At 50.8% G+C, this 277167-nt stretch overlaps 8 protein-coding genes and 2 non-coding genes across 15 annotated transcripts in view; 4 read left to right on the top strand and 6 right to left on the bottom strand.

Annotated features, from left to right (window-relative positions):
• Positions 1-34406, bottom strand: part of FLNC (filamin C) — a 77654-nt gene extending 43248 nt beyond the window's left edge. For both annotated transcript variants that reach the window (XM_088141473.1, XM_088141472.1), the window contains exons 1-8: positions 33515-34406; positions 12723-12971; positions 7387-7484; positions 6998-7148; positions 6153-6271; positions 5476-5553; positions 4772-4934; positions 3663-3863 (exon numbers count right to left, since the gene is read on the bottom strand). In XM_088141473.1, the coding sequence (XP_087997599.1) occupies positions 3663-3863; positions 4772-4934; positions 5476-5553; positions 6153-6271; positions 6998-7148; positions 7387-7484; positions 12723-12971; positions 33515-33875 (1420 nt within the window). In that variant the 5' untranslated portion in view covers positions 33876-34406. The remainder of the gene's footprint in view (positions 1-3662; positions 3864-4771; positions 4935-5475; positions 5554-6152; positions 6272-6997; positions 7149-7386; positions 7485-12722; positions 12972-33514) is intronic.
• Positions 34407-51622: 17216 nt separating this feature from the next.
• On the bottom strand, positions 51623-92382 carry CCDC136 (coiled-coil domain containing 136). The gene is made up of 11 exons (XM_088141471.1): positions 92315-92382; positions 89270-89527; positions 88193-88267; positions 73919-74287; positions 71032-71149; positions 68746-68998; positions 65062-65193; positions 63248-63379; positions 61434-61565; positions 59351-59494; positions 51623-53162 (listed from the first exon to the last, which is right to left on the bottom strand). The coding sequence occupies exons 1-11, from the start codon at positions 92376-92378 to the stop codon at positions 53064-53066; spliced, it is 1776 nt and encodes a 591-aa protein (XP_087997597.1). The 5' UTR covers positions 92379-92382; the 3' UTR covers positions 51623-53063.
• Positions 92383-101314: 8932 nt separating this feature from the next.
• On the bottom strand, positions 101315-101386 carry TRNAP-AGG (transfer RNA proline (anticodon AGG)). Its single transcript has one exon. It is a non-coding gene; the product is annotated as a tRNA-Pro (tRNA).
• A 2421-nt stretch (positions 101387-103807) lies between these two features.
• Positions 103808-103879, bottom strand: TRNAP-AGG (transfer RNA proline (anticodon AGG)). The gene has a single exon. It is a non-coding gene; the product is annotated as a tRNA-Pro (tRNA).
• Positions 103880-105733: 1854 nt separating this feature from the next.
• Positions 105734-112506, top strand: OPN1SW (opsin 1, short wave sensitive). The gene is made up of 5 exons (XM_007441636.2): positions 105734-106085; positions 107250-107418; positions 109030-109195; positions 111308-111547; positions 112351-112506. Exons 1-5 carry the CDS (start codon positions 105740-105742, stop codon positions 112504-112506), a joined length of 1077 nt encoding a protein of 358 aa, XP_007441698.1. The 5' UTR covers positions 105734-105739.
• A 1915-nt stretch (positions 112507-114421) lies between these two features.
• CALU (calumenin) lies at positions 114422-130137 on the bottom strand. 2 transcript variants are annotated; one of them, XM_088141469.1, is made up of 7 exons: positions 130009-130137; positions 125675-125914; positions 122709-122902; positions 119744-119910; positions 117731-117791; positions 117226-117425; positions 114422-116930 (listed from the first exon to the last, which is right to left on the bottom strand). In XM_088141469.1, the coding sequence occupies exons 2-7, from the start codon at positions 125899-125901 to the stop codon at positions 116826-116828; spliced, it is 954 nt and encodes a 317-aa protein (XP_087997595.1). In that variant the 5' UTR covers positions 125902-125914; positions 130009-130137; the 3' UTR covers positions 114422-116825. The 2 variants fall into 2 exon arrangements, with proteins under 2 accessions (XP_087997595.1, XP_087997596.1); XM_088141470.1 differs by lacking the exon at positions 122709-122902 and adding an exon at positions 122452-122645.
• A 21455-nt stretch (positions 130138-151592) lies between these two features.
• Positions 151593-182069, top strand: IRF5 (interferon regulatory factor 5). 4 transcript variants are annotated; one of them, XM_088141467.1, is made up of 9 exons: positions 151593-151621; positions 170968-171169; positions 173203-173392; positions 174742-174788; positions 175408-175441; positions 176764-177093; positions 178457-178846; positions 179984-180102; positions 180555-182069. In XM_088141467.1, exons 2-9 carry the CDS (start codon positions 170996-170998, stop codon positions 180783-180785), a joined length of 1515 nt encoding a protein of 504 aa, XP_087997593.1. In that variant the 5' UTR covers positions 151593-151621; positions 170968-170995; the 3' UTR covers positions 180786-182069. The 4 variants fall into 4 exon arrangements, with proteins under 4 accessions (XP_087997593.1, XP_087997594.1, XP_025033055.1 ...); XM_088141468.1 differs by lacking the exon at positions 151593-151621 and adding an exon at positions 151634-151805; XM_025177287.2 differs by lacking the exon at positions 151593-151621 and adding an exon at positions 168008-168778.
• Positions 182070-184366: 2297 nt separating this feature from the next.
• Positions 184367-218366, bottom strand: TNPO3 (transportin 3). The gene is made up of 23 exons (XM_088141466.1): positions 217879-218366; positions 208513-208713; positions 208124-208197; positions 207164-207320; positions 205321-205464; positions 204555-204730; positions 203370-203508; positions 203084-203230; positions 201890-201997; positions 200853-200944; positions 199510-199649; positions 197751-197942; positions 196273-196364; positions 195772-195848; positions 194401-194461; positions 193588-193728; positions 192461-192577; positions 191823-191917; positions 190567-190723; positions 189486-189653; positions 189136-189248; positions 186203-186293; positions 184367-185451 (listed from the first exon to the last, which is right to left on the bottom strand). Exons 1-22 carry the CDS (start codon positions 218020-218022, stop codon positions 186233-186235), a joined length of 2796 nt encoding a protein of 931 aa, XP_087997592.1. The 5' UTR covers positions 218023-218366; the 3' UTR covers positions 184367-185451; positions 186203-186232.
• A 13156-nt stretch (positions 218367-231522) lies between these two features.
• TSPAN33 (tetraspanin 33) lies at positions 231523-244290 on the top strand. Its single transcript, XM_088141465.1, has 8 exons — positions 231523-231724; positions 233128-233185; positions 234311-234438; positions 236777-236851; positions 237569-237664; positions 239885-240013; positions 240951-241112; positions 242072-244290. Exons 1-8 carry the CDS (start codon positions 231623-231625, stop codon positions 242168-242170), a joined length of 849 nt encoding a protein of 282 aa, XP_087997591.1. The 5' UTR covers positions 231523-231622; the 3' UTR covers positions 242171-244290.
• Positions 244291-248225: 3935 nt separating this feature from the next.
• SMO (smoothened, frizzled class receptor) lies at positions 248226-271893 on the top strand. Its single transcript, XM_088141464.1, has 12 exons — positions 248226-249004; positions 250362-250567; positions 251218-251427; positions 252211-252383; positions 253601-253820; positions 256719-256842; positions 259651-259743; positions 261229-261337; positions 263736-263921; positions 265879-266027; positions 267264-267398; positions 269485-271893. The coding sequence occupies exons 1-12, from the start codon at positions 248707-248709 to the stop codon at positions 270120-270122; spliced, it is 2541 nt and encodes an 846-aa protein (XP_087997590.1). The 5' UTR covers positions 248226-248706; the 3' UTR covers positions 270123-271893.
• Positions 271894-277167: the final 5274 nt, after the last annotated feature.

Here is a 277167-nt window from a genome sequence, read left to right as displayed (position 1 = left end):
TGTGGCTAGAAGCCATCTTGGGGAGCAGAGAACCGAGACCCCTCAGGGCTAAGCCTGAAGGGGAGGCACTGGTGTCCAGCCTCAGTTTGCCCATCTGTGAAATGGGAAAGCTGATCTCCCCAAGGTCTGCATAGAAGCCAGCCCTTTCAACTGATTCCGAGTTTAACCTAGGGCTGCCTCTGAGCACGTGTAGAGGGATTGCCTTCACCTGGGAATAAGCTACTCCATTTTTTTCAAACTTCACATTATGGTGACCCCCTTACAGGATAAATAAATTGGTGAGATACCCCCCTCCCCATTAAAACTAAGGTTTGTACTGGACTTCCAAGGAAGAAATGGCGAACTGAAGATATTTCCAGACAAGGAGAGGACTTGAGATTGCCCACAAGTGCTCCAGACAGCTGCTCCTTGCAAGAAGACCGCAAGACATGGCTCTCTGGTGGATTAAGGGCTCTGGGAGACAAGGGAATAACCATCTTGCTCAGTCTGCGATCAGCGCCTTGAAAGAACACTGGGTTCGCATATTTCCTTTTTTAATCATTTTTGGAAATTGCTTATTAACTGCCTTTCAGCTATTAGGAACCGTCTCCTTCAATCCTCAGTGAAAGAAGTTTTAAATACAAGTTTAAGGAATTAAAAAAAATTCTGGAATAAGCAGCAAAAGCGTGATTAGAACTTTGATTTTAGAAAGTTACAAATGGACTAAGGGTCCAGATAAATTTGAAATAAGAATTTGGAATTAATGATAAGAATCCTTCTCCTGGGAAAATGCTTTTGTTTTGAATTCTTTAAAAAAAAACATGATAAGACAGGACGTTGAAGGTTGGCCACTAGAGGGCATTAGAAGGAACTAAAGATTACAATTAAAGGAGAAGAACGCTTAAATCTGACTTACTAATACAGAATGAAGCAAAATATTTTAACATTGGACATACAGTACTGAAGAATATTTTTGAACAATGGACTCAGAAGTTAATTTTAAGAGTGTCTGCCTCTATAGATAGACTGAGTTTAAAAGATGTTATGAAATAAGTTTTACCAGACAAGATTGAGACTGATCTGAAAGTGGACTTAAAAATGACAGGCAACAAGAATGACATGGAAAAAGATGTTACACTGGACTTATAAAAGAAACCGGCTGTTGTCTTCATAATTAAAAGGGATATACAAATAACAAACCATGAGAATGACCTGGATAATTTCCTATAATGGATTTACAAAGAGGCTTGTTAAAGCTTTGAAGAATCTCGTGAGAAGGGACAAAGAAAAAAAAATGAAAAGAAATCAAGTGTAACATCTTTTTCCATTATTTGAAGGGACTGAAGATCAAGATAGTTAGAAGTAAAATGAAGGAATGTAAAGTTGGTTTATTTGATCAAGGTTAAAATAGATAAGTTGTTATCTCTGGTGACCCTCAATGGAATTGTGCTGACGTCAGGACTGATATGATGAGGTTTTAAGGATTTGTTTATAGATGAGAAATATATAGATATGGGAAGAAGAGATCATTTGTAAGACAAAGTGAGAAGTTACTAAAATTGTTTATACTTGTGATGAAAGGGGAAGTCACTTCTTTATATATGTCCTCTCTTTTCCTTTAATATATTCTCATTTTTTTCTTTCTTTTCTATTTTTTCTATTTTCTGCACCTTCTTTCTTTTCTTTTCTTTTTTTAGGTTTGCATTGGTTTTTTTAAATCATTGTAGTTGTAATTTTTAATAAAATTACTATTAAAAAAACTAAGGTTTTCACTAAGGTAAGCATGGAGCATGAACTACACATTCCACTTATTTTTAATAATTCAGCTTTGATCTGTATGCCACAGGAGTTCTTAAACTTTGCAGGGAGTGAAGCTGGACAGTGCTTAACCTTTGCATACGGCTGGTCAGGCTTCGACCAACGCCCTGCTCCTCCTCTAAACTGCTCGCATCTCCTTGGGGGGCTGCAGCCCACAAGTTGGGAACCTAATCGGTCCCCACGTAGCTAGGATCGGGGGAAGATGGCTCCAGGGTCCATTTCCACAGCTGTAAAACAGGCACCCTAAAAGCGGCATTTCTGGAAGACCCGCCGTCACAGGGTCATTGTGCTGCAAGCCATGAAGAGGGCGGGAAAGAAGGCTGCGCCACGAGCCGTTTCCGGGTGAAAGTTAGAAATCTAGCAAAAGTGTTTGGGGGGGGGGTGTGCAGGAAGCATCAATGCGTCAGAGGTTCCTGTTTTCCCCTGCAGGAAAGCGGGGCTGAGTGCCAGGTCCTGGGTCAATCTCCAGCCCTTGGGAGAGGGACGAATGAGGGGCAGCCACCCCTCCTCTTCAGGAAGGGGCCTGCCAAGCAGAGGCAAAATTGCTACCCCTCTCGGACCACAAAGCCCAAGGCCATGCTCTGGGAATTAAGGGAGCTGGAGTCCAGCGTCCGGGGGCAGCAGCTGGGGAAGGCAGAATGGAATCAGAAGCGGATTATCCACCTGTTCCTGCACAGATTCGCTTTGCAGATGCTCAGAGGACCCCCCCTTCTTTTAACCCTCTGGGCACAAACATCCTCCAGAGGTTGGACTACAGCCCCCGTCATGCCTCAGCCAGCAGAAGGAGGATGGGGTTGTGGGTGCAACATCGCTGGAGTTGCAAGGTAGGAAAACACCATCTTTGAGAAAGTTGGAAAGTACCAAATCTGCTTTCAGGTTCCCACGTTCCTCCAGGCCACGGAGCTCTGAAACACTCTGGCTGGATCTCACGTGTTGTGCTAAGCCATGTGCCGCCTTAATCAAGGCTTGTGGAATCACCCATGGGGGAATGGGTTCAGGTGCTACACTAGGACAAAATGTGGCGTGATTTTAGCTCACCTCAGCAGGATGCAAGAAGCCAGCCCCCGTGGATTCCGAACTAGGGTTTACAGTGGTTTCTTCAACCAGTCCTGGTTTAAAGCAAACCAGGGATAAGCAAGATAGGTAACCTCAAGCAGAGAAAGTGCACTGCCCAGTCCAGCCAAGACAAGTGTCACAGCTGTACTGCAAGGGAGCAGGTCACCCTGTTTCCGTTCAGAATTTGCGTCTGTCCTTGGACTCCCTCCTTCCTTCCTTCCTTCCTTCCTTCCTTCCTTCCTTCCTTCCTTCCTTCCTTCCTTCCTTCCTTCCTTCCTTCCTTCCTTCCTTCCTTCCTTCCAAGTGACCAGGGTTTGTCCAGGACTTAAAAAGACGTGTCTCCCTCCTGCCAAGGAATCTCCCACCTTCTCCAGCATGGAAACAGGAGGGCTTAGCTCGGAAAGAGGGGCATCCATAGGGTAACGGTGCAACTTTCTGGTTGTTATCATCAGCAAACATCTTCACCTTTTCTCCAAGGAACTCAGAGGGTTATTTGGTGGTCTTCCTCAAACAACAACTCTGGGAGGTAGATTTGCCTGAGAGATTGCAACCCACCCAGTTTTGCAGTGTGAGTCGGCCCCATGTCTGAACCAGGACCTGCACCCAGAAGGTCTGGAGACCCCTAACCACTACCTCTCACTCTTCCTTGCTGGATAAGCTTTACCTTGTGTCTCCATCAGACACGGCCCCTGCTGGTTTAGCGACCAGGAGATCATTCGAGACGGCAAACAAGCATGGCGGGGGTCAGTCGGAGGGGAAAGAGACAGAGGGGAGCAGGATGGATCCTCAGAACAGCCTGGGGGTCTTACCTTCTGCAACGTTGACGGTGAAGGGGCTTTTGGGGATCTGAGCTCCCGCGAAGGTGATGTAGATCGTATGGGGACCCTCCAGGACAGGTCGGTAAGTGCATCGGAAAATATTGTCCCCTTTGTCTTCCAGCACCACTTCCACGGTGTCCCGGCGGCCCTGGGGGTCCACGATCACCACCCCCACATCACCTGCACCCGCTCCTGGAAACGGAAGACCCTGTTAGCTGCCCGGCTCCCCGTCGTGCTCCAGCCCAGTTCAGCACAGGAAGCCTGGGGTGCCGCTGAGAACAATAACCCCACAGCAGAGCTACAGGACACACGGATCGGTAGCGTTTCCCCAAACCCTCCCTGCAACAGATTACAAGGGTCACTTAACTCAGTGTTTCTCAACCTCAGCGACTTGAAGATGGGCGGACTTCAGCTCCCAGAATCCCCCAGCCAGCATGCTGGCTGGGGGATTCTGGGAGCTGAAGTCCGCCCATCTTCAAGTCACTGAGGTTGAGAAACACTGACTTAACTCCTTCCTGAGATATCACTTCTTCCCCCAACTGGAGTGTCCGCAGGGAGGGTCAAAAAAGTCAAAATGGCACCCGTTGCACTCCTTGCCCAGCAATAATTCCATCTAACCTCTACTTGGCTTGTGGAATTCACAGCCACTTTCAGACGGATAGAGCCAAGATAATTCTTCTATAACCTGACCTGCTGCCGTGAATTCTTCGCGAAATTCTTTGGACCAAAAAAATGCTTGCAAATTTCTGGCCTCTCTTCCCTTGGTTCTCATTTGACCACGAGGCCACCACTTTGGGCACATTTTCTTAGTCTGTTCCTATATTTCAGCGTAATTAATCCTGGATGGATCGATCAATCGATGGATCAACGGATCGGAATACTGTCTCTATAATTATCTTGCAAATTTAGATGTTATAATATGGATTTGAAATGTCCTGAAATCAAGGTTTGTATTTCCTGTGGTTATTTATTTTCCTAGCATCTAAAAAAGGGGGTCTACCAAAAAGTATTAGGGAAGGGAAAGGAACGTGCCCCTCTTTTTATAACCTCGGGGGACTTTGCTTTTCCCTCCTCCTCCCACCCGATGAAATGCCACGTACCTGCAGTGTAGATGTCAAAGTAGGTGGGCTTGTTGGCCACGTTTCCCACGGGCTCCAGGCCTGGTCCACGGGCCGTCACCTTGCTGGCGTCGCCAAGAGCCATGCCCACGTTGACTTCAAAGGGGCTCTTATCAATATTTTGCCCAGCAAAGAGGACAGTGACCTGGGCGGGGGGTAAACAGCAGGAGGAAAATCAGGAGAAATTGGACAACTCAGCCCGGGGCTGCCCACCCGCAGAGAGGGAGAAACTGGGTTTGAAGCGGGTGCGTCTCCAGCATCAAAGTGATTGAGCAGAATTTGCAAGATCGTGATCGAGGAGAAATACCACATTTATTCTCCTCTCCCTTGAGGTCTAGGAACTTGAAAATGGATGTTCTCAAGTGATGCTCTCACCCTAAACACTTGCCAATTCTGGAGAGACCGATACAAGCTTTGGCCTGCCCAGGAGGCAGAAATGCCACAGGGGAATCTCTCTAATGGCAAAACGGCACCCCTTGATTTGTTTGGCAGAAGGCAGCCCTCATCGGAAGTCCTGAAGATCAATTCTCCAGTGTGTAAATTGCATTTTATTGCTGCCTCTTATTGTACTTTATTACTTTTATCGTGGTCTACATTTTTTAATGCATAGTCCAGTCTTTTTTCCAAAACCCAGAGGTCACCCCATCCTGCTCGCCAGCCCCCGGGCCACGGGGCGGCCCCCTCACCTTGTGCAAGCCGGCCACCTTGGGCACGTAGGAGACGGAATAGGTCCGATTCTTGTCGTTGTTGGCAACCACCTTGGCCTGGGGAGAAAGAAAGGGAGAGCTTCACTGGGCAGCCCAGTGGCTCTCGCCAACAGCTGCCGCCTGTCGCTCAGGACGACCGCAGCGGCTCCTTCAGCAATGCGCCCCAGATGCCTGGGGAGTCACGGCATCGGCTGATTCCTCCATGGCCCCGCGGCCCCAATTGGAGCAGCTGAGGCTTCCAGTGCCAGCCTGGCAGCGAGAAAGGCTGGTGCCCTTCCCTGGTCATTGTGGGGGTGGGGGGCTCCATCCTGTGGCTCAGGGCAGGGAGAGGAGAGGAGAAGGATGGGGGCTCTCTGGCCCGAGGGCCTGGGCGCCTCCTGCCCGCCAGCACTTTCCTCTCTTGGAGCCAGTTGGGGGCGGGGGGGAAGCCGTCTGGCTTCAAACCCCCAGGGTTTATTTCAGACCTGAAGGCAAAAGGAGGAAGGGCCCCCTAGAAAACGGGGCTAGCCAGCAGCAGCTCTGAGACGGCTGGCAGCTGGTCCAGCTCCCTTGCCAGGCAGAAGCTCGAGGGCCATTTGGGGTGGGGGCAGAGGAGGAAAAGGCCAGCGGAATCAGATGTTGGCCCTGGGGCACAGCTGGGCACGGACCAGGCATACCTCTTCTGTGTGTCCCTCGGGGTCTTCGATGTACACCAGCACCTCTCCCAGTCCAGCTTCGACGGTCTCCACAGTGAAGTGGGCTGGCTTCAGCACCGTGTTCCCGTGGGGCTCGATACCTGGGGGGAGATCAGATGTGTTGGCTGGGGGGGCCAAGGGCAGCCTTGCTCTCCAAAAGAGGGGCAGGGGGAGGGAGGAAAAGAAGGGGAAGGAGGAGGAAGAGGACAGGGAAGGGGAAGGGGAAGTGGGGAAGAATGAGGAGCAGGAGAGGAAGAGGATGGGGAAGGATTTCCCCAAGTTTCACATCAGCTGCAGCTTGACGGGAAGGCATCAACCACCCAGTCACTAGAGGCCACTTTTCATAGCAGGGAGACCACCCTGGGAGCTTCCTAACAATCCTGGTTAAAGAAGAGTTCTAAAGTTCCCAAATTTGGGGGGTTTCAAGGTTGTTTCAACAACACAGCGAGACCCAAGACCACAGACACGCCTTCCGGCTCTTCTGACCGTCCCCCTGGCCCTACAACAGTTTGACCCGTGAAACCTTTTGCCCAACCCCTCTGTGGGGAGCTCCTCTTCCTGGATCTCAGTCTGCTGTGAGCTGGAGAAAGATCCAGGTTGCGAAAATCAACCCCCAGGGGGGCAAACAAGTGAACTGAGGAGAAGCAGATTCTCTCGCCCTGATTTCAGAGCTGGTACGATCAAAGGCAGGCCACAGGATCTGGCTCGCTGACTTGCTAAAAGAGCGAGATCAGGCGGGATGGAGGGGGCAGCTGTTTCCTCACCATTTGCCTCCCCCCGCTCCGAGACCCTCCCCCCCTTTCTCTGCCCCCAAGGGGGCTGCTTACCGGGCCCGTACGCCTTGGCCTTCTTGGGATTGACCTGCTTGGAGCGCAGGGGGGCTCCGGGTTTAAGCTTGGCTTTGGGGAACTGGGACAGGTAGGTCATGACCGAATGCTCGTCCACGTTGGGGTCCACGATCTCTTCGGGAGCAATCACCTGCAAAGAGGACATGAATCAATAGGTGGGGAGCTCGGAGAGGATGCCCCGTTTTTCCACATGGTTTTGTGGCTGAGAAGCTGGGCCTGTTGGATTTCCACCTGCCCCTTCTTAAGCTCCCAAGAGCGCTGCCCACAGTTTGGCTCCAGCTGTTCCCCCCTCCCTGCTGGCTTTCCGGGGAGCTCCCCTGCCCTGGTCCCAGGACCCTGTCCCCAGCCCACCCATCTCCAAGGGGTACCTGGGGGACGCCCAGCCAGTCGTCGGCCTGCTGCATGGCTTCCCGGGCATTCTCCACCGGCTGCCTGGGGTCCCATGTCTCCCAGTCTGGGCACAGGCCTGGGGGGAAGAAGAGAGAGAGGGTCAGGGAGGCCGGGGGCAGAGCCATCCGGAAGGCACCCACCCCTCTTCATCGGCCACGAAGGATCGGAGGAGCTGCAGCCCACGAGTGGAAGATGCCAACGATGCCCTTCTGCAAGGGGCGAGCAGCAGGCAGGGCACGGCCAGAGAGAGACCCTGCTTCGGTGGCCCCCTGAGAACAAACAGGGATTGGGGTGGCAGGAATCCAGGTTCAAATCCACCTCCAGCCCTGGAAAATAGTGGACTCTGGGCCAGTCCCTCTCTTTCAGCCCAGCCTACCCTACAGGGCTGTTGCTCAGGAAGGAAGGAAAGAGGGAAGGAAAGAGAGAGAGAGAGAGAGAGAAAGCCAGCCAGCCAGCCAGCAGCTTTGGCTGAGCGGCTGAAGGGAGGCTGCCTCGGGGAATCCCAGAGCAGCGGGAACCAGTGCCAGGAACCAGGGCTGGGGGGAGGCCCTGCAGTTCCCGGGGCAAGCAAAGGGGCCTTTCGACATATAAGGAGCCCTGCTGGAGGTCAGCGGAAAGCAGGCTCGGTCCGGCTGCCAAAACGGGCAACCCCAGCAGCTCTCGGGAAGCTTTTTGCCTCCCCAAGGAAATGGTTGCGACTTGGAGGACAGCCACCTGGCTGGGGGGCGGGTGGGGGGGCGAAAGGGGAAGCACAGAGCGGCAGGCAGCTCCTGCGCCTGTCAGACCTTAATTTGTGCCTGGACTCGGCGGGGGCTGAGTCACCAACTCAGCTCCACAAGTTGGGGTCAGGTTTTCCTCTCTCCAGCCCGGAGATGATGATGCTGCCTCTGGACGCGGGCAGAGGGCCCTTCTCTTGCTCATCGCCCCAGCCCTGAGATAGGGAGGGGCTCCTCTTTGTTCACTGACAAACCGCACGCACATCGGTTCAGGAGAAAGCCCCCATGACGCATGGGTCGCAAGATATTGGACAGAAATCCCCGGGGGGGGGACGGGGGAAGGAGAAGAAGAGGGGGTCTGCTCTCTGAACCCCCCAAAGCACACCTCTGCGCTCAGAGGAGGAGAAGAGCTTGCAACTAACTCCATTTTAGCCAGGGTCTCCCGTCGCCCCCCATCCGGCGAGGCTTCTGAGTATGCCCAAATTTGGCCAGCCTTCCCAGCTGGGTGGGGGGGCGCAGATCCTCCAGGGCTATAAATCTGCTTGCAGAATGTTTAGGTTGCAAAGGCCACTTGGCAGCCAAGCCAGCCCCCGCTGCGGCAAGACGGGACCTGAGCGATCGAGCAACGCCAGAGGAGGACAAAACGGCTCTGCGCGCGGAATCCAGGACGGGAACCCGGTTGGCATCCAAACCTGGCCGCAAAGGAGCCCCACTCTCGGGAGAGTCTTCCTCGACAGGCCCCAAATAAAAATGCCTCCGATCAAAATGCTTTTGAAAAGGCCCTAAGGACAAATCTGGCGTTTGGAGGTCGCGTTTTTGAAGAGGGTGCCGACTTCCAGCAAGGAACGGCTGAAATCCGTTGCTTTGCGCGTGAATAAATGCGAAAAGGGAAAAAGGAGCAAAGAGGCGTTTGCACCACACCCCAAAGGCCTGGGGGCTGCGTGACCCTCCGGTGAATAACTTCTTATCGCCTCGGTCCACTGTCTTTTGTGGCTTAGCGTTTTGTGACCGTCCAGCCCCTTTGGATCCTTGGTGGGCTCGTTCTCTGGGCTGTGCCATCCCGGGAAACGGGTTAGTTCAGTCTCTTCTGCAAATGCCAACTAGGAAAGTGCCCCATTGCAAACTCCAAGTTCGGCTTTTGAAAGCAGCCCTATGTTTGTTTGTGGCTTGTTTATTTAAAACAGGGTTTCTCAACCTCAGCAACTTGAAGACGGGTAGACTTCAAGTCCCAGAATTCCCCAGCCAGCATGGCTGGCTGGGGGATTCTGGAAGTTGAAGTCCACCCGTCTTCGAGTTCCTAGGTTGAGAAACCCTTATTTAAAAGATTTCTGCAGTTGCCCATCTTACACAATATAACCCTAAAAAAATGTTCTGGGTTTGAGATCCATCTTATTTGATTTATTTATTTGATCAAGTTATTGATTGATTGATTCATTCATGTAATTTAATTTAGAGGCCGCCCCACTCGAAATGACGGGGAGGGGCTTACGCTTTAAAAAATAGGATTTTTTAAAAAATAAAAAATAAAGAGAGAGATCCTAAGCATCCCGGAGGCAAACTCTCTATAATGAAAAAACATCTCATGGGGGCTCAACCACCCCTCCGTCCCCCAGCCTGGGAGCAAAGCCAGGCTTTCAACGACTTTCTGAACATGATCAGGGCAGGATTTGCAACCGGACAAGTTGCTTCAAAGTCCTCGGAAGACCGGCTTTGAAACTCTCAGAAATGAGGGCAGGAGGCTCAGCCTTGCCAAAAAGATCTTTGCCAATTTCAAGGGCTGTTTCAAGAAGCAGGGGGTCAGGGAGCCTTAGGAGGAAATGGAGAACTGAAGCAGAAAAGCAACAGAGGGCATCTGTTGGGCGGTCAAAGAAGTCAAAATGGCCACCATGACTGTGTAGTCAAAAACCTTCCCCTTTTGATGTGCGACACAGTTCAAAAATCAGTGTGGCTCACTCTTGGCAACTTTAAGACGGGTGGACTTCAACTCCCAGAATTCCCCAGCCAGCATGGCTGGCTGGGGAATTCTGGGAGTTGAAGTCCACCCGTCTTAAAGTTCTCAAGTTTGAGAACACTGGTTTCAATCATCTGAACAGCGGCTACCACCAGACCCTGAAGTCAGCAAATTCCAGAGCAGGGTACGTAAATCCTCGTTCGAACGTGTCGAGAAAAACATCCTTCTTTTGATCCGGCCCGAAACTCCCTGCACTTTGTTTCAGGGAAGGAGCCCCTGTTCTAACGTCATTAAAGAAACATCCTGTTCTTCCCACATTTTCCACACCAGGCAGGATTTGATAGGCTTCCGTCAAGCTCCCCCCTTATCAGCTTTCTTTTTTTCCAGCGAAGAAAGGCTTGAATCCTTCGTGGAAAGCATTTAAATCAGTTTCTCGGCCAGTGCTCGGTACGCCTTGGAGCGTGAGCAGAAGAATCCCAAGGGGTGGTCAAAAAAGTCAAGATGGCGTCCAGAATGGTGCATTTCAGCCCCGCCGGTTTTCTACGCGCGTCGTGATGCGCATAAAAACCAGGTGGAGCTTCGTCTGCACCACTGCGGAAGCCATCTTGACTTTCTCGACTACACCCTGCAGACCCCCCAGCAAGGTGGGATGCGACACCCCTCCCGAAATGATGACAAGGGCAGGAAGAGAAGCAGCACCAGCAATCCCATGTGCCGGAGCAAAGAAATTCAGCATTTCCTGGAGAATGGGGCTGGGGCAGCCCAAATCAAAAAAATAATTTTGTGGCGCGAGCTCATTCGCTTTCTTAATCGCGCGGATGCACCGTTTGGCGAGGGATCCTGGAAAGCTTTCTCCCACATTGGCAAGCGATGCTTCGACCCCCAATTCGTTCTTACTCGTGGGCGTCTGTGGAACACCCATCATCCTGCAAATTGGGTCCCTTGCGCAATGACATCATGGCACCCGTGACGTCATCGCCCTTTCTCCCTGGCGCTGAGGCTGTCTCGCAGCATTGGGCACTCTGACAAATGCATTACTGCAATTTCTTCTGGCCGCCCTCTTGACTTTTTGGCCACACCTTGTGGGCACCCCAGGCGGGACTAAGAATACGAAACGTTGAGAGGGACGGGATTAGGATCCTGAGCTTGCCATGCTAAAGGAAGGCTGTAAAAGTTCAGGGTGCCTCGGAGATGTGCTAATTCCTGGTGTGCATTTCCACGAGCTAGTTTATCAGTGCTTCTCAACCTCAGCAACTTTAAGAGGGGTGAACTTCAACTCCCAGAATTCCCCAGCTGGCTGGGGAATTCTGGGAGTTGAAGTTCACCCCTCTTAAAGTTGCCGAGGTTGAGAAGCACTGATCGAGACAGTTGTAAACTGCTAAATAAAACTGCTAAATAAAACAAGGAGTCTTTATTGATTTGGCAGTATTCCAGTAAAATAAATCAAGAAAAGGAAGTAAATTTAGTCCTCTGTGCAGCAAGTGCCAAATTGGAAGCCTGGGGAGAAAATCAAATTTCTAGCACAGAAGGAAAAGAAAAGGCAGGTTCTGGCCATTATGACAGCATATATTTCCTTTGTGAGAAAATGCACGGGCAGAATTTAGCACTCGCCATTTCCTTGACCTTCTCCAGAGAGTTAAATAAGCTTTATTGACTTACTTCTGAGTCAACACGGCATAAAGGTTTACGGAGTGGTGATTGAGGCCAGGGTTAAGCCCGGCTTAGTTTCCATCCTGTTTCTGGACATCGAACAAGGCTCTGGAAAGTACCTTAAAGATATTTTTCTGCAGCACGTGAATATTGTTGCCAGAATACAGAAGCAGGCCTGGCCCAGGTGGTTGGGAACAGAGCTGCAAATCCAGGCGCTTTCTCCCTGCAAAGGCTCTCCAGGTTGGCCTTAAGCAATTAATTACCTTGGGCTCAACTCCCTTCTGCTAAGCTGAGGCCAATACCATCAGACGTAATGGCCAACCCTGCAGGGTTGTTGGAACGATAACCGAAAAACGCTTGAACGATGTACCGAGCCTCCACAGGGGAAGCAAGAAGGGAGGAATATCTAAGCCCGCTTTGCTCAACCCGGTGCCTTCTGGATGCGCTGGGACTCAAGGGCATCGTCGTGGGGAGGGTCCAGAAAGTCAAGACTGATCTAGATGGCCACGTGCTTAAAAAGGGGCAGGCTTCCATCATGTGGGCACTGCTGCCCTCTTGACTTTTTGACCCCCCTGCGGATGAACCTGGACTACAGCGCCCAGGATTCCCCACGATGATCTTGACTGGGAATGGATTGTAATTCTTGGAAATCCTTGGAGTTTGTTATGTATTGAAGACTGTTTTTTATATTGCATTTTAATTGATTTTATCTCTTCTGTAAACCGCCCAGAGTTGCTTTTTAATGAGATGGGCCGTGACAAATTTGATATATAAATAAACAAATAAATAAATAAATTCCAATACAATTGTTATTGGATGGATGGATGGACGGATATATCATTTATGGCTATATATTTTGCAAGCAGGTCCAGAGTTGGGGGCATGCAAGCATAACCCATCAATCTGCAGGGTGCCAGGCGAAGTAAGGCTGTTCCATGCCAGCCAGTGCCCCTGCTCCCGCCCCACTCTGACCCTGGGCTCCCCTGGGCACACTCACCTGGGGCACAGTTGTCCACCAGAGCGCCCAGCGCCTTGCCATCCTGCCAGTCACGGTTGAAGTTGGTGATGGGGAGTTGTGGCACCTTGTTCTGGATCCACCCGAGCAGGCGCTGCTTCGGCGTCTGCTTCTTGGCATCCTCTTCATCCTCGTCTTCCCACATGGGCATGGAGATGGAGTAATGGAGGATGAGGGTCCATATCAGGCCCAGGATCAGCTTCAGGTTGCCGTCCACAATGGCTTTGCTGTCTGCAGGGGAAGAAACAGAAGGGGGACCGGTGAGGCGAGGTGCGGGGCCCACCTGAAGGAAGGGCTCCCCAGGAGCCAGCTGCCAGCCCCCCAGGCTGCCCGCCTGCCCGGATGGCCTGCAGTGAAGGGGCTACTGCTTCAAGGGCACATTCGTCATGCCACAAGCCCAATCCTTGTTCGGGGGAGGCAATTCATCGGAGAAGCTGTGTGACCCAGAGAGCAGGATGCAAGCCTTTGAGTCACACAGAAACCTTCCTCTGTCTGCAGACGGAGGAAAGTTTCTGTGTGACTCAAAAGCTTGCACGCCAAGAAGCTTGGCCTTAGGCTAATTGGGAATGTCATTCTTCCTCTCCTTTGAGAGGTGGGGAGAGGCCTGAAGGAAAGGGGACAGGGAAGTCCCCCCAATCTCTATGGGCTGCTGTTTGGCATCCCTCCAGCCAGCCCCAGAGCCTCTCCTCCCCATAACCCTGACTTTGCAAAATGATCACCGCTGAGATGCCCGGAGCCAGCAGGGGGACCCAGAGGTGGGTGTGGGCAGGTGAACGAAGGGGGCGTGGCCAGACCCAACCCCCACCCCATTTTGGTGGGGAGGGAATTCAGCTCCAATTCCACAAATCAAACCCAGTTGGTTTGATGACTCCCCACGTGGTTCATAACCTTCTGCCCGATTCAACCTGAGAGATCCACTTTGGGAGGGAGAAATGCTGAAATTCCCACAATGGAAGAATGGATGGTGAAGAGGGCAGAACCGGCAGAAGTGGCGAAACTGACCTGGTTGGCCAGGGATAAATCGATCGGTACTTTTTTAAAAAGACTGGAAACCTTTTATGGACTTTTTTTTTTCTGAAAGCAGAGAAAAGTGAAGTAATGATTTATGAATTTGATGACTGAAAAAAAAAATTAGGGGCTGGAGGGAATTCTGTAATGCTAAGGAGGGAGGTTGGATAACGACTTTGTTGATTGCTGGTGCAAAGAAGGTCAGAAGTCCCTTACTTTTTCTGATTTTGGTTTTTTCAGTTAATTTTCTCTCTTGCTTGCTCGCTTTTTACACTTCCTCTTTTCTTCCTCTTTTCCTTTTTTTTTTTAAGAGTTGTTTTTTAGGGTTTGAAAAAAATCTCAATAACAATTTTATAAAATCCCCTCTCACCCCTTTGGGTGGTCCGTGTCTTCCTCCGTCTCAGGTCCTTCGCCGGAGGCCTGGGAGTTGGAGGGTCCTGTGCGGCAGAGTTCCCCAGCCTCAGCCACTTTAAGATGGGTGGACTTCAGCTCCCAGAATTCCCCAGCCTGGGGAATTCTGGGAGTTGAAGTCCGCCCATCTTGAAGTGGCTGAGGTTGAGGAACCCTGCTGGGCAGGATCTGAGCTGCTCCTAGCCCTGCACCCTTCTGGGCAGAGAGCACTGATGTTCCTCCTGGGATCCACTGGAGCCATCCCCGAGGGCTCCGACCACCACGGGGACCCCTTTGGCCTTGACTTTCCACTTCCTCTCCAGTTCCTCCTTCAGGCCCTGGTGCTTCTCCCGCTTCTCATCCTCCTTCTTCCTGATGTTGCTGTCACATACACACACACACACCCCACACACACACACAGAGTTTGAGTTTCCCAAGCTTAAAAGGAAAGGGAATAGCCTTAAAAGAGAGCCGTTTCTGGAAGGAATCTGGGGGCTGCCCCCAATCTCACAGGTGGGGCTCCCCCATGGTAGGACACGGCAGTGCCAAAGCTTGGTCTGAAACCCAAAGCAGCCCCTGGGAGGCCAAAGGCCGGAGCTGGCACTGCGCTGGCCTGTTTTCTCAAGAAAGAGGGGGCAAGAGGAAGGAAGGGGGTCATTCTTTCCCCGAAGCGTGCAAGCGTCCACAGTCTCTTGCACACATGCGCTTCACCAGGGGAAAAGCAGGCGATGAGCTGTCCAGTGGAAAGTCAATTGGATTGTGCCCAGGGAGGAAATGGGCTGCAGATGTTTGCAGCAGGCGATGCGCAGCGACACCCACTCCCAGGATCTGCTGCCTCTGGGTCTCCCAGGGTGCCGGGAGGAGAGGGGACAGCCCTGGTGGGGGCAGGGGAGGCTGTCCTGGCCCCAGACCCTTCCCCTCTTTTCAGGGTCCACACCCCGCCAGCCTCTCAGGCTGAGGGTCAAGGCTGGGCAGGGTCCCCCAGGAGCTGAGAGAGGTCTCCCCTCCAGAAATCCTCAGCTGGAGCATCTCTTCCGATCTGCAACCTGGGACTCAGCCCTTGCTGTCCGAGCAAGCCTGGGGAGGGGAGGCAGGTCGCCCAGCAGCACAGCAAAGGCCCTTTGCACATGCCCAGGAACTCGCTTTTTTTATTGCCGCAGGACGGACGCATTGCAGGCTCGCCTGAACCGGATCCAGACCTGATTTCTGAAAAGGAGGTCCACGGGGGAGGTTCAGAAAGAGTCTCTCTTGGCAAAGAGAATGACTCGCTTCCAACATTGGAAAGTGACTTAAAGACTTCATTGATCAGGACCCCACTAGCCCCTTTTTCAACTGGCAGATTTTATTCCAAAGGCAGACCCTTTCGTGAGCTACAGCTCACGACAGGGTCTGCCTTTGGAATAAAATCTGCCAGTCGAAAAAGGGGCTAGCGGGGTCCTTCTAATTTTGAGCTACCATAAACTAACACAGTTCTCTCCCTGCAATGTCTAAAATCGATGATGATGATGATGATGATGATGATGATGATGATGATGATGGTTGGTCACACAGTCAGCCAGATGTTTAGACTGGATTTGGCATTTCTGTCCACCTATCAAGTCTTTCCCAAGGGCCTGGGATAGGCAGATGTTGTTTGATGGGGTTAAAGGGATCCTCACAGGATAGAAGCTGTTTCAAATAAAGCTGCCTTTTGCAGTTGACTGATGGCGATTTTGTCCATGCCAATGGTCTTCCAGGGGTGCCCCAGATGTTTGGGGATTGCACCCAAGGCGCCTATAACTATTGGGACTATCTTTGTTATTATTATTATCCTTTAACCTAGCGGGCCTCAACTGATGTCTGCTGAAAAAAACCTCACTCGGCTCGCCTCCTCCGGCGCTCTCGCAAAGCAGCGCACGCCGCAGCCTCTTGCAACTTCCACATTTTGCTTCCCTGCAAAGCTCAGCTGCTCTCCCACCCACTCCTGCCCGGGACAGCTGCAAGGCCTGCTCCTGATCTGGATGCCGCCGTGACTCAAGGAAAGGGGGCTGGATCGGAGTGTCCGGCTTGGAGACGAGCAGGATGGGGCTGAGGGAACAGGTGTTTGTCTGAGTTTCCTGCCAGCAGACACCCAGGGTTGGCGATGTTTGGTTGCGTGTCCGTGTTGAGTAAAAGTTTCCTCTTTTCCCAACCTCGACGTGGGCTGGAGAAGGCTTTAAGAGCGGCCGAATAGCGTTTAGCCACGGGACAACGGAGAAGATTGCAAAGGCTGGCCCAATCCAGGTGTGCGCCTCCTGGTACATTTTGAGCCAGCTTTGTAACACACAGGGAACCCCCATCCTTTCCTCTGGCAGACACACCCCGCGCAAAAGGGAGCGTCCCCATTTACAGGGGAGCAGTATTGTCCAGCCGGGGAAGAGCAAGTCAGACTCCCTAGTTTCACTCAGTTACATTTCCAGCTACTTATTTCAATGTGTTTCAAGCTTGGAACTTGAAGATGTGTGGGCTTCAGCTCCCAGATTTCCCCAGCCAGCACCTTAAGAAGGGTGGGCTTCAGCTCCCGAAATTCTGGGAGCTGAAGTCCACACATCCTCAAGTTGCCAAGTTTGAAAAACACTGACTTATTTCATTACTTCTGCAGCTGCCCTGGAAACTTCGCACTGCAGGCTCTGGAGATGCACTGGGAGTGGGGGGAGGATTGCAACCCAATCACCCCCTAAGAAAACAGAAGGACTTCCCCGGCAAGGTGCCTCACAGGCTGCCCCTCTCTCTGGGATGTCCGCAGGCTGTGGTCAAAAAAGTCAAGATGGCCACCACAACACCGCAATTGAAGCTTTGCCTGGTTTTTAGGTGCCTGTGATGTCTGCACATGTAACCCACATAAAGAAGCAAGGAGAGCTTTGATCACACCATCGTGGCTGCCATCCTGAACTTTTTTGACCACATCCTATATATATATATATGATGTATATTAGTTTGTATTAGTTCTTACTACTGTGGTTAAAAGAGAGTTAACAACAGTAGTAAGAACTAATACAAACGAAAGTAGAATGAGAAAGAAGAATGAGAAAGGGAGAAAGAAAAAGCTAAAACTGCAAAAAAGAAAAAGTAGGAAAAAAGATATAAAGAAGATATAAAGAAGTGGCTTCCAATCTTCTTTACCGCAGTTATCAATGCATTTATCTTTTATCCCCTCTCTCTATGGTTACAACATGACTCTCTTCTTTCTGTAATCCATCCTGTCTAATTATCAAAACCATAAATCACGAGTTCATTTTTTTCTTTTTTATGCAAAAAGCCCCAAAGGGGTTTCCAGTCACCAATAAAGGTGGATAATGTTTTTTCTTTCATCCAACAAGCCAGTTGAGCCACTTCCCTGCTTTGGCCACGTCCTGAGGACCCCTCGCCCCCTCCTCCCACCGCAGTTTGGGGAGCCAGCCTCATTTGGTCTCTCAGCTGGATGGAGCAAAAGAAAGTCTGGACGAAATAAAGCGTTGGGGTAACATCTCCAGAACCAGGGACATGGGGGGGGGGGGGGAAATGGGGAGAAATATCCAAGGCATGGGATCAGCCTTCTTGACCCCCTCTGCTGAGTGACCCACAGGGCCAGCTTCCACATTAGGCAGAAAGGCATTTGTACCTTCCGCCGTCCGATGGCCTGCATAAAAAGTGGGGATTTACAAACTGGTAGTGCAGGGGAAACACTCTGCACATGCTCAGAGGGTACACTGCACACAGGAACGGCAGGAAGAGGGGCCCGAGAGCCCGGCTCCCTGGAAAAATTTCTCTGGCAGGCTCCGACCTGAAGCCTCAGTGAGCTTGGGCCATCATTTGGAAAATACTTTCTGTTTGCGTAGATGATTCATAGGATTATCTGACAAGTTCCAGGGCTGCGCACAGGCACGAAAGGCTGCGGCGGGGGCCTCGAGGTGGAAAGTCCCCCCCCCAGAAGAGAGGCCTTTTCCCTCCCGGTGGGCTGTGCCTCGCAAGCCTGGCTGGGGATGATGGGAGTTGCAAGGTGGGGAAAAGTGGCTAGACTGGTGGTCTTCCACTGAGGGTGCCCAGAAGCAAAGCCTTGGTCACCCCTAATGTTGTCCCTGGGCTACATTACAGGGTTGTGGTGGGGGGGGGGGAGAAAAGTTTCTGAGCAACCGCAAGGGCCGGCGAGAAAGATCGAAGCCGAAGATTCACAGCTGCAGGCAGGAAGAACCCAGCACAGAGCAATGCAGCTATTCAGAGGACCCGCTCCTCCTCCTCTGCGCGCACACGCACACACACACACACAAGCATGCACGCACGCACGCACACCCCCGGCACGCACCACCCTTCATAGCTGAGCACTGAGGTCAAGCGAGAGAAAGCTGAGCTGCCTCCCGGCTCCCCGGGGAGATAAGCTGAGCAGCGGCAGCAGGCGAGGCGGCCCTCCTGGGCGGGGAAACCCGCCTCCTCCAACCTGGCGCCCGGCAGATTTGCGGGACTACAACTCCCAGCCTTCCCAGATGGCATGCGCTGCACGGACTTTTGGCCACGCCAGCCGAGATGCTCGACGTTGCCCACACGGGCCGATGTGTCCGTTTTGATGCATGACTCCTAGTTACTTTCTCTCGGTGGGGTCTTTTGAGGAGGGGAGGGAGCATTGCCCTGGCCATCAAATCAATCAATTAACTGGTCAATAAATGTGGAAGCTCCTGGGTAGGGAAGATTGCTGGAAATGCCTCCTGCTTTGATCCTGGTGGAATTAATAAATAGTAATGTAAAAGAAAACTGCCAGGGAAAGGGCGAAACAGGGAAATGTTTCCCCAAGTATCTGAACTTGGTCACCCAGGGTTCATGGCAGAAGATGACAAGGCAGAGGAAAGGTGACAGCTCTGCTCTGGAGGGTCTTCAGACAAATGAATTAGATCCGAACTTGAAATATGGAAGGAAAGAGAAGACAAGGATGACCAGGAGCAAGGTGGGTAGACTCAGTTACAAGGGTGATGGGGGCACCGCTGGAAGACCTGAGGGACCAGGTTGGGAACAGATTCTCCTGGACAAAATCTATCTATGTCAGTGGTCCTAAACCTTGCCAACTCTTGAGATGTGTGGACTTCAACTTCCAGAATTCTTGGAGTTGAAGTCCACACATCTTAAAGTCATCAAAGCTGAGAAACACTGATCTATGTGGTCACTAAGAGTTGACATCAACTTGATGGCACATAATCAATCAACATGAAGACCCAGCTCTCTGGGGAAGGGTCTGATACTGGGAAAGGTGGAAGGAAAGAGAAGAGGTTGACCAGCAGCCAGGGGGATGGACTCAGTTACAGGGGTGATGGGGGCACCCTTGGAAGACCTGAAGGACGAGGTTAGGGACAGATCCTCCTGGGGACAGTCTATTCATGTGGCCTCTAAGAATCACCACCAACGTGGTGAACATAATCAATCAATATGAATATCAGCTCTCTGGAGAAGGCTCTAATGGTGGCAAAGGTGGAAGGAAAGAGAAGAAGAGGATGACCAGCAGCCAAGTGGAGGGACTCAGTTACAGCAGTCACGGGGAAGACCTGAAGGACCAGGCTAGGGACAGATCCTTCTGGAGAAAATCTATCTATGTGGTTGCTGACACCAACTTGATGGCACATAATTAAAAAGAAAAAAGAAATAAGGAGGAATTTCCTGATCTGAGAGCTATGAAGCTGTGGAACAGCCTTCCTTCGTCCTGGAGTTGTGGGGCTCCATCACGGGAGGTTTCCAAGCAGAGGTCGGAGGGCCATTTGCTTGGGTTGGGTTGGCTAGGGTTGGACTAGAAGGCCTTTAAGGATCCCTTCCAAACCCTACCTGTGATTCTAATCCAGCTCTTTTCTGCTTGCGCACCAAGTCACACTTCTCAGACCCTTTGGTGACCCAGCTTGGAAAACTGAGCCCAGTTCCCATCTGAGGAGAACAAGCAGAAATAGCCCCAACCCCAGATCAGCCCTGCTCAAGATATTTTGTCTCCTAATATAGAAGAGCTTCTTCTTTTCCTCTCCTTTCAAATTTCTCAAACGGCTTGCCCTCCAGATTACACAACAGCTGTTTGCACAACAGCCTGAACCAGATCAAGCATTTGGACAGCATGTTAATCTTCTCTAGTTTTAACCCTGGTTAATTTTGGGGGGACTTAGCGTGGGGTGGAAACCCAGCCCTTGGGGTCACTTTAAGATGCAGGGTAGGAAATGGGTGACTTCAGTGCCCCCGTCAAGCATATGGTCCAAACCTGGAAACTCCACTCACCCACAATATCCCGGTTGACAAGCGTCCGGCTTTTGGCCTAAAATCCAGAGGATGCAACAACCAGCTGAGACTGAATTAATTTCAAAGCCTGTGTGAACATCTGTTTTTTTTATTACTTAGGCCTGTTCTTTTGTAAGCCTGGTTCTCAAATTGGCTGCCCTAAAACCATCCAACCCTAAACACCATAACATGGAAAATTGAAGCTGAGATGCTGGCTAGAAGAAAGCCATGGGGTGTCCCTGCCAAACTGATACACCGATGCCTATTCCAAACGGCAGGGGGGCTTTTCCGTTCCCTATTGAGTAACAGCACGCAAAATGCTTCCCCTCCCTGCAGGCAGAAAAGTAGTCCCTCAGGGAGAAGCCGAGCTGTCAACTTGCCCTCAACCTTAAATATACTGTACTTTTATCTCAAGCAACTAGGTTTAGGTCATAGGGGTCTTCATGTCACTCGGTTTGCAAGGGCAGGGGAAAACGCCTTGCCACCATGACAGACTCAGAGACAACCCTTCTCTTCCTGGCCTTCCTCACATTCCCCTTCCAAAGAGTCAGAAGAATCCCATGCCAAGGGCCCTTGCCCACCTCCCAGCCACGCCCGCCCCATCACCAAATGGACCAGCACCACCTTTGGTCCCAAACTCAGTCCTGCCTCTGTGGGGGCTGGAAGACCTGGCAACTCTCAGGCTGGGTTCCCACGACACCCCAGACTAGGATTCAGGGTGTTGTGGGAACCCAGCTGGATGGGTAGAATCGCTGGGCTTCTACTTACCATCCAGGATGATGGGTTTACACAAGGCAAAAGATCAAGAATGACCTTCAGCCATTCACGTTGTCTGTCTTAGTCCAGGAATGTTGGTTTCCCCATCTCGGGCTCCTGCCCCCCACCGGGCCTTCTCTTGCCCTCCCGCCCAGCTGTTGCCCGGTCTGAGCATCTGCCTCTCCTGGGCTACTCAGGAGCAGAGCAGAGCATCTCTCAAGGAAAAGCAAACTTTGCAATCCTGGGTGGGATCCCCCGAGGTCTTCTAGTCCACCCAGCCCTAAAGCAGGATACTTCACCTGTCTCCCTTCTGCCCTCTCACACTCTCTCTCTGTCTCTCTCACACACACTCACACACGCACACTCGGCTTCTGCGCACATTATCCAGGTTCTGACTGGAGGGAGGGTTCCTACAGGCACATTTCTTCATGAGGACGGGTCGCGGGGAGCTCTTTGAGACTCGCAAGCTGCTGTGGACCAGTTTCCATGGCTAGGGATGTGGGGGAAATGGAAAAACTGGCAGGAAGAAACTTTTTCTTCTCTTCCCCACCCACACACATCAGCACAAATTCCCCAGCCAGCATGCTTCAACATCCGTGGACTTCAACTCCCAGAATTCCCCAGCCATCATGCTTTAAGAACTGTGGACTTTACACCCCAAATCCTTTTCAGAGAAGCCGCGATTCCGAACATTTTAAATCCAGGGGAAATTACCCAAACAGCCTAACTATGTGGCCTCCTCCCAAAGCTTTTTTATTGCCCCCCACGCCCCCCAGTTTCACATCCCTGTGCAGGACTCATGTTGGTTTGGAAGCTGAGGATGTGCAGGTGAGCTCCCTTGGGCTTCCAGAAAGTTTCTGTGGGTTCTCCTCTGCGTGTATTGCAAAGGCTCGTACAGTTTTCTAGACCCGGGTCACAGGCCGGGTGCAGAATTAGCAGGCACCCCCAAAAGAGCAAATCTAGGGCAGTGTTTCTCAAGCTTGGCAACTTCAAATGTGTGGACTTCAACTCCCAGAATTCCCCAGCCAGCTTTGCTGGCTGGGGAATTCTGGGAGTTGAAGTCCACACATCTGAAGTTGCCAAGCTTGAGAAACACTGATCTAGGAAGCTTCAGCAGGGTGGACAGGCCTGAAGACGCTGCTCACTTTCCATTTTTGTATCCCCGAAACGAACAGGCAAATGATTGTCTCCCTGGACCAGCAGGCGGGACAGTTAATCCCCAGCACGACAATGTCCCTGCTATAATTACCAGGGGTGAAGCATGGCTGGGTCTGCAGTGCCCCCCCCCCGTCTGTTAAAAGGCATTTAAACAAAATACAGGTCCCTGCCATGCCAAAACGACCCCCCCACCTCCGATCCGTTTCCCCCAGGGGTTCAGAAAGCAGGGGAGACGTCCGTGCTGCCTCCTTGCATTAGGCGCGGCGGCGCATGGCCCCGAGGGGCTAACGCCCGCCCTGTCAAATACGCCTCGCCTTGTCGTTCAAGTGTGTTGTTGAACCCCAAGCCAGGTACAAACGTTCAAGTGCTGCTTTCAGTAAGAAAAAAATGACCGTGGCGGCAGAATCAAGCAGGAACTAAATCAGCATTTGAGCCCATGCAAGCTCGGAGGGCAAATCGACCCGCACGGGGAAGGGGAGGCTGAGCAAAACCTGCAGGGTGGGGATCCATTCCTGCATCTCGGTCCATGCACAGGCAAGAGAAAACTGTTCGGAAGATTCCTCTCTTTCCCACGCCGGTCAGATTTGCTTCCAGGGACCCCAGTCGTCCCCCCACCGCCCCCAGCAGAACTCTTAGCGTTTCTCCTGCAACATCTAATCCTTTCGCTCCTGGGTCCCAAAATAGCCACCCTGCCTTCCTTCTAAGGCTATTAGGGGGCTGTTTCCTGTTTGTCCTATGCTTGGAACCCCCACAAGGACATTTTTGTCAGCCAACTGCTGTGATTTCCCCCCCCCCGGCTGGTGCCTGGATTTTAACGGGAGCTCATTTTCTCCCACCTTCCTTCAGCTGATTTTGCCCAGATGCCCTCTCGTTCCGCAGCCCCTGAGATGCAGGAGTTTGGTTGGACTTCTGCTGGACTCTTGGAGGTTCGGCCAGCAAACGGGTAGGGAACCAGCCAAACTGGGCTGAACGCTAATGCCAGCCTTCGCAGCAAAGGCACAGCCCGTTGCCACCGAATTTCAAGCTTATAAGAAGCAGGGCACCATTCTCCATCACGTGGGGCAAAGTTTCTCTATGCTTCCTAATCTTAGTGCAAAATATTAACCCAGTGTTTCTCAACCTTGGCCCCTTTAAGCGGTGTGGACTTCAACTCCCAGAATTCCCCAGCCAGCCTTGCTGGCTGGGGAATTCTGGGAGTTGAAGTCCACACCGCTTAAAGGGGCCAAGGTTGAGAAACACTGCATTAACCAATTAACTGCCACGCTGCTCAGGTTTCAGCCCAAACTTTACCAAAATCATTGCAACTCAGTCTTACAATCCGACTCGCATGCCATTTTGCACCATGTGGGTGGCTATATAAATGTGACACATAAATGTATAAATAAATAAATGAATAAACAGGCACCCCCGTTTTTCTCTTTTTGGCAGGAAGGGGTTTGCGGGAAGGAGATGCTTTTACGCAGGGAGAGCGCAGCTCCGATGCTGGCCGTGCGCAACGTACAGAGAGTGCAGAAAAGATACGGCATTTATCCATCTTACTTCCTACACAGACCCAATCCACGGGCCACGAGGATAAAGAGGGGGACGTGAAAGGTGGAACCCCTTAAAGGGCCACCCTCTGACCACCGCTTCGAAACCTCCCGTTATTTTAATTTGTTTCTGCTTTGCTACCCTAATCCCCCCATTGCCCTTGCAGGCGGACAGCATCAGGCAGCCAGAGAGGAAATGAGGCCAGCAAAACACCGGGAGAAACAAGGTGGAGCCGGTGTTGGAAGTGGAAGCTAAACATACCACAGTGATAAACTTACATAGAATGGGGGGGGGAGGCTGGGAGGGAGGGGGCAGCGTAACTACGCAGGAGAGACGGCTGCCCTGGAGACCTAGGCGAAAGAGCCGCCCTGCTTGTCCTACTGTGTTTCTCTAGAAGTTATTCACCTCTATTGGTTACTCAAGGAACCCTAAATGATCCCCTTTTTAAAAATCAAATCATTTGCAAAAGCGATCCTTAGTCCGAGGCTTACTCAGGGCAGAGGGCTAGGCAGGCAAACACTCGCTTGGTCTGTCTTTTCAGCCTGGCACCACCAGGCACGCTCAGCTTGCAAGAAATGTCCTTGGGGACAGGGAAGATCAGCGCCATGGCAGATCCCTTTCCAAAACTCGAGTCCCAGGCTCACAGAAAATGGAGCACAGGTGGGACGTTGCAAAATTAGTGTAAACTGGTGTTTCTCAACGTCAGCAACTTTAAGATGGGTGGACTTCAACTCCCAGAATTCCCCAGCCAGCACACTTTAAGATCTGTGGACTTCAACACCCAGAATTCCCCAGCCAGCACGCTTTAAGATCTGTGGACTTCAACACCCAGAATTCCCCAGCCAACATGCTTTAAGATCAGTGGACTTCAACACCCAGCAAGGCTGGCTGGGGAATTCTGGGAGTTGAAGTCCACCCATCCTAAAGCTGTTGAGTTGAGAAGCACTGGTGTAAACAGCCACAAGAGAGAGGTCTCAGAACAATAAATTCATGCCTTTATTGTGGGGTGAAGAAGCCATGCGCTCAACGTAGGGTGGCTTCACCAGCACGTTTCCCCTGAAAGCTTGGTCGGCACGCTTACCGTGCTAAGACTCACTTTGCACCCTTCTCACTGTGCAGCAGCAGCTTTCACCCCCCGGGCCCCGAGCACTTTGGCTGCTCAACCTGCACGCCTCCCGAGGCACCTCAGGAGTCATGGCAGACCCAGGGGAGACGTCCGGGAAACGTCGACCCTTGTAGGAGTTTCTGCAAATGCAGCAATTCAGGGAGAGCCCCCTTCGCCATGGAGCGGGGTGGCCCTTTTCCACATCAATGCCCCTGCCCGGAAGTGTGCTAAGCATCTGCCCCCGGCACCTTCCTCGGCAGGCCCTCCGTAACGCTTTCGGCCCGCGCAGTCCGCCTCTGTCCTAGACCCAAATCTCCCCTCCTCCTACATCCCCATCATTACCCCACCTGAAGAGGGGCTGCCTAAAGCAGAAAAAATGTCAAGTCTCCTTCAAGTCACGCCCCACTCCTTCCTGGCCCCACCCAGGTCATTTTCTCGCCCGTAATTCAGAAAGGGTTTGTGGGGTATTTTTTTCAGTTTCCCAGTTTAGCCTCTGGGGCACCTGAAGTCGAGCCAGTTGGCCTTCAAAACATGAAGCCGCGTAGTCTCAGATTTCCAGCGCCTAAGGAACGGTTGCCCCAAGTCCCGCACGGTTTGATCCAGCCCCACTCAGAAAGGGTCAAAGCAGATGGCATTTTCATTCCCCCTCGAAAATCCCGGGTTAAACCGGGGGGGGGGGGCTGATGCTGCAGGAATGCCCCCCTCCTTCCCACTGAACAATCCACACCTGTCCAAGCTATGGTTCCATCAAGACAAGGGTGGGTGGAGCGTCTCAACAGCTGAGGGCAAATTTGGGCCGGGGAGAAATTTCTTGCATTCCAGGCCTCTGGCTCAGGGTACGTCCTCTCTGTTTTGGGTCTGCCTCATAGACGCTGGGGCACTCTGCCCCTCGTGCTAGCTACGTACCTAAAGAATCATTTCAAACCCAGGACAAAGTGGGTTCGTCAGCTGCAAGCAGGGGAGGAGGGTGCAGAGGCTCCCATGGGAACCCCTTGCCTCCCAGGTCCAGCTATGGGTCCCCAGGACCTCCCACAGAACGAACGGGGAGGATTTCCCAAGGGGGCCTGTCAAAGTTAACTTCTTCATCCATAAGAGGTAGCCAACCCTAGAACGATGCAAGGAAGGTTCTGTGACACTCTTTCCCCCTCTGAGCCCCTCCAAACGCGTTGGGGGGCTTCGGATGGCAACATTCCCAGGAGCTCCAGCCAGCAAGGGACTTCTGGTTCAGCGTCCCTGCGGCTGCCCACCCAAAGTATCCGGAGGGCACCAGATTAAGGCAGATGGACCTAGGTCCTCCTTTCTCCAACTTGAGATGGGCTGGGATTGCCATTTGCAAAAGTCCCGATTCCTGGGTGCCACTTCCAGCCCACCTGGAGAGCCCCAGAAGCTGGGGACGCTGCAGAGAGGTTTGGTGTGATGGTGTCATCACCCAGAGGATGTCCTCTGCTCCCCCTTTCCCATCACGCGTGAAAGCCTTTGACTCGTTCCTACAAGGACGTGGACTGCTTGCTTCTGCAGGGCCGCCAGGCAAAAGCTTGTAGCAGAAGCAGAAGCCGGGGGAGAAGCTTCCTGCAGGACGCCAGGCCACCCGTCCAGGGGGCTGGGTGAGGAATACATGACCAAAAATAGACAACCAGCACACAAACGTCTTTGATGGGGAGCGGCGGAATCCGCGGCGTCTCCGGGAGAAGAGCCCGTCTCTCTCGGAGCCTGGAAGGAGGTCGGTCGTCCCACAAGGGTCCAAACCGATCTGGTTTGGGGACAAGCTTCAAGGAAATGGGGCATCAGGGTGATCTTCAGCTTCTCTTTTCCACAGCTCAGATACCAGAGAAGAACCCAGCTCGCTCCAGAAACGTCACGCTATCTGATGTGTGGCCAACCTCTAGCATTCCCAGCCACTGGGTATACTGGCTTTTGACAGCTGAGGAAGCAAACCCAGCCAGGGGTGCCCATGGGGGGGCATGTGCCCCTTGAAAAGGGGCGGGGCTTTGGTCCCACGGCTGGGGCCGCCACCTTGACTTTTTGCCCCCCTCCCAGCAGACATCCCTGAGCCCAGCCCACGAGCAGGGGGCTAACCTGGCCTCAAAATCCCACTGGCTGCAGGTCCCTTCCTGCCCATCCTTCACTGCAAGGCTGTCCCAGAATGAGCTGCAGCAGGGGAGGAGGCTGGCTTTCGATCCCAAATTCAAGGAGCAGCCCCCCCACACACTTAGGGCTGACCGGGAGCACAATCCAGCAGGACCCCCGAGGCCCCTGAGCCCAGACCCCCACTCAGGCAGGAACTGAGATCAAAGGGCTCCCCTCTTGCTCTGTTCGGCACTGAATGCCGCAGGACCTGCCCGACCTTTCCGATCTCCCCAGCAATCTCCGCCCCCCCCACCACCCCGCTGCCCGGCTCAAATTAGCTCCAGATTTTCCGCCTTGGTGACTCCAGCTGCCAGACTGCCAAACAACTGCATGGGGAAATCATCCTTTCCCCGCCCATCACAGTGGCCCTCCTTCTGCGTGAGCTCACCCCTTTTATTGGGGAGATCATTCAGACTTGGGTTCCATTACTGTATTCTCCCACCACCACCACCACCACACATGTCCATTTCACAAGCACCCCCGTTTGTTGGCACTGGACCTTCCCATAGTCCAGTCCAGTGTTTCTCAACCTCAGCAACTTTGAGCTGGATGGACCTCAACTTCCAGAATTCCCCCAGGCGATATGCTGGCTGGGGAATTCTGGGAGTTGAACTCTACAGAACTTAAATCGCTGAGGTTGAGAAACACTGGTGTAAAGCATGGAAAAGTCCCTTTCTCCTTTCCTTGGAAAGTCCCTTTCTCTGTTCTTTGGGTGGGGGGGGTGTTCTACACCAACACTGGCTCGCCCTGCAGCCACAGCTCTCTTGGATATGAGTTTACCAAAGGCTGGGCAGAAGGGAATTGGGCCCTGCAGTCTGCAGGGAGGGGCCCCGAAAAGTCAAGAGGGGGCCACAACCATGTGATCAACCCCCCCCCTTTATTATGCAGGGCTTCAATCACATGGCTGTGGCCGCCCTCTTGACTTTCGGATCCCCTCCCTGCAGACACTCCTGGGGAGCAAGACCCAGCAACTGCTTGCTCTGCAGAAGGGAAGGCGCTGAGGTCCGCAGACGGCCGGGAGAGACCTCAGTGGAGGACCAAGGCGCAGATTTCATCCAGAAACTCCTGGAGGGGAAGGCCAGCAGGTCCTGGGGATCAGCCACGATCCAGACCGAGGCTGCTCTTCCCCCATCATAACAGAGCCTCCAGAAGCTGAAAGAAACTAGCCAGGTGGGGAGAACCCTCCTGGTCACGCAGAACGACTCTGTTCAACTGCTCTGATTCTGCCAACACAGGCTGGCAGCTGCCGCACCCGTTTTGGGCATGAATTTTCCAGCCCTCCCCGGAACGCCACTTGGAGACCCTGCTTGAAACGGGCTCCCACTGTGCACAAAGCCTGTGTCCCCCCTGCAAGCTCCTTGAATTTCAAGCAGCCCCCGACCCAATGTTTTCTTCTGCCCTCAAGTAGGAAGGCAGCTATGCCCTTGTACCCCGCCTGCATCTTCTCTACCCATCCCGTGGCCTACCTTACAGGGATGCTAACGAAGGTGGCAGCAATAATGGCCTTAGACACAGTTTGTTGGATAAACCAGATTCAGCCAGGACACAGAGCAGATAAAATGATAAACCACAGCAGCCAGGTTTATATGGCAGGCTAAGCCAAACCCCCAAACATTATAGCTCAGTGAGATGAATAAATCTGCAAATGCATGCAAAAAATTGCAATCCTTGCAACATTCAAATGCACACACACAGCATAGGATAAAATACACGTGTGAACTAGGTCTGGCTGTTTTTTAAAAATGGAGCCACAGGGTTAGGTTTGCATGTTTTAAAAGTAGGGAAAACAAGGAGGTGGGAGGGTGGAATTAAACAGAAGAGCATCAAGGGAAGAAAACTTAGCATCATGTTTCTGGACTCCTCCAGCTGCCTTTTAAGCTTGGGTCGCCTTCATCAGATCCTGGGACTGTCAGGGTTTCAGAAATAACAAAGTTAGAAACACTGAAGCTGGCAGGTTTTGCTCTGACATGAACCGACAGGAGGTTCTCAAAAGTATCCAGCAAAGTTGAACTTCTACAGCAACCTTGGAAAAGTCCAGAGGTCCTTGAAAAATATTTCTAAAAAGGTTTGCCAGCTCTCAGTTGCATGTAACTTCATTTTGGTACAGTACAAGGTCACTTGCCCCTGGAGAAAACAGGGTGGATGTATTGGAGAACGTCTGTTTCATTACCGGCCTACAGCTTGAACAGGAACAGCTTAGTGCTGGTAGTTTAAGCCAAATCTTTTCCAGGGCAGAAGCATCAGCTCTGGACTGCACAGAGCCCAAATCCCTGTTGCTTTCTCACCAAGCACAGCCAACTAAGCCCCATTCCCACAACCTGCTTGACCTGTTGAATTAACCTATGTTCTGAATACACCCAACACCGCGAACCCCAAACTAGCCAATGGCCGGGTTGGCATGACATGCTGGCATGTAAAAGAAAAACTGAGATTAAAACTCACCAAGCTTAGCGTGTTGTGCAAACGCAGCTGCTGGTGCTTTTATGCACAACCTTAAGCGTCCTTTCACACCGAAGGCGCTTAACGCCTGTAATCTAACAGCAGCAGGCAGCTGTTCATCCTGCTTCCCTGTAACCTTCTCCCCTCTTGCTAACAAAAGGGCAGAAGCGATGGATGAACGATGGATTTTCAATGGGTGAAAATGAATGCACAGAAAAAGTCTCCTATGGAACCTGCACATAAAAAGGGGTGGGTCACCATCTTGACTTTTTTGACACACCCCCATGGAGGCCTCTGCTCTGGAGCAGAACCTGCTGCTGTGAAGTCAATCCCTGAAGGCCGATCAGCCCAGGAAATGGCCATGTCATGCCCTCCTCCAGGGACCCACCCCAAAGGCTGAGGCTGACCGGCCCGAGCAGGTATTTAACTCCAGATCCAGGACGAGACCCAGGGCCCGCTCTGGGCTGAAGCTGGAGCAGCTGCCCAAGGAAACCTCCCAGATCTGGGGGCAGAACGGGCCAGCCGTCTAAGCATGATCAATTAGCCTATTCTTGATAGCGCTGCACCACGGAGGGGGCACCAGGTTTAGAGCAGGCAAAGAAGCACGCCCTTGCCCCAGGAGGAGGAAGACCCAGATCTGTGTGGCCATCGGGCATTTGCCAATCTCACCTTCACAAAAGCCTCCTCCCCCCCCCAGGGAAGCTGCAAGCAGAGGAAAGGAACAGCCCACCCGCCCATTCCCAGTTTTGCTCTTTTGAGGAAACAACTCACCACGTGAGAATGGGCTACTCAGTGCACATCCCCAACATCAAGCCCTCTCTGCAATCCCAGGGGCTTGTTCTTCAAGTTGCTAGCCCTCAGGATTGCAAGAGAGAAAATTTAAACGCGCAGGCGGTGCCGGGGTGGTGGTGGTAAGACGCTCGGGCTGAGCCAAGTGATCAGTGGGTAGGACTGCCCCCCACCCTCCCCCCACACCAGGAGCACAAGGCAAGCTGAGTGAAGAGCCACGGGGCTGCTGTGAAGGCAACCACCCTTATCCCTGGAATGATTTACTTGGGCTGCTGAATTTGGCCACTTTTGACACAGAATAATAGACCCTGTTCATTTGCCTTTTGACTGGTGCACTGCTTCCTTCAGCGTCCAGAGTGTGGTCAAGCAAGTCAAGATGTTAGAGTGATGGTGCGATCAAAGTTCTGCGTGTTTTTTGCACGTAAAATCCGGGTGGAACTTCAATGGCACCATCACGGCTGCGCACCTGATTTTTAGCCACTCCCTGCAGACCCCCGCCTCCTTCTTATATATCTTGGGCTCCACTGCCCTCCCTCTTGAGCCCCCCTGTTCTTGTCTTTGCCTTTGTGGGGAGGGGTCAAACATCAGCACCTTTTTATTCCAGAACTTTGCACAGAAGGAGAGTCCTTGTGGAAAACTCAAAAACCCTTTGGGCTACCTGAAGGAGAGATCCGTGGCTTTCCCAGGAGAACAGGGCTGCAGAGGTTCAACAGGTAAAGCTCAAGAAAAGGGAGCTGGGTAAGAATTCTCCCTCCGCATTTTGAAACGACAGACGCTGGGGAATTTTCACAACTGCTCATTCGTGGGACAGGGGAAAGTATCAAGAAACACCCTGCAGAGAGAGGCATTACGTTCCCATTTGCCTGCTGCCTAGCACGGGCAGGGAAAGGACGGGATCAAGAGTTTCATAGGCAGCAGATCGTTAGGACAAGGTCAGTGCATCTCCCATCTCTGGAGGCCACACTTAAAATCTATGCATTCCACCGAGACACATTTTCTGCAGGGGTCCTGCATTCAGCCCACGGAAAACAGAATCTGTGGCACCCTCTGAATACTTGGGGCGTGAAGTGCTTTCTCTACAGCAGGGTTTCTCAACCTCATCAACTTTAAGACGTGTGGACTTCAACTCCCAGAATTCCCCAGCCAACTCCAAATTCTGGGAGTTGAAGTCCACACATCTTAAAGTTGATGAGGTTGAGAAACCCTGCTCTTCGGACTTCTCCAGTCAACTCCCCGCATCCTCGCTCACCCGCCGTTTGCAGAGGATGAATGAAGGTGGCTTAGCAAGAGTCAGAAAAACCCTTGCCTGACCTTTACCTTTAAGGAAGCACAAGTCTGTTTGAGTGTCCGTGGGTGTGTTCCACACTTAGTTCCTGGTAGCGCTGCAACAGCCCGAGGCTTTGGCCTGGACTCCCTTCCTTCCCACTTTTTGGCCACCCTTGACAAAAATCCATTTGCCCAGACAGAATGAGTAACGATAACCAACCCCCTCGATAACCAAAGTGTTTTGAAGGAACCCTGCATCCACCGATGGCCCACTTCCAAACAGATGGCCCGGGCCTGGGCCCAATCCCTGAACTTTCCAGAAAGAAAATCATCCGCGATCCCAAACCACCTTCATCCCAATCCTACTGTTGCAAAACAACAAGGAAGACGCTTCAGCTGAGCACAGCTGGAAGAAAGAGCAGGAAATAGGAATATTCCTGTCTCTTTGCTCAGTACCGAACTACTCGGGGCCTTTGGGAGAAGCTGCAAGTTTGCTCACTCCACGATAGAAGACTGAGATTCCTTTCCTAAAGGGCAAAGACCACTTTAACTGTTTTTCATGTCTCTCCGACCTGAAGGGCCCACAATTTAGTTCTGCTGTGAAAGAGAAAGTCGTCGCCTTCCTCTTTCCAGCAGCCCTTTAGGGGTCTGGGTGCAAATCCAGAGGAACCCTGGACTGATTTTGGAGCGCTTTTCCCTCTTGCAATTGGGCTGTTTGAAATCTCATCTGGTCCTGGATCAGAGCAAGCCTGGATAACAAATCTACAAAGCGGGTCAGTCTGAGTTAGTCGCATTACAGATGGGGGGCAGCCAGAACCGGGGACGTGCATAGAGTAGGGTCAAAAAATTCAAGATGGCGGCCAGGATGGTACAATCCAAGCTCCGCCCATTTTTATGTGTGACGCACCTTTGATCGCACTGCTGCGGCTCCATCTTGACTTTCTTGACCCTACCCTGTGGACACCCCTGCCGGAACAACAGTATTTTAGCCAAGCTAAGGCTGCAAAGGAGAGTTCCGAGTTCCCCTTCAAAGCCGCACTGCTATGCTCCCAGCCGCTTCTCCAATGAGGCCATCAGCGGCCTACCTCGCAAGGCTGTTGTGAACAAACAAAGCCAGCAGCTATCAACTGTGCTAGCCGCTACTCTATGGAGTAAACCATGCAGCTGCCCTCTGCATAATGCAGCGTGTTTCCAGGTGTCCGCCTGAAGAGACAGGATTTCCCATAAGGCTCACTTCAAGTTGGCCCAAGAACACTGACTTCGGGTCCCCAGCTGACAGCACCAATCAAGGGCAGCAGTTGTCTGAAAACCGGCCGCGGGGTTAATACATTTCAGCCATGACTAAGAAGCATTCTGTGTAACCTGGGAAGCTGGCACACGGTCAGAGGTTGCCCAACAGCAGCTGCCGCGAGGGCTTCGGCTGCCAACGGACAGCTGGAACCCCGAAGAGAATCCGAGCATTTGGTCTAGTGCCCTTTTGGCGGGGGGGGGGAGGGGGCACCTGCACGCCAACCGCTCATTCTGGTTTCGCACAGTAAGCCCATCCTTTGTGCCAAAGACAGTTACAATCACACACGCGAGTGCCCCCCACCCCCGCGGCCCACTCTCGGGACAGGCCACGTTCACACGACCGTTTTAACCTGCTGACTGAGAATTCTGGGTTTAGAGGGTACACAGAACCGCTCCAACTGACGTCCGGGGTCTGGGGTGGGTACCCGCGACGCACACCCAACCGCCCCAACCAACTTAACGCCCCCTGAGCTGGGCACAGCGTGCCTTTCCCTGACTTGTGGCGCCCCGCCCACCCCCGGCCACTGGCACGAGAGCGCGGGGTTCGCGCGGCCAGCCACGCCCTTCCCTCGGTGACTCCCCGCCGTCCTGTGCCCGGCGCCTCCTCGCCCACCCCGGAGCCGGAGCCCGCGTGAGCCCGGCGGCGCTGCCCGGAGCGGGGGCGGCGAGGCCCCGCACTCACCGATGGAGACCAGCTTGATGTGCTCGCGGTCCAGGAACTCCAGCGCCACCGAGACGTTCTCCAGCTTCATCTGCCTGAAGTTCGGCCGCGCGTGGTACTTGCGGTACATCTTCTTCTGGCTGAGCACCTCCAGCAGGCCGATCAGCTTCAGGCCGTCGCTCAGGTCCTTCTGCAGGTCGCCGATGCGCTTGTGGACGCACTTCAGGTGCTCGTTGCACCAGCGGGTGAAGGTGTTCTGCTGGATCTTCTTCCAGGGCGCGTCCTCGGCCAGGTCCTTCTCGGTGGCCGGCATCTCCTCCTGCTCCTCGCCCTGCTGGTAGTAGGTCTGCGGGGGCTGCTCGAAGTAGCTGTTGCTGTTCATGGCGGGCGCGGGCGGCGGCGGGCGGCCGGGCGAACGCGGTCCGGGCGGCGGCGGGGCGCCGAGGGGGCAGCCGCGGGGCTGGGGAGGGGCCGCCTCGGCCGGGCGGTCGCGGCGGAGAGTCGGAGCGGGTCCTGCTGCTGCTGCTGCTGCTGCTGCTGCTGCTGCTGCTGCGCCTCCCGCTCGGCCTCGCTCGCGCTCCCCTTCTCAGGCTCGGCCGGCGCTTTTCGTCCGCGAATCTCCCAGCGGCTTCCCCGAAGCCCGGGGCGGCCGAGACGCGCGCGGCAGCGGCAGCGGCGGCGGCGGCGAAGGGGCTGCGCGAAGGCGCAGGAAAGCCACCACCCGCGGGGGCCGGGCCGGGCCGGGCTGGGCTGGGCTGCGGCGGGGCCTCTTTGTCTCGGGGCTCCTGGGGGGCGGCGGTCCCCTCCGGTCGTTCAGCTGCGCTTTTCCTTCGTGCCCGGCGAGAGCAGCCCGGCGAGCGACTCCAGGCGAGCGGCGGGAGGGAGTGCCCGGACTTCCCTGGGTCATTCAAAAGTGGAAGGTCCGGAGCGAAGGAGGGGTTTTTAAAAGGCTCCCCCACCCCTCGCCCCCCACCTCCTCCCCCCGCCCACGTCAGGAGGAAGGACTGCTAAGAATGCCTGCGCGCCGAGGGACCCATAGACAAGTAAGGGATGAGGGCAACTTTCTTTTAAATGCGCCCCCCCCGCCAGATAATTCAGGAGCCTTGGATTGGGCACTATGGATAGCGGGCGGCAGGGATTGGCTCCGCCAGCAGCAAACCCCCCCGGCCCCCCCGGCTGCCCACCCCCTCCCCTTCCGCAGGCCGGAACGCGAGGGGTATCTCAGCTGCTATTTTTAATTTCCCGATCCACAAAAGGAGGGTTGGAAATTCTTAGATTGTCTTTTCTTGGTGTGAAGATGAAAACGCCGCCGCGAGGGCTCTTCCGCGCGGCTCGGCGCGTCCCGGGCAGTTGCTCCTCAAGGCGGGGTGAGGGTGGGCGGTGCAAAAAAGGGTGGGGGGACCCACTGTGGCTTTCAAAACCGGGGTGCCGTTCGCTGCCAGGGGAGCCGAAGAGGGCATCTCGAACCGGCACTGGAAAAACGGTTGGGGTTGCTCCTTGGCGAGTCATTTCTGAGTTTCAAATCTTGAACCAGATAGTCGGAGAATGATCGGAGAGTTTTCCAAACATGTCAGCACACGGTTGGGGGGAAGCAGCCCTCCAAACTCTGCAAAGGAAGGTGCGGGGGCTGGGTGTCGGAAACCCAAAGCAGAGCAGTTGGCCAGAAGTTCCTATCGATTTCCATTAGTATTATTATTTTTGTTGGTGGCACAGTCAGCCAGATGTTTAGACTGGATTTGGCACTGTTAGCCACCTAGCGAGTCTATTATTATTATTATTATTATTATTATTATTATTATTATTATTATTATTATTATTCCAAGCTTCCAGTTGTCCTGAAACCCAACTGCAGACTCATGGGGGAGACCAAACAGTTTTCTTTTTTCTATTTAAAGCAGCCTTGAACGCTGAGCAGGTCCATCAGCTCAGTTCCACCCCAGGAGGATTTCCTAGGCCATGTCCTTGAGAACTTTTTCACGGGAGATGGCAAGGCTGGCAAGGCTTCGCCTCCTGGAGTGTAAATCTGGTGTCCTGCATAAACTAACTCAGTTATCTTTGCCCACGGGCTTAACATGGATACTGAATTACCCCATTTTCTGAGCTTGTGCACCAGAGGAGAGCCCTGTTTTGCAACGGCTGCAGTCTGCTGAATGGGTGGGGGGAGGAAAGATCAGCCAGGGTGCATCCTTGTGGGGTGCTGCAGGGTTTGGCCCCCTCCCCGCTGCTCTTCGACATCCATGTGGAACTTCTGGGAGAGGCCATCAGTCAGTTTAGGATCAGACATCAGTAAATCATGTTTAAATCCTGCAAGACAGATTCACTCTTTGTCCAGCCTGGTTCTTGGCCAGCTCTGGGGTGGGCTGGGGTGGCCCCTGCCCAATGGAATAGTCGTCCTCCTGAGATCAGTTTGGCAGCTGCCTGGGGCTTTTCCAAAAGCTGGTAGAGATGGAAGGGTTCTGAAGAGGTCTCAGGGAAGCTGGTGCTCTGGGGTCGGTGGGTCTTTCTTCCTAGGAATGTTATGGTTTGCAGTGAGATTACAACTAACCCAACTTTGGACATAATGCAACTAAAGCTTCGGGGTTTGCAGTTGGTCTGGTTAAGCATGTTGTGTGAACGTAGCTAGAATGTCTCCCCATTTTTCAGGCAGGACCCTGAGAGTGTAAGAGAGCAAGTGGGTGGCACCCTTCCTCCCCCTTACCTCGGCAGGATTCAAACTCAAGTCTTCCAGAATGAATCTGGACTCACCAATTCTAAGCCTTTCATATAAAGTTTGTTTTAGGTGACAGCATGTTTGGGCAAAATTCAGAACATTTATTCATCACCCAGGAAGTTCATCAAAGGGGCAATATAGGATCAACAGGTAGAATTCAATCCCATAAGACATGAGGGTGGCCGCTGACTCAGATGAAATTCCATGAAGGACCCACCTACTGAAAGCTGTGTGACACCTCCAAGTCAGGGGCAGCCTGACTCCACCAATAAGTTGTGAGGCACAACAGTGAGAAGGGTCTTCTACTTTTGAGCCCCCCAGAGGCATCAGTTTGGGCTTGTGGGAAACCAAATGCTGGACTAAGATGGGCCTTGGCCTGATCCAAATCATCTTATGATTTGTGGAATTCATGCCCACCAGACATGGTGATGGCCACTAACCTGGATGGCTTTCAGAGGGGACTGGAGAAATCATGGCAGACAGGTCTATCAAGGGCTATCAGTCCTGAAGATTCCACATTACCTCTGGGTCAGAGTCAGCCTGCCTCCAAATATCATTTACAGGGGGACAATGGTGGGAGATGGGAACATCTCTAGACTGCTTTTGAGCATCTCACAGTGATGGCCATGGTGAGAAACAAAATCCTAGACTAAGATGGGTCTTGGCCTGATTCAGAAGGAGTCTTCTTATGTTCTTAGGAAGTCTGGAGAGTGGTATCACTCACAACAGGCAGACCCACACACAGACCCACACGCACACACATGAAATTACTGAGCCTGGATTCCTTCTTCCATTCTTGTAGAAGGCAGATTCCTCATCCCTTCCCCATTTCCTTTCATCTACTCTTTCAGCTCCTCTATCATGTCCACAGGAGCACAAACCACATCAAGAAGGTTCCGGTAAAACAGACAGCCACCCAGCTCTGGAGCTCCCCTTGCAGCCCCCCACACCTGTGGGTCAAGAAGGCTTTCCCCAAATTGTTGCCTTCCCAACATGTTGGAAATGACGGGTTTGTGGTGACCAGTCAGAGCCTTCTCCATCTGACACCTCCCAAATGCACGGGGGTTGCAGCTTCCGCAACTCATTGCACCAGGTTGGGAATAACCTGACTAAGTGATGGTGAACCTCCCAATCTTCTGTCCCTCAAGGATCTGAACTTTCAATACCACTAAGGCGGGGGAAGCTGTTCCTGTCTCCAGCAGCTGGATTTATCACATGTAACTCGGAGATGGAAGGAAAACGGTGAGCTAAGAAGGCAGAGTCTCTGGGCAACATGGTCATTTTCTGAGACTTTTCTCAAAGTCAGTGTTTCTCAACCTTGGCCACCTGAAGAAGTGTGGACTTCAACTCCCAGAATTCCCCAGCCAGCATGGCTGGCTGGGGAATTCTGGGAGTTGAAATCCACACATCTTAGAGTGGCCAAGGTTGAGAAACACTGCTCTAGGTGTTCCTACCAGGTGTCTCTAAGGAACAAGCACTCTTCCAACTGCAAAGCCCTCCCCTTGCTGTTATTTGTGTATTTACTCGAATTCCATTGCCAGACCAGAACAATCCTTTCTCTCCTACTCTTGACCCATTTGCAGCTCACTTCATTTTCACCCCCCTTGAAAGGGACAGCGGCTTTCATCTGCCATATCTTTCCGGTGCCGTGTGTTCATTGCACGCTGTGGCTGTATTAAAACCGTAGTTTTAATACAGCTGTGTCCTCTGCTCGGAGAACGTTGGCTGTGGGGCAGATTTTTATTCATTTAGGTTATTACAAAAAGCGTCCCCGCCCCTATCCAGAGAGGCCGTGGGTGGCTTTGGAGGTAGAATAAATGAGATAAGTCAGAAATCGGCGTTCTTTCCTGGGTCACTCTGACATCACTGCCCTTTGAAAGTGGTGGCGGCTGGGGTTAAAAGTCCTGGAAGCGACTGGAGCCTTCCTCTTCCTCCGTGTCACCTCGCAGGGCTCAAAAAAGGTGCTTTCTCAGGGAGGGGGGTGTCTAAAGCTAAAGAGGGAGGGAGGGAGGGAGGGAGGCAAACGGCCAGAGCAGCCATTCATTTTTTGGGAATGATGTTTTGGCCACCCAGAATAGCTCATGAGCTGAGCGGACGCCGTGATAGAGCCTCTGACGTCCAGCTGTAAGAGGTGATGGGCTGGGGGCTGGGGGAGGCAGCTCCAGCCGGGACGAACCATGGAAACAGCCCCACTGGGCAAAGGCAGAGCAGGGGGGCGGGTTAATAAAGGGATTGTTTTCCCCTCCCGGGAAGCTTAGCAGGAGGCTCCCGGGAAGAGGGAACCTCTCACTCCGAGACCAGCCAGGACCCTCCCGCTTTCAAAATTGCAGGAACCCAGCCGGGGGCGCAGCCCGTACCCTCAAGCCATGGCCACTCATTCAAACGTGCTTCATCTGGCCACCCAATGACATAGTTATCAGGATGTACCCAAAATGTGGTCCCTCTAGCACAAGGTTTCTCAACCTTGGCCACTTTCAGAAGGGTGGACGTCCACTCCCGGAATCCCCCAGACAGCCTGCTTTAAGATGAGTGAATGCTGGCTGGGGCATGCTGGGAGCGGACGTCCACCCATCTGAAAGTGGTTGAGGTTGAGAAACACTACTCTAGCAAGTCAACGCATAAGCTGGGCTCAAGCAACATACTAACACACACACACACACACACACACACACACTTTAACCTCTGTTAAGGAGAACCAAGCTTCACAAATTGTGTGGATGGAAGAGCTGGGTCTCCGGCTGGCCTGCACTTAAAGGGTGGGGCGGATGGGGTGAGAAGACAGCCCTTGACTCTGAGGCTTGCTGGGAAGGGAAGGGAAGGGAAGGGAAGGGACTGCTTTCTGCATATGCTCAGGGGCCCTACCTGCCTGGTTATCTCTGACAGGAGGGATTCCTGGGTGGTTCTGGGTCATTTCCCCTTCCTCTCTATATGAAGCTGGGAAGGCAACCGAGGATTAGAGCTTTAAGCGCAAGCGAAAATTGTTTTGATCTACTTTTGGCTTGCATCTAAAACGCATCAATCCATCCATCCATTATTCCGGGTTGGTACTGCTCTAAACATTTACTGCTTTTGTTTTTTGTAAGTGTCGCATTATGACACTGTGGATATTTTAGGTGTATACGTTTTGTGATTCTCTTTGTGCCCCGTCAAGAGTCGCTTGATCGTGGTGGCTTGGAAATCTAATAAAGAAAAACAAAAAAGTAAAGAAATATTCAGCCTGTGATCTGCTTCTGTTCAAAGAAACTTTTCAGATGGTTTTTGGAACAAGGCAGGGATTCTCTACCTAGTCTGTGTGTGTGTGTGTGTGTGTGTGTGTGTGTGTGTGTAACAGCTAGACCTGTGAGGACCAGAATGGTGTGGGGTGAAGCTGTTGGACTAGCAGTGGGGAGACCCGAGTTCTAGTCCCCCTCAGCCTTGGAAGCTGAGTTGAGCTTAGGTCCTGGTGACTTCATGGACATCGTCATCATCATCATTTATTAAACGCGTGGATGCTGCCCGACTCTCCATGACTCTGGGGGGGCTCAAGCAACCCACAAAGAAATTACAATAAAATCAATAAAACTTAAAAAACTAAAGGTAAACGTTGGCAAGCACGACGCAGCTTATATATTTTTCTTAGAGTTTTTCAATATAGTAAAATTATACAAAACAAACAAAAAGAGAGAGAGAAAGAGAGGAAGGAAATAAGGGAAAAAAACATACAATGGTGCCTTTCATCTTTCTATTGAGCAATTCTCATCTTAATCTTTTCTCCATCCTCTTCCTTGCGAGGGCGATGAAGCTTACAAAGTCTTCCTACCAACAACACAAAAGGGGTTGGCCATGGGCCAACTTCTTCCAGGGTTTTAGTCTTGGTTTTTAGTGGCTTTTATGGTTTTTGTGGTTTTATGGTTCTGAGCCACCCAGATGTGCTCTAAGATACAATCAATCAATCAATATTTTCCCAGTCTAGTCTAGAGTTGGGGTGGTTGTCCCCCATCCAAGTCCCCTGCTCAGCTTCCAGAGGTCAACCACTTCTGCACCAGGGTCCAGTTCTTGGATCTTGGGGTTCTAGTAACAACACAAAGGCGATTCTGAAGCCTGAAGTGAATCGGGAAAAAGCCAGTTCTCCCACTCCTTCACCTCTGGTTCCCTTTTTCCTCTCCGCCTCCTTCTCCCCAAAACATGCCACCCTTTTTTGAAGATTTGAAGGTGATTAGGGTCCCCCCCTTTTTCTTCCCTGCGCTTACTCAAATATTCATTTTATGCTTCCATCCAGGGGTGTCCAGAGGGAAGGACTCAAAGTCAAGAGAATGACCAGAACCCTGCAACTGAAGCCCTGCCTTTTTCTACCTCTGTCAAAAAAGTCAAGATGGCATGTCAAAAACGGGTGGAGCTTCAATCACTTGGCTGTGGCTGCCATTTTGACTTTGTTGACCCCCCTCTAGCAGACACCCATGCTCCCATGCATTTTTAAACAATATGAAGCCCTCCCACACCTGAGACGGAGAGAAAGGGATGAGTAAGATACCATCAGCGGCTTCTTCTTCTTCACAATAACTTTTGAAATATTAGCTGTTTCCTGTTTCAAGGTCAAATTAGTCCTCATATTCACTTTTGATTGCCCAATTTGCATTTAAGAGTTGGTTGGGGCTAACGATGATCAGTGTGGCAGTGGATGGGGGCCGGGGTGCTTAAGCTCTTTCATCTCCTGACAGGAGAGTAGAAAAACCACTTCTTTGAAGCTGCTCTTTACATGGAGAGAGAAAATCCCACAGGAGGAAAGATGCATTGAACAGGATCCTACAGCATCTCAAAGTCTCTCAGAATTTGGCTCGACATGCTACAGTTCCAGCCCAAAGAGGATTAAATAAGCAAATGATTTTGAAATGTTCCAAGGATCAAGAGTCATAGATGATTCTTCTCCTTCTCCTTCTCCTTCTCCTTCTCCTTCTCCTTCTCCTTCTCCTTCTCCTTCTCCTTCTCCTTCTCCTTCTCCTCCTCCTCCTCCTTCTCCTTCTCCGCATTCTCCTTCTCCTTCTCCTCCTCCCCCCTTTCCTCTTCCTCTTTTCTTCTTTTCCTCCTATTATTATCATCATCATCATCATCAGTATCTTGGAAAACTTGACAGTGAAGGACTTTTGGGGTGAACAACATAACACAAGTGCATAAAAGAAATAAGCAGGTATCTGCAGGAGGGTCAAAAAAGTCAAGGTAACATCTTCAACCACGCAATCATGGACACCATCTTGACCTTTTTGACCACATCCTGAGGATACTCCTGCAGGAGGAAAGAAAATGCGATTCAGTCCACCTTCATTCAACCCCCCATTCATTCTTGATCCTCTCTATCATTTTGTTTTATCTCGCCTGCTTCTTAAGTACCCCATTCCCATGGCAATCAACTGGCTTTGATGTTTCTTCTGACACGCCCAGCTCTCACTTCTGAACAACAAAGTGTGCAGAAGCCAGTCCTTATACACGGCCATTTCCTTTTGTTTTGACCAAGGCTCATTTCTTGCGACAAGCTACACACATTCATTACTTGCTCTAGGTTTTGCATTTATCTGTAATTCACAATCAATCATTCCATTTCCTCTGTAAAACACAACCACCTTTGTGTTCAGTTTTTGATATATTAATTTTGAGTCCCATATTGCTCGCTGCACCCTACAATCTATCTAACCATCGCTGCAAATCATTCAGGCTCTCATCCAGCAATACGGCAGAATATAGAATCTATCTATGTACTACTAAAACTCTCGTGTCTGTAACCTTCAGCTGGGTGAAACGGTGCATCACAGGGCAACAACTGTAGGTGCAAAAAGAACGATGAAGTAAAGAGGGTATGATTCAGCTCTCTGCAAAGGGTAACGTTACACCTCCCACATCTAATAGGAGTAGGACGCTGCAAGAAGCAAAGACTTGCTGGTTAGCTCATGATCTCGATTTCCATGTTACTCAGGGCCGGTGGCACCCAGCCCCGCCAGCCTTCCTGCCACTTCAGGGAGTTGGCCGGGGTTCCTCCAATGAATCTTCTCTTGAGGACAGCCGTAGGAAGCCAGCCCCGCATGAGGTTGGCAGCCTTCTCCTCGATTCCTTTCCTAGGAGCCTCCATGATGGAATTTGCCTTTTTCATAGCAGTCGCACACTGGACAAGCATGCCCTTCCAAGTGCCCAGCGTGACACCCTTTGTGAGTCAGTCTCCGTCAGCACAGACCTCATGAGCTTGCTGGTGGAAGGAGGATTTCTGTTGTTTCTATTTCTGTTATTTCTATTCCTGTCATTTCTATTTCTATTATTTCTATTCTTATAAATAAATATATTATTTATTATATTATTGAAAGACCTGAAAGACCAGGTTGGGGATAGACCTTCCAGGAGAAAATCGATCTATGTGATCGCGAGGCGTCAAAAACAACTGGATGGCACATCATCAATCAATCAATCAATCAAAATGCCACGCCAGAGAGAGAGTAGAAGGCAAGCGAACGGAGTCCCCTCCGTCTCTCCCCATTCTTGCCCCCAGACCCCTTCACAAAAAGGAGCAACAGGAACGCCAAACTATTTTGCCCAGGGTTTATTCCAGGGGGGATTTTCCACACCCTTCCCTAACAGCAGCGAGGGAGTGTGCGTGCCCGTACACGACTGTGTGCACGTACAGGGAGCATGGGGGTCCTTCTTGCAGCCTCTCGCTTTGGCGGGCAGGAGAAAGCCGAGGGCAACGTCTAACATTCAGCAAGAGCTTCCCTGGATAGAAATAACCGCTCCGTCCGCCCAGCCTGAACCACTGCCAGGTGGAGTAACAGGTCCCCTTTCTCGAAAGGGCGAAGGACACCGTATCTGTCCTCGTCCCCACCGCTAGTAGAGGGGGTCAGGGGGGAAAGCCTGGGAGCTCCAATCCTCTGTGGTTTCCACTGCCCTACCTTGCCCTCTGGGTTGGTATTTGATTCTGAGAGTTGGTTTTGCTTCCTGTTTAAAACAAGTGGGACCTGAAAGGGGGGTTTGGAACTGAAGACCTTCTCTCACGCGCTGTTCGCTCAGCTTCGAAGCACAGGGACGATATAGGGCAGCGCTCTCAACCTTGGCCACTTGAAGATCTGTGGACAATTGAATATATCCAGGAGCAAGTCAAATCTGCCCAGAGCTGTGAGGACGGGGGGGATCTTCCGTTGACCCCAAAGCCGAGAAGGCTCGGCGCAGAGGAGCCGCACCAGCGGATTCCAGAGGAGTTGCGAACACTCCGATCCTGCCTTGCTGGGCCTCTGGACCATTATCCAGCCTTCTTCTCTATGCCTAGCCCACTGCAGCCAGGTAGACCCCCTTGGAGGGGGGGTACCCAAAGATTTTGCAAAGGAAAAGAGCAAAGGCAAAGGCCAGCAAAGCTGCAAAGTGGAGGGGGGCTTGATCCTGGATCGATTCATCCTGACTCAGCGAGTGGGGGGTGGGGGCTCCAGGTCAGGAGGTGGGTTGGTCCCAGCCTCCTGGGTGTCTGGTGGCAGCTTGGTTCCGCTTCCCAGGCCAGGCAGGGTCAACATCTCTGAGCCATAGGGACGGACTGCACGGTTGGGGGCCAGCCACTTTGCCAGCCAGTGCTGCTCGACTGAGCATCGTGGGAGGAAAGGCCATGGTGGATGGTGGGAGAAGGGATGGTGGGAGAAGGGAGGGTCCCTGGAAGGCCACGCAAGATAGGTTTTCAGGCAGGGTGGCAAACACTTTGGAAGAGTGCCAGCTTAGACTGCTTGGGCACTGTGTCTTCTGAACAGATGCTTGTGTTCACCAGCGTGAACAAAACCTGGCTGTAGTTTCAGGGTGCCAGTAAAAAAAACACAAGAAGCCAAAAACTTATCTACAAGCTTAGAGATACAGAGGCTAATTTCATATAGCACAATTCACTTGGTGATTGATTGATTGATTGATTGATTGATTGATTATGTGCCATCAAGTCACTGTGGATTCTTAGCAACCACAGAGATAGACTTCTCCAGATTGATCTGACCCCAGCTTGGTCCTTCAGGTCTTCCAACAGTGTCCCCATCGCCACTGAGCCCCTCCAGCTGGCTGCTGGTGCTCCTCTTCTTCTCTTTCCTTCCACCTTTCCCAGCATTACAGACTTCTCCAGGGAACTGGGCCTTTGCATCGATTGACTGAATGATCAATTATGTGCCATCAAGTCAATGTCAACTCCTAGCAACCCCATAGGTAGATTTCCTCTGTGGCGATCTGTCCCTAACCTGGTCTTTCAGGCCTTCCAATGGCACGCCCATCGCTGCTCTAACTGACTCCATCTCTCTTGCTGCTGATCGTCCTCTTCTTCTCTTTCCTTCCACCTTTCCCAGGATCATGTTCTTCTCCTGGGAGGCAACTTTTCATACAATGCAGTGGACTTGGATCTGAGGCCCAAGTTCTTCATCCGTTGGCTCCAGCAACAACATTTTACAGGCCAGGAATGCAATTTTGCAGAGTTTTTCATACTCTGTTGGAAATGGGACAAAATCTCCTTTTTGTTAAGAGCACATAGGGTGTTCACTGACCTGGCCGATTTTCAGTTATCCTTTAGAGCAGGGGTTCTTAACTTGAGGTCCACAGACTGTTTGAGGATCCATGAATCGGTTTCAGAGAGCCTGTGAATTTGGGGGGGGGGGGACTTTCTCTTCACTACTCTCTAAAAGAAATTTAGCTTTTCATTCAATAACGCATGTCAGCAACCAAGGTATTTAAGGCCTCTAGACTCCAAGACAGTTTGCTAACTTCTATAAATCTCGCTATCTAAAATTATTATACCCTAAAAAAGATGTTGTTGTGCTATTGATTTAATGGATTAACAAAGAAGCGTATATAATTTGAAATTTAAATAAAAAATAAATATATTATTATATGCTGCCCAGTTGTGCCAATCCTTGCTTCCTTTTTTACGGTGGCATTTTTTTCTTGCTTTATTGTTTACATTTTCTGGTGCACCGCCCGGTGTCATGGGGAGCATAATGGCCTTCTTTTGCAATGTATCTATGTGTTTTATTTTATGCATTTACTTCTACATTTTTCTGAGTTAGGGTCTGCAGGTTTCCCCAGCCTCTCAAAGGCATCCAGGGTACGAAAGGTTGGGACCCTCTGCTTTAGGGCAATTCCCGCCGTCGTCACTCCACCACCCTGCCTGGGTGCCCTCTTTGGAAGCAGAGCTGGGCCCCTCCCCAGGCCACCCCCACCACCCCGGCCTCGGGCCCCGGAGGCACAGGGTCCGGCCTCTGCCGAGCTGCAGAACGTCAGTCTGCAGACGCGGGAGGGCCTGAGGCAGCTCCGCCACGTGCCTGGATGGTTGGAGAGCAGCGGGGACAGGGGACGGGGTCTCTATTAATAACCTGCCGAGTCAGAGGAGGCCTGGACAGCCCAGAAGGGCAGCCGTGCCCTCTCTCCCAAACAGGGCCAGCGTGGCAGTTGCCCTCTTCTCGAATTCCGGCTGGGCTGCCAGTCTGTCCACCGGCTTCTGCAATTCCCCAGGGCACAGCCCCTCTGCCATGGCAACTGATGGGGAAAACCACAGCAGGGAGAGCCTTTGCCAACCAGGCACCCTCCCGGTGCCATCCCTTGCAGCCTCTGCATCCCGCTGCCCCCCACCCTGTGCTGATGGCGTGGCACCGCGACCAACCCTGCCAAGCCCCAGAGAAGTCTACTGTGAATGCTGATGCAGAAAAGCGATTGTCTTTCCACAGCGCCAGCCCTTCCCTTGGGCAGAATTAAGAGAGGCCTCCTTGGGGTAGGCGCTGGGGACCCCTTTGAGCCTCTTCCAGCTGTTAAAACACAGAGCGATGCATCCCGCACGGCCCCTCCAGGACCTGATAAACCAGCTTGCTGCTAAGGTCTTGTGAAGGGCACGATCACTTCACACACACTGCAGCAAGTTTGGCTGCCGGTCCAGCTGGCTTCTGAAAGTGGGAGGGGGGGCACCAACTGGGCTTTCATTGCTAGCATATTATTTCTGCCCCCTCCTGCAAAACTCAGATACTTCCTTGGTTTTTCCAAACAGACAGTAACAGATGCGAGCTTTGGGTATTGCATAAGGAAAGATCGGGGTCAGACGGAGAATAGAACTGGAATGTGGGGAAGGGGGGAGATTTAGAAGCACGTCCCTATTTTCAGTCGGGAAACATGGAAGAAAGTGAATCAGCAAGGACGGCTCGTGCTGTAGTTCAGTGCAACTGCATCAAGTGAAGGAAAGAGGAACTGGGGCAAAATAGCCATGGGGCTTCGTTTCGGTTGCACATAAGAATGTGGTGACAAAGGGCATGTGCTATTGTAGTGATGCTCCCCTTTGGGATGGCTGACAACATTGTGGAACAGCTGTGGCTTGATTCAGAAGCCCTGCGAACTTCTTCCCAAGTCAGCTGCAGGATTAGGGAAAGACGGAGTCTCGCAGAGAAAGATCTAGATCATGGTCTGGAGCACAAACAGATTTTCACTCTCTCGCACACGTGTGTGTCCTCCCTCCCGCCCAGTTCATGCTTTCAGCCCAAACTGAGCGCTGAGTCGACCTCTCCATTTCGTGAGGGTTGCTGACGTGGTGACATTAGCACAAGGTGAGTTATCGGTGCGATGCGTCAGTTGCCCCTGAAATGTTCTGACCCATCCAGACTGCATGTGGGTGACTGGAGACATTCTCCAGCACGCCTCAGATTTTTTTGGTTACTTTCTTCATTGACTTCACCGTCTTTGCAGACTGCCTCCGTCCAAATGGACCCTGGGCGCTGACTAACAACGCACGAAAACAACCAAGGGGCGATAGAGTTTTTGAAAGCAACAAATACTTCTTTTATTTGCTTTTTTAGATCGGGGCAAGGTAGAAACATGTTGTTTCTATCTTGCCTCAGATACACTACATCAGAGGAAAACCTCATTGAAGTCTAGATCATCATCATCATCATCAATCATAATAGTTCATTAAACTTGTATGCTCCCCATTTGCTACGACACTGGATGGCTCACCACCATCAAAGAAAGAAATTACAATAAAAATTAATTAAGCATAAAAAAATAAAGGAAAAAGATGGCAAGCACGATGAAGTGAGGGGTGAGGGGACAGGGTGTTCAATTGATTGATTGATTGATTGATTGATTGATTGATTGATTGATAATTTATATTAACTGCCCCTGCAGCTGCAAAGTCTGCTGGTCTAGCAGGGTGGATACACCAGGATCATCTCAAGAAACCTCCTTGTGATGGGACCCCAGCGTTGGATTAAGGCACTCTGGGTGAAGAAGCACCAGCAAGTGTGCAGCTGGAACACCTCTCCACACCCACCTGGGTGAAGAAGGACGGATGCATCTTTTGTAAATAAATCGCACGTGGGAAAAATCAGCTGTGATGGGCAACCACCATCAACTACGGCGAAAGGCACGTTGGAATATTACGGGTCCGACAAGCCTGCAAAAGGAAAGGAGGGATGGGGCAAACGCACCTCGAGGGGGGAACAGGTTCCAAAATGTGGGGGCCACCAGAGAAAAGGCCTGTCACCTAGCCCATAATCCATGCACCTCTTGAGGTGGGAGATTTTTAACCTCTAGGGCAGTGTTTCTCAACCTTGGAACTTTAAGAGGTGTGGACTTCAACTCCCAGAATTCCCCAGCCAGCCTTGCTGGCTGGGGAATTCTGGGAGTTGAAGTCCACACCTCTTAAAGTTGCCAAGGTTGAGAAACTCTGCTTTAGAGATTCGGACGGAAGAGGCAGATGCACTTCTGGCAAAGTGTTGTGTCTCAGGGAAGACAGGGTCTGTATGCTTTGGTTTCAGAAGGGTGCGGAAGAAAAAAAGGATGCGTTCATGCCTGCAAATAAAACAAGGCACGTGAGCCGGGGATCTCTGCAGAAGGAGGTCAAAAAAGTCAAGACGGCAGGCATGCCCAGGCAATCGAAGCCTCATCCTTTTGGATACGCAGGCTGTGATCACACGGGTCTGCCTGCCATCGAGACGTTTTTGAATCCCCTCCCTGCTAACCCTCCAGATCTCAGCCAGTTTGGTGTATTGTATTGTATTCAGGTACAAGAAGTTAAATTCAGTCGCCAGGTTATCCAGAGTCCTTGGGAATCGGGCAGCATATAAATTTAATAAATTATTATCATCATCATCATCATCATCATCATCATCATCATCATCATCATCACCCATTTGACCAAGTCATGGCGAATGAGTGATTTCTGGAGCAGGAGGGAACGATATACAGGTCAGCTCCCTCAATGTTAAGCTGGGCTCACAATTCATGCTTAATCCTGATTTCGCTTAACCATGGTTTATTCGATTAACCACATTTTTCCGATTTCTCAAAGCACCCTGAGCCAGAAACAAGCACGCAACCCTCTAGGCTAAAACATGGTGGCAGTTTGTGGTTCAGGGTGTCTGCGGCAAAACCGCTCCCAAACCTGTTTTTTTTTCATTAACCTTTTCCACCATGTCAGCAGCCACTTCCCCTTGGGGGGGTTTGATGGAAAAAAGCATTTCCTGACTCAAATTGGCTTCGTTTACTCCCAGTGGACCCCAAGGGAGCCTCTTACCCTGTGTCTCATTAGCTGTGATTTTTTTTTAAGCGCACAACCGGTGACATTTGGAGATCAGATGTGTGCAGCCTTACGACAACACAAAGGATTTGGTCCCCAACTGAAATAAGTGTTCTTGATGGATCCGGATTGACAGACCCGGGCATAGGATTACCTTCAAGAGGAAAAACAAGGAATGGCAGAGTTTAGCGAAGGGGGAACGTTGAACCGGCCATCAAAGGCAAGAGGGACCTAGAATAAGATTTATTTTTCTCATTTTCATTCTGTAGATGACGTTTTGCCCGAAAATCTGCCAGTGCCTTTACTGACGAACACGTTTTAATCAAAGGCATCGGCTTTTGTGAATTGCAGCTTGCTTCATCAGGTGCATAGAGTTGCTAGACCAGTGTTTCTCAACCTTGGCAGCTTGAAGATGGGTGGACTTCAACTCCCAGAATTCCCCAGCCAGCATGGCTGGCTGGGGAATTCTGGGAGTTGAAGTCCAGCCATCTTCAAGCTGCCAAGGTTGAGAAACACTGTGCTAGATTGCAGCTAGAGAAGCGAGCTGCAGTGCGCAAGACCTTTGACTAAAAATTGAGAGTCAGAAACGGTGCCGCCTGATTCCTCCTGGTCCTTTGCTGCCCTAGACGAGCACACTCTTCCCCAGGAATTGCCATTTCCGGCTCCAAAAGGGCCCCCAGGCTGACCCCTGCCTTGGCCCACTGACCCCCAGAAACACAGGGGCCAACTTGGTTCACTACACTTGACGTCGGGGACCAACTTTGCCACTCGCTCTCCAGGGAAGGGGGATTTGCCCTGCCTTGTAAGTGTGCCTAGTTTTCATCCTTGGCTTTTATTTTATTCGTTCGTTCGTTTTTCTGACTTCAGCAAATTCAGGCATCCGAATTGTTGTGCCAGGCGGGAAAAGGGACATTCAGCCCCAGGTTAAGCGTGCCTTGTGTGAAGGCGGCCACCTTCTCCCTTCTTCCGTGGCGGAGAGCCTGGCCAGCATCTGGCCCCTGGCCCACATCTCGGTGCTCAGGGCTCAATATAGCTGATGAGGTGGTGTCCCAGGGCGCCTGGCCTCGAGCACTCCTTGTGTGCAGCCTCCGAGAAGAACACCATGTGCTCAGGGCATGAGCCGAGCCTCAGGCCAGCCAACAGTGTCTTCTCCTCTTCCACCAAGCAGGACGAGCCGGAAGCAGCCAAGGGCAGAGGCCCGCCGTCCCCCCAGATCGGCCTGGGGCGAACCCACCTCCTTCCTCCAGCCACGCAGGGCAGGGCGCAACTTTAATCGATGGCTGACTCACAGGGACCTGCCAGTCTATGAGAACATCGCAGCAGCCCTGCTGGATTGGACCACCGCCCAGCCCAGCCCAGCAGTGCAGTCTCTCTGCGTAGTTGTTAGTTGTTTTAGTGTTAGCCACTATGTAGGTTTTATGGGCTACGTAGTTGTAGCAAAGTACCAAGTAGTGTACCTCTTCTCTAAGAGTTTGTAGCTGGAGATTTTGTTAAGCTTGTGTTGCTAATAAGTCTTGGATGCTACAATTACATGAGAAGATGTGTTTTTCTTTATATTTTGTATGATATTTGCCTTTTATGGAATTTTGCATTTTTATCAATAAACGCCAGTTAGTATATATTTTCTGACTGGATTTCTTTGGGAAACAAGAAATGGACATTGCATTGTGTTTGCTTTCATGGCTAATATTTTCCTGGAGTTTCTGCTGCGCTCTGCACAAATAGGAGTGTTTGTGATTATCACTCTGCCCAACAGTTGGCACTCCCTGGTGCCCAACCTGATGCCAACTGGTGCCTGAAAGATGCAATGGGCGTTGCCAGGCATCCTGCTCTGACCCACAGATAACATGCCGGCTGGGGGATTCTGGGAGCTGAAGTCCACACATCTTAATGTTGCTGAGGCTGAGAAACCCTGCCAGTGGGAAGAAACGGGGAAGGTATGAATGTCTGCTGCACAGAAAAGCCCCATTTCAGGGCTGACCTAGACTCCCTTCTCCGTGTCCAGACACTTAGCACAGAGCAACTCTCCCACTTGGCCTCGATGGCACATTCTGCCGTAACCGCATTTCAGTCTAGTGGCCTACCCAGACGACAAACTAGATTTAAAAATGAGTTGATGTGGTGGCTGAGTTTCTAGAACGCCTTACGTTGTAAACCTGGGTAAACAAAGCACCGTGACTGAGTTCAGACATGCTAAACCAGTGTGTTTCAAACCCGGCAACTTTAAGATGTGTGGACTTCAACTCCCAGAATCTCTATTTATTGTGAACTAGTTATTTATAATATTAAATAAATATTTATTTATTGCTAAACCAATAAATATCTTGTGACTCAACAACAGGGCATTTCAGTAAACCTCAAGATGACGTTTGCTTGCTTTCCAGAAGCGATTCCTCGGCCGCAGCCAGACCTTTGTTCTTAATTGCTGGGGAAATTGGCCAAGAATTGGGAGCCTCCTGTGCTTTTTCTCACACTTCTCTGTGACAATTCCTAAGCACGTATATGCCCGTTTGAGCACTAGAGGGCAAAGCAGGAGCAAAGGGTCTTTATTTAGACCGGAGATTAGACTTGCCGCAACCATGCTGGTCATCCCGAAGGCCTCGAAGACCTGGCTTGCTGGCGGAACCCGCATCATGTTTGTGTTAATTCCTGTTGGTTGTTTTTTTAAACTTCAGCTGCTGTATATTTCATTTATTGCTTTGTTATCATTGTTTTTCGTCTTGCTTTTTAATCATGGTTAAAGCCAGAGGCGTGTATTTGAGACGGGCGGCTGTATAAATCGAATGAATGAAATGAACGAATCAATGGACGAATGAAATTCAGCCTGCTGGGTTCGAACACATTCCCGAACCAGACCGAGTGATGCCCCTAGAAAAGACGACAGCCACACCCTCGATATTTATAAAGCTCTTTTTACCGAGTTACAACAGAGAAGACGGCAAGGAGAACGTTTTGCAGAGTCTCTGGGGTGGTCGGCTTGTGCTGGTCTGCAACGGGCCCCTTCATGGTGGAGACAGAGAGCAGGTCAAGGGAGGAGATCCAGGGGAGGCGGGGAACCAGCCGTGAACGGACGGAGGGGGCTACACATGCAAGAACACGATTGCACACCACATGCGGGGCGAGAACAGCAGACCCTGAACCCAGAATGGCAGACCCGGTGCTGTGGCGTCCCGCCTGCTCCCGTCTACGTGGAAAACCGGGGTGTCTGCGGTGAAGCTGGTGGCCACGACAACGTGATCGAAGCTCTGCAGAGCTCTGGCCACACCATGGTGGCCACCAACTTCACTGTTTTAAGCACACCCTGCAGACACCCCGGGTTGAAAATAAGCAATGGCAGGCTCCAGGGGCCACAGGGGGGTTGTTACATCCAATCGTGCTGGGGTTGAAGGATCAAACATCATTCACACACACAGAGAAACAGACGGCCACGTGGAGCAGCCCCAGGAGCCCAACAATACTGTGTGCAATGCAGCAGCACGGTCGGGCCACGAAAGAGGAGGAAGGAAGCAGGCGCGTGGACAAAATGCACAGATTGTGCCTATCCTGAGATGGGGAGAAATGAGCAGGAGCTCTGAGAAAAATAAGAACGGGGAATGCAAAGGGAGGCATGTTCTGCCTCGGCCCCTCCGGAGCATCAGTGTTAAAAGAGGCTCTAATATTGCTGGACAAACAGCCTCGTCCCACCCAACACCCTGCTCTGACTTCCATGCTCGTGGCACGCGATTCCCCGGGAAATGCACGCGGTATTTAAGCTGTGGGGGTCAGCCACCTTTCAAAGGGCAGAGTGGGGATCAGCAGGGGCTCTGGCAGGCGAGGGGCTGCAAAGGGGAAGGGCTCTCGGCTCCATTTGGCCGGGCTCCCAGACCAGGCTGGGCTCAGCCAATGCCCTGACTCCTCCCTCCCGAGCCCTCTCAGCCGTTCCCGGTGTCCCCCCCAGTTTAGAAAGAGGGCAGTTTCAGACCCCCCAGAAGCAGTGCCAAGACTTGGTGTGGTGATCCAGAGATGTCTTGTCCCACCATCCTGGGGCCAAGAGCTGGAAGCAGATACAACTTGGAAGCCCAATTACTGGACCGTCCTCCTGCTCTTTTCGGGGGGGGGAGCATGGCACAGTGCAAGCCAGGGGGGGATTCAAAGAGGGTAAGGGGGGATGGGCAGCTAAGGGCCTGCCCTGGCTGAGATGAGCTGGCCCTTCCCAGAAATCGCGGGGGCTGGATCCAGAGGCTCCTCTGAGCAGTCGGGTTGGGAGGGGGTGTTGTTGCTCAGTTTTCACCAAGTTGGGATGGGGGACAGGGCATGTGGCAAGCGTGGTCCTCTCCACAAGGAGGCTGGGAGGGTCCTCAGGTCAGCGATCCACTGCTGCTGAATCTCTTCAGCAAGATTAAGCCCCCCGCCAAGACGACAAACAGGGCGAGGGGCTTCATTCCTCCAACGGGGACCTGCAGGAAAGGAGACAGTGGACTGGGGTCAGAGATGCCACCCTGAACCCTGCCTTCCGCCCCCTCTGTGTCTGGCACAGGCCACAAGGGCATCGCGTGTGACATGACATCATTGTGCCAGTGACGCCAATCAGGTGGTGCATGTCCTTGACACAATTCTACCAGCCACCCCGAGGAGGCACGTCTCCCATCCTAAAATGGGAGATCACCCAAGTCAGTCTTCTGCTATGCCGTACCTCCAACAGCAGATGGGGCCTGTCTTAGGTACGTAGGGTCCATTTGGGGTCAGAGAGAGACAATTCTCTCAGTTCCTCCGTTCCTGCTTATTTCAAGTGTTCTTAATTTCAACGGTAACCGTTTAGCACTGGAAGCCTATCTTCGCATTAAATATCTGGGAATCAGAAATCCTGACCCACATGCACATACAGGCTGTGTTCGCACAACAGGCCAGGCTACCTCTAAAGGACATTGGGTACATGGTGGTTCAGGACAACCCCTGCTTTGTCCAAGTTCTTTGTGTGAACCAGGCCATTGCATTAAGCCCAGGACAGGTTATGTGTTGGGGGATCATGCATCGGGTCAACACAGCCATTGCATGTCGTTAACCAGGATTTAGGGTATCGTGTGCGTCAGGTGAACCCAGCTACTTATTATCCAGCATCAGGGAAGCAGCAAAAGCATCATGGCTAAAGGAATGCAGTGGCAGGAAGGAAGAACCTCGAGGAACAGGAGGAAGAGCCGCAACCCAGGCAATGGCCAGATAAAAGAAACCTGAGTCCGGGCCAGAACTGTAACCCGAGAAAGCGTCTCCGACAAGACCCTCCCTAGTTCTCACGAAGATTAAGAGGGGGGGAAGCAGATTCAGTCTTGCAAGATTCTGTTATTGTAACCTTATAATAAACATAGTACACGTAGGTCGCGATTAGTGCAAGGTGAAATAATGCAATATTCAATTTAGTGTGAATTGATACCAGGTCACGTTGAACGGGACCCAAAATTCAGTTAAAGTGAGGCCAGTGCATACACAATTGCAACTGAGGTTTTAAATGCTGCTAATCCTTGTTGGGACGCCTGAATCCGCAGTAGAATGTTTTTTGTTTTTACTTTGCTTTCCGTGACTACTCTGTGACTTTTGTTAACCATAGATTTAAATGATAAGTGCATTCTTTTTATCCTTTACTGTAACACGGCATTAATATACATATAAAAAAGTATGTTTAAATTTCTTCACTGCCTGTTTCCATCCAGCTGGAACCGTTTTCCATAGAAATATCACTTCAAAGAGCGTGGACTCAAACAGTGTGACCATTTCGTGGGATTCGCTAACTGCACTAATCGAGACCTACCTGTGTTACCGTTCATAACTTTGGTCTCCTAGTCTGGTCTACCTCGAAGGGCTGACTTCTGAAACCAGGGTTTTCCTGGATCAATACCGCCTCTGCCATTTCCCCAGATGACTGGCCTCCCGCCACTCACTGGAGGCTCTTGTGCAGAAACAGCCTCAGGATTACTGAACTGGTGCAAATGAAGCCGCGGACACTCTCCTACCACTACCGTGCCCTGCTACTCCTCCAGCTGCCTTAAAAGCAGGTCCTCCACTGGAAAATCCTTGCCTTTCTGGTGGCCTTCTAGCAACGGGTGGGGGCGACCTGGGCTGCCCTCGGGGTCTCCTTGAAACCCACCGGATAGCCTTCAATCACGCTGGAGCAAAGAGTGAACATCTGCCCTTGGGAGCTAAGAGGCGCTGGGCCCCCTTGGTCTTGGGAAGGGAGACCAGCCAGAAATCCCAGGCTGCTGAAAAAGTTGAGGGATGCCCTGGAGGAAGGCGACACCAAGAAAACTAAGCAGAGGGAAATAAAAAAAGTCAATATGGCGACCGCAGCCACATAATCGAAGCCGTGCCTGCTTTTCACACGCATTGCAACGCGCATAAAAAAAAGATGGGGCTTCAAGCCTATTGTTGCAGCCACCATCTTGCCTTTTTTGACCCCCCTGCGAAGATATGCCAGACTCAAGCCTGACTTAACACAGCCTTGACTTTAAAGGCAGTGAATGCAGGGCACAGAGTTCAACCCCAAACTGGGGAAGGGACAATTCAGGATTCTCCCCATCTTGCAGCTGGAGGCACTGAGGCTGCAAGAAAGAAACAGCACCTCCTGCACGGTGCAAACGGCAGCAATCAGCTTGTTACAGCTCCGTGTCATGTTCACCACATGGGTTTTCTGACCCTGATTGTCCTGCCTGGCCCCCAAAAGAGGGGCACCTCTGGTGTGACCTTCTGGAAGCGAATTAGTAGTGTCTGAAGTATCTGGAGACACCCACACCTCACACACATCCCTTCTGGTCCTTGGAACCTCCCCTACCTATCAAAATCTTCCTGCTGCAAACCAGAGAGGTATTTCCAGCAGCCAGGATGCACATTTGCTCTGCCCCTGTTTTTCTTCCTGGCCTGGGAATGCCCCCCCTCCGCCTCCGATGCCTTCAAGGCTTTTTCTTCTTTTCTCCCAAAATAGCAGGCCCAAACTATGGAAATTCACCCACTTCCATCGGTCACAGCGTTAACTGAACAGCTATAAACAGAGCTTAAATAAACAGAGAATCATCAATTCCCCTAAGGTGTTCCAAGAATCCAGAGGTGGTACTAGGTTGGAATAATGTAGTTCTGCAGCAGAGACATCCATAATGGAAGCCACCTTTATATTTCTACTTCGGGGGCTTTTATTCCCCCGAGTGCATTAAGCATACTTCAACAACACTAAAGTGGGTTGAGAAGCGCTATACAGATAGTCCTAGCTCAGCAACAGCAACTGGGACTGGGATTTCTGTCGCTGAAAAATGCAGTTGTAAAGCATGACTTAATGTGGCTGCGCTGCTTAGCAACGGCAGTTCCGGCACTTCCAGTTGCCGTCGTGAAGTGAATCCCGTGCCGTCTTTAAGCAAGGATGTCTCGTGGTTGCCACTTGCAACCTCCTGATGGCTTCCCCGCTGACGTTGTAGGAAGCCGGCAAAGAAGGTCACAAATGGTGACCACGTGACTGCGGGATGTTGCAATGTCATAAGTATGAGGATCATTCAGTAAGTCCCACTTGTTCAGCACTCTCATAAGTTCAAATGGTCGCTGAACAAGTGCTTGTTAAATGAGGACCACCTGTATTCTTATTCCAGCCTCAGCCAAATAGTTGAAGTGTTATAGCTTCATTTCAGGGTAAATAACAAATAAAGGAAAAATAAAGAGGAAATAGAAAGCTGCCAGAAGGGAAAGAGTGAGAATGTCTCTAAAACGGTGTCCATCAACCTTGGCAACTTTAAGGTGGGTGGACTTCAGCTCCCAGAATTCCCCAGCCAGCATGGCTGGCTGGGGAATTCTGGGAGTTGAAGTCCACCCACCTTAAAGTTGCTGAGGTTGTCAGCTAGGGGCAGATTTTTTGCAGAAGGTCCATTCTAGAGCAGGGGGCCTGTTCAGGAGTCCATGTTTTCCATTCCGCTCATCAAATGGGAAAAAAAACAATCCCTCTAAATAAAATAAAAACTTTTTAAAGATGCTTTGGTGCAAGCAAGCGTTTTTTTTTTTGTTTTTTTTTAACATCTTGAGTGGGATCCAGACAAGTGAGCTGAAAATAGGACTCCCTGGACCCTGGATTCGCCCTGCTCTTGATTGTCTGCGATGCTTGAGGCTGAAAGGCCAGACCGACCCACCTGATGCCAGGTGAACAATTCCTAGCTCCCGGGGCACGAAGGGAAAGGCAAGCACGCACGGTTCCATCCGTGAGATCTGGAGCTGCCCTCCCACCAGCTATCAGGAGAGACGGCAATTTCAATCCCTGATGTAACAGGACACAGGTCCAAGAGACACCTAATGCAGAGGTGGGGAAACATCTGGATTTGGGGAAACGTGTGGTGAGCAGGCTCATAAAGTGTCTCCCCAGGAGGCCTGTCTATTCCCAAAATTATGAGCTGGAACTGCTGCAAAATATCGATTTACCAGAAGGTGTGTCAGATTCCCAGGGGGGTCTCTACCACCCAGGGGGACCTTCTCAGGCTCCCAAATCACACTGCTCCAAGGGGGCACCGTGATGCCTCCTCCGAACCTCCCCCAGCCACCAATAAATTCCTGCTGGAAGCGGGTTCCGCCCCGACCCTGCCTCAGCCAGGGAGGTCATGCGGGTGCTCAAAATGCGAAGGGAAAAGAAGAGGCAGGGGGAGGAAAGGGGGGTGGATTAAAGGGGGAGGATGCCACTGCAAAGAGGGGCACAGAAAACAGCACGAGTCGGGGAGGGGGATGCAGCGGCCCAAACACACAGCACAGCCCGGTGGAAAAAGCAGATTCGAATACCTGATTGGGTTTAGGAGGAGGTCTCAGCCCACCAGCACCAGAGCAGAGCTACTATGACAACCAGTCCTATGAGAGGGAGTGAAATTGTGGGAGAGCCGGGGGCGGGGGAGACCTGGTGGGGAGGTGGGAGCATGAAATGCCATTCAGACATGAAGCCACAAAGACCACAGAGGCAAGATGAGCCGGGAAGAAGGGTAAGGAGAGAAAAAGAGAAAGATTAGAGCTGGTCTGGTTCCAAGGATCAGGGGCTTATAGCCTGGGGCACGTCTGCACAGCCACGTCTGGTCGGTTTCAATCCTGCTTATATACTGCAGGGCTCAGCAGAGAACAGGGGGTAGGGGGCTAATTTGACAACTGGGTTTGCAAAATTCGCTCGGGAAAGTTGGCAAGGACTTGGGATCAACAGACAGGTCCTTTCAAAAGGGCCATGTACATGCCTCAAGAAAAGCTTCAGGAGCAATTGTAGAGTTCTGGTACCCCAAGTGGGACCTTAGATATGGGCACTGTCCTCCAAAATTGCTCAAATAGGATTGTTGCTCTGTATCTCCATGGGAAGACACACCACTGACTTTTGAACACTTTTTCAGAAGTTGTAAGACACTCTGTGTCTTAAGGTCACTGGCCTGCCAAACACTTCGGGGAACTTGAAGTCCACTGCTTAACACACCTAAACTGCTTCTGAATACGGAAACTCCACAGAACCAGCCTAACTAATAGCTAGTGGTAAGATTCCTTGTTTGTTAGCCTATTCAAGAAGTTAATAATGCACTTAATCGTAGAATTGTGGAGTCATAGAATCCTGGGGTTGGAGGAGACCTGGGAGGTCTCCTAGTCCACCACCCTGACCAGACCAGGATTCCTCAGACCATCCCAGCCTCTGCATGAAAACCTCCATGACTCCAGGAAACAGGCTGTTCCACTGCTTCGTGGCTCTCATGGTCAGAACATTCCTCCTGATTTTGAGCTTGGATCTTCCTTGTCGAGCTGCCACCCACTGGTTCTTCTCTTACTTTTGGGTGCTCTGAGAATAACGCCCCACCCTCTGCCCTGGGGCAGCTCCTATCACGTCTCCCCTCGGTCTTGTCTTCTTTAGGCTAAACCAGCATTTCTCAACCTTGCTGGCTTTAAGATGTGTGGACTTCAACTCCCAGAATTCCCCAGCCAGCATGGGAGTTGAAGTCCACACATCTTAAAGCCAGCAAGGCTGAGCAACACTGGGCTAAACGTACCCAGTTCCTTCAACTGCTCTTTGCAGGGTTTGGCCTCCAAGACCCTCCCCATCTTTGTGGCTCTTCTCTGCCTTCTTTCCTGTTCCTCGGTGTCCTTCTTGAATTGTGGTGACCAGAACTTCATACGCAACATGCACAAAAAAAAATAGGCAACCGAATCACGTATCCATTCTTGTTGGCCATCTAGTCGTCAACCACTCGACACGGGGAACTTTCTGGGTGGGCAACCCACGCTCCCGTCTGGAGGACAGCACGGCCTCCTCAGCACAGGAGCCACTTCGCCACGAAGTTATTTTGCCAGATCCATTTCCCCACCCTTGCCAATACTGACCCCGGCCCCCTTTTATTCCGTGGCGTGCAGCTTCTCTCTAACCTCCCTGTCCCAGGAGACAAGGATTCATAGTAACCCTCATGGATTCCACAAAGAAACCACGGGAACGGAGGGCTGCTTTGCTGGAGCGTTTGGTTAAATAAAACATCTCTGGATCTGTGCGCCTGACTCCTGGCACCGCCAACATGTGCTGACTCCGGAGAGCCTCCGTCTGTTGAAGGAGGGGGCCTCTGACTGCAGCCCGGCCACAAAGCCCCCTCGCTCCCAGAGACGCCCGGCTTGCCCGTGGCCTTACCCGTCCTCCAATGGGGATGCTGCCATTCAGCCTCTCAATCTCCTCCTTGCACAGACGGAGCTCCTCCTGCACCTGCTCCCACTCCATCTGGCTGTGCCGGTACTTGCTCTCCATCTCCTGCAGGTCGCGCTGCGCTTGGCCATGCTGCCGGGGCAAGAAGAAGGGGAACCGTCACGTGGGGCCCATCGCCGGCCCTCCTCGGCTAACCGGCTGACGGACGTGAACGGGACGCCTGCCACGCTGGTCCCGCACGGGGGCTGGCCTGTCCCTGTTTGGCTGCGGAAGCAGGTTCTGCCAGACCACAGTGGCCAAAGGCTGGTGGGGGAGGGGAAACCTTGTTTTCTGCAAGGGGCGTGACATCTGGAACAAATGGCAACCTAGAAAGTCGAGCTGCCTTCGACTATACGCAAGAAAAAGCCCCTAGAGATGTGGAGCTGTTGATGAAAAGGTTGTGGGGAATCAGCTACAGCTTATCTGGCCCTGGTCACTGGACCGAAACAGCACGGGCTGCTCTGTTGGAAGACTGGCAGGACCTGGATGCAGGGAGGGCAGCCTTCCTAGCCCTCTCAGACCTCTGTGGGGTTCAAGACCAACAACCAAGGGCCAGGAGCAAGGAGCACCATTTGACAGTGGTTCCAGTCTGCGGCTGCGGGAAATAAGCGGCCACGTCGTTGGTTGCCCTAGTGTGGCGTCCCACCAAACTCACTCCTCTCCCCCAGGCTATTTAGCATCTACATGAAACTGCTGTGGGAGGTCATCTGTCAGCTTGAGATGAGGTGCAACCAGTAAGCTGATGTCACTCAATGATATGTCACCAACCCAGTCCAAGCTGGAGATGCTTTGCAAGTCTTGATGTCTGCAGGTTTTAAGGGACCAGCTGGGGAGAAACAAGCTTGGATTAAGCCCCAGCAAACCTTCTGTGTTAAGAAGCATCTAAAAAACTTGTCCTGATTATTGCTCTCGATGGGTTAAAAGGAGCTGGTCTGTGATGTGGCCATCCTTCTAGACTCACTTTGCTAGGTGGGGGGCATGACCAGCAGGGAGGAGAGGGGCTGGTGCACCTCTCTACTTGCATCAGGACACTGGATCAGGAATACCTTGATGTCTTTCCCCACAAGACAAGCACCAGGCCTTTGTGGAAAGAGCCCCCATGCCTCTGCCATGCACTGTTCCCAGAATTACAGCTGGCATGGATGCTCATTGGGCTTAGGAGGGTCCTAAAGCTTCTGCTGTTTCGATTACTAGGCCATTAATTAGTTAATTATTATGTGCCTGTGAACTTCTTTGTGGGGATATGGATTCACTGTGCACTGCCCAAAATTACAGATTAGGGCAGCCTACAAAAAGCGTGAAACAAATCAGTGAGCGAGCATGCACAGAGCACATGGGAGGAAGCTACCTCTCTTTCCCAAGGACGTCATTCTGGACTTCACACTTTGCAACAAACCACAGCAATGTTTATTGAAAGCATGTCCACACCTGCTTCCCATTCAGGATCTCAAACCACAAAGCCAAGTGCAAGAACCAGAGTTCATTTGGAGCCCTCCTTGAAGCCTAAAATCAGTTACTTGAAGAGCTGTGGAGTCCTTGGGGCTCTCTGAGCATGGTTGTTTTCTTGCAAACGTTTTGTTACCTGGCTAGGTAACAAAATGTCTGCAAGAAAACAACCAAGCTCAGAGAACCCCAAGGACTCCACTGTTCAACCCTGAGCTACACATGTTTTCCTCTATTGGTACCTGAAGAGCTACTTGACATCCATCATATGGGCTAGGAAGGCTTCAACTTGAGTGACCCAGGAGGACTTGAAGACTTTAGCAACAACGGGATCGTTCCATGTGCACGCTCAGCTCTTTTCTAATGCATTGGACTTTTCTCTTTCTGATCTTATGACCGTACTGCAAGGTTGGCCACTACGATATTCCCTGATCATGAGGCAGGGACGAGGCTATCAGATGAGCCCAAGAAACCAGCTAGGATGGGGCTGAGCTGATCTTTCTCCGCTATTAAACTTACCTGCCCTTCCCTCTCCCCCTATCTGGGCTTCCGCCCCACTCTTGGTCAATGAGACTCCCTTTCTTCCTACCTTATGGACATCTTCCTCCCCTCCTTTCTCGGAATATCTCCTCCTTCTCTGTCTTCTCCTACTGTCCAGCTCTTGGTAGAAAGGCTGGTCCTCGTTCTCCATTTCAGGCAGACTGTACTGGGATATGTTGCCCTGGCAGGGCAAGAAGAGGGTGGGAGAGGAAGCGTCACGTGGCCCCATCACTGGCTCTCCTCCCCACCTGTAGGTCTGTTTCCTCTCTGCCCTCTTCAGCTCAGCCCTCACTCTCTCATACCTTGTTTCTCTGCCTGTCTTTCCTAGACCTCCCAGATATCCTTCACGCGCTGAAGCTCTTGGTCCTTTACGGGTTTAAATCTGCCCTCTTTCCTCTAGTTCTAGAGAAGGGACCCAGGAGAACTTTCCAGTCCTCTTAAAGTTCTTTAATGTCCCATCCCTTCTCATAGATTCATAGGGTTGGAAGGGACCTTGAGGGACTTCTAGTCGAATCCACCACCCAGTGCAGGAATCCTCAAACCATTCCAGACAAATGACTGTCTAGTCCTTTCTTGAAGACCTCTAGTGATGGAGCACCCACACCTTCACTTGACAGATCTCACAGTCAGGAAATTCCTCCTTAGTTCAAGTTTGGATCTTTCACTGTAATGCTTCTACCCACTGGTTCTCGTCTAACCCTCAGGTGCTCTGGAGAATAAATCTACTCCCTCTTCCTTAGGACACACCTTCATAAATCATAAATCACTATCATGTCTCTCCTTCACCTTCTCTTCTTAAAGCTAAACATACCCAGTTCCCTTAAACACTTTCCAGAGGATTTAGTCTCCAAGCCCTTCACACCCTCTTTGTTGCTCTTCTCTGCCCTCTTTCCAGTTCCTCGGTATCATTTTTGTACTGTGGCGATCAAAACTGGGCACACTATTCCAGGTGCAGCCTGACCAGTGCAGCATAGAGGGGTACTATCCCTTTTGGCGTTTTTGGCAGCTGCAGCACATTGCTGGCTCATCCTTAATCTGTGGTCTACCAAGACCTCCAGATCTCTCACAAGTACTGCTGCTAAGCCAGGTACCACCTAGAAACATAGATTAGAGCAGCCTACAAAAAGCGTGAAACTAATCAGTGAGCGAGCATGCACAGAGCACATGGGAGGAAGCTACCTCTCTTTCCCAAGGACATCATTCTGGACTTCACACTTTGCAACAAACCACAGCAATGTTTATTGAAAGCATGTCCACACCTGCTTCCCATTCAGGATCTCAAACCACAAAGCCAAGTGCAAGAACTAGAGTTCATTTGGAGCCCTCCTTGAAGTCTAAAATCAGTTACTTGAAGAGCTGTGGAGTCCTTGGGGCTCTCTGAGCATGGTTGTTTTCTTGCAAACGTTTTGTTACCTGGCTAGGTAACAAAATGTCTGCAAGAAAACAACCAAGCTCAGAGAACCCCAAGGACTCCACTGTTCAACCCTGAGCTACACATGTTTTCCTCTATTGGTACCTGAAGAGCTACTTGACATCCATCATATGGGCTAGGAAGGCTTCAACTTGAGTGACCCAGGAGGACTTGAAGACTTTAGCAACAACGGGATCGTTCCATGTGCACGCTCAGCTCTTTTCTAATGCATTGGACTTTTCTCTTTCTGATCTTATGACCGTACTGCAAGGTTGGCCACTATGATATTCCCTGATCATGAGGCAGGGACGAGGCTATCAGATGAGCCCAAGAAACCAGCTAGGATGGGGCTGAGCTGATCTTTCTCCGCTATTAAACTTACCTGCCCTTCCCTCTCCCCCTATCTGGGCTTCCGCCCCATTCTTGGTCAATGAGACACCCTTTCTTCCTACCTTATGGACATCTTCCTCCCCTCCTTTCTCGGAATATCTCCTCCTTCTCTGTCTTCTCCTACTGTCCAGCTCTTGGTAGAAAGGCTGGTCCTCGTTCTCCATTTCAGGCAGACTGTACTGGGATATGTTGCCCTGGCAGGGCAAGAAGAGGGTGGGAGAGGAAGCGTCACGTGGCCCCATCACTGGCTCTCCTCCCCACCTGTAGGTCTGTTTCCTCTCTGCCCTCTTCAGCTCAGCCCTCACTCTCTCACACCTTGTTTCTCTGCCTGTCTTTCCTAGACCTCCCAGATATCCTTCACACGCTGAAGCTCTTGGTCCTTTACGGGTTTAAATCTGCCCTCTTTCCTCTAGTTCTAGAGAAGGGACCCAGGAGAACTTTCCAGTCCTCTTAAAGTTCTTTAATGTCCCATCCCTTCTCATAGATTCATAGGGTTGGAAGGGACCTTGAGGGACTTCTAGTCGAATCCACCACCCAGTGCAGGAATCCTCAAACCATTCCGGACAAATGACTGTCTAGTCCTTTCTTGAAGACCTCTAGTGATGGAGCACCCACACCTTCACTTGACAGATCTCACAGTCAGGAAATTCCTCCTTAGTTCAAGTTTGGATCTTTCACTGTAATGCTTCTACCCACTGGTTCTCGTCTAACCCTCAGGTGCTCTGGAGAATAAATCTACTCCCTCTTCCTTAGGACACACCTTCATAAATCATAAATCACTATCATGTCTCTCCTTCACCTTCTCTTCTTAAAGCTAAACATACCCAGTTCCCTTAAACACTTTCCAGAGGATTTAGTCTCCAAGCCCTTCACACCCTCTTTGTTGCTCTTCTCTGCCCTCTTTCCAGTTCCTCGGTATCATTTTTGTACTGTGGCGATCAAAACTGGGCACACTATTCCAGGTGCAGCCTGACCAGTGCAGCATAGAGGGGTACTATCCCTTTTGGCGTTTTTGGCAGCTGCAGCACATTGCTGGCTCATCCTTAATCTGTGGTCTACCAAGACCTCCAGATCTCTCACAAGTACTGCTGCTAAGCCAGGTACCACCTAGAAACATAGATTAGAGCAGCCTACAAAAAGCGTGAAACTAATCAGTGAGCGAGCATGCACAGAGCACATGGGAGGAAGCTACCTCTCTTTCCCAAGGACATCATTCTGGACTTCACACTTTGCAACAAACCACAGCAATGTTTATTGAAAGCATGTCCACACCTGCTTCCCATTCAGGATCTCAAACCACAAAGCCAAGTGCAAGAACTAGAGTTCATTTGGAGCCCTCCTTGAAGTCTAAAATCAGTTACTTGAAGAGCTGTGGAGTCCTTGGGGCTCTCTGAGCATGGTTGTTTTCTTGCAAACGTTTTGTTACCTGGCTAGGTAACAAAATGTCTGCAAGAAAACAACCAAGCTCAGAGAACCCCAAGGACTCCACTGTTCAACCCTGAGCTACACATGTTTTCCTCTATTGGTACCTGAAGAGCTACTTGACATCCATCATATGGGCTAGGAAGGCTTCAACTTGAGTGACCCAGGAGGACTTGAAGACTTTAGCAACAACGGGATCGTTCCATGTGCACGCTCAGCTCTTTTCTAATGCATTGGACTTTTCTCTTTCTGATCTTATGACCGTACTGCAAGGTTGGCCACTACGATATTCCCTGATCATGAGGCAGGGACGAGGCTATCAGATGAGCCCAAGAAACCAGCTAGGATGGGGCTGAGCTGATCTTTCTCCGCTATTAAACTTACCTGCCCTTCCCTCTCCCCCTATCTGGGCTTCCGCCCCACTCTTGGTCAATGAGACACCCTTTCTTCCTACCTTATGGCCATCTTCCTCCCCTCCTTTCTCGGAATATCTCCTCCTTCTCTGTTTTCTCCTACTGTCCAGCTCTTGGTAGAAAGGCTGGTCCTCGTTCTCCATTTCAGGCAGATTGCACTGGGATATGTTGCCCTGGCAGGGCAAGAAGAGGGTGGGAGAGGAAGCGTCACGTGGCCCCATCACTGGCTCTCCTCCCCACCTGTAGGTCTGTTTCCTCTCTGCCCTCTTCAGCTCAGCCCTCACTCTCTCACACCTTGTTTCTCTGCCTGTCTTTCCTAGACCTCCCAGATATCCTTCACGCGCTGAAGCTCTTGGTCCTTTACGGGTTTAAATCTGCCCTCTTTCCTCTAGTTCTAGAGAAGGGACCCAGGAGAACTTTCCAGTCCTCTTAAAGTTCTTTAATGTCCCATCCCTTCTCCACATTTTATCTTCACTCTTCCTCTCCTAGACCCATTGCCACATTTTTCCATCCACTCCTTTGAGCAAAAGGCTCTAACCCCAGGGGCCAGACTGGCTTAGATGACGGGCACTCATCTAGAGAATCTAGAGATTTTGAAGGCTGCACGAGGCAATTCTACAGGTCCTTCCACCTCCTCCATCTTGTAAGGAAAGTTCCCTCTTATGCGTTTGTTCAACTCCAGATCCTTCTTTCCTTTATCCACCTTTCAGGCCAGACAAACTACAGGGGTCCCTAAAAGCCGTGATCCATGTGACGTCGCTTCCCACTTTGCAGAGGCTGGTGCACAAGTTCTGCCTCCTTGCGCTTGTCCTTCCCACCCTTCCATCTTGAATGTCTGCTCTGTTCCCAAAGCCACCTTTGTCCTTCTCCGTTCCCCCTTTTCCATTTGGACTGGATCTCAACTTTCCCTCCCTTGATCAATTCTCTGTTGGGTTCTTGTGTTTTCCGAGCACGGCTGTTCTCCTGCAGATGTTTTATTGCCAGGCTAGACAACATCATCAGTGGAAGACACAATACCCTGATCTGGTGGTTCTCAACTGCGTGTCTCAATTATCCCTTTTCCCAATCTGGAATAATGTTGTTACCCCCACCAAAAAAACACAGATTGTTGTTCTACGCAAGTGACTCCGCAGTGGCAGTCCCAAACTGGATCCCTGACTCACAAACAAGCAATTGCAAATTGCTCTATTACCCCCAGGATATATCCAAACTACCTGTTGTTTAAGATCCGCTGCCCTAATCAAGGCGCCTTCAAGGAGGAAGCCCCACCCCCACCAAGACTGGCAGGAGAAGCTACTTTATATACCGTAAATAGCCCGCAAACCCAACTCTCCCTCACTTTGGTGATGTTACCTAGCCCGGAAAGAAATGTCTGCGCCAAAACAGCCAAGCTCAGAGAACATCAGACCCCAACAGTTCGATCCTGAGCTACAGACATTTGGGGCTCCTGGAATCTACAATCTTCTCTCTGAGTTCTACCCTCTGTGCCAAATTCACCTGCCCAGCATCTTGCCCTGAGCAACCCAGGAATAATCAAAGGATAGCTCTTCTTCCTTCCCTCTCACATTGCTCTCTTTTTTCTCCATTCCTGTTCACTGGTGAATTTTGCTGGCCGAGACAACCTGCCCAAAGCCTGCGCCTGATTATTTCTCTGGTGCTCAATAAACACCTTCTAAATAACAGTTGAGATTCGGACTCAAAACATGAGTGCTGGCAGAAGAGATCAAGATGGTAGGGGCAGCAATGTGATTGAAGCCCCGCCCCTTTTGTTGTGCATGAGACACGTGCACAAATGGGTGGCGCTTCAACCACCAGGTGGTGTCTGCCATCTTGTAGAATTTGAACTCTTGTAGATGCCCCTGACTCAGAACACTTTGATTCAGGCCCACCACCGCAGAGCAATCCTTTCAGGGTTCCTGGGGGAAAAAAACCAGCCTATGAGTCTTGAGGAAGTGGACAGGGTCTTTATGGCTATAAGCACAGCCAACTGTGAATTGGATCCATGTTCCTCCTGGCTGGTCAGTACCTGCTGGGAGATGATATGTAGATGGATCCAGGCTGTGGTAAATCCAACCTTGAAGGAGGGGTTGGTTCTGCCAGCTGTTAGAGGCAGCCGTCCATCCCTCCTCAAGAAACTCAATGGACCACCGATGCTGCACAATTTTTGTCCTGTCTCTATCCTTCCTTTTTTAAGGAAGGCTGTTGAGAAGGAAGGCAGGTTGCTGTTCCAGAGGGCGCTGGAGGAAATGGATTATCTGGACTTTTTTCAGCTGATTTCAGATATACTACTTACGTGGCATTTATCATGCTTGTCGATGATCTCTGTTGGGGCCCAAAGGGAGGTGGTGCGCCCATCATGGCCCACTTTGCTCTGTCATTATGGTATCCTTCTAGACCAAGTTTGGGGGGTGGGAGTGGGAGGCAAGGTGTTGTGCCTTCCTCTAGGCTAGATTCCAGTCAGTGTTGGTAGGAGGGGAGAGATCTTGCCCTAGACTCTACTTTGGGGGATCCTTCAGGGCTCTACACTATTTCCACTCCTATTTAACATCTACATAAAGCTGCTAAGTGAGGTCATTCATTGGCATGGAGTTAAGTCATCATCGGTATGCTGACATCAATCAGTTATACATCTCTACCCTGGCATGGCTCGGCTGGCCAAATGATGTCATCAAGGTCCTTTCCCAGGGTCTGGAAGCTGTGAGGGTCTGGTTGGGGAAGAATAGGGTTTGGCTTAACCCTAGTAAGATTGAGTGGTCGTGGGTTTTAAGGGGCCCCAGATCTGGGGACTTTCCACCTTTATTTCCAGATGGATTAGAATTCCCAAACAGAACTGGCGTACAGCTTGGACTCTAGGTTCTGCTTACAGAGCAGTGTCAGCCACAGCCTAGAGCAGTGATGGCGAACCTACAGTATGACCCGGGTGCCAAAGGTGACACGCCATGACCTTTTGGGTGACACGCCAGCGTTCACCAACACCTGACAACAACTACTCTCCCTGTCTGAGTTACCAAAGAAACTGAGTTTGTTTTACTAACATTTCATTTTTGTAATTATTTGGCGTTTCTTTATATAATACACAGCACAACACATGATTGGACTGTCTTTTTTTTAAATCAATGAATATGTAAAGAATTGTTTCTCTTTTGTTCGGGGGGGGTGACACGCCAGTAGAGTCAGGTTCGGCATTTCCCGAATTTTTGACTTGCCAAGCCCAAAAGGTTCGCCATCATTGGCCTAGAGGGTCTTTATACAAATCAATTTAGTACACGAATTGTGCTCATTCCTGGATCAGGAGGCTCTAATCACAGTCATTCACTGCTTGGTCATCTCCCAGCTGGACTACTGCAATGCACTCTCTTTGGGGCTGCCCTCAAGGACCATCAGAAAGCTTCACCTGGTCCGGAATGCAACAGCACAGGTAGCTATATAACATCACAATTTCAAAGCCTCACTGGCTCCCAGTGGGCTCCTGGGTGCAAATCAAGGTGTTGGTTACACCTATAAAGCCTCTTATGGCACAGAACCAGGTTACTGGTGGACCACCTACCTTTCATTGTCTCTACCCATCCCACAATAACTGACAGAGTGGACAAACTCCAAGCTCCTTCTCTAAAACCACATAATCTGGTGGGATCCAGGAGGCGTGGATCCACTTGCAAGTTAGATGGGCATATAAATCAATTCAATAAATAAATACAGTATAAAATAAATAAATAAATAAATACCTGGGTCTGGACCATCTCCACCTTCTCCTCCACCTCCAGCTGATGGAACACGTCTTGTTCGTTCTCCTCATCCACCTTCTCCATTCTCTCCTCGTTGTTATAGTCACTAGCGACACCCACGATTTCGACTGACCAAAAGGAGACAGAGCTGCCCTTTTGGTTGGTGGGTTGCTTGATGATGGAGAAGCGACGGTCTGAGGGCCACTGTGAAATTGACTCGATGGATGGGGTATCCTCAGACCTGTTTCGGAACCTGTTGGGGGAGATTCAGTTACAGGGAAAGGGAAGGGAAGTTGAAGCTGAACAAAAATGCACGTCACAAGATGGGAGCAAAGAGCCAAGGACAAGCTCCTGCTGCCGTAGACCATCAGATGGACTTTGTACAACCCACACAGCTGGAAGGGAACTTGGAGACCACCTAATAATTCCAAACCCTTCCACAAACTAAAGAAGGCTCTGTGTTCTTCCTCATGTCCTGTACCAGAGCACAAAGACGCCCTGCTGTTTTTGAAAGATATGTCTTCATAATGTAAACTCCGTCTCAAGAAGGCCAGTTGCCTTCACCTTCAGCTGTTCTGGTCTAGAAGTAGTGTTTTCCCTCTTCTCCCAACACACGTCCTGCCATATGAATTACATATCTATGCCATTTCACTGATGATGGTGATGATACATGCAAGGGCTGGCATTACTCCCGTTCCTATTGGCCATTCTTGGTTTGTGGCATGCCCCTCTAGTCCTGAGCACTGCCCTCCCTGGCCATTTTAGCTTGGGCTGCAGTAGAGATGGTCACTTGGCTTCCACAGAGGCGACTGCCCATATAGTATCTGACTGGTGCTTTACAAAATACCATTCAATCATTGCACCAGCCCCATATATACACTCCTCTGAAAAACTGGTGTCCAAAAATAGCTTAGGAGGTTGGGGGAGCAGAAAACGGGCCAGGATGAAGCAGGAAGGAGCTTTCTTGATGCACCAGGTGAATGTCCTCCAGCTTCACCCACACTCCTCCTTCACCCCACCGGCCCATCAGACAGACTATTTTGGCCTAGGTTTCGTCAGGTCTTCCAAAAGACTGGTAGAGCCATGTTAGAAAATAGCCCAAGGGACATGTGACCAGAATGGAACACCTCCACCCTGGTTACCTGTCACTCAAGCAATTTGGAAGGTGAAGACGCTGCCCCACATACCTACTCACACTACCTGGAGCCCCACTCACCAGACTTTAAGAAGAAAGGAATTCATGGTGGGTTTCTTCCCACCAGCTGTTGCTGCTAGGAGGGAGGGAAAGCCAAGTCAGGGAAACCCACCAATCACTGCCCTGAAATTATCCCATAGTAAAGGGCAGGTTCACGTGCACGTCTCGTTACAGAGGCTCATTACAGACAGGGCAGCACAAATTACATCAGCCTACTTTTCGGTCATCTCAGGGACTGGAAGAGCGCACGTTAACATGTGTCAGCCCTTTGAAGTTGTCCACACCGGGAAACAGACTCCAGGGGAAGACTAGGACTCTACTTTATTGGGACCGGCTCTGTTAACAGAATCTTGCAGACCTGGCTGCGTTTTTCCTCCCCTCCCTCTTACAGCCCACGGAGTCAGGGAGGGGCTCGCCTGGGCCTCTTCCTAACATTATCTCCTCCCCCAGGACTCAAGGGTGCTTCTGCCCTGGTTTCTGTAAGGTCTTTTGAATCTTCCTTCAAGACAATCTCCGTGGCTCTCTACAATGTGGGTAGGAGGAAGCGACCTTGGTAAATCATTCAGGGTGATAAGGCAGCTTCAACCATGTCCTCCAGTCCAAGATCCTGAAGCACTGCTGCCCGTCACCCAGGTGATGAACAGGACCAGAAGGATCAGAATCACAACACCGGAAGGGTGTTCAGAGGTCATCTAGCCCCTTCCAACATCAAGACTTTTCTCAGACTTCCAACAGGGAAGGGAAAGGTTCAATTCTTCCTTTATATCTGCTTGAACCTCAAGATAATTACCATTACCACCTTTCCATGTAATTTGCTTCTTAAAGGAGCAGTTTAAATGGGAAGAGATGTAGGATATATAGCACTGGGGCTCTGGAATGACACTGGAGTCGGACTCCAGTTTCCATCATCTTGGGACAACACAGCTGATTCCCAAGGAACCCAGAGATGGGTCAGAAATCCATTCCTTCTGGAGAGCACCAGGTTAGAGAAGCCTGATGTAAAGCACGCTGAGCTAGAGGGATCATGCCCAGTCCTTCACCACCCAGAGCATCTCAGGGCAGCCGCAGCAGCACGAAGCATCAAAACTCACTTGTACTTTAAGGCCTCAAGCTTCTCCAGCTGGTGGACCATAACCTTGTTGCTTGCCTGCAAGGTTTGGAACTCCTCTTTCAGATCCACGTATTGAGTGCTCAGAGACGTCAGTTCACCTGCAGAGCACAGGAGCATGGATGAAAGGAAGGGCCTTCCCTCTGAAGGAGAAGACTGGGGTTAGCTAGGCTAAGGAGATCAATCACCGTTCTTGGGCCCTTGGAGGAGCTACAGAAATGCCAAGACGGCCATAAACGCTTGGAAGGCAAAGAAAAGTTGATAACAAGGAGAAGGAATACCAGGAGGCAAGGAAAGCTAAGGACAAGGGAGAGAAGAGGGAGGATTAGAAACATCAGACAGGAACCGTTATTCTAACACACGTCTCCCTGTTCTTAATAAAACCACTGTCTTTGCAGCCCCACCTTCGTTACCACCACTGCCTCACGGATTACACTTGCTCCATGTGGCTGGAGTGCTATTTTGGTTCGCATAAACCCGTTTTGTCTTTTTCTTCTGCTGGGGGGCGCATTTCCACAGGCCAACCGTGGCCTGGTCCCTGGGCTTCTGCTCTGAAGGACTAACCGTGCTCCCTGCGGCTGGAGCCTCTGTGCTTTGCAGGGCAGGAGGCAAAGAGCTCCATTCGGCGCTGGAAGATTCACTGGAACCTCCGAACAGAAAAGCTGGAACGGAGACAACCAGCCACCAAAATGCAGGCTTTTTAAAACGACCCGTCGCCCTAAAAGCCGTACTTCCAGCGACTAATGCCTTCTGAAAACAAACGGACAGGGATTTTAAAAAATGCAGCCTGCGTTGGCTGGATGTGCCCTCATACACTGGGGCTTCCTTCTTAGCTTGCCCGGGGCAGAGGTCAGTGGTGGGGCTTCCGCTTAAACCTTTTAAGACTGCTGAGAAATTAGATGAGCGGTTGCAGTTGCTCACATTCCTTGCGAAGAGGCCAAACTGCAAGAATCCAGCGAAACACATCTGGGGTCAACAATGCAGCGCAGGGGACGTCACGGTATGCAGACACACACACACACACACACCACACACACACACACAAACACACACGCCGGCCGTACAGAGGTCCCCACCAAGCAATGCTTGCAAGGAACAGAATATCACTGCTCACACTGGGAAGACTGACCTTCCCCTGCTAAAATCAGTTGCGGGGCGGATTGTTTAATTCCAACTAAGGACCTTTCAATGTTTTCCAGTTCAGGCTGGGTCACACTCCCCTGTCCCCAGGTGGTTGTTATCAAGAGATTTCCCCCCAAAATAAAAAGTTTATTTCACTTGTTATTTTTTTCAGTACTTTTCAATGGGGGCGGGGGGTATTTGCCTAGTCCTTGGGCTCCCTCCCTGCTTCTTTTGAGTGTTGGGCCCTTTTTCTTCTCCCCACCAAAGGCTCTTCTACCTCCCTCCCCGGGTGTGTATGACCTGGGCCTCCTTTGGTCCTTCTCGTCCAGTGCCTGGGTTAACCCTAACCTAGATCCAAAGACGAAACCACACTGTTGTATTCCCACAACCTATTAAACCTAATTAAATAGAACTTCCTACAGTTTCAGCAGGATGGCCTGATTCACCACAACATGATAAACTAATGGCTGGGTTTGCACAACCCCCCAGACCAGGCTGGTTAACAATCAAGCAGCTCCAGGTCTACAACACGCTGAACTTGGTTAGGTCTAACCCTGAGTTGTACTTTTGCTGGTTTAGCACGTTAAGCAAGCTTAGGTTACGTGAACCCAGAAGAGCAGGGTAGTTCAGTAGCCCCAGACTATCCAATCCCATTCCCACCTATCCTCCTGCTCTGGTCAGATTCGCATGACACACTTCGCTTAGCTCCTGGTTTAAGCCAAAGAATGGCCAGACCTGCAACATTTGTTAAGGTGCCTTCTGGCTCCTGTAATACTCTCATAGAATCAGAGAGGTAGGAGGCACCTTAGAGGTCATCTAATCCAACCTTCTGCACAGGCTCCACTAGAGCAGTGTTCCTCAACCTTGGCCGCTTGGAGATGTGTGGACTTCAACTCCCAGAATTCCCCAGCCAGCAAGGCTGGCTGGGGAATTCTGGGAGTTGAAGTCCACACATCTCCAAGCGGCCAAGGTTGAGAAGCACTGAACTAGAGCGTCTCTGACAGATGACTGTCCAGAAGGTTTGCAGACCTTGAGCGAAGGAGAATTTCATGAGGCAGCCACTGGCTGAAAACTCACAGAGTCAGGAAATTCCTCCTGATGTTTAGCCTGGACTTCCTTCCTTGTAGCTTCAACCCACTTGTTCAGCTCTTGTCAAAGAGAATAAACCCACTTCCTCTTCTGGGTGAAAACCCTTCAGATATCTGAAGGCTGCAGATATCTCCCCTCGTTCATCTCTCTTGCAGGCCAAATGAACCCAGATTCTAAACACACCCAGATTCACCCAACAGTTCTCTTTAAAATATATAGCAAAAGTTGTCTACAACTTCTTAGAAATAGGGTCAGTTCCAGGTTAAGACATTGATACGTTAGGTCAATTCAATGTCAGCATACTCTTCTAGAAACCTGGACATTTTTATCCCAACCAGCCACCTTGAAGACCAACGGCCCAGTTATGATTACCTGAAAAGCTAAGAAAAGCTTCAACTTGGTAGGATCTGAATGACTAACACTACAACAGCTTTTGTCCTGACAGCTTTGGAAAAGCTTATTTTTAAGGCCCAAATATTTTGCCACCAACTAAGATGACCCTCCTTTGGAAATGATGGAGCAAAAGCTGTTGGTGATAGTTGTTGTGATGAAGATGATGATGGTCATCATCATCATCACCGTTGTCATTTTGGCCTCCTTTCACCCCTGAAGGAATTTAAGAGAGCCCAGGAGTAGTTACACCGATATAAATGAGGTACCTTGGAGCTTAGTTACTTCCAGGGATGTGTTGGAAAGCTGTTCCTCCTCATCGTGGGCTTCACCCACCACAGTCCTGCCTCCGGTGAACAACTCCTGCTTCATACGGATCTCGGCACGCAGGGCGGTGAGTTCCATGTCGTACTCATCGCGGACTTGTTGCACCCGCTCCAGCTCCGCTTTCAGCCGGCAAAGCTCTTCTTGCAGGCCGGCGATCTCGTTCTCGTGCACGGCAGCCGCCTCCTCGGCATCCAGGCGCAGGCTGTGGATTTCCTCGTTGGCTTCCTGCAGCTCCTGTTCCGCACGCTCGAGCTCAACATCCTTTGTTTCTTGTAGCGAGTCAAACTCATCCTTCCGCGAACGCATCTGGGCTGAAGAGGGAGGAAGAGGAAGAGGGATGGGAGGGTGAGAACCCTGGATTTGGGACTGACAAAAAGCTGGAGGTCGCCTCGCATATTAACCGGAATGACAATGTGGAACCTCCAATCCCAGCTCAGTATACTTGGTCCGAGGTGGACACGCGCAAGAGACAGGCATTGCCTTTGGGGTCCACTTCTGAGCTCCCAGCAACATCTGGCAGCTGTTTTTGAAAAATGGACGGTGGATAGGAAAGGTGCATGGTCTAATCCAGTGTTTCTCAAACTTGGCAACTTTAAGACGTGTGGACTTCAACTCCCAGAATTCCCCAGCCAGCAGAAAATATATCTATGTGATCGCCAAGAGTCGACACCAACTTGATGGCACATAATCAATCAAAATAATCAAGTATTGGTTAGGCATACTCTACCTGGAGTAGAAGTGTTAGCGGTATCAAGGACCCAAGGCTTACATTTTGCAGTAACAAGAACAGAAGCAAATGCTAGGATACTACCCCCTTAATCTTTTCCAAACGATTCACAGTAAGAATTAAAAATCCATTCTCTAAAAGAAAAAAAGTTAATTTTACTAGCAGAAAAGCTCAACTCTGTAATGAGAATGGCATGCATAATTCTTTTCCTGGAGGCACTCTGTTTTTTCAAAGAAGAATGGAATAGATGTTTGTTTTTTTAAAAAAGCCTCTAAAATGCAAACTAAGTTGAGTATAAAATATACAAGCAAATCTATGACGTCATTTCCAGTTCAGAAACAAATTCTGGCCACCTCAAGTTTCCCCAGTCACTTTCCACAAGCATTTTGAGGTTCCCAAGAAAGGGAGCCAGGTGTGTTGGGGGGAACACCTCCACCTGTGACTTCTTTCGAAGTTTTTTCAGTGTTACTTGTGACTTGAGACACAAATAACATCATGGGGAGAAAACCTTCTTCTTCTGAGACTTGATTCTCACTTTTGTGCTCATCATTTGAGAAGGTCATACATCAAAGGATGCATGAATATATGGAAATGACAAATACTGTTATTTATCTAAGAGGAAAGCAGTCCTAAAGGTAAGATCCATATTCAAAGTTTAGAATACAGAGGATCTGTATTCTCTGTGAATATACATTATTTTCACATTTTAAAAGCAAACTGTTTGGGGGAAACTAGAACTCCTTTCAGATAAATGCAAAAGACCACCAGAAGACACTTTGGGTGAGTGGGCATCACCCTAGTAGGATAGCTTTCAATGTAATCATTTCACACATTTGACTGTCTTTCACAAAATGTATTTAACATTTAGTGTATTTGCATACAATTGTTTTGTTTTTACCACGTAACAGAGAGTGATATTTGCAAAGTTGAGACAAAATGCATTTTCTACTCCAGCGAATTCTTGCGTCATGGGGTATGAATTAGCTGCCCCATACCCAAGACATCGTTGTTATTCCTCATTTTAATTCACTTAGAAGTATATAACAAACAACGTAAATTTTTCACTGGCAATCATGCAAGTTAAACTGGCTTAACCACACAACTCTAAATGTTATTTTTAATATGTTCTGAACGTATCTTGGGTTTTGCAGAAACCCAAAGCACCTCAGATGGTTTAGGAGTGTCTTAAACCAACCTAGAATGGAAAAGAATATTTCATTTATTTATTTATTTATTTATATTTCAAATTTGGACACCACCCATCTCACGAGGCAGTGACTCTTCCATCGCGCAATGCATATTCCAAGCGCAATGCATTTCTCTCCAGCAGTTCCTCCATGTCAAAGATGAGACTCATGTCTACTTTGCAATCTTTCCTTGGATGGGGAGACAAACTGAGAAGGGGCCTGCTATTGGAACAGCACTTGGTAGGGGAGGATGAGGCTGGTGTGGCTTCAGTTTGGGATAGATAAATTTGTGGGAGGAGAGAAAATGGGGTGTTGAGAAGGGAAACTCCCAGGTAGAAGGACAATCCTTCAAGTATCACTGGATCATCTTACCTCTCACCTACCCTTGGATGATCTGAAGAACCAGGTTGGGGACAGATCCTCCTGGAGAAAATCTATCTATGTGGTTGCTAAGAGTTGACACCAACTTGATGACACATAATCAATCAATCAATCTCCCATCTTTCCTTCAGAAGCTCAAGGTGGCATACAGAGTGCATCCCTTTCCTATTTTCCCCAACAACAACCCTGAGAGGCAGGTTGGGCTAAGAGACTTTGCTAACTGGCCCAAAGTTACTCAGGAAGCTTCCATGGCAAAGGATGGATCTGAACCCAGGTCTTCCTAGTCCAATACTTTAACCACTGCACACACTGGCTTTCTTCCCTGTGCAAAAAAGTGGGTTGAAAGGGAGGTTATCCAGATGTCTGGGTTCCCAGAATCTGCTAGGCCCCAAAAATCATATTGGGGTTTGCCATGATGGCTGGAGCTAACCTAGTATTTGGTGGGATCAAAACTGGTTGGCAATGTCACCTGTCTTCTCCACCACCGGGTCCATAATCAGACCCAGCACCTCTTTACAACTGGGGTGGCTGGGGGAACATTTGAGATTATCGGGGGGTGGAGGAAAACCCTTTAATCATATGAAATAAATTCCAAAGCAATATTTAAATTTAAAAGAAAAGAGTGTGAGTTGAGCAACCTCGAACAGCTGCTTTTCAAGAGCTCAAGGAGGACTCAGCTCTTCTGTCCTTCAGGGAACAACCCCAAATCCAAAACAGATTTAAACCGAACTGAATGAAACTATCGGTTTAAATAAAACCTTTAAATTAAATGTAAGCCAATTAAGACATTACATTCATTCAGATCCAGGTGGGCTGGAAGGCGAAGGGATCGGGCTGGGGTTCACCCGCCTTGCTAAACCAGGTGGTTTTTGAAATCATGGTTTGAGTAACCCAGAGAGAAATAACGCCCGATCGTGGCTTAGAGACACACAGGCACCCAACTCCAAAGCAGAGGAACAAAGGAGTTTCAACATCAGTTGGCAACAGGAGATGGGCTGACGTCGGAGGCAGAAGGGGCTCCGGCAGAGGGAGCGGGTGGGAAGGCCATGCCGGGTGCCCGGAGGATGATGCCCCTTAGCCTGGCGCTGGGTGCAACCTGGGCATCTGCACCCGGGCAGCCGTGGGCACCCCGGGGACCGGGGCAGGACGGAGCCAGGCGGAGGGCTCCTTGGCAGTTGTGCCATCCTGGAAGAGGTAAAGCGGGCCCCGTTGCTGCGGCAACGTCCACCCCTCTTGGGACGAGAACTCACTGTTCACGGACGAGGAGGGGCTCAGCTCCATGGTGACGGTGGTCCAGGGCTCTGGGTGGACTCCTGGCCCAGCCCCTGCGCTTGGCCCGGGGGCCCCCTTGCCCCTTAAAGCCGCAGCATCTCGGAACCTCCCAGGCCGGGCTGAGGCCTGACGCCGGAGCCCCCTCCCCGAAGGGACCGGCCAGCAGCCTGCCCACGCCTCCTTCCCCAACAGGGCGCTCTCCGGAGGGGCTGGACCGCAACGCCCACCATCCTCAGCCGGCCCGCAGAGGAATAGGGCCCCTCCGGGCAGCAGCTGGCCCCCTGCTTTTGGGGACCAGCCCCTGCAGAAAGCGCCTCGGGCTGGGGTGGGGGAAGCCCCCTGGAAGGATGCAGAAAAGCTCAGAGGGCTGCCATAGGTCGCCTCTGCTTTTAACAGCTCGGTGGTCCCGAAGACAAGCAGCTCTGTGCCTTCGAAGAGCAACCCGCCAGGCAGAAACTCACAGGTGAAGCTTCCTGGGGTGGTGGGGGGAGAAGAAGAAAGCAGTTCAGGGGCTTCTCAAGCCGGTGCCCGGGTGCCTCAGCCGCCCCGGCCGAATCCCGTCTTCTCAGGCACGGGACTCCTGCGGAGCGGCTGGCAAGACGGGAAATTTGATTATTTATGCAGCATTTCTAGCCCCCCATCCCTGGGCAGGGGCAACGCGGTCCCCCCCAGAGAAGCCATTAAAACCGAGGCAAGCCGTCTGCGGCTCCCTAATTTTTAGCATCCTTTTATTCTCTGTTTTACTTCGATTTTTATATTTTTAACGTATTTATTGACTGTTTTTAGCTTTGTTGTATGCCGCCCAGAGTCGCCTGTGGTGAGATGGGCAGCTATATTAATCGGTTTAATAGATAGAATAAAAAAATAAACCCGCAGTTAAATGCAAGCACGGTGGTACATGCTCCGACCCAGCCGGGCAATTTTGAGCATGGAAAAGCCTGCAATTAGGGGCACTTCAGAACTACGAATTTAACCAGAGTGTTCAGCCTGACAAGAAATAAACTGACCTGATTTAGCCCCTGGAGAAGACACACAGACCCTATTTTCGAGACCTGTTTCTGGGGAAAGGCCGCTCAAATTTTCATTTGATTTTCACTCTTCCCAGAATCAATGGAATTTGAGGAATTGTATTGTGATAAAATGATAAAAACATCCACGCCAGTGCAGAAATCATGCTCTCTCAGCCCATCCTACCTCACAGGGATGTTGTTGTGGGAAAAATAGGAAGTAGGAGCATCAGGTACGCCACCTTGAATAGTACAAAATAAAAACAGGATATAAATCTAAATTATAACAGCGATAGTAGTAGTAATAGTAGTAGTAGTAGTAGTAGTAGTAATAATAATAATAATAATAATAATAATAATAATAATATTTTTAAAAACTGGGAAAAGGAATGAAAACAGCCCCATGGCTACAGTGACCACATGTCCCTTATGATAAAGGACAGCCCTTTATTTCAGAAAGCTGATCTTTAGATGTATTTATTTCCCAAAAATTCACTTTTGCCCTTTATTTTGGTCATTTAACTTTTTACCGTACAAATGGTACCACTTAAGGCACCGTCTTTCACATTCAGGTGAAAAATATGAAAACTGAATTGTCTTTTTAAAATAAATTTACACGTACTGTTTGATTTTAGATATTTTTATTCGAATGTGCATTTTTGTAAAGTTTTTCTTGGTTGGGCTCCTGAATTTTCCTTTGCAAAGCAAAGTTATAAAACATAAACAATTAATTTTTTTTACCCTTATGAACCTCCTTCAGATTTGCCCCTTTCTCAGGTTTGTCCTTTATTTTTTCCAAGAAAATAGGGTCACCGCACCCATGGCTGATGTCTGTTCCAGTCAGACAGTCAAAAAGAAGATCTGGATGGTGGCCTTCCAAACACTAACAGCAGACCTTTCAAAGAGACTTGAAACTGGAGTGATGGGAGATTTTAATAAATCCCCTTTTTGCGGGGAGATAACCTCTGCCAAACGGGATCCTCGTGAGCAATTCCTGTCTGGTCTTGCTGATGACAATCTCCTTCCGAAGATGGAGCACAACACAAACAAACAAGCAAAAAGAAAAAAAAACTATAAAACACACACACACACACACACACACACCCATGAGCAGTCCAACAGCAATCAAAATTAACCAGCACAAACTAACGATTAAAATTACAAGAAAGCAATAAAGTCAATATACACCCTGAGATATTTACAATCACGGCAAAAGGAACGTTTATACAGCTATAAAATCCTAAACCTATCAACCTGATTCTCCTGCCATCTAAATGTGCTAGTCACGTTTACAACAACAGTTGTTGCCGTCTAACTTTACTCACCACCGTTCACAATGCTTGCTCACAAATCCTTGCATCAGTCGGTCTGATTTTTTAAACAGGTCACCTTTCAAACCTTTATGAAGGGCATTCAAAGCTGCAGGGAACCAGAGCAACGGGGCAGCGAAGGCCATCGCTGGGGTCCTGAGTCTAGAAACTGACAAATGGGCTTGAACAACATGCACAAGGGAATGGAAAGAAGTCCCCATCCCGTACATCGCATTGTATGAATAGGATCGTGTCAAGAGAGAAGCAAGGACAGGTTGTGGGGCTAACCACACAAGGATGCGGCATTCCTTACAGAATACTAACCGATAGGGAAGACTTGGTGAGCAAGCTAGAAAGACCAGGGACTCTTGGGGAAAGTGAGCATGTAACACTGGATTCTTGATTTGAAGGGGAACTAAAAATGACCATATTGGATTTTGAATCTTGGATTTCAAAAAAGGGGTTGTTAATAAACTCAACAGAGAAGTGATAAATAGGACTCTGTGGGAAAAGAAGCTAACGGGAAAAGTAGACCAAGACGAGTAGAAAATCAGGAGGAATCTAGTAGCACCTTTTCAAACCAATGTTATTGAAAGCCATCAGCTTTGGCGAACTACAGCTCACTTCATCAGATGCAAGCAAGCTGTAGTTCACCAAAGCTGATACCTTTGACTAAAATTTGCCTCTGACGAAGTGAGCTGCTGCAAAAGCCACTCCGCGCACCTGACACAGCGAGCTGTGGCTCAGGAAAGCTGACGCCTTTCCATAAAATGCGCATCAGAAAAAGTGAGCGGCAAAACCTACGCCTTTCCATAACAATTGTTACGCTGAAAAGGTGCAGCCAGATGCCTTTTGATGTTTGGCTAACACAGCTCTCCTCCTACGACATCCAAGATGAGTTGGTGGTTCAAAAAGGGAAATTCTAAAAGGACAATTCCAGAATAAGAAAAAAGGGGGGGGGCAGCAGAAGCAGCTAACATGGCTACCCAAAAGGCTTTGTGAAGATCTGAAAACAAAGGATTGGAAAGAGGGATGGGTCGCAGAGCGGAAAGCAGAGCGGTGGGCTGGAATGGGAGAACTTGGCAAAGGATGCCAAGAACCGTAAAAAAAGGCCTTTTTAGATATATTCAGAATAAAAGGATTGACCTACCCAGCTGCTCAGTGAACACTAACAAGTGATAAAGAGCAGGCAGAGGTGCTCCACTGCTCTGTGGGTGTCTCCTCCAACAAAAAACTGTTGTCCACCAGGAAACTGTGATGAGCGGCACGAAGAGAGACAACGGATGCCTGAGGCTGATGGAAACATGGTCAGAGAAAGCCTCTTTATGGCCAAGGAATCTGACTTTCCTGAGCCAGATTAACAGCCTCTTAGGATACTGAAGGAGCCTGCGGGTGGTCTGGCCCAACCTTTATATCTTATCTTTCAGAATTCCTAAAAACCTGGTCAAGTGTAAAATAAAGGTTGTCACTACGCCCGGAAGGAGATGGAAGTTCTAGCAAACGAAACCTCTGTCAGTTTGACATCAATACCTGGGAAGATGCTGTTTAGCCTGAGGGTTGGGGCCTCTGGAATCGTAACCCCAACACATCTGGACGATGCCAATTTGGGAAAGGCTGCTGGAGAGGCTGAGTCTCCAGGGGAGAGAGATGCATGCCTTCCCCTCTGATGCACGGGCATTAATTTGGAGGCACCCTAACCCCACAGCTGCAGGTGAGATACGTGCTGAATAGCTGATGGTATTGTCACTGACTGGGGGGGGCTGCAAAACAGAAGACCCCCACAAAACTCACAGCATCTCTACCAATCTGAGGGCTATGTTCACACAGTGGGCTGAACCAGGTCCGTTGCAACCCGAACGGCTGCATTCCCACAACACGCTGAGCTTGGTTAGTGCCAGTTTCTTTTGCTTCTGACAAATCGTGCTAACCCAGCATATGTCTTGAGTGCCCCTAGGAAGGTGTCTGTCTGTCCGTCCGCCTGTCCATTCTGTCACCAGGGAAAAGGTGATCAGAAAATAACCAATAATTAAGAAAGACCAGCCAATACAAACATCAAAACTGTTGGCAGGCTAAACCATTTCCATCGATTAAAACCACGGATTTCATGATCTTTGCTTTTCAACTGCGCAGAGGAAGGCCACAGCAATGTAATTGAATGCAACAGGTGGAGCGGGGCTATCCGAATGGGCAGAGGCGGCCCGGGCAGCCGTCCTCGCTAAGGGCACAGGAATGCTTACAACCACGTCTCCGTTTTCGCCTCTAAAATGCAGGAGGGGAGGAACACTGCTAGGTATGACTGATAACAGGCTCCAGTTCTTGCAAACCGTTTCCCTTTCTAAACAATGAAAGGCTGCTGGCAGGCGATGACGGAAAGTGGAAGTCCGGGACATCTGGAAGGCATGATTTTCGGTTGGGTACAGAACCCACCTGAAGATGACTCTGCCCCGTCTCTCAGCTGGTGGAGCTGGACAACCTGCGTTGCCTTCTCGTTCTCAGACACGCTGCTGTGCCCTGGAATAAGTCCCAGGCGCTCCCTCTCGAACCACGGCCAGTTTGAGGGCCAACCCGGCCCTGGAACTGTCCTGCCCCATGGATGTTTTGTGTTGTAACAAGCAATATCCATATTGAGGTACACAGCAGGCGAGACCCCTGGAAGTTCACCACAGCTCTGCTTTGGAATGTGCCAGATGACCCCCCGAACGACGGTGCACCTGACAATCCACTCAAGTGCACTGCCCTGCAGCCAGCTTTGCACAACGCTCAAATGGGGGAGGGGGTTGTGGGAACGTAGCTTTATAATCTGGACAGATTTCAGCCAACAAATAAGCACATTATTCATCGGCATCTGTTGAAAAGCATGGAACATTCCCCCATCTTTGTTCAACAACACTTTCCAACAGATGCCAGATCATTACATCCCAATAAGCCACTGGAACTGAAAGTGCAAAGTTCACTTTCCACGTTTAATAAAATAATCACGGTCTCCCCCTTGCGTGCCGTACAAGCAGTTTGGTTTATTCACCTCCCTGACTTAACACGGCTGCTTCCCATTGTCCCTGGAGACAAAAACCAGGATCTCTTCTAACCTCTGGGCACAGAATTGCATTCCCAAAGCACATTAGACTGGGGTTGATAGTTTATGGTTCAGCGTATTGTGGGAACCCAACCCTTGTCTTGGGATGTTGCATGAACCAGGTTTTTACGTTAAGCCATAACAGGGTTTATTTCAGCTTTACAGGTTCAAATTCCACTTGAGTCCAGGTTTAGCCTTCGCTTTGCTGTGCAAGGCTTCTGGCCTCATTTGCTTCGCGGTAATTGTGCTTTTAATTTGAGAAAATTACCCAAATGCCTTTCTCAATGCTAGCAACCTCTGCAGTGTGTTTTTGGGCTAGCTGCTATCATGCGCCATCCTGTTCAACCCCACCAAAAGTGCAAATTCTATTTCCTGGAAAGCTTTGGGTTTTGTTTTGTTTTGTTTTTACTTCATTATTTATTTCAGTGTTTCTCCACCTCTGCAACTTTAAGATGTGTGGACTTCAGCTCCCAGAATTCCCCAGCCCATGCATGGGCTGGGGAATTCTGGGAGTTGAAGTCCACACATCTTAAAGTTGCAGAGGTGGAGAAACACTGATTTATTTCTCAAGGCATATTATGCCCCCTCCAGAAATCCAAAGGACTCTGAGAGGTGCTGAGGAATACAATCAAGGAAAAACATATAAAATCAAACATTAAATGCGCAAGAGGAATGAATGCTTTCATTCAAAACTACTAAGGGCCAAAGGCTCCTTAGAGGAATAGTTCGGGTTGGTTTGCAAAACACTAACCTGCATTTCAAGGAAGGAGAGAGGGTTCTGCAATGGGGGGAGGCTGCCCCAGAGAAGGCTTGTTGCCCCATGAATTTCATCAAGGGGGCAAATGCTCCACAGGTTCCCTCTACGGAGCCAAAGCAGGCAGACTGGGCTTGCGCAAAGCTTTCCTTGCTCCTTCCTGGTGCTGCCACTGGAAACCCAGAGTGCCCGCCTCTTACCACTCTTCCCAACCAGGGTTGGCAAGCCCTTAGCTCTCCCCACTGCTCCCCACATGCACCCTCAATGGAACCCAGTGCAAAGATCACCACCAGGAGGCCCCACTTGCTTTACCTCCTTCTCCAGTTGAGCTCCGGTGGATGGTGGGACTTGTCCCCGTTGACCTCTCTGGATGATTGGAAGACTGGGTTCACCCCACATGCTTTATAGGGCCGGTTAAAGGTGCCATGGTGGGATTTGCACAAGATTGGCGTTTACGGCTGCGTGGGGTGGCCATCGAACCTGTTTGGCTAGCTTACGAGTTAAAGTACTGTGTGATCTCAGAAAGCAGGTTAGTTCAGGAGAAGTCAGGCTAAGACTGTCATGTGAACAGGGCCTTGTCTCGGCTGGCTTGACAGAACACGGCAAAGCCCAAACCCAAGTTAAGAAGCACCATTGCCGAATTCTCAGAACAGCTCTGTTCAAACCAAGAGACCCTATTACAGCTTAGGATAAAATCCAGCATCCAAGAGGCAGGGGGAAACAAGGGTGGGGCACGTGACCTTCTAGGCATGACGTCATGTGGCAAACGATGCAAACGATGGCATCTATGTCATTTCCCCAGCAGGGCCAGGCTGGGCATGATGTCACCAGGGACATCGTGATGGGTGGGGTGTCATCTCCTGAAGGCCTCTGGGGTGAAACCACCTAACCCAGTGGAGGTTTACCCTAGACCGGTTGCCAACCCAGTCTTGGGGAGATGCAACCTTGTTTGCTGGGGGGCCCCCCTGTGCAGAAGTCACGCTTCAGAGGCCACCCCAGAAAGAACCAACGGATCAGTTGAGCGTCCAACTCTCCGCTGCCCTCCTGTCGCTCCTCACCCCGGCCCTGCCAAGCTGACCTCCTCCTCCTCCTCGGTTCTTCAAGCCCCAGGTAGCCTTGCCTCACGGGGGACTCACCACCTGCTGCTCCCGAGACACGTGGGTGGGCGTCCTTCGGGGCTCGCGCTATTTATAGCTGCGTTTTGCACAGATTAACACCCCCTCAAGGAGAGGTAACCGAGTCGCAGCCCTAGAAATAGATCAAAAGGCGTTGGATCGCAGGCAGGCTAGCGGGGTGGGCCAACACCCTTCTGGAAGAGCAAACCCTTGTGGGTTGTAAACCACAGTTTATGGCTTAGGTTATGAAGACCCAGCTAATTCTGGCTTACTTGACAAAGCATTTTCACACTGTTGCCTGAACAAGCAACAGCAAATACCGGCAGAGCCCTCTTAACAGGTGTTGGCGTTGCATGTAAAAAAAAAACCCTGCAGATGGCACCATCTTGACCTTTTTGACTGTATCTGCGGACACCCCTGCCTCTTAACATACTAAAAGAGCATCACCTGGTGAATGACCTTTCTGCAATGCTTTGCCACCCCACATTTCTCTTTATTCCAGGCTACCTCCAACGTGCTTTCATCTGGATTCCTCTCTCTAATCGTCCCAGAAACCAATTCCTCTTCTAGAACTCAAACGCCTCTAGTGGCATTCACCGAAAGAGGAACTCTTCTAAAAAATCTAGGGGGGAAAGTCTACATCTGGATTGGTGTTTCCCAACCTTGGCCACTTTAGGATGGGTGGACTTCAATTCCCAGAATTCCCCAGCCAGCATGGCTGGCTGGGGAATTCTGGGAGTTGAAGTCCACCCATCTTAAAGTGGCCAAGGTTGGGAAACACTGATCTGGACTGATCTCCTATTTTAATTCTGGCACTTCTGCACAATCCTCTGAATCATTTCTTCAACATCTTAAAACTGCTTCTTCATAGGAGAACCAGAGCCCACAAACAGCCTCAGCTCCACACGGTAGACAAAGAAGTCAATCTGGGCATAACTTGATTCCCAGATTTTATTTAAAAAAGAAAGGATTCAAGCAAAGGGTGGTATAAAAGTAATCCACACACTTGGTTATTCCTTGCCAGCACCTTCACCAGGAACTGGCAATTACCGGCAGAAAACAAGCCTGACCGGGTGGATTGGACGGCCTGTTTCTTGCTGGCAAGGAACGAGATGCGCCTCTGGGCCCCAGAAGCAGCCTGTACCTTGGACACCCCCGCCTGGAAATACTCCAGGTATTTTCTAAGCATGAGTAAGAACGTGAATCAGAGCCAACAGCTGATAAAGTTGGACTTCCACTCCCAGAATTCCTAGCCAACACAACCATTAGCCACACTGCTGTGGAATTCTGGGAGCGGAAGTCCAACCCATTTGCAGGTTCCCCAGGTTGGGGAAGGGTGGACAAGACTGACGGATTCAGGCAGGCGGAATGATGTGGGGATCCCTGAAGCCAGGGCGAACCCCCAGTTTTCCCAGTCCTTAATCCAGAGAGAAATAAGGAAAGGACTAATGACTTCTCTCCCTCCGCCCAGGAAAAGCAGCGTAAACCAGCCAGCTCCCTGCCTTTTCTTGCAGAGAGAAAAGCGCTCAGTACAAGGGGAGGGAAGCCGGGCTGGATTTCCAGAAGCAGGGAGATCTCGGCTGGGCTGTGGCAAGCCGTAGCTGGCTCTGGAAACTGAGGTGCTCTCTCCCCCTTGCAAATTTTAGCATGAAGGCCATTTTTGGGTTCTTTGGACTTTGGGCAAGGCTGCTCCCCCCCACCCAGATTCAGTCTGCAAGTCCAGCTGTTTAACACCAGCCCCATATTTTTAAGGCTAAAGGCTCCGTCCCTCCAAGGGAAGGGCGGAAGGGAGACCAAAACATCAACAGAGCCTCCCCCTCCTTTTTCTACTCCTGCTCCTCCCTCCTCCTGCCCCTTTTCCTCTTTCTAGCTGGCTGATTTGACCTGTTTGCCTGCCAGATATTGGCCGAGGGCCACCGGTTGCTCACCCCTGCTCGAAAGACAGAGCCACGGCTTTGCAAGCAAAAACGATCTGCGATGAGGGATCGCTTTCCAAGCCGTCGTCTTCGCCCCTCCAAACCGGGATGCAAGGAGAGCATCGTTTGGAAAAATGCGATTCCTTTCCAAGATTTGTTCCGTGGGCTTGACAGGCTACGCCGAGCCCCCCCAATGCTCAGGAAAGCTGCCGTGCAATTCCTCAAGGATTTTCCAGGGTTCCTTAAAGCCTGCGAATGATGCAGCCCGCCCCCACTGCTCTTAAACTCCACCTGCTGACCGCAACCATTAGCCTGACATGCTGTAGTTGCATTCACCCGCAAACCGAGCTTGATTCATGCTTTGACCTCGGTTACGCAACTGCGCAAGTGACAGCCGACCATCGCCCCACCCAGCCAGGCACCCCGCTGATGCTCTTCAGGTTAGCCGCTGGTTCTCCCACAGAGCCAAAGACACGGCTTGCTGCCCTGGTGGAAATGCTGGCACGTGTGCCCTTGCTCTTGACTTCACGGCACCTTCTCCAGCCCTTCTTTCACGCTAAGCTTTGCAAAAGGAGCCCGGCTAGATTGAGGCAGAGTTCCTCGCAAGACCTCCATGATTAAACTCACTGCGTTGCAAGTGACACATAATTCAAGAATTTGCAAGCAGAATTTGCTCCTCTGCCAGCAAGCTAAGCAGGAGGAACTTACTAACACTGTAGAACGGTGTTTCTCAACCTCGGCATCTTTAAGATGTGTGGACTTCAACTCCCAGAATTCCCCAGCCAACCATGCTGGCTGGGGAATTCTGGGAGTTGCAGTCCACACATCTTAGAGTGGCCAAGCTTGAGAAACACTGCTGTAGAACATCAGTAAAAATCTAGCCCCACTGATTTTGTTGTGCAATCATTCATTTTGGAGTTGGGCAGCTACCACCACTTTGAATGAAGGAATAAATAAATATAAATTGCTTCTGACCCTTTATGGCTATTGGACATCATTTTGCTATTGTCACTAGCGGCTTCTTGGAGGTCTCCCAAGCTCCTGTTTGCGTCATCCATGGCTGTCTCTAGACACCTCGTCTCCATGGGCCTCTTTTTCAATGGCCTTCACCGGACTGAGAAATTATGTGCCATTGACTCAGCGCCGGCTCTCAGCAGCCACACAGACAGACCTTCTCCAGGATGAGACCACTGCTTAATATCATTTCAAGGCATGATTTCGCAGCATTTTCCCCACACAGCTCGGCCTTTCACAAAGCCAAGGGATCGGCTATGAATGAACGGCCAAAGTATCTCCTTGATATTCTTAGTTTTCTTGGCAACGCAGCTCAAATATCAGCGACAGGGGATGGTAATTACTAGGTCAAGAGAGGAGACACCATCCCTGGCTTGAGGTTTTTAAAAGTCAGCAGCTCTGCGATAGGGTGACTCATGAGAGTCTCAAATAACACCCCCCCAAGCACATCAGGACTGACCCTGCAACCTCTGGATCTGCTTTGTGAAGATCTCCGCCTGCTGCGCGCTTGCTAGACGTTCATCTTCGAGTAAACCTGTCAGAGAAAGAGGCGGATCAGTGGCCAGGCAACCCTCGGAGAATCCAGTCAAGCAGGTCCTGATGGCCGGGGAGCCCACGGGGGTCAAAAAAGTCAGGATGGAAGCTGCAGCTGAGCAACTGACGGGCTCCTTCGCTGCAACCTTCTGTTCGAGCAACGAATCTTTTGCTTGCAAAGCTAGGCTGTATGATATGCCTACATCACAGCCACAGAGGAGCTCAAGCAAAGAGACAGGGACGAAAGGGGAGGGGAGAGCGACGTCCGCACAACACCTTAGCCAAAGGCTAGTTTATCTGTCCGGGCTGACCATTCACATGACGTGCTTCTTCTGGTGAACAAATAATTAACCCTATTTGTTGCGTTTGCACAATATGCTGGAAGTCAACTGAACAACAGGGCTGGGTTTGAACAACACACTAAGCAACACACAACACAGCCTCCAAAATTAAAGCAAGCCAAGCTGCCGGTAACAGAAGTGCAGCTGCTGGCTTTTTAACTGACCTGGTGAAGCACGTTGTGCGAACTCAGCCGGGGACAGCCTGAAGGAGAGAATAAGGAGACCGTGGGATTCCAGCAGGAGGCATGTTGGAAACTTGTGACAGAGAGAGATTTGGGTGCCCTTTGCCCAAGTACACTCGTGCGGAGAGAACCAGAGTGTGCAATCACGAAGGAAGGCAAAGGGGAACGTTTAGGGAGAAAACACAATGGCTACATTTGCCCCAGAAGGGGGGGAGCGCCTGAAGTTTGTGTAATCCACTGAGCCGTGATCTTACCGAGATTTCTCCCTGGCATCCCAGTAGTTTCCCTCCACTGATGCTCCTCACATGCATTGGAGGGCCTCACCATCATCTCAGCCAACCTAGGATGTCACCCAACACTGTGAGAGGACAACGGACCGTCATTGCTGTTAACAGGGGACAGCAGGCCAAAAATCGAGAGCTGAAAGGAAGCGGCTACAGAGCCAAGTTTGTCGACCTCCGTGGCCTTCTAAAATCTTACCTTGCAGCTCCAGCGCATCTTCTTCATGCTTGAGGACCATCTCCCGAGTTTCCTCCAACTCATCTAGAAGCTGCAGCACCTGCGCCTGGAGGTTGTGGTCCAGCCCTTGGTCAGATTCTTTCCCATAATCCACGGAGTCCAAGTTCCTAGGTTCTTCTTCCTCCTGCTCTTCCTCCTCCTCCTCCTCCAGCTCTTCCTCCTCATCTCCCTCTTCTTCCTCCTCGTCGTTCATTTCCTTGTTGGGAGACTCCACTTCACCTGACATAAAGCATACACTCAACATCAGCAATACACAGCCTGGGGTTGAAGGGGCCTTTAGCGGGCCAACTTACTGCAGACCAACTCCTTCCAGCCTCTGGAACGGACTGGGGCTACCTCCACATACCAGCCTACTGAATGGAAACCATACGGGGATGACTGGCGACTGGAGCTGTCAATCAAGGGGGAGTGATGCAAGGGACCTCCTCCCACATTAGATTCCAGCGGGGGAAGGAACTATAAATGTGACTGACATACATACATACATGCACACATGGAACTGGAGGAGAGGACAGGTAGCAATGGCTGGTGGATCCCAGCATCCTGAAGCCCCTGACTGGGCTCATCTTTTCTGTTACATCCACAACCGCTTGGTCTGCGATTACGCTGAGTGTCTGGACATCACCCAAGTATTTACAGGCAGTCCCCTTCAAGTGGTGGGATGTCCTGCAGGCCAGCGCACAACCCCCGGGCCCAACATCTGGGGCCTTTCACAGCCGATTTAAGGAGGGCACAACCTCCTGCAGGGCGTCCAGGCTCCTCTCTGGGGAGAAGGCTGCTGCTCCAGAGCTTTTCCAAGCGGAGGGCTTTTTCTGCAGGGCACCCCATTGAGGGAATTCCCTCCCCAGAGAGGCTCCACTGGTGCCTACATTTCAGGGCCAGGTGAGGGCTTTTCTCTTTTCCGGGCTTTTGAATGACGTTTTTATTTATATTGTTTCAGTTTCTGAGTGGCCGACTTGCAGCTGCCTACTTTATATGTTTTTATGTTTATATGTTTTTGTTTTCCGTTTTAATTTTATTGTGCAGGTTTTGAATTCAAACCGCATTATTTTAGTGAGTTTTATGGTAAGCCACCCAGAGCGTTTCGGCTATTGGGCAGTTTAACATTTTTAATTAATTAAATCACAGGGCAAAAATTTAGGAAGGAAGGAAGGAAGGAAGGAAGGAAGGAAGGAAGGAAGGAAGGAAGGAAGGAAGGAAGGAAGGAAGGAAGGAAGGAAGGAAGGAGGGAGGGAGGGAGGGAGGGAGGGAGGGAGATAGGAAGGAAGGAAGGAAGGAAGGAAGGAAGGAAGGAAGGAAGGAAGGAAGGAAGGAAGGAAGGAAGGAAGGAAGGAAGGAAGGAAGGAAGGAAGGTTGGTTCCCATAATTCAGTCTGCATGCTACTGAATCTACAATAATCCAGGGCAGCCAACGCAGAATCTTTTCAAACCCAGGGTGCCTTTGGCTGGCTGAATAAAGTCTTCTCTCACCCCCATCCCTTAAAAATCAGATTCTGCGCACCACTTTGGGGCTTGCAGCATCTTCCTGTGCTGCGGTCATCCGATCATCCCACCGCCTCCAGGACTCCTCACAACCACATAACGTCTGGCAAACCTAAGAACGCCCTTGTTGGATCCAGCCCGAGAGATTTCAAAATCCAGCTGTTTTGCACTGGGCTCCAGCTGTTGCCAGACTATCCACAAACAGGCCAGCAAGCTAGAGCTTTCCCCTTCTCCCTGGGCCCCAGAAACTGGAATTCAGGGCTAGAGTGCCTCTGTCCAAGGAGTCTCTCTGGGACTATCACAGATCTCGCCTATCTGAGCCAGATCAATTAAAACCGAGCAGCTGCATTTCCACGCCCGGTGGCCCCTGGCTAGTTTTAACTTGGACAAGCTTCTGTGACTTAGCATATTGTGTGAACCCAGCCTTTTGTCAGTTTGGGGTTCACTGGTTAATTCAGCAGCCAGATCCAGTACACCGTGTGGTTGAAGGCCGCTTTGATTAATTCAGCTTGACCCTCAGACTAAGCCCCAGAAGACAGAGGTGCCCCTCAAGGCGAGAGGCCGGAAACGTCTTGTGGGGTGGAACCTCGGAGAGCTGCAGGCCAAAATGCTGGCTTCGGGTCCCCCTGGAGGAAGCTGTGGGGCAGAAGCTACAGAGCACAGGAATGGGGTAGAATATTGGGGGGCGTGCCTGAGGACCCCCTGGGTGATCGCCCCTGAATGGCCTCACTAGAGGGGCTTCTTCGTCCCTTTATTTCAAGCTGGGGGGAATCTTCTCCCCAAAACTGCCTCCTCCTCCTGAAAGCCACTGGCAGTTACATAACTGAGCCACTGGTCCCCTTCACACAACACCCTGAAACCAGTTTCTGAAGTCATCCACTGGGGGCCCTCCCCAATGCACCCAGCCAGACCAGACTGGAAAGGGCTGGGTTTGTACACAGGCATAACCTCAAAGAGAACTAACTAAGATAAATGGGGGGGGGGGGAATCTTACAGACTGCTCAGACTTAGAGCACCTTAAAGACTCTCACGCACAGGGTGACCCCCAGGGCTGGATTCCTCCCCCCAAATAAATGCCCCCCCAAAGCTGTTTAGATTCTGCCTTCTGTAACTCGGCCCCCATTCTGTTCTCCAGCGGGTCCAGATTGGCGGAGTGCGTTGCTATAAATAAATTACAAGGGGGGTGTCAGATCTTCCCCCCTCCCCGGCCCTTTTTCCCTCCCCCTCCCCACCTCCTGGGCGATGACGTCATCAGGACCAGGTGTGTGCAATTTGCTAAGGGGAGATGGGGAGGGGCAGAGAAACAACGAGGGGGGGTTGCCTTCAGATGGCACAAAAAGAGGGGCGAGAAAACTCGGAGGGGCGCCTTAAGGGGGGGGTCGCGGCGCAGGAAGGGAAGGGAAGAAAGGCGGCAGCAGGAGGATCAAAGACCTCGCGGGGTCAGGCGGCGGGGGGGCAGAGGCGCCGACCGAGGGCTGCGGCAGGGGGGCTGTGCTGGGAGGGGGCAGGAAGGGCCCCCACCGACCTGCTCTGGCCTTCCTCCTCCTCCTCCTCCTCCCCGGCAGCAGCTGCATCCCAGCCGCTTCCATGGTCGCTCCGGAGCAAGAAATTGCACGCGGGAGGGGGAGGGGGAGGAGCAGCCAGGCGGGCCCACCCCCGGGCGGGCAGCAGGCGCGCGCACGTGCACACATACTGTACACACACACGTGTACGCGCCGGCGAGTCGCCGCGGCTCTCCGGCAGGCTGGGGGCAGCGCCGGCCCGCCCGAGCGAGGCAGGTGCGCGGTGGGTAGGTGGATGGGCGGGCGGCCGCTCGGCTGGCCCCGGCCCCGAGGAAGGGGCAGCGGCCCCGCTCCCCTCCCGCCGGGCGCGCGCAGCCGCACCACCGGGCGACGCCACGGCTTGGGCGCCCGCCTCCCCCGCGTCGGGGGCCCGCTAAGGCCCGGGGCCGCGCTCGGGAGGGGCAGCCTGGACCTGGCTTGGCTGGGTCGGGGATGGAGGTGCGAGAGCGCGGCTCCTTGGGTCACCTGGTGGTGGCCCATCCTCCTGGGCGCGCCCGGAGGATGAGTCGATCCCCACCGGGCTGGAGCTGCTGTGCGAAAGCAGCCGGAGAGGAAAGGAGGTTGGAACCCGGGACCTCCGCGGGCTGCTGCCAGCCGAACTCACCGGCCCTCCTTGGCGCGGGGGCTGCAGCAGAGCCGGCAGCTGGTCGGAAGCCCCCCTGAATTCCCCCGGGCGGAAGAAGGGCCCTCTCTGGCGACCCCCCCCCCCCCCCCGCTCTCTCGCTTTTGGAAGCTGCGCAGAAAACTTTTCTACCCTTAAAAATCCATGAAAGTGATTTTCCAAGCAGAAGCCCGACGCGGCCCCTCCCGGCTGAGAGGACACCCGCCCTGCCTCCCTTTGCTCGCTTCAAGCGGCAAAGAAACAATCTGGACAGATCGGGAGGCCCAAAATGTTGTCTTAAAAGGCCTTTTACATTAGGAGGTGCAGATGTGCAACCATGAAAGCTTTTTTTCAGCAAAACAATGCCCTTCAAAGTCAAAAATCTCGGGTGGGGGGCTTTGTTCAATGGGGTCGGTGGTCCCTGCCATTTCCAAATGTTTATTTAATGGCCCATAGCTGCAGAGAGCTTGCAAAACACGGACCCAGAGGCTTGCAGAACTTCCACTTGACTTTCTGGCATGCTTTTGCTCTTTTAGCCCAGGATGTGGTCAAAACTCAGGCTGTTGGCTTAGGATCCAGGCATCATCTGAACCCAGAAAATGCATTCATGCCATAACCAGGTCAAAGAGGTTGTGTGAACAGAACTACTGTAAACGTAGCTATGCATCACGCTATTCCTGTTCCGGAATTAATGCAAAGCACAGAAAAGGAGTCGGAATAAGCCAGAACAGGATACAAGAGGAAATAAAAGGAAATGTAGCTAGAACTCTTTTCGCTGTTCGTTATATCTCTCCTTGCCTTTCTGTCCTGGCAAACCTTCTTTTCTTCCACCGCCTCTATGGGGCCCTTTACATGTTTAATTAATTATAAAATCTTTACTCTAAGAAGACTCAAAGTGAGGTATATAGAAGCAGCCGTAACAAAATACCAATGCAGTTGAAGAGATCATTAAGAAGCCTTACAGCGCAGTATAAACATAATGCACAGCACAAGCCTTCAACTTTGAGGCCCACAACAGAGCCTGATCAGTCCTTCAAGGCTTCTCCCACGGAGCGGAAGCCACGGTTGCGTTGGGGAGAGGGAGGGGGCAGCCAGGCCCAAAGGAGGGGAGACCCCAGACAGAATGCCAGCTCACCGAGAAAGGTGATGGGGCATAGATGCCCAAGCCTTGGCCACCGTGGTGATAACCAGTCCACGGACTGCCCTGGGAAGCCCAGTGCCAAATCAGCTCCCACATAGCCACGGTCCATGGCAGGAAAGAGACTGCCCATTAAACCCAAAAGCCGCTGCCGTTGAAATGCCAGGGCAGTCTCCAAGAGTAGCTCCACGGATGGCGACTTGTAGTAATCTAACTGGGAGATGGCAAGCAGCCGAGTGACCTCCTTCAGAGCCTCCTGCTTTAGGTAATCCCCCAACTGCTCATCAGTCAGAGCGGAGCACACGTTGGCTTTCGCCTCCCAGATTTCCCAACTCGTTTATGGCTCCAGATGGTCCAGAGATGAAAAGCATGGGCCCGTGACATGGTCCAAGGCATGGCTGTCTGAACCCTTTGCAAGTCGGAGAGGAAAGTGGGTGACATCCGGAGGTTTCTGGCATCTCCAGCATTGCATAAGGAGAGGGCCGCTTAGAAGCCAAGACTCTCCCCCCCCCCCCCCAAGGGACTTCAGGGATACATCCATGTACTGGGTCCAGTTCTGAGCATCGCCGCTCAGAAAGACAGTGACAGACTGGAGTGACTTGAGGTGCCAAAGTGGCAAGGGGTCTGGAGACCAAGGGAGGAATGATGAAAGATGGGTAGGCTTCTCCTTCCAGAGAATCTGTAGAGGAAGCATGGAAGCAAACTTCAAATTCCTGAAGAGTAAGGAGGGGACTTTCTGTCTATTATCTCAAGGGCAGGACCACAAAGGAGAAGGACACAGGTTCATAGTGGACCTCAGGAGGCACTTCCTGGCTTGTGTGAGTTATCGGCCTGTGGAACGGGCTGCCCCATGAAGTTCTCCGCTGGAGTCTTCAGACTTTGGATGGTCATCTGTCAGAGATGCTGTGGAGGAGGCTCCACTTGGCCAGGGGTAGGACTTCTGCTATGTTGAAGGTCCCTTCCAACTCAGATACTTTGCCCCTGCCTTCAGCTGGGATGTTGGTCCAACGTCCCAGTCTAGCCCACTGCCCTGGGATTTCCTACTCAAGAACTATGCAGGTCCAACCCTGAGTAGCTCCTGTACAGTTGTTGTTGTTCAGTCGTTAAGTCATGTCCGACTCTTCGTGACCCCATGAACCATATTGCGCCAGGCCTTCCTGTCCTTCACTGCCTCCCTGAGTTTGCTCAGTTTCATGCTCATTGCTTCAGTGATGCTCTCTAACCATCTCATCCTCTGCCGTCCCCTTCTCCTTTTGCCTTCAATCTTTCCCAGCATCAGGGTCTTCTCCAAAGAGATCTCTCTTCGCATTAGGTGACCAAAGTATCTGAGCTTGAGCTTCATTATCAATCCTGTACAGTACTACCTTCCTAAGCAACCCTCTAATGTGGCTTCTCCCATTTGTGCCAATTTCTGTCTTTGATCTCATAGACCCCTGGCATTTCTAGCGACCTGCTGCCCAGGAACAACAACTCCTGTAAGGGGTGGGAAGAAGACAACTTTCCCAATGTCTTAGCCTAACACCGTGCCAGAGGGACAACAGTGCTTGCCAGAAATCCCTCTTTCACACAACCATTGGGTGTACCAAAACCCTGCCTCCTCCAGCACTGGAGGAGGTCCCAGCACATTTCCAGGGCCCATCTGCCCCACATCCAAGCCTTGGTCTCTCCCAATGAAAAGGACATTGGCTCCTCCAACCCTCTTTCCTAGCTCAGGGTGAAAACTCCAATTCAGCCATGATATATTTGGTTAGTTTTTATTTGGTTTATGTGGGAGCGAGATTGGGGGAGGCTGGGCAAGGAATGGAAGAGAGATGCGACATAAGTGATCAAGAAACAGAGATTGTTTGAAGGTTATTTCAATGGCAACTCAGCCCGGGTGGGGAGAAACCCGGGAAGGAGCGTTTCGAAGCACTCCAGGGACTCTGCCTTAATGAACTCACTAGAAATGAGGATGGGAAGACCTCCAGTTTCCAAGGTTCTGCATTTAACCCCCAATTAGCCATCAAGAGACCTTCCTGACATCTCAGTAATTCTGGCTTCCTTGAACCTACCCAATGAGGGGTTTGTTAGGCTGTGGTGATGTGTTGCATGAAGCCAAGGCCTTGAGTTCATGTACAGCAGTGTTTCTCAACCTCAACAATGTTCAGATGAGTGGACTTCAACTCCCAGAAATCTCCAGCCAGCCATGCTGGCTGGGGAATTCTGGGAGTTGAAGTCCACCCATCTGAACGTTGCTGAGGTTGAGAAACACTGATCTATGGGTTCACTCAGAAAAACCCAGTTGTTGTATGAATGCAGCCTAGAACTCAGATGAGAGACCAGGAAGATCTACTCAGCCCCAACCCAAGAGTTGCGTCTGCATAAAGCAAACTTGAATGCTTTGACAGAAACATTTTGCCCCTCTTTTTCATCGCAAGCCCTGTTAGCCCCCCGCCACAGGGCCTTATTCTCCGGAGGCTGCTCCATCTGGGCCAGATCTTCAAGAGGCTCCCTTGATGCTGCATCCACCCTGCTGTCCACATGCTAACGGCCACCCCCCTCTCAGCCCAGCCTGCCTCCCAGCATCTGCCTTTGCAGCAACATCCGCCTCTCCTGAGATGCTGGGGTTCTAGGTTCTGTGTTGCCCTGGCAACGGACCACAGCATCCTCTGGTCCTACACGAGCCAGCAACAGAACCGCAAGCAGGAAAACACGGCCAAGGAGAAAATTGGGTTGCTGAGAGTTTTTCCATTTGCAACCCTGGTCATTACAGTCCAGGGCAGCAGAGTGGAGGGGTGTGCCATGAAAGTGCTGGACCAGGACTGGGGACCAGGGTTCAAGTCCACCCTTGGCCATGGAAGCTTATTGGATAACTTTGAACCAGTCTCTGTGTTCAACCAACCCTGCAGGGCTGTTGTTTTGGGAAAACAATAGAAGGAAGGCGTGCTCTGTACACTGCCTTGGGGTCCTGGAGGACAGGCGGGGTAGAAATCAAATAAATAAACTCCCAGTTTAGAAAACAAAGAGGATTTAGCGTGTGAACCCTGGAAAGGCTCAGCATCAAACCATCAGCTTCCGATTTTGCTTCTCCAGTTCTGCTTCCTCCTGATTAACACGTGGGCTTCCTGCTTGCGCTCCGTTTGATTTATAAAAACATTTATATCTTCCCTTTCAGCTCAGCTTTTTCAGCCCATTAGATAATACAGGGGTGCGTTTCCACCACGCCCTCAACCAAGATAATTAAAGACCCAGAAACTGCATTCCTTCAAGATGCTAAGCCTGGTTAGTGTTAACCTTGCTTTGGTTCTTAGGGGGGCTGGCATGCCTCACACAAAGCCAGGATGTGGCATCAGTTACCAGGTAAAGTACGTTGTGTGACCGTAGTCTGGGGACTCGGTTAAGAGACCCCACAGACCCCTTTCGGTAAACTTAGCCTAAAAATTGACTTGAAGTTTTGTGTGACCCGTGAAGTTGCTTGTAGCTTTGCCTCTTAGGAAAAAAGGGAGTCAGAGCACCGTGGTTGTTTTTCAGATGTCCAAGAAGGGACATAAAATACCTGGCGGCAAATCAAGGAAGAGGCTGTTCTTTTTCTCTTTTTTCTCTGAAAGATCCAGAGAAGGAAGCCAACATCAACCGTTGCTTTGATGTACCTAACCTGCTTTTTCAGTTCACCCTATAAATCAAGCCATAAAATAACTCAGCAGGCTGGATTTCTATAACATGCAAAGCCACAAAAACTCCTCTAACCCATGTCAAAACTAGCCCGGTTGTGTGAATGCAGCCACTGCATTTTAACTGTCCCAGTTAAGCATGCTGTGCGAATGTAGTCAGATTATAAGTGCTGGAATTGGGGGCAAACAGCCGTCTTTGGATTTCAAGAACTCCTACCGGCTCCTGCAGATTGTGGATGAGAGCGGGAATGCTTTTATTGTGTATGAATCCGATATCACAGAAGCCATGGAAAGTGTAGTCCTGCTGTCTGCAGGGTGTCAGGTAGAGCAACAGTCCTACATACTCATACGGCATATCAATTTATTCTGCGTATCAATTCATTCTTCCATGCAAAACATTCTGCTTGTAAATAGAGACGCACACACTCTAACACACTTAACTGGGTCAGTGAAGGGGTTAAATATTGTGGGAACACCAGAAAGGTACAGTATCAGTTGACCCAGTCAAGTAGCCAACCGGGAGTTAAATTTAGCCTTAAGCAGACAGACACAATCACGCACGAGTTTAAATTAAGCTCACCCACTCAATCACAACCGAATTTTCCTGGTCCAGCCTTAAGTGCAAAAGAGTGGCGCCCTCTGGTGGCGTCATGGGATATGGCATGGGTTGCTGAGAACACGTGGAGGGACACCTGGACTCACACATGATATCCTGCTGAACACGCTGCCTGTGGATGTGACTGCTGCAGATCTCTCTCTAGCTCGCAACCTTTGAGTGGCCTTCAACTCCCAGAATTCCCCAGCCAGCATGCCAGGTATTCTGGGAGTTGAAGTCCACCCATCTAAAAGTTGCCAAGGTTGAGAAAGCCCGCTCTAGCTGTTGGAAAGCAACGCAGTGCAGTGGTGAAGGTGTCCGAGTGGGGAGACCCAGGTTCACTGGAGGGTAAGAAGGAGGAAGAGGAAGTCCAGCACAATCGGACTTGCAAGATTCTGTTCTTATAGCCAATCTCAATAAAAGTTGTTTTGGCCTTCCTGTGGAGTTGATCCTTGGTCTGGTCTATCTACTGGGGCTGACGGTATGTGAGTGTGCACATTCCTGAAACTGGGCATTTAACCTCAGCAATGAATAGTGATGTGATGTCAAGTACTTCCTGAAAAAGGCAGGACTGCGGGAACTCCAAGGGCTGGGCTACCACATGGCTGGTTACTTGGGGGCTCTGTCTGTTGTGCTAACCCGACCTGCGTTTCCACTGTTCACCCAAAAGCCGATCTTGTAGTGTGGCCAAGGGTGTGCAGAGAGTCCAGAACACAAGAAAAGATCCCACTTCAGCCATAAAGGGCCAGAGCAGGAAGAGTTGAGTCAGTGGCCACCTCCTTCCCTTTGGGATTACCAAACCTGAGGCGGGGGGTGAGAGAGAGGAGGTGGAAGGGAGTTTGGGGTAATCAGTTTGCCCTTAATCCCTCTCTCAGCCCTGGGTCAGGGGCTGGTCCAAGCTCCTCTCTGTAAGCTGCTTTCATCTGCTCATCGCCACCACCACCACTTCCTCTGGTGCCAGGCGCAAGTGGACATTGGCAGTGCCAGCAATGGCCTAGAAGGGAAAGAAGCCACGGGACCCTTCATGATGCAGCTGCCAGGGAGAGACCCTTATATAGGAATGGAAGACTAGCTTTACTGGGTCAGACCAAGGCCCATCTTTGTCCAGCATTTGGTCTCTCGCCCACCAGAGGTCTCTGGAGTGGTCTCAAGGGGGAGATGGAGAGATTCTGTTTTCTTGTTGTTGCTCCTTGTTGAAGCTGGGGGGTGAAGAGAGGCTGACACTGATTCAGAGGTAGCATGGAGTCTACAGCCCTTGATAGACCTGTCAGCCATGATTTTCTCTAGTCCCCTTGGAAAGCCATCCAAGCTAGTGGCCATCACCTTGTCTTGTGGGCATGAATTCCACAGATTATAAGAACAGCCATGCTGGATCAGGCCGAGGCCCATCTTAGTCCAGCACTGGGCTTCTCACAGGGTCCTCTGGGGTCCTCTCTTAGTGTTGTTCCCCTACAACAAGGACTTTGACTGAGGCTTTCCCAACCCAGAGGTAGCATGGAGTCTTCAAGGCTAATAGCCTTTAATGGATGTGTCCTCCATAATTTATCCACCCCCTTTTACAGCTATCCAAGTTAGGGGCCATCACTACAACTTGCGGAGGACAATTCCACAAAATAATTGGGTCTGGATGGAGTTCACCCTAGTCCCACATTTAGCTTCTCTGGTGGCCATCCAGAAGCCTCTGGAGGGCTTGCGAGCAAGAGGTGGAGACATTCTCTTCTTCCCCCATACTTGCCCTACACTTGGGTCTGGAGGAAAGCTGCAGGCATCCTGAAGACCCTCTTGGATCCTCAAGCCTGGTTGTCCTTGATAGACGTGTCCTCTGTGAATTTCTCCAGTCCCTTTGAAAGTCATCCAAGTGGTGACCATCACCAGGTCTCATGATTATTTATTTCCTTATGGCATTTGCATCTAGCCCAATCAAAAAGACTTCTGGCCGTTCTCAATTCAAAATGGCAATACCACAAAACGTCCACACCCCAATTAAATCAACCCCGAATGCCAGCAGAACCGCTCCAGCCACATCCAGAATCCCAAAAGCCAATGGAGTCCCTTCACGTTCCCGAGGCTTTCTGAAATAGTCCAGTGGTAATAACTCACCAAAAGTCAGCAGCGAGGGGCTGCTTGAATTCCCATCCAAGTCACTGCTCCTGGTGACTTAATGGGCAGTCCCAGGTCAGTCTAGTTTTCAGGGCCAGAAGTAGTTCATCACTGCCCTGAAGTGGAATTTATCCCAACTCCCCTGGGATTTTCTGGTGGTATCCTATCCAAATACAAAGCAGTTCCAATCCTGCTTAGCTTTCTATCCCTGGCCATCTGCAGTGACACGTGTATAAATGCAGTTAAATTGACTGCCAACCGGTGACACTGCTCCTCCCAAGATCAGCCGGAGATGGAAGCCCCAGGGCCACCTCAGCAGTCCTGGAGCTGGCTGGGGATGATGAGAGCTGTAGTCAGACACCCCTGGAGGCAAGTGACTGGGGAAGGCTCTGACAGGAGGGAGCCCCACGGGCCTTCCTTTTCCTCCAGAATCACCGAAAGGGGCCCTTCCAGGAAACCTGGAAAGTGGGTTAATTCAGGAACCAAGTTACACGTCCAGTGCAGCCACTGGAACTGTCCGCCTCTAGCCCTGCCCTCTCCCAAAAGGAAAAGCTTTCCCTGCTCACATCCAGGGGCGGCCAAAAGCCAGGGGCTGCGTTCATTTTGGAAGGGGAGAAGCAATAATCCAACCGCTGAATGGGTTTGGGGAGAATGCAGACGTCGCCCAGCCCTTTCTCCACCAAAGCCACAAACTTCAGTGGCTGAAACGTTTCCTGCGAGGAAATGAAGCCTTCTAGCCTTCGCACAGGCCAAGTCGTCTTTCCCTGCACTTTGGTGATGAAAAAAAAGGACTTGGGAACCAACTTTCTCAGATGCCTCCCTTCAGGGAAGCCGACACGAGCCCCCCCAGCAAGTCCTGTGAAGGAAAAAGGCATTCCAGGGCTCGTCCGGGATTTGAACCCGGGACCTCTCGCACCCTAAGCGAGAATCATACCCCTAGACCAACGAGCCAACTGCAGAGGTACCTTGCCAGATGTTCTTTTCTGGTCAAGAGCATCCCTGCCAAGTTCAGAAAACTGGAGGATCTCATGTTACTTGCCTTCTGCGCGCGCATAATGTAGGCAGCTGTCGGAAGAATGGGGCTGGCCCAGCTTCCAAAACGGTGATCTGTGTAAGCTGTGAGCAAGCCTGGTGCCCGTATTGCTGCCCTGAGGAGCAAAACTCCCCCTTGCAGGGGACGTTCTGTGAACTAACAAGATAGTTGTTGTGCTGATGCAGCAACAGGTCAGCTACGAACCCAGAACCTCTATCTGGACATTTGATTTTTGTTTCTCTCATCTTTTGTAGCTTAACCCGTAGTGCGTGTGAAAGCAAGAGCCAACTTGTGGAGGGGATTAAGGCCTTGGACTGGCACCAGGGTCACCCAGGTTCAAGTCCCCCCTTTGCAATGGAAACACACTGAGTCACCGTTTCTCACCCAGCCTACCTCACAGGGCTGCTGCTGTGAGAATAAAATTTAAGGAGAGGGTGAGAAGTTCGCCACCATCCCCACTGCACAGTCCTAGGGAAAGCCTATTTGCAGGGGCATCCATGGGAGGGCATCACAACCATCAAACTGGGGGGTGTACCCATGCAATCAAAATTCCACCTCTTTGTACGTCCAGGCAACATGCATGTTGAAAAGTGGCAGAGCTTCGATCATGGGGGCACAGCTGCCCCCTTGCCTTTTGTGACCCCCTGTATGGATAGCCCTCCGTATGCAGAGTGCTGTTCCCATCCCCATTTCTCCTTTCCTGAGAAAACCTCCCCGTCCCTGAATTATCGGGCGTAGGTAAAGTGTTGACCCCCTCCATGTTTTCCTTCCTTTTTGTAGCCGTGCGCTACAGTCCTTTCAGAATGAGCTTCTGGAATGCTTCCAGCAAGCCTTTGAGTCTTTATTGCGCATATGGAGATGAAGGAAGAGTGACCAGGACAATATCTTTGTTTCAGTGTCAGAGAAACACAGGCACATGGATGGCAGGCTTGAACCTCCCTCTCCCAGCCCTAACCCAGCACCGGCACCACCACGCCCCACTCTCGAGCATCCACTGGGCAAGCAGGATGGCGATGGTGATGATGGTGGTGGCGACGTCTGGTTTTAGAAGTGTCATAACTACCTGAGTATTTAAATGCTTTGCCAGAACGTGAATCCTACAAGAAGCCCATCAGATACTGTATTTTCTGCTGGTGGTCCTCCTCTGAGTGGAAGGAGAAGAAGTGGTGAGCGGTCGTGGCCCCGGTTCCAAGCTGAGTCCAGCCCAACCCTGTCATGACGGGTCTCCTGAGAATCTTGAGAGCTGCGACTTGGCAATCAGGTCTGAGATTCTCCCTCGAAACAACATGGTCAGAGGAGAGCCGCGTTAGCGTGTGGTGGTAAAAAGTCAGAAGGGGTCTGGGAGCACCTTTTCGGACTAAAAAATTATTATAATTTCATCAGATGCACGGACCGGTTAGACGGATGTAGGATTTCAGCTGGGGCGAGGTGGGGGGCAAGGGAGGGGAAGACAGGTTGGTTGAGCGACGCAGGTTGCATGAGAGACAGACGACAAGTACTTGATCAGTGAAGCAACTGTAATGTACACAAAACCCATTGTGTTTGCTGGGACCTTCTGAGATGGCCTGAAACCATTTGATCCTGTGAGCTCAGTGGTGTTGTTAGTCTCCTTTTTCCAAAATGGTCACTTTGAGGTCCGCCACAGTTAAAATGCTCTGATATTGCTTTGTCCGTGTTTTGAGTCCTGATGTCAACCTTGGGTCAGCGTTTGTCCTGCACAGAATCTGGAGAGGACTGGTCCATGGAAGGACGCTTCCCTGAGCAGAGCTAAATCATTCACCTAGATCTTGCATCCTCAGCCCAGCTTGATGGCCACAGCAAGCTGATCTCCATAAAGTAAAGAGGACCACATCAGGTTTGCAGTTGGATGGGAGACCAAAAGGAAATTCTAGGGCCGTAAGCTGGACTGGGAAACTGAAGCGTATCCTGGAAGAAGACACTGGCTAACCACTTCTGTACCGCTGCCCTGAAGACTTCTGGATGTCTCCCTGACATCTCCTGCACTCAGGCTCGGCCTGAAGAAGACTTGACTTCATTAAGCTGCAGAGCCAACTGTGGCACTTCAGATGTTGCTGGGAGTTGCGTTCCACCAATACGCACAAGCTTGCAACAACAGAGTCACCGGTTTGCCTTGAAATTGTGGCCTCCAGAACTCTCAGGGGGAATTGCATCCGTAAGCAGTCTAAATCAATGTTTCTCAATCTTGGCTAAGATGGGTGGACTTCAACTCCCAGAATTCCCCAGCCAGCACATACACCGAGAAATGCATATCGAATTTTAATCTGTGTTTGTCTCTGTCTCTCTGCTTTCTGGAGAAGTTATCACAGGGAGAAAAATTTGGGCTCGTCCGGGATTTGAACCCGGGACCTCTCGCACCCTAAGCGAGAATCATACCCCTAGACCAACGAGCCAGCTGTTTTATATGTCTTCCAGATGTTTCCTTCAGACAGACTGCTAATTATAGGCTCAAATTTCATTCCTGGCTCATGTGGCAACCTGCAGAACCAGTTACACTCCACATCCATGCGCTTGCTGCCTGTGCATTGTATGGGAGTAAAGCTCTTAACCCTTTCTTTACTGGGATTTGAACTGTCAACTGTGCACATCATCCAGGGGAAGGACAAGCATGGCGGGGGGTTGCATAAACATTTAAATGTTGCTGGATGTACTTGGGAAGAAATACAAAATAACACAACAACAATTTATTAAATTTATATGCCACCCAACTCCAGTGACTCTGGGAGTAGGGGAACTGGGGGGAGGCAGTCCTCCAAATACACATTCAGAAGTTGGCATTGCAGTCCCAAACATTTTTTTATGGGCATTTTTAAAACTCAACCCAACTAATGGACAGGAGGGAAAATATACAGCTGATCTTCTTTTAGCGACCACAGTTGTGACCGGCAACTCGGTCATTAAGCAAAGCGGTCACTAAGTGAAACTCAGTGAGTACTATGGCTATCTGGTGGTGGTCCCAAAGGGAGCAAGAGGCATGAGAAATCAGCCCGGTGAGCTCCCTGCATATTTCAAATTCAGCTGCCCAACAACCCTTACTAATGTACTTATTTGCACAGCACAAAGGATTTATAGGTGGTCCTCTTTTAGCAACCACAATTGGGACTGGTCACTCAGTCATTAAGCGAAGCAGTCACTGACTGTGCTTACGATCTTCCTTCAGCTTTCCTTGGTTTTACAGACATGCGAAGGTCGTAAATGTGAAGATTGGTTATAAAGTGACTTTTTCATCACCGTTGTAACTGCAAACGGTTGATAAACGAGGCAGTCGCTAAACAAGGACAACCTGTACATACAGGCAACTGAGTTATCTCAAAATTCATACCTGTGATGATGATAATATATTTTTAAAAAGGCCTAGAAAATGCTGTTAAAAACAGAGCGATTCTATTTTGATCATATTTCTTAGAAGTCTTCTTCCCTGCCTCTTTGCTGGAAAAAAAGAAACCAACCGTTGAGAAACAGCCACCCACCTTCAGGAATCCATCACTGCCAGTCAGAGGTAGGTTTCACCCTCTAAGCCCAGTCATGATAACTGGGAAGAAGGCTGATGACGGTTCAAGGAGACTGGGCGGCTGGGCCACGGTGCAAGAAGAAGTTGGCCCGATGCCGTTTCCCTGGCCAGTTGACCAGCCTGACCAGGAGGTTAGACTCATCAAATGGAGGGATACCCAACTGGGCTGCAAAAGCCCTCAGAAGGCAGCAAAGCAAGGCAGAAAACTCTCATCCGTGGCTGCCAACTGATTTCGGTCCAGCTCAGTGGAGGGAGAGCCCATTGGTTAGGACCAGCTTGCAAATCTCTCGGATTCCAGCGTACGAGCGTGCAGCAAATCCACTTCCCCCCTTTGCTTTCCTTCAAGCAAGATTGCTAAGTAGACGGAAGCCAAGATTCTGGCAGAGCGATGTCTAAGGCGGCGTTGGCTTCTTGGGCCCCTAAGTGAGAAGCTGAAGAGGCCCTTGCAGATGGATTTCATCTTTGGTCCTGCCCACCTTTGCCCTCTGGGGTCTCGAGATCCTGCTCGGTCAGTTGCAGCTAGTCCAGCAAATGAGATTACCTTCTCAGGGAGGTTTATGGGACAGAAGGCAAGATTCTTAGACATCCCTAATCCCCAAGTTTGCCTCTTGGATGATCAGGATTAGCAGCTGATCCCAGCTTGAGCCATTAAGCGGACTTTGTCCTCCACCGGTGTCCTATAATAGGAGAGAAGGAAGTCTTCTGGAAAGGTCCACACCGGTGTGTCCCTGTCTTGGGGAGGATGTCCGGAGAAGAAGACTTCTACCTCTTTGAAAACATCTCCTCCGTGGGGCCCTGGGACGGTCCCCAGTATCACATTGCCCCCATGTGGGCCTTCCATTTCCAAACCCTCTTCATGGGCTTGGTGTTCTTTGCTGGGACCCCCCTCAACGCCATCATCCTCATTGTCACCATTAAGTATAAGAAGCTGCGGCAGCCGCTGAACTACATCTTGGTCAACATCTCTTTTGCCGGACTCCTCTTCTGTGTCTTCGCCGTCTTCACCGTCTTCTTGGCCAGCTCCCAGGGCTACTTCTTCTTCGGGCGCCACGTCTGTGCCTTGGAGGCCTTTCTGGGCTCGGTGGCAGGTAAATACAGGGCCTGGGAAAGAGCTGGGTAGCCCCCCACGTGGATCCTTCTCCCAGAGAATAGTCAGGGGACCTAGGGACCCAACCTCAGGAGACATTGCCCTGATGGGAGGAATAAGGATGGACTTGGGCCTGCCTGAACGATGTCACCATTGAGTCATCCCTAGGCTGGAATTAAATTGCATTCAATCCCATAAGGTAACTCATATACCGCTTTATCTAGGCCAGGCCTTCCCCAACTGCACCCTTGCAGTTGTGCTGGTGGCCCCCCTTGGACTTGATCCTGTTGACCGGGGACAATGTGATTTGTAGTCCAGCCCATTAGGAAGGGGCCAGGCACGCAACTGTCCATCTTGCGTTACTCCCAAGGGACCGTAGGAGTAATAAAGAAGAAGTCTTCCACCTTCTCCGTGTTTAGGATCTGTTGTTCAAGAAATACTGTCTCAGAAGATGGAGTCTCCTTTTAGCTATCATAAGTCCAGGTAGCCAACAGAGCTGCGCTGCAACGATTTTGTTTCAAATGCCCCAGATTGAGGATCCCTACTGTGGTTGCTCTGATAGGGCCATTGTAGAAAATGAGAAGTTACACTAAGCTAGAAGGTGACTTGCTTGCTTGGGGCTTAGCGAGTTGCGGGAACCCAGCCAGTGTAATTTCTAAAACCCGGTTTAAGGGTTCCTGCATTGCCTGAACTGTCCAACGGGGTATATTTAATAAGCTCTGGTCTGAGGGACAATAGACCACTTCAAATCCACTCATTGCAATGCGAAAACTGGGGTTCACCCAGTGTTTAAGACGTGCTGGGGATCTTCCAGGAGGGCTAGATCCACCTCAGATGTGCTAGATTACAACTCTCATCATCTCACGCCTGGCTGGGTCTGAAGGGCACTGGAAGTTGGCCCATTTGGGGAGCATCAGGCTTGACCTGATGACTGCATGTTGGAAAACCCACTAAAGTAAGCTGGCTGGGGAATCCTGGGAGTTGAAGTCCACACCTCTTAAAGTGGCCAAGGTTGAGAAACCCTGCACTGAATGTTAGGATGGAGGTGGAGGGTTGAGATGTGCAGGGTCTGGGGGCGGGGGGGTGTGATATTCTGGGATCCTGCATAGTCCACTTCTAATCCTTCCCTGCCCGTGTCTGTCTGTCTGTCCGTCCATCGCCCTAGGTCTGGTCACCGGTTGGTCCTTGGCCTTCCTTGCCTTCGAACGATACGTCGTCATCTGCAAGCCCTTGGGGAATTTCCGCTTCAACTCCAAACATGCTCTGCTGGTGGTGGTGGCCACGTGGGTCATCGGGGTCGGGGTGTCCGTCCCCCCCTTCTTTGGCTGGAGCAGGTTTGATGGGCATGGATAGGAACAGGAGCAGTTTCTCCTGCAGGCTGAAAACCAAAGGAGTATTTAAAAAGCTAGCGGCCGAAGCAGAAGGCTGCTGGAAGGCCCGTCCAGTCAGAAAGCTTTTGAGCTTCACAGAGCTGTTCTTCAGCTGAAGGGAAGAAGGGACCGGATCTCATGGAGTCTTAAAGAGCAAAGGGGGCAAAACCTCAGGCTGGCACAGCTTCCTGCAGGACTCCGGTTTCCATTGCTGGCTGGGGATAATGGGAACTGTGGCATGTCCGAAGCTTTGCCAAAGGGGGGCGTGGGATGAAAAAGGGTCTGGCAATGTAAGCTCTTAATTCCTGCCCGGATCTCTTTTGGGCACGGATTAGAAGACGACGAGATCCCTTCCTTTGAGAGAATCCCATGCTCCCAAATTCTGCCATCTTTGACCCCCACCCTCCCCCCTTTGCCAAGGACATGGGGTCCCATCTCCTGTGCCCCATAGAAAATTCAGGGGTTTCCCTTTTCACATCCCTGCAGAAAACAGGAATCCCTTGAAGGCTGAATAGAGAGGCTCTGCCTTCTGATTTTAAAGGACAGAATTATTTTAAGCCATCAGCCTGGGTGGTTCATTACAGACTGCCAAGTTGCCCTTTACAGGTAGTCCTTGACTTACGACCATTCGTTTAATGACCATTCAAAATTATGACAGTGCTGAAAAAAGTTACTTGCGACTGGTCCTCGCACTTATGACCGCTGCAGCGTCCCCACGGTCACATGATCAAAATTCAGACACTTGGCAAGCAGCATGTATTTACAACAGTTGCAGTGTCCTAGGGTCACGTAATTATCATTTCAACCTTCCCAGGGGGCTTCCAACAAGCAAAGTCAATGGGGGAAGCTGGATTCACTTACTTACCACATGATTTGCTTAATGACCATGGCAAAAAGGTCATAAAATTGGGTGCAACTCACTTAATGACTGCATCACTTAGCACTGGAAGTCATTAGACGTACTGTGGTCATAAGTTGAGGATTACCTGTATTTATTTATGTGTTGATTGATTGATTGATTGATTGATTGATTGATATTTTTGCTCACTGCAATCAAGAGAATCTCAGCAGCTTACAATTGTAACAATAACATTTCCAGGGTACATTATCATGGCAGGGACACATTCTTGTATCTTTTTTATATTATTATCATGATCTTGATCATTATTTTGCACAATAATAATTTTATACATTATTATTATTGTTGTTGGTCACACAGTCAGTCAAATATTTAGACTGGATTTGGCCTTTTTATCCACCTATCGAGTCCTTCCCAAGGACCTGGGATAGGCAGATGTTGTTGTCTGATGGTGTTCAAGGTATCGGCGCAGGATGATATTATTATTATTATTATTATTATTATTATTATTATTATTATTATTATTCAGACTTCTCAGTGCTACCTCCTTAATGAGAAAATTTGCAGTTTGTCCTTGCGGGTGGCTGGGGCCTATGGGCACTGTCATCCAACCCACAGGATAGGCTCACTGCTGTACAGGGGTGCCAAGACACCCCCCACCCCCCACCCCGCCCCCTCCCTCCCTCCAGCCCTGGCTACACCTTTCCATCTTCCAGGTTCATCCCGGAAGGGCTGCAGTGTTCCTGCGGTCCCGACTGGTACACGGTGGGCACCAAGTACAAGAGCGAGTATTACTCGTGGTTCCTCTTCGTCTTCTGCTTCATCGTGCCCCTCAGCCTCATCGTCTTCTCCTACCTGCGGCTCCTGGGTGCCCTCCGGGCGGTAAGTAATGGACCTTCTGGGCCCCAGGTCTGCAGTTTTCCGGGGATGGGCTCTGAGCCCCTTTTCAAGACTACACGGAGCCCCATCTTACCCACAGCATCTGCTTCCGCCAGTGGCAAGTCGCACAGTCTGCAGGAAGGCCCTAAGCAGACTGCCAAAGCCATGGTTTTGCCCAACCCTTCGCTCCCCAGCAACTGACGTTCAGAGATAGACTCTCCCCAGATCTGGAAGTTCCACCTAGCCATCCTGACTGGCAACCCTAGATCTTAGGAAGGCATTTTCTTGGGGCTGGACTTTGCCCCTTTTTTCACTCCAGCTTTCACTAAGCACCACATCATGAACCTGAGACCACTTTCCCAACATGTTTAGAGTCCAAAGTTTAGAATCCAACGTGTTTAGATACCAAAGGCACACCCTTGGTATCTGTCGGATTCCCTGATGCACATTTTAAAGATGCGTTTTTAAAAAAAAATCAGACACTTCTGCATGTTTTTTATCTCCGGGGGGCTGCTTTGTTTGGAAATGTGCCCACTTATCCCCCCAAACAGAACCAGGTAACCTTGGGGCGATAGAAAGCAAGCCCAGGGGGTGGGGGTGCTGGCTGTTTGCTTCTGCAAAATGGGCGTTTTCTGACTGGCCACGCTTACCGGGCAAGTATTTTGGGAGTGCACCCACAGCAGTCTCCCCAACTGCCAGACAGGCCCGCCACCCGAAAGGGCTCCTTGTGTTTTAAAGTGTGAGCAGACGCCGGCTGCACTGTTACCGCAAAGTCTGCAGACCCCCATTGAGGAGCTGACCTCGTGGGAAATCCTTCAGGGGCTTGCATTTTTTAAGACGGATCGTGTGTGACCGTCTGTCTCAAGTCTCCAAGTGATGGGACGTTCCGAAGGCAGCCCCTGCACGCCCTGCTTCCTTTTAAGGGAACATTCGCTCCGTTTTTCTGAAACGGCTGTCTTAAAAAAAGTGCAGTGGGCTCAGAGAAGCAAATAAATATTTTACTCATGCTTGTAAAATAGCATCAGTCCCCCCAAAGCAAACAGCATCGATTTGCGGCTTCTGAAGAGTTGTTTTTTCCTTTTTAAGCAGCTGTATTTTCCCCCTCTGCTGGCTATATTTTAATTCCAAACTCTTGGTCCCAATTTTGCAGCCTAGGATGTGGACGTATCCTTGCTAGTAGCCACCAGCCATCTATGATAATTAAATAAAGCATTTCTGGAAACTTCGGCTCGCTGCAGGCAATCAAGCAAACTTTGCGGGCTTTAATCTTAGCAAAAGTGCATTTCTTACAGCTCTGGGTAATTTCCAGAATATAAGCAAGGGCTTCTTGCTAATGAAGTGGCGACTAAAAGACATCTAAATGAGACTGCCGAACCCCCAAAAGCTGTGGTGAAAAGGCTGTGTGTGCAATAACTAGTTTGGGCACAGAAATCAGGGGGCACAAAGGCATTTTATGATCCAATGCCACGGCCAGGTTCACCCGTGGCACTCAGCGGTGGTTTCACTGATTTCGGCTTCATGTGTTGTGTGTACCAAGCCAATTGTGGAGTAATCCACAAATCCTGGTTAAATGAATTGTAGCTTAGGATGATGCAGGTATCAGGGCTAGATCTACCTTCTTGGACTTCCTAGAAATTAGCACCAGAAACAAGGGGTATAATTTGCAGCTACTGTACCTAGATTTTGTTGACATGTAAGAAGAACTTTTCTGATGGTAAAATCTGCCCAACGTCTCTGGAGCTTTTAGAATAGGCTGGACAGCTATCTCTGAAGCATGGTTTCATTTTTCTTCTGTACATTGCTGAGGGTTGGACTAGACCAGTGTTTCTCAACCTTGGCAACTTGAGGATGGGTGGGCTTCAACTCCCAGAATTCCCCAGCCAGCCATGGGAGTTGAAGCCCACCCATCCTCAAGTTGCCAAGGTTGAGAAACACTGGACTAGACAATCTTTGTAGACCCTTCCAATTATCTTCCAACTGGTGAACTATGGTTCTGTTACAAAACCAAGTTGATGTCTGCTAACCTAAACTTGCCCCATCCTCACCCACCTTCCGCTCCAACATCGACCATCCAGGTCTGGCATGGTAAGAACTCTTTGGGCTGGTCATCCACAGGTAGCCGCCCAGCAGCAGGAGTCAGCCACCACCCAGAAGGCTGAGCGAGAGGTCTCCCGCATGGTGGTGGTGATGGTGGGGTCCTTTTGCCTCTGCTATGTTCCATACGCCACCCTGGCCATGTACATGGTGAATCACCCTAAGCATGGCCTTGATCTCCGCTTGGTCACCATCCCTGCCTTCTTCTCCAAGAGTTCCTGCGTCTACAATCCCATCATCTACTGCTTCATGAATAAGCAGGTGAGTTCCCCACCACCACCTTGGAGCAAAGAAGGGGGGGAAGAGAACAGCTTCTCTTGCCTATTCTTGGTAGGTAGCTACCAAAGAGGAAGGCAGGTGTTTGGGGATGCAAGCAGCACCCCTCATTTTAGAAACTGCAAGATGATCAATCATGAGGTCCCAAACCATGAGTAGGTTTAGCCTTCAAGGAATGGTGTCCAACAAGAGAAGAATCGGAGCCCAGCGTGAAATAAAGGGCCTAGTCAATGTTGGAGTTGGGCTGAACGAGCAAGGTCATATGGAAATTTGTGTAAGGAAAGGATGAGGAGCAGGATGTCCACAGAGCATGGTAAAAAAAGTCAAGATGGTGGCCACAATAAAAAAACAGGCAGGGCTTCAATCACACCATCACCATGCCCATCTTGACTTTTTGGGCTTTGCCCTGCAGACACCTTGTCTGGATGAGGGTCGATCACACTGAGCCACAACGGCATTAACTTGGCGTCACATGACCCCAGGCGCTGTTTGCAACCTTGATTTATGGATTAGGTGGTCTGAACACCACTAACTAAACCAGCCCGAGTTCAGCATGATGCGTGCATCTGCCTGCTAGATCTGGGGAGGGTATTTAATGGGAATTCCAGGAGCACTTCCTTTGTACAAATACAGCTGGGCCCCGGGCTGCAGGGCTCGAGAAGGCAGCCTTCAGGTCGAACGGGACCAGTTCTCCAGGTCCCCTCTTGGTCAGCCTGCGATGACTGGAGGCCGCTGTCTGTGAAGGCGCTTTGGCACAGACCTAAAGCCCCTCTCTCTTCCCTTCCCAGTTCCGTGCCTGCATCATGCAAACTGTGTGCGGCAAACCTCTGACGGACGAGTCCGACGCGGGCAGCTCCGCTCAGAAAACGGAGGTTTCGTCGGTGTCCTCCAGCCAAGTCAGCCCGAGCTCAGGAGCCGGCGCCACGGGTTCTCCACGGAGCTGAGAACCACACCAAGCCCAGCCCTAGCAGCTGTCCTGCACATTTGGACCAAGATGAGGACTATGCCAAAAAAAGAGCCCCCCCCACCTCGCTGTACGATGAAGTTGTCTCACCAACCCCCCCACTCCACCCTGTCCCACTTTTTCTTTCTACAGCACTGCTCCAGGGCTCCATCTGGGCACCAAATGGCCCAGCGGGGCAGAAAAGAAGTTTGCTCCTTCTCAGAGGAGATGCTCTTTCCCAGAGGGTTTGATCCCCTAACCCTCACCTTGCAAGCAGGACGCGGCTCCAGCCTAGGTCTCGTACAGGGTCTGTGGAAACCAGGGCTGGAACCGCACCTGGCTCTGATGCAACCAGCACACCCTGGATTGCATCATCTGGGTGGCCAAGACCCAGCAGAACCGTTTGGAAAAAACTGAGCTTCAGCCTCTGGCATTTTTTGAAGCACACAAAGCTCGTACGACAGCTACCGTTGGAATTTTAGCACAGCTTCTCTCTCCACCTTTCCACTGACTTTAGAATTAGGAGCAAGGCGTTGCAACGATAAACCGAGCACAAGGAATCCAGTGCGAGCTGCTGATATGGGGAAGTGGTCGTTGATTGTCTCCTGACCCACACGCAAGGCAGTGGGAACTTTTAGGGCCACGCTGACTCCGAAAACAGCTTAGAAGAAGCGCCTGGACGAACGCTGCCTCTCGCGGTCCGCTAAGCCCATCTTTTCTCAGGCTCCTATACTGCTGTTGCTTGGAGGTGCTTTAATGAGCCAGCGGTTGGTTCAAAGCCGCAGCATCCTTTTTTCAGACTCGTGCGCAGAAGCCGAAAAAAGATGCGGCTTTTTTTTAAATTTTTGCTTGCTTTATTTATTATTAAATTTAGATGCCGCCCATCTCCCCCAAAGGGTGACTCTGGGCAGCTTACAATTAAATACCAAGACAATAAAAACAATAAAAATATAAATACCCCCCAATTAAAATCACAAGTAAATCTATAAAAGCCAGTGTACAATTCAAGATGGGGGAAGCAGTATCAATCACCCCACGAGCCAGTTCCAGCAACATGAGCCCCCATCAGGCCCCCAGGCCATCTGGCATAACCATGTTTTTACACCTTTTTGGAAGGCCAGGAGAGGGGGGGACACCCATACCTCCGGTGGCACGCTGTTCCACAGAGCAGGGGCCACAGCAGAAAAGGCCCCCTTCCTAGACCCTGCCAGCTGAAGTTCCTTGACCGGTGGGCTCCACAACATGTTCCTTCTGCCAGACCGAGCGGGGCAGGCTGATATAACAGGGGTGAGACGGCTCCTCAGATAACCTGGTCCTGTGCCATGAAGGGCTTTAAAGGTGATAACCAACACCTTGAATTGGACCCGGAAGCAAACCAGTAACCAATGCAGCTCGTGTGATAGAGGTGTTATATGTGCCCCTCTGGGGCATTCAAAACTGTCTGTGCCGCTGCATTGTACCAGCTGTAGCTTCTGGATACTCTTCAAGGGTAGCCCCAGGTAGAGCGCATTGGAGTAGTCCTTTAATTAGCAGCAGGGGGGTGAGGTCCAAAGCATCCCTTCCAAGTCACTTTCCAAGAGTGAACAGCTTTAGTAAACTTACATGTCAGCCCTGCAAAGCTGCCCCAGCCCTGGGCCATCCTGTGCCTGGGATCCATTACCAGTCCTCCAGGAAGCCTTACAGGATCCCCCCGCACGCACAACGGTTGTCAGACGTCTCTAAACCCCAGTTGCTGGGAAACGTCCATGGGAGGGTAAGATTCTGCTTCTCTCCTGGTGAGGGGCTTCTGAGAAGTACCTTAACTGACCCCACAGAAATAAGTTGCAGCTGGACCCTTTCTGTCCACACGTGAAGCAGCATTAGGGAAGCCAGATCAGACGCACATACTCGAACAACACAACATATGAGACGTCAGGAAGGATGTAAACAGTTTTATTAAGACACCATTTGTGTGTTGTACATTATATAAAACTCCACGGATGGTCTATAAGAAAGCCTCCTCAAAAGATGGGCAATGAAGAACTGGGAAGGGAAGTGATTTTCTTTCTTTCACCATCAGCTTTACATCTATTTGAATAACGGGAAGAACGTTGAGAAAGGAGCACCTCGAAGATTATAAAAACGAGACACATTTTAGTCAGCCCCAAACCTGCCCGTTAGCTGTAAGGTGAGACTAATTTTGCACAAACCTGCACAGCAGCACACTGAAACCCAGAATTGTGGGCCCAGTTTTCAAAGCTGAGGTCAACCCTCTCTGAAGTAATGGGCCCTTTTCGCAAGCTGGGCAAATTTGCTGAAGGGCCCCGTGGGTTGCACGCGCTCTGGCCGAGATTGTAAAAACGCCCACGGCAAGCCGAGCCCTATTACGGGGGCAACTCCAGGGTGGAGAAACACCTGGTCAGCCCATCTCCTGCTTTGCCACTGCCTTGCCAGCTGCTCCCTTGCTCCGGGGTCCCATCTCCTTCCCTGCGCGTAACCGTGCCGAAAAAGGTCGCTTCAGCCAACTCCTATCAAAGCCAAAGCCGCGTTCTGGTCGGCCGCCAGCCGCCCCCCATACAGTTCTGGCGACTTCTTGGCTAGAACGCTGGGCTGTTAGTATTATCACGGGGAATCTTCCTTGCCACTGCACCAAGGGGATTCGAAATTAACAGGAAGTAATACTGCTTCAAGCCTTCACCCTCGGCAATCAGTGGGGTTGCACACAGAAAGCCTTGCTAAGGAATTCATGATTACCGTAAGGCAGCCGGGGGGTGGGGGGGTGGGAAGCGAGCCTGGAGAGATCATACCGGCCTGTGCAACCAGGAAATGGCTCTCACTTGCGTCTCGCAAGGAAAACAAGCAGGTTTCATAGGCAAACGCTCACAAGGAATGAGCCATTCTGGATGGGATAGACCTGAACAAACAACGCAGCCCCCAGTTTAAACCAATTCCATAGAGCTACACAACTCGTCCAGCAGTCTTTGCAAACGGGCAGCAAACAGGGAAGCGTAAGGAAATGTGGCCACGATGTAAAGCACTTATCTGCCAAATATCATGGTGAAAAGATGCAGACGGGACACTGTATCCTTCCTGGAATCGAAGCGCAAAAGAGGTGGCGGTCTCAAGCAAGGGAAGGACCTGCCCTGACAGACTAGGGGGCCGGGGGCTCCTAGCATCCACCGAGGCAACGCAGCTGGGGAAAGCCCTGAAGGAAGAGAGGCGTATTCATTTTAGGAGCACACTTCTCTGCGTTCATGTCAGGAGCACGTTTTACACCATGCCCCCCTTCGTTGGGGAAACTGGCTTTTATGAAAAAGGCACTTCAAAACTGCAGGATTTCCAGGTGTGCTTAGGGCAGCCCCCTCTTGTTCTGAGCCTGAAGACAAACTGAGGGTTCACCCACTACCCTATTTTAAGGGATTGCCGTCTAGGTGAGGCTTTGGCTACTTCAACGCAGGGATGGCCCCAGTTCCGCCGCTCCTCTGGATCATCTCGTGAGCAGCAAATTTAGCCTGGGGCGGAAAAAGCAGAGATGACCAGCTTGTATATTGTACAGAGGGGTCCCAGGGAAAGAACCCGAACTGCAGCTTGTCCATCGCTAGCAACTCAGTTTCTGCACAGAAGATCCTAAAAATGACGCAACTTGGGGGTGGGGGAGAAGCTGAGGAGCAGGACACTCCCCTGGAGGAACCTGGATACTTGAATTGAAGGAGATGCCGCACGGGCAGGCCTAGTCGAGGCCCCTGGACCCTTTGACGTGGGGACACCTCCTGCGTTGAACAGAGAAGCCGAATGGGCACCGAGAGCTGACAAAATTCTCCGCTGGGCTTTTCGAGTCAGGCGGAAGACGAAGAACAAAAGGTCTTCTCGTGCAGCTCCCCGCCCCGCCCCACCCCGCCACACATTTGTTTCCCTCGGCCGTTCTTGTTCTCTGGCCTTCTGCTATCTTAACTCTGTAGCTCAACACGCCGTTAAAAAGTGGGGAGAGGGCAGTCCCGATAGGCCCAGCGCTTCAGGATATGCATTCTTCATTTCACACGGAACAAAAATAATACAAAAATAAACTGAACTTGTTAGACATAAAAGAACATGCAAGTCTATTTAAAAAAGCAAACCCTGGGGTTTCAACCGAAAGCTACTTTTCAGAATACTGACCTCTAGGGGAGAAAGAAAAGCAGGAAGGATGGGACCAATGGGGGGTGGTGGGGGTGGTGGTACGTTCCCCCCCCCCATTGTTGGCTGAAATTGAGTCTTGATAGTGAGTATTTCTTGTGTTACTCCTGGAACAGTAAAAACAACAGCTTTCCCCCTCTTTTTCCTTAACAAAGAGGGCTCCCCGGCTTAGAATTCGTCGTGCCGTACTAAGGCTTCGCCAAAGTCCGTTGCCTGGCTGCCCACAAACAAGTCGTACTTGTCCACGATTTCTTCTTTGGTGAGTTTGCCGTCCTGGAAAAGGAACGGAGCCCAACGGTGAAAGGCCGGCCCCGAGCCCCCGCCAACCCCCTGCCTGGCCTAGAGAGACCCGTCCCAACGGGGGACACGCACACCTGCGCTGCTCCCGCTGATCTTCCTATGGGGCACTCAATACCGAGGAGCCCTACTGAAATGGGCAGACCTGCAGCCTGGTTCCCATTTCCTTCTCCGAAGGAGCAGCAATGGCCTTTCCTCGTCTTCGTTCAGCTCACAGGAAAAGCATGGACTACAGGCGGGTCCCCACATTCCCCAGGAGGAGACGTCTCACCTTGTCCTGATCCGACTCGTAAACCAGGTGCCGAGCTTCGGCCTCAGCGTGGTCGTAGTCGGAGGGGAGAATCCAGTCTTTGGTTTCCTCTGTGTCCATCTTCCCATCGTGGTTCTTGTCCCGGAACTCCAGAAACTGTTCTCGCTCCGTCTTCACCCACTCGGGTTCTTCTGTGTCCCCGTCGTGGCTATACATGTCACCTGTGGAGGAAGCCCAAGGAGCCTCTGAATTCTGAAAGAGTTTGGCCCGGGCCTTCCTGACCTCTATTGGGGTTATATTTCTCAAATAAGTTGAACCACAAAATACCCAGTTTTATCATTCAGTTGGGCGGAAGCAACCCAGGACATTCCCACAGGCTTCGTGGGAACACACTGGGGAATGCTCCCCTCAGCTCAAGCCAGTGAATGCTCTCTGGCCCTTCCTGTGGTCTAGCAACCAGCAGCCACCGGGGGGGGGGGGGCGCATGTGTGTGCACGGACTAAGGCAGGATGTGCCCAGAGCTCACCGATGTATTCTTCCAAATTAATGAATCCGTCTCCATTCTTATCGATATCCTCCATTGTTTCCTGTTGAGAAGTTGGGGGCAGCATTATTATTTTTATTTATTTATTTATTTATTTAGCATTATTATTTTTATTTATTTATTTATTTATTTATTTATTTTGTTTATTTAATTTTTCAACCACCCATCTCCCCCAGTGGGGGAACTCTGGGTGATTCACAACAAACATTAAAAACATAAATAGATATAAATACATAAAACGTTAATTAAAAACATTACTAAAAAGGAGAAGGAGAGTCCAAGAGGATAAAAAATCTGAGGCTGAAGACAGAAGGCCTCTATGGGGCTAGTCATCCCCATGCTTGGGGTATTCCCACCCCACCCCAGGCCAGGTGGCAGAACCAGGTCTTCAAGGCCCTTCGGAAGGCCAGGAGTGAGGGGGCCAATCACACCTCCGGGGGCAGGATGTTCCAAAGAGCGGGGGCTACCGCAGAGAAGGCCCGCCTTCTGGGCCCCCAGTCGAAGTTCTTTCACTGAGGGGGTCCGAAGCATGCCCTCTCTGTGTGATCAGGTGGGACGGGTTGAAGTCATAGGGGAGAGGCGGTCCCTTAAGTAACCTGGCCCCATGCCATGTTGGGCTTTAAAGGTGATAACCAACACCTTGAATTGGACCCAGAAGCAAACTGGTACCCAATGCAGCTCGCGGAGCAGAGGCATTACATGGGCCCTCCTTGGGGCTCCAAAAATAGCCGGCGCGGCTGCATTCTGGGCCAGCTGAAGCTTCCGGATACTCTTCAAGGGTAGCCCCATGTAGAGCGCATACAGTAGTCTATCTGGGAGATAACAAGGGCGTTATCATATTTATATAGCCACCCATCTCACACAAGGTGACTCTGGGCGGCGTACAACAATTAAACACCCTAATTAAACATTAGGATTCATTTCACCTGTATCCCATCTTTCTATTTGCTTTGGGACCTCAATGCAGCTGACGCTGAACACAATGTGAAACACACAAACCCCAGCACAGAAGCAAAGGGAAAAAAATCGAAGATGCAAATGAAAACAAGAGCAACACGAATGAACAATTAAAAGCCTGGGGAACAAGGGAAGGGAAGCTGGAAGTCCTCCTCCACGTGCAGACAGATTTTGTTTATTTGTTATGACATATATGTTTCTAAACCGCCCAGAGTCACTGGGAGTCAGGTGGCATATATAATTTAATAAACTATTATTATTTAAAAACGCCTGATTCCAGATGACTCCTGGTGCTGGGCGTAATAAAACCAAAGCAATTGAAAGAGAGAGAAGAGGAGCACGCAGAACGCCCATGTAAAACCAAACCCGAACGTACCAAGAGGCGCCTCTGTCCGAAAGAGCTCGCCCGCAGACCTGAACAGCCACAGAGGCCCTTAATGGAGAAGCCCTCCTACAGAGAGTCCCGCTTAGGGCTCTAAAGATTAAGACCCAGCTTTAAACAGCGCCCAGTTTAATGCAGAAAGCGCGCAGCACCAATCTTGTGCCAGCTAGGAGCCCAACTTGCACCCTAACCCTGCGGTGCCCCTTCCTGATCCCCCAGCCAAAAGAAGCAGGTGGCGTTTTCACGATTAGAAGTAGCAGCAGTAGCAGGGCCCAGAGGCTCTTCCTGCCATCCCACTCACTGTGGCACAGATGGGCACTGGAACCCCTATTTCCAGCGACGCCTTCGCGACTGGCCTTCCTCTCACCCTCAGCCTGAGGTTGGCCGTTCTGTTTCCTTCTTCTCCCAACACAATTTCTGCCAGGGACACCAGCAGCCTGCATCACTGACAAAGCTGCTGCCACCTGTCTGGCTCCTCCTGCCACTTTAGGACGCTGCGGGCACACCCCTCCCTCCCTCCCTCCAGTTCCTGGGCACTGCCCATGGTGGCCCTGGTGTCCTTGTGGGTGGCACGTAAACATCAGGAAGTTAATAAATAAAAACCAGGCAATAAATAACGCGTTGCTCCGACAGTGCCCGGGGATTACGCAACCCACCTGCACGACGATGTCTTTCATGTACTCGTATTCTTCAGGGTGCAAGAAAGCCGTGAATTCCTCCTTGGTTGCAATCAGGTCCCCGTCCTTATCGGCCATTTTGAACCTCCGCTCATCCCGCACCATCATCTGTTTGTAATTGAAGCCGTCGTCCGGGTCCGGATCATCTGGATGGCAAAGGCAGGGGGTCACGGAAGGGTCGCTGCCCCACCATTCAACCTTACGGTGGCTCCAAAGTTGCACATCCAGGCCTAGCAAACCCGGTAGGTCAAACTCCCGGGAGAGGCACAGGAACTAAAGGGGCAAGGGAGATCTATCTGGCCACACTGAGCCGCCCCAAAATCTGCTCACCCAGAACAGGGAGCCGCCAAGGGGGCCAGGTCTCAGCCATCTGCAGAGGTGTCAGAAAGCCAAGATGACAGCCCAACCGTGCACGCAAAGCCCCACCCCTTTTCTACCACGAGATGTGGCGCTGGCTACCCGCTTGGCCGGCTTCAAGAAAGGGCTGGACCGACTGATGGAAGTCCTGGGGGTCCAGGACTGTGAGACTGCCTCTGGAGGCCACCTGCTGGGGGACTGGCGGGCTTCCTTGGGCAGCTGGTTGGCCACTGCGAGAACAGGCTGTTGGACGAGATGGGCCGCGGTCCAATCCAGCAGGGCACGCCTCACACGATCACGTGGCTGTGGCTGCCACCTTGACTTTTTTGACCCCCCCCCCCGCAGGTATCCCTGACCATTTGTCCTACCCTATAAACACTCGTTTGACTTGGTACTGCAAAATCAAGGCTGCAGTGGCATGGTGACCCTCACTTCCCTCCCCAGGGGCACCTGCGGGGGGGTGCCTACAAACCATCAAGGTGATGGCCACCACCCTGCAACAGAAGCACTGCCTTTTTCAAGCATGCACCGCCCCTGCCCCTCCCCAGACTCCAGAGTCTGGGTTCATTGAGGTCCAGGATTATGGGCAGAGTGCTCCTTAGCTCTGCTGGCCGAGCTCTATTTTGAAATGTTTCAGCCCCGGCAGTTTTGTTTTGAACAAGTCGCCATCTGACCCAGATGGGAAACCTTTCCGTCCTGTATCCAAACGAAAGCTGATCCATTGACCCATACGTTACAAAGCAATCGATGCGGCTCATTTGCCAGCTTAAACGCTCTAGAATCAGGAAGTGTAAATGGAAAGCTTTGTCGGTGAGAGACTCATCAGACTTTACTGGATGATTAAACCAGTATCAGTTTTTAGATTTCTGGAAAGGGTCTTTCTAACTTTATGAAGCATACAGGTAGTCCTCACTTAAGAACCGTTTGTTTAGTGACCCTTTGAAGTTACGACACTGAACAAAGGGACTTACAACCAGTCCTCGAACTTACAACAGTCGCAGCACCCCAGTAGTCACATGATCACGATCTGGGCGCTTGGCAACCAGTTCACACTTACAACAGTTGCAGCGTCCCAGGGTCATGTGATTGCCATTTGCAAACTTCCCAGCCTGCTTCCAGCAAGCAAAATCAATGGGGAACTGCATGAGTCACTCAACAACCACATGATTTGCTTAACAGCCACAGTGATTCGCTTAATGACCACAGCAAAAAAGGTCATAAAATCGGGCGTGGCTCACTTAACAACGAATTTTCCAGTCCTTATTGTGGTCGTTAAGCGAGGACTACTGTATCTCCTTTGGGGATGCACCTCCTTTGGGAATGCTTGCCACTTCTCTTCCGATTATGTGACCTCACAAAGGTCAGGCCAAGGACAAAGTATATCTGCACACGATAAAATGTAAGTCTGCAGTTGGGCTGAAGGACGCCCAACTGGCCCGGCCAACTAAAGAGAGCCAGTCTGAAAAAAAACTACTCCCTGGATCCCTTAACAAAATCCAAACCAGAGGATGCCTTAAAAATAATGCTCACAGCTGCACATGAGGAAACCAATGTTCCGAAACTATCTCTACAGCAGCATTTCCCAACTTCGGCCACTTGAAGATGTGTGGGCTTCAACTCCCAGAATTCCATAGCCAGCATGTTGGCTGTGGAATTCTGGGAGTTGAAGTCCACACATCTTCAAGTGGCCGAAGTTGGGAAACGCTGCTCTACTGACATGCTACCAACAGGATTTTACTGGGCTCTTAGGCAAGGGAGGGTTGGCAGCCATTGGCATGCTGCCACTAGAAGAGATCTTTCAGCAAATAAGCTTGGCCCTATGCCCTCAGCCTAGATCTCCTCTCAGATGAGCGTGTCCATGGTGCCACACCGCAGACCCAGGACACCCTTCTGGTCAGTGGGGCGCTGAGTGCGGAATCTGTCAGTCAGAAAACAGGAGCCCCCAAAGGTCCCTGCACTGGGTGAACCTTCTCACTCCACAGCCCCAATGGAGGGGAAAGAACAGCTCTCGGCAGGAACCGTTCAGCAGGATGGCTGCAGAGTATGAAGCCTGACCCACCACGCTTCCCCAGCAGCATTTCTCTGCAGCACTGATCTGAATTTGCCGACGACTGGGCACTCAAATATCCCGCTCTAAAAGGAGAGCAGGAAGCGCCCGGCTCAAAGGACGGGCCCGGCATGACCCTTGCGAGCCCCCCTGCAGGATCCACTACGCCATCCCCAACAGATGACTATCCAGCCTCTGCCTGACTCCCAGGACCACCCTCCCTTCTGCTTCGTCGATAGGAGATCAGTGTTTCCCAGCACAGCTGCACCCACTCGCCCCTTACCCAGGTAAGTGTCATAGGTCACGTTCCTGTACTCATCCCAGGAGATCAAGCCATCTTGATTCATGTCATACTCCTGCCACTGGCGCGCTACATTGTCAAACACGTACTTCTTCTGCGCCTTCTTAATCCAGTCCTTCAGCTCCCCCTCGGTCACAAACCCATCCTTATCCGTGTCTATTTTAGCTACAATCATTCTACAAGACAAAACAGCAAGATTCAAGGGGCAGCCTCCGCACAGCTCTCATCGTGAGACCTACCTAAGACGTAGCCGTAGGTGGCATTTTTATACTCCTCCCAAGAAATCAGACCGTCCCCATTGAGGTCGTGCCCCTTCCACTGGCGCTCTACATCCTCGTAAATCCAGCGCTTTTGGGCAAACTTAATCCAGGCTTTTAGCTCTTCCACTGTTACAAACCCGTCCTTGTCTTCATCTATTTTACTTACAATCTTTCTGTGGGAAATGCAGAAAAAGAATTAAGAGCAGGAGAAGGCGGGCGTTTGTGGGGGGAACGCACGGAGAGTGGGGAGCTGGGAAGAGCCACGGGCCCAGAAGACCAGACACCCAAAGACCAGTTTAATTGCAATAACCCACAAGAGAGTGAAAGGGGGAGGGTTAGCACCGTCCAGCTGGCACTCCCCCGGGGATGGGGCATATGTCCCTTCCGGAATCTATAGGCAACATGTTCTGGGAGATTTCCTTCCCATGGCACCCAATCCTATGGACAAACCACATCTTTCGCAAGCTTGAACAGCACCCTTCCAAGATGCCACACTTAGCGACCCCTCACCTGCAATATGGAGGTGGAAAAGGAAGGTGAAACAGCTTCATGAGGAAGCAGCTTCGGGGTGGGGTTGGAGGAACAGCAGGGAGGGGGGATTCAGGTTTTGCACCGTTTGTCAAGCGAGCCCCTTTTAGCCCTGACACCTGGTGCCAGGTCAAAAGCTTTCGGGCTGGGGTGTCAGATTTTCGTCTCACTGTGTGATCCGCAGGAGAGCTGCCCACCTGCACGGCTCTGCTGAGATTGGAGCATGTCAGGGAGGCCTGAACTGAAATGCAACCCATAAGGGAAGGTTGTGAGGAGGGGATTCTGGAGGAGGTCCAGAGAGCCGCACAGCCTACCCAGCCCAATCCAGAGTCAGTCCTGCAGCGCTTCCCGCAGCAGAACATCCCCTCCCCAAAATACTCTGCCAGCTGTGCCCAAGCAGGCAGGGACAAGGGGTGGCCTCTGGGGCAAGCTGGCCCATGGGTTTTGGCCCCGATTCCTCTTACCCCCGATGGCATTTCCCTGAAAGCTGGAGAAGTGTCCTGGAAAAGAAGGAATAGCCTCCCGGCCTGGGCTGCAGCCTTCCCAGCGGATCTACAGGGCTGTGACTTTCATGGCTCTGCCAGCAAGAGGCAGGTTGCAAGCAGCAGCAACTGCGGGAGCATCCACGAGGACGCAAAGCTCTCCAGCCAATCCCCGATTCACTAAAGAGCCCCCATCTTAATAAAAGGCTGAATAAGCAGCAGTGTGTGTATGTGTGTGCGTGTGTGTTATAGCTTAATCCAAAACTAGGAAGTTTGATCTGCAGGGAGTTTCTCTCTCTATTGGCCCAGGTGATAAATTTGGAAGAGCTGAATGCAGAGCAGACTCAAAAGCCAGTGATTCTGTCTCTCCCCTCCCCACCCTGCAGCTCTGGAGCAACAGAAGCATCAGAATGCAGAGCCAAATATAACCACAGTTGTCACTCCTGTGACTTGACACTTGGGACCAGGGAAGAGGAAGGGAGGGCCTTTCCCCTCGTGCACCAGAGGGCCCTATCAAAGTCACTGCTTTGTTCTGGCCCCCTCACGAGCCACTGCAATAAAACCAAAGGGATTAACACACATTAAGATACTGCTACTCTCCCCAAGGTGCATACCAAGCCCCTATTTGAGTGGGCTCAAACAAATAGGACAAGGAAGAAAGCACCAACGTCTTGGTCTCTGCTATCCTTTTATTATCACAGTATTTACTTTATTAAGCTTGCATCAGCTCTTAAGGCAAACTAACAGATGAGTTGCCCAGGTTTCGAAGAAACCAAGGCCAGAGCTATCTACATACTTACTAAAACTCTCATGTCTGTAACCTTCAGCTGGGTGAAACGGTGCATCGTAGGGCAACGATTTTTGAACCAAGGTACCTCAAATGGGCTAACTTACAGAACGCGTCCAAAATCTGGGACCCATGACTCCCATGGGACTGAAATTTGGCAAAGATGTGGCTGCTCCAACACTGCCACGCCGTCCAACTACAATTCCCAGAAACCCATAGGTTGCATGGCACAAGGGAAGACGGAAGGGGCATATCCCTGACCTCTTTCTGCCTTCCTCTGTCCCTTGCACCCAACTGATTGGCTGCTTTGGAACCGAGGCCAAAATCTGAAATCTCTGAACGGTGGTGGGCAGTGAGGGAAGGACAAGGGAGCGACTTGGATGCCTGCTGGCGAGGTAGGGCTGGCTGGGGGGCGTCGGCGGTTGACGGGTGAGCCCTCTTCCTCCTTAGAGGGAGGAGGCCCTTGGGGACACGCCAGAATGGAGAGCGGGAGTGCAGTTTTCCTTGTGGTCCATGGCTCCCTTTGTGCCAAGTGGCAGGTAGTTCCACAGGTCGGAGGAGGAGGAGGAGGAGGAGGAGGAGGAGGAGGAGGAGGAGGAGGGGTTTCCAATGCTCCTTGCCAGCTTCCCGCAAGCAAAGTCAATGGGGAAGCCGGCAGGATGCCGGAAGTCGTTCCTGCTCCCACTGTTTTTTTGCCTGCCCGTGGTCATTCTGTTTTTCTGTTTAGGTAAGGAAATATCTCTGAAAGGATGATCCAGCGGGTCACGGGTTGTCTAGTTCATACTAACTGGAGGGAAAACCACTTTAATTCCACAGGGTTTACCCTTGGGAAAATGGAGGCAGAATTATGATTTCAGTCTGAAAAAGAGCAAAGAAACTAGATGTGGTGGAATATGCGAAAGAGAGCTTTGGAGCAGAAGTGAAGTCGTCCCCCCACTTTCATGACAAGCAACGTGTGATGCTTAGTTAGGACAGGGCTGGGGAACGTTAAGGAAACTGCCTCCTAGGAGAGCCAGACGCCCCTCTGGAACATCATTCTGGAAACCAAAGACATCCAGCCAAAGGGAACATCAAGATGCTCACATTCCGGAGCTAAACTCAGTTCAGAGCACTGCCTCTCGCACGCACAGAGCCCAATCTTCTCTTACCCCAATCTCTCTTTGCTCTCTTCTGGAGTCAGCTGGTCAAAGGTCTTGGCCTCATCAGCCCCCAGGAAGGCATCATGGTCATAATCAAAGTTCTGGGCATCATCGTGGACCTTGTCACTCAGCTGAGGATCGTGGTGGACGCGGTCCTTCTTCTCTGTGGGTTTGCTCAGGGCGCAAAGTGCCCACAGGGCAAGGTATCCTACGACTTGCTGAACACCCAACACCATGGTGATTGATGCCCTGAGGAATTCAAGCAGCAGAAATTAAGTTCATTACTTTAAACTGGGGGCACCCCCAGAGCCACCTTTCTGGGCTTCCCCAAGACGCTTCCACATGAGGAAAAGGACCTTAGCTCCAGAATCACCACCTCGGAAGACTTTCTGAGTCTACCTTTTCACAAAGCGATAGGAGTCTGGCCGCAGCATGTTGAATGGGCCATCAGTCCCTGGGTCTCCCAACTTCTGGCAGGCACAATTTGCACTCAGTCTAGCTGGGTACATATTAACTTTCAGTAGGACAATGCTGGGTCAAGCTAGATGGAACTGACCAGCTGCTACTCCCTGCAAATCATCCATCTGGCACTTGGAAAGAGACGCCTGCCCCCAAGAGGCACCTCGTTTGCAAATATCTTCAATGCACCGCCAGATGGACTCGATTCAGGGAAAGCTGGGCCAAATTTGGCTGATTCCTTGTTATCACTATGGAATTCACTCCCCACAGTCTACTGCTGATAGTGTGTCCTCCATCAGGAGGCAGAAGATGAGGGAAAGCAGAGACACAGAGCTAATTAAATTTCTTCAACTTGCATCCTGTTTTTTTATTATCCTGTTTCCCCACGCATCATTTACTCCATGGCCTTCCTTCCAGCAGGCTATGCCTTCCTTCTTTAGCTCCCCTGCAGCTTAACTTCCTGCTCCCTTAAGACCAGTAACATTTTCTCCATTTAGACAGGCCTTGTAGGCTGGATGGAATGAATGATTTCCTGAACGTGCCCCAGACACTCTACCAATTGAGGGCTATTGGCAGGTTCATTACCCTTAAAGAGGCATCCAGCAGAATCAGATACGTCCTTCTGGAATTACTACAGCATTATTTCCTGAATAAGCTTCACTCCCTGCAGACCATTTTTTTTTTTTTAAAGAATAAAGACACAATCAAGTTATTCTCTCTACAGTACCTCTTTCAGAAAGTGATGGGGAAAGAATGAACTTACAGGTTTCCCATTCATTTCAGTAACTGTAAATCGGATGACATTAATTTATAAATTATACTTTTAAAACATTTAAACGAGAAGGAAAAAAGATAATTTCCCATAAGGTAATTACCTCCCAAACAATTATATGGCTTACAACATGGTTCAGATTTCCTTAAAAATAATTAAAAAAAAGAACCTAGTATGGTGTGGAACAGGGAGACCCAATTCAAGTCACTCTGTCTTAGTCCTATCTCATAAGACTTGTTGTTGTAGGGGGAAATTAGGGAGGAAAGAGTTGTATGTGGGCCACGAGTTTCTTGAGGAAAGAGAGGATATAAATTAGATGTATTCCAACAGGTGTTGTTGTGCAAAGAAACTTACTTGGCTTAAAACGGTTAAACCTTTCCCTGACATTATAAAACCACAGATAGACAGACAGACAGACAGACAGACATCCTGAGTAACATTAGAGATATGGGTGGGGGGGACAGGGGATCCCAAGCAATATACCAACTGGATTTCACGTATGCTACAAATGACTGCAAATGGCATGGTAACGCATGGTTTGCTCACCCTTCTGGAATTTCAACAGCTTTGAGTGTAAAATGAGGCAGTTTCTCTTTGGAGTGTTCACAGCTCCACCCAGCAGGAAAAGCCCAGGGAAAAAAACCGAGAGGAAGCCGTAGTGACTGCCTTTACACACAAAACACATTTCACCAGATGGAATAATGACCTATATCCACAGGCTGTGCTAAGCTCTGGTTAGTATTAACCAGGACTCTGTCTTCTGTGGCTTAGTATGTTGTGCGAATCCAGGCCATTCAGTAAGCCTGTGAAATGGGTGAACAGAGAAAGTGAGTTCACTCAGTCACCAAGTCAAGCAAGTCGCGAGAACCTGCCCAGTGAGCTTTTAAGATTCCCAGGAGAGACACTCTCTGCATCCATTCCCCACCCCTGATGTGGATCTCCACCCAACCCCGTGTTTGCTGGAGACGATGGGATTTGTAGTTTTATGATCAGGGGGCCGGACAAGCTTCCTTATGAGGAAAGGTTGTGACACGTGGTGCTTTTCAGTCCAGAAGGAGGTGAATGAGAGAGGACATGAAGAGGTATGCAGTATTATGAATGGCGTGGCTCAAGTGGACAAGGAGAAGCTGTTTTCCCCTTCCCAAAATACTGAACCAAAGGTCACCCAATGAAACTGAAACCTGGAAGAATCAGGACAGACAAAAGGAAATATTTCAGTAATTCAGTGTTGGTATTCACTGCCATGAGATGCAGTGCCAGCTACTAGCTCGGCTGGCTTCAAAAACAGTTTCGACCAATTCGTGGGAGTCCTGGGGATCAAGGGCTGAGCGCCCTGACGGCCATGGGATTTCCTCTGAAGGTCATCTGCTGGGGGACAAGTGGCTTCCTTGGGCAGTTGGGCGGCTGCTATGAAAACAGGCCATTTGGCTAGATGGCCAGGGGTCTGATCCAGCAGGGCACTGCTAATGTTATGTTCTGACCCAGTTAGAGGGCAGCAGGTTGGTGAAGGACGCTCAAATGGGCCCCACAACTAATATTATCCAAGGAATTGCGCACATTTCACCTGCTCCTGACAGGGCTGTTTGCCTTCCAGTGCTCTGACCTATTTATAACATCTCTCATCCCCTCAGATTTCTGCACGGACAACGCTTACTCCCGCCACCCTTCAGGACAAGGGGCACGGGCACCGCCCAAAAAGATCCTTGGTGAATTGTGTTCTGGTATCAATAAACTCCATATCGTGTGCAACTGCAAATGTCACAGACCTTTCCAAACCAATGAGGACAGTGGGTTACTTTTGTACTACACAGTGCTATTTTAGGGATTGCATTCAGTGCCACAATCATCATAGGTCAACATGAAGGCAAGGGGATGGAGATCGGTCCCCGGAATAGCACCGGGTTCCAGAAGGGGCGTATGCGATTCCACAGCAAAGGACCTGGGTTCACCCAACATACTAGCCTAGGTTTGTTTGCTTAATACAGCCACCCATCTCACTACCGTGACTCTGGGCAGCTTACACAATGAAACATTCAGAAACCAATACACAAAACAACCCAAACATGACCACCAAAGTGATTAAAAACAACACAACTGTTAAAAATGTAGTCAGTAGGAGAACGCCATTCATTTTCCTAGAAGTGCAGCCCTTAGCAGGCTCTCCCCCCACGTCGCCGGGGGTTAAAACGGGATTGGATTCTATTACGGTTTCGGGGTGTGACTGCAACCCAGCCACGAGTGGCCTTAGAGCCGTGTGAAGGCGGCCACCCTTGAGCCGTGCGCGTGCTCCATCCGCTCGGCCGTCGCGCCTTGTTAACTCTCCAACAAGATGTAGGAATTGGGAACACCGGAGGTCACGCTGCGGTCCTCGCGGGGGGTCGCGGAGCGTCCGGCTGGCCTTCGGGCGATGCCAAGCGCTGCAAACCCGCCCAAGCCGCGCACCTGTCCGCCTGGTCCCCCGAGCGCCACCCGCGAGGCCTCTCCGCCTGCCCGGTCTGGACTGAGAGGCCAAAGTCCGCCCAGGGGCCGTCGGAGCAGTGGCGGGGAATCAGGGCTCCGGCCTCTTCCGGCCCAGCGACCAGCGCAAGCGGACTCTCCCCCCGCCAGGGGAGCGCCGACAAGTCGTGCCAGCCCGAGGTGCTCTGCCGGCCCCGACTCCGGAGCCAGCAGTCCCCGCAACTGCTCCTCCCCTGGCTTCCAAGGGCCCGGGGCCGCCGCCGGCCGCGTCCAGACCGAGCCGCGCTGCCACGGGCAGGCGGGGTCTTTCCAAAGGGGGGCTCCGGCCCCGCCCGCCCGCTGGGGACGATGGGCCGGGAGTCCTCGCGCCCAGGGCGGGGCGGGCGGCTGGAGGCCGGCCAGGCTGGTGAGCTGGCCGAGGGCGGCGCTGCCCGGCCGCCTCGCGGCCCCCCGGCTGCCCTGCCTGGGGGAGGAGCGAGGGGGAGGGACCGCAGCGCCCATCGCCCCCAGCCACGCGCGGCCGGGGACGATGGGAGGGATAGTCCCCCGCCCTCGACACCGAGCGAGCGGGCGGTTTTGATTAGGCCCCCCCGCGCCCCACCCCGCCCAAACGAAGTCTAAACCACCCCGCCGGCGCCCGCCCCTCCCGGCGTACCGTCCACCACGGCGGCGGCGGCGGCAGAGAGAAGCGGCGGCGGCCCTCGCCGGCGGACGACGGAGAAGGGGAGGAACCGCGCAGGCGCAGCCGCCAAGCCGAGCGCCCACGTGACGGCGGCCCAGGCCGGCGCCGGCGGACGCTCACGTCGCCAGAGCGGCTCCGATTGGCTCCCGGAGGACCAGCGGGCCCGCCCCTTCCCGGAGCGGACGTATAAAAGCCGGCTCGCTGGCCACGGCCCCGCGTTTGCCGGCGTGGCAGCGGCGTGGGTGGAGGGCGGGGAGGTGGTGCTGGGGCGGCCCGACTCCGGCGGATCGTTCTGGGTTTGCGTCCGCTTGAGCCCCTGGGGAAGGGCTGGTGGGGAATTGAGAGTCGGGAGCGCCCGTCGTCCGCGTCCGTGGAAAGCTGGGGTAACGACGCACACCGCGGCAATCAGGTCTTCGTAATGCGAAAAAAAGCTGAAGAAGTATCTGGGTCCTGACCCTGCGGGATCCTCCAGCCCAACCCTCTGCAGTGCGCGGGAAAAGCAATCCGAGGATCCTTGAAAGCGGGCTGCCGGCCCCACGGATGAGCCACCGGCCCCACAGAGACCCTGTTGCCGGGTGTGCAGATAGAGGAGGGGGCTCTGCGGTGCCATGATGCAAACGGCCTGACGTACTTTCCCTCGTCTGTGCAATGTCGTGGCGGGATGACCTCAGTGGTGCATTTTTTATTTTTCGGAGCATTATAACCCCAAAACTACACCCATGATACAATTAAAAAAAACCCTACCTATCTGACAGTGACCGAAGGACAGTGACCATGGAAGGGGGGAGGAAACAGGCAGGAGAAAGATGATTTGAAATTCTTTTAAGATTGTTCCTTAAATCTAAATCATATAGAAGCACCATGCTCTACCTTCTCAGTTTTTGAATATAATTAAAAATAGGTAATAAAAACATGCCTTCCCGTTCCTTAACATCAGGAGATTACTTTCATTTTCATTTATGGAAAATAATTCTCTCTCCTGAGTGCCGAGCTTGAAAAAGCCAAACTATTCCTTAAATGATGTCATCATCTGAGTAATGGCAATGGTGTTTCGCTGGGCATGTTGCTCTCCGTTGGACACCTGAGGATCTGCACCTGAGACAGTAGTAAACTCCACTGGAGGAGGAGAGCGGTTTTAGTCTAAAGCAGTGTTTTGTCAACCTTGGCAACTTTAAGATGGGTGGACTTCAACTCCCAGAATTCCCCAGCAGCCTGCTTTAAGATGGGTGGACTTCAAATCCCAGAATTCTGGGGGAATTCTGGGAGTTGAAGTCCACCCATCTTAAAGCGGCTGAGGTTGGAAAACACTGGTCTCCAGGAGTCCAAAATCAGGATGGGTCTCGTAGGACCTTTTCAGACCAAGACATTTTATTAGAAGCTTTTGTGAGCTGCAAGTTGCCATGAACCACAGTTCACGAAAGCCTTTTGTTGGTCTAGAAACACGCGGCCAGGCATGAAGCTATTCCCAAGTCGGCCACAGTTTGGAGGGCTTTGTAAACAGCATGGAATCACTCCCAAGCAAACCTTGGGGCAGATTTGAGAGAACCAACAAAGGAGATGGAGCCGTTCAGCAAAAGTGTCCACCGAGCAGGAAGAGCCAGCAATCCTCGTGATGGCATGGCTGGTGTTGATATTGTCAGGTTCGGTCAGCACGAGGCTTCAGGGAAGCACGGGGCTGCAGGGAAGCTCGCAGCCAGACCACGCGGAATCCACCGGCGGTAGCTAGCGGGGAAAAGAACCGAAAGCGCCGCTAATTAATGGGCCACCTGCACCCAGCCAAACAGGAAAACCGCAGCGAAAGTTTTTAACTATAAACTGATAACGGCGCGAGCCAGCAAGGAACGGGGCCGCAGGCAGCGAAACAAGATCGCAACGCAGCACAGAACCCGCGGGTCTGCACGTAGCAGGGAGGGACCAACCCAGCCGGAGGGGGACTGGAGATCAAGGACAATGGACTCTGACCGATCCTGCCATCATGAACAATCAAGGGGGATTATTGGGGGGCCGATAATCCGCAGCTGCAACGTGATCGCGGGGCGGGAAAAAGCGCGGGAAGGGGGGAATATAACAAGTGATGCAATTGTACCAAGCCAGTCCTGGCTTTGCTTGTGACTACTACGTTACGCATGAGTAAACCTTCTTTGTGAACCACACGTGTCACGAGAGTTTCTCTGTCGAACGGGCAAACCTCACATAAAGCCAGGACTCACCGTTAGCGCTACCCGGTACCACCGAGGAGCGTTTCTTTTCTCAATACAGGCATGACCAGCGACGAGGAATCCGGGGGTCAGCTGGAGCGCGAGGAACCCAGGCTCGAGGAGGAGCGGTCAGAGCCACCCGGGAGCGACGGGGCAGCGACCAGGGCCGGGCGCCCTCCATCCGAGCGGTGGTCGATGGGCGTGAACCAAGGGCCAGACGGTTCAGGTGTCACGATGACCCGAGGTTCCGGGTTCCGGAACCGCGAGTGGAGTGAGAAGTTCGCCCGACTAGAGGAGAGAGTCGAGCGGCGCCTAGACGCCATGGAAGCGATGCTCCAGACCCTGCTACAAAGAGTGGGACCACCGACGGTGAGCGATGGGGCGAGCAACAGGGGTGGCGGTCCGGCACCCCCGCCGGCACCACCCACGGCGCCCCGGTCGGAGGACCAACGGGCGGCAGACGCCCTGAGACTTCGGGGTATCACGGGGAAGTTCTCAGGGGACCCCGAACAGCTGCCGCACTTTCTGACGCACGTCAGGGGGTTCATGCAGAGGGGTGGTCACCTATTCGCTAGAGACGAGGACAGGGTATCCTACGTGGCCGAGCTGCTAGATGGCCAAGCAGCTAGCTGGGTGATCGGACTGTACGATGCCAACGCGGCGGAGCTACGGAGTTTCCCGGACTTCATGCAGGCGCTCCGGGACAGATTCGAGGACACATTGAGCGCCAAGCGGGCGGAGGACGACATCCTGCAGTTCAGACAGCGGGGCAAATCGGTATCCAGTATGCCCTGGAGTTCCGGAGATTGGCAGAGAAGCTCACGGACTGGCCGGAGTCCCTGAAGGTGAAGTATTTTAAGAGGGGGCTCAACCCAGAGATCCTGGAGTGGGCACTGGGACGGGACGACCCGCCCACAGTGAACGATTGGATCTGGCTGGCCGGAACGGCGGAATCGGCATGGCGGCAGATCCAACAGAGCGCGAAACGACGGGACCAGACGAGGGACCAGCCGAGGGAGAGAACCCCCGAGGAGAGGCGGAGCAGTCGGCGGCAGTCCACCGGGGGGTGAGAGGCGACCAGAGCCCCAAACCTGTGCTTCCGGTGCGGAGGCAGAGGCCACCGAGTGGCGCAGTGCCCGACGGAGCGGGAAGGAGCCCCACCACGGCCCGAAGTCAAGCCCCCGCGTGCGACCGGGAAAAGGACCGGCGACCGACCGCGGAAGGGGGCAGTGGCGGCGGTGACCGAGAAAGGACATGGGGGGTGGTCGACCCCGGAGACGGTGTCCTCCGGAGAAGACTCAGAGCCGGCGGGAAACGAGGCGCGCTCGCACTGAACGGCGTCCCAGTGCGAGCAGGGGAGTCGAGACGCGCGGACCCAATAGGAGATGAGGACTGCCCACCGTTCCGGGTGAGAATACACATCCAGGGGGTGAGATCCGGAGGGGAGGCACAGCTGCGGGCGCTACTGGATTCAGGCTGCACCCACTGCTTGATGCACCCAGCGGTGGTCTCGGGGCTCGGACTACAGCTGAGGCGCCTCCGGGACCCCATCTCATTCAGCCAGCTAGATGGCACGCTGGCAGGGGGGGGCCAGCTCAGTATTACACCGAGCCGGTCCAGATGACGATCGGGAGCCACCGGGAAGAACTGAGATTTGTGGTGGTCCCGGTGGCCGACTACGCGGTGGTACTCGGCTTGGCGTGGCTGCGGCGGCGGAACCCACGAGTCGACTGGACGGCGGAGGCAGTGCGGTTCGGGGTCGACAGACTGGCGAGGTGCGAGAGCAGAGGGGACCGAGCCGTGGAGACGGAGGTGGCCGCAACCACTGGCGGGCAAGTGGAGGGTCCGGTACACTGGGAGACGGGGCGAGAGCAGATGGAGCCTGAGACCCGGGCGGCAACGGCAGCAGCGGCAGCACCGGGACCCCGGAGACCCGCCACGATCCCGAGGCGTGGGGAGGCGGCGGCGACTGACAAGACGACCGCAAAGCGAGAGGCCGGGCCCGGGGAACCCACGACGGGCGGCGGAATCCCGAGGCAGTATCGAGACCTGGCGGCAGCGTTCGGGGAGAAGGAGTCCGACCAGCTCCCACCACACCGGCCCAGTGATTGCGCCATCGAGTTAGAGCCAGGAGCGACCCTGCCTAAGCCGAAAATGTACTCCCTGTCAAGGAGGGAGATGGGGGCCTTGCGGGAGTTCATAGACAAGAACCTAGCGCGGAGATTCATCCAACCCGCGAAGTCACCATTAGCGGCCCCGGTGCTATTCCGGGAGAAGAAGGATGGCTCGCTCCGAATGTGCGTGGACTACCGGGGGCTGAACGCAATCAGCACGGAATACAAATACCCCCTCCCCTTGATGAAGGACTTGATGTCGCACCTGTCTAAGGGGAGGGTGTTCACAAAACTGGACTTGCGTGAAGCTTACTTCAGAGTCAGGATCCGCGCAAAAGATGAGTGGAAGACGGCGTTCAACACGCCGCTCGGAAGCTACCAGTTTTCCATGATGCCGTTCGGATTAAAAGGGGCCCCGGGGGTATTCATGCAGCTAATAAATGAGGTGCTGCACGACCTACTCTACCGGGGCGTCCTGGTCTACCTGGACGACATCCTCATCTACACCGAAACCCTGGCGGAGCACGTGAGCCTGGTGCGCACGGTGCTCCAGAGATTGCTGAAGGCACAGCTGTACGCAAAGCTATCGAAATGCGAGTTCCATCGAGAGCAACTAGACTACCTCGGCTACCGAATATCCAGCCGGGGAATCGAGATGGACCCGGCGAAAGTAAAGGATGTCCTGGGCTGGGAAGCGCCGCGAACCCGGAGGCAACTCCAAAGCTTCCTAGGGTTTGCGAACTTCTATAGACAGTTTATCCCGAACTTCGCCCAAATCGCCCTTCCCCTAACCGACCTGCTAAAAACAAAGGGCACTGGGAAACCCCCCAAGCCCAGCATGGCACTTGCGTGGACTGCAGAATGCCAGGGGGCGTTTGAGGAGCTAAAACGGCGGTTCACAGCGGAGCCGATCCTGCGCCATCCCGACCCGGACCGGCAGTTTATAATCCAAGTAGATGCGTCAGACGTGGCAACGGGGGCAGTCCTGCTCCAGCCCAGCCCGGAGGGGCCCATCCACCCATGCGCCTACGCCTCCCGCAAATTCACCGAGACGGAGAGGAGGTGGATGGTGTGGGAGAAAGAGGCGTACGCGGTCAAGTGGGCACTGGCCACGTGGAGGCATCTACTGGAGGGGGCAGCTGAACCGTTCGAGGTGTGGACGGACCATAAGAACCTCGAGGCCCTGAAGACCCCGCGTAAGCTATCCCCCAAACAGGCGCGGTGGTCCCAATTCTTCGGGAGGTTCAGGTTCACCCTAAAACACATCCCCGGGAAGCGCAACTTCCTAGCAGATGGACTGTCTCGCATGCCCCAGCACGCCAGCCTACGGGAGGAGATCGTGGACTCCATCATCCCTGCCAGCAGACTGGCTGCAAAGGCGGTGACCCGAAGCCAGACCAAGGGGGAGCGACGGGACGCGGCGCCTGAAGTAAGGCAAGGGTTCGCGGAGGCGGCGGAGCGGGACGCTTGGCTCAAGCAGAACCGAGAGGCGCTAACCAGCCAAGAGGGGTTGTGGTGGCACGAAGGAAAGCTGTACGTGCCCGAGGGTTGCCGACGGGAGGTCATGGAAAGAGCCCACGACAGCCGGAGCGCGGGGCATTACGGCTTTGTAAAGACGCTCCACTTAATCCGGCGGCAATTTTGGTGGCCCACGCTCCGTAAGGACGTGGAGGCGTACTCGGGGGGTTGCCCGGTGTGCGCGACGGCGAAAGGGGCCAAAGGCAAACCTAGAGGGCTACTCCAGTCGGTAGCGGAACCCGACGGCCCATGGCAAGAGGTCGCCATGGACTTCATAGTAGAGCTCCCGGAGAGTAAGGGGAAGACCGCCATTTGGGTGGTTATGGACTTATTCTCTAAACAAGCGCACTTTGTAGCGTGCCGGCGAGTCCCCACGGCAGAGGGGTTGGCGAGACTGTTCGTGCAACATGTTTACCGACTACACGGCGCGCCCCGACGGATCGTCAGCGATCGGGGCGGCAACTTCATCGTGCGGTTCTGGAGGGAGTTCCTGAAGCGGGTGGGGACGAAACAAGCCCTTTCTTCCGCGGCACATCCGCAGACGGACGGAGCCACGGAACGCCTGAACGGGGGGCTCGAACAGTACCTGCGCTGCTACGTGGGGCACCAACAGGACGATTGGGCGGAGCTACTACCATTTGCGGAAGTGGCATACAACAACGCCGTCCACAAGAGTACCGGGTTCTCTCCGTTCAAAGTAGCCACCGGGAGAGACTTCGTCCCCATGCCGGAGTTGCCTCAGCCGGAATCCCAGATCAACTCCCTGGACGCCTGGTTCGCCCAAATCGACGCGACCCGGCGAGCGGCGCACGCGGCATTGCAAAGAGCCAAAACCGACTACAAGAAACACGCGGACCGCAAGAGGCTCCCCGAGGAGAAATGGAAAGTGGGGGACCAGGTGTATCTGTCAACCAAAAACCTAAAGACGCACCAGGCATCGAAAAAACTCAGCCCGAGTTTGTGGGGCCGTTCCCCATTGCAGAGATCATCAATCCGGTGACCGTCAGGCTGACGCTCCCGAAAAGCCTCGGGAAGATCCACCCGGTGTTCCATTGCAGCCTGCTAAAGCTGCACCAGCCGGGGAACGCCTGGCACAAGGCAGAGGGAGTGCCACCACCCATCATGGTCGGGGGGGAGCAGCACTTCGAGATCAACCAGATACTGGACGCCCGGAGGCACAAGGGGCAGACCCAGCTCCTAGTGCAATGGAAACATTTCCCCAAGTCCCACAGCGAATGGGTGAGTAAAACCCACATAAGGGCGCTGGACCTAGTGCGGGACTTTTACAATAAATACCCCGGGAAGCCGAAGTAGAGCCGGGGGGGGGAGTTGTCTTCAGGGGGGCGGCATGTCAGGTTCGGTCAGCACGGGGCTTCAGGGAAGCTCGCAGCCAGACCACACGGAATCCACCGGCGGTAGCTAGCGGGGAAAAGAGGAACCGAAAGCGCCGCTAATTAACGGGCCACCTGCGCCCAGCCAAACAGGAAAACCGCAGCGGAAGTTTTTAACTATAAACTGATAACGGCGCGAGCCAGCAATGAACGGGGCCGCAGGCAGCGAAACAAGATCGCAACGCAGCACAGAACCCTCGGGCTTGCACGTAGCGGGGAGGAACCAACCCAGCCGGAGGGGGACTGGAGATCAAGGACAATGGACTCTGACCGATCCTGCCATCATGAACAATCAAGGGGGATTATTGGGGGGCCAATAATCCGCAGCTGCAACGTGATCGCGGGGCGGGAAAAAGCGCGGGAAGGGGGGAATATAACAAGTGATGCAATTGTACCAAGCCAGTCCTGGCTTTGCTTGTGACTACTACGTTACGCATGAGTAAACCTTCTTTGTGAACCACACGTGTCACGAGAGTTTCTCTGTCGAACGGGGCAAACCTCACAGATATGACTTCTCAAGGACTTGATGGCTTTAACTCCTTGCTCTCTGAGCTTGGTGGTTGGCTTGCAGACGTTTCATGACCCAACTAGGGAACACCCCCACCCACACTGGTAGAGCAAGCTACTGTATATAAACAGGGAGAAAACCCCACATTCCCTCGCACTGATGATGTTACCTAGTTGGGTCATGAAACGTCTGCAAGGTAACCACCAAGCTCAGAGAGCACCAAGGACTCCACACTTCGACCCTGAGCTACAGAGATTCTCTTCTACTGGAGGTTTTACCGACTCAGGAGCAGGTATGGCTGTCTAGCCCTACCCCCACCCCTTTCCCTGCTTATACATATGGAAGCACCACACTTCCAAGACCAGGTGAAAGCTGGACGCGGTCCTCAACCCAGGAACTTTGGAGGATAATCTGTGTCCCTGCCTGGGGATGTACCCAGGCCAGCAAGGGTCTGCCACACCTCCAGATTACACCTACTTCCAAGAACTAGCTGAGGTCATCTTGACTATTCCGGGTAGACTGGCTGTACCATTCTCAGGCACCTACTTCCTATCAAGCTGTAGCCTGAATGATCCTCTCCAACAGAAGAGAATATCAGTAGCTCAGGGTTGAACTGTGGCGTCCTTGGGGTTCTCTGAGCTTGGTTGTTTTCTTGCAAAGGTTTCGTTACCCGACTAAGTTACATCTTCAGTGCTAGAATGGAGTGGAGCAAGCCACTGTATATAAACAGAGAGCAAACTCCACTCCATTCTAGCCCTGAAGACATTACCTAGCTAGGGAATGAAATGTTTGCAAGAAAACAACTAAGCTCAGTGATCCTCTTCAGCTTCTAGACTGAATCTTGGGGGCTTCCAGGCTGGTGACACGCCAGCTCCTGCTGAGCGATGTGCCTGAAACCGCAGAAAGGAAATGGATCTGGTTTGCCAACCGGTTGGAGAATGCTGGGGGGATGGGGGTGCCAATCACGCAACCTGGAGCTAGTAAAAGAGGATTTCTTTCAAGAGTTCAGGAGAAATGGCTATAAACCGAACTGAATGTGCCATCTTGTGGCAAAGCGGAAAGTAGATGCTATTACTGCTTAGCAAATTAAAAAGACCATTCTTCACGGTGAATCATTTTATGGCAGAAGTTGATTTGAATGACGTATTTGGAATAACAGCCAAGCTAAGAGTCTTGGGGCACTTTAGAGCAGTGTTTCTCAACCTTGGCCACTTTAAGATGAGTGGACTTCAACTCCCAGCATTCCCCAGCCAGCCTTGCTGGCTGGGGAATGCTGGGAGTTGAAGTCCACTCATCTTAAAGTGGCCAAGGTTGAGAAACACTGCTAGAAATTAGAATACTTACTGTCTCTAAAGCATTTCTGGATCAAAACAGTTTCCTCTGATTTATCTGCACCCCAAGAGTTCTGCCCCTTCATGTTTGGAAGCCTGCAACGTTGGTGCCATCCTGTTCTTTTTCTTGCAACAAGCTGTGGAAACATCTGAGGTTACCCACCGGACATGCCACGGCTATCATTAATCAATGTGATTCTCTGACTCCTGTATGGACATTGCCACATGAAAAACGTTTGAAAGCCTTGGCTTCTCCAGGCTGCTCCTAACCTGCTGGGAGTTTAATTCTAATTTTTGTTGTTGTTATTTTTGTTTGCAAGCTCTCAATAGTTTGATCACTCGATCTTGGTTATAAGCATTTGTCCAGGCCTTCATATTCGTTCATGTATTTGTTCTGCACGTTGATCCTCATGCAATCTTTCTGGATGACCAAACCACCACAATCTATTTTTTTTTTTTCTATAGTAGTCATTTCTTTCATTTTCTGTCTGCACTCCACACCCATTCCACCCATTTTAATGGTTTCAATGATGGAAATGGTTTGCCACCCAGAGTCACTATAGAAACTGCATAAATCAATGAAATTCATTCTTGGCTCTCTCTTTCTTCTGTTGTCCCACACATTTATTAAAAATCACATTCCCGCTGCATTCAGCTTACTGTACTTTAATATTTCTTCTGAAATACCCAACTTTCATTTCCCTATAACAATGTGGACTCTTATTATGCGTAACCTTTTTTCAATTCTTTTGACAAGCATTCATTCATTGCAACACACCACATTAACTTCCTACCATCATTTGCACATCTTAAAACTTCTCCCTCCATATTCCCATATTTAGGAAGCATTTTACCAAACTGTACAAATTCATCTACTCCCTGTAACTGTTCACTGTTTGCGTATAATTTGCAGTTACGTACCCTTTTCCTCTGTCAAGCACCTGATCTTTGATATATTAATTTTGAAAGCCATACTCTTTGTGCAACACACAGTCTATCATTTACTACATTTACCTCCTTTAGCGACCACAATGAGGACCAGCAACTTGGTTGTTAAGCAAAGCGGTCACTGAGTGAAACCACGACTGTGCTTATGATCTGACTTCAGCTTTCCTTTGCTTTACAGACCTGTGAAGGTCATCAATGCAAGGATAGGTCATAAAGTTACTTTGTAACTGCAAATGGTCGCTAAACAAGGCAGTTGCTAAAAGGGGACTGCCTGTACTGCATATTATTCAGGTTGCAGCTAACAACATTATTCATCTTCACTTTTGGCAGCAATCCTCTTATTTGCCTTTTTTCCTCCTCCACATCCTTTCTCACTTCATTCCATCAAACACCCTTTTTCACACTTCCCATTAGTGTAATTCCATGCCCTTGTGGCCCTCTGGTAAGATAATTATTTCTTTTCACCCTCATCCAGAGCATTTCCATATCCTCTTTCCTTCTGTCCACTTCCCACTTATCCTTTCAGGCGAATAAAATATCTTCTAACACATTTTTGCAGAAGATAATATTTTCCATTCTGCAGTCCTTCTGCTTTCAGTATCCTTCTTTTCATTTCTCTTCCAGTTCCTCTGTTGTTCATTTTTTCCCCCAGGTCCGCTTTTGGGCCTACCAAAACACTGTCGGTCCCACATTCAGAACTTCCCATCACTCTTATGTCCTTCACTAATTCTCTTCAACATTCATCAGTTGCCCAGAGTTATGTATTTAAGATGGGTGGCCATGTAAATTTTCTAAATGAAGAAATAAATTGTAAACAATCAGATCAATTCTGATTGTTTTTAAGGATATTCATTTTTTGGCATGTGTACCTATGACTAGACCTATGTTTAAATCATATTTGGGAAACCTACCTTTTTCTAAGCAGATACTTTGCAGAGTCCCCATTCATTCATTATTGGGACTCAAAATGGCCCTATCTGGCTATGAGCCTTGACGGCTGTGGGACTGCCTCTGGAGACCATCTGCTGGGCTTCCTTGGGCAGTAGGTTGGCTACTGGGAGAACAGACTGCTGGACTAGATGGGCCAGGGGTCAGATCCATCAGGGCATGGCTTATGTTTCCCCCCATCCATTCATCTTCTAGGTGACATGAATCTTCTAGAATATCTTTTCCCCTAGGCCACCTTCACTCAGATCTTGGACTGTCCTTCCATTACCACCAGTCCCAGGAGTGTAACGTGGAACTTTCACCAACCTATGGATTCTCAGTTTCATACCCAGCAACTTAGATGTCACAATTTCATTCTTTCTGACATATATTTTAGCCCCTTCAGTCATTACGAAACTTAACACCTTTCCTTCTCTGCATGTATTCATCCACTTCACTGTTTCAGACCATTTCCGTTCACATCTACTACATCCTTCCCCTTTCTGTTAGTTTCATACGCAAACGTAGCTATTTTTCTTTCATATCATTTGCTAACTTTTGCTCTTTGTCATCTGCTCACTTCACACTCCAGATGGCAACCTTGCATATGCCTTGGTCATCATCCGTTGGGCTTCACCATCCATCATGGCTTGGTCAACTGAGGCTTTCACGTAACATTTTTAGTTAGCTAGAGAAGGTACCAACCTTAGCCACACCAGTGCCACAGGTAGGATCAGGCAGTTGGGGCACATTTGGGCCAGTTTTACCCCAAGCATGCTCACCTGCTTCTATTCAAACTAAGATCTAGAGACTACCTTGCAAGGTGCCTGTATCCCACCAACTAGGAGGTTTAGGCAGTTAAACAGACACATACTCCAGATGCCCAGTTGACTTCAAAGGAAAAAAATGGAAAATAAAATTTCACTGATGCAGAAAGAAGTGAGAAGAAGAAGCAGGAGCTCACGTTAACATTCTACTTCTCACACCTCTCAAAATCACAATCTGAATCCTCCTAACTTTTGAAACTTACACAAAATCCCAACAAGTCTTAATGGAGTCTTTAGCTTAACTCGAATGGACCAGTCAGAAGCTGGCCTTGCAAATGGCTTTTCTGGGTACCACATTTCCAGAGCGAGCTTGACAGGCTGGAGGGTGCTCAGAGGAGGGTGATGAAGATGATACGGGGACTGGAGGACGTGGCCCCTGGTGACAGGCTGAAGGAACTTGAGATGTTCAGGCTGAAGAAAAGAAAGCCTGGGGGAACACGATAGCAATGTTCAGGTACGTAAAAGGTAGCTAACAGAAGAATATAAGCAGTGCCTTGCTGGATTGGACCCCTGACCCATCTAGTCCAGCAGCCTGTTTTCACAGTGGCCAACGTATGGTGCCAGGAAGCCCACCAGTCTCCCAGCAGATGGCCTTCAGAGGCAGCCCCACAGCCATCAAGGCTAAGAGCCCTTGATCCCCAGGACTTCCATGAATCAGTCCAATCCTTTTTCTTTTTTTCTTTTTTTTTTGAAGCCAGCCAAGCTGGTAGCCAGCCCCACATCTTGTGGTTGCGAATTCCAAAATTGAATTACACATTGTGTAAAAAACAAAAAACAAATCCTTTTGTCTGTCCTGATTCCTCCAGGGTTCAGTTTCATTGGGTGACTACAAGGAAGAGGGCCAAGAATTATTTTCCATGGCTGCAGAAACCAGGGCTAGAAATAACATGTATTTGTTGCAGCTACCTAGATTTCATTGAAATATAAGGGAAAAAATCCCTTCAGTAAGTTCTGTACAACAGTTGACCTCTGGAGGTTGTGAGCTCCCCATCTCTCGAGAGCCACCTCTCATGGATGGTTTAATGAGTTTTCCGACTCACAGTAGACTGATTTTGTATACGGTAAGTCCAGCAAGATCATTGTAGGCACAACGATGGAAGAACAATGAAATCCCCACAGTGGAGGAATGGATGGTGAAAACATCAGAATTCATAGAAATGGCAAAACTGACCCATTTGGTCAGGGGGAAAAACAACAAAAACTTTTCTGAAAGACTGGAGACCTTCTATGGACTTTTTGCTGAAAGAAGAAACGAAAACGATGATTTATGGATTTGAAGATTAAGAAAGACATGAATTAAGTGGGGGGGTTGAAGGGATTTGTATAACATCTAAGAGGGAGGAGGGACAATAAACTTGTAACTATTTGTTGAAAAGGAGATAGGAAATCATTCACATCTCTCTTAATTTTCTTTTTTTCCCTCTCTATTTTCTTTCTTGCACTTTCGTATGTTTCATTTCTTTCTTTCCTTTTTTTTCCTGTTAATTAGTCTTTTGTTCTATGAAAAAAACTTAATAAATAAATAAGGTTTAATTAATTTTCCCACATACTGGAGAGGGTTGCAATAGCTCCCGACCCTACATTCTATGACACTTCCAATATAATAACCTCTTCTGTCTGTTCTTCTTCATAGGAATCCCTCCGAGGTGCCCCCGTCCCATCAGAAAAATGTTTGAGGGACCCCACTGTTGCCATGGGGAAGAGAAAATGGTCATGCTCCTCTCTGCTGATCGAATCCACTCTTGCTGTCATGGTGTAAGGCTGAGCAGCTTCAAGTTCAGAATTCAACCTTTTGAGCATTGTCCATTTCGGCCAGTGAGGATTGAAATCAGGAGAAACTTAGGAGATCTGACAGTAAGTGTGAAGTTTTCTTAGATAGTGGTCAAAAGGGGGTGAATATGTGTAGCTCAGGGTTGACCTGTGGAGTCCTTGGGGTTCTCTGAACCCCAAGGACTCCACAGAGGTCAAATACTAGGAGATGTTCTAGAGCAATGTTTCTCAACCTTGGCCACTTGAAGATGGGTGGACTTCAACTCCCAGAATTCCCCAGCCAGCCATGGGTTCCCCAGCCAGCCAGGGTTGACCTGTGGAGTCCTTGGGGTTCTCTGAACCCCAAGGACTCCACAGTGGTCAAATACTAGGAGATGTTCTAGAGCAATGTTTCTCAACCTTGGCCACTTGAAGATGGGTGGACTTCAACTCCCAGAATTCCCCAGCCAGCCATGGGTTCCCCAGCCAGCCAGGGTTGACCTGTGGAGTCCTTGGGGTTCTCTGAACCCCAAGGACTCCACAGAGGTCAAATACTAGGAGATGTTCTAGAGCAATGTTTCTCAACCTTGGCCACTTGAAGATGGGTGGACTTCAACTCCCAGAATTCCCCAGCCAGCCATGGGTTCCCCAGCCAGCCAGGGTTGTCCTGTGGGGTCCTTGGGGTTCTCTGAACCCCAAGGACTCCACAGTGGTCAAATACTAGGAGATGTTCTAGAGCAATGTTTCTCAACCTTGGCCACTTGAAGATGGGTGGACTTCAACTCCCAGAATTCCCCAGCCAGCCATGGGTTCCCCAGCCAGCCAGGGTTGACCTGTGGAGTCCTTGGGGTTCTCTGAACCCCAAGGACTCCACAGTGGTCAAATACTAGGAGATGTTCTAGAGCAATGTTTCTCAACCTTGGCCACTTGAAGATGGGTGGGTTTCAACTCCCAGAATTCCCCAGCCAGCCATGCTGGCTGGGGAATTCTGGGAGTTGAAGTCCACCCATCTTCAAGTGGCCAAGGTTGAGAAGCACTGCTCTAGAGTCTGTCATTCCAAATTCATCTGTGGCTTGTTCTCATCTGCAGGCCTGGTTTGACCAGCGTCTTCCACCCAACCGATGAAACAAACCCCCACAAAACTCATAAATGGAAGAACACGCATGTGCCACAAAACCTTGGGCAAGTTGCTACAGTCCTCACCTTTCCCTGGTCACTACGCTTCGAGGAACAGGAACCTTAAAGGTACATGTCTAGCGCACCCATGTTCCTTCAACAAGCCCTCACACCTACAGCCGTGATCGAGAAAAAGGGTCACCCTAAAGTCCCTGATTCTTTCATTTCTTCAAGTTCTACTTCAGAGGTTTGAAGCCGTTTCCTCTGTCTCGCCCACATCAGTGAAAGTTTCTTTTCCTGGAGCTCAAACAAGTTGAGAACCAAGGTGGCACATTCAGGCTTATCAAGTCCCTGTATTTATTTTTGACCAGAAACTTGAGAATCACCCACAGGTGCTTTTCATTCAGGGTTTCATATTAAGAGTGAAATAAAGAGAACCCATTTGCCTAGGACTGTTGCTGTCACAAGAATTTTTCCCAGTGCCTCCCATCCTGCACACATTTTCCACTTGCACGCCAGTGCCAGCCATGCTCAAGTTGCCTGGCAGGAGGATGTCTTTGCATTCGATCTGGTTCTGGGTTCAAAGCCAGCATTCAGGGTGTCCCGAGTATCCCTTTTCCATCAAGGTTGAAAAAGGTAGGGTTCTGCACCTAGGTAGGAAAAACCAGTTGCACAGGTACACGATAGGTGGAACCTGGCTGGGGACCAGTACTTCTGAGAATGATCTGGGCGTCCTGCTAGACCACAGATTAAACATGAGCCAATGTAGTAGTTCTGGGGTGCCTCAGCAGAGGTAGAACGTCAAGATCACGGGAAGCGATAGTCCCGCTCTGTGCTGCACCGGTCAGACCACGCCTGGAATACCGTGTCCAGCTTGGGTCACCGCAATGCAGGAAGGACGCTGGAGAACTGGAAAGAGGGCGGGGAGAGAACCATTATGGCCAGAGGCTTGGAGGCTACATCCTGCCTTCAAAGAACAATTGGAGGAATTGGGTAGGGTTTGTCTAAGGGAGAATGGAAGAGAGCTGGGGAGGGGGCAGTCCCCCAGTTCACCTTCATGGAAGGAGAGGGGGCATCCTTGGAGTCTGGCGGAAACAGATGGGTCCTGGGGTGCTCTGAGCTGGTGAAAGTGCTGAGCGTTGGCACAGAAGTGACCCAGGCGGCCTCCGGGCAGGGGTTGGTCTTTGGTGGGGACGCAGACAAGACCGTGGCCTGGGGACGGGACTGTGTGGTGATGGAGAGGGGGAGATTGCTGGGGGGCTAAGGGTAGGGCAGAACCTCACCGTGGGGAGGGGGCAGGAGGTAGGGGCAAGTGACACCCAGGCTACGTGGCCCTGGTGTCTTAGACCAGCACAACGCTCCAGAGTTGGGGGAGGTTGCCACCACTCCCCTTTGTGGTCAGATCCCTTTCTGGCTGCCGTGCCGTTCCCTGGTGCCGCAGGGAGGCAAGACCCATTCAACGGAGGCTTTTAAGGAGGGGATTGCAAGTTTCACTGGTTCTCCTGCACATGGCAGAGGGTCGGACTAGATGATCTTTGGGGTCATGGCCAGCTTTGCCATTCAGATTCAGCCCTCATTTATTCTGCCAGCAGAATCAGGGTAAGTGTCAGAACCTGGTTCTCTGTTCTCTGGTTTGGCCCCACCCGCAGCCCACAAGTTGCTAACACAGTGTTTTTCAACCTATGCTGGCTGGGGAATTCTGGGAGTTGAAGTCCACACACCTTCAAGTGGCCAAAATTGAAAAACGCTGGGGAAGAGGAAGAAACTATAAACGTTGCCCTGGGTTCTTTATAGGATAGTCATGATAAAAGTAACAACAAAATTGTATATATGGGTAAGATCCTACATTTGGGTAAGGAAAAAAACCACAATTCCATAGGTACAGGATTGGAGAGATTGAGCTTGGTGACGATGCCTTGTGTGATGCAGCAGCATAAAGGTCTAATGCAATCATTGCACATTAAGTTGGTTAGACTGCACTTGGAATGTGGTGTCTAAATGATTGTGGCACTGCATTTCCCCCCTCCCCCCAAAAAATCTAGTGTCGCAGGACAGCTCTTCGAATAATAAGTTTAGAGACCCAGTGGACATGCTTAGTTTGCAAAACACAAGGCAGAGGGCAGGGAAAACAACATTTATAAATACTTAACGGTCTGCCACGGGCAGGAGGGGGGAGACCAATTCTCTGCTGAAAGTGTGAGCAGGAGTAGTGCAACACAATTAAAATAAGGGAGATCCAGCAGTACATGAATTCTGCAATGCAAGAGCTGCGAAACAGTGGGAACTCCTGCTTAGAAGAGGGGTCCCCTCCCCTGAAAGACCCCTGGTAGCCGTCTGTTGGGAATGATTCCTAAGATTCCGGCATTTACCCGGGGGTTGGACTGGATGACCTCGCAGGTTACCATCTTTCCAACTCTTTCGTTTTATGAGCTTATGAGCGCCGTCACAATGGTGTTAGCGGCACCATGTGCTACTCTAACTTTTCTATCTCTATGGGCCAGGCAGGGTCGAACGCAGGGCGGGAGGAAACAGAGCAAGTTCGCTATTTGCTTTCTGATTGGTGGGCCGCTCCTCACCCAAAGCTCAACGGACGGGAGGCGCTGGTGCGCCGCGACCAATCGCGTGAAGGGCGGCGGGCGGGAGAACGGAAGGCGTGGCCAGCTCTTAAAGGGCCCGGCATCAGGCGTCCGATGTATTTATTTATGAATTTATAAAGCGCTTCAGTCCAGGTGACTCTAAGCCGTGTACAAAAGCAACTGCCGCAATAGATGCAACAGCAGCAGGAGCATACAATGACATACTGTAGCAGAAATACAATGTACATTTTTGCGGTTATATGTTTCTGCATGCTCCTGCTGCTACGGGAAGGCGAAAGGCTGAGGCTTTGGGATGTCCAGGGAAGTTGGACTTGCAGGGACGGCCCACAGCTGCCATTATTCCGCCAGGAGGGGTAGGAAACTGAGTTTCCAGGGACTGCTGGTGTGTATGCTCCCTTTGACGGGTAGCAATCCAACCGGTAATGCTTCTCCCTGCCTATATTTGCAAGGAGGAGCATCATTCACCTGAGGCTTATAAACGTTTTAAAGATGAAAATAAAGATGGCTTCAAGTCAAGCTCCACTCTTGGAAGAATTTGACAGTCCTTCCACTTTCCCTTCGAGCCTGAGATTTCCTAGTGGTCTCCTGTCCAACCACAAACCATCTCTGATTCTGCTTAGTTTTCAGCTCAGTGCCGCCTCCTGAACTGGGCAAAGATAATGATTCCCTCGGGTCACGTTGGGCTCCTTGTGACGCCACAGCACATCTGTGCGCTTTCCCTGCACCAATATTGCTTCTTTCCCAGTTTCTTTCCCAGTTTCCCAGTTCAGCCCACAGACTCGGGGGCTCCTGGGGACCCCCATCCGAGTACAAACCAGCTCCAACGTTTTCAAGATTGGCCCAGCACACCTGGATCCTTTTAAAAGCCACGATCCCCAAGTGCAAAAGCCGCCCCAAAGTGAAAACGAGGGCCCAAACGGCAGCCCGTTTCAACACATTCCGGAAGCGTTGCGGTGGTTGTGGAAATAGACACCCACATCGCCCTTCCGTGCCGGCCTCTTCCTCGTCTAGAATGACTAGCAGAGTGTGCGCTGCGGGGTTTCCCTCTCTCAGCACTTCTCCTTATTTTGCAAACATTCCCCCTTCTCTTCGAATTGCCTCCCACAAGCAGAGCATCTCAGAGCTGGGAAAGATCGCCGAGGGCAGCCAGTCTCACCCCTTGCTCGGAGCGGGAATCCTGGTTAGAGCATCTCTGACAGGCAGGGGGTAGCCGCTGCATGAACCCGCTCGCCGAAGGGGAGCCCATCTTTCTGGGTCAGCGGTCAGACGGTCAAACTGCTCTAACAACTTCGTTCCACCCCGGATTTTGGATCATGCTTCTGTCCCCCGTTTGCCATCAGTTCAACATTTCCTTCCGCTCTGGAGCTGCTCTTAGCAGCGGAAGCAGGAATACACCTGCCATTTTTCTCCAAAGCGGCTTTCAAGTCACCTTTCCTCCCAGGCAGCGGCTGAACTGAACTGGCGCAACGTCCCCATTCATTAACAGCCGGATCCTTGAATTTATCTTTCCTCTTTTCTGCCACTTTCCTTGCGTCTGCAGGAATTCCTACGGAGGAGCTGCGTTCCCACAATACTGAACCGCAAAGCGAAAACGAGTCTTCCACAAATTGAGCTCTGCTCCTGCTGACGTTTTGGTCCCGTCCGTGATGTTTTAGGGGCAAGAATATGAAAGGGGGGGGGGGTTCATTTTGATTTATTCAAGAATTTATAAACCGCTTCAGTCCAGGTGACTAAGTGGTATACAAAAGCAACAGCCATAGCAGATGCAATAGCCGCAGGAGCATACAATAACACATAGTAACAGAAATGCAATTTATTGTACAATTTATGATAAAATCATAATTCATATACTCTTCCTGGCACCGGGAACTCTACAACACTCAAATCCCCAAGGGCTTCTGGACAGCTGAATTTTTACAAGTTCCAGAACACCAGTGGAGTGAGGGCTATTGTCGCTTGCAAGGGGGCACAGAGAAGGCCCAGTTTCAGGCCCTCTCCCAGTGCCCCACCCTCTTGATGGGGGGGGACCTTCGGCAAGCCTTCCTTCTCTGTGTCCTCCAACTGGGTGGCACATCTGTACAGGCCAGGTGGCCTTATATAGCTGCTGGCCTGCTTTCGACATATTCCTTTGACTTCCCACTTGGGTCGATATATTTAATTTGCAGCTTTTATAGCCCGCTCAATTGCAAAGACTCTGAGCTGGTTGCAACAAGTTAAAATCCTAAATGCAACCATAGCAATTATGAAAACCAGAGTGAGAAATTAACCCTTCCAAGATGGACATCGACAGTTGATTATCTGGACCCTTCTGGCCAAGATTCAGACAGAGGTATAGTACGGAGAAGGCTTGGTCAGGCTTGCCAGTGACCTCTGGCAGCCTCGGGGTGGGGGTGCTGCGTCCATCCTGGCTCTCCTTGATCCCTCGGGAGCCTTCGGCACCATCAACCACGGTATCCTTCTGGACTGGCACAGGGGGTTGGGGGGCACCGTTCTGCGGCGGTTCTCCTCCTTCCTCCAAGGCCCGTTCCAGTCGGTGTTGGTGGGAGGGGAGCAGTCAAGCCTAGGCCCTGCTCTGTGGAGTATCTCAGGACTCTGCCCTCTCCCCCCTCCTCTAACTGAAGCTGCTGGGGGAGGTCATCTGTCGGTTCGGGCTCAGGTATCGTCAATATGCCGAAGACACCCAGCTATCATCTCTGTCCCAGGCTGTCCAAGTGAAGCTGTTGAGGCCCTTTCCAAGCGCCTGGAGGCTCGGAGGGTCTGGATGGGGAGAACAGGTTGTGGCTCAAGCCTGCCGAGACTGAGTGGCTCCGGATCTGCCCCCCCCCAGATCCGGGAGTTGCAGAGTTTCCATGTTCGGTTCTGGAGGGGGTGGCACTACCCGGTTCAGACTTGGTGCGCAATCTGGGGGTTCTCCTGGACTCACAGCCCCTGCTTGAGGAGCCTTTCCACAATGGTGTCTTGAGCACCAGTTGCGCCAATTCCTGGACCGGGAGGCCCTGCTCATGGTCGCTCACGCCTTGGTCGCCTCCCAGTTGGACTACTGCAACACACTCTACATGGGGCTGCCCTTGAAGACCATCCAGAAGCTTCAACTGGTCCAAAATGCGGCGGCATGTGTAGTTATGGGCGCGTCTCGTTATGCCCATGTAACACTGCTCCTCCCCAAGCTGCATTAGCTCCTAATAGGCTTCTGGGCTCAGTTCAAGATGCTGGTTATCACCTCTAAAGCCCTACATGACATGGGGCCAGGTTATTTGAGGGACCGCCTCTCCCCGGGAGCATCCGCCTGTCCTACTGGCTTCGATGGGGTGGGTGTGCGCCAGGTTCCTCCTTACATCTTGTCATCTTCTGGGACCCAGGAAGTGTGCCTGACCCTGTTCTCCCTGCTCTCCCCCCACCCCCACCCCATACATGCCAGGCCCCAACTCTGCTCATCTTTCGGAAAGCCGTCAAGACCTGGCTCTTCCCCCAGGCATTGAGGGCCAGTTGAGTGGTCCCTTTGGGTTATTTTGTTATGGGGCTGGCTTGCCATTTTATGTTTCAGATGTTATATCTCTGAAGCACATGCTTTAAAGTTTTGTGGTTTGGGGGGTTTTTGCTTTGTTTCATTTGGTATATCCTTTGTTTTCATGCTGCAAGGCACCTGGAGTCTCCCTGTTTCAGTCGGGTGGCTTTATAAATCTAAATAAAACTCAGTCACGGCTGAAAGGCCCGTGACATAAAGTTGCCTTTAACGGTCCCGGAATTTCCTGGTGGTCTCCCATCCCTCCACCAACCAGGGCCAGCCCTGCTTACCTTTCTGAAATTGGCAGTGATGGTCTATACCAGCGTTTCTCAGCCTTGGCCCCCTGAAGATGGGCGGACCTCAACACCCAGAATCGCTGGGAGTTGGGGTCCACCCATCTTCAACTGGCCAAGGTTGAGAGACGCTGGTCTCACGCCGCTCGGGGGACGGCGCCCGCCCCGCTCTCAGCCAGCGGGTCTTCTTCTCATCGGTACGAGGTTCGCCGCGGGGCGCCCGCGGCGCGGGGCTCAGATGCCCAGCCCGCTCCGCCCGCAGCCCCGGGGCCCCAGCCCGGCTTCCAGGGCCAGACCCGCAGCGGCCGCTCCCTGGCCGGGCTGAGCCCCGGCCGCCTCCCGGGCCCCGAAATGCGCCCGGAGCACGGGGCGGGTGGGCGGGCGGGCTCCCGGGCTGCCCTGCAGGGCGAGCGCCCCCGCAGCGGGCAGGGTCCCCCGGCTGCGCCTCCGCGGCGCGGCACCGCCCGGCCCGGAAGGGAGGCACCTGCTGGCCCGTCGTCGGGGGCGGTCCGGCGCGGCTCCTCCCCGCGGAAGCTCGGCGGCCGGGGTGGCCGCGCCGATCAGGTGAGTCGCGGCTCGGCTCGGCTCGGCACGGCTCGGCACGGCGGCGCCGCTCCTCGGTCGCGTCTCCGTCTGGCCCGCGAGGGCTTCGCCGCTGGCCCGGGCGCTGCCCAGCTGTCGCGCCCAGCGCGCCGGACCCTCCCGCGGGCAGAAGCGGCGGCGGCGCGGGTGGTCCGCGAGGCTCCAGGTGGGCGCGCGTCTCCGGGACCGGGGGGAGGGGTCCGCGGCTGCCCGGCCCCCTCCGCCCCTCGAGCAGCCCGCGCCCCGGCGGCCCCTCCCGCGCCCCGATTCCGCTCGCCTTCCCTCGGCGTTCCCGTCCCGGAGCCGAGCCCTGCGCCGTCTCCTGTGGAGGGTTTGGGGGCGGGGAGGGGCGCCCCTCTGGGCGCCGCTGAGCATCCCTCCGGGCCGCCTGCCTTCGGAGCCCGGGCCGGGCCGGGGCGGGCCGCCCTTCGACCCCCGGCGCAGCAGCCTCTCCAACCCGGGAGGAGGGAAGCCGCCCACCCGCCCGGGCAGGCTGGCATCCCTCCGGGCGAGGGGAGCTGCAGCCCCGCGGCGGGTCGGGCGCCAGGTCGCAAGTGACGCGCGGAGGAGGGGAGGACGAGCGCGCCCGTCCTGCAGCGGCTCTCCCGCGGAGCGCTCCTTCCGAGGCGGCCGGCCGGCCGGCCAGCCACGTGCCCCCGCCGCGCAGGGCTGCCTGGACGGGGGCGCCGAGCGGAGGAGGCGCGGGGGAGGAAGGGGGCCCCCGCCGGCCCCGGCGCCCGACTTCCTGGCCGGGCGCGCCTCCCGGTTCGAGCCCTCGCTCCGGCGGTGCGGAGAGCCCTGTTCGCCTGCCCAGGTTGGAAACGCCGCGGCTGGAGGGCTCGGCTGGCACTGCCCGGTTCGCTGGGTGCCTGCGTGGCTTGCCGTTTATCCGTCCACTGGATGGGGGCGGGGGCGGGGGCGGGGGGCCCTAACCCTTGGATGAAGAGATCGGGACAAGATTTGCCGAGGTGCCACCAGGGCTTGGTGACTTCCAGCTGCGCGAGTGCCGACTGTCCTTCCTGCTGCAGGCTGCGCCTCCCGCTCAGCGGTTATGATTATTCCCTTTTTTCCACAATTGGGGATACCCATTGTGCACATGCTGGCAAGAGCATTCTTAGTCGGACCTGTTGGCTGAATTCACACAAACAAATGTAATTTGTTTAAAATATATATTTATTTGTGTGTTTGTTTATTTATAAAAAACATTAATTTGAATCTACAGATGTTGATTTGCTTATGGGCCTTTTAAACCAAGGGTCTCTGTTTTTTATGTTGTGTCTTTACCATTGTTGGTTTACCGTGCTGACTGTGTTTTTATCCTGTGTGCTGAGCCGAGCTATAAGTGATAAATACATTGACTTCTACTAAGAAGTTGAATTAGCACATTTTCTGGGTCTACACAATATACTGAGCCATCGGTTAATCAGCAGGCGTGCAAAAACCCTAAAGGTTAGAAGTAACTACTGTAAGCTTTTCATTTTTAAAAAAAAATGTATTTGTATCCTGTTTTTCTGCTTGGTGGGGAGCAAAATTTAACACAAGCACAACTCAAGTTTACGAGGCCTTTTGTGTTGCATAAACCAAGCCACGGTTGGCTTCTGGGCTAAAGCTAAAGCTTGGGCTGCACCACCAGTTTATTCTGATTGAATTACAGGCCACCTCGTCACCCACTTCCTTCCTTTCCCTCCCCCTTCCCCAAATGACACTGTCTTTGATTAGGTGTGTTAATAAGTGTGGAATTCTTGATTTAATCTGCGAGGCTGAGATGAAGCCGGGATTCTTATCGCTTCAGAGCTGGAAAGACAAACTTTGGAACATTTGGTTTTATTTGTGGTTTCACTCTATTCTTTCTCAAGTTTTGATAACAGGGGGCTACAGGATTGACCGGGGGGGGGGGGGAGTGAGAGGCCAGAGGAGATGCTGTCTCTGTGCCTTCCACCCATATGAAGAACATCACGTTCACTTCATCTCACAGCAGGTAATTATTTTAAGGCCCAAGGTAATAGTGCCGGTTTCAAAAGAAGGTGATCTCATTAGCAAACAGTAGTCCTCAAACCTCCATGTTCAGGAGTAGTCTACCCTCAAACAGCAGGCGTGAAAAGTCAGGATGAGGGCAGGGGACTTCAGCTTTCATTTCTTGCAGGTTATATGCAAGACCCATTTTGCAATCCTGCTTTGATATTTAGATTTTCAGGGATTTCCTTTGGTTTTCCTAGTATGAAGTTACTTTAGCCTGGGAAAGTGAGAAATGCATTCTCAGTTGCTAGAATTCTCTCTTGGGAGATCAAGCAAAGGCCAGCTCTATTGTATTTCTTCCCACAGCCAAAAATATTTTTTATTTAGGCTGGTTTGAGGTATTAGGATGATTTTACCAGATGTTAACAAGCAGATGCTCCTTGCTTCTTTCTTTCTTTCTTTCTTTCTTTCTTTCTTTCTTTCTTTCTTTCTTTCTTTCTTTCTTTCTTTCTTTCTTTCTTTCTTTCTTGTTAGCCGAAAATCAGGAGTTCTGGAAGCAAAATAAAATCTTGTTTTTATTTTTATAAACATACAATGTTTGTTTTATTTTTGTCAAATAAAACTTGCTTTATTCAACACATTTTATTAAAAGGCATAAGCTTTTCTGCAAGCTGATGCCTTTCATAAAATTTGTGAGTGGAAAAAGGTGCTGCTAGACTCCTTCTGATTCTAGGTTTTTAAGTAACTGACGCTGAACTTTCTAATCATCAGTGAATTATAATTTGTATAAATCCTAATAAGGTAGCCGTGTACACTGGGAAAGAAGGATATAGAATTCGCAGCTAGATAAACCTGGTTTCTCCAGAGATGTCCAGCCACTGCTGGAAATGAGTCCGGAGGCCTGATGGGCCCATTAAGTTCACAGCTGCCTGGAAATGGTCGTGTTTGGGGTTCAGCTCAGCTCTCACAGATTGTGCAGATTTTGAGATACGAAGAAGGAGAAGTGGGCTGAGGAAGGAGAAGCGAGCGTGTGTTTTTTTACAGGGAGGGCAAGCAACGAATTGTAAAAAGGAGGGGCTATCTGGAAGAGCAGAAGAGAATTTGTTTCAGAGCCCACATTCCACCCACCGGAAGAGGGGCAGAGAGCAGAAGGAAATTCGGGGGAGCTCGCAGCACACCTGTTTTCTTTATTAACCCATCATACATCTGCAGGGGAAGTAACCCTGCAGGACAAGGGTTCTTCTCGGATTTTTCCTGGGCAAAAGCACGCTCCTTTCCCAAAATAAAAGTGGGGAGCTGCTTCGCTTTTAAGCTTGCTTTGCTTTGCTTCGTTTTTCGCTTTAGGGTGCTTGGGTGGAATCCTGACCTCCTCTCTCAGGAGGGGCTCCTCCCTGGGTGCTCCTGTGTGTGAGTCACTGATTTGGTCATGCCTCCTCAGTTAGGAAGAGGACAGCCAAAGGCACTGACTCATGCAGGGAGGCATTGGGTATCCTCCCAGGGAGGGAAATGTCTAGGCTGCATCAGGAATGACTGTATGTCAGATCAAGAGAAAGGATTTGGTGCCTTCTTTGCAATCCTTTAGAAGACCATCTTTTTTTGCTTTCCAAAGGCAAAAAATTCATAGAAATACCCAGAGGAGTTAGTGTGAGAAGGCCTTCACACATTTTCATCCATCCCCCCCCCCCTTCCAGTTTATCCAGTAACAGCTTTATATTAAAAGTCTGGAAGGGCTTGATTTGAACCTGGATCAGCTTCGAAAAACCTGAGAAATCTAATACGACAAGCAAAGGATTGCCTCTCACACTTATTTCCTATCTGGGGGGCAAAAGTGCTTAGGTGAGAGGTCCAGATGCATTGAAGGGCCTGGATTCCAGGCCTGGTCCAACGCATGGGGGGCAGAAATGGGAAGTGCAAAGGGTTGCTTCTCATATGCTGGTTAATCTATAGCACAACTCACGGTATAGTTTCCTCCGTACGGCTGAAATAACTTAAGAGAGTTCTCTTGAAATGAAAGGACGTGAATTCCCCTATTCAGAATTTTGCTCAGGAGCTATAAGTTAAGGAACTCTTTGGGTGCCCCATGAAACCCCCCTCACTATTCAAGCTTGAACTTCCTGTTTTTAGAAATTTATCGGGGGATTCTGGGCCTAACCAAAGATCGGGAGATCATTAAGGAGGTTGATTTCCCCCACTGCGGAATTGTCTAGTAATCTTCCTGGTAGATCTTTACATTTTGCTATAGCGGGCGGTTGAGCTGACTTATTTGAGGCGTCTGGTTGCATTTAAATTTTGCCCCTGCGGTCCATCTTGCTCTTTGAATTATGTGGGAGTGGGAGATAATTATGGGATGGATGTCATCCTGGTTTCTCAGTCTCGTGATCTTTCATTCTCTGCAATACTGTGCATTCACTGAAAGCTAGTCCAAACAGGAGGCTTTGCAATATCATATTTTCATGGTTGTGTGGACTTTTGACACTTCTGAGGGGCAGAGGGGTTTGAAGTAATCACTGACAATCTCTCCCCCTCACCATGCTGAGCACGCTCCTACATTACCTTAAAAAAGATGAAGTGAATTTATGCGCTGGGTAAATATTTTGTCACAATGGTTCCAAGGAATGATGAACTTTCTCAGAAGTTTACCAGAGGTTCCCACATTGGAAAAACAGCCTTGAAAAAAAGCAGATGCACACACTCAGTTCCCTAATCTTCTCTTGCACAAGGCAGGCAGAGCGGCCGGCGAACGGTGGCCCTCGTGTATGCGCAGCTCACGCTGGTTCTGGCCTGTTCCGTGCTGGAATTGGGGAATGCAGAACGAAGCTTCACAACGTCGAAGGGCTGAAGATGGTTGGCGTTTGTTTATGTAAGCAAGCTTTCACAATCCACCTGCTTGCTCGATTATTTTGCTCGTCGTGATTGAGGTGCAGGCTGGAGAAGACGGGATTTTGCAGTGCAGTACAACCGAAGGGCATCTCACTGATGCAACTGCTTGTAAGACCTACGGGAATGCAAAATGAATTCATGCGGGTATCCCATTTCAGCAAGGCATTCTCCTTACAGAAGGGGAGAGGGAACAAGAGCAGGTCCCACAGCCAAGCAAACCTGTGCAGAACAGCTAGAAAATTGGCGCCTGGATTCTTATTCAGCACCGTCCTACAGTATGATGGATCTTGGTGTGCTCTGGGGGACCCTTAGTATCTTCTCTTGCAGCGAGTTCTCTGACAAAGCTGGTCCTCAGTCCTTTACGGAACCTCATTAGATAACAGTTGCTTATTTATGTCGCTTTCTTTTACGGGTCTGGCATGCTTGGAAGAAACAGATCGGGTTGAATTTGATAGCATGGGAAGAAACTAACTGTACAGGTGGTCCTCCCTTAGCTACCACAATTGGGACCGGCAACTTGGTGATTAAGCAAAGCGGTTGCTAAGTGAGCCCGCGACTGTGCTTACAATCTGACTTCGGCTTTTCTTAGCTTTACAGACCTGCGAAAGTCGTAACTGTGAGGACTGGCCACCAAGTTACTTTTTCATCACCGTCATAACTGCGAACCGTTGCGAAATGAGGCAGTCGCTAAATGAGGACAACCTGTACTGATTTCAAGATTTAAAAAAAAAATAGCATGAGGTTGGGTAGAAGCATTGGGTGGCTTTGCCCAGAGATGTTTGCAATAAGGAGCGACCAAGAGGGGTGGTGTTAGCAATGATTTTTTTTTTTCCCAAAAAGATAAGAAACAGCAGTCAAACTGGCAGCAGCTTATATAAGGTGACTTTGGTGGGCCAGCAAATACTTATTACTTGACACAGGCTTCTCCATGTCAAGTCTGATGGAACAACTGTGATCTGCTGAACCCAGAATGGCGAAGACCAGGGTTTCTCAAACCTTAGCAACTTTCAGACGTGTGGACTTCAACTCCCAGAGATGAAGCTGGCTGGGGAATTCTGGGAGTTGAAGTCCACACGTCTGAAAGTTGCTAAGGTTTGAGAAACCCTGGTGAAGACCAACGTAACATAAAGACAGAGTGGAATAGAAAAGCAGAGTTGCTGTGCCTCCTGATGTAATCTCAGGTGATCTCAGCTTTACTTTTGTGGTTTATATGAGGCTTGAGCCTCCCTGCAAACCCACAATTGGCTCTGCTGTTTTTCCCGCCCCTTCTCGCTTCGAATTTTTAAACTCTGCATCCGTATTCGCCCGTCTCTCCATTTACTTGGCAGCTTTTTCATTTTTTTAAAAAGTGAAACTTTCTCTCAACGGCAGAATGGCTTTGCCAGTTGGGAGGTGAAGGCCCTCTGGATGTCCTGGGTGCCAGAAAGTTCCCACGCTCTTTTCCCAAGTCTTGAACTAAAGTTGAGAGAGGAAATGGGGAGTGCGGAGAAGGTAAAAATCACAGCTGACTTCATCGCCACTTGCAATGCTGTCTTTCTTGCGTGATAGTGATTGAATTTCTCCCTGTTGAATATGGTAACATCTGATCCCTGCGAGAAGTGTAACGGAAGGGAAAAAAGCATTTTCTGAAAGGAAGGACATCTCTTAGTAAGGGAACTCTTTCCCTGCCTGTAACCCATCTTTTGAACAGGATCAGTTTTAGTTCTTCTTTACAAAATGGTACTTACTGTACAGTGACAGTTACTGGAAAATCAACAGCTGGCTAAGAAATAGGGCGACCTGGAATTGTCTTGGCCTTTCCTCCAAATGTTCAGGTTAGCAAGACTGAATTTCTTCAAGTTGATTTTGACACAGGCAACTTCGCAGCCCGGTTGGGGGGTGTCTTGAAAGCAAGCTTTCGTTTCGTGAAGTGGAAGGCTGGAAAATGCTCAGGCGATACTGTCTCTTCTTTTGTCTTTCTGCATCTTGCTAGAAATACATATTTCCATCACGGGGGGAAACCGCTGACACATTTGAAGCGGTCCCATTCCAGGTTGACTGATTCACGTGTCCTGAAATGAACAGGCCGTTCCAGTCTACGTAGAAGTAAAATGGAAGCATTGGGGTACTCAAAGAAATCAGTGGCTGGGCGGGTGAAGAGACCCGAAGGGTGTTGCAGAGCTAAACGTGGGGATCTTTAGAGAAACTGCAATTTTGCACCCGGGATGAATGCAAGGAGATCGTTTCGACGCTGGGTCTCCTGTGCTGATCAGATGGCGTTGTCAAGCCGTGGTTGCGGTGTAGGCTTAGGAAGAAAGTGCTGCTGTTTGTCAGCATGCCCAAATATTCAGTTTATATTCTGTTTGTTCCCTCTTGTAGCATCTGATCTTTCTTATTTTTAGTTTTCTCTCTGCGTTTCTCAACGAACGAAGAGAAGTAGCGGGAAAGGGCAGAGCAAACCTGGAGAAACAACCAGGGAAAATATTTTTCGGGAACCTACTTTAAAAGGCTTAAACGCGAGTGCAAGAGGGCTTGTGGGGGATCCCCCAAAGAATTCTAAGAAGTATTTGAAATGCCCAAAGAAACCCCAGCCACAGGTTGCTGACATTGTATGTTTTAATAATCATTCTTGGGTTCCTGCAGGAAAGGCCGTGATTGTCCAACAACTTGGTGTTTAGAAAATGCTCCAGAGTTATTTGCCAGCTGGTCGGTGTTCAAAATACATTCATAAAGCAATTGGCCCAGCAGGTATATGTATAGTGCCAACATATCTATATGTCTTAACAACATGTGGGCTTTGCTCCGTGCTCAGAGGTCAGGGAATGCGTTAACTGTAAATTGACAAATGACATTGGCTAGAATGGAGTGTCTAGAGCAGGGTTCCTCAACCCCGGCAACTTTAAAATGGGTGGCCCTCAACTCCCAGAATCCCCCAGCTAGAGTGGGTGGACTGAAAGTGGGTGTGGAAAGGACTCAAAAACCCTTGGGGCGTTCAGGAGCATTTTTCTTGCAAAGAAAGTCTTCGAGAGCCTCGGGTTTTTTAGTTGGGAGCACGGGGGAACAGGAGAGAGGGGTGTAAGACGATGCATGGTGTGGAAAAAAGAGGTCGGAGGAAAGTCCCCCCCCCCACTATGCTAGAACTTGGGGTCACCCATTGAATTAAATGCAGGAAATCCAGCCCTGATCAAAGGAAGCATGTCCTTATACAACAACCAGCTAAATAGTGGCATTTTCTTCTGTTGGAGGAGTGGAGACCACCAACTGGCATTATTTTAAAAGAGCACTAGATAAATTGGTGGGATTTCCTGGGCAGGGGGCTGGAGTACAAGACCCCCGTGGTGCCTCCCAACTCTAAGAGGTTATGATTCTGTGCTCAGCTGGCTCTTGGGGGCTTCTGGTCTTAATGGCTATTTACAGTTTCGTGTGCTTTACTTCTCCGTGCACCAAGTAACAAGATTCAGAGGTCTCTGTCGGAACCAAAACGTGCATTTCAGGTGGTTTGTTCGAACTGGGGTTGCTCTGTTCTTGATACTGACCAAAATCTGGTTAATGCAGAAATAGCTTTGGGACCAAGGTGGGAAAAAGCCCTCCGCAGGGGCAGTTGAGAGGAGATGGGGAAGGGCGAGCGGGAGGGAAGGTCCTGGAAGATTGGGGAGGGGGTGGCTGGTCATGGCAGGATATGTTGTGCTAGGAGCTGATGAGTGGGAAGATGGCAGTGCGTTATCCTGCTCTACCCATAAATGCATTCCAGGATCCCTCTGGATTTTGTTCATCCAAACCTTGGAACAGCCAGAATGATCTGGGTTTTGCCTCTGTTTAACCACAGGCGCGCCAAATCGATTCGGACAAACTCCCAGAACGCCTTCGTTTGTTCCGGATTCCAAACCAGACGTTTTCTGTTTTGTGCAGCCTCCTCCAGCAGATGGAAGGTCGTCTGTTGGGGAGCAATGGGGGAAAAGTCCATTGCCTTTTGGGCCTATGTTGGTGAGCTTCTGGAATGCGTTGTGGCCAGGGCTGGCCTTTGGCTTGTTCTGGATTAAGGTCTGTTCCAAGGATCCCAAACAATCCCCACCCGGGGGTTTGTAAATCAAAGAGTTGCCTTGTCTGAAGATTGGAGTACTTGCGTTGAAGACGAAGGAAGTTCTGTTGGGCGGGAAAGATGGAGGGGAGCGTTGCGAGTTAGACATACCTGGTGAAAAATCAGAGCAAGTAGGTGAACTTGTGTACCTTGGCAGAGTGTTTACTGAAGATAGGAAAATGCACAGAGGCGTGCAGAAAAGTCGTGGGTGCTGTGTGGTCTGTTGAAAGGAATGAATGTTTGTCAAAAACAGCAAAATGGGTGTGTATGAGAGAGTGCGCTTCTGTGGGGCAAAGGAAGAGTTGGGATCCAGAAGGAACCGCCGCTGAGTGCGCATGGACTGAACGCAAAAGGGAAGGACCCACACAACGGAAGTGCACTCAGGGTGGCTTGGTCCTGAAGAGAGAATCAAAACAGGGTGAATTGCAAAACGAAGATTCAAAGGAAGGGTGAGTGTTTTGAGAGGAAGGGGGAAGTCCAAGAAAGTTGCGGTTGGATGAAGCTGGTGGGCTCCTGAAATGGCGGAAGTGAGAAGCTTCAAGAATGAAAAGCAGTTGATTGGATGAAATGGTGGGTGGACGTCAGGAGGGCGTGCAGCAGAATGCAAGGGGAGAGAAGTGTGGAGAAGTGTAGGGAATGGTTTTGGGGTGAACTTGATGGTGGTTGGGTTTTTTCCTTTTCTCCCTTTATTTTTATTTTTTACTCTTTTTCTGCACCTTGCATAAGATGGCTTATCTTGGAAGGGGATAATGTGATGGGTATATATGTAGTGAAGATGACATTTGTGGGGGTCTTGGGGATGGACACACACTTTTGGAGTCAGTCCCGGTCTCAAATTCCTGATAGACGAGGGCAGGTTGAGATTAGTCAAGGATCAGGGCAAAGGGCTTTATCAGCCCACAGAGGTGTTTGGACTAAAATCCAGGACTGATTCGCGCTCAGGAGATCCACACAGTTCAATAGAGCAGCCTTCCCCAACGTGGATTCTCTTGGCTGGGCTGGGCTACAACTCACACCATCTCCCTTCCCTTGGAGACTTTAAAAAGAAGACTAAAATCTCAAGGATGCAGGGATCTTCCAACAAGAATATGGAGAGAGGCTACCTCTGATTTCCAGAATAGGAGTCTGGAGGTCTCTTCAACACCTTAATAGCACTGCATCCCTTCTCATGTTTGTCCAGTCGCCATACCTGTCTGCAACCCTTTAAAGCAGCTGCATCTTTTCTCGGGCTTGCCCTCAAGTAGCTGTAGGACATCTCTTTTGATATTTTATCTGGAGTCTGATGACAATTTGGAACAAGGATGGTAAGGCAACATCCCAAACTGGGAAAAACCGCATTTTGGAGGACAAGAGGACTTACAGCCATTTCAGTTTCAACTTTTAATCTCTTGAACTTCACTCTGAATCTCAGTGCTAAGCAAGGGAGGCCTTTCAAGTTTGCAGCCATGCTGGCAAAAGCTTGTGATAGGACCAGACGCAGAAGGACTTTTTGAGGGCAGCTGCCCCTGAAGTCTATCCTGTGGGCTCAGCCAGGTGGCCTTGCCTTCTCTGGGTGCATCATGCGAGATCCCCCCTTTTGAGGGAAACTTGGTTTCATTTCCTCCCCTTCGTTTGCCTCTTTCCTCATTTCGAGATGGAAAGTTCACGCAATGAGTCACATCTTCAGGAAAAACTGCCGTCCAGCGCATAAGCAGTCTAGCTGGGCTTTCAGTTCCTGGGAGGGAAATCATATGCATTTCATCAAAGGCTTCAGCCTCCTGCCATAATGGGGGGGGCAAGGGGGGAGAACTCGAGTAGCTGTGAGGAGAGGGAAGAAACGCATGAGAATACACGGCACTGAGGTTTGCCAAAAGTTTAGTTGTGAGATGCTGGTTTTCAAAGTGCGGCTCACCTGCCTGTTTCTGGGGACAGAAGTGCAAATTTTTTTAGGGGCTGAGGATCCCACTCTGCTTTTGAAGGCCACACAATGGCCCACCCTGCAAAACTGGGTGCCTTGCCAAGACAAAAACTGCCTGGTTTTATTCCATTGATAAGGGTTCATTAATTAATTACCATTTGATGCCCAGCCCCGTGGGCCAGAATTCCCCCCCCCCAGTCATCAAATGTGATAATTTGGTAACAAGTTTGGGGTTGGGGGGAGGTACATCCAAGTGGGCTTCCTCTAGAGCAGTGTTCTTCAACCTTGGCAACTTTACGATGGGTGGACTTCAACTCCCAGAACTCCACACATCTTAAAGTTGTCAAAGTTGAAAACGCAGCTCTAGAAACAAGAGTGTTGTCTGAACTTCTGCATTTTTGCTTCTCTTCGACCACTGATAGTAGTTCTCTCCCACCACCTTCACCCCTGTCCAAAAACCCAAACTCAAAATGGTAACATCTGGAGAGAAGCTACTTGGATTTGGCAGGAGAAACATTGCTTCGTGAAACCTTTAAAAGGTCCTAATACTTTGATACAGGGCTAGTAATTCAGTTTGAACTTTTAGATTTTCCCACCTTGCATTTAGAGAAGAACCCAGCCAACATGAGAAAAGAAGCAAGAGTTGAGTGGAGGTTTCTAAACAAAGATGCGGCAGGTAGGACAGCTGTCTTCAGAGCTTTCGTTGGTCCAGATGAGAAGTTCTCATAACCCTCAATGAAAGGGTGTGTAGGTTGGAGGAACTCCATACTTTTCCTGAAAACACCTTAAAAGCTGGTCTTGGCATGGAGGAGCTACACTGGCCAGATCCACCTCTTCCAGACTGGGGTTCTGATGGGCTGGATCAACCCCCCAGATTTATAGTCTCCCCAGATTCAGTTAGGGAAAAGTGTGGGTTGGGTTTTAGACAGCCCTTGCTTGTCGGGATCCCAACTTTTCATTCTGGGCGGCCTTTTGTTTAGGAAACAGATTTCTTTTTGAAATGCCAGAGGATCGTTTGTAGAAATCTCCTTGGAGGTCAAGACTTAATAATAGTTAAATGTAATAAGTAGTTGGCTTAATTGAAGTCGCCTGGCCAACCTGTAACTTGGCTGAGGTTTTCACCCAGGTCATCTTCACCAGAGAATGAGAAGGTTCTTTTGAGCCCATGTGAGAAGTGTGCAGTTGCTTTGAGCCCCTGAGATACTATCTGGTTTGTTATTGAGATACTATCATTGAGGTTATTGAGATTATTGAGATTATTATTGAGATACTGTCTGGTTTGTTATTGCAAAAGCTTGCATCATGTCCATGGAATATAGTTTTCATCTACACGCATCTTTTAGGGTGATGTAAAGAAAAGAAAGAAGGGAATTGCGGATGGACAAACAAGAGGCAGAGAAACTCTGGGTCCCCAATGCCAAGCCTTGGGGCTACAGTGCACTTCCACCCCTCTTTTGGATACCTGCCAAGTTCCCTTGCTCTATCTAATTTTGTATTTTTAGATTCTTTTAATTAAAGAAAAGGAATTTCAGGCTACTGTGCAGGAAAGCAAAGCACCAGCCGAATGAATGAAATGTATTTCCAACAATCCCGTTGAGCCCCACACAGATCTCTGCTTTGGAAATCAAACAATGGGGTCTACAGCCAGTACTGTATGATTAGACATTCCCACCATTTTGTGAGAGTGCCCGTGAGATGCTCTCCAAAAAAGAAATATTTGTTCTATCCTGGCTTTAAAAAGGGTCTGAAATAGGAATGGGCACAGCTTACACACCTGCTTGGATCCGGACATGGTACAGAATGTTTTGGAGTTCTGTGGAATAGTTTTGCACACGCTAGTGTTCCATGTGCAGACAATGTTGGGACCTTAGAGGTCATCTACTCCCTCCTCAGTGTGAGTTCTGCTAAAGCATCTCTAACCAGAGGCAACCCTGCTCCATCACAGCGAGCTCCATCTTTGGAAATCTCTTTCCTCAACGTCTCCCTTAAGGTCGGAGAGAGAACGGATGGATTCCCACAAGACACAGGTTGCTTCTTAGTGGCGGTTGTGCGAACCTAGCCGGTGTGGTTTATAAGCCCCGGTTTGTAGCCCAGCATGTCATGAGAATCCAGCCGTGCTTTATTTCCCAAGCTCCGCGAACAAACCCAAAGGCCGCCTCTCCGAAATGGATCCATGGAATACGAGCGAACAGAGAAGGCTCTTTGTGAGCCCGTGTGAGAAGTGTACAGTCAAAGCCGCCCTGGGAGAAACTGTTGGCTGGAAGGGCAGCGTGTAATGCTTCACCCGCAAATAAACAAGAGGCTTCATCATACCTATGGCTGTTATTAAACTGAGCCCCAGAGTTGTCAAACTGGCTTAATCACGCGTGCACCCAAGGTGATGAAGCAAACCTCTGCAGGAAGTGTGTCCTTTTGCACACTGCGAACAGCTCCCTGTTTTTCCCTTCTGGATGGCTTTGAAGCCCGGGCCTCACAAAAAGGGGGGAAAGTGACTTGGCTGCTGTTGGAATCCAGCTGTTTTTTCAGCACGCTGCGTAACCTGGGTTCATCCAGACCCGGTTGAATTCTTCAGGCATCGCACGTGACGGGAACAAGGCTACTGGGTTTTGCTTAGCAGGTTGTGTAAAGCTGGCTGCAGCGTTTTCCTTGCAGGCTTGATGGACGGCTTGGACGGGAGGAGATGCCCACGGGGTCGTTTCCCTCTGCAGGTGCCCCCCTCTTTCTCTGTGGCTGCGCTGGGCAAGGTCTCTTACTCTAAACATCATTGTTAGGAGCTATTTCTGTGGGCATCTTTGGCAAAGAGCACTTTTTTGCAAGTCTGCAGGATCCTGAAGGGTATTGCGCAAATGCAGTCTTGGTGTTGAGAGTGGCCATCTAGCCCACCCGCTTCTCAGGACAGGATCCCAAATCAAAGCACCCCAGAGACCTGGCTGTCTGCTTAAAACACATCCCGCGGAAGGGAGCTGACACCTCCTCCAAGCACTGGTTCTACTCTCAAATTGCTCTTGCTCTTAAGAAGTTTTTCCTGCATTTATATGGATTCTACTTTCTTTTTTTTTAAGTTATTCTGTGTCCTGCGGTGAAGCCTTGATTATTTTGCATTTGGGTCCTGCATTTTGATTCCATGCTGGGACAAGAGAGCAGATCTTACCTGGGTTCACTCAACCCAGTATTAGACTAGGACAGAAGGACACAAGGATACCTTGTGATTCACTGACTTAATCCAGTCCTTGTCTTAGCATGTTGTATAACCATAACCATATGTTACGTTTATACACTTTTATTTCGGCCATCTTCACGTGAATGTGAAAGTTACCTAATGCGAATTAAATGGAGATGAGTTTAGGGTTGTGTTTTGTGTGAACGTAGCAAAAGTCGTGTAGCTCTCCACAGTCATCTTGTGTCAAGGTGAAACATACGCAGCTTCTCGAAAGACTTGGCTTCCGGTTCCACAACCATCTTGGAAGTCCTCTTCTGAACCTCTGTGAGTTTCTCTCAGTCCTTCTGAAAGTGGGATGCCTGAACTGGACCCAGATCTTGGGGCGGGGGGAGGATTCTGACCAAACAATACTAGTCAGACGGCACCCGGAACATGGTTTGCCATTCTGGTCATCACAGTACAAGAAGGATGCCAAGGAAGTGGAAGGAGGACAGAGAAGATCAGGAAAGATGGGGGGGGGGGTTCGGAGACTAAATCCTAGGAGGAATATTTAAAATAATTGGGAATGTTTAGCCTAAGGCTAAAGGGGAACATGATAACAGTCTTCCCATTCTTGAAGGGCTGCCCCAGGGCAGAGCATGGGAAGTTATGATCCGTGGTGCCCGAGGACAGGACAAAATCCAGCAGGTGGAAGATTTATAGTGGGAGGTTCAAACTAAAAATAAGGAAGAATATCAAGGCTGGGAGAGCTATGAAGCAGTGGGGAACAGCCTGCCTCCTGAAGGTGTATCCCTCCATTCAAGAAAACATTGGACAGCCCTTTGTCCACGGTGGTCTGAGGATTCCTGCACTGGGTAGGGAGTTGGACTAGAAGGTCCCTTCTATGATTCTAAGTAGGATGAGATGCAGCTGCTAAAAAGGCAAATTCTGTCTTGGGGTTCACAGATAGCAGAGCTCTGAGTCCAGATCTTGGGAAGTCATTGTCCCACCTTGGTCTCCAGTTCAAGGCACCACAATCGAAAAAAGGACATTGAGAAATGTGCAAGTTGAGGGGGGGGCTTCCAAGATGTTCTGCTGGGCAGAGAAAATGGAGGAGAGGGGATTGTAGTCCTCAGATATCTGAAGGGTTCCAAAGAGAGGAGGGAGTGGACTTCTCTGTTGTCCCACAAGGTGGGCTGAAACTGCAGGAAGTAGATTTGGGTTAGATCAGTGTTTCTCAACCTCGGCAACGTGAAGGTGTGTGGACTTCACTTGCCAGAATTCCCCAGGGGAATTCTGGCAGGTGAAGTCCACACACCTTCACGTTGCCGAGGTTGAGAAACACTGGGTTAGGTTTAGGACGAATGTCCTGATGGTAAGATCTTCCAACCAGCAGAACGATTGCCTCTTGAAGCCAGTGTTCCCCTTCACTGGAGGTCTTCATACAGAGGCTGGGGATCATCTGGCTTTAGCAGACCCTGCCCTGAGCAGGGCTTGATTGAACTAGGTGACCTCTGAGGTCCCTTCTGACTCCACAGTCCTGATTCCTTCCCATGATTTGGAAACTAGACTTCTGCTGATGCAACTTAAAACTGCATTTGCCTTTCTGGCAGCCACATCACACTCCTGGCTCATGTTTGGTTTGTAGTCAAGCCCTATTTCCTTCTCTTCCTTTCAGCCCATTTCTCTAACCTAACAAGGTGGTTTTGAATCTTGTTCTTACATGCCCAGAATTGGATCTCCACCCTGAAACGAGATCTGGTCAGTGTTAAATAGAATGGAATGATTTCTCTTGGGATTTGGGGTGGGATCCCTTTCTGCTGCCACTTGTTTTTTTCCCCTAGAGAGAAAAAAAAAGTTTATTGGACTCTTTGAACATCTGCCCCGGGGTTCCCGTTCTGAGTCAGGATTTTTTCCCCTGTGGCGGTTCCGTGCCAGAGCGTTCCCATCACGCATGTGTGCATTGAAACAATTGTGGGAGCCATCATAACCTCAGTCGTACCTGTAAGGAGGAGAAAGTAGGTTGCTTGTGAAAAATTCCAGTTCCGTGCGATTAGCTGCAGTATCAGTAGCTGCTTTAACTAAATTTCAAGGTTATGCATTCTTTGCTGATCCCTGCGGCGTTCCTGCACCTCTAGACCAGCTCTTTCCTAGTTGCTGAACCTGTCTTTTTGGCTCCAGGAAAACATCGCTTTCTGCCTGTGGGGACACATTTTTTCTTCCATAGCCCAGTTAAGAGCAAGGATTTGATTTCCCCTGCGTGTCTTTCAAAAGACCAGCTGTGTTTCCAGCTGTTGGTTTAGCCCATTGTATTGGAAACTTGGCAACTTGAAGATGGGTGGACTTCAGCTCCCTGAATTCCCCAGCCAGCCATGCTGGCTGGGGAATTCGGGGAACTGAAGTCCACCCATCTTCAAGTTGCAATTCGGGGAACTGAAGTCCACCCATCTTCAAGTTGCCAAGTTTCTACCACACTGGTTTAGCCCCACCTGCAATGTTCTGGAGGTCTTGGCATGGCTGTATCCAGGATTCCCATTATTTTGACTGTTGGCGTTCCCACCTCGCCTGGATGAAGTTCCCAGTTGGGTCAGGCCAGGCTGAAGGCCCCACAGGTCAGTCTAGGTGGGTTCTTCGTCTCCTCCTTCCAGGTCCCATGGTTCCTTCCCGGCTCGTTCCGGTAGAAGCCACGTTCCTAGAATAATTCCCAAGAATGCCGTTTCCACCACTTACACAACCTCTGCTCTGGGAACAGCTGGATCGCTTTTGTTCTTCCTTTTCGGAAGGAGTTGGGAAAGCCGCTCGTGACTCGCCCTGATGATGTTCCCTAGTTGGCCATGAGACATCTCCAAGGAAGCCACCAAGCACCAGGAACAGCAAACCCGCTCCTTGTTGCAGCCAAACCCATTCCAGCCTTCCTTCGGCCAGACTCGCGCCAGCTGATGGCATTCCAGGGAGCCACGATTCCACCGTCCTGGGATGCCAAAGCCCGTGGCCTGCCAACGAGGGGTGTTAATTGTTGGTTGCATCTGCCCTTCTGTAGGTTTCAAGGGGCCCACGATCAGGAACCGAAGGGGGTGATCTCAGCCTGTTTCTCCTTTCAGAGCAATCCGCTCAGCAGAACTTCCACTTTGCATGGCAGCCTATCTGAAGTAGATGCTCCCACTACAGACATCAGTCCTCTTTCTGTGTCCCTCCCCAAAGGTTTTCAAGGTCAGAGAGGCTGGCAGTCTCCTTCTCTCATTGGGGGGGGGGGGTTATAATGGTGGGTGCTTTCTGTGGCAGCTTCCCTTCCTTTGGAAGAGATTGCCCCGGGGCATCTGAGAGGTCAAAAGGGTCAAGATGGCAGCCGTGTTTGTGTGATTGAAGCCCCACACCCTTTATCTCATTGCAATGCGCTTAAAAAGGCACGGGGCTTAGATCAGGTGGGCGGGTCTGCCATCCTGACTTCTTTGACACCCCCCCCCACCGCGACCCTGAGTTTCCCTCCCCAGCTGTAAATGCTTCCCAGTTTTTGACAGCTTCTGGAAGGCATTTGGTGATTGCTCAATGTGAAGCCCAGCACTGGGGTTAACTTGTGTGGGTTTTGTATGATTAGGGGATGATCCTCCTCCTCCTCCTCCTCCTCCTCCTGCTGCAATTGTTTTCATGTTGTTATCTGCACACTACCGAGAGTGTGCTTGGATTGAGGCAGTAGAGAACGTGCAAAAATGAAATAAAATAAGAAAATAAGTAAAAAAAAGGATAGCAATATAAATGCAATTGCAAAATATTAATAACATGCAAAAATAAATAACAATTAAACAATAATAATATAATTTAATAAATATAAATATTAAAGTGGATAATAAAATTGTTTTAATAATAATAATAATAATATTTTATATGCCACCGGACTCCCAGTGACTGGGCAATTATAAATAAAATGTAAAACATGAAAAAGAAAATAAAGCATGAAAAAAATGCAACCCTGGCTGAAATGGATAGCAGCAGCTCCAGTTCTGACTTCCTTCCCGTGCCGTCCATTTCTCTTGCATCTACGGTGCCCTTCCAGAATAGTGTTCATGCTCCTGTGGCCTCCAGCCATATTTGGACTTAGCCCCATGTTCCCCAGCAAATCCAGCCACTAAGGAAAGTTCATTTATACCAGTGATTTTCAACCTGGACAACTTGAAGATGGGTGGACTTCAACTCCCAGAATTCCGTGCTGGCTGGGGAATTTTGGGAGTTGAAGTCCACCCATCTTCAAGTTGCCAAGCTTGAAAATCACTGATTTATACTGAAGAAACCCTCTGCGCTGACACGGTGCCCTCGCCCAGGCAGAGCAACTCTCAGTCCTGCGTCAGAGCCTCTCAGAAAGCCAAAACACCCCTCCGGCTGAGTGCTCCCGATGCAGCTCTGGATTATTTATTATTATTTAACTTATTAGCTGCCCACCTTCAATGGACTCTTGAGGGTTGTGGCTGTCAAGCAAGAAAGGTCTCAGAAATGCCCTCCCCCCATGCAGGGCTGAGAAAGTGGCTCTCCGCTTGGGTATCTTCCCAGTCGTGGTACCTCTGGCCAACCAGGGTGGCGCTTGCTCTTGGCCCCCAATCCAAGGGACACTTTGGGACCCGCGCTCTGGTCTCCTGTCACTTTGGAGCGCGTGGCTGGAACAGGTGGCCGGGCAGCCGAAGGCCCGAACAGAAGGCTTGGGAGATGGCGAGGAGGGCAGTTCCGCGTGGCAGAGGCGGGTTGGAGATGATGCCACTGGGGTGGCAGTGGCTGTGGGTCACCACTCCATTTGCGATGGAGCAGATGAAAGGGTGGGCCTGTCCTGCCAGCGCTTGGGTGGTGTGGTCACACCTGCGGAACCAGAACTGGGAGGGTTTGAGTCATCCTGGGAGATCAGTCATCTCAGCGTTAAAAAAAAAGTGTGGGATGCTTTAGAAGGTTGCAACAGCATACCGAGAAGGAAGAGGAGGACTTTGGGGTTGTATGAAACAAATGCCAACCCGTTCCTCAGCCAACATCTGGCGGGACAGTAGTGGCTAGCAAATTTACGCCGGCGATCAGGAGATGTTCCGTTTCTTGGATCAGGACTTTGCTCCCTCCTGCCTGCTCCTGCACCCGGATCAGCCTACGATCCAGACCATGGTCCCATCGTGTCCTCCTTCCGAGCGTCCAGGTGACTGAGGCTCTCCTGGGTCCCAGGTGGAGGCTTCCCAAAACCGGCCCCTTGAAATCTCTTCCATTGTTGGAGGGTGGCAGCTGAACCAGGAAGCCCGCGTGCAGCGTTTGAGCCCCAGCCTCTCTCCTTCAGAAACGCCACTGGAGGCGTTCCTCGGAAGACCGTGCCTGCTGGCTCCAGCTTTCTGTCATGGCTTTATGGCTCCTGATTTCCTCCTTGCTTCTCTGTCCAGGTCAGGTCCTTCAACGAGGGGTGAGACCATGAATACCCACCCTCGGCGCATCCGCCTGAAGCCCTGGCTGGTGGCCCAGGTGAACAGCAGCCAATACCCCGGTCTGCGTTGGGTGGACGCTGAGCAGAAGCGTTTTTGCATCCCCTGGCGCCACGCCACTCGGCACGTCCCCTGCCAGGATGACGAGAACACCATCTTCAAGGTGAGGGGGCGGCGGTTTGCAGCAGAAGGAAAATAACGTCCCCCCCCCGATCTTTCCTGCTCCTACTGAGCAGATTCATGGGGGGGACGTGGGGGGCTGTAGTGAAAGGCTTCTCTTTTCCCATCATATCCTCCAAGTACGTAAGAGTTAGGACCGCCAACCCGCATCAAGGAAGTCTGGAGAAAATGAAACAGACCAGAAGAAAAACCAAACGACCTGCAAGAAAACATTTAACCGGTTAGATCAATCAACTCAAACTTAGATTGCTGACTAAAAAGGACAGAAAAAAGAATGGTTTTTAAACAACAGTCAGTCGCGAACATTCCCAAAGGCTGCTCGCTCTCACGCGAACGAGACGCATCGAGACACTCTTCCCTTTGCTGGCTGGGAATTATGGGTACTGTAGTCCAACCCCTTGAGAGGAAGATACCGTCAACATTAGCAGTTAACGCTTTCAAATCCTGTAGTTCGGATCATAAAGAGGTTTTTTGCAGATTAAATCAACGCGTTAACTCACCAGTTGACTGAAATCCAGTTAATTAACTACGGTATCATTAATTTGGCGATGTCCTCAGCATGCCAGAATTTTTTGTTTTTAAACCTCGGCCGCCCAACTGCACCTTCCCACCCTGACAGCGTCTCCGAATTATGCTGCGGTCCAAATTTGGAGACGGATCTGCTGTTCCCCCGAGCAGAATCAGTCAGGGATGGTCTGGAACCAGGCGTGGTTCCGGACTCTGGCAAAGCAGGCCCATCAGGAACAAAACTTTGGCTCTAGAAAATGCCCAGAGGCATCTTCCGAGGCCGGATCGTCATGAAGCGCAGCCGTGAAAGGAAAGCCGTGCAAGTTCTCGCCCTGGGAATGGGGTCCTCAGACGGCAGGAGCTGGAGATGTTTGGCCTCGAGGAAGGAGGGCGAAAGTGAGATTTGGGGAGTTGCCGGAAGTCAGGCAGTGCAAAAAATGTAATAAATAAAAAGAGAGAGGATGGCACTCATTCATATATCTATATATCTATATATTATATTGCCATCCTCTCTCTTTTTATTTATTACATTTATATATACATATATATAGTTTTAAAGAGAAGATAAAAACTCTAATGTAAAGAAAGAAAGGAAAAAGACAAAGGTGCAGGGAAAAAAGATAGGAAGAAATAGAAAGAAACAGCTTCTGATTTTCTCTGCAGCAAATACAGGTATGATTCCAAAGTTCTCTTTCACTCTGTGGCTGCAAAAAGAAAAGCTCCCTTTTTTCCTGCAATCTGGCTTTTTTCTAATCATCCCGAGGACGGCACTGTTCAAATGAGTGGCAAACTCTTCCGCAGAAGGAGGCCGGGACCGGCTCTCCCTCGTTCCTTGTTGCGGGAGAAAAACAGATTCACGAGAGGCAGATTCTGGCTCTGAGGAGAAACTGCCTGGCGCCCGAAGGAGTTTGGCAGGGGGACCGGTGACCCGGAGAGGTGGCGGTGGGGGGGGTCTCCTTAAGGAAAGGGATCCTCGGCATCCCTCCACCCGGGCTGCTCGCGCTGGTATTCTTGCACCGGCATCCTCCAGTGCCCTGGTTCCGTTTCCTTCCCACGGAAAGGGGATCGGCAGTTCTCAGCGGGCGAGAAGGGTCGCAAAACGCTTTTGGCACTTGCGCAATTTCGAAGGCGCTGAGGCGGTTTCAGCAGATGCTTCTGAAACTCCTCTCTGCACCTCATTTAATGCTTTCCTATGATTATGGACTTCGTGCATACCGGTTATTTTCAACGGGTCGGTCTGTGGTTCCTACCACCAGCCACCGACAGAAGCCCAACAGCTGGAAAAAGGGGCCTAGATACAGGGGTCTTTGCAGGGGGTGGTCAAAAGAGTCAAGATGGCAGCCACAACAGTGCGATCAAGACTCTGTTTTCTGTGTGTGACACACACACCGGCTGAGTCTCCATCGTGCCATCGTGGGCGCCGTCTTTGCCTTTTTGACCCTGTGGACCCCCCTGCCTAGATGGCCGTCGGTAAAACAAGCGGTATCGGTTTCTTTCTTGCGCGGGCAGGCCTGGGCCAAAGAAACGGGCAAATACAACGAGGGCGTGGATGAGCCGGATCCGGCCAAGTGGAAGGCCAACCTGCGCTGCGCCCTCAACAAAAGCCGCGAGTTCAGCCTGATCTACGACGGGACCAAGGACACGCCGATGCAGCCCTACAAGATTTACGAGGTCTGCGATGCGCCCCAGTGCAACGGAGGTACCAGCTGGCCATGCCATTCCGCCCCGCTTTCCATGCTGCTTTGTCCCCCGACTGGTGAAGCCACCTGTGGGAACCCCTTGCCCCACCGCAGAGGCCCCCTCCACCCACTCCCCCAGGAGATGATGGTGGGTGTCTTGCTGGCAGAGGATCCGGCGTGGACCACGCTTGCTCGCTCGCTCGCTGTTTTTTGTTTGTCTCATTACGGTCTCTGCTCAGACAGGTTTGGCAGGTTCTGGGAGTGCTATAAAACCTGCAGATCCTGATGGGTTAAGGACGTACCGAGGGCATTCTTGTACCTCCTTTGGTTCGTCATAAAAAAAACAACAGATTTATCCGACCTCTCTGAAAAAGCATGGTTTTATCCCGACTGACTGCTTGGCCTCTCCCACACCCTCCAGCATTTCTCAAATGAAAGTAGAAAAATGTTTGCATCCAGAATCCCACCCAAATCTCACTCTTACGCTGCTTTCTACAGTGCAGTGTTCATTTCTTCATTCTCTGGATTTAGAGCCAAACAGCTTTTTGTCAGTGGGACGATTGGGTAATCCAGGAGGGGAAGGATCAGCCCGGCACTGTTGGCTACTTTAGGCTGATGCGGACACACTCTCCAGGCCCTGCACATTGCCCTTCTGGCCGGGGCAGCAGGCGAGTCCTGGCCTTTCCAGCCAAACCCCTGCCTTGGGTCAGCCAGGCTTTCAGGCTCAGAGACTTAGCTGGGAAAGAGTTGCCAGCTGTCCAGTGTGGGCGATGGGCAGAGCTGCAAGGTCAGCTGGCAGAGAAAGGCAGTTTGGCCGTCTGTTATACGGGCTCCTTTTGAATACAGGTTTAGGGCTCTTTCTGAAAGAGCGCTAAACCCGTATTCAGAAGGAGCCTTACTTTCAGCTGTTATTTGGGCTCTTTTTAAATCCATCTTCAAAAGGGGAGTGAATAACCGCGGGTCATGGGGGGGGGGCAATTTTTATCTCTATCTTTCTCTCTGTGCCATTTCACTGGATTCATTCTCACCATCCCCACGCAAAACACTTGCACGGAGTCAGGAGCGAGTTGTGACAGATGGCTGAGCCCAGATCAGTTAAAGGCCATCTGTTAAAACTCACCTCGTCGTCCACCCAATTCCTTGTTCAAGAGAGGGACTGGTGGATATTCTCTTGCTGGCTCGTGAAGTGGGAACTGGGGTGGGGGGGGAGGATGGGGAACTGTGGAGTCACCAGTCCTTTTCCTTAATGTCTGAATGGACCCCTCACTCAAGACGCAATGCATTTGCCACCCTTACAACCATTTAAAATTGTGGGAGGGAAAACACGGCTTTGAGGAACCCCCAGTAACCATCTGCTTTGGATCTTCAGAGAGCTTTGCTGGAGATGAGCCCGCCGGATGTGAAGAGGAGGAGGAGGTGAGATTTGGTGCCTCCCAGCGTTATTTGGAGGGGACGGGGGATTTCTTGTCCTCTGTGGGAAAAAAGCACAAGAGCATAGACTGATGTCTGTGAAACTTGCTGGTGGGATGTTCTGGGAGGATCTGTGCTGGGCTCACGAGAGAAGAGAATCCCCTTTATTTTTCTGCATCTTGATTCCTCTGTATTTAGCACTCTGCAAACCACAAAATTCTGTTTTCTGCACAGCTGTAGTTGAAACCACCTTCAAGCCACCAAGCTTAGAGTTTCCCTATGCTGCTGGGTCTAGTTCTAATCTTGGATCTGTTTTTTGGTTTATCGTTACATTTCTAAACTGGCAAACGGGTACGGCAGAATATAGAATGGAGGGGTCAGGCTCCCCACCCCCAAACTTCAGGTCTGGGCTCCCATTTGCAGCCAGGCCCACCCGATCCCTTCCTCTCTTACCCAGGTACACTGCCTTGTGCATGGATGCTCCAATCCATGGGTAAGGACTGGGGAGGACGCATAGCTGGCTTTGCTCTGCCTTCAGCCCCCCCTCTAGGTCAGGAGCATGGCTGGTTCAACATGGCACTTCCTCTTCAGTTTCCTGCCACTAATTTCACTTCTTTGATTGCAGCTCCAGAAGATGATGCCCACCCTGAGGATTGCAGGTGGGTGTTGAAAATGCCCAGAAGAGGAAGGTGGGACAAGGCTGGAGGGATAGACAGGGCACAGTTGTTCCAAATCCTTCCCGTTTGGAGTGGGCTGCAACTTCTCCCTGAAGAAGGATGCAAGGGTCCTCTCTCCCGTGTTCCCTACCGAAGAGCACACCTGAGATTTCCCCAGGCAAACCCATGGCATGTCAGTTGGGTTTAACTCTAGGAAGGTAGCTGAGCTGAGGGTTATAGCAAAAATATCGCGAAATTCACACGACAGGCTTAGCTGGCTACACTAAGCTGGAACGGAGTAATATGTGGGAAATTCATGGCCTGACCCGTTGCATGAATCAACAGGGCAATCCAGTGTTTCTCAACCTCGGCAAGTTTAAGACGTGTGGACTTCAACTCCCAGAATTCCCCAGCCAGCAAGGCTGGCTGGGGAATTCTGGGAGTTGAAGTCCACACGTCTTAAACTTGCCGAGGTTGAGAAACACTGGGCTAAATCATCATAGGATTCCTGGCTTGGGGCATTGCAGAGCAAGCCCAGCACTGATGTTTCCTTAACCTAGTTTAGGGTTGAACCCAACCATATTGCTTCTGGATAACATCACTCCCTTGCAGAAAAGCTGTCACTAGGGCTGCAGCTAGCTAACCCCCCAAGACACCCACTCCCCTCTCCCTCCAGCTTTCCCCCCATGCTCTGCAGAGTGTACTCAGTCCATGTTTGTGAGTTTTCAAAGTTACGCTTGACCGCGTCCCTCTGCGTTTTTCTGGTTTTTGATGTTTCTACCCCAGGGGTGAGGCCATGGGGATCCTCTTGGCTTGGTCAGGGGTGATGTGACCACTTGTGGGGGTCACCGGCACCTTTGCATAATCCTCTGCCTCTCCTGGTGCTTGGCCTAGGAGTGCTTACCCTGGTTCTGACCGCCACACAAGAAACAAGGGAGAGGGGAGAGGGGAGAGGGGATCGGCCGTGGGGCAAAGCCCCCAATTATTAAAACCATACATAGCTAATTGGGAAATTCTCAGTATGTTGCTATGTCAGTTTACTGAGAGGCTTGGTGTGGGCAGCAGGCCGGGGAGGCAATGTCTATTTTCGTAACCTTTCCTTGGCCCCCGGCCTGCAGTGTCGCACAGCTAAGCACGCTCATCTGAAGGCATGGTTGTGTGTGTACGTGTGTTTTGCACAACATCTTGAATTTGGAATTGCCTGAAAAGTGGGAAGAGCTGCCCTGGGCCCCACGGCATTGGATGGAAACGACTCCCTCGCGGTTCTTCCATCCTGACTGAGGCCCTCGGATGGCTTCCCACGGTGTCCGGTTCTCTTGTTGCAGACCCGTCGCACCCTGCCGAGCCCCTGCCGCCCTATCCGTGGCTGAAGCAAGAGACCCTGTACCCCAACCCATGCGGCAATGGGACTTTCCCCCACTTGGCACACCCCGAGGTGGGGCCGGTACCCCCTGCGCCAGCTCCTGTGGGGGCCTTTGTGGTAGGAGGGGAGCCCCCAGCACCCAACTTTGCCGAATCTGCGGGCCAGATGCCGCTGGTCCCCGAGGGCATGGCCATGCCGGGAACCCTGGAGCCTCTGTCCGAGGGGGGCTGCCCTGGAGCACCCATGGAGCAGTTCATCCCAAATTTGTTGATCAGCCCCCACATGCTGCCACGTAAGTTCTTCACTGTCACGGGGATGCGCCATAGAAGTGGGGCAGGGGCGCGAGAGGGAAAGTGGGCCCCCCTCTTGGCTGGGTTCACGTGACACGCTTCAGCAGAGCAACTAAAGGTTTAGCAGTCGCATTTGCACAGAACACCAATCTTGGTTAGCATTAACCTTGGTTCCCTTTTTGTGGTGTAACATGTCCTCTGAATCAAGCTTGGTTAGTTGCTGGTTTAATGTCCTCTGAAGACCCAGAAAAGGGCAATTCAGGAATTGGGGTTCAGCATGTTTATATACTGAATTTAATTCCATATCAAATTTGTCATTGCCCATCTCATTAAAAAGCAACTCTGGGCAGTTTACAGAGAAGATCAAATTAATTAAAAATACAATATAATACGTTGTATGAACCCAGCCTTTCAGAAGTTACAACAAGGTTCCCATTGCTTTGCACTGACTGATTCTTTAGTCGTCAGGGCATTGCAGCGTTTCGGATTCAAAGGATATTGCAAGGACACATATCCCGTGTCAGCATCTTCTGAAAGCAGCTGTGTCTTCTCCCAGACCTGCAGGCGTCGGCAGCTGCTTTCAGAAGTTGCTGACAGGAGTTGTATTTGAGCCCCCAAGTACACAAAACCCCGGATGGCCATTTGGTACAAAAAACCAGAATGTTCTGGTCTTTTGGACAATTCAGATCCACCCGAAAAATGCCACACCCGCTAAAGATAGCACAGTATAATAAAAGCAAGCAGGGCAAAGAAATGGATTTATTGTTCAGAAAAAAATGTTACGCATTCAGTAAAGCAAATGCCTATCTCAGTGTTTCTCAACCTTGGCAGCTTGAAGATGGGTGGACTCCAACTCCCAGAATTCCCCAGCCAGCTATGCTGGCTGGGGAATTCTGGGAGTTGGAGTCCACCCATCTTCAAGCTGCCAAGGTTGAGAAACACTGAAGAGGAAGATTTTTCCCATTCAGTGAATCATCAAGGAAGGGAAACTCTACAGAAAGAAAGCTGTAGTTCAGGCGTTGTGTGAACTGTTACCTGGAGAAGAACAGGAAGAAGCATTTCTGAGCCTGGGCCATGCTTTCAAAGTGCTTTACATGTACAGCCTTATGGCAGAGGAGTTTGTGGAACATGGTCCAAAAAGTCAACATGGTGGTCACAACAGTGCAGCTGAAAGTCCGATATATGTGCAGGCTGAGCTCCAGTTGCACCGTCGTAGTCGCCATCTTGACGTTTTGGACCATACCCTGCGGATCCCCCTGGAAGGCTTTGAGTCTTCACCCTGAGGGCGTCCGGGCCGACCTCCCCGACGGCCCATCCGTGCCCATCGTCCACCCGCGCCCACCGCAGCTTCTCCTTCTCCTCCAGTGACCGACCTGGAGATCAAGTTCCAGTACCGCGGCCGCTCGGTGGGGGCCCTGACCATCAGCAACCCGCACGGCTGTCGCCTTTTCCACAGCCACCTGGAGCCGACGCAGGAACAGGTGGAGCTCTTTGGGCCGGTGACGCTGGAGCAGGTCCGCTTCCCCAGCGCCGAGGCCGTGCCCAACGAGAAGCAGCGCTACTACACCCACCAGCTGCTCGACGTCTTGGACCGGGGCCTGATCCTGGAGCTGCAGGGGCAGGACATCTACGCCATCCGGCTGTGCCAGTGCAAAGTGTTCTGGACCGGCCCCTGTGCCGGGGAGCTGGCCGGGCCCAACCCCATCGAGCGCGAGAAGAAGGTCAAGCTCTTTAGCCTGGAGAGTTTCCTCAACGGTGAGGAGGGGCCATGGCCGGGCCCTCAGCGGGTGTAGGTGCCCCCAGGGGGGAGGAGGAGGATGGACTCTGTAGCTTCACCCCACAGGAGACAGCTGGGAGGGAGACCCACAGAGGTCTTAGCACGGGAGAGCAACTTGGAAGGTTGCAAAGTACTGGATGTGCGCCCTCCTCGAGTCAAACAGAACGGGGGAAATGTTGACTTTGTGTTCCCACACGTTTTGGTTTCAAAACAATTGTGGACAAGACCCCATCTTGTTGGAGTCTTAGCCCGAGGGGGAACATATTCTGGCTGTAGAATATGCAGATCTCTAAAGAGATGGATGGATGGATGGATGGATGGATGGATGGATGGATGGATGGATGGATGGATGGATGGTCGGTCTGTTGATTCGATGCTCAAGGTGGCTCCCAAGAATTAGGGCCAGCGCCATCAGAATGGCAACAAACTTCATTACTGGGCCATTTATATTGTGTTTTAGGTTAGGCTAGGTTGTTACGTGATGCATTTATCACAGCCACTGTAAAGGACTGAGGCTCAGAGCGGCGCTTCCTCGGGTCGCCTGGCAAGATCGCATGGCTGCTGCTTATCTGCAGGGCCTTCCGACTTGCTCCTGACCTGCTGTATCAGAAAAAGCCGGCTTGGCTCTGCCGGTGGCCCCAGCGAATGGGAACCTTGGCAGGAAAGGCGAGCGCAAGCAGCACTGCTCTGCTTTTTGTTGGACCTTCCACTTCCTGAACTTGGGGAATAATCCGGGGCGTTTTCGTCAGTCCCCCAGTTGCAGTTTCTGGGTTTCCCCCTCACATTCAAACTCCTGTGCGCCTCCCTGCCAAAGGGAGCCACTGAGCATTTTATCCCTACGGTTCAGTCTTCTAGAGGAGGTTTGGATGAGCCCCCCCTTGCCTCCCCCAGGGCACAAATCCAGTTCTGGGCTCCCCTCGAACGCATCCAGCAAAGAAGAGCCGTCTGCTTGACCAGATCATTGGTTTCCCCATCAAACAGCATTCACAGTTAGGAAGCGTTTTCTGACGTTCAGAAGTTGCCTTCGGTTCTTCCATGGCCTCTGCCTCCTTCTGGGTAACATCAGAGGGGTCTTTGTCCCTCCTGCTGAGACGTGGCTTTTTCCCTGCCTGTAGGACTCATCATGTTCCAGAAAGGCCAGACCCCCACCCCTCCTCCCTACGAGATCTTCTTCTGCTTTGGAGAAGAGTGGCCGGACCAGAAACCGAAAGAGAAAAAACTGATCACGGTCCAGGTGGGTATTTGGTTAGAGGAGCGCTGCGTTAGCCAAACGTCAAGAGGAGCCTGGTGGCGCCTTTTCAGATTTTAGTAAACGGCAACAGATGAAGTGAGCTGTAGTTCACAAAAGCTGGTGCCTTTTAATCAAATTTGCTGGTCTGAAAATGTGCTACCAGGCTCCAGAGCCCAGGTGTGTAACTCTTGGGCACAGCTACATGGCCCAGTTCACACAATCCTGCACTTTAGGGGTGCAGCTCGTCCCTCGGGCCATCAGAAGGGCCTCTAGCACGGTGCTTCTCAACCCGGGTCACTTTAAGATGTGTGGACTTCAATTCCCAGAACTCCCCATGCTTAAAGTGCTGGCTGCAGAATTCTGGGAGTTGAAGTCCACACTTCTTAAAGTGACCTAGGTTGAGAAGCACTGCTGTAAGCTACAGCTAAAAATTACTCTCCTCCCATCTCACACAGGTGGTTCCAGTAGCTGCCCGGCTCCTTTTGGAAATGTTCTCCGGAGAGCTGTCCTGGTCAGCCGACAGCGTCCGCCTGCAGATCTCCCACCCGGACCTCAAAGACAAGATGGTCCTGCAATTCAAAGAACTGCACCAGCTCTGGCAAACGCAGAACATGCAGGTCCCCCACCTGGAGCCAGTGGGTCCCAGCAACTGGGAAATGCACACCGGCAGCAGCATGCAGCAGTGAGACGCCATCCCTGCCCCACCCTGTCCAGTGGGACTTTCACCGCACCGTCCTCCTGTGCGCTGCAAAGCCCAGCCAGGCCCATCCAAAGTCAGCCTGGCCTCCCCTGCCCCCCTGAGCCGTTCCCACGGGAGGGGGCAGGGAGGGGCTCCCGGCAAAACCTGGCTCTGCTTGCGAGCACCACAGGGAAATTCCTTCGGATGGTTTTATGAAATCCATAAAGAGCGTGTCTCAGGGAAGCCCGTGGGCACCCCAGAGGATGCTCGCGGGAGGTGCGCTAGCCAGACATCTCCTGCTGCATGGACGCCAAAGCGAGAGGACAGAAGTTGTTTGGGGGTTGCATGCAAGTGGGAAAGCTTTGAACTCTGGACCAGACGTGCCTTGTTTGGAAGAAAGGAGCTGCCTCCCGCAAGAAATGCCACCTGGGGAACTGGATCAGGATTCGGGGTGGCGGCTGTGTTGCAGGTTTGGGCCTTGGAGAACCAAAATCTTGTGGCCTATATGAGGACTGCCTGCTTCTGCCCCCACGTCCATCACGAGGAGGAGGAAATGGGGAACGGCAGAACCCTTCGGGCCCAAACCTTCCAAAGGGAACTTTCTCCACCCTTAGGATGGACAGGGAAGAGAAGATGGTCGGGGGCATGGCGAGGCTGCGCCAAGCTTTGAAAGGCAGAGAGCGGCGCAATAAAGTCCCAGGGCTGAGGAAGCGGCTGAGCGCCAGGACTCTTCCTTCAAGGCAACGGCTGGGCTGGACCTTTCGGAAGAGGTGTCCCAAGGACTGCTCTCGCCCCCCACCCCCCACCCCCACGTTTTTGAACTCGAGCATGTGTTTTCCTAAAGGCCCTCCTTCTGTTTTTTAAAAGCAAGGTCGAGTGTCTAGTTGGCATGCCAGTTTGAATACTCGGTGGGATGTTGCAGGAGAGGCGTGTTAGCCTGGCAGCCCTTGTTTGGCACATTTTAGTTTTTACTCTGTGTGATGGTAATTCTGGCAGGGGAAATCACTGCAGGCGCTAAGCTACGGCTTCTCAATTAAGCCCAGGAGCTGGATTCAGCCGTCCCACAAAAGCCTCAGGAAGATCTCAGGCTCCCTGGGGCCAGAACGTCCCTCGGAGCCCCCTTCTTCGGCCCCCCAGGTCCTCCCTGCGTTTGGAGGGAGGTCCATCGAAGGAAATGGGAATGAGCAGGAGGGCCCCAAATCCCCAGGGAACTCCCGGCCCTGCGTCTTAGTCAATCATGTTTAATGCTTGAATAAAAAGGTTGATCCAGTAGATCATTTCAAATACCGAACGGTGTGCTGAAGGCGGATTCCTTCGTCTGTGGGAGCCGTGGGTTAGCGCTGTGTGTGAACTGGGCCACCAATCTCAGAGGGACTCTTGGACGGATTTCTGGCTGACGAGTCATTCAGAAAACCAGGAGAGCAGGAATGAAAACGTGTGCAATCCAGCTGGGGGGGGCGGGGGGGGCTCTGCATTCATGGCCCTTCTGCTCTGGGAGCAGGGATGGGGCTGCTGGCACCGAAGGGTTGGCTGGCTTGGATTCCGCTTGGACCTGGCTTGTAAAATATTCTCTCTGGTCTGTAATACTTGCTACTTAAAAGGGGCCACGGTTGGCACTGGGTGCCAGGAGTACCTGTGGGGGCAGCAAAAACGTGAAGACCCTGCGGTCAAAGCCACCATCGTGACTTTCTTGACCCCTTGTTTCACACACAGGTAGGACTGGCCACAAAGGTGCCAGCTACCCAACTTCACAGCTGCAAAATAGAGCCCCTCGGCGTTCCCAGGCGGGCGCAGAAGTGGATCTAGCCCTGCAACCAGGAAACGCCAGGGTTTGTGCAGAAGTCCAGGGGTGGGCCAATCCCACCGGCTCAGTCCATCCCAAGTCACTTTGGTGCTGAGTTTAAAAAATGGAGGCTGCAGCCATCGTGCTAAGTCCTGGTTTGTCTTCAACATGGTTTGGGAAACAAGTCTGGGCCAATCTTGCAGAGGTGCAAAACCACCATGGCTTGTTGGGCCAATTACTGGATGGTTTGTCATCTTTTTCTTAACGCTGCGCTCGAGGATTTGAGAGATTTGGGTGGGGCACGCAGGCCAGGAAGTCATGAGCCACGCAAACCTGTCCACGTGATCCGAGCCAGCCAACAGCGACCCACGTCTGCTGCTTCCTGCCCTAAGAGACTGCCTTCCGCAGCAAATTCCCTGAATCCCCCTCCCCGCAAAACAAACGGTATCATGCCTAGTGTGGCAAGCCAGCCTTCGGCCGCACGCAGTCTCCCCCATTTGTGGGGGGGGGGATTCTACAGGAGAAGGGCAAGCCCCCTCTTTGGCCAGGGAGGTAGAAGACACAATTGGTGGGGAACCAAGAAAATGGCGGCATTTCCTTCCAGGTAAACGCCTGCAGGAATGGGGCCCTCCTCCAAGCTGGAGAATGAAGCCGAATAAAAATGCCAGCCGAGATTTCCAGCTTGGGGTGGGCGATGGCTGAGAGGTAACAGCCAAAGTGATGAATGGTGGAGGGCTCTATTTGTTCTTCGGCAGAAATAACCCTGTGAACGCGTGTTCACTTCCCTGGAGCACACCCAGGGTTTTTTGTGGGTTCGGGTAGATGGGACAAAGCACACATACGTGTTGTTTAAACTTGCCACCCGCTGTGCTTTCCAATACCTGCGGAGGTCCACGTACCATTTCTATCAGAGGAGCACAAGTGCTCTTTCACCAGACAGTTTTCTTCCAAATAAACGAATAAAGTTCCCTGCCCAGAAAATGTTTCAGAGATGGCTAAATTCTCATCTTTCTGTTTCCCAGCAAACTGTATTTCTGACCTCGCTAATGCTCTCAGGTTAAAATGACTGTTGGACTTCACAGGCTACACTGCCCAAGTTTTACAGCTTAGCTATAAAATGGGCTTCTAGTCAAGGCTGAGCAAGAAACCTGCAGTTGGAAGTTCCTTGTACAGGTAGTCCTCACTTAACGACCATTTAGTGACCATTCGAAGTTACATGGGTGCTGATCAAAGGGAGTTACAACTGGTCCTCGCACTTACAAATGTTGCAGCACCCCCATGGTCACGTGATCACAATCGGGGTACTTGGGAATGACCTCACACTTACGACGGTTGCAGCGTCCCGGGGTCACGTGATCATCATTTGTGACCTTCCCAGCCGGCTTCTGGCAAGCAAAATCAATGGGGGAGCCATTCGCTTAATGACCATGTGATTCGCTTAATGACCACTGCCAAAAGGATGTAAAATCGGGTGTGACTCGCTTAACAACCTCCCTGCTTAACAACAAATTTCCTGGTCCCTATTGTGGCCATTAAGCAAGGACTACCTGTACAGCTAAGCCACAATGGCTTTTCCAATGTCTTGTGTTAGCTGTTGCTTTACACAACAAAGACCAGCTGTGGAATAAAGCAAAGACTGAATTCAGAAGCAACAGAGGGAAAGGCAGACCTGGTCCAAAACTGACCCCGTTCACACAGAACTTGTAGAGAAGGTTTGGAATTGACACTCGCTGACACACCTTACCTTTTCACAACAGGGTCGCTGATCCTCCGCAAGCTTGTGACAAAAAGGCTCGGGAGACCACTACCGTTCAACTGTTTTGTCTGTTTTTTATTTCTTTTTGTCTTTTTTTTCCCTTGTTCTCCAGAGGGCTGCCCCACCAGATGGAACAGCCCTCCCTCCTGCCTTCGCGTTTGCATCCGGCCCCATCGCTGGATCGCTTTCACAAAATCATCTGCCTGCCCCAATCCTCTCCAGAACCCCTCCCTCCTGCAGTAAAAAATTCCCAAACAGATTTAAACCAAATTCTCAGAAAAAAAACAAATCAGCTTAAAGAAAAGAAATATATATATATGTATATATATATATATATAAAATATATATTATAACAGTTTATCGAAATAAGCCAACACGTTGATGGGCACGGAGAGGCCGCCGGTTCTTCCCTTCTTTCCCTGCGGGCGGAAAGGAGAAGAGCCACAGCCGCGTCCCGCCCACCCAGACACGGGGGGCTCCACCGCAGCTCCTGGCTTCTAGCAGTCTTCCCTTCGGGGCCTTGAGGGGAGGCAGAGCTCTTGTAGCCCCGGAAAGTGAACTTGCCCCAAACAAACAAAAGGCTAGATTCTCACCGCCAACCCTGCAAGGCAGACTCCTGGTGTGGGTGGATAGATTTTTAATCCCCATGGATCTTTAAGTAAATTTATTTTCATTTCACAGAAATTTTTTTTAACCTTTCACTTCTCCCCCCTCCCCCTCTTTTTTTTTAATCTTGCTGCCAAGCAAATTAGCTTTTTATTGTTTCATATTTTTGTGGATTTTTTAAAAACTTTTTATTATTATTATTATTATTCTTTTCCTTTTTGTTTCGTTTTCTCTTTTTCAAAGCAAGTCCATCTGGAAAGCTGTTCTCCCCTCTCCCCCCACAACGCGGCAGCCCTCGATAGTCGCAGGTAAGTGGTGTTCGGATTTCCTTTTTTCCCCCCCGTTTTTCTGCCTTTCTCTTTCTCACTCACAAGCAGGAACTTCACCGACTCGTTCTTGCAGCAAAGTGTCTCTTCTGGATCGGCGGGACACACCGGAGCGAGTCGGAGCCTTCGGCCTCAATGAAGTTGGCTGGTTGTGGTTCACCGGCTTGGCTGTTTTATTTCCTCTTCTGAAAATAAGACATTCCTGCGAAAGGAGGACGAGGCAAAAATGGGTCTCCTGCACGTCTCGGCGGAAGACCCCAAGATGGCTGCGGTTTCTGGGAACTGCATCCAGGCATTTCCCCTAGGATTTTCAGAAGGGCCACCCTTGGTTGTTCCAAACCAAGCCTTTTAGTGGGCTCAGTTAATTAATTCCTTTGACCCTCTGGGAGATCAAGGGCGCGCTCCACCAGGAGAAGCATATCGCCCCAGGCTTGCTGGCATAAATGAGAGGGGCGCTGGAAGGCCTCCGAGACCCCAAAAGGTTCCCCTGAAACTCTTCCATCGCCCGTTCATACCCAAGTCTTCTTTAACTAGGGAACATGTGCACCTCCGTGGGATTAAGCTACTTCCGTCCATTCATTTAATCAATTCCCCATCACGTAATTAATAATTTCCTCCCCACGCTGCAGGATAAATTACAATTTGGTGACAACATTGTGCGGTGCCAGACTAGAGTCAACTGTCGCTCAGGAGCGGGGAGTGACTCAACCTCAGCAACTTGAAGGTGGGTGGACTTCGACTCCCAGAATTCCCCAGCCAGCCATGGGAATTCTGGGAGTCGAAGTCCGCCCACCTTAAAGTTGCTGAGGATGAAAAACCCTGATCTAACTCACTACTAAGGGCCAACTTCTCTGAGCACTAAATGCCTCTGGGGGCACCCCCCCGAGGGGAGCTGTCTGGTTCTTTGGACCCCTCCTCAAGAAGCAGAAAAGGGGAAAATTGCAGTTGCTCACCTGGGACAGGCAGAGCGAAGGAGGCCCCGGCTACCGGAAGAGTCTCGTAAAGTCCCTCAGAGCCCAACAAACTTGTTTGCACTCCTCAGCGCTGTCGGGGGGAAGGAGAAGAGGACAAGAAAGAGGCTCGTTATTGTGGGGGGGGGAGAAGATGATATACACAACCCGACACTCCACGGACGTCGCTGGGCGAAGCGTCCGCCCCTTTCGTCTCTGAGCTTCTCTTTGCAGAGCTGATGAGCCCCTTTGAGAGGAGAAGGGAGCAGGAAGCTACTTTTCGGCAAGGGGGGTGTCGGGAGCAGAGAAGGAGAGCCCGTGCAAGCCCCCATCTCCCAGCAATCAAGGGGCTGTGGGCCAGCCGCTCCCCAGAGAGTGGGGAGTACCCCGTGGGGGTTTGGAGAGGCCACAGTAAAGCGGGCACTGCCCGAGAGGACAAGGCGTTCCTCCCTGTCACGGAGGTATGAAGTGAATCCCTCCTTCCAGCGAGACCAGCCCAAAAGTGGAGCTGCCTGGCCCCAGGGACCAGCCGTAGTGGGGAGATGGAACCTCCTTGTTAAAAGGCAGTATACCTCTGGAGACCAGGAGCTAGAAGAAACTGTCGGAGAAGGCCTCTGCCTGAGAACTGCAAAGCCTGGCTGGGGAAAGAGGAACGCAGGACGGAAGGACCCCCGTCACCTGCCAGCCTCACAAGGGCTTAAAGGCACCTCTTAACAGCTGCCCACCGGGGGGAGGAAAGGTGCACCAGGAGCTGCTTTTCATGCACACGACCTGCCAACAAGGCAGCTTCTTCACCAAGGACAGACCGATGAGCCCACAGGGTGACAGGCCGGGGAACCACTGGCATGTCATGTCGTTCCTCCCGGTTGCTCAGCCTTTGGGCGATGACTAAAGATGACTGAACGCAGGACCAGAAACGAGAGCAAGGGCCTTGGGTTCCTGGCATCTGTCCCTCCCTTCCAGCTACATCCAACCCTCCCTTCTCTGCTCTCTCCAAGGGGAAGAACAGCCAAGAAAATCTGCACCCAGAAGCCCCCTCAGAAGCTAACTCAGGCAGGGGGGCCTGCTCCTAACGCCTCTCTCTCTCCCCCCCCCATTGGGAAAGTAGCCCCACAGGTTGGGGAACAGGCAGCTGGCACAGGTGCCCCTTGGCCTGTCGACATCTAAACTGCCTGACACCGGGAGGCACACAGGAGCAAGCCAGGACATGCCCCTGAAATTTGCCAGGGGGAAGAAGGCCAGCACAGCAGGTGCCGGCAGTGCCACGGGGGCTCAGAAGTGGAGGCGGCCATCCCGAGGCCAGAATGGTTGGCGTGGGCTTGCCCGAGCCGGTCGTGCTGAGCTGGCAACACCTTCGAAACAGGAGCCTTCCGTGCTGCACAGGAAGGCTGCGCAGCGGCACAGGTTAAAGCAGGTCTAGAAAAACCTGACTGGCAAGGGGGAGGGGGGTGGGAAGTCAGACGCCAGCTGAGGGTGGCCAAGCCCCAGGACGCCCGCCATGACGTAGCAGTTCGCCAGGGGCCAGAGGACGGCTTCAAGGGTGCACCTTTGCAAAAGGGATGCCTCTCTTTTAATGCGCGCAACCAGACCGAGCTTAACATCCCTCTCTCCCTTGCGCGCACTGGCAGCATCGCATCCACAAGGGAGATCGGCTTTGTCAAAAGCAACCCCTGGAAAAGAGCCATAGCGAACCTGTGGGGTCCCCTCATCTTTTAGGGGGCCCAAATTCCCCACAGACTCCTTGCCTGAGTTCCCCCACCAGGCCTGACCCTCCACCCCAGTGGCCAAAACCCCACTGTTTTCGTGTCAACACTCTATGCCCAAATAAAACAAAGGACTTTGTGGTATAACTCACAAGCCCCGTTCACACAACGCGCAAAGAGGAGGACAAGGGTTTCCACAACTGGCAGGATCACACGCTACCCGATTCCACCTTGGCCTAACCTGGCAGGTTGGGCCCACCCAGTCCTCTGGCACGGCGTGGGCCGCCTCCATTTGCTCCTTAAGAGGGACCCCAAATCTCCCGAGAAGCAGCCACGGGTTCAGATGCACTGCCTCTCCCCCACAGAAAGGCACGTCCGGATGTACCTGTCGGCCCCCCCCACTGCACCCCCAGAGGTGGATGCCCAGCAACTTTGGGTCACCCTGTGCTGGGTTGACCCACCCCTGTTCACGGAAAGGCTGCTGCCTCTCACATATGTTACTTCCAGAACTACAACGCTCCCCACTCCCCCCGTCCTGCCTCTGGCATTTCTGTGGGGTTCAGTCCACGCAGGGCATCGTAAGCAGGGAGGGCAGCGGCTTTGGCGGCCTAAGGAAGCTGCAGGAAGGGGGCAAAAGGAGAGGGAAGGAAGGAGGGCCTTGCACGTCAACGAAGGTCTCACACAGTGCAGGGAGTCCGCTCCACACGTCTCCCAGTGCTGAAGAGATACTGAGCCCTGTGAAAGCTGAGACTCCCAGAGGTTCCTAGGCAAAAGCTGTGGCACCGAGCAAAATCCAACAAAGACCCACAGGGCACCCCTCACGTCTGTGTTCCCACATGGGGCAAAGGGCACCAACACTGCTGGGCCCAGCAAGACTTTCTCTTGGGGCAGGGGGGAACTTTTGGAAGCCAGGACTGCATCTCTTCAGGGAGAAGGGAGGGAATGATGCAGAGCAGGTAGGACCCCATGAATACGGGCAGGAATGGGACTTTTTCCCCCTCCATGGAAGAAAGTTGTTTTCACGTTCCGAAAGTCTGTTTTAAGCTCACGGAACAATTTTCAAGAGGGGTGGGATGCAGCCACATCGCAGCTGGTTCCAGAGCAGACTCAGAGGCTTCCTGCAACCCAGCACCAGACCTGGACATAAGTGATGTCAAAGCTGCCCGCACCCGAACTCTCCCCACGCCCGCCCCACCAGCCCCAAAGCATCCCCCTGCCCCTCACCCCACTGACCTGGTGACCTGCTTGTGGAAGTCCGTCAGCTGCTTGTGGGTCACCTGAACGGCTCCCCCCGTGGTTTCCTTCGGTAACCCTTTCAGTGAGTTCTCCAGCCAGCGGCAGAACGTCTATTGCCAGGGCGGGGGGAAGAGAGATGGCAAGACCCTCTCAGCAACCCGGCCTTCCTGCCTGCCCCCCCCCCCCACTCACCCTCTCAGTTTTTAACACTCCAACAAGAGCTGGCCACCACAGAGAATAGAGGGCTGGTCTAGTGCGGCCACCATCTACCCCACCCGTGAGCTGCTCTTCCTCCGCTAGGAAGGCTCGATCCACCCGGGGCCCGTACAGACGCCTGCGCCCCTTACCGGCCTGTCGACCTGCATGATCTCCCACAGCACCTCGGCCACGTCCGGTAGGGTGTAAGGCGGCAGGCAGAAGCAGCTGGTCTGGAGGAGCTGGCTCACCAACTGCTGCCCGAGCTGTGCCATCACCTGCCCAATGAGCTCCTTGCGCACCTCAAAGTCCTCCTCGTGCTGCAAAGGACACACACAGGAGCACACTCACTCGCAGGCAACCCCCAACCCCTGCTCTCACCCCATCTTCCAGAGCTGCAGTCCTGCTTTAAAGCCCACGAACCCTGCGATCCCTGCGATCCCTGGGATCCCTTCAGCAAGCAGCAAAACCCTCTGGGCCCGGCAGAGCCTCCCTGGTCTTGTTCCTGTGGAAAACAAGCGCCTTTCTCCTGGATGCAGGCTGCGAGCACAGCCGCCCGAAGTCAGAGCCTATCCAATGGGCTGGAACTACAGTTCCCAGCATTCCCTACGGCTAAGAGCCGTACAAGCAACGTGAGGATTCTGAAACGACAACTGCATGTACCTGGGTCGGCAGGCAGCACGTTTTTTATGATTTGTGACGATGCTCTTCTCTTTTTTTGTAAGCTGCTAAAAGTCTGCTTGCGATCGGGGCGGGATATACATTTGAGTAATAAATAGTAATAAATACGTAAATAGCCCCAACGCAGCCAGCGGATGGCATGCCAGGGAAAGCTGGCTTATCTACCCAAGCCTATGACCAATTCTCGTTTCGCCAAAGGGAAGCCTTGGAGCACGCAGCGGGTGCACTGCCCTCACCCCTGAGGACCCCCCGCAGCCAGAGCTCAGGACTCAGCAGGCCCAGAAGAGGGGAGGTGCGGCCAAGCCCCCGGGGGGCCAAGGGGGTGGCGCGCAGCCAATGATCCCGCCAGCCATCCAGCCGCTCCACCCTCTGAGGACCAAGGGACAAGGACCGCACCCCAGGAGCCGGCTCCTTGCGTCCTTCAGGGACCCTCCAAACAAGCTCCCAGGGCTGAAGAGGCATGGCAGGTTTCCAAACGCCAACTAAAGCTGCTGCCGTGCGCACTTCCCTCCAAGTTCCCTGGGGGGAGCCCGTCAGGCACCCGCTACTCACATCGTTGGCCACTCCGGTGTGGACGAGGTCGCGCAGGAACTTCATGACGCTGCAGTTGGCATCCCGGTGATCCAGGGTGGTGGCAGCGATGGCCCACTGCAGGATGGGGAGGATCACCTGGCTGCGCAGGAGGGTTAGCGGGCTGCGCTGGATGAACCTGGGCAGCGGGGGAGGTAGTTAGACGTTTCTCACAGCAGCCCTGCTAGTGTTGGGGGGGTTGCAAATTAAGGGGACAGCGAGGGGGCAATTCTCTCGGCTCCCTCCGGGCCCATCCTGCAGCCCTCAGAAGGCCCGTTACGTCTGCCTTCGCCAGGGTTTGTCTCAGGCTCAAGGCGGCTTGTGCCACCCAACAGAATAAAAACGAACTGTCAGGGATGGGAGCAAAATCACCCGTTTTCCCACCCCGACCAACCAACAACACAGGACCCCAGCTGGGATGTAACGGCTGATCCGCAAAAGTTCAGCAGAAGTGGAGCAGCTTCACAGGGAGGGGGAAGGGGGCCACGGCAGAGGTGGCTTGCTTCTGGGCCCCCACCCCACGTCCTCTGAGCCAGCCCATCTCGAGCAGGTTCCACTCAGAGCGGACGGACTCCGAGTTACACAGGACCAGAGCCAGGCAGGGCTTCAACCAGTTCCTTATACAAGTAGTTCTCGCATAACAACCACAACTGGGTCCAGCAACTCTGTCGCTAAGTGATGTGGTCGTTAAGCAAGATATCACACAACCACAACTTGCAATTTCACTGTTGGTTTCTCCATTGACTTTGCTTCTGAGAAGCTGGCTGTGAAGCGCACAAATGGCGATCGTGTGACTGCAGGACGCTGCGACAGTCATTAAGTACGAGGACTGGTTGTAAAGTTACTTTTTCAGTGCCAATGTAAATTTGAATGGTCACTAAACAGGGCAGTTGTTAAGCGAGGACTACCTGTATTGCATCCAGAAGCAGACCGGCAGCTGACTCAACTTTGCAACAGCGGCGTTATGAGCTAGAACAGCTCTCTTCCCTCAGCAGGTGGGCAGTGGCATCTTGCACCAGCTGTTGCTTCTGAGAGGCTTTTGGGGAAGCCCCACGTAGAGCAAATTACAGTAGTCCAGACTCAAGGGGACAAGCACACACAGTGGAAGATCCCTGAAAGGCCGTGCCCTCTGATTCTGGATTATCGCCACAGCTTGGATTTGGAATTGGCAAGGGTGCTTTCTCCAGTGGGTTTGGGCTGCTCCGCCTTGTGCCAAAACCGGGGCAAGGCACGGGTACCTGGTGGCCAGCCGGAAGAGGTCATCCACAGTGTCCGGGTGGTTCTGCAGGCCGTTGGGTTGCTCAAGCAGCCTGAAAGTGGGGACGCACAGAGCCTGGGGCAAAAGGGACAAGGAGACGGCTCAGCACACAAGCCAAACAGCATCTCTTCACAACGCAGCCACCTTGGGAAAAGCGCTGAGAGCCGAACTCTCTCCCTCCCTCCCTCCCTCCCTGTGTCCCACTCCAAGGTGGTTCTGGCAAAGCGTCTTTTGGGGCTGGGCGATGGCAGCTCTTGCTCTACGCTTCCGGAAAGCCAAACTCAATAGCGTTCCCCACTGCCTTGCACCAGGCCATACCCCAAAGATGCCCCAGCCCTTTCCAACTCTACGGCTGGGTTTACACGGCATGCCAGGCTAGGCCAAAACGGGGTCAGGCAACTTGTGGTTTTGTGCGCTGTGAGAAAGCAGCAACTGTCTTAGCAGCTTGTGTGAACCAGGTGAGCAGATTAAACCACCGCGTGGCACTTTGTTTGGGCCCCAGGCGCTCTGTGAACGGAGCCACAGGGCTTCCTTAAACCAGTTGCTGGGCCAAGTGTGGGGCCCCGGAGGGTGCCCCGGTATCTGCCCCTGCCCTGCCTCTAGGACCTACCTACCTACCTGCAGCATGTCGAGCAGCCCCTGCCTGCAGCCCTCCTCCATGCCATACTCGTCCACAAGGATGCTGCCCAGGTAGAGGAAGCAGGAGTGCTGGTGCTCCTGGTACACGCTCACCATCTGCCAAGGAAACCAGCGGAGTCTCAGTGGAGGAGCGGCCAGACCCCGCGGTGCCAGGCAAGCCAGCCTTGGAGGGTCCCTGCAGCTTGCCAAGGCGGAGCAGCGAGTAAAGAAAGAAGGAGCTGTAGCTGGGGGGCAAAAGCAGTGCCTCCCAACAAGCTATGGAAACTGGGAGGGAAGGGGGGGGAACAGCGCTTCGTGCCCCACGCGCTCAGCAGTCATGGGGCGAACTGTGCTCTGCAGACCAGGTGGCCAGGATTGGAGGCCCTTACAAGCATGGCCAATAATCAGGCTTTATGTCCGAGCAGGCAATGTGGTGCCTGCATGCACTGTCTCCCCAGGATATTCCCCTGGGCACCCACCAGGCTCTCCCTGACTGTCTTTTTAGGACAAAAAGAATTAAAACACCTCCTTCCCCCATCGCTATTACTAGACCCATCTGCAGGAACGATTCTGGCCCCCTGGGATGGCAAAGAGGATCCTGGGAAGTGGCTGCCTGCGTCCATCAGAGCAGCCACTTTGCAACTGCACCCATCACATGGTCTTAAAATTACACAAGAGCCACAGAAAATTGCCTTTATGTGGATTATGGATGGATCATCACTTGCCTAGCCTGGAGGTGACAATATCAAAGGCCTGTAGAGCAAAAAAGACCAGCCTTGACCCAGCCCCATGCTGAAAACGATGAGGTCTGTTTATTACCGTAACTGCGTGCGCCGATTAAACTATGGAAACTGGACACGGACGCCCTGGGTGCTCCACAGAGCTCTCCGTGGTAGAAAGAGAAGGGTGGCAAACAGGAGTCCTGCAGAAGTTGGCTAAACCAGGACCCATTCACCCGTGCAGCAGAATTTGGAATGAATTTTTAAAAACCGTGTTGCAGGAATGAACAGACATCAGCAGGGCAGTGAAAATCTGCACCCCCAGAATGCAGCTCTGATTCCAAACCCAATTCCTTTTCCTCTGGTCTCCATCCAAGTTTAATAAAATCACCACCATCTTCATCCTACCTGAGTGACCAGCGGTTGCAAAAGGGCTGCCGACCCCTTGCCCACGCAACGGACGGCAAAACGCAGGCAGCGGCAGCAGCGTTCAACGATGCGGTTATCAGCACGATGTTTGTTCAAAGTCTCCGACAGCACTGGCCAAATCTGGGGAAGAAGGAGAGGAACGTCAACGGGATCTGAGGAAGCGCAGTGGGTGACACTGCGAAAGGCAAAAGGCACCAAGTGCCTGGGGGAAAAGAACCACCAGGCTACGACCAGGATGCAGGAAGCTGCGTGGCTCTCATCCTCACCAGAAACCACATTCCCCTCCTCCAGACCAAGACGCGATTCCAGATTCCGGCCTCGGCTGCGTCAATAGAAGGTCCAGGCCACAGGGATCCCAACTGTCTCTCTGGGCAGGGTCATCCTCTTATCTCTAGCCGCCACAGCATCCCTTGATGATGGATGCTTGTTTACATTCTCAGCGTTCCTACTTTCCCATCTGGTTCACCGAGTTAGGCTGGACTCTTCCAACCACTAACCTCGACCTAACAAACATTTAGTTTCCCTGCGTGTTCAGCTACGCGCCAGTGCTGTGGCCCAGAATCCAGAGGCTACCCAAGTCCAAGAAAACCTGGGCTTGCACAAGCTCAACCTGCCCCTAAACAGAAGTGGGACCAGGGGCCCTATCTGCTAACATGGCCCCTGGTCCCACTTCTCAAGCCCCTGAGATGTGTTGGACTCCAACTCCCCAAATCTCCAGCCAGCAGTCCAACGCTTCTGGTACTCTCTGGATTTTTGGGAGTGAGTGGGGGACGCAACGCCCTCCCCACCTACCTCCTGGATGACTTTTTGGCACGGATGTGTCTGTCCATTTTCTACAATAGGGTTGGTGTGCCTAAAATGGAAGAAAAAAAGAAAAAAGAAAAGAAAGAAAGGAAACTCTCAAGGCTGAAAGAGGGGTTTCGACCAGACTGGTAAGAACAGAAATCTTCCATCCAATTTAGAGAAGAGAAGGGAGTCTGCAGACCATGTAGCCCTCCTTTTCCTTGCCCCGCCCCACCCCAAATCATGTTGTTGAATGTTGACTGTCTTAATTTTGACTAAACAGCCTTCAGGATAAATGACCCCATCCTCCAGACACCCTCTCCGCCCAAAAGACCAGGAGAATCATGTGCATAAGGGCCTTGGGGAGCAGCGAGGTTCTGGCCAAGATGCTCCCAGCCCAGGGCTCAACAGTGACTTCAACATGCCTTCCAGCTGGACTCCTGCCCACCCAATCAGCTGTCAGGTACCAAGCGTTAAGCAATCAAGTTAAAAGCGTCCAAGAAAAACCAGCCACACCCAGAGCAGGAGACAGAGATCTGCCTCTCTTCCTTCACTGGCACTCCGCATCAGCCCCACTAGGTAAACCAGCCCAAGGAACCACCTCCACCGGAAGGCTACTGTGGGACTAACAGAATCTTGCTAACAGAATCTTGCAAGTCTGATTGGGCTGGATCTCCTTCTCCTTCTTATCATTCAGTGAATTAGGAAAGTGTCTTCCTGATCCGTTTCCAAACATTATCTGGACAATCTGGACTTCAAAAATGCTTTAGCCCTCTTGCTTAGGCAACAGAGTCTGTTTATCTCCATCAAGGTAATCTTGTTTCCTCCTTATATTTCACTCCTCTTCCCAGCTAGTTTCCTGCCATCAGCCTTCTGTTACTGCCCTCTTCTTGCCAAGCTCCAAGACCTCTGATCCCGCCATCCCCCTAAGGCAGCGTTTCTTAAAGTGTGGTCAGAGGACCCCTGGGGGTCCCCAAGACCCTCCCAGGGGTCTGCAAAATCAAAATTATTTGCCAGAAATTGAAGATATTTGCAAAAATTTAAAACAATGTCACTTTTCTCATTTTTTTTTGGTTAAAAAAAATAGGGTTTTTTCATGAAAAATAGTTTATGTATGTTACTATCTCATGGGTTTAATATTTTTAATCTATTCAATAAATATTCTATGAATGTATCAGTTTTAATTTTTAATACAGTAAACATCGATAAACATAACCCATACAAACAAAAGCTCTTTTGGGGTCCTGTGTAAGTTTTTAAAATTGGGAAGGGGTCCTGAGAGCAAAAAGTCTAAGAATTGCTGCCCTGAGGTGTGGGGCAGCAAAGGAGACGCTGCATTGGCATTCAGACACCCCAACCCAACCCACCCCTGGGGCTTACCTAAATATAACAGCCAGGCGATCAAGGGGCACGGTGGGGTCTGAGGAGAGGCCATTGCTTGGCTCCTGAGACAGCAGCTGAAAAAGAGAGGGAACAGGCACAGCCACCCCAGGTGGGGAAGTTCAGTCCTGGAGCACGTCAGCTATCGCCTCTCCACCGCCTCCTTTCTATTCCAGACCTTCCTCCAGAGAGGGGGAAGGACTACAGATTGTGGACTATACAACACCTGTAATTCCCAGCTCCCAATGGAACTCTTGTCCCACAAGGAACTGGGGCTGGAGACGTGAGATGTCCCCCGCCTTCCCTCTACAAAGTCTTTCCAATGACTGCTGTCTCTCCAAAGGCAACATGAATAAGTTAAGACCCCAACGGGAACTGCCTGGCTCCCAAGCCTTCAAGCTCCCCTGCCCCATTCCCTTAGCAGATTGTTGCTTTTCCACTCTACAACTCCTCGCCACCTATCAAACCTAAAAAAGCAGACGTTGCCTCCAGGCCACATACCTTTTTCAGGGCCATCACCTGAACAGCACAAAGTTCACTGAGACATGCCGAGATCTTCTCCAGGGGAAGCCTGGCGAGCACCAATGCCGTCCCTGCCCAACGAGAGGGGGGACAGGAGCTCCGTCAAGCAAGTCAGATCAGATGCTCGGTTGAGACCCAGCCAGCTGCCGTCTGGGACCAGGAGGTCCAAATCCTTGTGGTAGCAGTTCACAGGAAGAGCTCTGGCCAGACACCTTCTCTAAGCCTAGCCTATCTCATGGGATTGCTGAGAGGATGAAACAAGGAGCTTTCTCGAGCTCTTTGGAAGAAGAGGGAGATTCACACGTAAGCAACAGCATAAGCACTAGAGATCTTGAGGGCAAACCCAGGGGCCTTAGACAGGCAACAACCCACGTGTGGCCTAAGATGCTCTACTTCACGAAGGTCTCAGAAAAGCAGGCCCCCAAATCCCAGCTGCAGAGAAGCATCAGTTGAGGGGGGGATCTCTCATCTACTGCTTGTGAGCATTCCAGAGGCATGTGGTTGGCCACTATGAGAAACCACATGCTGGACTAAGACAGACTTCGGCCTGATCCAGCATAGCTGCTTTCAGTTCTGTGGAATGCAATGCCACGAGATGTGGGGGTGGCCATTTACTTAGATGGCTTTCAAAGGGGATTGGATACATTTGTGGAGGACAGGTATCTCAAGGGCTGTTGGTCCTGAAGACCAAATGTCACTTCTGGGTTGGGGAAGCCTCCCTCTGAGTCCCAGTTGCAGGGGAACAACAGCAGGAGAAAGTCTCCTGAGCCGCAGAGCCCCTATGAGAAGCCCAACGCTGAACTAAGAGGGGCCTTGGCCTGATCTTACAGGGCTGTCCTTATGATCTGAGGAATTCATTCCCACAGGATCTGGTGGTGCCCAATAACTTTGGATGGTTTTCAGGGGGGACTAGAGAAAATTGTGGAGAATCAAGGACTCTTGGTTTTGAAGACTCTGTGGTACTTTCAGGCTGGGGGCATCATGCCTCCAGGTACCAGCTGCAGGGGGCAGTGGCAGGAGAAGGATATGATTCCTCCTCCTGTTTGTGAGCACCCAGAAGCCTTTGGCTGGCTGCTGTGGGAAACCAAACACTGCCCTAAGCCAGGCCTTGGCCTGATCCAGCAGCGCTGTTCTTCTGTCTACCTCCCTAGAATGAAACTGACTTTCAGCAGCACGTGTGTTATTCTGCATCCACTCTCTCACCAATCCTCCCCACTCAGGTGCCCTTCCAATGCGCAGGCCTGCCATCCCCAGGAGCCATGCTAGATGGAACGAGACGAGCAGCAGTGCAATCCGTGCGGAGCACAGTGGCCTGAGGAGAGCAGGGGGGGCCTTGCTTTTCAGGGAGCAGCAGAGTTACGCCCTTAGCCTCCAAAGCAGGATCCTGGCCTCCCTCATAACGCTCTCCCCAACCCACTGGTTACTCACGGCCTGTGGTTAGAAAAATGAGCACATACCTTTCAAGAGTCCAACAGCTGCCTCTGGTGAGAGCATGAAGGAGTCCAGGGAACGGGCGATTTCCAGCAAACCGCTGAAATGCTGGGCCATGTGGTCCCGGCACACCGAGCAGATGTTGTGGATGGCTTTGGCGGCAACCGAGGCAAGAGCTTTCTCGCACAAGCCCTTCATCAAATAGCCAAGGACTGGATCTTTGGGCAAAGGAAGGGAGGGGAAAGGGTAAAAGTTCAATGGGAGGGCATGGAAATGGCTTCTTCAGCACAAAAATCTTTGTCATTGGTATTTTTTCTATCCATCCATCCACAGATGCACAGTCTGAAAAGGAAAGCTCTCTTAGAGAGGGCTCCCATGAGAGTAGAATAATCCACTCATTTAACGTGTTTTTTGAATGCTGCCTAGGAGGATCCAAAGGATTTCCACCTCTCCCAGTTGTAAGTGGCAGTCATAGAATTTACGCTTCCTGCAAGTAGGTAACTACAGGTAGTTCTTGCTTAATGATCACAATAGGGACTGGAAAATTGTCATTAGGTGAGTCACTACATGACCGGACCTGGTTTTATGACCATTTTATAATGGTCATAAAGCAAATCACCGTGGTCGTTACGCAAATCACATGTTGTTAAGTGAATCATGTGGTCATTAAGCAAATCCAGCTTCCCCAATGAATGTTTTTTGCCAGAATCTGCTAAACAACCATGTGATTTGCTTAACAACCGCAATGATCTGCTTAATGACCATTGCAAAAAAGGTCGCAAATATCGATCACGTGACCGTGGGGGTTGCAGTGGTTTGCAATGGTCATAAGTGCAAGTACAGGTCGTAAAACACTTTTTCAAGGCCGTTGTAACTTTGAAACGTTGTTAAACAAATGGTTGTTAAGCAAGGAATACCTTACAATTGCCCTATCCTGACTTCTTGTTTTTATCTTGCAGAGATTTTTTTTTCCTGATTGTAAAATGGTCTTCCTCACCACCTCCTGCAGCATTTCGCTCTACTCTTACAAATGGTTCTGGTGTAACCATTTGAGAACGTGAGCTGAAAACCAAGATTTGCCACTGGAAATGACCCGGTTTGAGATTGCAGATGGGCTACACATAATTCTGAAGGAAATACCCTGGCTCTTCAGGTGCCATGAAATGCTATTTTAGGCAAATTTCTGTAGAGAGGGTGACTCAAATAAAGGAGACACTCCTGTCCTACTGTCTATATTATGAAGACAGACAATCCAGAATTCCCCCATTCTGGTGATTATTTCACCTCGTATCTTGAGAGACCCCTTCTAAGAGCCTGTGAAGGAACCATACCCACTTTTAAGTGCTTCAGCGAGGAGGGACTTTACAGCGAGATGGTGCAGCACAAACAATCATTTCAGGATGCCCCTGGTTCTCACCTCAGTCCTCTCCTAAATGGCCTCTGGCCTATCATTATCTCTCAGTCTTAGATGGTCTCTAAGATTGGGGCCGCAAAACTGGCTGATCTTACTGAGCTACTTTCCAAGGTTTACAACCAGACAGCCAATCAAACACCTTGAATTACTCCCTTAGCCATCCCCAACGGATGCTCTGGGTAACTGTTCGTTTTATGATGGACTGGCATGACTTTTTAAACCTGCCATTAAGTATTAGACCACAAATCCAAATGCGCCCCGATATCTATGCTGAACCCCCAGGGTTCCCTGCTGCAGCTACTGGGCTACAGGCCCGCCCGTCTTTCTGTGGCTGGGGAAGCAGATGGAAATGGTCTTGTCTCTCCACTCACCGAGGAAGTGAGGGTTCCTGTCCACAACTTCACTCATTTCACCAACCAGTTCAATGCTCGTGTAGCGCACAGCCGTGTGCACGGTTTCAGGAAGGCGCACCACCCCATCCAGCACTTCCACGAGCGTTGGGTTATTTTCTCTGCAGGAGGAAAGCAGCTGGACTGAGCCCCCAAGAAGACATAAGCCAGTGGTACTTGCCCCTGGCTCTTCCAACAGCCAGGCTCTCAAACCATTCAGGGGAACCCTGGCATACGAAGCACGTGCTCTCCCCTACAGAGCTGCACCCCGTCCCTTACAGACCCCTCTCCACCCCCTTCCTCCAGTGCACAGGAAGCAACCTGGATTCCAGCAGCCAGATTTCCTGAGAGTTCACTTAGCTCAGTGTTGTCCAAACTTGGCCACTTTAAGATGAGTGGACCAACTCCCAGAATTCCCCAGCCAGCCACGCTGGTTGGGGAATTCTGGGAGTTGAAGTCCACTCATCTTAAAGTGGCCAAGTTTGGGCAACACTGACTTAGCTCAATCGTCCGTTTTCTCAGACTGTGGGGAAAGGATACCCCCTGCCCGCTCCAGCATTTAGGGTGACTGTGCAGTGATCTGTGCCCTGCACACGGGCCATCAGCAAAATGCTGCCATCCAGCCAGGAAAACCAAACCAAAATGCACATTTCCAACCCTGCCCTGCTACCCTCCTTTCTCCCGCTGCAGACTTTTCCAGACTTGTTTTATAACACCTGAACACACACCAGGGCTGGAAACGTTTCTTTCTTTTTTAAAAAAAAAGTTCTCTCTGGTCTTTGCCCAGTTCCTCTAGCTGTAGAGGGAGAAGAGGGGAACTCAGTTATTCTGTACCTTCAAGGGCTCCAGCCAAACACTGAAGTTTCTCTCTTCCCACAAAGGCAGATGCAAGACGTATTACAGAACAATTCTAGTGCATTCATCAAAAAGGCACCGAAAGAGAACATGCATCCCTTTCTGCACGCGGTATGCATGGAAAGACGTTGCTATGCTCGAATCAGAAGGCAGTGGGAACAACACCTGGCTAGTGAGGAGAGGGGCAAAGAGAGAAGCCCTCACCTCTCACTCCCAGAGCCCCCGAGGGAGGGAGGAGCCACCAACAATATTCAAACCTCCGTGTCTCTGGCAACTTCCTCCTGAGTAATGGGAGCAAGGCCCTTTCACGTCAGGCAGGAAAGAGGAATGGAGAGTGGGAGGCGCCTCCAGGGTTTAATTTATGCAAATGGTTGTTCACTAGGGGCCCCACACACACCCACACAAACACACCCACATGAAACCCCACGCCCTGAACTCCCAGGCCCTCGGATGGCCCCCCCACTACTCACTGGTCAACACTCTTGGCTATCGCAGCCATGATGAAGAGAACCGCTTCCGTCACTTCCCAGGGAGGATTGCCATCTTTCAAAGTGGCGTAAAGCTGTAAGGAAGAAATGGGGTCAGGAAGGAGGAGGAGGAGGAAGCCTCCGGCCTAAGAAGAGAGGAATACGTGGGCAAATAACGCATCCAAGCACCTTCCGATCTCTGAGGAAGACCCTCCACGCCAGAGAGTCCTGGCTGACAGCGTTTAACACAAACCCGCTGGCAGCAGGACGGGCTGAAGAGCTGGGGAAGGCGGGGACATGCCAAATCTCAGTGCGGCATCTACCGGGCTTCATTCACAGCTGAGCCGGGCTAGGCAGTACATCGCCATCTCCAAAACCTTCACCTTTTTTGGTTCGCTCTTGGTGAGAGTTGGAGAAGCCTTCAGATGTGGCCCACTTAATTAGAAATTTTATGGCAGACGAGAAGGAAGCCTCAACACCACACTTGGTTGCTCAGCACAGTGCAAAGAAGTCAGAGAGCTCATATACTGATGCTCCAAGGTGGACAGTCAAGGCCATCAAAGGATACTTTACATAATGGCTCTCCCTATTCTGGGAACAGCTCGTTCCCACCTCTTCAGCCTTTTCCCACCTATACAACTGGAGAAAAGGAAGAGAGGGAAGTGCACCAGGACTGTAAAGCTGGCTCACATCCCAACCTAGGCAGGACAACCAGCTGCGTTCGCAACATGCTTAATCCTACACCCTGGGCAGCAGAACACAATCGCGGTGCTTGTAGGCCATCTCAGGGCGACGGTCTGGGTCACACAATGTGCTAAGACAGTGGCAGGGCTTCCCATCGGACTGCAACCCACAAACTGCTCATATCTTTTAATCTTTGTGCAAGCTCAGCTCAGCTCGGGTGGCCAGAGGCACACAGGATCCAGAACAATGCCCAGCCTCAATCCGCAGGCAACGCGCTCTCCAGCTGGAAGGAACGGCTAACGCTTGGTGGCAACCCGCGAGCCACACAAGGCTAACCTCACCACTCTGGCCCTCACCTGGGCAAAGCATTCCACAGAGCCAACCAGGAAGATCAAGTCCTTCACAAGATCTGACACTCTCATTCGGAACTCTCCAAAGTCATCTGTCTCCTCGGGGATCCCTTCCTAGTGGAGGAATTTGGGAGCAGAAGAGGAGAAAGGATGTCACTCCCAGGACCTCAGCCACCATTGAAACAGAAGCTCAGTGCCTTCAGAAGTTGATTAAGCCTGACCTGAAAATGGCTTCATCGTCTCAGAATGAGGGAGAAATAGCCTGCGCACCCACACTCAAGACTTCCCACTCTCCAAGGAATCTGGGACCCTGTCCACGTTCTCAGAGAAATGTGGCTTCCACAAGCTTGTCCTAGCTCCTGAACCACGGACCAGAGAATGCCTAAACTTAGCACACAAACAGCCCATAGCTGTATCCGGCAGCTGCGTTCACTTAAAAGCACACACAGCCCAAAAGTAGCCCTATTTGGCAATGGTGTTCCTTTAAAAGCACACGTTTTTGCCCACCCTTCACTGTGGCAAACAGTCCAAATTATGCCTTAACAAGCGTCCCTTGTTCTTGTAGCACAAGGGACAGTGGCAGAGTTCTTAGGATTTGAGAACTTTCTATCCAAGATCATTGGCATCTGAGGCTGAGCGAGCATTTTCCACGTGGAATACAGGAGCTCAAAGCCAAGTGCAACATTTAGCCCAGCAGGTTGCCTTTCAACGTTCATAAAATCACAGGCTGCTCAGGGCAGAACAATCCATATTTAGCCTAGGCCAGTGTTTCTCAACCTTGGCGGCTTTAAGCTGTGTGGACTTCAACTCCCAGAATTCCCCAGCCAGCCTGAGTTAAGGTCCACACAGCTTAAAGCCGCCAAGGTTGAGAATCACTGGCCTAGATCAAGCTAGGCATAATGAATTCAAATGTCTCCCTGCAGCATAAGGATTTCTTGTGCAAACAGACTTCTCGTGACTTATATTGACCCAACACCCATCTTGCTCACTGCCTATCTTGAGATAATTAACATTTTCAGTGTATCTGGAAATAAGGTGAATGTTGAACGGGCCTGCAGAAAAAGTCACTGAGGGCAATGAGCTGGACTAAATGGGACGTGCAAAATGGCGCAGGGGAACTCTGAATGTCAAACCAGCATGGGGATCCTGATCTTTCTTTGCCTAAGAGACAAACGAGGGTGAGAAGGTGAGCAGGCTTACGTGGTCGGGGTCCAGCTGACAATGCCGAGCTAGCGCATGGAGAAGCCGCTGAATGTAGGCCTTGAAGATGCTATGGATGATGGCGTCGTCCGTCTTGTACAGGTGCTCTCCCAGCCGGTACCAGAAGTTGAAGGAAATTTCCACCACCTGGGGTCGCAAGGAGCCTTTTTAACTCTCCCCTTCTGGGATAATGCAGCAGCACCCCTCGGCCCTTGGAACTCCCCCAACCTTTCAGGAGGTTCACTGGTTCTACAAGGAAAAGGAAGGCTGGGTGGGGGCTTCCTACCTCATATTGAGGGTGTCCTGCACAGATCAAGAGCAGCTCTATAGTCCGCAGGTCCCCCAGGCCTTGGCCTGGGGTGCAAACAATTTTGTCCAGAAATGTCTCACAGAGTTCTGTGAAGATCCGGCAGTAGTTGAGGACCCTGGAAAGAAGAGGAGATCTCGAGTGGGCAAGCCATGTCAGTAGGTGCCACGGAAAAAATCAGTGCAGATGGGCGACAAGGCAATGCAGGGGAGGAGGTTAATTCATTCCCTTACTTAACAATTTTTCCTGATTCTGCCTCTATACCCCGTGGGCATTTCCCTCATTGGACTATACAAGATCTGGCTGAAAGGTTCTCTGGAAACACAGGTGGGGAAGATCCAGAAAAACCATCACAGTCCAAGGAGCAGGAATAGATTAGGTGGGTGCAGCCTGATCCAGAATTTCTTCAGTATAGCTACCCCCACCTCTCTACCATTCCTAGGTTATTTGGAATTAATGGGAGTTGCTGTCAGCCCTATGAGGCTGAGACTAAGAAACAAGTGCCATATAGATCAAGACTACTTTGATTGTAACAGCTCTAAGAACAGAATCTCACAGGACCCCCCCTCTTTATCTTTGTGAGAACTAGACAAGGGCTTGCCTGAGATGTTTTTTCAAGTTATTTCCTTGGCTTGGACTCAAGCCTTCTTACCTGACCATTGCCTTGGTAGTGGAACCATTGGAGGCAGACATGTTTCTCTTTTTTATAGTTATCTTCAACGCAAATTTATTTTCTTTTCAGAAATATGTGGGTTGGTAAGAATCAGATAATGTGTTACTTAACAGGAGAGGGACTTCCAAGTGCAAATGGTCAAAATAAACTTTTTTTTTTCAGGAAACCGTAGCTAAGATTTGAAAAGCCCTAGAGTTGGTTCTGGTGAACCTGAGAGCCAGATGTTGGCTTGATTCTCAATCCACATTTAAAGGAGTTTCAAAACCAGGCTAAGGTGGCCAAAATGGGTATTGGAGGGGGGTTCCATTCACAATCTATGTAGGCCCCTTCTGGGAACATCTCCTTGAATCCAGACCCAATTTCTTTTCTTGTCAGCAACTGAGATTGGAAGTTCGGCAGAGCCACACCCTGGACCTTCACTTGCCTGAACATCTTGCTATCAAACACTTCCCAGCAACAGGGACTGGGCCCAGGGCCTCCTGGCTACTCACTTGTCCAAATCCTCTCGGGCCACGGCCATGTGGTAAGCTGTCTCCAGTGTCAGAACGCCCTGGAAGAGCTGCAGTGCTAGGGGAAGGTTGGTCTCCACGTTCTCGATGGCGTAAAGAGCGGAGCAGACACAGTCCGATGCTGCTTCATGCAGGTTGGACGACGTCTTGTCCTGTTGCTGAAAGGCATCCCACCCGGAGATCTTGTTTAATCCTCCCGCAGGGATCTCGGCGAACGTTGAGCCTGCTTTCCCACGCCCCAAGATTACCTGACTAGCTGTGGTTATTCACACTTTCCTGCCACTTTGTATCTACTGAGTACATAGAAACAATCCAGATGGTGGCCAGGCCAGATGTGCCCAGGACGGAGAAGGCCGATCGCAAACCTGTATCCAATCCCTAATGGCCTCACAACCAAGGACGCTAGATTCCCACTGAGTCTCATTAGCCAGACTAATTGCAAGGAAAAAGGGATCTGATCAGAGAAATTTGGAAACTGGATATGTTTACATAAGCCCCATGTTATCAGGGCATGTGTTACGATGGAGTCCTTTGATCCTCTTCCTAACTGTCTCTTGACACAGGGGAGATGTTGTCACCCATTTCCCCCTAAGGAGGAAGGAATGTCCATCTGTTCTGGTCCTACAACATGTCTGCCAACGTCCATTCCCACCCCCAGGCTTAGAGAGCTGCACCACATCTTGCTTCTCAGCAGAGAGGACCCAGCTGCCCCTCCGAGTGTTGAGACTGGGGACCCCAGGAAACGCACCAGAACCTCAAAGAGCAGAGAGAGTAATTTGCTGTTGGCCATGAAGGTGCTGTCAAGAACGCCCAGGTTGAACCAGCTTCCCAGACATCGGAAGATCTTGATGAGCATCTTCTCATCGTTACCTGCCTTCTCCACACAGGTCACCTGCAGGACAGAACAAGAACCCTGGGCTCAGCTTCCCTCAAAGAACATGCACAATAGCCATGGCACACACGCTAAGGCATGATGCGCTTTACCTAGCTTTACCTTAGAAGATTATATAAATTCAGCCACGGTGGTGTGCCTACCCTGTTAACATGTAACCATCTGTGGTTCACTGGACAAATCCAGGGCTTAGCAAGATAGATGAACGCAATCTGCAGCTTTAATACCACTGAACACAACTGGTTTTCATTTAACCTGTTGTGTGAATGCTACCAACTGTTGCATATTCATGGCTGAACACATCACAGATTAATGGGCTGTGGGAAGCCAACCCCTGAGAAGCAATGTAGCATCTAAGCAAGGGATGAGGTTCATGTGGAAAAACTAGCCAAGCTTTTACCTCTTCCAATTCTCTGAGAAAAAGTAACACTACTGTGCCACCAAAACAGATGCAAAGCCATGTACAATGAACCTCTCTGAGCATATGCATAGAGCCTTTTTTCCAATATGTGAAAACTGCAGCCTGGATACCAACACATGTCAAATAAAGCACTGGGTTTCCTTCCAGGAAACCCGCAGAATGTCCACACAGGGTTCACTCAAGACCAGAGAAACAGGCTCCTGCACTGGACTTTAACCCGTATTGCCCCCACAGTCAACTGCCGTGCTACCAGAGGCTGAGGGGAGCTGCAGTCAGTTCGTTTGCAAGGCCCCACGCTTTACATCATCGTGAACTCAAAGAAGAGCAACCCATCCATCCAGAGGGCATGACCACGACCAGCAGCTCCTGGCTCAGTGGCTGACGCTGGGCCCTGCTGAACTGGATTAAGCCAGGCCCCAGCAGGGAGCAACACTCGCTGCTGCTCCCCCAGGAGCAGACGACCCACAAGCACGGAGGAAGCACTGCCTTCATCTCAGTCATCTTCAGACCAACGTTTTCAGGAAGGCTGCTATGAAGCCTGCCAGGAGCCTCCATCCCTATCCTCCGCTAGGGAACAGCTGGTGGCTCTTCAGGAAACTGCAAGAATTTTCCAGGGATGTCCAGTTTGCGGTTTTCCAAATACTTTAATGCCATTAGGGACCAACGTAAAACTCTGGCTGGGTTCACACAGCATGCTACTACACAGACCTCTGTGGCCTGGTCCACACAAAAAGATGAGCCAGAGCCAAAGCCAAACCAACCACGCGATGGTTTAGTATGTTGTCTGAACCAGGACCTGGCTCCCGGCTGCCTGCTTCCAGAAGCTGAACAGTAATCAGTCCCTGCTCCTTAAGAGCTTTATCAGGGATAGCATTGAGTCAACCATGGCTGATCTGGAAAATTTAGTCCCTGGATGGGAGACTACCAGGAAATCCCAGGACTGTAGGTTAGACTGAGAAGATGAAAAAACATCCTGCAAAAAAGGCAAGGATGAACTCTTTCTGTAGCGTTGCCAAGAAAACTACATACACATCCCTGAAGGAGCCAGAATCAAGTACAAATGAAAAAAGCCTTTTCATTTATGAGCTCATCTACCCAAAGAAATGGAGCCAGTATAATCCCACTTTATGCTTTAAGCCACACTCTTAATTTTATGGCAGACCAAGGAACCCAGCTCCAGATCTTCCCAACTTCTACATTTCTTCCTCTTCTGGGTTCGTTGTCTCTCTGCAAGAAGCTTCAGTTGGGTTGCCATTACTGCTTCAACCCGACACTCACCAGCAGAGAGACCACTGTGCTGGAGTAGAAGGCCAAGTCTTCTATGATCTCGGTGCGGCGGTTGGCGCCAATGCGCAAGGAACGGCTGTGGACCTCCTCGGGTAACACCGTCAGGATCTCCAGCAAGAAGGGCAGGGATGTCACGTCATTATTGTACCTGATATCCCAAAAGAGGTGAGAAGATATGAAAAGGTCACAGGAAGAGGCCAGGACTCTTGACAGGCACAACAGGCCTTCCAAAAGCAATGCAGACAACCAACTCGAGGTTCCCACCCCTCAATGACACTCTGTTCCCAAGCCCAACTCAAAGCATTGCCCTTTAAGGCCACAATCTATATATGCCTTGAGGACTTCCAAAGAATCAAATGCTCTCATGTGATTCAATCTGCCCCACTTAGATCTTCTGGCCCACCTTCCAGCACCATCTGAGGTTGCTTGGCTAGGACAATGGAGAAGGCCTTTTCACAGGCGGTGCAGACATGCAGGAACAGATCTCTAGGACTGTTGAACCAACCTCAACCTTATGCCCTTGAGACCCAGTGGGTACCTCCCAGCCACATGTTGCTGGACACATTAGCTGGGAGCTCTAATTCAACCCATCTGAGGTTGGGAAAGAGTAACTCAGTTTTCCATCTCAGCATTCAGAAAGACTGGAAAACAACCAGCTTAGAAAACTCCAGCTATGAGGCAGTCTAGAAATACAGCAATTTAAAATGCTGTCAAATTGGAGCTAAGCAGGGATGCTGCTATGCCTCTAAGCTTCAACATTTGCTCCAGCGATGTTCTTGGAAACAACCCCTCAAAAAGCCATCTGCTCTAAAGCCCATGGGTGCTCACAGAGCAAGCTGCCCTTTGGGTTCCCCTCTGCTCCTCAGATCACTGCCACAAGACCCTGACTCAGCCTGCGCTTTAATCAGCTGTCCGGGGTGGGGGACAAGATCTGAAAAGCGGGTGACTTACTTTTCAACCAGTGTGTGCACACAGCCCTTCCAAGAGGCCATCTGCAAGGCAAGGTCTGCTATGGCTAACGCGAGCTGTATTGGGGGTGGGGGGGTGGGGGGGAGAGAAAGAGAAGGCAGGAGAACACAAGGCTCGGGGAGCACAGTCAGCAAGAGGAGCCCCTCCCCACGCAGAACAAATTCCCAGAACGAGATTGTTGCTGGACCAGACAGACCACACCAGCCTGTCCAGCCCACGTTGAACAGTGACTCCCAGAGGCCCACGAAGGCACCCAGCAAAAGGGCCGGAGAGACAGGCCACCTCCAGAAGCATCTCTCAGCTGCCAAGGCTAATGAGTTCCACTAGCGACCGTGCCCTCCATATACCTGTGCACAGCGCTGGCCGCTTACCTGGGTGACAATGACGGGGGACATATCTTTCAAGTTCTGGATGTGGGAAAGCAAGGAATCTCGGAGTGAGACGTGTGAATCGGTCGGGAGCTCATAGAACGAGGTCTGGATTTTCATCTTCATGGTTTGCGCTGCGAAGTAGCAAGATTCCACATCCTGCTGGATCTGCAGCAACTGATCTGAGATCTCCCAGGCGTGAACCTTTTGGCAGGGGGGCGGGGAGGGAGATGCCATCAGGACACAAAGGGCAAGCAAGACACGAACAACAGCCAGCATTCTCAAGCTGCACTGGAGTTCTTTTGCAGAACTCCCAGCAAGGTCTCAGCCAGGCCTTCCCAGATCTCCCAAATATCCTACAGAAATGTCCTTGTGGCCCTTAAAAACCAACACATTTACTTATTTATTTATTTAATGTATTAATCAAATTTATATGGCCATCCATCTCACAAAAAGTGACTCTGGGTGGCATACCACAAGCCAATAAAACAATAAATATATAAAACCAACATTGCCTAAAAGACATAATATAGCAATTATTAAAAAGCATTAAAAACCATAAAAGCAGAACTAAAACAGAAAAAAAAGGGATGTTAATACCACTGGAGCCGCCTCACTAATTCCCCCGTCCCCTGGGGTCCCCAGGCCTGCTGGCACAACCAAGTCTTGAGGGACCTTCGGAAGGTCAACCGTGATGGAGCCAACCCCACCTCAGGGGGGAGAAGATTCCACAGCACAGGCCCCACAGCAGAGAAGGCCCACCGCCTAGGGCCCCCCAAACATACCTCCCTAGACAACGGAACCCGTAATGCTCCCACTCTGCTGGATCTAATGGGACAGGCAGATGAAACTGGGAAGAGATTTCAGGGTTCACACACTTTCATGGAGCATCAGCTTCATGCTGGACAACCAGGAAAACTTACTAGGTGAGGAGGGGGAGGGACTGCTCTGAAAACTGAAGGTTTCAGATTCAAGGCCAGGCTTCTCCAGTTTAAAAGGGGGGAGGGGGGACCTGACCAGTTTAAATCAGCTTGCTCCACTCCACAAGGGTTGGTTTTTAACGTGCAACCTGCCTGCTCCCATAGTTGACTGAAGAATATGGGAGCCAAAGCCTGCAAAACTGGAGGCACCAAGTTGAAGAATGCTGGAACAACAAAGGGTGCCAGATGGAAAAACAAGACTGAACAACAAGGTCCACACATTCCACTAAGCCAAAACACAAAGGTTACAAGTTAGTGCAGAGTGTGAGGCCTCCCCATTTGTTTGCATGCAACCTGGCCCCTCCCATCAGCCCCAGCAAACAGTACAAACTCCCTGGGGGCCCAGGACCGGGCCCTCTGGGGGCCCAAGTGGCCACAGGCTAGATGTCCTCAAGGACGGCTATAAGAAAGCAGAGCTTTTTATCCAGATAAAAGTTTTCACAGGTGGGGCTGACCAGACGACTCTAGGGCTCCAGGGAAAGATTTATTTCCCTCTGCCCCACATGCAGGAAAAATTCCCCAGGCTAAACAGTGCTCTGAAGAGAAAGGATCAAGGGCCTTGCACAAGAGCTGCGGAGCTCAGACCTTCCTGGGTGTTCATCCCCACACCCTGTAAAGGCCCCGCCTCTATCTCTGGAGGGCCAGTGTGGCAAATTGGGGACAGGGCTGGCCACCCCTGAGGAGTCGCTGGTTCTAGTCCCCCTCGGCCATGGAAGCTCGGTTCCCTGGGCCAGTCCCTTTCTTAGTTCAACTTCACAGGGTTGCTGTGGGGAAATATGAGAAGAGGTGGCTTTCCAAATGCCACCCTGAGCTCCTGAAAGAAAGGTGGAATATAAATCAAACAAATAAATAGAGAAGTCACTACTTTTAGCACAGGGGTTGCTTTTCCTCAGCACCCATAATGGAATATTTGGTGGTCCAATGTTTGTCCCCAAAAGCATCAACGGTATCTGAATAGAGCAAAGCATGATCGCAAATGCCAAAACTAACACCCTTCCATTTCACATGCCATTCAGCTGTGGTAATGCAGTGGGGAAAGCTGCACCAATTAGCTCTTAGTCCTCTTTAAAACAAGAGAGTTCACATCTAAAAGTGAATATGTGTAGCTCAGGGTTGAACTGTGGAGTCCGTGGGTTTTTCTGAGCTTGGTTGTTTTCTTGCAAATGTTTCATTACCAGCTAGGTCACATGCACTGAAGATGTTACCTAGTTGGGTAATGAAACGTTTGCAAGAAAACAACCAAGCTCAGAGAACCCCACGGACTCCACAGTTCACATCTGCAAAGATGCTTCCTTCGTTCTCTCTGAAACAGATCTATCCTACTCCACCCATTATCCCTCCCACGTGAAGAACTTAAGAAGAGCCCTGCTGGATCAGGGCAAGGCCCATCTTACTCCACCATCTGGTTTCTCACAGTGGCCAGCCAGAGACTTCTGGGGGGGGTTCACAAGCAGGACATTGTGTCCCTCCTTCCTTCAGCTCCTGGGGCAAAAATGGGATTTTGATCTTCTAACAGTGTAAAAAGTTTACAGTGAATTCTAAAGTGCTCAGGTGAACAAAGGGAAGCAGCACTCAGAAGAGAAAGACTGAGTGGCAAATGTGAGTCCTGGTTCTTTTAAAAGGTTTCTATCTTGAAAAGTTTAACAAAGTCACCTTGGGATGTTAATTTGCAGCAAGGTCTGCCAAAATTATTCCCAAGGAAAGAGTGGAAATATTGATCAGCTTTCCAATAAGGCAGTCTTGCACTAGAAACACAATATCCAAGCCGCCAGTAAATTGGCAATGAAGAAAGGCGGGGAAGGGGAGAGGAAGAGAGTGACTTACTGAGCTCCAGAACTCAGGAAATGGCTTGTCCTCCCGCCCCGCCCCGCCATCTGAAATTAAAAGTCTTCTCCTTTTTGGCATGTTCAGCTCTCTAACCCAGTGTTTCTCAACCTCTGCTATCTTAAGCTGTGCAGACCTTAACTCCCAGAATTTCCCCAGCCAGCATGCTGGCTGGGGAAATTCTGGGAGTTGAAGTCCGCACAGCTTAAAGTCGTGGAGGTTGAGAAACACTGCTCTAACCTTTCCTCCCTCAAAGTTGGTTCTTACTTACCTCAGAGAAACCTGTGCCCTGCACATACATGCTAGAATCACATGTGAAAGATCCTGAGACCCTGCCCCCAAACTTGATAGTAGACAACACTGAAATACATTTAAGGAATTCCATCTTTCAAACAGGATCCAAGCTCAACCTTCTCCAATTTTTTGTATAGTTCTTCTGAAAGACCAGGTTAGGGATAGACTGGCATGGAGAGAATCTATGCGGTCATTAGGAGTTGGAAACAACTTGATGGCACATAATCAGTCAATCAATCAATCAATCAATCAATCAATCAATCAAAAGGAAGCACTTAGAGCCTCTTGATGAATCTGAACAATACGTTTCTCTGCAAGCACCAAATGCTTGCACAGGGGGGTGGACGTATTTTCTGTCTGAAACACCAAGTCAAGAATGGAGAACCTATGGCCATCCAGATGTTGCTGAAGGACAAGTCACAGCACCCCTCACCATGGGCCATGTTTACCACAGCTTCTGGGATACAACAGCTGGAAGGCTACAGGCTTCCCAAACTTGCACCAGCTGACCATGTGAAGATTGCAGACAGACACCTGAAAGCCAATTCTTGCTAGGCGAGCCAGAAGAACGTTCCTTTTCCTTATGACTGGAAGCCAGATCTCTGAAGGAGGGCAGGGCCCTTGCCAACTCCTGCTTGCCCCAACAATTACAGAGGAGCTTGGCCAAGAAAATATTTGTTCTCACACTTTCTACGTGGACTGGTGGCATAACTCAGTTTTCTGGCATCAGGCAAATTAAACAGTGGAATAACACTGTTAACATTCTTGCCATAAGAGGTCAAGATCGAAAGGCACCATTTATACCCCAGCACAGCCCAAATCTGTGCTTGCCAATTGCCCCATATTTCCAAGAGGACTGCTGCTTACTCCTGCGTTCTTCATAAATGCTGTGAAGAACTCAAGATGTGTATTCCAAAGCAACATTTCTCAAATTCTGCTCTCGCACCAGCCACTGAAAGCTGATCTGGCCAGTCAACTTTACACCAGGTCCTGGATGAGATGATTAACAGGGCCCTCAGATAAACAGTGTCAGAGACAGCTGCCTTGAAGATCCAAAACCCATCCAGTCAGGTTTCTCAACAGGGCAACACAAATCGTTTTATTAACTATCCCTAGCATTTTGAGGTTGGCAGCAGGACTCTACAATCAACATTTGTTTGAAGAAACATGCAAGGACTAAAACATAATTGAGGCCAAGCCCCTGTGATGAATTTCCAAATGGTCAGCCCTGCATTTGCAGCAAAAAAAAAAAGCAATCATCATTTGACACCCTAAGTAATTCATTCTAGCAAAGCTTTCATGGTCTACCGCCCACAAAATCCATGAGGCATAATGCTGAGATGATAACATCTATATCAGTGTTTGTCAAAGTTGTGAACTTTAAGATGTGTGGACCTCAACTTCCAGAATTCCCCAGCCGGCCATGCCAGCTGGGGAATTCTGGGACTTCAAGTCCACACATCTTAAAGTTGACAACATTGAGAAACACTGATCTACATGTTCCCAAGGTTGGCCAGATGAGAAAGTAATAAACAGCAGGTACCTTCTGTGTTTCACTTCTCCAACCTCACTGCTTAATATTTCTCACAGAACTACCAATGTGTTTGTGTGTCTCTGCCCACAAAAGACACGTGTGTGTGTATATAAACACACACTCCTATCTCCAGTCAGTATCCCATGTATCTGATGGTCAAGTGGAGTTCCCAAAGCACTCCTTTTCAAAGTGCACGAGGACTCCAGTTTGTGTAACTAAAACAATCACAGATCTTGCCTCTATTTCCCTTCTCTTCTTCCCTTCCTTGTCACATTTTCTCAACAGTAAGCTTCTTGGGTGCAGGGACCAATCCTACTCAACTTTGTAACGTTACTGTCAACACGGGCTGTGCAACATAAAGAATAAAAAGGCCTATCCTACCAAGGAACAAGAAAATCTTAGGTTTGGCAAGGCCTGAGGAATTCTGAGGCTGGATCAGAGGAAAGAGGCCTTGGTGCCAAACAGGTGTCTTTCTTCATCTCACTTCCCTAGCTGTAAGGTGAGAAGAAGGAGAGCCTCACCTGACTGGCACAGAGCAATGGGCCACTGAGTTCAGCCTCTCTTCTGAGACTGCCATATGGGAAACATGCAAGCAAACATACAGCCATGATCCAACAGCCCCCTCGGCAGACAATGAGATTAACAGGGGCAGAACCATGTAGCCGACCTCCTCACTGCTGCCTCTGGTTGCTGCCAACTGATCCAGTCTTCACCTATTTTAACTAACCCTTTTTAAACTGCTCTGATCAAAGGGCAGTTCTACCCATCAGAGTTTTTGTGATTGTGAATTATGTCGGCTAATGTCTCATGGGAAAAAGGAGGGATCATAAAGTCTTTGCAGAGCAAAAGTGCTACAGAAGGGAACAAAGCAAAAATGTCAGGCAGAACAGAGAAAAAAATTAACTACACACTTGGCATTTTTAAAACCTTGATAATCTTCCTCTCATCCATACATAGATACACACATGCACACACAGAGCTGCTAATCTTTCACTCTGATAGCTGAGCCTCCTTCGTCCAATACATCATTTTAAAAAACACAATCCATGGCGTTGGATTTCCTTCCTACAACATAAAAAGGGCTCCAATCAGACCTTAATATGCCCTTGTCTTATTTACACTTCTAGAAGAACTTGGTGAGATAGCTTGACTATGAAGGTACATGTTTGCAACTTCCAAGGAGTCCAAATTCCACCCCAGAGGATAACCTTGAGACCTGCTATCGCCTTTGATTAGGAGAGTGGAACAAGAGGGGACCTCAAAGGCTGCACTGGCTTTACCTAATCACAGGTTCAGTGCCAGGTACCTCTAATCGAAGTATTATATATTAGGCCGGCATAGTGCTTCAGATTTATCTCCAAATGATGCTTTGGAGGGTAAATGTGGCACCTGTCTGCAACATCTTCAAACAGTTGTGCCTTTGCCCAAGATTAGGAGGCACAATCCCAGGGAGATGCAGCTGTTTTAAAATGCTGCAGACAGTGCTGCAGTCATACTTCTGCATGCTCCAAAGAACCACCTAAAGTCACTTTGCTGATTGAGGGACAGGAAGGAAGGAAGGAAGGAAGGAAGGAAGGAAGGAAGGAAGGAAGGAAGGAAGGAAGGAAGGAAGGAAGGAAGGAAGGAAGGAAGGAAGGAAGGAAGGAAGGAAGGAAGGAAGGAAGGAAGGAAGGAAGGAAGGAAGGAAGGAAGGAAGGAAGGAAGGAAGGAAGGAAGGAAGGAAGGAAGGAAGGAAGGAAGGAAGGAAGGAAGGAAGGAAGGAAGGAAGGAAGGAAGGAAGGAAGGAAGGAAGGTTGGAAGGTTGGAAGGAAGGTTGGAAGGAAGGTTGGAAGGTTGGTTGGTTGGTTGGTTGGTTGGTTGGTTGGTTGGTTCTGGGAATCAAAATTGAAGCACTGTCCACTTCTAATGCATATTTGAAGGCATATTCAGGCCTTTGAAAGAATTCAACCCAAAAGGCCAAAATGTTGACAGCTATCCTAAAAATAGCTTGATTCAACAGATATACGCAGATAATTCAAATATCCAATTCCCAGACAGGGAATTTAACTTCTCCCTTCAATTTCTCTGTCCCAAAGGATTGTCTCCCTATTCACATTATAAAGGACAGGGAGGGTGGGCACATCAAAGCACTTGGCTGACCCAAAATTTACAAGTTTTAAGGCTGTCTCTAAGCTCTGAATTATTTTCTCAGTATTTTCCCCCCATGAGGCTCTTGGAAAAGGTCAGCTACAGGAAAAGATATTTCAAAATTTTAGCACAGATATCTTGCAACGTTTTGCTCAAGAGACCCCAAGGACTTATCTGTAACTTGAAAGCAGAGATCATGCAAGAGGAAGTAGTTGCAGACTATACAGAATCCATTTCGCTAACTTTGACAGCTATGCCACACCTGCCAACTTGGACTTTTTAGTCCCTGTCTGTGCATCTCCAGAAATCAGATCTTGGCAGTACTAGAGACATAAATCAAAGTGAGTTTCCATGCCAAAAGGGCACTCTGTAAGGCGCCTAACCCAGCCCTGGGTTAGGCGCCTTAAAGAGTCATTCTCATACTATTCATACCTCCTACTTTTTTCTGTGGGGAGCCCCAATGGGCATTTAATACTGAGAGCACAAGGTTCACAAGTCCTGCTCATTGCTGCTATATCGAAGCACAAATAAATGAACAATGAATCTCCAGTGCAAGAGTATTCTCTGAATAGTAAGTAAATAAATATATTAGTGGTTAAAGGCTCTGGACTAGAAGCTGGGCACCCATGAGTTCAAATCCTATCTTAAGCATGGAACTCAACTGAGTGACTCTGGGCCAGTTACTCCCTCTTAGCCCTAGGAAGGAGGAGGCATGGGCAAACTACTTCTGAAAATATTGCCAAGGAAACTATAGGGACTTCTCCATGTAGTCACCTGGAGTCAAGACTAATTTGAAGGCACCTATAAATAAATAATTAAATCACTTCTCTCATGCACATATGGATAGGTAAATAAGTGTGTGTGCACACATATACAGCATACACAAAATTTAGAGGGTGCCCAGAATCATTTGGAGTAGGGGGCCTCTAAATTAAATGAATACACCAATAACTAGGGGAGCCAGTGTGGTGCAGTAGTTAAAGTGTTAGTTGAACACTGAAAAAAACCAGGTTCAAGCCTTGCCTCAGCCACAGATCATCACTGGGTGACTTTGAGTCAGTCATTCTCTCTCAGCCTAGATTACCTTACAGGTTGTTGTGGGATTAAAATGAAGAAAGATTTCCATGTCAGTCATCTTGAGCTGAGAGGTAGGACATAAATCCAACAAATTAACAAACGAAACATTTTTTCCCCCAGAAACATGCTAGGGATGGACTGCATTGTCCCTCACCCTCAAAAGCAATACTGAAGTACAGTCTTCCAGAAAAGCAAGCTGCCTGAAACACACACTATTTATATGATACCATTTCTGAAGATTTACAGTAATAAAATAGAAATATTCATATACAAAGTGACTGTACCCCCTTCCTGTTAGAGTTACTATATACAAGATCATGAGAGACGTGGTTTAGAAACATGAGATACAATTGCACCATATGCACTTCATTCAAGCTACAAGCAATGAGAAACAATTCTTAGGCAGTTTGATGTCTCAAAAACACCTCAATTTGATGTCTCAAAAATACCTCAAAGTTAACACTGCAACTGAGGTGCTGGACCACAGTTTATACCTTCATGGGAAGTAGGAGAAGAGGGAGGCAAAGTGCAAGGCCCTTTAGTTATCCCGTCGTTCTCTTTACTTTGTTTCTCGCCCAGGTTAAACAAATATGGATTCAAGGGCTTTAGTAAGGCAAGGGAGGATGACCCCAATTCCTGCCTGCTGACAAGGAAGCTTGCGCACCAGCCTGCTCGCGGCTATAACAGCACAGCCCGTCCATAAGCACAGGACAAGCCCCATTTCGGAATGAATCCACAGCAAAAGTTCATTCCTGGGAGGAACAAAGTTACATCTCCCCCTGGTGTCACAACACAAAGCAGCTGAAACACATCCTAACAAAGTTACACGGAGGAAAAATACCAGGAGGGGCACCCTTTCTCTGCCAGTCTCCTCGCCTCAAAACGATCAAAACGCCGATCTGGGTGGCGTTAATTGCACGATTACGACCAAGTTATCGGCGATGCGTCTGAAAGCAAGCGCTTGTGTGGGGCGGAGCTGTCCGCACGTTGGCCCAGTTTGCAGCCCGGCAGGTTTTCAGACTCACACGTTCACAGAGCTCTCTCTTTCTGGATCCGTGACGAGGGTTGACGGGCCCCCGCCAGGGCCAGGAAGGCGCCCGGGGCGCACGCGACGGCCCCCGCGCCCGCCTTCGGCCCCAACGAGAAACCGAGGAGGGGCCCGTCGAGCGAACAATGGCCGGGCCGGCCGCGCTTCGGCCGCTCTGCTGGGCGGCCCCGCGCCCGTTTCAGAAGAAGCCCCTTTCGGGGGGGCTTCCCCCCGAGGGGATCGGGGCGCGATGGGGAACGGGGGTGCTCGCCTTCCGCAGCGGCACGCGGGGCCTCCTTCTGCGCCCTCGGCTGGCAGAGGGGCGGGCGGGAGAGCCCCGTCCCCTTCCCTCCCTGCCCGCCCCGAGGAAGCTCAGGCCGCGCTCTCCCCCGGCCGGAGGCTGCCTTGGCCCGCGCGGCCCCGGCCTCTCCCGCCCGCTCCCCGCCGCCGACCCGCCGCGCCTCCCCGGCGGGCCCCGACCCGCCCCGGCCTGCCGGGCGGCTCACCGAGCGCTGGAGCTCCCCGAGCCAGAGGCTGGCGCGCTCCTTGCCGCTGGGGTCCGGGTCGTGGTAGAGCGCCTGCACGGCCTGGTAGACCACCTGCAGGCTCGGCTTCCCGCCGGCGCCCCCGCCGGGCCCGACAGGATCCATCCCGCCGCCGCCTTCGCCGCCGCGCCCTCAAGCCTCCGCGGCCATCCCGGGCGCCGCCTCCGCCGAGTCCGTTACCGGGAAGGAAGCGAGCCGCCACTGGGGGAGGAGGCGGAAGGGCGCCGGGGCCACCCGGAAGGCGCTCCCTGCGGAAACCCCGCCCGCGCGCTGGCGTTCCGGCCCCGCCGGCGGACGGCGCAGCCTAAGCCCTCCGCCGCGGCCCAGCCCCGCAACGCTGGCGGAGCCGCGGCATCCGCCGCCGGCCCTCCGAGCGCAGCCCGCCCCGCCGGCCTGTCGCCGGCCCGCCGCGCTCCCGCTTGGAACCGACGGCCGCCGCCGAGGCACTTCCGGCCGAGCGGCGGATGTCCCTGGCAAAGGTGTCCGGGCGGCAGCACGCGCTAACCGGAAGTGACTTCCCAGGCTGGGAGGCGGGAAGGGCGCCCGAGAGCGCTCTGCCACGCATGCGCGCGCAGCCGAGTCACCTTAGTGCAACGTTGCTCGACCTTAACCCCTTGGAGAGGGGTGGACTTCAACTCCCAGAATCCCCCAGCCGGGTGTGCGTTGGAGTCCACCCCTCTTCAAGGGGCCGAGGTTGAGAAACGCTGCCTTGGTGGCTTGGTTGCAGGCCAAAGTTCAGCAGGGGTATCTTTTGCCACGGGGGGGCGGGTGCTGGAGCAATGGTGCCTGTTAGCTTCCTTTCTGCCTGGTAAACAGTTGCTTCAGGGTTTCTCCAGCCTCTGGGACTACAGCCCCCAGAATGCTCAGCCAAATTCCAACATCTCTGGAAGGTGGCAGGTTGGAGAACTGTGGACTGGACTGTGGTTGGATATCACCCAGGGAAGGAGATTTTCTTTGTTTTCTTCTTCAGAAGAAGTTGCTGTCCAGGAGGGAAAAATAAACATTCATTCCCACTGAAACTAGCCAGACTTAAAAATCCTGTAAATGTAAGCGAACTTTAGCCAGCAGATTGCATAATTTTGCTGAAAGGGCTTTTTAGTATGAGCTGGCAGAGGCAGCATGACTATAGAGCAGTGTTTTTCAACATTTTTCAACCTCGGCCACTTTAAGATGGGTGGACTTCAACTCATGCTGGCTGGGGGATTCTGGGAGTTGAAGTCCACCCATCTTAAAGTGGCCGAGGTTGAAAAACACTGGAATAGAGGGAGGGGACCTCCTTTCAGGAAATAGAAAATCTTCCTCCAGGGATTTCCCTGCCACCGAAGGCATCGAGCGGGTTCTCCTTGGGAGAAATACGGCCAGTTGTAGGCGTAGGCCAACTCCAGGTCATTGAATAACGGAACCTGCAGGGAAGGTGCTCGATGGACCTGGGGACCATGCGGATGATCCAAAGCACTTCCTCGGCTTCTGCCGGAGAAGGTGATTCAAAGATTGAAGCTGAAGCTGAAGCTGAAGCTGAAGCTGGACAACTGTTGCTCCTGGATACTTTCGATTTCAAGTCAGGTCTGAACCTTGAGTGGTACCCACAACTGAAAACAGGTGGAGCTTCCATGGTGGCTGCCGTCTTGACTGTTTTGACCATACCCTGCGCACACCTCTGCTTGGCATCGTGAACTACGGCTCTCAGATCTGGGCTGCAAAAATCTGACCAGTTGATGCAGGGAGAGACAGAAAACACAGAACTATGGGGATGGCTAGCCCCATAGAGGCCTGCTGTCTTCTGCCCCAGATCCTTCATCTTCTGGGACTCTCTTCTTCTTTTTTAGTAATGTTTTATTTAAATTTTTGTGTTTTATGTGTTTATATGTATTTATGATTTTAATGTTTTGTGTGAGCCGCCCAGAGTCCCCCATTGGGGGGAGATGGGTGGGGGAGAAAATTAATGAATTAATTAATTAATTCTGCTGTTCTCCAGATTTGTACAACCCAGACTGGATAGCCCTGCATGACCCAACCATTCCCCACCTTGCTAAAACCTTCCAACAGGTCCCAGAAGTGTGGAAACAGCGAATGTGCGTATGTGTTTCCAGGAAGACGCTGGTTGGGATAAAGGTCGGAACCACATGGTCCTCTAGCTGGACTGCAGCTGGAATTCAAGGTGTCCCACATAGTTTGGACGACATAGAATTGTATTGTTGGGTTTGGACAACATAGAATTTTATGATAGACTCGCAATAAAAGGGGTGAAGGAATTGTAGATCAGGATGCTGTGAGAACCCAGCAATGGATTAAGAGCATTGGGTGAATCTGGCAATCATATGAAACCATAACATGATTGGTTTGGGTGTTACATGTTACATGAATGCAGTGACTGAGTGTTGTTCATCTGGGATTAGGGTTAGATTTGCTGTGTGATTGATTGATTGATTGATTGATTGATTGATTGATTGATTATATGCCATCAAATCATTTTTGACTGCTGGTGACCACAGAGATAGATTTTCTTCACGAAGGTCTGTCCCCAACCTGGTCCTTCAGGTCTTCCAAAGGTCCACCCATCATAGCTGTAACTGAGTCCCTCCACCTTGCTGCTGGTCATCCCCTTCTTCTCTTTCCTTCCACCTTTCCCACATTAGAGTCTTTTCCAGAGGGTTAAGTCTTTACAGCATGATATATCATAGTTTATGGAATTAATTAATTCAGTGTATTGGGCTGACAGGCTGGATTTGTCGAACGTGCTAGGCCAAAATGTGGTTAGCTATTTTGTGGTTAGGGTTAAACTATGCTGTGTGGCTACAGGTCCCTTGGGAGCAATAGAGTGGGCAGAAATTACATAAAACAAACAATTTTATATATAGTAGCGATGTAAATTATCCCCATAAGGTGTGTCCTTTAACTCAGTCTTGATACAGTATTCATGAAAGATCAAAGTGTTTGGGACCTCTAGTGGACACATGAGTAATGTTGCTCCTGGACTATGGAGACCTTTCACACCACTTTCTGAGATGTTCTCCTTTGCGGTGATTCATGAAAGGGACTGTGATGTTCTTCCTCAAGTGTTCTCCTAGCTGGAGATCTGTTTCTTGATGTATTGCTGTCAGCAAGCTAGTCCAAGGGCCATTAGATGAGGACGGAAGTAGACACTGCAGGGAGAGGTTTTAGCATCCTGTACAAGCAGCTGACCTGCACCTTGACTGAGGGATCCAGTCTATATATTTATGGAGCACCCTCACTGCGTAGCCTACTGATGTCAGGAAGTTTGTGCGACTGCCAGGATTGGTGTGAGTAATCATTACTGATCATGTGATTGCCCCCATCATTTCTTTTTGAGCTCACTGGATTCATACATATATTTGAGGATCGTGCATCATGCGCCTGTCATCCTCTGGGAAAGATGGGCATCAGATAAATTTAATAATAAAATAAAATAAAACAAAAATCTGGTGAGGTGGGCTGCAGTCCACGGAAGCCAATGTCATAATCCATGTATTAGTCCTGAAAATAACAGTGAGATGTTCAGGCAGGTGGAAGGACCAGCAGCTTCTTTAAAAAGTTCAAATTCCCAGGAAGGATTCAGTAATCTCTTTCTAAGCTTGACTCATACCTGGGTGCTCCCCTCTTCCTTCTGCCCCCCTTGTTATGGACTTGAGAACAAAGTGCTTTTGCTACAACCGAGGCAATGTGTTAAATGTGATCAGGCCTGGGGCTCCCAGGGGACCAGGGAGATTTTACGATGGCTCCCTTATTAATTTTATCCCCTCCTGTTTTGTGGGTTTTTACAGTTTTTTATATGTAGTTGTTTTTATGTATTTATTTTTTTTATTATTGTACGCAGCCCAGAGTCACCTTGTGTGAGATGGGCAGCTATATAAATTAGATAGATAGATAGATAGATAGATAGATAGATAGATAGATAGATAGATAGATAGATAGATAGACAGACAGACAGACAGACAGACAGACAGACAGACAGACAGACAGACAACCAACCCCACACGTGGACTCTGATCTTCCAGTGGAAAAGAGGCCTGGGCAGGAGATCCTACTCCACCCATCTCCTCTTGGAATTACTGCCTCCTTGTTTGTTCTAATCCTTAATGCTGTTAATGTGCTCATGGACCATCGGAAAGGCAATGCTGCTGAAGGCTCCTATTCAGAGGCAAAGCACATCCTTGGTTTTCCAAAGGTGCCAGACTTAATTTCTAGCACTTTTCAGTAGCACCAAAAAAGGACTTTTTTTCTGAAATGCTGGAGGATTGCTACCAGTCAAAAGGTGGGTTTACATCACCTTAAGCCCTAATGTAGTTTACTTGACTTTTTTGTTTAAGGCAGTGTGTGAACTCAATCATTGTGTGTTTTGAAATGTAGCTTCTTACACAGTGTACCCCAGCTCGTTGTAGTTTACTCAGCAAGTATTCAGCAGAGTAGATTCCTGAAGTGTTCATTCCAAGTATGTTGGAACCGGCAGCAAAACACAGGGAGGCTAAAAAGAAGGCACGTGTGCAGCAGCAGCAGCAGCAGCAGCATCGCTTAAACGCAGCAGTTGAGTACTTGGCTAGTAGGGTCCCCAGGGAGGGGCAAAGGGGAGGTTGAATCTCAGAAGCAGTCTTGCACTGTCCCTATGCAAGCTTGCACCTCTTCTGCACGGGTCGTGATGTTGCATGGGTGTGTGAAAGGAACAGAATGGCCACGCGGGGTCTTGAAGTAAGCAATGGAATTTATGTGACAATGTCCTTGCTTGTATTTTGTAATTTGCCCCTCCCCACCACTGCAGACACCTATGTGCGAACCCAGTCAGCATTCAGCTAGAGAAACTGTTAGCAAAATTTGAGAGTTTCTGACTCTCCCCAATTAGGATTCAGTCCGGCAGAAGATCAAACACGAAAGAACCAGCTGAGATTTTAAAGTTTTATTGAAAGTAAGCCAATTGAGTCAGCTGGGGTCTCCCCTTAAGGCAGAGGAGACCCCTCCCACGCCCAAAGAAGACAATTTTATACATGTTCCTTACAAAGAGATACAGCAGTTAACAAATGATTGGTTGAAATTGGCATAAGTTTTGGATCCTCCTTATTATTGGGGGAAATTTATCTTCCTGATGACCTATTGGATACTAGTCAGAGTTCAGGGCACCCCCCTTTGTCTTTATGGCCTCGACCCTTATGGAGACAGGATGTCTGAATGAGAAAAATGTGTGAACATTCATGGATGTCTGTGTATGGGTTATCCCTTTGGTTTTCAAAGATAAAGAAGGAAAGTTGATGTGTGAGAGAAATGTGTGAACATTCATGAATGTCTGTGTCTGTGCTATCCCTTTGGTTTTCAAATGTAAGGAAGTGAATATGATGGAAACTAAGAGCCCTTTTTCATAAGGTTTCAAAACCAGTGGTGTGACAGAGTGTTCAGACAAAAAGCCATGGTTTATTGAAATAATTATGATTCAAACAATACTGCAAGCGATATGCCCCAATTCCACATTGTGGATTAGTGCAGTGCATAAATCAGGTCAGTATGATGAATCTTCTTCTGTTTCTCAATCTTGGTTGGTAATAGGCTTAGCAAGGGTTTGAGGCAGACAGTTTCTCAGGGCTAGCAAAATTCGCCTTCCAGCTGCAGTTCCACATGTCTGACTGAAAGGAAGTTGAACAGGAACAGGAACTGAGGCTTAAATGCTGACGATGCTTGATTCAGATGCTGGAATACATCTGAAGACACCATGAAACTTTCATTACAATATACAAAGAAAAACAGAGAAAGTGATCTTTCCTTTGTACTTAGCCCATAGCATCATATGTCTGCCAATAGCATTCACTTACGGCTATTGTCTGAAGGTAGAAAAGGAAATACCCAGGTGTTCTTTTTTTTAAAAAATCCATAATACAGTGTTCACCAATTCCATGCCTCCAGCTGGGAGGATCTACCACTCCAGAATTGGCTGAGAATCAGATTAACGCAAAATTGAAGAAAAGTTGGCTTATAGGAAATCTAATTTAGCCCTACTATGACAGGCAGAAGCAGCATGTTCGGAAGGGCAGGGTCTCAGGTAGAAGTCTTTCCCAAAGTTTTTGATAAAAAACCAGCCCTCTCCAATTTGGGCCCTTCAGATGTGCTGGACTTTGATTCCCATAATACCTAGTCAGCACTGCCAGTTCTTGGGATTCTGGGAATTGAAGTCCAACACAACTGGAGAGCATCAGGTCAGAGAAGGCTGCGCTAAGTCAAAGCAAATGTATTGTTTCCCTTCCTCCAGGAACAATTTGCTGGCTGAGTTCTGTGGCTTTAATAGCAGGTAAGTAGGATGCTGTTCTCTGTGAAACTGATATTTCATTTTTATCTGTCTAATTTTTATTATGGGGTGATGGAAAAAGAATGAAATACAGCTGCAAACTCTCCCCCTTCCCTCTGCCTCTCTTTCTGCGCTCTCCCTTCTGCCTCTCCTTTGCAATTGAAGTCCACACATCTTAAAGTTGTCAAGGTTGACAAACACTGCTCTAAAAAATTAATCCATTGTCGTGGAATTTTTGCGGAAGAAAGGAGCACAACGCTGAGGATAAATTGCAGCCTCTTTATTCAGTGACTGATGGGTGCCAGCTTTCCAAGAAAGAGAGATTCCCCTCTGCCCTTTCTTGCTCCCCCATCTGCATAGGTAAAATAAGACCAGCCCTGGGGTGATCATGTTTCCGCTGCTTAACACCTTTCTCACTTAACAGCCCACTTAACACTATTGCAGCCAAAACAATGAGAAAGCTCTCACCTGTCTGCCTAAAGGGTTGTCTAGGGGGCAGCCCCAATGAGGATGCTTTGTAAAAACAAGGTGAGAGACGGGCAGGTTTTCCACGTAATCAAGCACGGGCGCCTGGTTATCTCCAGGTTCCCTTCTTGGTAGCCATGGAGTCCTCAGCTGGCTGGCTGCCACAGAGATGTGACCCGTTGACAATAGAAAAACACTTTTCCCCTGCTTAACACCTATCTCACTTCCCCCCAAATTTCCCCTTGAATCAGATCTCTCAGAATTCCCCCCTCTCAACCCCAAAGTGTATAAGAATCTCTGCCGGCAAAAATTTCACAACAATGGATTAATTTTTTAGAGCAGTGTTTGTCAACCTTGGCAACTTTAAGATGTGTGGACTTCAATCCCCAGAAATCCCCAGCCAGCCATGCTGGCTGGGGAATTCTGGGGATTGAAGTCCACACATCTTAAAGTTGCCAAGGTTGACAAACACATCTTAAAGTTGCCAAGGTTGACAAACACATCTTAAAGTTGCCAAGGTTGACAGTTTTAGAAACTAGCTTTCCCACCATGCATTACACCATTTTTTTAAAGTTGGCATTGGCTGCCACGGGTATTTACTGGAAAGACAGAATAAAAAAAAAAAACGTTTCAACTAAGTGAATAAATTAAAAACCAGGTGAATTCAGTATTATGAGAGCGTTTATTTCTGCCTCTTGTGCTGGAATGGAATACTCAGCCCTCCCCTTGCGTGGACTTGAGGACTCTCCCCGCACGGCGGGTCTTGAATTCACTGGCTGCGGTTCTGAAAAGGGGAAAAACACAGACTTCCTTGTGTGTTAGCAGGAGGGACAGAAGCCAAGATGAGGATTATTGCACAGGGCAGGGCTAAAAACCCAGCAGCTGCCAGCAGAGGAAGAATGGATTACAGAGCAAAAGCAGTTCTACCCAACTAAGGAAAGACCGAACTGAACGGAAATAGGAGTGAAGAGCCATTATGCTAAAGCAGAAAGGGTTGAAGGAAGGCGTTTTTCAAACTCGGAGCAGGGCGCAAATGGGGTCATGGGAGGTGAATCGCCCACTTTCCGACAAGGAAGCTAACAGTTTCTTCCCTTGCCTCTGCAAACACACACACCATAAAAATCATTGCATGCTTCGGTAAATTACACCTTCCAGTTGGGTTGAGTTGGGCATAAAGGGGTTTGTATTCCAATGATCTGGAGCCTTGAGGAAGACCGTCCTCTGCAGAGTGAAAGCAGTTTCCTATAGAGGCAATGCAGGAGGCAGATTCCCCATATTTATTTGTTTATTTATTTGTTTATTTATTATTAAATTTGCATGCCACCCCTCTCCCGCCAACGGGTGACTCTGGGCGGCTCACAGAAACCCCATCAACAATTAAAAATACCCCATAAATAGTACAGTAGAGTCTCGTTTAACCGACCTTCGCTTATCCGACCTTCCGTCTTATCCGACGCCCCTAAAAAAAACACAACCCGCATAAATCGGCGACCAGAAAAGTGTGCCGCTTGTTTGCGAGCGTGAGTGTACTCTTTCTTCTTGCTCCTGACGGTGCGGCGCTGCAACACAAAAATCGATTGCAACAGGCGGAGCGGATCTTTTTTTTTTTTTTTAACCGCACTCAATTGTTACTGTGTGTTATCCAACATTTTCGCTTATCCGATGTTCTGCCAGCCCGTTTATGTTGGATAAGCGAGACTCTACTGTAATCCATTAACAATCAAATACAGACAACAAACCCTGTACATAAATACTAAGAACACTCAAGATGACCGGGGGGGGCAAGGTCAATCACCCCACAGGCCACCTCCACCGGGTGAGCCCCCCCTCCGGCCCCCAGGCCTTCTGGCACAGCCAGGATTTCACCCCTTCCCTGAAGGCCATGAGAGTGGGGGCACACCGGACCTCGGGAGGCAGATTGTTCCATAGGGCGGGAGCCACAGCAGAAAAGGCCCTCTGCCTAGACCCCACCCGTCGAAATTCCTTGACCAGTGGGGTCTGCACATGCCCCTTTTGCTGGGCCGAGTGGGGCGGGCTGGAGTACCTGGGGTGAGACGGCTCCTCGGATACCTGCAGCCTGTTTCCATGGTCTTCCTTTGGAAGTTAAACTCACGGGAGTTCATGGAACAGATCTCTAAGCGCTACCCCCAGGACTGTGAGACTGGCTGTATTTGCAAAATAAGCTAGCCTAAAACGTGGCTAGTTATGTGGCCATTCTGTGTAATGTGGTGAAGGTACAGTGTAGTATGTCACATCCTCATGTGAAGCCTGCACACAGGCCAGGAAGCCACAGGCCAGACCGAACATGGTGAAACAGGCTGGCTCCAGGCTGGCAAAGGAGTGAGAAAAGGCTGCATTCCTCTCCCCTTATTTATTCCACCTATCTGTGGAATATATATTAAGAGAAGCTGGACTGGAAGAAGAGGAGCATGGCTTTAAAGCTGGAGGAAGAAGCATCAATAACCTGTGCAGAACTTATAACGTTACCCTGATAGCTGAAAATGCAAAGGATCTGCAAGCTGTAGTAATCAAAGTCAAGGAGCACAGTGAAAAAATGGGACTACAGCTAAATATAAAGGAGACCAAACTAATCATAACAGTTCCAGCAACCAGAACTGAAATTAAGAGGTTGAAGTGGTGGATTAGCTTGTTCCTTTTAGGATCAACCATCAACAATAAAGGAAGCAGCAGTCAAGAAATACACCGTAGACTGGCACTTGATAGAGCAGCCATGAAGGCCCTGTGGTGGGTCTATATAGTACCTACAAAGACTGGCATTGTGCAAGCTGTGGTATTCCCTGTGACACTCTGTGGAACTGAAAGTTGAACTTTGAAGAAGCAGAAGAGGAAGAGCACTGATGCTTCTGAACATTGGTGTTGGAGAAGATTCTTGAAAAGACCACAGATAGCCAAGGAAACAAACCAGTGGATCATCAAACAAATCAACCCAGATCTCTCACTCAAGGCACCAGTGATGAGGCTCAAATCATCCTACTTTGAACACATGATGCAAACACCCAGCTCTCTGGAGAAGGCTCTGATGCTAGGAAGGTGGAAGAAAGAGAAGAAGAGGATGACCAGCAGCAAGGTGGATGGACTTAGTTACAGTGGTGATGGGGGCATCATTGGAAGCCTTGAAGGACCAGGTGAGAGACAGATCCTCCTGAAGAAATTCTGTTGATGGGAGAGCTAAGAGTCAACACCGACTTGATGGCAGATGATGATGATGATGATGATGATGATGATGATGATGATGATGACGACGATGATGTCTCATTGGAATGAAACAAAATCGTGGTTGCTGGGGACTGGAGCAAGTTTTTTTTTCAGATGCATGAAATGACAAACTTACTGGGTGTCTTTGTTTTGCTCCCCTGGTTTGAGGCTTGGAATGTTGAATAAACACCAGCCAACTGGATTAATTCAGTAAACCATGATTCAATTAACCATGTATTACTGTGCTGTAAGATCATGGTCTGTGGCTTTTTCAATTAATGATCCTAATGGCTGCATTTCCACTATGTGAAAGTTTAATTAACCTTGGCTCGCTTTTTGCATGTAACATGTTGTGTGAACCAAGGCCATTTGGTTAGTTTATGGTTCAATGCACTGTGCAAATGCAGAACTGGTTAATTTAATCATCAGATTAAGTGAGTTGAGTGAATACAGTCACTGTATTCCTTCATTCTGGAGAACAATCTCAATAGATTTGCCCTCCTTCTGTAGATTTTGGTGTATTTAAAAAGATCCATGCTGAGTAGCCTCTGATAGCTTCTCTCTGCCCCATTTTACCAGGTCGAACAAGTATCAGAAGACAGATTAATTTCCCAGGAGGATGACTGGGAAGTGGACAGAAGAAAAGAAAACACGGTAGCTATTTTGGAACAGGGTGAAAAGAATTACATTACAGAGGAGTGCAGGTTACGCTAATGGGGAGTGTGAAAAAGGATGTGTCATGGAATGATAAAGTGAAAAAGCATCAGAAAAAAGTGGGCATATGGGAAAATATGGCAAATGGTTCCACACTAAGCATGGAATTAAACAAAGATGCATGATGTTCCCTTACTTCTTTAATATATATTAATGGATAAAGAGATAAGGAATGTTGCTGTGATATTAGAGATGTGGTGGTTGAGGATGTGAATTTATTGTTTTAGTTGTGATGCACGTTTTCCCCTATTATGTGATGTTCTGCTTGAAGTATTGAACTGGTTTCAATTGTATACCACCCAGAGTTGGTTTTGGGCTGGAGAAGCCTTATAAACTGAAATTGCAAATAAATAAGTAAGCATTCAAGACTAGGCTGTGTTGCTGGCTGAGAACATAAACGATTTGCATCAAATGGCTGGTGCCTCGGGGTTGGCTGGCATCTTGAGGATACTCTCTTTGTCTCTTAACTCTGTTCTGTGGTGTTTAACTTTGTTTTGTAGTTTTTAAACTGTTTTTATGCTTCTTATTCGTGAGCCACCTAGATAGTGAGATGGGCGGCGTATAAATGTTATTTGTAAAAAAAATGTTAGATAGATATGATGCAACAAGGAGTAGGGATCTGCAAATTACTATAACGATGACTGAAGTAGCTGTATTTGACAGGGAAAATGGAGTAAATGGTTGGAAGTGATCTTTAAAAGGTGAAAAACCAGAGCAAGTAGATGTATCTGTGCACTTAGGGTAGAATCCTTACTATAAATATGGGAAAATGGGAGAAGAAAATTTAAGATGAGCAAAGGCTGGTAGGAAAGTAATGGGTAGGAGGCAGTCTTTTGAGAGGAATCAAAGTTTGTTGGAACAAATGAAAATAATTGTGTATAAGTGCAGGTTTATTTATGGAAGGGAGAGTTAGGTATGTCAAGAGAAACATAGAAATAAGTTGCATGTAGTGGGAATGGGGTGATTAAGAAATGTGTGTGGTTAAAAAAAAAAGAGTCAAAAATGAACGGGGGCTGAATGAATGTGGACTGAATGCAAAAGTGAGAAACCGGGGCCAAATTCCTTTGGTCATGATAAGGCGGGAATGATGAATGAGGATCAGATTGCAGAAGAAACATTCAGTGTGAAGGAAGAGCGAGTGGGCTGAGAAAGACCAAGGAAGTTGTGGCTGGAGGGAATGGATGACATTCTCGACAAGAGAGTGGTGAGAAATTTACAGAATAAAAGGCATATATGAAGCCGCCTATGGGTGGAATCGTCTCGGAGAAGGGCCCAGGAGGTGGTCCAGGGGGACGCAGGGTATGCTCAGAAACACGCATCGCGACCCACATAAAAGGTGGGTGGCAGCTGCCATCTCGACTTAGTTTTAGCCATACCCTGCAGACCCCCCTGAGCGGTTGCTAAGATTCAGCCCCAACTCGATGGTGCATAATTGATGGACGTGATGAAACCAGAATGGTTTGCAAGGACAGGAAGCCGTGGAGAAGGCTGGTGGAGAAAAGTACTGTAAAGAAAAGTGATAAGTGAATAAGTAAGAAATAAAAGAGACAAGAATGAACAAAGAAAAGAAAAAGGGAATTTAAGGAAGCGGCTTCCGATCTGCTTTACAGCAGTTATCAGTGCATTTATATTTTATCCTCTCTCTCTAAGGTGACATCGTCGGCTCCCTTCTTTCCACAGTCTACCCTTTGATCATCAAATCCGTCGATCACAAGTTCATTTTTTTCCGTTTTCAGCGGTCACTGACAAATCTAGTCATTGTCTTTCCCCTAATCAAGCAAGTCAACGTTGCCATCTCAGCAACGTCTGTCATCTTCACCAGCCACTCCTCCGTCGTGGGTATTTCAGAGTCCTTCCACCTTAGTGCATATAAGAATCTCACTGCAGTTACCATGTACCCAAACATAGATTCTAGCTGTCGATCTATTAGTGCAACCACACAGATAGATTTTCTCCAGGGGGATCTGTCCCCAGCCTGGTCCTTCAGATTTTCCAACGGCGCTCCCACCACCCCTGTAACTGAGTCCATCCCTCTGGCTGCCGGTCGTCCTCTTCTTCTCTTTCCTTCCACCTTTCCCAGCATCAGAGCCTTCCCCAGAGAGCCTTCATGTTGATTGATTATGTGCCATCAAGTTGATGTCCACTCTTAGTGACCACATAGATCAGTGTTTCTCAACCTTGGCGACTTTGAGATGCGTGGACTTCAACTCCCAGAATTCCCCAGCCAGCAGGGCTGGCTGGGGAATTCTGAAAGTTGAAGTCCACGCATCTCAAAGCCGCCAAGGTTGAGAAACACTGACATAGACAGATTTTCTACAGGAGGATCTGTCCCCAACCTGGTCCCTCGGGTCTTCCAAGGGTGTCCCCATCACCCCTGTAACTGAGTCCCTCCACCTGGCTGCCGATCGTCCTCTTCTCCTCCTTCCTCCCTCCATCCCGGCATCGGAGCTTCTCCAGAGAGCTGGGTCTTGGGACCATGTGTCCAAAGTAGGATCACTTGAGCCTGGGTTTGGGTGGGTGGGGGGCGTTGTGTTGCAGCGGTTATGTTTCTATGGGGGCTACTTTACATTTTCTGCCACCCCGTTTCCGCGCATATGTGTCTTTTCTCGGAAAGGCGGGGCAAAGGCATTCGACGGCCGCCGCGGGGGACCCTGAGCCCCCTTGCGCAGGGCGCGCTGCCCTCCCCGAAGCGGGACGCGGCTCCTTTAAGGGACGTTTCCTCCTCCGGCTCGCCGGCTGAACAGGTGGAAAGGAAACAGCGCTCGCTTCTCTTGGAAACACAACGTTCTAAAGGGAGAAGGGGGGGGGGAGATGAGTGAAAGGGGGAGAGGCCAATGGGGGGAAGTGGCGACGAGGCAGGCCAATCGGAGCGCCGCTGGGCGAGAGGGGGCGGGACGCACCTTGCGAGGCTAAAGAGCGGCGCGAGCCGCGGTCGGGTCCCAGCTGGACCGGGCTGGCCGGGCGGGGAGTGGAGTTTGCACCCGGGTCTCCCGAGGGCGGGTGGGCCGCGCCGCGGAAGCACGGGCCATGGCCGCCAGGGTGATGCGGGGGGCCGGCGCCCCTCGCCGGGAGCGCGTGGTCAGCCCCCTGGTCAAGTACCTGCTCTTCTTCTTCAACCTGCTTTTCTGGGTGAGCCGGGCAGGGGTCGGGCGGCAGGCGGGGGAAAGGCGGCGTGCACGCGTGCAGTAGTGCCGTCCCGTATGAATGCGGGACCCGAGTCCAGCGGGAGGCGCGCTCAGGCTTTTGCGCTTGCGGGCGGGCACGGGGGGCGCTCGGCCGCCGTGCTTCCGCTCTCCCACCTCCTGGAGATGGACCGCTCGAGGGGTGCGCTCTGGAGCGGCCACCCAGGGGCGGATCAGCCGTCGCTTCAAGGGATCGCGGCTAAGCCCTGGGTTCCCGAACAAGCCCCAGCCACGATGGGTTGGACCCGCGGGGTGCGACTGGCACTGGCGAAGCCCGGACGGGCGAAACACGCGACGCCCGTTTGCCTTCGATCGCCCCGCGGGGGAGGCGGGCTGCCCTTTGGGTCGGGGCCGCGGAGGGGCCGGAGGGCGTCAAAGCGAGGCTTCCGCTTTCCTGCCTCGGCGGAGCCCGGAGGGCTCTGCGCTCCCTTCCACCGCGGCGGCAGGGTGGCCCCTGGCTGAGCGGGACGTGGGAACGGGAGGTCGAGTTGGGCGAGGAGAGGGCCGGCCCCAGATCACCCCTTGGCCGCTCCAGCGGGGGAGGGGGCTTCCGCAGCGCTGCTGACCCCCGCTGGCACGATTCTCCCAGGATCTCACCAAGGAAGGGGGCTTGCAAGGAGCGCGTTCTTCAGTGGAAAAACGGCCAAGGGCAAACGCAAACACTCGCCCGGGATGGGTGGCCTTCTCTGCTTTGCTGCCGACCTTTCCACCCCAGCCCCCCCAAATCTCTTCCTCTCTCTGAGCAGCTTCCCCAGCTGGGCGCTTTGGGGGCTGTTCCACTACCCCAGTGTTTTTCGACCTCAGCAACTTTCAGATGAGTGGACTTCAACTTCCAGAATTCCCCAGCCAGCATGCTGAAGTCTACCCAGCTGAAAGTTGCGAGCTGGCTGGGGAATTCTGGGAGTTGAAGTCCACCCATCTGAAACTTGCTGAGGTTGAGAAACGCCGATCTAGATCATGCCCCAATGGAAGGCGTTCTTCAGTAGACCATGGGGACGAGGCAGCTTTGCCCTGAGAATTCTCTCCAATTTGTACAAAGGTTCTTCTATCATCCTTCCTATTGTGGGACTGAATAAATAGTATCCCAATGAATAAAAATACTGTGGGAGTATGGCCTGAGGAGGTGGGCAGAGCTTGGAGAGGTTCTAAAAGTCTCCCCTGAAAAGCTTGGAGGTTCATGTTTAGCCCCCAGGCTAATAGCTCCCCGCCTTTGTTCTCCAGATCTGGGGTACCAGGGAGCAACGACTGGGGAGAAGGACCACCTGGTCCTTTGTAGGCTCAGGACTCAAAAGATGACCCCCATTCCTGGCAGGGGAGCTGCTCTGATGCTTCTGGCATTTTTACGTGCAGGTGACTTCCATGGTGATGGTGGCTGTGGGAATCTATGCCCGACTGATAAAGCATGGAGGTAAGGCATTGTGGAGGGGTGCCAACAAGGGTCCCATAGCGGGTGCCCCATTTCCCAAGTAGCTAAATGAACGTCAGGAGGCACTTCTGGAATGGAACGGGCTTTGCCTCCTCCACAGACCTCAGTGGGCCAGTTGGAGCTGGAAGAGGTAGCTGAAAGCTTCATTGGTGTGAAATGGCGAATCGGTGGCTGTGCCCAAAGTGGAGATGCTTCTTGGGGGATGACATGGTGGCTCTGGTTCCAAATCTACACTTTTCAGACCAGTAGCTGCTTTGTAGGTTTTTACTTCCCCCTCCTTGTTCTTGTTCCTGCTTTGAATGTTTCATTTTCACGAAGCGATGATTGTTTTACATTTCACATGGCTTTGAAAAGCCTTTTGCTCCAAGCTCATAACATTAGAAGAGCTGCCCTACGTTTAGAGCTTTCCACACTCAGAAGCCTCTATTTTACAGGGGGTTGCTTGCATGCTGCTCAACCCAGAAGAAAATAAATTCGGAACTCTATTTGTCCATTAGCAAGATAATTCTCCAAAAATGAGACAGGACTGCATTTGGCATTGGAGAAGTTGTTGGCTGGGGGCTGGGGAGAGAAGGTTCCTGAAAAATCCCACAATGAATCCCTGTAGGAGGGGTTTAGGCTGTAGGCATCCCAGGGCTTAAATCAGGGGTGGACAATCTGCAGTTCTGCAGATGCTCTTGAGCTACAACTCTCAGCGTTCTTTGTCATTGGCACCATTGGTTGGTGCTTCTGGAATCTCTAGTTCTGCAGTATCTAAAAGACCATGGGTTCACGATCCTTGGTTTAAGTGAAAGAGAGCACAAAGCGTTATGTTTTCAATAGAAGAGAACATCTATAGCTCAGGGTTGAACTGTGGAGTCCTTGGTGGTCTCTGAGCTGGGTTGTTTGCTTGCAGACGTTTCATGACCCAACTAGGTAACATCAGTGCAGCACTGATGATACTACCTAGTTGGGTCATCCAATGTCTGCAAGCAAACAACTCAGCTCAGAGACCACCAAGGACTCCACGTTATGATTTGGATGTATGGTCCGTAAACCTTGGTCAATAGACAAAAGCTGTTATACAAGTGGATGAACACGTTTCTCTGCATTTCATTTCCTACATAGAAGCAGCCATGGCTTGCCTTGCTGTGGATCCGGCCATCTTGCTCATGATCATTGGTGTCCTGATGTTCTTTATCACTTTCTGTGGATGCGTTGGCTCCTTGCGGGAGAACATCTGTTTTCTGCAGACGGTGAGAATGTCACCCTGTTTCCGTGACACAGTGAAAAATGGAGTGAAAGAGTATGGAAGATTGACAGCAGATGCTGTCTCATAACTTGGCAGTTATGAATATGAGAAAGGGCCTCCTCCTTTTAGAAACATGGACCTGTAGCATGAATTTCCTTCTGACGGGAGTAACGGAATGAACAAAAGGAGAGCCATGCTTTTAATAGCTAGGAAAAGTTTCCTGCTTGTAATTTCAGGACCCATCACATCTGGGAAGGGGATGCGCCTGGAAGGACAGAGAAATTGATCCTAACTAAATTGTAGTTCAGATTCATTTGAAAGCCCTTCAGGTTAGGGTTAGTGGTCAGGTTCAGTGGTGAAGATGCACAGATGGGGAGACCCATGTTCTAGTCCTCTCCCACAACAGTCCCTCAGGGGCCCATGGCCTGGTCTTCCTTCTCAGGCCAGGAGCCGGTAGGGTAGGGTAGGGTAGGGTAGTGGTGAGGAGACCCAGGTTCTAGCTAAACTTGTCCTGTTCAAGTGAGACAGGTATTTCAGAAGCTATATCAGTCTCTGGTGTGCACTCATTCAAAAGAACTAAACCAGTGTTTCTCAAACTTGGCAACTTTAAGATGTATGGACTTAACTCCCAGAATTCCCCAGTCACCATGAAGTCCACCCATCTTAAACTTGCTAAGTTTGGGAAACACTGTTCTAAACTTTTCCCTTCTGTTCCAATTAAGTGCTATTCTGGTCAAGCAATAAAAAGTTCTTAGTTTTTGGTCTGGGAAACCCCCTTTTCTTCCTGAGTGATTCTACCAAGCGACTCCCAGGTGAAAATATATACAGACAGGATCCAGTATATACTAGACAGGACCCAGGTGCAGACTGTGCAGAGAGGCCTCAGAGTCAGTCCAGTACATAGTGGCAGGGTGTAAGATGCAGGCAGGAACAGCATGTACTGAACAACACAACCCAGTAGCTGGCATTGTGTACAGGAACATCTGTACAGATGTTCCTGTACACAATTATCTAGCTCTGGACCCTCCCTCATCCAGCTGGGAGAGTCCACAGAAGGTCGTGGAGAATAACAGGGCTGAGATCTTGTGGGACTTCCAGATCCAGAGAGACAGGCAGGTACTGGCCAATCAACCAGACATCGTGGTAGTAGACAAGGACCAGAAGACAGCGGTGGTGATAGATGTAGCGGTGCCAAGTGACGGCAACATCAGGAAGAAGGAGCATGAGAAGCTGGAGAAGTACCAGGGCCTGGAGGAGGAACTAGAGAGGATGTGGAAAGTCAAGGTCAAAGTGGTCCCGGTGGTGGTAGGAGCACTCGGGGCTGAGACTCCTAAGCTGGGCAAGGGGCTCCAACAGGTCCCAGGAAGAACATCAGGGTTCCAGAAGGGTGCAGGGCTAGGAACAGCTCAGATCTTGCGCAGGACCCTCAAACTCCCAGGCCTCTGGTGGAGGACCCAAGATTGAGGAAGACACAAACCACCGATTCCTAGGGTGAGAGGGGATTTTTATTTTGTGTGTGTGTGTGTGTATGTATATACACACAGCCAAAAGACCCAAATAGCACAGCCCAGATATAATCTAAAATTTGGCATTAAAACAGTTTAACAAAAACAATAAATTGATAAATATTGCATGAAATATCAAACTTACTGATGTGTTAGTAAAGACCTTATTTTTATAGCCATGGTGAAAAATGTGGCTATTGCTGCTGTAATGTTAGGATGTTTATCTCCGAGTAAAGTTTTAACCTCTTCCTGGTCTTGATTTTAAAAGAGGCCAGATAACATCCTGCCGGAAACTCTTATAAAATTCATAATGCAATAAAATATGACCCACTGTTTCAAGGTCAGTACCGTTCCAGGGACAATATCTTTGACAGTAGGGGATTTTTTGAAATCTGCCACCGCCCAGGTGAATGCAAAACCTGAATGGCCACTCAATAAAGATGTAGACATAAGAATGGCGTGGGAAGCAAGTAAAGCTTTTCTGTGGGGATTTTTTATACAGCGTAATAGTAAGCTAAAAAAAGAGACAAGAGAAAACCCAGGTGATTTTAGATCAGATAAACATAGAAGAAGAATTAAAGAAATTCCCCCCAAAGAAATTTATTTCTCAACAAATTAAACTTTTGCAACGGCAGCTCTCTTTATTAATGGTAAGAGAAATGGAAGTGAAAATGAATTATGCAAAACAAAAGAAGGTTGAACTTGCAAATAAGCCAGGGAAATGGTTGGCATGTAAACTGAGAATCAGTGTTCCCCTGTTTTCTTCTCCCTCTGAGGGGAGATCTTTGGTCTTGCCCACCCCGTGGGCTTTTTCTTAGCGTGTTTTGTCCCCTGCAGTTCTCGCTCTGCTTGACGCTCCTCTTCCTGCTGCAGTTGGCCGCTGGCATTCTCGGGTTCGTCTTCTCTGACAAGGTAGGTGCCCAAAAGCCACCGGTGCCTGGAAGAAGGGAGTGATAAGGCAGCTTGGGGGTCCTGCTCTAGCCTGCTGACGGGATAGAGAATATGCTGGAAAAAAAGTGTCATGTCCAGGATGATGGATTTGGAGGAGGAGTGGGAAAACATGTTCCCTGTTGTGCCCATGGATGTGCTGACTGCATCTGGGGAAAGCATCCAGAGTTATTAAGGGAGTAAAGGTGTCATAGATCACCGGAAGGCAGGCACCCCATGATTGGCTTCATTCTGAGACTCATCAGAGGTGGGTAGCCAAATGTCATTCTGTGGGGTTCAAGCCCTCTTCCACAAATTGAACTTATGGGGTGTTGCATTTTTTAGGCGACTATGGACAGTGTGTTATCTTTAGGAGCTATCCAGGTCCTGGCCCTGTTGCAGGGAGAGAGATCTAGAACCTGTCAGGATGGTACCTACAGTCCACCTTCCCTTAAGTTCTCAGAGCAGAGCAGTACGGATGCTACTGTATGTTATGCCTCCTGGTTGAACGTGACTAGTAAAGAGTAGCAGTAGATTCTCCTTCAGGCTCAACTCGTGTTTCCTTGGCAGCGATACAGAAGAAGGTTGCTGGCACTTTCTTCCAGGAGTAAGGGAGTGGGCAGCATATAACTCTATGTTAATATAATTTGTTCAGAAAGTAGGTGTTTTCTAAGCAAGCCAACTCTCTCTCCTTTGTTCCAGGCCCGGGGGAAGGTGAATGAGGTGGTTAGCAACGCCATCGTGCATTATCGAGATGACTTGGACCTCCAAAACCTCATTGATTTTGGCCAGAAGGAGGTAGGGTTTGGGGTGACCAGCAAGTCTTTCTCTGGTCTGCAACATCCAGCAGCTGGTTGGATTGTCCAGTGGAAGAGGAGGGACCAAAACCAAGGGATTGGCCATTCTGGAGCCCCACTCTCGCTTTCAAATTTAAGCTGGAGGTAGGGTCATCCAGTAGTTAGAAAACATGTGAAAACCTGGATCTTTGAAGGACACTGGGAGTAAGGTGTTTTTTGATCATGATTATGGACTGTTGCAAAGTTTTGTACGACAATGCTTAATTGTTAGGGTGGTTGTGTTAATGCTGTATTTATGACTGCTGTAAGCCCCTTAGTCCTATTGATTGAAGAAGCATTTGAAATAAGGAATAAATAAATCTCGGGGACTTCTGAAGAATTGGGAGACCCCCAAGCCAGGATGTTTTGCTTTTCCTCATAGAAACTGCCCTAAGTGGAGGGAACAGCCCAAATTTATAGCGATGCAGATCCCACTTTGTGGGATTGTGGATGGGAACACCAGAAAACAGTCTGAGGCTAAAGCAGAGTTGGCCAGATGTCCTTCAGATGTTTGGGACTGCTGCTCCCACAATCCCTTGCCATTGGCTGTCACAGCAGAGACAGATGGGAATTGTAGTGTGGAGAGCACCCGTCTGCCCGCTCTTGAGTTGACTGAGAACAACTTTTGCCAGTTGTTCCCTACCTCTCTCACCTCATTCTTTAGGGAGAGATGGCAACCCTTTTCAGCTTGAAGGGTTGCCTTTACAATTATAGTTCTATCTTCCGATCTATCTGTCCACCTGGAAGTGGTAACATCCCATGAGAAGGAGGGTTCAAAATCTGTTCCAAGCACTACTAGAAATTCCTCTCCTTTTTTTTTTTACATTGGAAGGCTGGAAAAGGAAGTTGGGAGTTTCCAGATTTTTTTAAAAGCAGGAACGCAGCGTTTTTCAGTACAATCCCTTTTCGTCTCAGTGAGCGATCCAGAGCGTTGTTGATCGGAGCCAGAAGCCAAACGTCTGAACTAAAAGAAAGAGAACAGTGCCTTGAAAATGCCAGCGAATGAGTAACGGGCAGGAGAAAGTGCTTACAATGAGCTTCCTGCAAGGAATTGGGGGTGATGCGTGTTTGTACGTTTGCCCCCAACGTGCGTTCTCTTTCCTACCATTTTTCAGGCATCCTGTTAGTGTTTTGTTTTCCGTAATGGCATTTTGTTCTGAAGCTGGGTTGTCACAGAAGGCAGGCAAAGGTGATGGGAGGTGCAGACAGCACCCCTGGGATCCAAGAGGAGGGATTATTGGGCGCGGGAGGGAAAGTGGGGCTGAGATTCCTTCTTGGAGGGGATGTTATCAGCTCTTCTTTTCTGCTGGATGTCTGCCCTGGTGAACATCAGCTCGGCCTGAGAACCCAGCTCCAGCATGTGCCGGAGACCCTTTGCTCCCGAGCTCGTCCCCCAGAGGGCCCCCCCACCTGCTGCCCTCCCTTGCTCGTCCAGGCCCCCACTCCTGCCATTTGCAGAGAAAGGGAGGGGGGCTTTCCGACCTACCTGTGCTAGGGCAGCCGCCCAGGGGGATGATCCTATGATGGAGGCATCAGGGTGTTCTGGGGTGAACTGAAGAGAGCAGGAGTCCGAGAGAGGTCGAGGCAGGGCGCGAGAGCTCCTTTGGCACGAGCACTTGCTCTGTGCAGCTGGGCGTTGCTCCCAAGGAAAAGGCCAAGGCTGGCATTCGGTCCCAGCGGTGGAGCGAACCCAGCAGGAGCTTTGCCACCCCACAAGGAAAAGAAACTTCGGTGTGGGTATTTTCCCCGCTGGGTTTGTAAAATGTGGCATCAGTTATTTCAACAGATGGAGAAGAGACGTTGCAGGAGGAGAGATCGCGTACGGACACATTGCACGATGTGCAGCCGGTTTCTGCCATCCGCTGGCACAGCTGGGTTGTTTTCCTGGGCTTCAGGATGTCCCTGCAGAGAAGGGATGGGGAATGTAGCATCTCCACGTGGTTTTCATTTTGGTCGTTTATTGGTAACTCTTTATTGTTTTCTGTTTTTAAGGGCGTGAGCCGCCCAGCATCCCACATGTGAGATGGGCGGCTATATAAATTGAATAAATAAATGTTGGCTCGAGCAGAGGCGCCTTAGGTGCGGGCAGATCACCTCTCTGAGGCCAGTTCTTCTCCAGCTGCATTTCTGCCTGATCTCTCCCTTTCTCCCCGCCCCTTCCCTCTCCTTCCTTCCCTTGCAGTTCAGCTGCTGTGGGGGCAACTCCTACAGAGACTGGTCCCGAAACATGTACTTCAATTGCACACCCCAGAACCCCAGCCGGGAGCATTGCTCGGTGCCTTATTCCTGTTGCCGGCAGTTGGAGGACGAGGTAGGCAAAGCAGAAGGTTCTTTCTGACGGGAGCCTCTTTTGCCCATTGAAGTCCAGGCGGACAGGGAAGGAGATGGGTCCGAAACCACGGGGAGCCACTGCTGGTTATAACTTGAGTTGGCTCGTCTCTCGAAGTTGGGTGGAACTGGCTTGGCTTTGCTTTCATACAGAGGTGGGCAAGCTCTCCAGAGCCCCTCAGATCAGGTACTTCATTTTCTGAAATGCTTTTGGTGTGGTAGAAACATTCTCCCAAGTTCGCTTCTGCACGCACAGTTCTAGGATGTACGCAGAGAGGTGAATTTTCCAGAAAATGTTGAATAAATATGTTTTCTGGAAAGTTTTCCAATGCAAATGATTCTGAGTCCAGTTAGCATATACATCTAAACATCCTTGGTCTGCGCAAGTATTTGGACCATGTTATTTGAGGTGGAAAAAAATTGAAATCTAGCTTTCTTTATGAGGTTTGAATGTTGCATTCAAATAGAGCTTTGCTGTATGGAGAAGCATACTTCTGTTGCACTGTGGGAAACAACGTTGGGCAATAAAACAATAAAAGATCATAGGATCTTAAACTCGCCAACCTTGCCTGAAGTGGAAAACGTTGACCCTGGAAAATGTTCCAGCCCACATCTCTAAACTTTGAATTCTGTAAATTTAAATTCCGGTGCCCTTTTGCAATGGGAGATTGAACTCTGTATGTGTGTGTGTGTAAGTAAGTAAAACATTTTTACTTGCTCTGCAGTTTGAGAAACTCTTTTACATGTTCGGTTTATCACAAATGTGAGCACTGCTTCTTATTACCTGCTGCCCTGAGAAACCACGTGTGATAGTAAAAGTGCAATCAATCCAGAGAAGAGGTCAGAGGATGCTGGTCTGGGGTGTAGCTTTGCCTAGCAATCCTTCCCCATGTGACCGGCTTGTGCGTTTTCCCACGCAGTTGGTCATCAACACCATGTGTGGTCAAGGGATGCAGACTCTCAGCTACCTGGAAGCCAGCGAATTCATCCATACAAATGGCTGCATTGACAGTCTGGTGGACTGGATGCACAGGAACCTCTTTCTCATCGGCGGGGTGGCCCTGGGCCTCGCTGTTCCCCAGGTAAGGACCCAGCTTCAGCCTTTGCCAGGTGCCACACACAGTGGAGGCTCTCCTTATGGAGGGAATGTGATCATGGGTGCACCCCAGTTCAGATTAAACTGTTTTGTTTTTTAAGGTTTGAAGTCTCGTGAGCTGAATCAATCTTGTAAGGCTGCGGTTCCCAAACCGTGCAGCAAACTCACAGGGATAACACAGTGATACTCGACATTTGTCGGACGCTGTGCAAGCTATGAGTCTAGGGGCGCTGTGAAAAAAATTACTGAGACGCTAAGGGTGCTGTGAACCAAGAAAGTTTGGGAATCTCTGTCATAAGCTTTCAAAAACCTGGGAAAGGGTTTTGAGATTCTCACCTGAACCCTTGCGAGATTTCAGAAACACCACTGAAAGAACACAGCCTTTGGTCACCTTGCAAGAGCCCGATTATTTTAAATCATTTGTTAAACCATTACAATTGTTGATTCGTTCAGGCTTCATACGAAGCCTTAACTCAAGAATCATGGACTGGGATCACACCATGTGAAATCAAACCATGCTGATGTGTGGAGCGATGGGCAAAGCAAATCTGTGATGGCAGGTGGGAAGGACCTTGGGAGACAGGGCAACAAGACGCAGCCAAGGGAACAGTCAGATAAGAGGCAGCTGAGCCCCCAGCAGGAATGTGGGTGGAGAAAGAGGCTCAGGAGAGACCCTCCCTAGTTTCTTGGGCTGTAAAGGGGATGGGGAGAGAAGTATTTTCAGACTTGCAAGATTCTGTTCACGTAGCTTTACAATAAAGTAGAATTAGCTCATTTGTGGTGTTTCCTGTCTGGTCTAGCTAGTAAGGCTGACAAAATCAAAGATGGGGACCGACTGTCCCTCCTTACTCCATCTATCTGCTGGTGAGACAGACTGAACTTTTATCTTTATCCATGTTGTGTCTCTTGTGTGTTTCTCTCCCCACTCCCCCCCCCCCCATGCAGCTGATTGGTATCCTGTTGTCCCAGGTTCTCATCAGTCAGATCAAAGATGAAATCAAGCTCCTGAGCTATGATCAGCAACATCACACCGATTACTGGTAGCAAAGGACAGGCATCAAATTACCAAAAGAGCCATTTGGCCCAGAAACTTTCCATTTCTGCTGGCATCTCTTGGGAGCTGGAAAGACCTCCTTCCAGCTAAATTTGCAGGAAACTTGGAGGTGGACACCTTCTCTCTTTCCCCGGAATATAGGAAGAGGATCCCCTTAAGGTGGACTTTGAAGAAGCAGGATAGGAAGAGTGTTGACACTTTTGAACTTTGGTATTGGAGAAGGCTCCTGAGAAGCGAAGAAAACAAAGCAATGGATTGCTGAACAAATCAGCCCAGACTTCTCACTTGAGGCACAAGTGACAGGCTCAAATTATCCTACATCAGACACATTATGCAAAGACCCAGCTCTCTGGAGAAGGCTCTGATGCTGGGAAGGTGGAAAGAGAAGAGGATGATCAATAGCAAGGTGGATTGTGTCAGTTACGGGGTGATGGGGGCATCGTTGGAAGACCTGAAGGACCAGGTTGGGGACAGATCCTCCTAGAGAAGGTCTATCTATGTGGTTGCTAAGAGTTGATGTCAACTTTATGGTATATAATCAATTTTAAAAAATCTTCCTAAGGAAGGTGAGATTTGAAGGAATGGAGCTGCTGAAAATCCATCTGGTTTGCATATCCCAGAGGGTTGTAGCAAGCACTTACACCCACGGCAGGCAGAGAGCCAGGATGTGCAGCCACATGGTCCCGCAACATTTATAGGAAAGCAAGGTCTTGCTGAGAAGTTCATCCAAAACAAAACAGAGCATGGATAAGCATTGTCCATAACAGTGCAGAACTCCAGTTACCAAGGGTTGAGTCAGGGTCCAGAGCTGCAGAGCCAATGTTTAGGATGCAAGCAGGAATCACAAGCATGGGAGCCCAGAGCACATTGGTGTGGTTGTCCCCCCAAAAAGAGCGGTTGCTGGTGGTGGCGCCAACATAGGCTGGCCATGAGTATGGCTCAGTTAGGCCATTCTCATCTCTACTCCTCAAGGAGCCAAGTAGAGCATCTCCTCAGTTCTTTGGAGTTCTCATGCGTCCTTGGGCTGAGTGGTCTTCTAGAATTGGGGCCCTTGTCAGCTGGCTCTTCCTGACCTGCTCCAGCTGGCTGAGTCAGCCTTGTGGGGGGCTTGCTTCCTTTCTGAGGCTGACAATCTGCTGGATCGGGCCCCTCCGCTTTTGACTCCTCCAAGTCAAAGGAGACCGTGGCTCTCTGGAACAAAAACGAGGCCAGGAGAAGTGACCTGCTACCTTCCTGATCCTTTGCATGCTTGTGTTGGTAGAAACGTTTGGCTCTTTAGATGAGTAGTCAAACTTTAGATGGTGCAAGGTTACAGTTGGGAAGGCAGAAGATGGCAGCTGTAGACTCCTGGTGCAAAGGTAGGGCAAGGGTCGATCTGTGTGAACCCTCTGGAGGAGTCCTTCCTGGGCAGGGTTCCAGATCCAGCCAGTCTTACCCTTGTTAATTCTGGAATGTAAAGGATTGTAATTTTTTGGAAGACCATCCTAATTCAGGATTTAACTTCCTCTTAAAAAGAGAGAGTTGGGCTGGCTGTGGAATTCTGGCCATTGAAGTTCGCCTATCTTAAAGTTGCCAAGGTTGAGAAACACTGGTCTAAATCTTTTGTGAACGTGAGCAATTTCCTCCTCCGGAGCTGTGGGTTTGGGTCCTTTGAGAGGAGGCTAGAAGGTCCCCAGAACTTTCTGTGGTGCCTACAAGACCTTTCCATTCCAAAGAAAATCATTTTCAAATTTAAGGAATAGAACCTAGTAGGCTGAAAATCAAAGCACCAGCTTCTCCTTGATCTCTGCTCAAATGGATCTCCTCAATTTTCCTAGAAAACGTTAAGGAAGCGAGGCTGCAACACAGTGTCCCTTTTGGAAGGCTACAGTCACACAGCAGGCATAACTGGAGTGACCTATTTTCAGGAGTCACACAACGCATGCCATCATCAAGTAGCCAAGGGTTTAAAAATGTTAAGCATCCTTCCCGTGCTTCAAACATTAATTCATTCAAGAATATTTTGAGGGATCTTTTGGATCCCTCAAAGAATGTTTAAAAAGGGATGGACATTAAATGTCTTATGGCAGTGTTGTCCAAACTTGGCCACTTTAAGATGAGTGGACTTCAACTCCCAGAATTCCCCAGCCAGCATGGCTGGCTGGGGAATTCTGGGAGTTGAAGTCCACTCATCTTAAAGTGGCCAAGTTTGGACAACACTGTCTTATGGGGATATAAGAAATGTGAAAAATTTTTAACTCACATTTCATTTTTTAATTTATTAAGTTTATATGCCACCCGGCTCCCAGCAACTGTGGGCAATTTGGTCCCGCACTGTTATAGCTCTGTTTTGGTTTCAAATCAATACATATGTTAACAATCTGGGGAAGAAATACACGTAAGGATCTCAGTGTACTGTTGAATTATATTCCTAAAACACAGCATTTGTCATCCCATGAAGAGTTCTGGCTCTCTCTGGCCTGGGGTGTAGGGCAAAGAGAATAATTCTACATAATTGGAATAAAAGTCCTGATGGATATAGGATATCAGTTTCTTATCTATTTTTGGGTCTGTGTTTTGTGTTTGGTCTGTGTTCTAAAAATGAGTAGATAACACAGTATGTTGCTATATGGTTTAGATTTAGTAATTAGCTTAATGATTGAATTCATGTTATATAGGTGCATATGTGTACCAGATGGATCTTTCTGTTAATTGGGGGCGGGGGGTAACTTTAAAAGTTAATTTAATTCATTTTAATTACTACATCTTTAGGAGATCTTTCTTCATCCTATAATCACTATTTAATGGCGACTCTTTTATTTTATATTTTACCATTTTCACACATACATTAAAAAAAAAATAAAGCAAGGACCTGGGCGGAGGGGGGGAACGAGGACATAATTTGGTTATTCACTTAAATGCAGTTGACGCTTCTTTGCTGGACAAATTTGCAGCGACCCACAAGAGACGCCAGCAGCCCTCGATGTCCACCCTAACAGTTCGAGTCCAGGATAATTTCAGCATTGGCTGGACTGCTGAGGAATTGTTGGGTTAGAAGAGGCTGGATTTCAAGCAGGCTGCTTGATGCTAGATCGCGCTGTCATGTTGTACCATAGAACAGAGCAGTGCTACTCAACCTTGGCAGCTTTCAAAGGGGTGGACTTCAACTCCCAGAATTCCCCATGCTGGCTGGGGAATTCTGGGAGTTGAAGTCCACCCATCTTAAAGTTGCTGAGGTTGAGGAACCCTGCTCTGGAGGAGCGAGGGGGGGTCGATGCCAGCTTTCCTTTTCCTGGCTCTTCTCCGCAGCGCAAACTCAGAGCTGTGGGTCTGCTGTGCAGATGCTGGCTGGAAATGAAACTTGAGAAATGGGTGTCTGGGTTTCAGGCCCTGCTTTGGCTTTGGCGCCGGCCAGGTGTCCCCTCTGTCTGGATGCCGGGTTCTGCTGCTCCTGCGCCCCCGCCCATCTGGGCCGGGCTGAAGAAGCGCCGATCGCCTTGGTGGGTGGCGCTTGGCGGACCCGGTTTCGTTGCCAAAAGAGGGAGATCGGTTCCCGTCCGCTGATGCCTTTGAATCCAAAGGGTTGGTCTGGAAAGGGGCTACCGGATTCCTCCTGATTGGCAACACCTCTTGGCCTCCTTTTCCCCTTAGAATCCCATTTGCCATCCCCCCTTTCGAGCCCCCAGCTGGGGGTCTGGTGATGCTCCTCCTCCTCGCGCTCCCATAGGACGCGCGGCCCCTCCCTGCTCAGCGCCCCGTCCTTTCCCCCGGCTCGCTCGCTCGCCCGCTCCCTCCCTCTCCCCCATTGGTCAGCGCAAAGTCAGGATCCCGCGCCCCTTCCAGCCCGCTCCACCCCCGGAGCCAGCCCCGCCTGCGCCGAACAAGGCAGAGCGGCCTGCCAGGACCACCCCGCGCAGAGCTGGCCGCCCGCCGGGCCCCCTGCGCGCCTTGGAAAGTCCGGCAGCTGCTTCGGGACGCGTCCCAGGCGCGGGTTTCCCCCTTCGAGCGAGACGAGGCGGAGGCGGAGGCGGAGCGCAGGCGCAGAGCGAGCTCGGGGCCAGCGGGCATCCTCCCAAGGCGCCGTCTGGCCGGGGGAAAGCCCCTCCGACGGCCCGCATTCCTGCGGCCGGAGCCCCGAAGGGCGCCCTCCCTGCGTCGGTACGCCCCGCTCGAAGCGCGAGGCGGGCGCAGCGGCAGCCCGCTCTCGTCCGGCTCCCTCGGCCTCCTGGCTGCGCGAGGGGTCCCCGCTGCCGCCGCCGGGGGGGCCGCGCAGCCAGCCCCTCCTCGCTGACGTGCGCAGGAACGTGGCGCTGGGGCCGCGGCGGGCGGGGGGACCACACGCGCGCTTCGCCGCCGCCGCCGCCCAGGCTCTCCCAGCGAGCGGGGCTCCGGCGGAGGGCCGGCCGGCCAGCCACCCACGTTCTGCTCCGAAGCCAGAAGCGCCACGTCAGAGGCTGGCCGGGCGGGGACAGGCGACAGCTGGCCGGCAGAGCGCAGGGGCCCTCGGCTGCCCCTCCACCCTCGGGCGGACTTGCTGGTTTGCTCCCCAGGATCAGAGCCCCGGCTGGCCAAGGGCCCCTCCAGCTCCGCGGCCTGGCCCTTGGCCTGGAAGGCCCCTGAGGCGGGGAGGGGAAACGGCCAGTGGGTCGCTGGGCCGCTGCTTCTGGCTGCATCCTGCCTCAAAGGATGCGGAGGTGGCTTCCCCGACCTCGAGCGTCCCTTGAGGTCAGGGGCCAGGGATGCGGAGCATGGGGCATGACCCAAACTTTAAAGCGAGCTCTTGGCCAGGAGGAGTCAAAAAAGTCAAGATGGCAGCCGCCACCGTGCCATCAGAGGCCCACCCCCTCCTCTGCAAATAAGACCATTGGCTTTTTGACCCTGGCAAATTCGGGCACTAATTTACAATTCCAGGCTCATCTGAAAAACACCTTTGTGAGGAAGGAGAGGAGGGGACAGAAAGCTTCGATGCCCTCCAGCGCCTTCGGTTCAGTGTGCGATTCCTGCTCTTAGAAAAGCAAAAGACGACCAAATCATTTTCTGCATGTTTTTGCGGTTGGGGAATCGCCCTGGGATCCCAGAAGAGAGGTCTGGCCTCTGAAAAGATCAGCCGGGTCAATACCTTTTCTCCAAGACAACTCTAATCCCAAGAGCAGGGGTGTCCATGTGGAGGGGGAGTCACAAAAGTCAAGATGGCAGCCGCCACCACGCCAACTCTATTCTATTCTGCTACTGCACACAGTTGTTTGAAAAATTCTTGGGCTGTTGCCCACAAATGTAAATCTGTTACGTGCTCAACTTGTCCACTTGGAGGGTCTACACAACCATCAGCAAAACCTCACAAGCCTTTCTCGGGGTGACCCTCTAGCAGCTGCTTCCTTAAGGGAGGGAGACCAGGGAGGTCACAAAGACTTCTTCAGACCACCCGGAGCACCCAGAGGCCAATCCTGCGTGACTGGGCCCAGGCCCTTCAGGGCCCTGTTGCCCCTGTGGCCATGAGTTCCACCGTTAACAGGCACCGTATAAAGGAGCTGTTCTGCTTATGGGTCCAGAATGGCTCTGATCTGGTTTCGGTGGGTGACGCTGAGTTCTAACACGGGTCAGAGCCACCCAACGTGCTAGCTGAGGATCAAGTGAGGCTGAATCGTTGGGGACTCAGAGGGTTGTAGGAATCCAGCCCCAGTGCGAAACCGGACACGAGGGTCCCCGACAGCCGATGCTTTATCTCGGCACCGCACATGACTGGAGGCCGGCGCTGTGCTGCGTTACGCCGGGTTTCGAACCCGCCAGGCTGACTAGCTGTTTCCAGCGCGTTCCTTCTCCCAGCCCATTTTAAATCTCGGTGGGCGGAAGGGAGGGGGAGCTTCCCTCAGCGTCGCCTTCCCCAACCGGGCGCCCTCCACTTTCCTGCTTAGCTCCCATAATCCTCGACCAACCGGGGGGGCCTTGGGGAGGGCTCCTCCGGCGTGTCGCTGGCAAAGGGGAGGCTTCCGCGGCCCTGGAGGGGCGCGAGCGTCCGCTTCGGGGGGCCCCTCTCCACCCCGCCCCGCCCCGCCCCGCCCCGCGAAGCCAGCCCGTTGCAGCGCGCACGCCCGCGCCGCGCTCCCATTGGGGGGACGGCGGGCGGGCGGAGGCGAGGCCGGGCGGGCGGGCTCCGTCGTTTCGGCTCGCTCCCTCCCGGCCATCCCCGCCGCATTCTTCGGCTCCGAGGACAACAAAGCGGGCAGGCGGCGGCGGGAGGCGCTTCGCGGCCGGCGGCGGCCGCGGCAAAACTTTGCCGAACTTTGCAGAAAGTGCGGCGGCGCGGCGCGGCGCGGCGCGGCGCCCTCCCTTCGCACAAAGCGCCCCTCTCCGGCGCGGGGGGAGCCCTCCCCGCGGGGAGCGGGGCGGGAGCATGGCCTGCGCCGCCGAGCCGCCCCTCCCTCGCCCCGCCGCCCCGCCGGCCTCCCGCGTCCCGGGACCAGGCGCCGCCGCCGCCGCCGCCGCGCTCGGCCAGCCCGGTGCGCCCTAGGCGCGCGGCGAGGAGCCGGCGGGGCGCCCAGCGGTCCCGATGGCGGCCGGCGGGGGCGGCGGGCGCCTGCTCTGCGCGCTGGCCTGCTGCTGCTGCTGCTGCCTCTGCTTGCTGGGGCCCCTCGGCGGCGGCGGCGGGGCGGCGGCGGCGGGGCTCAACGGCAGCTCGGCCGCGGCGGGCCGCGAGGAGGATCGGTGCAAGCGCGCCGCGCCCTGCGAGGCCCTCCGGGAGAGCGCCTGCCTGGGCTCGCCGCTGCCCTACGCCGCCACCTCCACGCTGCTGGCCGGCGACTCCAGCTCGCAGGCGGAGGCGCACGACAAGCTGCTGCTGTGGTCCGGTAAGGCAGGGCGGCACCGCCAGGAGCGCGCGGTCCCGGCAGGCAGGGAGGGAGGCAGGCAGGCAGGGAAGGAGGGCAAGGAGGCGCCCGGGGCATCCTGCCGAGGCAGCCCGAGGACGGGACGGGACGGGACGGGAGCCCGCGGCCGCTGCCCCCTCCCGCGGCCGTGCGAGGCGTCCGTAGGAAAGGCTGGCGTGCGCCTCGCCGAGCGCGGCCGCTGGCTCCGGGCGCTGGTCCTGGGGCCCCCGTCCGCCCGCTGCGCCCCAAAGCCAGCCGAAAGGGAGGCGCGCGAAAATCCGGCTGCCGAAAGCGGAGGAGTTGCCCGGGCTGGACGGAAAGTCGCCCCTGCGGAGGAGGACCGTGGCTCCGATCGCGCCAGCCCCAGGCCGCACCGCAGCCGCGTTCTCACCGGCCGCTGGGCCGGCTCCGTTGCAAAGCAGCGCCCCCCCCCTCCCCCCGCCGCTTGGCTAGGTGTGGCTGCCCGTTAGCCGACTTGATCCGCAAGCCAGCCCATTCTGCAAGCCCAGAGAGTGAGGGAGCCCCATAACCAGGATAAGGGTGTGGCGTGAACATATCCAAGGGTTCTGGGAGGTTAACTCATTCCCCCGCTCTGCGGGGCTTTACATCCTAAATGGCACTTTGGTGCCTGTGCCTCCTTTGGGTAGAGATGGGCTAGGGAGCTTTGCCCAGGATGGAGTGTCGGGCATCGATGATCCAAGATGGCATAAGGCGTTGCACAAGTGAGGATGAATAGTGGAAAAAGAAGCCGATGTTGTTGGTCATCTTAATGGGGCAGAGTTGGTACAAGGGCTGTAACAGAGTCTAACCTGCTCTGCATTCACACAGCACACTTAATCTGACAGCTGAATTAGTGCCCTAGCCTCACACAACACTTTGGACTCATAACCTAGCCAAACTTCCTGGGTCCACACAGGAACATCCTATGTCAGAAAGACCCCCCAAGGCTAACCCTTTGCCTGTTTGAATCAGGCAAAGGGTCTTGCACTGACCTGTTAAACATATTGTACGAACATTGAATCTGTGTTTGTGCCTCTCGATTACATTTAAAAGAAATCACAGCACCCGCTCCCCAGGATCTTGACTACCCATTTAATCTGACTCCATTTCTCAGTATTGTTGTTGTTGTTGTTTAGTCGTTAAGTCGTGTCCGACTCTTCGTGACCCCATGAACCATATTGCGCCAGTGTCCTTTCTCAGTGTTGCTTCTTTATAAAATTAAGGCTATAAAAGTCAACGTCTTTCATGTTTCTAGTCCTCATGGCTCCTGAGGTAAGTTTTCGTCTTGCATCGCCAAAGGAAGCCTCCCGAGAGCTGCTTCTCCTGGTTCTCTCCCCAGGTTTACGGAATGCGCCTCGCTGCTGGGACGTGATCCAGCCCCTCCTCTGCGCCGTGTACATGCCAAAGTGTGAGGATGGGAAAGTGGAGCTGCCCAGCCAGACCCTGTGCCAAGCGACGCGGGGGCCCTGCACCATTGTGGAGCGGGAGCGGGGCTGGCCCGACTTCCTCAGATGCACCACGGATCGTTTCCCCGAAGGGTGCCCGGTAGGAAAGCCCTTCTGCCCTCCGCATGCACGCTCTGCGGGCGCTAAAATCCAGAATTCTGGGGCCAAGCAGGAAATACATCGGGATGAAAACTTACTTAGGCTGCCTAAGTGAAAGCAAATGCGAGGAGGATGGTGTCCCACTTAACCCATTTTCTGGGCTGGGGCACCTCCAGTCCTGTAGGTACCAACAGGCTAGGTTCATACCCCCTGCAAAGACCCAGGTTAATACCCAGCTTAGCAGGCTGTCCAGCCATAGGACTTCATTGGACCTGGTTAGGCCTTGGGTGAACAACTCCAGGGAGTCAAGTTGCGGGTCCTTAGCCTGTTGCCCTCCTGATGCCTTAAACTCAAAGCTGAATGCATCCAGGGGGCGCTACGTTGCAGAAGCCGGATGTAGTCAATACGGTGCAGTCACGCTAGTGCAGACTTAGTCCTAGTTACCGAATAGATGAAGGATGGCTTGATTCAAAGGCAGGAAGGTGCTTCAGACCAAACATGGGCACCCGTGCCCCACCTGTCAGTACCCCCTTAAAAGAGCTGCATGTTTTCCTGGGACGGGTTAACCCCTGAGGTGGTGAGCAAAGCACCGGATTGGGGAGGAGCGGAGATCCGGCCCTAACCCTTCCCTCGTGTCTCCTCTGCCCCCAGAACGAGGTGCAGAACATCAAATTCAACAGCTCGGGGCAATGCGAGGCCCCGCTGGTGCAGACGGACAACCCCAAGAGCTGGTACGAGGACGTGGAAGGCTGTGGCATCCAGTGTCAGAACCCCCTTTTCACGGAGAAGGAGCACCGCGAGATGCACACCTACATCGCCGCCTTCAGCTCCATCACTATTTTTTGCACCTTCTTCACCCTGGTGAGCACAAGGGAGCCAGGAGGGGGGGAGAATCGGAGCAGCTTCACCCTCCTGGGCTAGAAAAACCATCATTCTCCCTGGGCCAGGTGGCCAAGATCCTGGGCTGGTTGGCATGGACGGAACCACCACCATCTTCTGGGCTGGATTCTCACCAGATGTTACACTGGCTGAACAAAGCACCGGTGTTGGGTGTGTACAGCCTGCTGTGTCTGAATAAGACGTTGCAGCAATGGCTGCATTCACACAGCATGCTAAGGCTTGGGGAGCATTCCATAAGAGCCTGAAAGGCCTGCTCCACTGTAGCCCGTCTGTTGTGTGAGTGCCGCCAACCTAGACGTGCCACAGAAAAACAGCTCTTCCTGGTGATGCCAGCAACCCCCCCAGAGTCTTGGGGAGAAGAGAACCGCTGGTGTGGATTCTGGGCTGCGGAGCAGAAATTAGAAAGGTGGGGAGGGGATAGAGAGCAGGGCTGAGGTGATATATCCTTCCCCAGTTGTGGAATTGCTGCAATTTGCAATTTAAAAGATCAAGAGGCGTAAAGTTTCTGGTCTGAGGGTGGAAATTGGTGGGATGGTTGGGGGCGTTAACCCCTCGTCACTGGGCATGTTCCCCTTCCCCAGTAATTCTGCTGGGAATTCAAAGCGTTAACTGGCATTCTGCAACCCTGGCGCCCTCCAGGTGTGTTGGGTTTGGAACTCCCAGAATTCCTAGCAGCTGGCGCACCTGGAAGGCGTGGGGTGGCCAAAGGCCAGTCTCACCTGACTCAACACACCTCTCCCCCAGGCCACCTTCGTAGCTGACTGGAAGAATTCGAACCGTTACCCAGCTGTGATCCTCTTCTACGTCAATGCCTGCTTCTTCACGGGCAGCATCGGCTGGCTGGCCCAGTTCATGGATGGCGCCCGCAGTGAGATCGTCTGCCGTGCTGACGGGACCATGCGCTTGGGGGAGCCCACGTAGGTTCAGGGGTGGGCCCTGCCTGGAGAACCCCTTGCTTCCAAGCTGCATCCAGGAAACACTGCTTGGGGCCCAGGAAGAGGCAAAAGACAGGGAGAGCTGAGCTCCAATTCTCCATGACCCCATTTGGTGTGGTCCGAGTTTATGGGAACTGGAGTCCAACGGTGGCAGGACAGCAGCCATTTTCTCCTTCCCTCCCTGTTCCTGGTCCAACACCAACAGTGTAGCCCACACCCTCATTCCCAAGGCCCTGTGCAAGGCTACAATTCAGGAAGGCTCCCTTCTCTCGTCCTTGGGGGCTCAGGGGAAGAGAGAGGGGAGCATGAGAGAGGAAGGGGCTGTGGAAAAGAGGTGGGGGGAAGGGTCCTTCTGCAGCGATTTCTTCTTCCACTCCAGTGTCTTTCCCTTGGTAGATCTCTTATGGGTTTGTGAAACTCAAAAAAAGAGAAAGGATGAAATAGAACGAAGGTGGGCTGCTCTAGTGGAGAGGAGCTGATGAATACATGGAGGAACTGAAGGTGGATGGAGAAGACCTGTGGATCAGGAAGTTGAGATTGATGTAGTCTTGGCTGTGCTGGGTATGAATCAGAGGAAGAACCTATTGACTGGTGATCATTGCACACTATACTCCAGGGAATAGTGATCTGGAAGGGCTGGAGATGTGTTTTGGGAAAAATTGTGCCCCACCCTGAACGAGAGATGTAGAGGAAAATATTCTGTTAGGTGATGTGTGGTTGGGCCATTTGGAGATCCAAGAATGAGTGAGAATGGGAACCTTTAGCAAGTAACTAAAGAAAAAGGTCTGTTTCAAAATATGTAGTTTAAGCCTCCTAGGTCTATTCATATGTACATATGGCCAAAGGGTTAATATCAGTCTAAAAGCATGATTGATCTGAAGGTGCTGGATGAAAGGAGAGCATTTTAATGAAGGGTTGAACAGTGATCAGAGGCTCTGAATATGGGGCAGGCCATTATTTAGAGCGGTGTTTTCTGGCTGGGGAATTCTGGGAGTTGAAGTCCAGACACCTTCAAGTTGCCATGGTTGAGAAACACTGATTTAGAGTACCAAGAGTGGACCTTGGGAAGACATGGAAGAGTTTTTCACCCACAACGGGAGGGCTTTTGAAGGAATCTGGGCTGTGTTGGCACTCCTTCCCAGAGCTTTTGTCAGAAAGAGTACAATTAATTGTCTCTCTGTCTCTGTCTCTCTCCACAGCTCCAACGAGACACTTTCCTGCGTGATCATCTTTGTGATTGTCTACTATTCCTTGATGTCTGGTGTGATCTGGTTCGTCATGCTGACTTATGCCTGGCACACCTCCTTTAAGGCGCTAGGTACCACCTACCAGCCGCTGGTGGGCAAGACTTCCTACTTCCACCTGGTGACCTGGTCTATTCCCTTTGTCCTCACAGTGGCCATCTTGGCTGTTGCACAGGTAATGGGGCTGGATGAACTCAGTGGAGCTTCTGGGAAGAACCAGGGACTCTCAGTGGCCGCACCCTGATTCTGGAATTGTTCCAGAGGAACTGTGGTTGACCCTCACGTTGTTGGGTCTGTTCCCCCAACATTTTGGACAGAAGCTTATGGCTGTCACTTGTTTCACAGATTATTATATTAAACCATAAAGTGGGTTGTTAAAGCAAACCAGAGCTATGCACATTGCATGAATCTGGCCCGTGTGTTGTTTTTCAAAATTTTGCTATTTTAATGGTTATATTGCAGTGCTACATCTTTATTATATGGGCACTGCCCAGGGAAAATAATCTTAATTTTTCCTATTATGAGAGAGGAGAGCAGAATTTTTCTGACTCTAGTTACAAGAATTGGTCTGTTTCACAGACATTTATTTATTTATTTAATTTTATTTAATTTGTTTGTATGGCCGCCCATCTCAACAAGTGACTCTGGGCGACGAACGATCTTAAAATAAACTAAAAACAATTCCCATCACAAATATAAAAATTAAAATGCACAGCAGCCGAGGAAGATGTCACGACCGACAGTCACTAGCACAGCCGGGAGACGGGACTCTTCCCCCCCTGCACCTCGGGGCCCCGGGCCTGGGCACAGAGCCAGTCTTTGGGGCCTTGTGAAAGGCCAGCGGGGTGGGGGCCGCCCTGATCTCCGGAGGGAGAACGTTCCATAAGGTGGGTGCTACGGCCGAAAAGGCACGTCTTCTAGGCCCTGCCAACCGGCATTCCTCAGCCAACGGGACCCGGAGCATGCCCTCCTGCCTGACTGGATCGGACGGGTAGAAACAACTGGGAGAGACGGTCCCTCAAGGAACCCAGTCCCAAGCCATGAAGGGCTTTAAAGGTGACCACCAGCACCTTGAATTGCACCCGGAAGGACACCAGCAACCGATGCACCTCACTGAGTGGAGCTGTTACATGCACTGAATACAAATAGTCCTTGCTTAGTGACTGCAATTTGGACCAGCAACTCTGTTGCTACTGTCGCTAAGCAGAAAATCACGTGGCCGTGATGGGCTTACAATCTCACTTCCCCTTCAGTTGTTAAGCGAATCACCACGGTTGTTAAGCATTAAGTTCAGGTGACTGCGACTTGCGATTTCACTGCTCGTTTCTCCGTTAACTCTGCTTGTCGCAAGCAGGTTACGAAGCACACAAACGGTGATCCCATGACTACAGGATGCTGCGACATCGTAAATGTGAGGACCAGTCGTAAAGTTACTTTTTCAGGGCTGTCGTAACTTTGAATGGTCACTAAACAGGGCAAGAGAGGTCTACCTGTAGAGGAAACTCCTTTATACCAGGATATCTTATCAGATCCCTTTAACTCAGGTTAATTTTTTCCACCTGAGCTTTTTCTCCATTGAATAGAAACCTCTGAAAGAGTTCTAGAAGTAAGTAGTCCCACCACGCAAATTTCATGAGATGCTTGAATGCACTCGTAGAACCCTTTCACAGAGTTATGATTCGCAGCTCTTGGCTGACCAGGAAAAGCTTATTGTCCCCAGCTTCTTCCTTCCTTCCTTTCTGTCTGTCTGTCTGTCCTGTCCTTCTGTCTTTCTATCTATCAAATTTGTATGCCGTCTATCTCCCCCGGAGGGTGACTTTAGGGGTGACGGAAGCTGCCTCACCCTGAACGCTGCAACTAAACGCTCCAATTGCTTTGCATAATACAGTTGTAGAAAGGGCACCCCATGGTGCTGCTCCCAAAACGAAAGCCCAAGAAAGAACACCCCCTGCTTAAGACCTCCTTGGTGGAAGAAGCTGGGTATTTTGTACAGATACTGCAAATAAATTGCATCCCTGCTGGAACAGCCAAACTCTTACCTTGTCACTTGTCTGCCTCTCGGCCGTCACACACTAGCCTCGGTGAGACCGTGGGGGAAGCCAGATGACGCCCTTGCTGGTCTTCCTCTCCGCCTGCTGCCCTCCATAGTCATGACAGGCTGGCTGGAGAAAAGCAGAAGGAAGATCTAATTTTCCCAGCGTCGAGGGGAGAAATATGTGTGTGCTAAAAAGGCACCCAAGCGTGAACCGATCTGGACTGCAGTGCTCTTAGAGGGACCTCGGTCTTTTTGTTCACTTACACGTGACATGATGGATGGTAGATGAGCAGCTCCCCACTGATGGTCCACGAGAGCCCTGCAGGTAATCTTTGGCGCAGCCAGGCAAATAAATATGGCTATGTTTATAAAACGGCCAATGTTCTAGGACAGTGTTGTCCAAACTTGGCCACTTTAAGATGAGTGGACTTCAATTCCCAGAATTCCCCAGCCAGCCATGAATTCTCTCTTCAATTCTGGGAGTTGAAGTCCACTCATCTTAAAGTGGCCAAGTTTGGACAACACTGTTCTAGGAGGTCATCGATTTGCACAGCCTCTTAAACATTCTCCCTCAAAACCTCAGGAGACGGCGTTATAAACAGCTGCAAACGTTGTAAGGTCGCCCGTTATCCTGCAATTTCCATTGTGTTTGGATTAAAGACAGTAATTAACATGTATTTAATCTGTGGGTCGCAGAGGCCCCATAGGGGCAAAATCACAAGGGCAGGGCTTTTTCCAGACCTCCTGTCTTGTTCATCCCTGCCTTATGCGAGGTTCCTCAAAAGTTTTCCGCTCATCAAGATGACGGTGCAGCCCACCTAAAAGAAACGTTCAGGAGCTGCTAATCTCGTTGAAGGATCATAAGACAATTGGGCTATTCTGTTTTTTATTCTGCTTTAAGTGTTAGCCCCCCAGAGTTGTGAATATGAGATGGGTGGCCATATCGATTTATTAAATAAATAAAATCAGTCGGGGGAGTTACTGGACGAGAGACAAGACTTTTTGATTGCTGTTCCTCTTTCTTTCTAACCCTTTCAGGTGGACGGAGATTCGGTTAGTGGCATCTGCTTTGTAGGGTACAAAAACTACCACTATCGAGCAGGATTTGTTTTGGCCCCCATCGGCCTGGTGTTAATTATTGGGGGCTATTTCCTGATCAGAGGTGAGTTTCTTTCCCCCTGAATTCCATGGCTTCGCTTCCCTGTGCTCAGAGATGCTGGCTGTGTCCTCTAAAAGCCAACCAGTAGGACATGGGCTGGGGAAATAAGGACTTCTGCTTTTTCCACGCTCCAGTCCTCGGTTGTCAGCCCCACTAGGTAGACCAGACCAGGAAATCAACTCTACAAAAAGGCTAGATGACTGAGAGGGGCTACACTAACAGAATCGTGCAAGTCTGATGGTGCCACGCCTCCTCCCCTTCATTCTTCCGAATGTTATCTCGTCATTCTGGACTTAAAAAATGCTTCAGCCCCTTCGGCCTAGGGAACTGTTCCTGCCTATCTCCATCAAGGTCATCTTCCTTACCCTTTACATAGACTTCTTCACTAGCTGAGTGATATTCTCTTTATGAAGAAACTACTGCATTGGCAGACATAGAGTCAGAGAACTCAGTGCATACGTTGAAATTTAACGGACCCCCTTTTGCAGACTTTTGCAGACGCAATGGACCAGATTTCCTTCCACAAATAACAGACAAGTCCATTGCATTGCAAGTAGTCCAGACAAGGTAGTTAATTCTATGTTAATGTTAAGACATCTATGATGATGGACATCCGTTTATGTCATATCTGTAAGTCGTTGTGCAAATGATGTAAATTGTTGCAATGATGTCCTTCCATATTTAACAGGCCTTTGGGAAGGTCAGACACCCCCTCGCCCCCCAAAGGTCTGTTAAAATGAGGTTTCACTAATTTTTTTGAAAGGTCCATTTTCCTACATGTATTCCCATATTTCTGGGATGAATTTATTGTCATTTTTTCCTAAAGTATTCAAATCATACACTTGAGGTTGCTGGAAGTCAGTCAGTAACGTAAATAATGAGGGCAAAACAGCGTTGATTAACTTTTGAACAGAGTTGTACGAAACCTTTCAAGTTCAAAAGGTGAAGAATTTTATTCCTAGCGGTTCTGATTCATTCTGATTTATTTAGCTACTTCTAAATAAAGATGGAAGGAAAGGCAAGCAGAAAGGCTCTGTTCACACTAACTCCTAGGCTTGATTGAAATAGGGTTCAGGCAGGGGCATTTGGGGGGAGTGGGAGTCAAAAAAGCCATGGCTGCCATTTTGATTTTTTTGACACTTCCCCCACCCTGCTTGGTGTCCCTGTGGAGGCCCCTGGTGTGGGACAGCTGTCGTTCATCTTGTTTGGAGAAACCCAGCCCTTGTCTTTGGAGGTCAGATGAACCAGGTCATCTAACGTTCCACGTTACATCAGCACAGCAGTTGTGTTTTATTGATTTGGATTGTTCACCATGGCATATAATAATGGACATTGGCTAAATTAAGAGGTTAATTTGTTTGATTGTTTGATTATGTGCCATCAAGTTGGTGTCGACTCTTTGCAACCACATAGACAGACTTTCTCCAGATTGATCTGACCCAAACTTGGCTCTTCAGTCATCCAGTGGTGCACCCATTGCTGTAATTGAGTCCATCCACCTCAATGGATGGTGGTCCTCTTCTTTTCTTTCCTTCCACTTTTCCAGCATTACAGACTTCTCAAGAGAGCTAGATCTTCATGTTGACCGATTGATTGATTATATACCATCAAGTTATTGTTGACTCTTAGTGACCACAAAGGTAGATTTTTTCCAGAAGGATCAGTCTCCAACCTGGTCATTCAAGTCTTCCAAAGGTGTCCCCATCGCCACTCTGAGTCTATTCACCTTGCTGTTGATCGTCCTCTTTTTCTCTTTCCTTACACCTTTCCCAGCATTAGAGCTTTCTCCAGAGACTAGGTCTTCTCATAATGTGTCCTAAGTAGGATAATTTGAGTCTAGTCATTTGTGCCTCGGGTGAGACCTTTCGGTTGATTTGTTCAATGATTGATTTGTTTGTTTTCTTCGCTGTCTGCAGTATTCTCAGGAGCCTTCTCTAACGTTAAAGTTCAAAAGTGTCAATACTCTTCCTGTTCTTCTCCAAAGTCCAACTTTTGCTTCCGTGAGTGTATCACAGGGAATACCATGGCTTGCAGAATCCTGATCTTTGTAGGCATAGACACATCATAACATTTGAATATCTCTTCCAAGGCCTTCATGGCTGCTCTACCAAGTGCTAGTCTGTGTCATATTTCTTGACTGCTGGTTCCTTTACTATTAATAGTTGATCCGGAAAGGCAGAAGTTATCTACCACTTTGATATCTTCTTTAGCAATTCTAAAAGATGTGAATTTAATTTAATCTAAACAATTAAGTTAAACTAACTAAGAACTCTCCCAATTTTTCAAACAGTGATCCTAGCACCATGAAATTAAGACACTCTTTTTCTAATGGATGTTTAAGGCAAAATTGTATTATAACAGGCAGTTCAGTTTGTGTGAAAGTAAAGCTGGCACTTGTTCAGTGTGTTGATGGTGATGATGACATTATTGTATTGTGCTTTCTTTGGGACTGGAAAGTGTAAGACTTCATGTTCTCATTCCTGTTAGTGCAAGAATGAGAAGGTCCTCAGGAGAACCTTTGAGGCAAAGGACCTTTCCTTTCCTTTTTTAATTTCTCCATCTCTTAAAATTTCTCCTACAGGTTAACCTCCAAAACACCTGTCTTAACCTCAACCATCTTTGGTGGAACCTAGTGTATTGCAGACGTAATTCCATGAGGCCTAGAATTCTAGATTTTGGGGGGGGGGTTGTTGTTGTTCTCTTTAAGATAAACAGTCGCCACAGGCAAGGACACCAGATCTTCTGCTTGTTGCTCTTCTTTAGACGGTCACGGTTGCAAGATGCTAACGCACTGCCTGCTCTCTCCTCCAGGAGTGATGACTCTGTTCTCCATCAAAAGCAATCACCCAGGCCTCTTGAGCGAGAAAGCTGCCAGCAAGATCAATGAGACCATGTTACGTCTTGGTAAGTAGACTGATGGGCAAGACACTGGAGTAGGGAGGAGGAGGAGGGGGGGGTCCATTGCTCACGGGTACAGCTTGGGATTGGCTGATGGAGAATCCCTTTACCCTTCATGGGAATCTCAAATTAAAAGGAGCCAGGTGGCACCTAACAAATGTTATTAGAAAGGATGAGCTTTCATGAGCTGCAGAAGGTCTGGTAGCACCTTTTCAGACTAACGCATTTTATTCAGAGGCATCAGCTTTTCTGAAAAGGTGCTGCCAGACTCCTCCTGATTTTTGACTTCTATAGATTAACACGGCTCTTTCCTTGGCACATCTAAGTAAAAGGGTCTCTCTAAGATCTCTCCCTGCCCAAAGCCCCAAAGAGTGACTCCACTCAGAAGAGACGGTGGTTGAGTTTGTACAACATGCTGGCTCCGGTTCCTAATTTAGCCTGCTTTTGGGATTTGTACAATACACTGAATAATGAACTTACTGGATGGGTTCGCACAATTATGGAGCCATAAAAAAGTTAACCAAGGTTAAAACTAAGAAAATTTAACAAGTACCTGCTGGGTTGTTAATGAACCTGATTAAGGGTGTTGTAGCTAGGATCCTAAGGTGCCAACTCATAATATGGCTTGTTTTGGCCAGTTGTCTCTGAACCAAGTCATTGTGGTTGGAAACGTGGCTTGTTTCTTAATAGAATGTGTCAATCCAGCCACTGTGGCTAGGTTAGCAAGCCATGATTAAAATAAACCACCACTTGGCATATTGCTTGAATATTGAGTCCATGTAGAACACTTTCTCTGAATGGTTGTGCTCGGTGGGAATAATTGGAGGTGTAGTCCAACAGAATTGGAGGGCGGCATGTTGGGGAAGGCTGAGGGGGTACCTCCTGACACCAATTGTGTAAGAGTAGAGACAGCAAGGAATCCATACAACTGTTCTCTTTACTGCCTGTGTACTGATCCCCCTAAAAGCTGCTTTCATGCAACACCCATAACCAGGTCCCTTAAAGATCTAGCAGATGATTCACACCACCCATGAAGCTTGGTTAGTTTTAACCTTGGCCCAATTTTTTGTGCTTTACGGAGTTGTGTGAACTAACTCCTTTAATTAGTTTATGGATCCACATATTGTGTAAGTGCATAAAAAGAATTAATTCAGGAATGGAGTTGATGTGATAGAATGGTTTGATGAAGGCCATGCTCGGGGAGATAAGCATTTCCTTAGCCCCCAACAGGAGCGTGGGAAGGTTAAGAAGATGCGACTGGCACCACCCTGAGGAATTCACAGTGTTTTGGCTGGCTGGCTTGGGATGTTTAGATTCAGTCTGGAGAGATTCTCTCTGAGAGGCTGAAGCTAATAAATGCAACAGAACTGTATCTGTACTGTCTCGTGGAGTTCTTTGGGCTGAACCTGACAGTTAATGTCTCATGAATGCAGCTGCTTCTCAGGGCCTCCCAAGTATTAGAGGTCCCTGACTGCCATGTTTTGTCACCAGGGATTTTTGGCTTCCTGGCCTTTGGCTTTGTCTTCATCACTTTTGGCTGCCACTTCTACGACTTCTTCAACCAGGCGGAGTGGGAACGGAGCTTCCGGGAGTATGTGTTGTAAGTTGGGAGGCGCCTGTGTTCCTCCATCGGCTGCTTCTCTGGGTTGCACAGCCCAGCGTGGATTTGCAGAGGGCAGGTTCCCTCGATGACGGATGGGCTTCCAGCGTCACTCCATGCTTCAGAAAGAAATGGACTCCAGAGCTTTCAGACTGAGCCCCCTTCCCCTGGCGGCAGTTGTATAAAGGACCCCCAGGGCCCTGGTCGCCCCACCCCCAGGGTCCAGAAACCAGAGCCAAGAAAGGCCTCCTTTGCAGAATGCGGGACAGCTCAGCTCAGTTCGGGGCCCTGAAATCCAGATTCTGGATCACTTGCATAGGAATAGAATCCTGGGTATGCTTCAAGCTTCAGAGGGATCCTTCAAGGAGGTCTATTGTGGCTTTATTCCCAAATTCTGGTCACTTAAAACAGCTTCTTCCATCCTGGCATTACATTCTGGATGAATTGAGACTCTCGTTCTCATCCAATCTCTAATCAAGCGAAGGAGTCTAGTTTTCCTGGCCATGCGCTGTCACGTTCAACATTTATTTATTTATATTTATTAATCATATTTATATGGCCTCCCATCTCATGCAACGTGATTCTGGGCAGCGTACAAAACAACCATAAAAACGAACTTAAAAACATTCAAAAGTACAAAAAGTTAATATTGTTATAAAAGGTTAAGAGAGAGGATCCGATTATGAGCAATGGAGCCATCTAAACAAGTGACCTTTCCTCTTCCAGAGATAACTGCTTGATCTTCACAAATATGAATTCATCAATGATCAGCAACCATGATCAACCTTGGCATTTAAGCAAGACGATACTGTACTTAGATTGTACAACTCCTTTTGGCCCACGGGCCTCATTTAGGTTGAGTGATATCCCAGAAGGATGGGCAGGGTCTGGACAAAAAAAAAATACTGAAATATAAAATTCATTAAAATGTCGTTAAATGCAACTTACCAGATTCTTTGCATGTGTGAAGGAACGTGATGGATGCACGCAACTTCCTGATCTTCAGGAAATTAGTGAAAACATGCCTTGAGGGCCCGTTTGCTCTAATGGTCCCTCCTGAGGATTAACTGTGTTTTTTTTTTCCTGAGTACGTCTCCTGCTTTTATGTTCTTACAATGAATGAATTTGTTTTTAGATTGTATTGTTTTAATCCCAGTTATGGTTTGGGGAGTTTAGATAGCCTGTTGGAGCAGCCTATCAGCTTGTAAATCAGTGTTTCTCAACCTTGGCCACTTTAAGCTGGGTGGGCTTCAACTCCCAGAATTCCCTAGCCAGCATGGCTGGCTAGGGAATTCTGGGAGTTGAAGTCCACCCAGCTTAAAGTGGCCAAGGTTGAGAAACACTGTTGTAAATAAACAAGGACACACATTTCAGGATGCACGCCCTACAGAAGCAGATGCTTCCTTTAAAAAGGTATTCTCTCCCCCTCTCTCTGTTCGTGCAAGAGAAAGAGTTTTCAGCCTACAGAGGCTGGCTGACGGAGGGGGCACTAATCCAGACCGCCTAAAAGGGCCGTTGGTGAATTAGAGATTGGGCTTTGGGCAGGGTGCACTTCTGAACAGCCAGATTTGCCGTCTGGGAAGCGTCTCGATCCTCCGCTGTCACCATGCTCGTAGCTGGCAATTGTGGGGTGTCCTTTCGCACATTTCCAGCCGGTGCAACCGTTGTGACTTTTCCTGAGCCATTCGATTTGGCGATGGGGATCTCGGGTCTGCTTGCATCCTGTCTTGGTAGTTGTGCCCTCTGCGTGCCCTGAAATCAATCCAGATGTTGCAGTTGATACAGAATGAATGGGTTAGGTGGTTATCCAGCCCCCAAGCCATAGGAGTTATGTGATCCCCGTGCTTAAAGTTTTGCAAAAGGTTACCAATTCCTTGCCGGGCCCAAGGACTGAACTTGCCTCAAAGGAGATTTAATTGATCTTTAGCCATAAACGGCTTCGGGCCTGGATCTCTATGGAGATGCCTCTCCAGTGAAGAGCCAGGCTAGTTTTAAGATTCCGAAGATGCCTCCCACTTCAGAGCCCCTCTTACCCATTGGAGACAATTTATTTGTCTACTTATTTATTCATCCAATTTATGTAGCTGCCCTTTCCACAAGTGACTCTGGGCGGCGAGCAGAATTAAAATAAAAACGATTACCAACATTACAAAAGTTAAAATGCAAAGCAGCCACGGAACATCAAACCCAAATCACGTAATACTCTTAGCGATTTGGAATCTTGGAACGATTTGGGTCTCGGAATGCACTTTCTCAAGGATCTCTGCGTTTAGAAGAGCGGATGCATCACCTGATGCATCACCAGGCTTTTGATGGTTCGTTTTGGTATTCCTCTTCATTAGGTGGGGTTCCTCAGCCCATTCCCTCTGCAACTTCTCCTCCCTCTTACCTGCTGCAGGTGCGAGGCCAACGTGACCATCGCCACGCAGACCAACAAGCCGATCCCAGACTGTGAGATCAAGAACCGTCCCAGCCTGCTGGTGGAGAAGATTAATCTCTTTGCCATGTTTGGGACGGGCATTTCAATGAGCACCTGGGTGTGGACCAAGGCTACTCTTCTCATCTGGAAGCGCACCTGGTGCAGGTAGGAGGATGCGTGAGGGATTCCACCTTGGAGGGCCTGGTTGAAGTACCAGCGGAGCCCAGGGGTTGAGTAAGGGAGCTAAGAAGTTCTCAAAGTCCCCAGAGGTGCCTTACCGGTGGAGGTGGGAGGAAGCAGAAGGCTATTCTGCCAAGTGCCAAAGAGATCTTCGACATTCTGCTCCAGAACTCTCGCAGTTTGCAGTTGGCAAACTTTATTCAACTCATCTGAGTCACAAGGAAGGATAGTATGTTGTGAAAAATTAAGTAAAATGTGATGGCAGCAGGGAGATGGCACTAGGTAATTTCTGGCAATCCCAGCTTTTTTGCACATGAATAGAAAGGCTGATAAACATGGATCAGTCCACAAACATTGCGGGGGGGGGCTTGCGAGGAGCTGAGATTGCATCAGAATGACACAACCTGCATTGTGACCTCACATGCAAGCTTTGGCCCTTCGGTGCTTGAGTGTTCATTGCGATGCAAGTGCAAAGGGTGGGGTTTGCATTGTGATCTTGTATTCATTTTGTTGTTCGCTCTCACCTCACCCCGTGGAGATCCGTGGAGTGCAGCCTTTCAGGAACTTTTCTTAGTGTGGGACTGCGCAGTTGTGAAATCCGAGAACGAGAAACCCTTCACTGCAGTGCTTTAACAGGCCCCCAGGCGAAGAAGCCCCAGAAGGCAAGCCTCAAGTGGACACTTGGACCACTGAATGACTTAAATTGGGTTGCCCCGGTCTTCCCAGCGTGCTGGGCCCGCCAGCCCCAGAACGGTCTGTGATCTCAGAAACCCCGGCCAGAACTGCACTGACAAAATTGGGTCTCTTTTTGAGTTGCTGAAATGCCGATCTGGTGCTCACAATGCAAGTGCCTGGAAGTGCTAAGGAGGAGATGGCTCCCCTCCTCCTCCTCCCCCTCCTCCTCCTCGCCCCTCTTCCTCCTTCCCCTCCTCCCCTCCTCCTCCTCCTCTACCACCACCACCACAATCACCATTTCTCCTCCTCTTCCTCCTCCTCTGCCACCACCACCACCATTTCTCCTCCTTCACCACCACCACCACCACCACCATTCCTCCTCCTCTTCCTCCTCCTCCTCCTCCTCCTCCTCCACCACCACCATTTCTCCTCCTCTTCCTCCTCCTCTGCCACCACCACCACCACCATTTCTCCTCCTTCACCACCACCACCACCACCACCATTCCTCCTCCTCTTCCTCCTCCTCTGCCACCACCACCACCACCACAATCACCATTTCTCCTCCTCTTCCTCCTCCTCTGCCACCACCACCACCATTTCTCCTCCTCTTCCTCCTCCTCTGCCACCACCACCACCACCACCACCACCATTTCTCCTTCTCCTTCTCCTCCTCCTTCCCAGGGAAGCAGCTGAGCAGGGTGGCCTGGTGACAAGACTGGTGGGGAAAGCAGTACTGGAGGAAAACTTTCTATAAGGCTTGCCTTAACACAAGCGAGGGAAGGGAAAGGTTCTGAAAATTAAGATCGCTTACATTCCCAGGGCGTTAACTTTTGCTTTCAAGTTGCCATTCCCCACAGCTAGGACACGCTCAGGATTCTGAATCCTGAGCGTGTCACGAACGCCCGTTGCTGCAGGGCATGGATGTGAGAGGCTTCAAGCACCTCTGGGAAGGGCAGGACCTCGTGGTGGTGTATTATATGGGGCTCTTCCCCCCCCCCCATTTGTAAAGCTGCTGTGTTCTGGAGTCATTGCAAAGCTCTGCAATTTGGTCTTAAGGGGTCATAAAAAGGGGAGGGGAAATAACCCCACCGGGCCAGTTTGCGGATTGCTGGGGGGGGCCACCAGAAGGGTGGTGGGATGCTTAAAATAGCAAGCCTACGAGGTGGGAAACTCCCCTCCCCACCCAACCGGCACGGCCCTGAACCTCTGCCCGAAGGCTCTGGGGCAGCGGTGGGGCAGCGTCCACTGACGTCCTCTCCTCCTCCAGGCTGACCGGCCAGAGCAGCAACGAGCCCAAGCGGATCAAGAAGAGCAAGATGATTGCCAAGGCCTTCTCCAGGCGGAAGGAGCTGCAGCACAACCCTGACCAGGAGCTCTCCTTCAGTTTGCGCACCGTCTCGCACGAGGGGCCTGTCGGTACGTCCCAGAGAAAGGGGATCGAGGACGCGGGGCTTGCTCCCCCGCGGAGGCAGGGCTGGCTCTGCTTCTCCTGCCGGCGGCCCTCTAAATACGTGGGGTGTGTCTCCCCCATCCTCAGCCAGCAGCCCCTTAGCCTTAGAGGCCCAAGGTCATTGCTGGGTGCCACATTGAAGAATGTGGCACCTTCCGGAGTTGGTGGCATTAAAATCCTCCTTTGTCGTCTTTAATTTATTTTATTTGTGTGCCCCTCGGTCTTCCCCGAAAGACCAAAACGACCCCAGGCGAAGCAGTGAAGCAGCAAGCTGGGGTTTAAAATGTCCCCACCAAGCAAAGCCACAAACCACAATTAAAATACAATGAAAAGTAAATTGGCCACGGAATAGCTGCCCGTCTTGCAAAGCCTTCGTCTTCGAAAAGGCTACCCTGTGGGGAGGGTTGAATTTTCCCTGGAGATCCAAAATCGGGGCGCCTACACCAAGAAGGCCCTACTCTGAACTAACACTTTTACTTGCCATTTTTCAGCATCCAAAAATCTTTTAATGGGATTCGGTTTTAGTTCAGCCGTGTTTATCAGTAATATAAACTGATCTTTTACAGCGGGGGGGGGGGGGTCTTAACCATGTTTGTGCCACGGACCCTGTTGAGAGTCTGGTGGAACCTGCAGGCCCCTTCTTAGAGAACAAGATTGAAAGGCAGAAACAATAAAATACGTAGATATGGACTGTATTACAAAGGAAGGCAGTTATCAAAATATTAAAAAATAACAAATATGTAATAGTCCTATATGTGCTTGTTTGTTAATTGGTTAAATCAGTCACATGATCAACTAAATTTAGTTAGACGTTAGTGAGAATGAAGTTGTAATCTTTTCCCCCCCCTGAAATCCCCACCCCCAGGTCAAGAACTCCTGCGTTAAGAGCTTTTGAAGTACACTGTCCAACTTCTCTGGACGCTGTGGGAGGTCAAAAAAGTCAAGATGGCATTATGATTTCTATCGATCGTAGAAGTGGCTTTTGAAGTCCGCATCCCCTTTTGTAATGTTCCTATTTATTTTGTTGTTATTGTCTCACGTTTGACAAAGAGACCCAGTCGAGGTACCCAGAGAGCACCGCCTTGCAGCCCAAATCACAAACTAGTCTTGCGTCAGACTCTTTTCCATCGACCTGCGTGCAGCAAGTTAAGGTGAACTTGAATGTTGATGTTGAAGGAAAACGCAATGGCTTCTCTTTCCAGCTGGCCTGGTGTTTGATATCAACGAACCTTCGGGAGACGTGTCCTCCGCTTGGGCGCAACATGTGACCAAGATGGTAGCCAGGAGGGGAGCCATCCTCTCTCAGGATGTCTCTGTCACACCTGTAGCCACACCAGGTAATGGTTCTCCTGGAGGTTGGAGGGCAGGAGGGCAGGCTGGGGGTCGAAGAGCTCGGAGGCCTCTTGAAGGCGCCTCTTTTGGGCGACGTGGCATTCCAGCTGACGGTGTCACTTACACCCTGACTCACTGCTGCCAGCTGCTGGCCAGAGGCTGGAAATGGATAGTCCAGCTCCAGAGCTTACTCCTGCCCTGGGAAGTCAGGTGAAGGGGGGGTGTTGCTGTGTCTTTGTTCAGGGCGGTGCTCACCTGGAGAAGGTCACAGGGCAAGAATGTGCCATGTAGGGTGTGTGTGCGTGCGCGTGTGATGTTTTGTCTCTGCAAAGCAGGCAGTGCCTGGACAAAAACTAGATTTGATTTGCTTTATACCAGAATGTAATGAAAATTAAATGTCATTAATTAAATGCAAGGTATACAGTTACTCCCTATGTAAAAAAAGATCAAGGAACTTAGTCATTTTGAGCTTTTATACCAGGCCCTGGTGGTCACAGGCCTTCAGATCAAGACCCATCATCCTCAGCCTTCTCCAGAGAGAGGTGTGTCATATCTGGGGATGTCCCACTGGTGTATTTTCCAAGTGATGGCACCTTCCCACATATTGGGGCTTCTGTTGAATCTTGCCTTCCGAAAGTCTTCAGCGTGGACCTCTCAGAGGCGCTGGGGCTGCAACTTCCGAATTCCTGGCCAGGATAGAAAGATGGCCATTTGGGGCATTCTGGGAGTTGTAGTCCCAGTGCATTTGACCAGTCTCTTAATCCACGCTCAGTTGCATGTCAACGGAGGTAAGAACTAAATCAACTATATAAAGCAAGTGTTAATTATGAGCACCCAAACTAAATATTCAGTTAAGCGGAGGCATTAGGGGGTCAAAAAAGTCAAGATGGTGCCCCTAGTGGGACAGGGAATTGATTGCCTGGTCATGGCCACCATCTTGACTCTTTTGACCCCTACACACAGCTGGCCGATGTCCCTGCCTGGGCTCCAAGGATGTGCTTGCATTTCTCAAATTTGCTCAGATCTGTATCTTTTTCAATTTCCCCAAAATAAAGTTAGGTGTGGGGCAAAGTGCTTTTCAAGTTGGTACTCCGTTTTTCGGCCAAAGTTAGCTAGCCCTGCCGTTTTCTTCCTATCTGTTCCCTGCCCCACTTTCTGGGTATCTGCGATAAAGAAACTGGTCCTCCAGGTGCCACTGCTAAACTACTATGCCCATCAGCTCTCCCCATTTGCCATGCTGGCTTTGGTGGCTGGGAATGGTCCTTCAGCCCCATCTAGAGAGTGGGGGATGACTGCACCCTCAAATGAGCAGAGGGCTTTCTTTTCATTTTGCTTACGCTGCAAAGCTGACCTGCTACAGTTTGTTCCACTGTTATTGAGGTTTATTACATGCTACCTTTCTGTGAAAAATATCCAGAGCAGCTGACAGACTGAGAATGACCGAATACACAAGAGCAAATTACAGGTAGTCCTTGCTTAACAACCACAACAGGGACCGGAAAATTCATTGTTTAGCAGGGCGGTTGTTAAGCGAGTTGTGCCTGATTTTATGACCTTTTTGCAGCAGTCATTAAGTGAATCATTGCAGCCGGTAGGAGAAACATGCAGTTCCCCATTGAGTTTGCTTGCCAGAAGCTGGCTGGGAAGGTCGCAAATGGCGATCACATGACCCCAGGACGCTGCAACCATCATAAGTGCAAGCTGGTTGCCAAGCATCCAGGTTGCGATCACATGACTGCGGGGGTGCTGCGATAGTTGTAAGTGCGAGGACCGATTGTAAGTTCCTTTGTTCAGCACTGTTGTAACTTTGAACGGTCACTAAATGAATGGTTGTTAAGTGAGGACTACCTGTACAAAATTACAACGAAATGACAACTCCAATGGAGCTGGGTGGCCAATGAATTCAAATAAATAAATATATAATGCAAAGTGCACATCAGGATAAATGCAAAGCTTCAGTATAACCCATCTTGATGTCCCGAAATAGAAGAAAGCAGATCTGAAGGAAGGCAGCAATGCGAAGGCTGCCAATCCTCCAGGAATCCTAAAGTTTCCCTCTGGAATGACCGTTCTCTTGCCGTCCCTTTGTAGTGCCCCCCGAGGAAAGGGCCAGCCTGTGGCTGATGGAGGCCGAGTTCTCCCCCCGGCGGGCAAAGAAACTGAGCCGGAAGAAAAAGAAGCGACGGAAGAAGAAGGAGATTTGCCCCTCCGGGCCTGCAGCCGAGACCTGCCAGTCGGATTACTTGGTGCCAGGAGGCACCAGCTCCATCCCACGCCTGCCCCAGCTGCCCAAGACTAAATGTTTTATTGCCAGCCCGAGGCAAGCCCAGGCTCTGGATGACGTCCTTTCGCCTCGAGCTCCCCCCGAATGGAGACCCAGAGCCCCGCAGCCAGAGCACGCCCTTGTCAGACTGCCCCAGGAGCTGCCCGCGGCCAGCTGCAGGCAGAATAACCCCCTGAATCTCGTCAGCCACCCCTTTTGCCCGGATCTTGGGGCCATGGAGGAAGGAGGACCCGGAAGCAGCGCATGGCGGTTCCCTGGACAGCAGCCGTCGCATTTTCGGGGGGCCTCCCTCCATCCTCCCCCCAGGAGTTCAGCTGCTTTGTTCGTTGGCAGTGATGTCTACGGAATACAGCCCCCTCCGGGCAGGTGGGGCGGGTTGCCCCCCATCCATTCCAGGACAAACCTCATGGACCCCGAATTGCTAGACATTGACTCCGACTTCTAGAGCTGCGGAGGGGGCTTTCAGCAGCTTCGCTTGGTTGTAGATCAGCCATGGCGTGGTTGGTAGAGCCATCCCCTCAGAACCATCCTTGGGGTGCTGCTCCATCAACTTCACGAAGAAGGAGAGATGTTGTTTGAAGATACTTTCCTTGGACACCTGAATCCCTGCGTTCCTTTCCGCCTCTTCATCTTGTGTGCCTCAGTGTGTCTAAGGTTCCTTTGCCCTTCCTAGAAGAGCAACAGGGCAAGGAGTGGGACTTTTCTTCCCGCTTTGGTGTGAACGAGAACCTCAAAGAACCTCTCTTGCTTCAAGAACAAGGAAGACTCTGCAGCACCCTCTGCAGAAGGTTCCCCTTGTCTCCATTGCTTCTCAGGCCATGTCCCCAAATGGCTCTCATAAGAACTTTGCTTGGAAGCAGATCTGGAACTCGGTGGCTATCAGAAGTAGGCTTGGCAGTGGGGGGAACCAAGGGGTTGGGGTGCTGGGCTTTGTAGAGTGAGAAGGATCCATTTGTGTAGATTAGGATTGGAAGGGGTCACCAGCCTGAACCACTAGAAGAACTAGGGAGATGCAACGTATTGTACCCAAATGCATAAGGGCCCAGCTAGACATCATCGCTTATTGCTTTGGGTATCTGCTGTACCTGTCACAATACTGAGCAGAAAGTAGGGGAGAAAGGTTTATAAAAAGGAGATTTCTTGGATAAGGCCTGGATGGGATGGAGCAAGTTCCACATAGATGGGTTTGGAGTTGATTTGGGTGCCTTCTCAAGTAGCTGGGACTGTGCCTCAGGGTGCTGTGGCCTACCAGGGACTATCCAGATGTTAGACTATGATCGCCACCACCTTTGACTCTTCCTGATGGAAGTTGGGATCCAGCATTAGCATATTCCCATCTCTGGTTAAAAGTTCTTCCCAGAACTGTGTAGGACATCCCAGTTTGATGCTTCAAGATAACTTCTCAGGTCTTCGTTTCACAGGGCAACTCTACAGCTATGTGGAATTCACTCTTCTGAGAAACTTTCTCTGGAGATCACCTGGCCCAGCATCTGAAAGCCTGGGCCCCTGGAGAACTCTGCTTCCCATACACCATGCTGTGCCTATAGCTCCCAGTACAGCTTGATGGGATTTGTAGTCTTAACTTTCATCCTTTCCATTGTGGGACCCAGATGGAAATAGGAGTTAGAGTACGAAGTAAACATAGGGGCTTTGTTCAATGGAAGGGGCTGTAGCAACATATTAAAATATTTTCAGATTTGTTACCGTTCTTTAATATACCTATGTATAACGCAGAGAGTTTTTGTTTGTTTTTAATAGTGCCAAAGCCTAAAAATGTAGTCTTCTCAAGTAATATGTTTCTTGGGGCTTGTACTTCCTCTGGATCCCTTTGGAAACTTTTGCACGAGCTCCTGGCTGGATTTGCACACGCTATGCCAAGCCTCGAGCCCCGGATAGGCATCTGGGGCACAGGGGCGCCCACAAACACCTACTGGGATTGCCCAGTTTCTCTGGTCCAGATGACATTTCTGGTTTTAGATATATATATATATATATATAATATATATAAATATAAATATAAATAAATAAAGGTGCAGTGATTAAGCTGCTGGGCTAGAATTAAGGAGACCCAGTTCAAGTCCACCCTTAACCACAGAAACACATTGGATGACTTTCGGTTGGTCACTTGCTGTTTCGGGAACAAATGAGAGGACGTTCCCTACGTCAGGTGCCTTGAGCCCCTGGAGGAAAGGTGGATTATGAAGCTAATAAATAAATGTGATAAATATAAAATATAGTTGTGTGCGGCTGATTGCCAAAGGCCTAGCAGCAGCTTGCCACCAAGGAGGCCGGAATCTCACAGCATCTTATTCACCAAATTTATTGAAAGGGGAAAAGGCATTTAGGTTACAAAAACCTCGGCAACCTTGATACGTTTCCTTCAGCACCTAATTTGTCTTGAGTTCGTTAACAGCAGGGGTTCCTTGATCCTCTTGAGAACCCCCTGTTGATACAGCGTGTTGGTGGCCGCCCATTTTCCTGCTAAAGGAGGAGGGTGCAAATGCGTCATCCGCAGCTAGGGAGGTATCTATGCATGCTTTATCTCCGCTCCCATAACTCGCTGTGGATCTGCTCTCAAGAAATCCCTTTTCAGGTATTCTGCATTTACAGCAGTGTTGTCCAAACTTGGCCACTTTAAGATGAGTGGACTTCAACTTCCAGAATTCCCCAGCCAGCATGGCTGGCTGGGGAATTCTGGGAGTTGAAGTCCACTCATCTTAAAGTGGCCAAGTTTGGACAACACTGATTTACAGTGTGGGGGTCTCGGCCAACCCCCTCATTTTAGAATCAGCCCTTCAGGTCGTCTTCATCTGCTGTGGGTTCCTCAGTCAACCCCACCCTCTAGGAACCCCCTTTGGTGTATCTTACATGTATAGTGGATTTGTTCCTCAACCCTTCCTCTGGAAACACCCACCAGGTTTCTCACATTTAGTAGTGAGAGCTCCTGAGCCCACTTCACCCTCCAAGAACAACTCTGCAGAAACTCCATGTTTTGTGTTCCTCACCTATTCTCACACTCTGTGCTAGAGCCACAGCCATTCTGGACCCCTTTATGTTCTTGGAATCAGACCAGGTTGTCTCTTTACTGTCTCCTTCCTTACAACATGGAGCAGCTAAAACAATGTTTGCTGGCTGGAGGAATTCTGGGAATTGAAGTCCACACATCTTAAAGTTGCTGAGCTTGAGAAACTCTGATCTAAACTTTGGGACATCCTTGTCTAAAAGGGAAAGTCTCCCAAGATTTTATTGTCATATTCAAGCTCCAAAAGGATGTTCTCACCATCTGTGGCACCATTTCTTCATGCTTCATTCATCCTTCAGAGACCAGGTCGGGGAGAAGAGGTGCTGGGAAAAGTGGGAACCAAAAGTCCAACCTAGAAGGTGAAATACCGAATGTTCTTCCTGTTCTGTAGGCATCTCCTCCTTTTAAAACTTGGGGTGCAGCACCACACTTCTTGTATCTTGGCCCATCTCTTCCATTAATTTGCTACCCTACTTCTCCATATGTGGGTTGACCTGGTCTTTTCCCCAGAATAAGGTGGATGTTGAAGTTCACATGGATCAACAGTTGTTTGCAATGAGCTCAGAATGAACTTGGCCACAAAATCTGAAAGGGTTTGGAAATAGGTCTAGTGTGACTGATTTTTACAGGTTCCCCAGGAACAGCCCAAAATTAGGAGCATAGTATAAACATTGTCATAGCAATAGTAATTGTCATAATAATAGTATAGAGATAACAATAGAGTAAAATATAGGAAGCACTCACATAATCACAACCCAACCATGCTGGCTGGGGAATTCTGGGAGTTGAAGTCCACTCATCTTAAAGTGGCCAAGTTTGGACAACACTGCCTTATAGGGAGAGAGAAAAGAAACCACCTGTCCAGGGTCCAGTGCTTTTGTGGCTCTGTTGAGTCTGGGTCAGTTCAATTGGGTACGGTTTAAACAAAGAACCCGTGACAAAGGGGTGCTACTAACTTTGAATTGAGTAGGTTAAGTCTTGGGTGAATGCCTCTCTGAACACAAACTCACATGCCCAAAGGGTCAAAACTCATTCAGTTTTGCCCATGAAGGAAGCACCACCTCCAAGTCTTTAACGGAGCTGATTAAACGTGCCCGCAGACGCGGGCCCTGGATCCTGAAGGAGCCACCCACGTCTTGGGCAAATCCAGGCATGCAGTTACTATTCCAACGGAAGACGGCAAGGTACTGAAAAGGGAGAACCGCCGTTAACTGGGTTTCTGCCAGGAGGTGGCAATGCAGAACAGGGTTTGAGGGTGCCTTTCTGCTTTCCAAGGCAAACCCAGCAAAAGCTGAGGAGTTCCCTGGCAAAGCCCAGGCAGAAGGGGAGGGTGATGCCACCCAGCCCTAACCCTGGCTTGAGCAGACACGGTGGCTGGGTTTGCAGAAAGTACGGTGCCCAAACCGAGATCCTGAATTGTGACTTAACAGGATGGCTTCATTCACAGCATGTGCTAAGGCAAGGGCTATACTAGGATCCCCCCATTAACTGTCTAGCCCCATCTTGCCTGTGATGCAAACCCCTCAAAGAACACCGAAGCACAGAGCTGGAAGGGTTAGAGGCCTCCTTGTCCGACCCCCTGCCCAGGGCAGGAATCCTCAGGCCATCCCAGACAAAGGGCTGTCTAACCTTTGTTTGAGGACCTCCGGTGATGAAGCCTCCATGACTCCAGGAAACAGGCTGTTCCACTGCTTCGTGGCTCTCATGGTCAGAACATTCCTCCTGATTTTGAGCTTGGATCTCTCCTTGTCAAGCTTCCACCCATTGGTTCTTCTCTTACTTTTGGGTGCTCTGGAGAATAACGCCCCACCCTCTGCCCTGGGGCAGCCCTTCAAGGCCTGGGAGACTCCTATCACATCTCCCCTTAGTCTTCTCTTCTATAGGCTAAACGGACCCGGTTCCTTTAACTTTGTAGGATTTAGCCTCCTCTCTGCCCAATTTTCCAGTTCCTCAGCATCCTTTTTCATCATGTGGCAACCACAACTGGACACAGTGTTCCAGGTACAGTCTGACCAGTCCAGCATGGAGCCAAACTCTACACTCCAGGTACAACCTGACCAGTCCCTTCCCATGTTCTTGACTTTCTACCTGTCTGAATGCAACTCAGGATGGTGTAGGCTCTTTGGGCAGCTGCAGCACACTGCTGGCTCTGTGGTCTACCAGCATCCCCAGATCTTTCTCACAAGGACTAATCCTGATCTAGATACTGTCTATCTCAGTGTTTCTCAACCTCGGCAAGTTTCAGATGTGTGGACTTCGACTCCCAGAATTCCCCAGCCAGCCAGAATTCTGGGAGTCGAAGTCCACACATCTGAAACTTGCCGAGGTTGAGAAACACTGGTCTATCTTGTCGCTTTGCATCTCGTACACATCTTTAATTTGGCTCCAGGTTAGCCATGCTTTGAAAGCCAAGCTTATGGTACAATGTATGATGCGCAAAGAGCCTACACCAGGCTGGGGAATTCTGGGAGCAGAAGTCCACCTGTCTGAAAGTTGCTGAGGTTGAGAAACCCTGGACTAGAAGATTTCCAAGATCGCTTCCCACCCTTACATGCTATGATCCTAACTTCTTCCTCTGGTCATTTCCTCCCTGCTTATAATTCTCCCGACATCTGGAAGGCCTATTCCAACAAAAATTATTTATTTAGTAGGCTTCAAACCATCTGTAATCATTTGGCAGCTCTTGTTCAAATAATGGGTCAATGTTTTTGTGTGAGTGCAGCAGCCCCACCCTGAGCGTAAATTCATCCCGGAGTAAAACAGGCCAAGGAAGAGCTCCTGATGGACGCTGGGTAAGCCACACACCACCCCATGGAGGAGTTTACAACCGATTTTGGGTAAACCTGTTCCAGGTGCCAATTTTGTTTCTCAATTTCCATGTACGTTTGTTGAATGTAAGTATACAATCCAGGGTTATTGTGTTTTTATTGTGGTGCAATCGTGTCCCATCCCAGTCTGGTCAGTCCTGATTGTGCAAACGGAAGAGAGTTCTCTAAATCTTCCTTGCATAATAGCTGCTGTTCTTTTTAATCTGGATAAATGCCCTGCCTGCGTTGCCATGGCTGAACCGTCAGCACAGATGAAGTTTCTTTGGTTTGGACGGAGTGGTTGATCATCCACACAAATGTTCAGGAGGAATGTGCCAACACATTTCTGTGCGGAACACCGCTGAATATGCCACGAGCTGCATTTGCATCCAAGCTCAATATAGAAGTATGTTTTTCTCGGAGCGCCTGGAACGTTTGTATCAGTCTGAATCAAAACCCTGCCTTAGAATTTATACTTTGCCACAATATGCCACGGGGAAGGCGCCGTGGGGCAGGAAAAGTTCTGCCTCTCTTAGCCAAGGTCCCGGGGTATGTGCAGGGGATGGTCAAAAAAATCAAGCTGGTGGCTGCCATGTGGATAAAAAAAGAGGCGGCAGTTTGATCGCGCTGTTGCACTGCCTTGCACTGCATATTAAAACACACCACTGCATTGCATCATACATCACAAACAGGCAGAGGTTTGATCACATCCTTGTAGCTGCCATCTTGACCTTTCTGACCATGCAGAAACGCTGCATTAGGGGGAAGCGTGGTTGGTCAACTGGAAACGTGGTTGGTCAGTTGGTGGGAGGTTGATGGTGGTTTAATATTTTGCCCAAAGGTTGTACTCATCTTGTTAGTTATGATTCCAGACATCCTGCAGAACCAGGAAATATCTGGAACCAGATTTAGGCCTGTTTAATGAACCCAGCCACTGTAAATCATGGTTTATGTCTGTCTTGTGCAACTCCAGGAAATTGGGGTATATTTAGTAAGCCAAGGCTAAACGCGCCATAGCTTGACACCACGCACCAGCTCTGCCAACATGTTGTCTTAGTTCTAGGAAACCTTGCTTGGAGAAGGGGTGATCGCTGGGGTTGGGCAATGAGCCAGAAGGGTTGTCGCGGGGGGAGTGGGGAGGGGGAATGCAGGTCATGGCAGCCTTTGGCTCCTGGAGGAAAGGCAGGATTTAAGCCTGATCAATAAATAAGTACAGCTAAAAGCTATGGGGCTTCCATTCGGTTCAGGAGCAAAAACTCTCCTGAGTTCAGATCACGATGGTGACTTCTCCACCTGCTTTGTCACAACACAAAACATTATTTGCCGTCTTCCGGGTCTTTTTCCCAACTTCCCAGTTCAGTCCAGAGTTGTAGGGTTTCCTTGCAGTTGTCCCCCCATCCCACTCTGCAAGCATCGGGACTGAATCTCAACCCTGCATGGCTGTTGGCAGATGGCGCCATTAAAGTTCAGGCTGGCACTCGGGAGACCCGGGTTCAAGGCTGCCCTCGGCCATGGAAACTCTGGGGGACTTTGGGCCAGTCCCTCCCTCTCGGCCCAGCCTACCTCGCAGGGTTGTCATGATGGGGAAAGTAGGAGAAGGGGGTGCTGGGTCATCCCCTCTAGCTCCTGAAGAAAAAGCAGATTAGAACTCTGACAAACAA

This window comes from Python bivittatus, unplaced genomic scaffold (genome assembly GCF_059951505.1).
Source record: "Python bivittatus isolate LINGU-HERP-01145 unplaced genomic scaffold, Pbiv_v1 ctg000330_np1212, whole genome shotgun sequence".
Lineage (NCBI taxonomy): Eukaryota > Metazoa > Chordata > Lepidosauria > Squamata > Pythonidae > Python > Python bivittatus.
This window is presented reverse-complemented; position numbering and strand designations above follow the sequence as displayed.

Excerpts from the sequence above, each read along its gene's own strand:
- IRF5 (XM_007444805.4), top strand. The coding sequence starts at position 170,933 with ATGGCTCCTGATTTCCTCCTTGCTTCTCTGTCCAGGTCAGGTCCTTCA. Across the intron at positions 171,170-173,202 it reads ACGAGAACACCATCTTCAAG|GCCTGGGCCAAAGAAACGGG; the intron begins GTGAGGGGGCGG and ends TTGCGCGGGCAG. Across the intron at positions 178,847-179,983 it reads CCTGGAGAGTTTCCTCAACG|GACTCATCATGTTCCAGAAA; the intron begins GTGAGGAGGGGC and ends CCCTGCCTGTAG.
- SMO (XM_088141464.1), top strand. The coding sequence starts at position 248,707 with ATGGCGGCCGGCGGGGGCGGCGGGCGCCTGCTCTGCGCGCTGGCCTGC. Across the intron at positions 251,428-252,210 it reads TTTGCACCTTCTTCACCCTG|GCCACCTTCGTAGCTGACTG; the intron begins GTGAGCACAAGG and ends CCTCTCCCCCAG. Across the intron at positions 259,744-261,228 it reads TGAGACCATGTTACGTCTTG|GGATTTTTGGCTTCCTGGCC; the intron begins GTAAGTAGACTG and ends TTTTGTCACCAG.
- CCDC136 (XM_088141471.1), bottom strand. The coding sequence starts at position 92,378 with ATGGAAGCGGCTGGGATGCAGCTGCTGCCGGGGAGGAGGAGGAGGAGG. Across the intron at positions 89,528-92,314 it reads GAGGAGGAAGGCCAGAGCAG|GTGAAGTGGAGTCTCCCAAC; the intron begins GTCGGTGGGGGC and ends GCTTTATGTCAG. Across the intron at positions 68,999-71,031 it reads CTTGAGGCCTTAAAGTACAA|GTTCCGAAACAGGTCTGAGG; the intron begins GTGAGTTTTGAT and ends CTCCCCCAACAG.
- TNPO3 (XM_088141466.1), bottom strand. The coding sequence starts at position 218,022 with ATGGATCCTGTCGGGCCCGGCGGGGGCGCCGGCGGGAAGCCGAGCCTG. Across the intron at positions 195,849-196,272 it reads AGGTGATGGCCCTGAAAAAG|CTGCTGTCTCAGGAGCCAAG; the intron begins GTATGTGGCCTG and ends TCTCTTTTTCAG. Across the intron at positions 189,654-190,566 it reads ACACCGGAGTGGCCAACGAT|CACGAGGAGGACTTTGAGGT; the intron begins GTGAGTAGCGGG and ends TGTCCTTTGCAG.
- CALU (XM_088141469.1), bottom strand. The coding sequence starts at position 125,901 with ATGGTGTTGGGTGTTCAGCAAGTCGTAGGATACCTTGCCCTGTGGGCA. Across the intron at positions 117,426-117,730 it reads TAATTTGGAAGAATACATCG|GTGACATGTATAGCCACGAC; the intron begins GTGAGCTCTGGG and ends CTTCCTCCACAG. Across the intron at positions 116,931-117,225 it reads ACGAGTCGGATCAGGACAAG|GACGGCAAACTCACCAAAGA; the intron begins GTGAGACGTCTC and ends TTCCTTTTCCAG.
- OPN1SW (XM_007441636.2), top strand. The coding sequence starts at position 105,740 with ATGTCCGGAGAAGAAGACTTCTACCTCTTTGAAAACATCTCCTCCGTG. Across the intron at positions 106,086-107,249 it reads CTTTCTGGGCTCGGTGGCAG|GTCTGGTCACCGGTTGGTCC; the intron begins GTAAATACAGGG and ends CCATCGCCCTAG. Across the intron at positions 111,548-112,350 it reads ACTGCTTCATGAATAAGCAG|TTCCGTGCCTGCATCATGCA; the intron begins GTGAGTTCCCCA and ends TTCCCTTCCCAG.
- TSPAN33 (XM_088141465.1), top strand. The coding sequence starts at position 231,623 with ATGGCCGCCAGGGTGATGCGGGGGGCCGGCGCCCCTCGCCGGGAGCGC. Across the intron at positions 233,186-234,310 it reads CCGACTGATAAAGCATGGAG|AAGCAGCCATGGCTTGCCTT; the intron begins GTAAGGCATTGT and ends TTTCCTACATAG. Across the intron at positions 237,665-239,884 it reads TTGATTTTGGCCAGAAGGAG|TTCAGCTGCTGTGGGGGCAA; the intron begins GTAGGGTTTGGG and ends CTTCCCTTGCAG.